At 41.2% G+C, this 288358-nt stretch overlaps 1 protein-coding gene across 14 annotated transcripts; it reads left to right on the top strand.

The window, feature by feature from the left end:
• The first annotated feature begins 66423 nt into the window (after nt 1-66423).
• nrp1a (neuropilin 1a) lies at nt 66424-254204 on the top strand. Of its 14 annotated transcripts, none has more exons than XM_073054804.1 (18): nt 66424-67086; nt 68459-68839; nt 71128-71302; nt 115088-115269; nt 130033-130260; nt 167216-167371; nt 174021-174187; nt 192591-192746; nt 204334-204478; nt 210095-210426; nt 212144-212288; nt 216926-217018; nt 219610-219666; nt 240790-240960; nt 245484-245755; nt 248163-248259; nt 249773-249826; nt 251287-254204. In XM_073054804.1, the coding sequence occupies exons 2-18, from the start codon at nt 68767-68769 to the stop codon at nt 251571-251573; spliced, it is 2790 nt and encodes a 929-aa protein (XP_072910905.1). In that variant the 5' UTR covers nt 66424-67086; nt 68459-68766; the 3' UTR covers nt 251574-254204. The 14 variants fall into 14 exon arrangements, with proteins under 14 accessions (XP_072910905.1, XP_072910904.1, XP_072910908.1 ...); XM_073054803.1 differs by having other exon boundaries at nt 68456-68839; XM_073054806.1 differs by lacking the exon at nt 66424-67086 and adding an exon at nt 67807-68238 and having other exon boundaries at nt 240790-240918.
• The last annotated feature ends 34154 nt before the right edge of the window (nt 254205-288358 follow it).

Below are 288358 nucleotides of genomic sequence, written 5' to 3'. Positions count from 1 at the left end.
CTTCATGGTGGCAGGCCCAGCTTGTACTGTCTTCAAAGTAGCAGTTTTCTTCTGTGTCTGTTTAGGAGGCATATCTAAGGAAAATCCTGAGTAGTTCAGACGTAGTTTTTAGAAAATATTTACTAACTTTTCTTCACTTAAACATTAATTTATTAGTTTTTTACGGGAGAGCTGTCTTGATCCTACGTCATCACGTGACGTCCCCCCTCACTTTCACTGAACCCACTTGAGGAGGGATTAGTAGCCCTTCCAAGTGAATGGGCCATGTTAAATGAACAAACTGTTTCTTGCTTAAAACTAAGGGGCCAGATAGAATTGGATTTGGAGATTTATTTTAGTGCCCACCACCATCCAGGGCAATTTTGGGAAATTGAATGGGTGTCCAGGTACTCCCATTGCTGTGCCAATTGCAAAGGGAGAGATCAGTTGTTCCTGTATCTAAATCACCAGTGAATTTCATCCTTCTACTTTGCAATGCTCAAACATGAAAGATTGAAACATGGAAATGTGTACACTGCAGTGAGCTTGTGGCACTCAGTGGAATTACAGGTCAGCCTCTGGTTCAATCCAGCCCATTGTCTTTCTAATTGAGCTACCTAATTAGAATTCTCCAATACATTGAACATGCTTTGAATTGGGTCCGCAGCTGTCACAACAGAGCAATGGATTTATTCTTCATTCTGTTGTCACCTCTTTCCAACCCAGAATTTATCTATAATATTTATTTCTATTTGAAAGACAATATAGTGCCAGTAAACGACCATTATTAGTTTGTTAAAATTCATGACACTCTGATCTTAAAAAAATCATACATGTTGCCACCTAAAGCAGCTGTTTTTCCTTAAAATTGTCGCAGCCAGAGCTATAAATTAGAAAGGAAAGTGTAGAATTCTTCCGTTGAGTGGTTTCAATGAGAATGAGAATGTTCCAGATTCAGATTTTATTGATAAATAATCTAAGGCTTTAGGGTTTTTTACAAAACAAAGCAGTATACTTAGTAGTTTAGTATAATCGAACATTTAGTTCTGAATGAAAATGTCATGGGTTCAAGTCCCATTGACTGTCTGTCACTCAAGTGGTATTGTCTTTGATAAAACACAATTTTATCTATAGACACTCAATGGCCACTTTATTAGGAGCCTCCTGTACCTAATAAAGTGGCCACTGAGTGTATGTTTGTGATTTTCTGCTGCTGTAGCCCATCCATTTCAAGGTTTGATGTGTTGTGTGTGCAGAGATGCTTTTCTGTACACCACTGTTGTAATGTTGAGTTACTGTCGCCTTCCTATTAGCTTGAACCAGTCTGGCCATTTTCCTCTGACCTCTCATTAACAAGGCATTTTCGTCCACAGAACAGCCGTTCACTGGGTGTTTTTTTATATTTTTCACAAATTTCTCTGTAAACTTTAGAGACTGACAATCCCAGGAGATCAGCAGTTTCTGAGATACTCAAACCACCCTCTTTGACACCAACCAATTATTCCACGGTCAAAGTCACTCAGATCACACTTCTTTCCCATTCTGATGTTTGATCTGAGCAACAACTGAACCTCTTGACCATATCTGCATGCTTTTATGCATTCAGTTGCTGCCATATGACATTCACATTAATGAGCTAATAAAGTGGCTACTGATTGTATATTGAGCAGCTTCTAGGCACACTGTGAGGGGGAAGAAGTGCATTACTTTTTCCAAGTCATGGTTCCATTTTCATTACATAGAATTGGCTATTCTATGTTGTGCAGACAAACCCATTTAATTTCAAAGGTAAAGTGATGAAGAAGTGAAAAAGTTCCAGCAGATGGAACATTAAAATGCCTGCAACAGTCTTTAAAAAAAGTAAGTCTCTTATTTTTCCTTCTAATATTCTTCTTTCAAAAAGTAGCACTGATACAGATTGGTCACTTATATCAGTCCTGCTTGTGGAATTTTGCTGTGCTGAAATACTTCCTGTGGGTCCTGAACAAAGTCTTGTTTTTGGAAATCATTGTCTTTGAAGTGTGCTGTGCAATGCAAAAAAGTGTTAGTTGGTAACAAAATGGAAAGAAACGTCCATGCGTTCTTTTGGCACCCATTGAGGTGTCAGCAGTTAATCTTTGGTACACTTTTAAGGTTTTTTCTTTCCTTGAGAGGTAGTTCATCTCGAAGGCATGTCAGTTCGAACTTTGACAAACTTCTATAGATGCATGGTGGAGACTATAATGACCGGTTGCATCACAGCCTGCTGTGCAAAATACCTTTGTACAGAAAATCCTACAAAAAAAAAATAATGGATACAGTCAATGGTAAAGTCTTTACCATCATAGGTAAAGTCCTCCCCACCACTGAGGTAATCTACATGAAGCACTGTCACAGCATCCATCATCAGGAACCTCCACCATCCAGGCCATTCTCTCTGTTTGCTGCTGCTTGCAGTTTGCTCCAGTCTATTACCACCTGGTTCAGGAAAAGTTATTACCCCACAACCCTCGACCACCAGGCTCTTGAAGCAGAGAGGGTAACTACGTTCACCCTAACAGTGAACTATTTCCACAACCAATGGACTTACTTTTAAGGACTGTCCAGCTCGTGTACTCAACATTTATTACTTATTCATTATTATTATTATTATTATTATTATTATTATTGTTATTATTATTATTATTATTTTATTCTCTTTTTTGTATTTGCAGTTTGTTGTCTTTTGCATATTGGTTGTTGGTCTGTATATGTTGTATGCATTTTCATCGTATTATGAATGCTGCAAGAAAATGAATCTCAGGGTAGAATATGGTGACATATATGTACTTAGGTAATAAATTTATTTTAACTTTGGACTTTGTTTGGATGGGCATGGATTCATTAGGCAGTGGTATTTCAGAATCTAAAGGTACATTACTAGGAAGTGACATTCAACCTTTCTGGGTTTAAAAACGTGAGAGTAGGTGAAAGAACGTGCATTTCAACTAAATGGATTTTTTACTTTTAAGAACGAAAAGGATTAAAACAAAGCTGGAGTAACTTTGCTTGGGTGAAACTATGCCCGGGGCACCAGTAAGCCAAAGACTTTGTGTATTTATGAATTCTGACAGCTGCCTTAATGGGACAAGCTCCTTTACACTGCACCTGCCTCAGGAAGCCTAAGTACACCGAGGAACAGTTGTCGGGAGTGCCATTGGAAAGTCAAATACTGCAGGTACTAGAAATCTGAAATAAAAACAAAGGTCAGAGGTCAAGAAAGAGAAAGACAAGCTAATGATATTTCATCAGCAATGCTATCATTGTAATGAAACAACCTAACATAAGTACAATAGGATGCATTGCATTACTTGCTGCTTATTTTCATTTTATTTCCTGCTAATCCCTTGGAACTAATTTCACCATACTTTGATCCCAGCTCTGTCAGTCCAAATTCCTTGTGTCCATCCTCCAGGGTCATATTTCCCTTCTTCACAAGAGGGGGAGAGTTCATAGAGGCATGCAGTATGAAAACAGGCCTTTTAGCCCATCTTGTCCATGTTGTCAAGCTAATCCCATTTGCCCATGTTTGGCCTATAAACTTTTTAATCTTTCTAATACATGCACCCACCAACTATGTTTTAAGAGTTGATATTGTACCCATCTCAACCATTTCACCTTACAGATCCGCCCACCTGCACGCCACCCTTTGTGTTTAAAAACAAATTGACTCACAAGTTCTTATTAATCTTTTCTCTCTCACATTAAACCTACGCCCAATAATTTGTGATTCCCTAACTGTGGGAAAAAGACTGAGTGCATTTAACCTATCTATGATGCTCCTGATTTCATATAAAATGATCTTTTTCAGAATAAGATCACCTCTCAGTCTCTTATGCTCCAAAGAATAAAGCCCTAGCCTAATGAATAAAGAGCCAAAATTTTGGGCCAAGACCCTTCATCAACACTGATAAAAATTCTCGGCATGAAATGTCGGCTTTTTATTCCTCACCTTAGGTGTTGCTTGACCTGTTGAGTTCCTTCAGGATTTTGTTCTTGTAACTCTGGATTTCCAGCATCTACAGAATCTCTTCTGTTCAAGTCCTAGCCTGTCCAACTTCTCCCTGTAGTCCAGTCCCTTAAGTCTTGGCATCATCTTTGCAAATTTTTTTTTGCATTCTTTCCAGTTTAATAACATATTTCCTATAGAAGCAGAGCGACCAAAATTGAACACAGTACTCCAACAGCTGCCTCACCAGAGTACTGTAGAATCACGGCATAACCTCTCAAATTTTATACATAATGCTCTGACTTATGATGGCTAGTGTGCCAAAAGCCTTCTTTAGAACCCTGTCTACTGTGACTCCACTTTCAGGGAACCATGCAACACTCCCCATGGCCCTACCATTCATTGTGAAAGTTCTCACACCTATCCTATTTAAACTCCATTTGCCATTCACACTTACTCAACTGATCAAGATTCCACTGCAATTTTTGATAACATTCTTCATTGTCCACTGGACCACCTACTTTAGTTTCATCTTCAGTCTTGTACATTCTTATCCAAATTATTCATATAGATGACAAGCAACATGGTCTTATACCAACTCCTAAGGCATTCCACTAGTACAGGCTTCACATCCGAGAAACAATCTTTCATCACTACCCTTGGCTTTCTATCAAATGTGTATCCAATTAGCCAGCTCTCCATAAACTCCCCACAATCTAACATTCAAGAACAGCTTACCATATGGAACCTTAACAAAGGCCTTCCTGAAGTGCATATTAACCCTCTTCTTCTCTCATTAACTTTCTTGGTCACATTATTAAAAAACTCAATCATGTTTATAAGACATCATCTTCCACATGTAAAGTCATGCTGACTATCGCTCCTTCCAGATACATGTATACCTTATCTTTCAGAATACCCTCCAGTAAATTACTACTACAGATAATGATCTATTGGTCCATAATTCTTAGGTCTTTCTTTGCAGCCCTTCTTAATAAAGGCAGAATATTCACTACCCTCCAGTCTATTGGCACTTCACCCATGGCTTGGATTTGATCAACCTGGTAACTGGAGATAACAGTGCTTTGAAAAAGCCCCCATCCCTTTGTTCACATAATTGCATGATGCACAGCATTAGATTTATCCCACACATATCACAAAAGAAAAGAATATCCTTGCCCTTAAAGACTTTGAAAAGTGTTATGTAGAAGATACTGTAAAAATGTGGAAGAAAGTCTTGTGGTGAGATGAGACCAAAGTGGAACTTTTTGTCCTCAACACTAGGTGGTATGCGTGCTGTAAATGTAATACTGCACCATCAGCCAGGTAACACCATCCCTACTGATGGAGGTAGCATCACACTATGGGATGCTTTTAAGTGTCATAGACTGGAAATCTGGTCAGGGTTGATGGGAAGATGAATGCCGCTATATAGAGAGAGTTCCTGCATAAAAACCTACTAGCCTTTACCAGAAAGCTTAAACTGGGGAGGAAGTTCATCTTTCAGCAGGACGACAACTCAAAACACACTGCCGGAGAAAAGGAAGAAAACTGGTGTCCTTGAGTGGCCCAGACAGAGTCCTGACATCTTAATGTTCAAAGTAAGTTTGTAGTCAAAGTACGTATATGTCACCCTATGCAACGCTGGGATTCATTTTCTTGTGGGCATGCTCAATAAACCCATAATAGAAAAATGACCATGCTGAAATTAATGAAAGACTGAACCTATTTGGGGGTTCAACCAGTTTGCAAACAACAACAAACTCTGCAATTACAAAAAATAAATAAATAAAAATAATAATTGTAATAAATAAGTAAGCATTGAGAACACGAGATGAAGATTCCTTGAAAATGAGTCCATAGGTTGTGGAAAAATTCCAATGAAGGAGCAAGTGAGGTTGCGAGAAGTTATCCCCCTCTGGTTCAAGAGCCTGATGGTTGGAGAGTAATAACTGTTCCTGAATCTGATGGTGTGAGTCTTGGGGATCCTGTACCACCTTCCTGATGGCAGCAGCGAGAAGGGGTCATGTTCGGGGTGATGGGGATCCCTGATGATGGCTACTGCTTTCCTGCAACAGTGTTTCATGTAGATGTACTCAATGGTTGGGAGGGCTTTTTTCTGTGATGCTCTAGGCAGTATCCACTACTTTTTGTAGGATTTTATGTTCAATGGCAATGGTATTTCCATACCAGGCTGTGATGCTCTGAGTCAGCATACTCTGGATTACACATATACAGAAGTTTGTTAGAAGTTTTAGATGTCATGCTAAATCTTTGCAAACTCCTGAGGAAGTAAAAGCACTGCCGGGCTTTCTTTGTAATTACACTTAACGTGCTGGGCCCAGGACAGGTTCTCCAAAACAATAACATCAAGGAATTTGGCAAGATGTCAATATTGCTGGCACGGCTTGATCAATTTTACGAGGAGGAATTGGCAACTCTTGCTCGATCATGTTGTGAAAAGTTAACAGAGATTTATCCAAAAGACAACTGGCTGTAATAGCTGTGAGAGTTGGTTCAACTAAGTACTGAGCAAAGGGGATGAATAGTTTTGAGCTGCTGACATTTCAGTTTTTGAATTTTTAGTTTTTCATTTTTTACTATACTCCCTGTTTTTTGGGCTCTACTGTGGGGGAAAAAAGAGCAGATCAATAGGTTTCAATCGGTACATTTAATGTCAGAGAAGTGCATACAATATACATCCTGAAATTCTTTTTCGTCACAAACATCCACGAATACAGAGTGCCCCAAAGAATGAATGATGGTTAAACGTTAGAACCCCAAGACCTCCATCTCCCTACTCCTACACACATTCAGCAGCAAGGCATTAACACCCCCCCCAGCAAAAAGCACTGGTGCCCCCCACCGAACACTGAAGCGTGCAGTAAAGCATCAATATAGACACAGACTTACAGTACCCCAAAGACTACTCATTCACCCTGAAATTTGACATACTCTCTCCCTATGGCTCACTCTCTCCCTAATAAGGGAAAAAGCAGTGTCCCCATTTTACATTGAAAGGGGAGACATAACAAACAACTCACTGATTTATGGTGTTAAAAGTCTGTTGCATTGCTTTTTCTGACCTCTGCGCCCAGAGAGTTGGCCCCAAGAAGGCTCAGGTCTCTGGACACGCAGCCCACGGCAGTTAACCCGCTGCTCCCGATGTTCCGTGTTCTCCCGTGACACCTCAGTCGGGGGTACCTGCCTAGAATCAGCCAGTCTCTAGAGCCATGAAAATCCGGCACCCTGAAGGTGCAATAGTCTTCCAGGCCGCGTCCTTGGGATGTCAAAAAGCAGCCGGTCGTGAGGCCCCGAGAGTGGGTCCCATTCCTGCAAAGAACCCAAATCAAACTGTTACAAGGGTCTTCAAAAGAACCCTGAAACAATAAACAAGAGATATCAAAGATAGAAACAGAGCTGTTTCCGAAGATGCAAGCAAAGGAGTTGCCATTTAGCACACAATCACTTTGCTCCGCCATATGATTCGCAGATAAAAATTCCCAGTTAAATTGATCAAAGTTGCTGGTTGTAATACTCACTTATGTGACAAAACGGTTGAGGGCTGAATATTTTTTCAAGGCACTATAAAGGAGCTGTTCAAATGTCCTACATCTGACAGAGTTAAGTAACTGTGGAATTGAAGGGATGGCTGCATTTCAACTCCACCTTCATATTTTTCCTGATGCTCTGCAAGTAGTTAAGGTGCCTCTCTGAATCAAGCAGATGCAAGTTAGGGACTTATGATATCCAAAGCAAACCAATGGATACTAACAGCTGACTCTGGTTATGGTCCGGGGGGGGGATAATGTGTTCAATAAAGGCAGAAGCACTCAGCAAAAATATGTTCTACAAAATCAAAGGGAGAAACAGCAATTGTGGACTTGAGGGTGACGCATGCTCTGTCCCCTTCGCCAAATCACCCGCATGTCTATGATGGTCCATGTTCTGCAGATTAATAAGGCTCAGGATCTGACCTTCCTGGCAATTGACAGGCCTGGCCACTGTACATGATAGAACAGAGTGTTAGCATTTTCAGCATGGCAGCAGGCCACTCAGCTCAACTTGTCCACGCTGATTGATGAGCACCTTTCTGTAACCCAGTGACCCAGCTACAAACACACTTTCAAGCAGTGTATCCCAGAGGATTACCCCTCTGAGTGAAGAAGGTGCCCTCTAAATAACTTCCCCCAAACGCTAAATCTGTATTCTCTGTTTTTAGTCATTTCTGAAAAAGGAATAAGTTTCCTGCGGTCCACCCCTCATAATTTTATATACTTCAATCAAGTCCTCACATAGTATTCTCTGCTCCAGGGAGAACAGACCTAGCCTCACGAGTCTATCCTCATAGTTAAAATTCACGTGTGCTTCTCTGAAGTAATTACCGTAGTCACCACACTTGTCAGTCTCCACAACCCCTAATCAAATTAGGATTGTGAAAAGGACTTAAAATGTACTTTCTGTTCAAGAAAGGTTTAGAAGATGTATCGATTGGGATATTTAGATATTCTTTAAGTGGTGGGTTCTCAGAGAAAAGCTGTTTCTGCTGCTGAGAAGTCAGAAAGCAGAGTCAGGACGTTTAAAAGAATAGTCAGGAATTATTTCCTCGTGCACATCAGTGATTTTTATATTTGATGGCATACTGTATATTTTTGCTAGCCATAGGAGTATTGGAGCCAATGCAAATCACACATGATCTCAACAAATGGCAACTGGTGCAGGAAATCGAATGGCTGACTCATGTTCCTTTGTGCACTTGCATATGATTCCGTATCTAAAGCTCGTGAGCTGCTGTTGGATATTACTTTCATGATTACCACTGCTCCTGGTCATCCACTGCCCCTCCCGATCCCACTACCCCACTAACTCCCTCCAGTGCTTGTTAACATCCAAGCCCGAATCAACATTCCCATTCGTCATTGCCCAATGGCCGTTGATAATCCTCTCTAAGTACTAGGCTTCTGGTCACTGTCTGCCATAGTCACCTCACACGTTGTCTCCAGCTCTTCACAACCACTGCCCCACCCCCAACTTCTTATCTCCCTATTTTACTTTCCATATCTAAAAAACATTCTACTAGATTCCATAAGACCTCAAGTCAGAATTAGGCCATTTGGTCATCGTCTGCTCTGTCTTTTGATGATGGGTAATATATTGTCTCTCTCAATCCCATTCGCTTGCCTTCTCCCTGTAACCTTTGATGCTCTGACTAACCAAGAACATATCAATCTCCACTTTAAATATACTCAGTGACTTGGCCTGCACACCTGTCCATGGCAATGAATTCTACAGATTCACCATCCTCTGGCTAAACACATTCCTTGTTATGTCTGTTCTAAGTGGATGTGCCTCAACTTATGGACTATTAGAAACATAATCTACATGTCCACGTTATCTAGGCCTTCCAATATTCAATAGGTTTCAATGAGAACCCCCTCCCCCTGCATTCTTCTAAACTCCAGCAATTACAGGCCCAGAGCCATCAAATTTTCCTCAGATGTTAACCATTTAATTCCCAGAATTATTCCAGAGAACCTTCTCTGGACCCTCTCGAATGTTAGCACACCTTTTCTTAGAAAAGGTGCTTAATACTGCTCATAATACTCCAAGTGCAATCTGACCAATGCCTTATAAGGCCTTAACATCACTTCCTTGCTCTTATATTCTAGACCTCTCGAAATGAACGATAACATTGCTTTCGCCCTCTTTACCACAAACTCAACCTGCAAGTTAACCGTCAGAAAATCCTGCACAAGGACTTCCAAGTCCCTTTGCACATCTAAGTTTTGAATTTTCTCCCATTTAGAAAATAGTCTGTGCCTTTATTCCTTCTATCAAAGGGCATGACATATATCATCTGTCACTTCAATGCCCATTCTCCCAATCTGTCCAAGTCCTTCTGTAGCATCCCCATTTCCTCAATACCACCTGGCCCTCCACCTCTCTTCATATCATCTGAAAGCTTGACCACAAAGCCATCAATTCTGTCATCCAAATTGTTGACACATGATGTGAAAAGAAGTAGTCCCAATACTGACTGCTGTGGAACACTGCTAGTAACTGGCAGCCAATCATAATGGACCCCTTTATTCCAATTCTTTACCTCCTGCTAATCTTCTGCCCATGCTAGTATTTATCCTGTAATACTATTAGCTCTAAACTTGTTAAGTAGCCTCGTGTGCATCACCCTGTCAAAGGCTTTCTGAAAATCCAAGTAAGCAATATCCACTGACTCTCCTTTGCCTATCCTGCCTGATAGTTCCTCAAAGAATTCCAACAGATTTGTCAGGCAAGGATTCCAAACCTGGGGTCCAGGGACCTCTTCCTTAATAGTATTGGTCCATGGCATAAAAAAGTTTGGTGACTCCTGCCTTAAGGAAGCCATGATGACACTGGCCTATTTTATCATGCATTTCCAAACCTCATTCTTAGCAATGGACTCCAACAGTTTTCCAACCACTGAAGTCATGCTAAATGGCCTATAATTACCTTTATTCTGCCTCTCTCCTTTTTTAAAGAATGGATTGACACTTTTTCCAGGATCTATTGATTCTTGAAAGATCATTATTAACACCTCCACAATCCCTTCAGCCACCTCTTTCAGAATCCTGGGGTGTGGTCCATCTGGTTCAGGCGACTATTCAACCTTCAGAGCATTAGAGCTTTGACCAGCGGCTAATCCAGACATCGGAAGTTTGGAAAGGAGGGGACTTCAATCAGGATTACCTTCTGAACATATTTAAGGCAGGAGCGAATTGTGGCAACATAATAGAGCTTTGACCAGCGACCAATCGGCGTTTGGGATAGATTCGTAAGAACAAATTCAAGGAGGGCAGTGGTAAGCACAACAGCCATCGTCTGAGTGGACATAGAGTGTTGATCTTAAAACTTTAGCTCTTCGGGGCTTCTGCAAAGAGAGGTTTCACTCAGAGAAAGCAAAGGAAAAAAAACTCTTTTTCCTTATCTTCTTTATTTCTGTTCAGCTGGGACAGTAGCGATGACAGGCAGGATACTGTAATGCTCCTGTTGCAGGATGTGGGAAGGCAGGAAGACCTCCAGTATCTCTGACCACTACAACTGTGAAAAACTTCTAACAAACCACGTTAAGGAGTTGGAGCTGGAACTGGATGAATTCCGGGTTATTTAGGAAGCTGAAAGGCTGAAGGGGTGATAGACAGGACATACAGAGAGGTAGTTGCACCCACGGTACAGGACACAGGAAACTGGGTGACAGTCAAGATGAGGAAAAGGGTGAAGGAACCAGTGCAGAGTACCGTTGTGGCATCCTCCTCAACAACAGATATATCACTGTGGATGCTGTTGGGGGTGAGGGACGAAATGACATAACAGACCAAAGTGACAGTGGTCAGGTCTCTGGCATTCATTCTGCCTCATGACCCAGAAGGGAACTGGGAAGAAGAGGCACACTATGATGATAGGGGATTCGTTAGTTAGGGGAATGGACAGGAGGTTCTGTGCACGAGAATGAGATTCCTAGATGGTACGCTGCCTCTTGGGTGCCAGGGTCTGGGATATCTCGGATCGAGTCCTGTGCATTCTTAGGTGGCAGGCTGAACAGCCAAAAGTCGTAGTCCATGTAGGTACCAATGACATTGGCAGGATGAGTGACAAGGTTCTGCATAGGGAGTTCAGGGGTTAGTAAAGGGCAGGACCTCCAGGGTTGTGATCTCAGGATTGCTACTAGTGCTACCTAGTGAGGCCAAAGCTAGCAAGATTATACAGTTTACTATGTGGCTAAGGAGTTGGTGTAGGAGGGAGGGCGTAAGATTTTTGGATCACCAGCACCATCCTAATTTTTCCAATCTACCTGCAATTTGAAATCTAATGTGACTATTGTAACATTTTCCTTATTCCATGTCTTTTCTATTTCCTGTAGAAATTTATTTCCCACATCTTGGTTACTTTCAAGGGCCAGCATATAACTCCCATCTGGGTCTTTTTATCCTTGCAGTTTTTTAACTCTGCCCACAAGGATTCTATATCTTCCAATCCTATGTAACCCCTTTCTAAGGATTTGATTTCTTTTTTTTATCAACAGAGCCACCCCACCTGCTCTACCTACCTGCCTGTCCTTTTGATATAAGATGTATCCTTGGACATTAAGCTCTCAAATATTATCTTCTTTCAGCCACAATTCACTGATGCCAACAATGCCATATCTGCCAATCTCTAACTGCACTGCAAAATCATCTACTTTATTCCATATAACCATATAACAATTGCAGTATGGAAACAGGCCATCTCGGCCCTTCTAGTCCGTGCCGAACGCTTACTCTCACCTAGTTCCACCGACCTGCACACAGCCCACAACCCTCCATTCCTTTCCTGTCCATATACCTATCCAATTTTACTTTAAATGACAATATCGAACCTGCCTCTACCATTTCTACTGGAAGCTCGTTCCACACAGCTACCACTCTCTGAGTAAAGAAGTTCCCCCTCGTGTTACCCCTAAACTTTTGCCCCTTAACTCTCAACTCATGTCCTCTTGTTTGAATCTCCCTTACTCTCAATGGAAAAAGCCTATCCACGTCAACTCTATCTATCCCCCTCAAAATTTTAATTACCTCTATCAAGTCCCCGCTCAACCTTCTACGCTCCAAAGAATAAAGACCTAACTTGTTCAACCTTTTTCTGTAACTTAGGTGCTGAAACCCAGGTAACATTCTAGTAAATCTCCTTTGTACTCTCTCTATTTTGTTGACATCTTTGCTATAATTCAGTGACCAGAACTGTACACAATACTCCAAATTTGGCCTTGTACAATTTTAACATTACATTCCAACTCCTATACTCAATGCTCTGATTTATAAAGGCCAGCATACCAAAAGCTTTCTTCACCAGCCTATCCACATGAGATTCCACCTTCAGGGAACTATGCACCATTATTCCTAGATCACTCTGTTCTACTGCATTCCTCAATGCCCTATGGCATGCTTTCAAATATAACCCCTACAGTCCTGTATGCATTGCCCTTTTTGATTTTGCCCCCATGTTACACTTCAACTCAACCCACTGACTGCAATTTTGCCCCATCATCTGCCTGTCCTTCCTCACAGTTTCACTCCACAATGCTGTTGTATACCAATTGTTCCATTTTCAGTCCAATTAATCCTGTTCTCACCCCATTATTAAATTAGTTTAAGCCCTCGCAAAAGCTCCAGTGAACCTGCCTGCTAAGATATTGGACCCCTCGGGTTCAGATGTCTTTTATGTATGGGTCATACCTTCCCCAGAAGAGATCTCAATGATCCCCAAATCTGAAACCCTGCCCCCTGCACCAGTTCCTCAGCCACTCATTCATCTGTACGATTACCCTATTCCTGCCCTGACTAGCATGTGGCACCTGGAGCAATTCAAATATTACTACCTTGGAGGTCCTGCTCTTTAACCTCTTCCCTAACTCTCTATACTCACTACACAGGACCTCTTCCCCTTTTCGACCCATGTCATTGGTGCCAATGTACACCATGGCCTCTAGCTGCTCACCCTCGCTCTTGAGAATCCACTGCAGCCACTCTGAGACATCCTGGACCCTAGCACCTGGAAGGCAACACCAACCTGGCTTCTCCTTCATGGCCACAGAATCTGTTGTCCATCCCCCTAACTACTGATTCTCCTATCACTATCACTCCGTCTGACTTTACTCTTGGCTGCTGAGCCTCAGAGCGTGCCACAGCACCACTGGCCTGGAGTGCCTTTCTCATGACTCATGACCTTGAAATCAAGAGGATTAGCACGTTAACAGTTTGTTAGCTTTCTAAAGCGATTCTTTCCCAACTGCTCGGCTTATATTTTGGCCAAGAAATTCAGCACCCCCTGCACCAGAAGGGTGAGGTTTGAGGTGCAGCTGTTGTTAGGTTTTGGGCCATGTTGCCATCAAGCAGCTGATTTCTGTAATGTTCCAAGCTTCTGACTGATGCAGTGCAAACAGATGCACAACGGCTCTGATACCAGTACCTGATGACAGAAAATTCTAATTAACCGATGTTTGACATCTGGGCATCACTAACATGGTAAGTGCTGATTGCTTATCCTTAATTAAGTTTGAGAAGCTGGTGGTGAGCCTCCATCTTGAACTAATTGCAAAGGCTTGGTGCAAAATGAGGGTGGTTAAGAGGCAAACACTTTGCTGTGGTTTTGGAACTATTTTAAGCCAGAACAGGTAATGGTTAATTAAAGGACATTTGTGAAACAGATGGGATTTTATGTTAATCTGGTAGTTATATAATCATCAGTATTATTCCCAAAGTTTAAATTCTGATTTGGTTATTGAAATAGAGTCATAGAACCATTCAGTATGGGAACCAGTCATTCAGCCCTTTTAACTTACACTAAGCAGGCAGTGTGTTTCAGCTTCTCTCATATTCGTAGTGAAGTAAAAACAATACTTGTTATCCTTCTGTTAACTATATTATGTTAATTTAAAGTTTATATAATATATTCATTATTTGTAATGTACTCTGCTGGTACTGCAAATAAAGTTAATTTTCATGGGACTTGTACCCTGTATGTTATGCCCCTGACAGTAAATCTGAACATGACACCTCGAAGGAACATATTTTCCCTGAATCTCACTATTTGTCCTTTAAATGCTTCCCACTGTGCAAGTGTAGACTTACCTGCAACTGGAAGCCCACAGTCGACATCTGCCAGGTCCTGTCATATTTTAATGAAATTGACCTTTCCTGAATTTAAGACCGTTATTTTTGGTTGATTCCTATCTTTTTCCATAACATTATAACATTATCCATAACATTTTGCATTATACAGTCATTATCCCCAAAATGCTCCCCACCGACATCTCCTCTATTTGACCAACTATGTTAAACTCATTTCACTAAAAAAGACAGAATTTAGCTTTTCATTTCCCTCATGCCCATTTCTGTGACCTTTCTGTTGATTGTACTTCCCCACCTGAAAAATGAATCTGCGACTCTTCCTCTTGCAACCCAGTTTAAAGCTTCCCCGATAGCTTTTCCTCTTCCTTCTTAAGTGCAGCTTGACCTGCTTGTGCAGGTCCTATCTTCCCAAGAAATAATCCCAATAATTGTAGGAATCTGAAGTCTATTCTTCTGCACTATCCCTTCTTCCACACATTCATCGGAACCTATCCTTCGATTCCAATATTTAGCTGTTCACAGCACTAGAATGACAGAGTGGACTCAATGGTCTGAGGAACCTAATTCTGCTCCTATGTCTTATGGTTTTATGGTCTTACAAGTTTAGGAGAAGAAGCAATAATCATTTTCCAAACGATAAGATGTTCTAGTCTCTGTACCTTCTGCCATCTCCAATGGGATCCCTCCACCAAGCTTGTCTTTCCCTCCCACCCACTTTCCACTTTCTACTTTCCACAGGGATCGCTATATCTGACTCCCTTGTCCATTCATCCCTCTCCATTGATCTCCCTCCTGGCACTTACTCTTGCAAGTGGAACAACTGCCACATCTGGGCCCTACACCTCCCTCACTATCATTCAGGGTCCAAAACAGTCCTTCCAGGTGAGGTGACACTTCACCTGTGAGTCTGTTGGGGTCATCTATTGTATTCGATGCTCCTGGTGTGGCCTCCTGTATATCAGTGAGACACGCCATAGATTGGGAGGCCGCTTCGCTGAGCACCTACGCTCCATCTGCCAGAAAAAGTGGGATCTTCTGATGGTCACCCATTTCAATTGTACTTCCCATTCCCATTTCGACATGTCAGTCCATGGCCTCTACTGCCATGGTAAGCCATCAAAGGGTTGGAGGGTCAACACTTCATATTCCTTCTGGGTAGCTTCCAAGCTGATGGCATGAATGTTGATTTCTCAAACTTCAGGTAATTACCCGTCACTTTCACCATTCCCCATTCTTGGTTCCTTCTCACACTTCCTCTTCTTGTCTGCCCATCTCTTCCTTTTGGTGCTTCTCCCACTTTTCTTTCTTCAATAGTCTTCTCTCCTCTCCTATCAGTTTTCGCATCTCCAGCCCTTTAATCTTGTTTTTCCAGACCTGATGAAGGGTCTCAGCTCAAAACATAGAAACATAGAAAACCTACAGAAACATCGACTGTTTACTCTTTTCCGTAGATGCTGCCCTGCCTGCAGAGTTCCTCCAGCTTTTTGTGTGTGTTATTTTGATGTTCAGCATCTGTAGATTTTCTCTTGTCTTAGATGTCCTATTTTGTTCAGAAAGGGAATCACCAAACCCTCAACTTTGGGTACAAAGTTAAAATTGTTATCTGAGGAATGATGGGAACATTTAAGGTAGACCACTTAGGGGAGTTTTGTTAAATTACTGAACAATGTGGTTAAAATAGTGATCCATAATCTATATCATCTTTTAAAAGGGAAGTGAATAAATACTTCAAAAAGAAGAACTTGTAAAAGAACATGAAAAATATGCAAAAGAATTATCATGTTTTCTGTTGGGTCCCATGGACTCTTTCTGTGTTGATTGAATCCATTAGGAAATCTTTCTGTTCATCAAAGCCATAATTTGAACGTACCATATTGAACCACCTTCAATTGTTCTGTACATTTCATGTTCACCCTGTGATCCCAGCAGGCTGGGTGTTGAAAATTACCTAAAAGGAAACTGCTTTTGGATCAAAATGGTATTCTGAAGATAGACATAACGAAACTGCCAATTTTAAATCAGTTCTGGTTTTCTTGCCATGATGCATGGAATAAGTTAAGTTTGGTTGAGTATGTTAAAACCATTCTTACGAAAATTATATTCTCTTTTTAATCAAGCACAAGTTTGGTGTTCCTTTCTGGGATGTACTACTTAAACTCTGTGAGGAAAACGCAAAGGATATTGCCTGCCTTACCTGCTTCATTAACTCTTTGTTAACTTGATCTTTATCATGCTGTTCCATCGTACTTGTATCTGAAAATAATTTTACTCATGAAGAAGCTTGCTAAATAGTCTATTTCACACAAAAATGTCCGGTTTGAGCTCTGACAAAGAACTTGAAGTAAATAAGCATTTAAACAGAAAATGAAGCCAATTATAGCAGTATGTTTTGTCAGAGTATCCACTATACAATGCTAAAGCAAAATTAGTTGATAACATGATTACATGGTTATCAGTAATTAAAATTAAGCAAGCCATGCTTCAGGCAGCAATAGGGTATTGCCATTGAGTTACACTCCTTGTTCCAGAGAAGATAAAAGCAGAGAATGCTTCACTCTTGGTTGCTTCCGAGTCTTTGTTGAGGAAAGGTGAGGATTGTGACCTGAAAAATTAATCCTCCCTTGCTCAAGCCTCTTTTGTCTTGATTCAGATCTACAGCTACAACAGTTTATTTACAGTTCGGGATGGACATCCTCCAAAGATATCCTATCTAAGGTCATAGTGATTGTCCTGCCAGACATTTTTAAAAGTTCAAAGTTCAAAATAAATTTAGTATCAAAGTATATATATTACCATATACTACATGAAATTTATTTTCTTGTAGGCATTCACAGTAGAACAAAGAAATGCAATAGAATCAATGAAAAACTACACACAAAGACTGACAATCAACCAATGTACAAAACCACCCCCCAAATAATAAATAAAATATATAGATAGATAGATAAATAGATAATACTGAGAACATGAGTTATAGAGTTGTTGAAATTGAGTCTATAGGTTGCATTCAGAGATCAGTTCAGTGTTGTGCTGAGTGAAGTCAAAAAGGCAGAATCCATCTCTACAGACCCCCAGCACCCAGGACATGCCTTCTTCTCATTGCTACCATCGAGGAGGGGGTGCAAGACCTGAAGACACATACGTAATGTTTTAGGAACAGTTTCTTTCCTCCACCATCATATTTCCGAATGGACAATATTTTTTCTTTTTTTGATCTTTTTACACTACTTATTTAACTTAAAAATATATATGTTTATGTATATCTCAAAGTAATTTAGTTTTTTTAAAATTATAATGTATTGCAATGTACTGCTGCTGCAAAACAACAAATTTCATACATGCCAGTATTATTAAGCCTGATTCTGATTCTGATAACTGAACACTGATTTCTTCCTTTCTACTAATGTAGGCCCAACAGACATGGTGTGCTGCAAATACAATTGATTATTTTCTTGGACAGACTTGTTCAGAACTGAACTTCATCCTGATTACTTGGTTTACCATGAAATTTTTGTATTGTACAAGCTCTTTGGTAAGTGTTCTATGTACATTTTTTATAGTTCCAGACAGTTTTTGGAGAAGTTATAAACAATCTGGTTATTTAAGGTCCAAAGTAAACATTATTTTTTTCTGCTAATAGCAGGGAAATTGTATCATGCACATACTTTGATACTGGATGAAGACTCTTCCATGGGCTGCCAATCAGAATAACATAGTAATCATTAAGTTAGAAAAATATTCTTAAAATGCATCAATGTCTTGGATTGATTAAAATGCCCTCCAATGCACACTGTCTCCTTTTAAGTTAGGGAAGACAATGCCCCACATAGTCTCATCATAAGCAAACACTGGTGTTGTGCTCAACTTCACTGTAAATACATTCTTGAGTTTATTGAAGCATTGACATATTTTTGACGCTAGTACTTTAAACCATTCAAAAGCCCCTGCCAGAATATTTCACTCAGCATTAAAGTGGCACAGATTGAGTTATGTGGATCTGTGGATTTCCTGGTCCTTGAGCACCTGCTTTACTCCAGCACCATTCACCATAGCAACCAGAATATTTATCCTAATATCAAAACTGATCCTTTCCCTGATGAGCACTCCAAGCAAGTTTTATGATTTGGTGCTCCCAAAGCAAAGCTTTGTACATGGAGCACAGTTTTTTTAATATCTATCCAAATATATCAACTGAAGTAAAAGCCTGCAAGATTTAACACACAGTTGCAAAAGGAAAGGGAAGCCTGACATTTATGAAACAGCTTTCACGCCATTTGTGAGACCTGCAAAAGAGCTTTATGGGCAAAAACATGCTTTTGAAATGCAGTACTGTCCTGACATAGAAAACATAACATTTAATCTGTTAACACCTGGCTCTCACCACGACTGTGCTACAATACAGAGCCCTTTTCTTTTAGAAGTATTAACTGAGGGATAAGCCAGGACTTGAGGTCTTGAGTTAACGGGAAACATTGAATAGATTAGGAATTCATTCCCTAAAGTGTTGAGGAGCGATTTGATAGCAGTATACAAAATTGTGAGGAGTATAGATAGGTATACAGGCAGGCTTTTTGCCATTGAGTTGGGCGAGACTAGAAACAGAGCTCACAGGCTAAAGGCAAAAGGTGAACCATTTAAGGGAAACATGAGGGGGATCTTCTTCACTCAGAGAATGGTGAGCGTCTGCAGAGTGGCAGATATGGGTTTGATTTCAATATTTAAGAGAAATTTGGATGGGTACATGGATTGAGGGGTATGGAGGGCTATGGTCCAGGTCCAGGTTGATGGGATGAGGCAGAGTAATAGTTTGGCCTGGACTAGATAGGCCAAAGGGCCTGTTTCTGAGCTGTAATGCTCTATGAATATGATTATAATTCTATAGGTATTACACAGGTAGCCAGGGATAAGGCCATTGGGGCTTATTTGAAATAATGGCCCAGGACATTAAACATGTGTCTGAAAGAACAAACAGCTTAATGAATTTTCCCGAAGATTCCACTCCATCAAAGTAGAACTCTCTCACTTATGCACTGGAGTGATAGCTTGGTCTTTTTTTGTGCTTGAACCCACTACCTATCTGTTGTCCTCTCTGTCCTTTAAGCATCTGGAGTTAGGGACATCATCACCACAGTATGTTTTGTTTCTTGACAATGCAATGAGTAAGTGAATGACTTTAAAAATAAATATATTTCAAAGAGTTGAGATGAGGTGAGAGTGACAGGTAGAACTTGACTTAATCCAGATGAGGCTTCTTGACTCGAAATCTTTATTGTCCATTCCCCTGGACAGGTGCTGCCTGAGTTCCTCTGGAATTTTGTGTGTGTTCCTCTGGCAGTTTGTTTTTTGCTCCGATTTTCAGCATCTACCATCACTGAAATTTAACTTAGTGTGGCATCAAAGAACCCTGATAGACTTAAAATCAATGGGCATTTACAGGGACCCATTTTGATGGTTAAACTCATGCAAAGGAGTCCTCCAACAAGAGAGTCTGATCACTTACCCTTGACCTTCAACATCATGACCATCTCAGAGTAGCAGGGATATCAAGGAGCAGACAGGGAGGTAGATTCTGGAAAGGTGCAATAATAATAGGGTTGTTGTGATGGGAGATTTTAACTTTCCGAATATGGACTGGCATCTCCTTAGAGTGAGGGGTTTAGATGGGGTGGAATTTGTTAGGCGTGTTCGGGAAGGTTTCCTGATACAATATGTAGAAAAAGAGAGGTTGTACTTAATCTGGTATTGGGAAATGAACCTGGTTAGGTGTCAGATCTCTCTGTGGGGGAGCATTTCGGAGGTAGTGACCACAATTCTATCTCCTTCACCATAGTGCTGGAGAGGGATAGGAGCATTTGGGAAAACATTTAGTTGGGGTAAGGGGAAATATGATGCTATTAGGCAGGAACTTGGGAGCATGACTTGGGAGCAGACGTTCTCAGGGAAATGCAGGGCAGAAATGTGTCAAATGTTCAGGGAGCGTTTGCATGGAGTTCTGCATAGGTATGTTCCATTGAGGCAGCGAAAAGATGACAGAGTTAACGAACAATGGTGTACAAAGCATGTGGATAATCTGGTTAAGAAGAAAAGAAAAACTTACAAAAGGTTCAAGAAACTAGGTACTGTTAGAGCTCTAGAAAATTACAAGGTTGCGAGAAAGAAACCTAAGAATAGAATTAGGAGAGCCAGAAGGGGCCATGAGAAGGCCTTGGTGAGCAAGATTTAGGAAAACCCTAAGGCATTCTACAAGTATGTGAAGAACAAGAGGATGACCGTGTGAGAATAGGACCAATCAGGTGTTGTAGTGGAAACGTGTGTGTGGAGTCAGAGGAGGTAACGGAGGTACTTAATGAATATTTTGCTTCGGTATTCACCAGGGAAAAAGACTAGGCAATTGTGGAGATGACTTACAGCGGACTGAAACGCTTAAGCATATAGACATTAAGAAAGAGGATGTGCAGAACTTTTGAAAAGCATTAAGTTAGTTAGGTCATTGGGACCGGATGAGTTACACCCCAGGCTATTGTGGGAAGCGAGGGAGGAGATTACTGAGCAGCTTGCAAAGAGCTTTGTGTCATCAATAGGGATGGGAGAAGTACTAGAGGATTGGAAGGTTACAAATGGTGTTCCCCTGTTCAAGAAAGGGTGTAGAGATAACCCAGGAAATTACAGATCAGTGAGTCTGACTTCAGTGGTAGGCAAGTTGTTGGAGAAGATCCCAAGAGGCAGGATTTATGAACATTTGGAGAGACATAATCTGATTAGGGATAGTCAGCATGGCTTTGTCAAGGGCAGGTTGTGCCTTATGAGCCTGATTGAATTCTTTGAGGATGTAACAAAACACATTCATGAAGGTAGAGCAGTGAATGTAGTGTATGTGGATTTCAGCAAGCACTTGATAAGGTTCCCCATGCAAGGCTACTTCAAAAAGGAAGGAAGCATGGGATTCAAGGAAACCTTGCTTTGCGGATCCAGAATTAGCTTGCCCACAGAAGGCAAAGGGTGGTTGTAGATGGTTCGTATTCTGCATGGAGGTCAGTGATCAGTGGTGTTCTGCAGGGATCTGTTCTGGGACTCCTCCTCTTTGTGACTTTTATAAGTGACCTGGATGAAGAAGTAGAAGGGTGGGTTAGTAAGTTTTCTGGTGACACAAAAGTTGGGGCTGTTGTGGATAGTCTGGAGGGTTGTCAGAGGTTTCAGTGGGACATCGATAGGGTGCAGACCTGGACTGAGAAGTTTCAGATGGACTTCAACCCGGGTAAGTATGAAGTGGTTCATTTTGATAGGTCAAATTTGAAGACAGAATATATTATAAATGCTAAGACTCTTGGCAGTGTGGAGGACCTCAGAGATCTTGGGGTCCGTGTCGATAGGGCACTCAAAGCTGCTGCGCAGATTGACAGTGTTGTTTAGAAGGCATATGATGTATTGGCATTTATCAACCATGAGATTGAGTTCAAGATCTGTGAGGTAATGTTACGGCTCAATAAGAACTTGGTCAGACCCCACTTGGAGTACTGTGTTCAGTTCTGGATACCTCACTACAGAAAGGACGTGGATAATACAGAGAGAGTGCAGAGGAGATTTACAAAAATGTTGCCTGGATTGGAAGGTGTACCTTCTGAGAATAGGTTGAGTGAACTTGGCTTTTTCTCCTTGGAGCAATAGAGGATGAGAGGTGACCTGATAGAGGTGTATAAGATGATGAGAGGCATTGATCGTGTGGATAGCCAGAGGCTTTTTCCCAGGGCTGAAGTGGCTAACACGAGGGGGCATAGTTTTAAAGAGCTTGGAAGTAGCTACAAGGGGGGGTGTCAGGGGTAAGTTTTTCATACAGAGATTGGTAGGTAGGTGCATGGAATACACTGCCGGCAATAGTGATGGAAGTGGAGACAGTAGGGTCTTTTAAGAGCCTCTTAGATAGACACATGGAGCTCAGAAAAACAGGGGATTATACGCTAGGGAAAATCTAGGCAGTCTCTAGAGTAGGTTACATGGTTGGCACAACATTGTGGGCTGAAGGAACTGTAATGTGCTGTAAGTTTCTATGTTCTGTAACGAGTAACGAGCATGTTCTTCAACATCATCAGAAATTTATAAGACATCAATTCCAATATCACTCTTCCAGCAAAACCACTGCTATAGTAAAGGCTGATGTGATGTAGGATAACTGATACTAAGCACTCATCCGGACCAAGTTAAGCATTTCCTGAGTGTCCTGTCAGGATTTCCATTGTGACCTATGATAAGCATTCAACTAACACACACAAAATGTTGGAGGAACTCAGCAGGCCAGGCAGCATCTACGAAAAAGAGTACACTCAACTTTTCGGGCCAAAACCCTTCGGCAGGACCTCTTACTTAAAATTCCTGTGCCCATCAATGCCTCTGGTCTGTAGAAGTTAACATCAAATTAAACATTTATTTGTCACAAATACTGGTAGCTCCAAAAAGCAAATTGGGTAGCTTTCCTTCAAAATAATAATGTCATATTATAATCTGCAGTATTTGAGTACCAAGACATGTCATGAAGGCACTACAGATGCTGTAATCTGGAGCAACAATCTGCTGGAGGAACTCAAAAGGTCGAGCAGCATCTCTTGGGGAAAGGAATTGCTGCCATTTCAAATGTAAGCCCTTTGTCAGGAATGAGAGTGAAGACAGGAGAGATCCAGTGTACAGAGGAGTGGGGGAATGCTGTGACAAAAGCCCGAAGTATCTGTCCCTACCAAGCAGGCCACAGTCAGTGTGACGTGATGACCGTGGCCTACTTGGGAGGGACAGATACTTATTCCCAACGGTTTGCATAATGAGGCTTATCGGTCTCTTGCCTTCACCTTCTCTAACCCATTTCTTGGAGACTGATTATCATGATAGGTCAGCACTTCCATTTTTGCTGTATAACGAATAAGAATTTCTCTTTTCATTTTCTCAATAACAGCTTTGAAATCAGACAGTGCTGATAGAAAACCTACATCTTCTCAGCTGCCAGGAAAGTACCAGGACTGCAGAAGGCAGCCTTTCCTTATCGAGTAATTTCTATTTTCTTGTGGTGAAGTTTATATTCATTAAGGAACAGGAACCTCTTTGATTGTTGCTGCTGGTCTCTAAGATATCAATGGCAACAAAGCCTAACCTTTATTGTCACACCAATCCATAGCCACTTTTTAGTTTATGTATCTCAGAGCAGAAGCTGCTGTAATGAGGTAGATTATAAGAAAACTCGGGTTTGGAGGGTAGGGTGTAGCAGACAGACAATATATTATTTTCTAACCCATTTATTCACAGTCAGGACAGAGCTGCCAGAGTACATCTGGGTGGTCTAAATAAATCCAGAGTTGGATTTAAAACCATTGTCTGGCTACGTTTCAGTTACAATTTTTGAAATAACAAAGGACAGGCCAAGATAAAATCAGTTACACTGAAACATCCAAACTGGGGTTTTGTTTTTCTGTATGCAGCTGCTGTTGAGCCCAGTAATTTTCCAAGGCTGTGTTTAAATCGTTAGCGTATTCCCAGTCCCTGTTCAATGGCTCTCAATAAGCTTCGCAATATCCACTTCTTGTTCAATAAGACAACTCTGTTGTGATTTTTGAACCACCCACAACCTTTTGCAGCACTCTTCCTCTGAAGTATGGAAAATGATAGATAGATACAACAGAGGAATCAGAAATTGAAGTAAAGAGTACAGTGGGAAACAATCTGAACAGAAAGCAAGAAAAAATACTAATGATTTTTAAGAGATAACTTCAGAAAAACAAAGTGGAATCATAATATACTAAGGCTTAGGAGCAATGTGATATGTTCAGAATGAAAGAATAAAATAACAGAGGAGAATGACTATTATAATATTAATGGTGCAAGGTTTTCAAGGTTCAACAAACAAAGAATAAAAGAAGACTGTGTGTGTTCACAGCATCCACAAAAGTCAGAATCTAAAAATCAGGATAAAGGTTATCATTGAATACAGGGTGCCTTTACTGGATATCTTGAAACAGCCACTCACTTTCTAATGTGAAGAGAAGGCATGAGGAAGAAGAATGGTGTTTGAAGCAATGGAATTATGCTCATTGATAGATGTTTCTTATTCTGCTGTTGAGATGCATAAACTACCAACCAATCAACATCATTTAATTCTGTCTTAAGGTTGTGCCTTCAGATCACTTAATTACATATGGACTTCAGGTCCATCTGCTGTTATTTTGTCACAAGGAGTTCCTCGCGATCACTGTTCCCTCTAAGCTGTGTGGGTGCCCGGCCGCACAGTAACTGAAATGCTCCTGCACACATAGTCTTTGTTGTCGCGCCGCTGGAATTCAATTCAGTCAACACGTGTGTAAGAACTTGGATAGTAGACTTCCTGATGTCAAGTTATGAGAATGGCAAGCTTTTGCCTCTGTTGCTATTGCAAATGCAACCAATTCTGAATTTGGAAAATGACTGACAGAAAGATGCTCGGCTACTGTTAGGAACTACAATGAATTTGTTGCCTCAAAAGTATCACAAAAGTACTGTGATTTCTAATTTGCAACTTCCGAGAAAGTTAAGACTAGTTCAATTAAGGTATTCACTGATATGTTGAACTACACGCTTAGAGACGAAGTATCTGAAGAACTGTCAATTCTTGTTGACTTCGCTGGAAAATTTCAAGCTTCTAGTGCCAACTGCGAACATGGATTCAGTCTTCTGAATTCAATCAAATGTAAATTCAGAAACAGATGAGAAGTGGAACATGTGGATGATCTAATGAGGATTAAGGCATATCTTTCATCTGGGTGCAAAATTAATCAGGACAGTGTTTATAAACAAAAGATTTGTAAGAAAGACAAGGGAGAAAAAGTTTATGAAACGTGGAAGGTTTTCTTTGTTGTGCTGTATTTCATTATATTCTTCAATTAATAAATAAGTTCAAAAGTATGTGTTTTTTCAATGTTTATTTTAAATAATCATTGTACACATATTATAAATACAACATTTATAGTGTCACGCTGCTTTCAGGCCATGTAAAAATTTCCTGCTCAGAGTAATGGTTGGTCCACGCAGCTGTAAAAAAAATTAGAGGGCACATTGCTCCTGATTGACCTGTGTCTCTTTCCTCTTGTGTTTTCCATCTCCATATTTGTTAAGAGATACTTTCAGAGTGTGGCAAATTAAATTCAATTTTCTTTGTTCAGTGCTTTTGTTCACTGAGACATAATTTCTTAATGAATCAGTCCCAGCATGCTCAGACAGGGGTATTCATTTAATTTGTTTGGGACTGAAAGACTGATCCAACATCATCTGCACATTGGTGAGCAATTTCAGAGTTTCTTTTCTCCCCAATCACATTTGAAGTCCAGGCTGAGTGTTGTTTGCAAAACTATCAGATTTTACTATAAGCACAGGAGATTCTGCTGATGCTGGCAACACATACAAAATGCTGGCGGAACTCAGCAGGTCAGGCAGCATCTTTGGAAATGAACAAAAAGTCAAAATTTCAGGCTGAGACTCTTTGTCAGGACTGGAAAGGAAGGGAGAAGAGGCCAGAATGAGCAGGTGAGGGGAGGGGAAAGAGGACAAACTAGAAGATGGTAGGTGAAGCCAGGTGGGGGGAGGGGATGAGGTAAGAAGCTAGGAGGTGATAGGTGGAAAAGGTAAAGAGTTGGAGAAGGAATCTGATAGGAGAGGAGAGCGGACCAGAGGAGAAAAGGAAGTAGGAAGGACACCAGAGGGAGAAGACAGTTAAGTCAGGGGAAGAGAAGAGGTAAGAGGTGAGCCAAAATGGGGAATTCAAGAAGAGGGGAGGGGGAGGTGGAAAAATTACCCGAAGCTAGAGAAATCAATGTTCCTGCCATTAGGTTGGAGGCTACCCTGATGGAATATGAGGTGTTGTTCCTCCAACTTGAGAGCAGCCTCATTGTGGCAGTAAAGGAAGCCTTGGACTGACATATTGGAATAGGAATGGGGATCAGAATTAAAATAGTTGGCCACAGGGAAATCCTGTCCTTTGCAGATGGAACAAAGGTATTCGACAAAGTGGTCTCCAATCGACATTAGGTCTTACCAAGTTGGAGGAGGCTACATCGGGAATACTGGATGCAGTAGACGACCCCAAAGATTTAAAAGCACAAAATGCTGGCAGAACTCAGCAGGCCAGACAGCATCTATGGGAGGAGGTAGTGACGACGTTTCGGGTGGAAACCCTTCATCAGGAGTGAAGTAACATGGGATGGTCGAGGGGGGATAAGAAGTGGGGGGAGGGATGAAGTAGAGAGCTGGGAAGTGATAGGCTGAAGGGAAATGGGCTAGGGGGAAGGTGGAGAATTATGGGAAATAAAAGAGAAAGAAAGTTAGGGCTGGGGGGAGATTATAGTGAGGGGGGAAAAGAGAGAGAAAGAGAACCAGACTAAAATTATAGATAGGGATAGGGTAAGGGGGGGGCAGGGTTATCAACGGAGGTCTGTGAGTTGAATGTTCATGCTGGCAGGTAGGAGGCTACCTAGATAAGGTATTGCTCCATCGACCTGCATGTGGCCTCATCTTGATGGTAGAGGAGGCCATGGACAGACATGTCGGAGTGGGAGTGGTCTGTGGAATTGAAGTGTGTGGCCACAGGGAGATCCCGCCACTGCTGGAGGACTGAGCGCCGGTGTTCGGCGAAACAGTCTCCCAGTCTGCGGCGGGTCTCCCCAATGTATAAATGGCCACATCGGGAGCACCGGATACAGTATATCACCCCAGTTGACTCGCAGGTGAAGTGGTGCCTCACCTGAAAGGACTGTCTGGGGCCTAGGATGGTGGTGAGGGAAGAAGTGTGGGGGCAGGTGTAGCACTTCTTCTGTTTGCAGGGATAAGTGCCTGGAGGGAGGTCGGTGGGGATGAATGGACAAGGAAGTCGCGTAGGGAGCAACCCCTGCGGAAAGCCGAGAGTGGGGCAGGGGAAGATGTGGCTGGTGGTGGGATCCCGTAGGAGGTGGCGGAAGTTATGGAGGATTATACGTTGGATCTGTAGGCTGGTAGGGTGATAGGTGAGGACCGGGGGACTCTATCCCTGGTGGGCTGGCGGGGGGATGGGGTAAGGGCAGAGGTGCGTGAAATATAGGAGACGCGATGGAGGGCAGAGTTGATAGTGGACGAAGGGAAGCCCCTTTCTTTAAAAAAGACATCTTCTTTGTCCTAGAATGAAAGGCCTCATCCTGAGAGCAGATGCGGCGGAGGCGGAGGAATTGAGAGAAAGGGATAGCATTTTTGCAGGAGACAGGGTGGAAAGAGGAATAGTGTAGGTAGCTGAGGTAGCTACCAAAAGAGAAAATGTTGGGTGTGAGGATACGGTCTGCCAGTCAGAGGAGGGTGATGGTGAAGAGAACTGGTTGGGTCTGTTGTCAAGAGAGAAGTGCAGAGCTTTAAGTCCTTGGTGATGGGGGATGGTAGTGTATAGGGACTGGGAATCTATGGTGAAAATGAGGCGGTCAGGGCCAGGGAATTGAAAGTTGATGAGGAGATCGAGAGCATGTGAAGTGTCGCTGATGTAAGTGGGGGATAAAATGGAGTCGAGGTATGTGGACAAGAATTCAGTGGGGCAGGAGACAACGTCCTGAAGTTCCTGAGTGGTGTCTGAGTGTTACCTACTGACCTGAGCAAGGTAGAGATCAGTCTTTTACTATGTTAGTTTTGATCTCTGGTATCTGTCTATAGCATCTTGCACCACATGGAGAAAGAATGGGCAGTTCTCCCTCCTTCATCATCCTGGTGTTTTTCTCCATCAAACCCAGTTTTACCTTACAGACCCTGGGCTTTTGCAATGTATAGCCTAATATTTCTTTTTCCTTTGGAGATTGTTTATCCTTCTTTGCATGTCTCTATTATTGCGGCAGATGCTGCCTCCAAAGTGCAAGTTCCCAAGTCCTCAACATGTCCATGCATAGTAAGTGCATGCATCGCTGGGTGAATACCTGACCATAACACTAATCACAATGGCGGAAAGCATCGGGGAAAAGGTGCATCCCTGTCTGATGCCAGTTATGACATCGAATCAGCCAGAGAGCTCAATGTTTATTCCCATTGTACACTGTGATTACTTACACAGAATCCTGATGATATTAATGGCATCCCAAGATAATGCATGCACTTTAAGAATATGTTGTTTTGCATTTTTGTCCACAATCTCTGGAACTCACAGGAAGCTACCAAATCTGTTAACCAGCAATACCGGGCCTGCTCAGTGATATTGTGAAGGTTAAAGATCTGGACATTGGGAAATTTGTTGCAGTGGAAACTAACGTGTTTTCTCATGGCTTCCCATTAGCTACTGCCTGACTATTCTGAGGATCCTTTTACTTGTAGTTTGAAAGGTTCTCCTTTCATGTGGACAGAAATACTGCAAGAGGTTGTTAAGAACTGGTGTGTGAACGCCTGTATAGTAACGTCCCACAGTCCACCACAGATTAGAGTTTTTAATGGGAAGTGCTGGCCTTTCTAATTACTGAGGGATTTCACTGCTGTTACAATTATTGCTGTTTACACCCTCCCCCCCCCCCCCGGTACTAGTGCTGGGGAAGTGCTGCAAGAGCTCTACGATGTCATCTGCCACCTCAAGGCCACGCACCTCAATGATGTCTTCATTGTTGATGGTGACTTCAGTCATGTCAACTTAAAAACAGTTCTAGCATCATGTCAACTTTGCAAACAGAGGAGAGAATATATTAGACCTGGTTTAGACCAACATTTGTATAGCCTACAAGGCTGCACCCTGCTTCACCTCAGATACTTAAGTTATTGATATCAGTAAATGGATACACATGTCCATGTTGCTAATCCCTGCATATAGACTACTGGTTGAATGTGTCAAACCAGTTCACAGGGAGATCAGGACCTGGCAGAAGGTGCCATCTTTACTTTACTTTATTGTCACCAAACAATTGATACTAGAGTGTGCAATCATCACAGTGATATTTGATTCTGCGCTTTGTGCTCCCTGGAGTACAAATAAAAATTTAAATTTTAAATCATAATTAGAAAATAAAAAATGGAAAGTAAGGTAGTGCAAGTCAGGTCTGTATATTTGGAAGGTACGGCCCAGATCTGGTCAGGATCCTCAGCGCTGCAGGACTGTTTCGAAAGCATGGACTGGAGCATATTCAGCAAGGTGGCCACACTGACTTCAACAATCATGAGGTGCTTTGAGCAGCTGGTAATAGATTGTATAAAATCCCACCTTCCAGCTATATTTTCATTTCATCTACTGCTCAAGTGGTCCACTGATGATGGCGTAGCCTCAGCTCTCCATTCCGTCCAGTCCCAGCTTGAAAATGACGTCTCATACACTAGGATGTTATCCATTGACTGGAGCTCGGTGTTTAACGTGATCGTCCTTCTAAGGCTGATGGGTAACTTTGTCCTTGTTGGTACTCAACACCCAAAAATACAACTGCAGATGCTGTGGATCAAAGAATACGTACACAACGCTGGAAGAACTCAGCAGGTCAGGCAGCATCCATGAGAAAAGAGTAGCCAACGTTTCGGGCCGACACCCTTCATCAGGAATGGGGCATTCCCATTCATGGCTACTCTTTTCTCACAGATGCTGCCTGACCTGCTGAGTTCTTCCAGCGTTGTGTACATATTCTCTGGTACTCAATACCCCTGTCTATAACTGAATTTAGGACTTCTTGAAGGAAAGACCTCCGCCAGTCCCCCCCCCCGCCCCCCGCAGTCAGTCTGAGTTGTCAGATTGTGTGAGAACAACAACCCAAGCCTCAACATGGACAAGACGAAATAGATGAATGTGGACCTCAGGAAGGCATGGGTCCATCGCTCTCCACTGCACATCAATGGCTCTGCCATAGAGAGAGTGAAGAGCACAAAGTTCCTTTGTGTGCACATAACAGACGATCTAACCTGGACGCACAACGCCTCCTCACTAGTCAAGAAGGCACAATAGCATAGAGTCATAGCACTTACACTTTCTGAGGAGACTGAGGCGTGCAAGTTTTCCCGCCCCCATTCTAACAACTTTCTACAGGAGCACCATCGAGAGTGTCCTGTCTGGCAGTGTCATAGAACATAGAAAATCTACAGCACGTTACAGGCCCTTCGGCCCACAATGTTGTTCCAACCATGTAACCTACTCTAGAAGCTGCCTAGAATTTCCCTACCGCATGGCCCTCTATTTTGCTAAGCTCCATGTACCTATCTGAGAGTCTCTTAAAAGACCCTAATGTAACTGCTTCTACCACCTTCGCTGGCAGTGCATTCCATGCACCCACCACTCTCTGTGTGAAATGTCATTGTGTGTTATGGAAGCTGCAAGGCATCAGACTGCAAGACCCGACAGAGAAGAGTAAAAACCACCAAGGGGATCACCGGTGTCTCGCACTCCCCTATTTGTGACATTTACCGGGAGTATTGCAGACAAAGCCTTGTTGAGAATCCCTCCAACCCATCACACAATCTCTTTGACCCACTACCATCAGGACGAAGATACAGGATTATTATAACTAGGACTGCCAGACTGGGCAACAGCTTCTTCCCTCAGGCTGTGAGACTAATCAATACCCTGCCACCACTGAGGTCTCGTCACTAGGGCAGCGAGCTGTTTACTGTTTATCTGTGCTGTGCACTACATGCAATTTGATTTATATTTTATTACCTTATTTATGGTGATATTGTGGTTTATGTGCTATTTGTGATATATGTTGTGTGGGTACACTGTGGTCCAGAGGAATGTTGTTTCATCTGGTTGTATATATACATATATACAGACAGGTGACAATTAACTTGAACTTGGGGGAAAACTCATTAGCACGTGGATGATAGAAAAATGGAGGACTATATAGGAGGGAATGGTTAGATTGACCTTAGAGTAGGTTGAAAGGTGAGCACATCATGGTGGACCAAAGGAACTGTGCTGTGCTGTAATGTTCTATGTTCCTGCTCACCACTGTGACCAAGGGGCATCAAGTTGAATTTTGACTGCCAGGATGAGACAGAGGTTACGGGGAGGAAATGCGTTTACAGAGGAGACACATTCACTCAAAGAAATATCACTGAGAGATGCCTTGTGTGACAGAGAGGTCAGCAGACCCAGGAGAGAGAGAAGAAATCCAATAAACCTGAACATGAAAGTTGCCTAGAATATTCTAATGTGACACAACTTAAATATAATGATAAAGGATTAGCTTTATGTATGTTGAAACATGCAGTGAAATGCATCATTTATATCAAATCAAATCAGTGAAAATTGTCGTGTCGTCACGCTTCCGGCACAAACATAGCCCACAACTCACTAAAGCTAATGGTACTTTGTGACATATGGCAAGGAATTGGAGCACCCACAAGAAGCTCACATGTTCATAAGGAGAAGATACAAACTTCGTATGGACGGAGGTGGAATTGAACCCCTAATGGTGATCGTTGACATGACACTGACTGTTACACTATTGTGCTGCATTGTTCCCTTTGTGAGAAGCTTGAAGCTGGTTTTTCTTGTTCTATATGTTGATCATATCATCATCAAACAGTAATTTAAGGAGATGGAGAATGATAGTCATGTTTTCATCTGTTGTTTTGAATTATCACTGTTGGATTCTCTAATCTGACTTCCTGTTTCTTTTAAAATTAGCTATAGCAGGTCTCCATGATAATGTGGCCACAATTGAGATCAGTCCAGGTAACTTGTATCATCCATCTTTTCTTCTTGGTCTCCCTACTACATGCATTTTCTTGCTTTCTCCATCTGTCCTCTTCTCTGTGACTTAAATGTGCCTGTTTACTTTTTAAAAATTCCCAGTTCTGATGAAAGGTCATGACTCAAAACATTACCTCTGTTTGTCTCTCCACAGGTGCTGCCTGACCTTCTAAGTATTTCCTGCATTTTCTGTCTTACGCCTTTCTTATGCAATTCTTGTGCCTGATCTGGAGTGGGTGAATTTTCAACTTAGTCACAGTGAAAATCAGGACATGTGAATCAGATCTTTGTGTCTGAGCTGCCAGCTTCACAAACCATTTTGATTCAGAGCCACATCTTAGACTTAGCAAGGCATAGTTTAATTTTGCATATGGTTACATTGCATTGATCTACATCTTTGACACTTGGCAGAGTATATGTTACGGAATGGTGATCTTTTAGCTGATCCTTCACTCCAGTTTTATTCCAAGCAAGATGAAGGTCTGTGCATGAGTTGCCACACCTAACAAAACAAATGAACCGGCCCCATTGATCTCATTTTTATTTTCACAGATGTGCACACAGGAAATTTAAGGACTTTACAACTGTGCAGCTTACCTTCAAATTTTGTTCCTATTTTGAGCCTGAACACTAAAGCTGTTACTCATTCATTTCTAGTTAGCATTAATTTTGTAAATCAGAGAAACAAAATTACGTTCATTATTTTGAGTTTAACATATACTAACTGAATTTAAAAGAAGTGATCTTGTGGGCTGTGTATGTTTTTAACACAAAGGGTGGTTAAATTATGCACACTTTCATTTGATTAAGAACAATGGAAACAACCCTGTAAATGATCTTGCTAAGCATCTATGAACAAATGATAAAAGACTCAAGTGAAGCATTCTGTATCATCTCCTCCCTTTCCAAAGACACAGGTTACTCTTATTTATTTCTGCTTAATCCACATTTTTCCAGCTCATATTGTTTTCCTACCACATCCCATTTGTATCATCCATCAAATTTAGAACTATATGAATTAACCAGGGAGCAATGTGTGAAAATGTTGGAAAACTCATACAGTTCATAGGATTCACATGAATTGACTTATTTTGATAGCTCCGGTTTAAATTTAAGTGGTGTCTGTCTAGCCTGATGTACTGAAGGAGCTTTAATTCATATATATATACATGTATATATATATTTTTTCCTTTTAAACTTACCTATATCCCTGTAGGGCTGCCATGAATTCAAACACAATTTTCTGGTATAACAGTTTCCAATCTAATTTTTCTGCTCTGTGGAGTATGTTCTTTGTGGATCCCTAGCACTCAATGAAGTCCATTTGAAGTGTGCACAGATAAATGGAAGTGAGTTATGAGGAGCTCAAGGCAAGATATGTCCTCTTCATTCAAGACCCCTCACAATTTGCCACTGTGCTGAGGACAAGCCGATAGTTCCATTGTGAGTGCTGTTGCTTTGTTGCAGTGTTTGCGTATAACCTGTTCAGGACTAGAATGCAACTGTACTGCGGCATGGGACAGCAATAGGCGCTGGAGATCGGACATGGGTAGACTTGACATTTCTCTTTCTTCAGATGTGGCTAGACATTTTTTGTGCTGGTTTAATATTTGAAGCTAAGTTGCTGGATACTCTTTGTATATGGCACTGTTGTGGTGTGAACGAAGTCACCAGAGAAAGGTGCTGGTAGAAATGAAGCAGCCCACTTATTCAACAAAACAAGATACATCATGTTTTGCCTGCATCATATGAAGAAGCCTTCAGTGAGAAGGTCTAACTGTGCCCAGTGCTACACACATTTTATGTGCTAAAGATCAAAGAAAATTCAGGAACGATTCAAATCCATATTTACAATTTTCCCAGCATCATGCCCAAAGCAAGTGTTAACCACTGTCACATCCATGCAATGGAACATTTATTGGACTCGTGCATAAGCAGACAATTAGCTAAGTGCCTGTTTCCTGGTCTGTCTGGTCTGTGAACCTATTGTTCAGAGCTACGTTAAAATCAAATCCACAATCCATATTCAGATCTGAGGACTGGAGTCCGAAGTTATCTGCTGAATGTGCTAAACCCCAAAATCCACTCTAATAAGTACCTCAAATTTACATCAACCATGGTTGATCCTGTTCATTTGGATGGAGTCAGGAACTTTTAGTAAAATATTAGATGAATCCAGGGGATATTTTAAAAACTTTATTCTAATTAATCGTAATGTTTAATTAATTCACGTAACTGAATTATTTCTAATGCTATATTAAAATAATTTAGTGTACAGTACATCAGAGTATTTAGAAATTAAGGAAAAGCCAATGTGACATCACAACTTGTCAGAAAGTTACCAGAAGGCTTATGAGCAGATCCTTAGTTTCAGTGGGCTTATTTTGTTGGCAATAGCTTTATTTTATTGTCACATTCCCTTGTTTATCACCACTAAAGTACTTAAACTGCATTCCTCACGTTGCTCATCCTCTACAATGTTACATAAACCTACCTTCTATGATTTTGTGCTTTAATTACCTTTTTTCTATTGGGACTCTGCTTGACCACTACTATTCTGGTTCATTGTCTCTATATAGCTTTAAATACAGGGATTTTGCTTTAATTATCGCTTGCAACAATTAAAGCATTTTGCAGCTCTAAACCACAGGTCCCCATAGCAACCACAGTAGTGTTTCCCACCATCGTGGCTTTTAATGCCATTTGTGTTCACATGACCTTGACTCTATCTATATCAGAGGTGCTGCCACTATTCCTGCCATTGGTTCGCAAATATTGTGTTTGCACTATCGTATTGCGCTGGCCAAAACTCCCTTGCATTTTGACAGGGCATGATATGGCTGTTCTGCATGTAGTACTTTGGACTGGATATATTTATCCATAAGTTCAGTTACTAATGTATCTATAGTGTGTGGCCTCCGTCGGTCGTGGTTGACCATGGGTACTGCGCCTCTCGTAGTCACTGGTTTGTCGAGCAGCGTTGACTGTGGCTATTGAGGCTGATCCAGGAACGGTAGGCTCTGCCACAGTTGCTGCATGTAGGGCATCGTGGAATTGTTGTCTGCTGTCCGCTGTGCTCTCTGTTTAGCTCTCCGCTCCTCAAACTGACTCAGGATCACCCTTTTGCCTTCCTCTAGGTGTTATTGAAGAGTACCTCGCCATCTGTTGCAGTCATCTGCTGTATCCTCCCAGCACTCTGTGTTGATTTTTAAGACTTTCAATGTTGCACTTGAAGAGGTCGTTGAAGTGAAGCTGGGGTCTCCCAACGTTCCTCTTGCCTGTTGCTAGTTCTCCATAGCGGATGTCCTTTGGCTGTCTACCATCCTTCATATGACGGACGTGGCCCTGCCAGCACAGTCTGTGTTGTCTTAAAAGTGTGAACATTGTGGGAAGTCCAGCGCGGGAGAGGACCTCAGAGTTTGGGACTTTGTCTCTCTAGGTGATGCTGAGGATGCGACAAAGCCTGTGCAGGTGAAAACTATAGAGGTTCCTCTCCGGCTTGGAGTAGATGGTCCAAGTCTCATTACCATACAGGAGGGTGCTGATAACGTATACATTGTACAAGGCAATCTTGGTCTTTGTAGCGAGTTTTGCATTCTCCCAGATCCGCGAGGAGATTCGAGCAAGGATCGATGCAGCTTTGCCGTTACGCCTATTGATCTCAGCGTCAAGGGAGAGAGTGTCGCTAATGGTCAACCCCAAGTATGTGAACTCGTGGACCACTTCTAGATCGTAATTGTCAATGGTAATGACTGGTGTCTCCACCACATTCTGGGCAAGGACATTAATTTTTTTTAGGCTGATGGTAAGCCCTAAGTCCTTGCATGCCTTAGAGAAGCGGTCCATGAGAGTTTGTAGTTGCTGTTTGGTGTGTGAGGTTATAGCAGTGTCGTCAGCAAAGAGTATGTCACGTATTAAGATCTTTCGCACCTTTGTTCTTGCTCTCAGACGCACAGGGTTGAACAGCCGCCCATCAGACCTGGTGTGTATGTAGATGGCGTCTGTCGACGTCCCAAACACGTGCTTCAGTAGCACAGAGAAGATGCCAAATAATGTTGGGGCCAACGCGCATCCTGGTTTGACTCCATTACGAATAGCGAAGGTTTCTGATGAGCTGCCATCTTACTGAACAGTAGCCCTCATGTTGTCATGGAATGATGATATGATCCAAAAATGTACCAAAGTGACTATGTCACAGAAAGGATTTTCAGCAAACTATTGTAGTCAGTGGTCTTTGTGCTGAGTTCTGATTTTGTGTTCTTCACTTTCAATTCTTCATAATTTTGACTGGTACTGAGTTGAAGAAGTTTTTCAACTTCTCTATTATTTTTCTGAAAAGGTCACTGTTGGCTTAATACTGCAGAAACATCTGTCTTATTTCTAACATCTGCATTGCAGTGTTCATACGTTCTTGCAAATTCTTTAGTTAAACAAAATCTCCATCACTATGTCTCTTCACTCTTCAAGAAGGGAGTGAGGCAGAAGAAAGGAAATTATAGGGCACTTAGTCTGACCTCAGTGGTTGGAAGATGTTAAGGATGTGTCGATTGTTAAGGATGTGGTTTCAGGCTACTTGGAGGCACATCATAAAATAAGCCATAGTTAGCATTGTTTCCTTAAGGGAAAATCCTACCTGACAAATATATTGGAATTCTTTGAAGAAATAGCAAGCAGGATAGACAAAGGAGAGTCAGTAGATGTTGTTTACTTGGATCCTCAGAAGGCCTTTGACAAGGTGCTGCACAGGAGACTACTAAGCAAGATAAGAGCTCATGGTATGACAGGAAAGATACCAGCATGGATAGTAGATTGGCTGATTGGCAGAAGGCAAAGAGTGGGAATAAAGGGAGCCTTTTCTGTTTGACTGCCAGTGACTAGTGGTGCTCTACAGGGATACATGTTGGGACTGCGTCTTTTTCCATTATATGTCAATGATTTGGATGATGGAATTGATGGCTTTGTGGCCAAGTTTGTTGATGATATGAAAGTAAGTGGGGACCCAGGTAGTGCTGAGGAAGCAGGGAGTTTACAGAAAAACTTATACAGATTAGGAGAATGGGCAAAGAAATGCCAGGTGGAATACAGTGTTGGGAAGTGTATATTCATATGCTTTGGCTGAAAAAATAAAAGGGTAGAATATTTTTTACATGGAGAAAAAAATACAAAAATCTGAGGTGCAAATGGACTTGGGGGTCCATGTGCAGGATTCCCCAAAGGCTAATTTGGTGGTTGAGTTGGTGGTGAGGAAGGCAATCTTGATATTAGCATTCATTTCAAGAGGACTAGAATATAAGAGTAAGGATGTCATGTTAAGGCTTTATAAAGCACTGTTGAGGCCTCACTTGGAGTATTGTGGGCAGTTTTGGGCCCCTTATCTTAGAAAGGATGTCTTGACGTTGGAGAGGGTTCAAAGGAGGTTCACAAAAATGATTCCAGGATTGAAAGGCTTGTCATATGAAGAGCGTTTGATGGCTGTAGGCTTGTATTCACTGGAATTCAGAAGAATGAGGGGTGACCTCATTGACACCTAGCTATGTTGAAAGGCTTCGATAGAGTGGATATGGAGAGGATATTCCCTGTAGTGGGGGAGTCGAAGACCAGAGGACACAGTCTCAGAATGGTCAAGTGTTCTTTTAGAACGGAGATGAGGAGGAATTTCTTTAGCCCCAGAGTGGTGAATTTGTGGAATTCATTGCCACATGTGCCTGTGGAGGCCAAGTCATTGGGTATTTTTAAGGCAGAGGTTGATAGATTCTTGATTAATCAGGCCATGAAGTGACACGGTGAGAAGTCAGGAGACTGGGGCTGAGAAGGAAACTGGATCAGCCAAGATGAAATGGCAGAGCAGACCTGATGGTCCAAATGGTTTAATTCTACTCCTGTATCCTATGGTCTTATAATGTGTGGATTGGAGGGCTATAGCAATTGCTCTGAGTCTCCATGATTTCCAATGTACCTGGTCCAGGACTGCTCTGCCATTTTATGCCGACTAGCACTCCAGCAGTGTGGGTGTGTTTCATTAATTTATTTTAGAGTTGAGTCATAGTCCACTACTGCACAGAAACAGACTCTTTGGCCCATTTAGTCCATGCCAAACTATAAATCTGCCCAGTCCCATCAACCTGCATCCGGACCACAGTCCTCCATTCCCCTCCTGTCCACGTACCTATCCAAATTTTTCTTAAGTGATGAAATCGAATCTACATCCGTACCTTCCGCTGGCAATTCATTTCACACTCTCACCACACTCTGAGTGAAGAAGATCCCTCCCCCCTCCCAGTGTTGCCCTTAACATCTCACTTTTCACCCTATTTCTAGTCTCTCCCAATCTCAGTAGATTTTGCAACTGTACCTTTTTGGTATTTGGTATTACAGGTAACATAGATACAGTGAAAAACTTTTGTTTTATGTGCTATCCAGACAGATCGTTTTCTACGTTATTGCATCGAGGTAGTAAAACGAAAACTGAATGCAGAATACAATGTAATGGCTACAGAGAAAGTGCTGTGTAGGTGGACAAATAAGGTGCAAAAGAGCTACAATGAAAGATTAAGTGTTCATCAGGTGATCCTGAAGTTCAATTGGATGACCCTGACCTTTACAAGAAATCAAAATATGACTTCTGTAACTCACACAAAACACTAGAGGAACTCAGCAGGTCAGGCAGCATCTATCAAAATGAATAAACAGTTAATGTTTCGTGCTGAGACCCAGACTGGAAAGGAAGGGGAAAGGGGCCAGAATAAAAAGTTGGAGGGACAGGAAGGAGGACTGGTTAGAAGATGAACAGCGAAGACAGGTGGGTGGGAAAAGTAAAGGTCTGGAGGAGAAGGAATCTGATAGGAGAGGATAGTGGACCTTGGGAGAAAGGGAAGGGCTGGGGGAGGTGATAGGTTCAAAGGTCAAATTTAATGTCAGAGAAATGTAGACAATATACATCCTGAAATGCTTTTTCTTCACAAACATCTATGAAAATAGAGAAGTGCCCCAAAGAATGAATGACAGTTAAATGTTAGATCCCCAAAGTCCCCCCCAGCTCCCCCCTGCGCATAAGTGGCAGCAAGCAATAATCCCCTCTCCCCCCACCAGCAGAAAAAAAATTCCCATGGGTACCATCACCGAGCCCAAGCGTGTGATAAGCAATAGCAAAGACACAGACCAAAGTTACCCCAAAGGCCTTGCATTTCATCTGAAATTCGACAAACCACAGGTTCTCTCTCTCCCTGGCCAGTAAGAGGGAGGTGTCCCCCATTTTCACAGCGAGCAGGTGACATAACAACAACCCACTGGCTTACGATCTTAAAAGTCCGTTTTGTCGCTTTTTTCGAGCTCTGAGGTGAGGAGAGGAGATAAGAGGCCAGTGGGGAATAGAAGAAAAGGGACGGGAGAGGGGAAAAGAGAAAAAAGAAAGAAGCAATATTACCACACAGAGAAATCGATGTTCCTGTATTCAGGTTTGAGGCTACACAGATGGAATACGAGGTGTTGCTCATCCATCCTGAGAGTAGCCTCATCATAGCAAAAGAGGAGGTTGTAGACTGACATATTGGAACGTGCATGGGAATAGGAATTAAAATGGTTGGTCCCCGGGAAATTCCACTTTTGGAAGATGGAGCAGAAGTGCTTGATAAACCAGTGTTGATTTACGACGGGTCGCACCAATGTAGAGGAGGCCACATCGGGAGCACTGGATACAACAAGCATCCCCCAACAAATTTGCAGTTGAGTGTTGCCTCACCTCGATATGGCCACTGTTAAGTTACCAGGGACACCAAGAGAGAGTACCGGTTGAAATTTGCTTCCCAGTCCAGCCGTCAGCCGTGACAGGGTTACAAAACAAAGGCAGGCTGTATTGCCAGTTCCTCTCCAATCAGCTTAATACATTGTGAGCACATGTTGTACAGAAGGGGACAGATGTGTCACCACCCACCCTGACAGTCTCCAATGCAACTGTATCTACGGCCACTGTTGCAGATGTAAGATCGGTTTTCCGGAGGGTGACCCTACAAAAAGCATCAGGCCCTGATCGTGTCCCTCACAGTGTCCTTAGTTCATATGAGGATCAGCTGGTTTGCAGACATTTTTAACTTCTCCCTGCTTCAGGCTGTGGTTCTCTCCAGCTTTAAGAAGTCCTCTGTCATCCCCATACCCTAGATAGCATGCCTTAGTGACTACTGCCCAGTTGCCCTGTCATCAACCATCCTGAAGCTGGTCATAGCATCAACCCCAGTCTTCCAGACATTGACCTACTGCATTTTGCCTACCACTGGTGTACAGTGAATGCCATCTCTCATCCTGGGAGCATTTAGTTGGTAAAGATACCTACAGTACATCAGGATATTGTTCATTGACTGCACTTCTGCCTCTGTCATGTCTCCGTCGACCCTTACCATAGAAAACATTCTTTCTGGACACCTTACAACTTAGTTGGCAACTGCTCTGCGCATGACCGGAAGAAACTGCAGAGAGGTGTGGACACAGCTCAGTACCTTTATGAACTCAGGCTTATCTTTTAATTGCCTTAATAAAGCAGCCAGCATAGTTAAAGACCCTTGAAAGGAGCAGTCAACATTCCTTCGTCAAGGGTCTCGGCCCGAAACGGTGACTGCTCCTTTCAACGGATGCTGCTCAACCTGCTGAGTTCATCCAGCTTGTTTGTATGTGTTGATTTAACCACAGCATCTGCAGTGTACTTTGTGTTTACTAATTAAAGACCCTACTTGCCCAGACATTCCCTCTTCACCCCCTCTCCCATCAGACCAAAGGGAGCCTCAAGGTTAGCTTCTATCTCACTGTAATCAGACTCTTAAGCAGACCTCTTGTAAGATAAAATGGACTTTTGACCTCGCAATCAATAGCATCTCATTATGGATTTGCTCTTTATCACTTACCTACACTGCACTTTTTGGTAGTTTTTACAGTTTATTCTGCATTGTTATTGTTTTTCCTTATTCTAGCTCAATGCACTGTGTGATTGTTTAATCTGTATGAACAGTATGCAAGAGAAGATTTTCACTGTATCTTGGAACAAGTGATAATAATATGCCAATACCAATTATTTAATATAAGAGATGTCCATCAAGAGACTGATAACGAAGAGATAGAAGCTGTTCTTGAGTCTGATGGTTCATGCTCTCAGGTTTTTGTATCTTCTGCCTGAAGGGAGAGGGGAGTAGAGACAACGACTGGGGTGGGAGGGGTCCTTAAAATGCACACTGCTTCCCCAAGACAGAGTTAATGGTGGAGAGGCTGATCTGTGTGATGATTTGGGTTGCTTCTCCCTCATTTCCACCTCATTTCATTTTGATTTATGGAGACTTTCCAGACCCACCTTACAAAGTAGAATAAGGTTGTCAGTTTTCATAGCTGTGATTCTCCGTCATCCTATTCTCATTGTCAGTGTGTGTTCAAAGTCAAAGTTGAGTTTTTGTCATGTGCCCAGCTACATATGCACACGGGTACAATGAAACACTCGTGGCAGCATCATTTACACAAAAAACACAAATTAGACATAAATCAAACACAAATCTTTTAAGAGACTCCTGGACAGGTACATGGAGCTTAGAAAATAGAGGGCTATGAGTAACCCTAGGTAATTTCTAAAGGAAGTACATGCTCGGCACGTCATTGTGGGCCAAAGGGCCTGTACTGTGCTGTAGGTTTTCTGTGTTTCTGTTTCTAAATTTTACAGTAAAGAGCTCAATCCTAATAAAAGTAATTTTATTACAGAATTGTCAAAGTGGTCATATTGTTGCTAAATGCTGTGATTAGGTTTGTGCCAATTAGTTCAAAAATGAAATTGTTGAAGGGAAGTAGTTGTTCTTGAACCTGTGGGTGTGAGACATCAGGATTTTCTACCCCCTTCCTGATGATAGCTTCAAGGAAGTGCAATGGACTGGATGGGGGGTCTTTGATGAAGGGTGTAGGCAGCTTGGGGGCAATGCCTCCTGTAGAATCTACTGATGGCAGAGGAAGGACATGCCCATGATGTATTGAGCAAAATACACTATTTTATACAAACGCGTGGTTCAAACGCATTTCAACACAAATAGCTTCTCCTTTATCTCCTGACTCCTCAAAGAACGCCCCTTTGGAACTTGCTATAAATATTTTTGCGTCTTACAGAGAGTTAGAAACGTGACACAATCCTCAAAGAAGGGTCATCAAATACAGTTCACAACCAATATACAATTTATACTACACACCCATTACTCTTTTTCCCTTTTCTGCTATTTCTTAATGCTTTTCATTTCTGTGGATGAGTCTGGATGTCACTTAGTGACCATCTCATTTTCCTGTCAGGTAGTTCTTGTAATGCATTATAAATGAAGGGAGTAACAATGAGTGGTGCCAGGGAGCCATTAGTTCATGTTGTACATTTTTCTTTGAAATATTAAGAGGAATATTTATCTCTGGGCTTACTATTGATGGATTAGTCTAATTAAGGACTTAACAGAGATAACAAATGATCTTGTAACTTCATCAGCTACTTTATAAATTCACTTTAGATATTAGCAAGGTTAAAAGTCATTGCTAAGACACAGAATATATGAAGATTCACCTTTGGCAGGACATGTTCTTGTGCATTAGTAATGCTTGACTTTTAAATGAGTTCTCATCAGACTATTAAAATACTCGTGACGGTCATAATAGCTTTCTGTATGTGTGTGCATGTGGATGTATGTAAATATATAATATATAAATAGTCGTTAATCCCTTTACCCCTCATTGAACTGATGAAGTTTTATACTTAGCTCTGTTAGATGCCTGAAAAAAGAGTTTACTTCGAATAGAAACAATTATTCCTATTTCAACAAAAGAGCCCTGGAGAACAGGAAGAGAAATAAAGCAGATAAATCAATGACACGTGATAACAGATTAATAGTTACAGTCTTGAATAACTGCACCATAAAATTACATTTGAATTCCTAGCATGTCCTGTGGGGTACAAATGCATCTAAAATCAAACAGTAATATTCATCCAACACATTACGCTCTGCATCTTCTGCGATCTCCATTGGGATCCCACTACCAGGTATACATTTCCCTTTCCCCTCACCCACTCTCTGCTTTCTGCAGAGGTCTCTCTCCCTCTCTCTCTCTCTCTCTCTCTCTCTCTCTCTCTGCCACTCCCTTGTCAGTTCGTCCCTCCCCACCCATTTCCCAACTGGCACTTATCCCTGCAACCATGCTATTTGTTATATCTGCCCCCTACACTTCATCCTTCACCACCACTCAAGACCCTAAATAGTCCTCCCGGTGAGGCCTTCTTTACATCATTGAGGCCCAGAGCAGATTGGAGGACTTCTTCTTTGAGCACCTTTGGTCCATTCGCTGCAACAGCCAGGATCTCCTGAGGCCACCCATTTCAATACCATTTCCCATTGCCACACTGACATGTCTATCTGTAACCTTTGCTCTTGCCATAATGAGGCTAGAGGCAGCTTGGAGGAGCAACAACTCATATACTATGTCTTTCCCTCTCTGTCCTCATGATCTGCCCATCACTTCCCCTTGGTCCCATATCCCCTTCTCTTTATTCCATGGTCTACTGTCCTCTATCAGATTCCTCCTTCATCAGCGCTTTGCCTCTTCCAACTATCACCTTTTAGCTTCTCACATTATTCTCTTTCCTTCCCCCTCACCCTCCCACCAACCTTCCCTCTCTCACCTTGACTCACCTATTACCTGCTAATGTTGCTCCTCCCCCTCCCCCTACTATTTTATTCTGGCTTCTGCCTTCTACCTTTCCAGTCCCATTGAAGTGTCTCAGCCTGAAATGTCAACTGCTTGTTTTCCTCCCCAGCTGCTGCCTGACCTGCTGAGATCCCCCAGCATTTTGTGTATGTGTATTGCTCAAGATTTTCAGTATCTGTGGAATCACTTGTGTCTCCATTAAACCAGCACTGATTGCTCACACATTCTGCCAGTCTGTCGTCGCCAGTACTATCTTCTATGCAGTGGTGTTCTGGAGCAATGACATCAACATGGGTGATGCCAACAGGCTCAATAAACTGATTTGAAAGGTTAGTGTCAAACTGGTCACACTGGAGGCTGTGGTAGAACAAAGGACCCTATGGAAAATCCTGGCAATTCTGGACAATGTGTCTCACCCTCTGCATGCCACCTTGGCTGAACAGAGGAGCACTTTTAGTAATAGACTAAGACAACTGCGATGCACCAGAGTGCAATATGAGGTCATTCTTACCCTCGACCATTAGGCTCTATAATGAGTTAACCTATAACTGGGGCAGTGATGATCCCCTCTGGTTAGACTGTTTGAGGTAACTTATTTTTTTATTCTTTCTACTTCTCTTCTAATATTTATATCTGTGCACTTGCAATGCTACTGTGACACGATAATTTCCCTTGGGATCAATAAAGTATCTATCCATCTATCTATTGCATTAAGCCAGCAAAATATTAAATAAAGCTAAACTTCAGACATCAAAATAAACCAGATTCATGTGGGTTAATGCAAGCTTCCTGGCATTGGGACCTGGCTAAATTTCACTCTTATTCCACATTGATTTAATGTATGGCTCTGTAGTTGTTGAAAAGAAGATCAACGTAGAATGGAGAGAAAGATCCCAGATCGTCCATTGCCTTCCATGCATGTGGAAGCAGAACAATGGAGGTGGCAGCCTTGTAGAATCAGGAAGAAATGCCCTAGGGCATTGTCAGTACAGATTCAGAATCAGAACCAGGGTTATTAACACTGACATACTGTATGTTTTGAAATGCATTGTTTTGCAGCAGCAGTACGGTGCCATACATTAAAAAGACTACAAGTTACAATAAGAAATATAAAAATATAAGTAGTGCAAATTAAAAACCAAAATAGTGATTAGCAAAGTAGAGATTCCAAATCTCACAAGCTTTCACGTCATCAAATCAAATCTGTAGAAATCCCCTAGCGATTATAATTTGTTGTCCTCTCTCAGCTGAAAAATCAAGGTTCAAAAAGTCTAAAGTTCAAAGTGATGTTTATATTATTTTGAGATTCATTTTCTTGCAAGCATTTACAGGGAAAAGAATGAAATACAATAGAATTTGGGGTGGGATCATTGCCAGGCCATTGGCGTAATGATATTACAGTGCTAGCAACCCAGGTTCAATTCTGTCACTGTCCGTAGGGAATTTGTACTCCCCGTGACCATGTTGGTTTTCTCTGGGTGCTCAGCTGCCTCTCCCATTCCAAAGGTCAACTGGTTTGTAGGATAACTAGTCACATGGTACAATTGGGCAGCACCCAGTTGGCATGAAAGGGCCTGTCACTATGCTGTATTTCTAAATAAATAAATTTATAAAAACCCTACATAAACAGACAAAGTTTGACGAATAACCAATCTGCAAAAGAAGCCAAACTGTGCAAATAAACAATAATACTGAGAATATGTGTCAGAAAGAGTCCTCAAGAGTGTGTCTGTAGGCCATTGAATCAGTTTAGAGTAGTGGTAACCTACATCAGTTCAAGTTCTCAGCTCAGCGTGGCAACCGCTCCGCGGTGCAGCGTGACCGCAAGAAGCTGCAGAGGGTTATGGACGCGGCTCCGCACATTACAGATAAGGTGGACTCTTAACCTCACAGTCTAACTCGTTATGATCCCGTGCCTTATTGTCTACCTGCACTGCACTTTCTCTGTAGCTGTTTTGCCTGACCAATCAGCAGTACTCCATAAACAACGTGCTTTGGAAGGATTTGTATGGCACGTCACATAATCTGGATGGGATCTTCAGGGTCTATCACCATGAACTGCAGGAACACCAATATCGACTGAGTAATAACTTTCAATAGCTGCCCTGGGTCTTGATAGACTAGCAACGTGGAAGGGAAAATTGGATGGTAGGAGAGACCACTGCACTATCCTTGCAGCCATTCCTTGAGGGGAGTTTCCAAATGCTGCATGACAGGTTATTAGTAACTATACCATAACTATACCAACTTAGTAACTAAGTAGATAGATAGATAGATAGATAGATACTTTATTCATCCCCATGGGGAAATTCAACTTTTTTCCAATGTCCCATACACTTGTTGTAGCAAAACTAATAACATACAATACTTAACTCAGTAAAAAAATATGATATGCATCTAAATCACTATCTCAAAAAGCATTAATAATAGCTTTTAAAAAGTTCTTAAGTCCTGGCGGTTGAATTGTAAAGCCTAATGGCATTGGGGAGTATTGACCTCTTCATCCTGTCTGAGGAGCATTGCATCGATAGTAACCTGTCGCTGAAACTGCTTCTCTGTCTCTGGATGGTGCTATGTAGAGGATGTTCAGAGTTTTCCATAATTGACCGTAGCCTACTCAGCGCCCTTCGCTCAGCTACCGATGTTAAACTCTCCAGTACTTTGCCCACGACAGAGCCCGCCTTCCTTACCAGCTTATTAAGACGTGAGGCTTAATAAGTAACTATACCATAAAATGTTACAACTTCAGAGAAGCATAAACAGTTCTAACAATATTGGCCATCAGTAGCAACGGAAAGGCATTCCCCTTCTGCCTGAAATCTGATAACTTGGCATATTTTTCATACTGCTATAAATGGCATCGAGGGATTGGTCCTGGTTAAGTAAGGCATGTGCATTCATGTCAAATCCAATCTCAATTCTCAAGAACAATTAAATAACATAGGAGGTAGAGGCTCTTAGAATGTTCTTAGTGATGCCAGAGCACAACATAAGCTACGAACGAAAGAATAAAGCTTTTTGAGCCACCTTAAGCCAAGCTATACCTCCTTCTGTGTCCTTCATCTCCTCTGAGACCAATCTTCAAAGCTCAAAGGAAATGTATTGTCAAAGTACATATAGTATACAGTATGTCACCATATACAACCCTGAGATTCATTTTCTTGTGGGCATTCACAGTAAGTACAAAGAAAGAGCAAAAAAAGCAAAATAATAATAATAATAATAAATCAATAAGCAATAAATATTGAGAACCTGAGTTGAAGAGTCATTGAAAGTGAGCCCATAGATTGTGAGAACAGTTCAGTGCTGGGGTGAATGAAGTTATGTCCCCGGTTCAAGAGCCTGATGGCTGCGGGGTAATGACTGTTCCTGAACCTGGTGACTGAGGGGTAATAATTGTCCCTGAACCCAGTGGCTGAGAAGTAATAAGTGTCCCTGAACCCAGTGACTGAGAGGTAATAACTGTCCCTGAACCCAGTGACTGAGAGGTAATGACTGTTCCTGAACCCAGTGGCTGAGGGGTAATGACTGTTCCTGAACCCAGTAGCTGAGGGATAATCACTGTTCCTGAATCCGGTGGCTGAGGGGTAATCACTGTTCCTGAACCCAGTGGCTGAGGGGTAATAATTGTCCCTGAACTCAGTGGCTGAGAGGTAATAACTGTCCCTGAACCCAGTGACTGAGAGGTAATGACTGTTCCTGAACCCAGTGGCTGAGGGATAATCACTGTTCCTGAATCCGGTGGCTGAGGGGTAATCACTGTTCCTGAACCCAGTGGCTGAGGGGTAATAACTGTTCCTGAACCCAGTGGCTGAGGGGTAATGACTGTTCCTGAATCCGGTGGCTGAGGAGTAATAACTGTTCCTGAACCCAGTGGCTGAGGGGTAATAACTATTCCTGAACCCAGTGGCTGAGGGGTAATAACTGTTCCTGAACCTGGTGCTGTGGGTCCTGTATCTCCTTCCTGATGGTAACAATGAGAAGAGAGCATGGTCTGGATGACCCCAATTCATTTCATTCTACATAATTTCACAAAGTAGTAGAGCATGCAGAATACAGAAAAAAAGGAAGAATGTGGAGGCTTTGGAGAGAATGCAGAAGGGGTTTACTATGATACTGCCTGGATTGGAAGGCAGGTGCTATAAGAAGAGGTTAAACAGTCTTGGTTTGTTCTCCCTAGAGCAGTGGGACCTGAGGGAAGACCTGATAATAGTTTATAAGATTATGGGAGGTATAAATAGAGTAGATTGCTCACATCTTTTTCTCGGGGTTAGAATGTCTAATAGCAGGGTGAGAGGGGAAAGTTCAAAGGTGATGTGTGGGAGCCTGGAATGCACTGCCAGGGGTAGTTGGGGAGGCAAATATGACAGAGGCATTTAAGAGGCCCTTTGATAGGCACATGAATGCGGAACAACTGGAGGGCTATGAACATTGTGTAGGCAGAAGGGATTATTTTATTTTGGCATTTAGTTACTAGCTTAATTAGTTCAGCACAACATTGTTGACCAAAGGGTCTGTTCCTGGGTTGTACTCTTCTGTGTTGAATGTTATGATTCTGGTGAAGGATCTTTCATCATTATTGTAGTTCAATAGATTTTTTTTAAAGCAGTAAGCTCTAAAGCTGTAAATATGTATAATGTTAAAAAGTAATCTAGTGTTCAGTGATTTCACATGACCAAGTTTGTTTGCTACGTTGCTCCTTAGAAATCCCTGGGTGTGTTCGTGAAAACAGCAAACAAATTAGCTTGCAAGATGCTCATCATTCTCAGTCTGATACAGTTATTTTGCTTCAAATGTGCATTTTTTATTTGTATGCACAGATATAATTAAAGAGAAATTAATACAACACTTCTGAAATTCATCAAATTCAACATTCAGAAGGACAAGGGCATGGGTCTACAGGAGTGTAACTGTCTCTAAATTCTCATCCAAGCTACTTATGATATTGACTTTTAAATTGAACACAGGTCCTTCCCTATGGGTCCCTACCTCAAGTACTGTATGACTAGCTTTTGCTGTTGTCGGGCAGCATTTCAAGAGAGTTGTTTTCCACCATGTCTCAAGGACATTTAAGAATAGCAATAAAAACTGACAGCACTGTTGCTACACCTGAGAGAAATAAGCCAAATAAAAGTAAAGGTACTATAGGAATAATCTCTTGAGTAGAGAGGCAGAAATATGAAACAATAAATTCCAATAAGTGCACCTGTTAAACTCCAGATGTCTTTTTCACATTTTAGCTAACGTATTCTGAACATTTACATAGAAACATCAAAGTATAGAAAATCTACACAATACAGGCCCTTTGGCCCACAATGCTGTACCAAACATGTACTTACTTTAGAAATCACCTAGGGTTACCCCGAGCCCTCTATTTTTCTGAGCTCCATGTACCTATCCAGGAGTCTCATAAAAGACCCTATCATATCCACCTCCACCACTGTTGCTGACAGCCCATTCCACGCACTCACCACTCTCTTACCCCTGTCATCTCCTCTATACCTACTTCTAAGCACCTTAAAACTGTGCCCACTCGTGCTAGCCATTTCAGCCCTGGGAAAAAGCCTCTGACTATCCACACGATCAATGCCTACTATTTGTTTTTTTACCAGTACTTTCAAAAATGGATTAACCAATATATGAAAGCAGCAGATAAAACATCCAGACATACCAACTATTAGTCTGCTAATATTTACACAGGGCAATAACAAATCTCATTTTCACTGTAAGGAACCATAGTTGAAAAAAAATCATGTCTCCAGGACAGGTTTGCAAAACAATTTTCTGAGCTGTTTCCCGTTTGAGTCTCAGGCCTCCAGATCGCTGATTATCTTAGTCACTAAAAATCTATTTTCTGCACATTTTCAACTGAATCAATTGGAAGATGCATTTTCTCGGAGTAATGTTAATGTTCACTATTTTGCTTATAATCTACTGAGTCTCAAACTCCTCGTGACCACCTGAGCACACTTCTTCTATGGCCCTGGAAGAGTTAATTATTTCAAAGATATATTGGAACAGATAACTTTTAGGTGCAAACTGTTGGTGAATGTATAAGAAATGTGAAAAATCAATTATATGCTCATTGCAGAAAGATCATAGTGGGAAAATGAAAGAGATAAAACAGTGACAGAACGTAACAGTAAATTCCATGCGTGTGGGAAAGAATACTAAATAAATGTGAGACTGTGAAAGGGTGGGAGACTTATAATTAGGATAGATATACAGTGTATGGCCTAATGCCTTAAATAAATTTTGACAGCTTGGTGTTACAGCCCTGCTGTTGAATAAATAAATATTGTGGCTCGATTTAACTAGTGTAATTTATAAGAGCAATGTAACTGAATTGATTGCTTTTATACATCTGTTACTGATGCACTATTATCAAAGCTGAAGACTTCACTAAGTATTTCTGTACTCAGTATGACATTGTGGTATAGAAATTATCATTGGTGACATTAGCGTATAAATGCTTAATGTATTTTTCTAGCATCCCTCTGTTATTTTAATGCAGGTGTTAATCTATTTATTTTAAACAGAATGGCTTCTTGACTAAAATAGTGTCAGAAGGAAGTGCCAGGCATTTGACCATTCATAACCCCGAGGCTCTTCTTTAATTTTAACATAAGTCATCAGCACAGTGATTCCAGAATTTGTGTGTTTTATATTTGTAGGAATGATGGTTTACTCAAATATTGTGCCTCAGTAAAATAAACAGACTAAGCAATTGCTTTCTTCTAAAATACTTTCAAAGACAAATGGTGGACTAAAATGTAAAGTTACAGAACATTTTTTATAAATTTACTAGAAGTCAATAAAATGTCTTAGTTTTTATGCATCGGACTAGAAATAGCCATTAAACATATTATTGTGTATTATCATTCCAGGTCATCGTGAGATTCATTGCCTGTATCAGTAAAATCAAATCTGTCTGACAGTAACATTGACCATTATCTAAGAAAAAAGGGAATCTCTTTTTGAAATTGCTGCTTGGTGCTTTTTATGCATCAGTGTGCATCAGAGGCTGATAGATTCAATTCATAGACCAAATGGGGAATGTTGTCTTACGTTAATTAATGATAACACTCTTATAAATACTGCATGCTTAATCAACTTTTCCTTTTGATCAAAAATATGACAAGCTTTGAAATTCCTCCAGCTGGGTCTGACTGGCTTTCTCTTCCAATCAACAAAAAAGTAGTTTTCCTCACATATTCTTGCACCATCTACTCAATTTTCTTTCAGATTGTTGATAGGAGTTGGGAAAAGAGAAATGTTTCCCCTGATTAAAAAGGTGGTGAGCAGAAATATAATATTAAAACAAACAAACAGAGGAAAATGACAAGCAGATGTGTTGAGAAGCTAATTGTCTATCAAAATCATTACATTATAATGGGGTGAAATGATCTGAACATTTTTTACTGGAAGTTTTATGCTTTATTAAATCTTATTGTGTGAACAATAAACCTATTCATGCCTTTTAAGAAAATGGAACTGTGATGTTTTGTTCAAAGGAGAATTTCTTTCATTTAATGCGTCACATGTTGAGAGGTTGGCATCAATTTGAATCAGTGTAAGCTAAACTGCATATTATCTGCCAGGTTTTTTATTGATGGGTACCTAAATTCATTTCAGGCACCAGTGATATCAGATTAACAGGCAGATGCATGAGCTGAGTATTCATGTGTTGGCAAAAAAAGTCAAGAGTTTCACTTAAGGGTTTATGAGCCTGGTGTCAATCTTGTGCCTTGCAGCCTTGTACAACTTTGAAGTCAAGAGGTTTATCCCAGACTTTTCATGCAGCAAATAACTCTACATTGGTTCTGTTTGATCATCAACAATAAATTATATGGGTCATTGGTACAGAGGAAAGCACAAACTCTGAAAAGGTGTCTTTCCCCAATGTGAATATTGGCTACTTTTTAGTTAAGTATATCCAATCATTTAAATCTGGCACAAAGGTCCTAGAAAATCTCTTTCTGATCTGAAGGAGGAGTTAAACTTGAGATTTCTAAGATGGGCTGAGGATTTTTTCCCTCTGGAGTGCAGAACACTGAATGTAATCTTATAGAAGAATGAATAAGGTGAATGGTCACAATAATTTCCCTAGAGTCGGGGAGTCCAAAGCTGGAAGGTGTAGGCTTAAGGGAAAAGGAGGATGAGTTAAAGAAGACCTAAAGGGCAAGTTTTCCACATGAAAGGTGGTTGGTACATGGAATGAGCTACCAGAGGAAGCTAAAGAGGTGGGAACATTTACAATGTTTAAAAGACATTTAGAAAATTACATGGATAGATAAGGTTTAGAGGGATATGGGTCTTGCTCAAATAAACAACTTGGTCAACATGAACAAGTTGGTTTCCATGTTGTAGAGCTCAATGACTGAGTTACATCTGCAGTTCTGTTATTAAACCCTGGTTGGAACACCGAGGAGTATTTGATTATCCTACTCAGACTTAAACTTACGAAAGGGAAGGAGATGGAGAGGAAGCTGTTAACAATTGGGACTGCAAATACATAGAGTTGTCAGGAACTGAATGTAGGGGTGGGCTCCCTGGAAAAGTTAAGTTCAGACAGATGCAAAAAAAGAAATCAAACTGCTAGTGGATCTCAGTGTATTATGCAGTTTCTGTGGAGGCAAAAAAAAAAATTGACATTTAGAATTATGATACTGCATTGGGCCAGAGACTACAGAGATGAAAGAGAGGGGGGTGAGGCACTGACTGGCAGGCAACTGGTGGAAGCAGGTGAGAAGACAGGTAGATGGGGTTGGGCAGATGGAAGAGAGAGGTGGAGTTGGGAGACAGAGGATGGTGGGTTATAGGTAGACACAGAGAAGTAGAGAGGAAAGAAAAGGGCAGATAAAGCTGAGAAGGAGAAAGGCACAGCTTCAGAATACAAGGATATCCCTTTAGAATGAAGATGAAGGAAACTTCTGTAGCCAGAGGGTGGGGAATCTGTGGAATTCATTGCCACAGATGGCTGTGGAGGCCAAGTTATTGGGTATATTAGGTTGACAGGTTTTTGATTAGTAAAGGCATCATAGGTTATGAAGGAAGAAGAATGGGGTTAAGAGGGATAATAAATCAGCTGTGATGGAGCTGCAGAGCAGACTTGATGGGCTGAATGGCCTAATTTGCTCCTTTGTCCTATAGTCTTAGGAGGATGAGGAGGTACATAGAGGCAGAGGCTGGAAGGTGATGTGGAGCTGCAGATGCTGGAATATGATAAGTAAGGAAGGAACTTTATGGAACCAAAAAGGGGATGGATGATGGGCGAATCAAACCTTTTTGGAGAAGGAATGGGAAATGAAGCAGGTGTAGTCTGTGATTGGTGGGAGAGGGAACAACATGGGTGGATCTGAAGGAGAGAACACGGAGCACAACGGATGCAGCTTAACTGCAAATGGAGAATTCAATAGTCATATTAATGAGGTGGTACACTACCGGAGCACAATATTGTTTGCATATTGCCTCACCCTGACAATGGAGAAGGCTCATCAGAGATGGGTTAATGTGGGAATGGGAAGGGGAATTGAAATGTCCCATTCAGTAGCTCAAGATGGCCGCTGTGGACAGAGTGCATGTGTACCCTCTATCTGCTGCTCTCTGCTACATTTCCTGCTGGTCTATATTCTGTTGTATTTAACAATCTTCCTCACAATTTACATTTCCATCATTTTCATGTCATCTACAAGCTTACTAGTGATCTCATGTACATTTACATATATTACAAACAAAAATATGCCCTGAAGTGTTAATATACCCCTTCCTGGTCTCACCAGCATCCATATCTTCCTTGGTGCCTATCAATATGAAGAGAGGTTTCAACAGTGAACACCTCTGGCCACACACCTCCAGGCATGAAAGCAGTCCTCCACGACTACCTTCTGTTATCTCTGACCAAGCCAGTGTTTTATCCAATTTACCAATTTTGCATGGAATCGCTGTGCTTTAGTCTTCTGCATCAGCCTAGCATGAGGGACCTTGTCAAGTACTTCACTATAGTCCATGTAGAAAATATCGACTGCCCTATTTTCATTAACCTTGTCAAATAATTAAATCAATATTGCGAGACAAGACCTCCCCACACAAAGACACACTGAACATCCCTCAGAAGTCCATGCCTTTCCCAGTCAGAGTAAGTGTGGTGAACTAGAGATACCTGTCTGACTGCTCCTGTGGCTCCTCCCACAGACCCTGCTGACTGCTCCTGTGGCTCCTCCCACAGACCCCTGTATAAAGGCGACTGTGGGCTGCTGCTCTCCCTCATTTTCCCCAGGATGTAGTGCTGTTTATTCTTCCAGTCAATAAAAGCCGATAACTCGCTTCCTAAGTCTCAGCGTGAGTTATTGATGGTGCATCAGTAAGTCCTGTCCTTTGGAATCTTCTCCAGTAGTTTCCTTCCCAATGATTTAAGTCTACTTGCTTTGTAGTTTACTGAGTTATCTCAGTTGTCTGTCTGGCTATTCTCCAGTCTCCTAGAATTTTGCCTGTGGCTAATGGAAATATAAAATTTTTGGGTAGCCAATGATTGGGTTCAACTGCAGACAGAACAAAGAATTAAGTTGTGCCACACAGGCAAAATTCATAAGGACGAAGAATGCAGGACTGAAGATGCCACACTTGGCATAAGGTGGACAGACTAGAGGCACAATTAAAGATTGGTTGGTATGACGTGGGCATCACTGAGTTGTGGCTGAAAGAAGGTCATTGTTGGGAGTTTAACGTCAAAGGACATACTTTGTATCAAAAGGAGAGGCAGGAAGGCATAGGCGATGGTGTGACTATTGGCAAGAGATGGAATTACATCTTTAGAAAGAGGTGACATAGGGTCAGAGAATGTCGAATCTTTATGAGTGGAATTAAGAAACTGCAAGAGTGAAAAAACCTTTATGGGAATCATATATATGCCTCCAAATAGTAGACAAGATGAGGGGTTGAGAGTGCAAAGGGAGCTGGAAAGGGCAAGTAATAAGGGTAATGTCAATTGTAATGGGGGACTTAAATATGCAAGGGGATTGGGAAAATCAGGTTGGAGTCAGATTGCAAGAGAGGGAACTGTTAGAGCAGCTTGTGTTCGAGCCTACTGGGGAAAGGTTATCTTAAATTGGGTGTTGTATAATAGCCCAGATTTTATTCAGCTTAACGTAACTGAACCCTCAGGAGGCAGTGATCATAATATGATTGAATTCATACTGCAGTTTCAGAGGGAGAAGGATAAGTCAAATATATCAGTATTGCAATGGAATAAAGGGAATTACAGGGGCATGAAAGAGGAGCTTTCCCAGATGGATTGGAGGCGGGTACTGGTGGGGATGACGGCAGAACAGACATGGCTGAAGTTTCTGGGAATAGTTCACAAGGTGCAGGATAGATACGTCCCATAGAAGAAGTTCTCAAATGGCAGGGCTAGGCAACCGTTGCTGATAAGGGAAGTTAAGGACTGCATAAAAGCAAAGAAAAGGGCATATAAGGTAGCAAAAGTGAGTGGGAAGTTAGATCAACACACACAAAATGCTGGTGGAACGAAGCAGGCCAGGCAGCATCTATAGGGAGAAGTGCTGTCGACGTTTCGGGCCAAGACCCTTTGTCAGGACAGGAAGTTGGATGATTGAGAAGCTTTTAAAATCCAATAAAAGATAACTAAAAAAGCTATAAGAATGGAAAAGATTAAATAAGAGGGCAAACTATCCAATAATACAAAGCTAAAAGTTATTTTGGTTATATAAAGAATAAAAAGGAGGTGAGAATTGATATTGGACCACTGGAAAATGAAGGTAATAATGGGGTACAAAGAACTGGCAGAGGAATTTAGAATATAATAACAAAGAGATAATGCTGAAGTTTTATAAGACACTACTCAGGCCGCACTAGGAGTACTGTCAACAGTTTTGGACTTCTTATCTCAAAAGGATGTATTGTCATTAGACAGAGTTCAGAGGAGGTTCATGAAGCTAATTCCAGGAATGAAGGGGTTGACATATAAGAAGCATTTGGCAGCTTTGGGCCTGTACTCACTGCAATTTAGATGAATGCATGGGGATCTCATTGAAGTCTACCGAATGTTGAAAGGACTAGATAAGATGGATGCAGCAAGGATGTTTCCTCTAGTGGGGGTTTCCAAAACTAGAAGGCATAGCCTCAAAATTGAGGAGACACCTTTTAGAACAGAAGTAAGGAGGAACTTTTTTAGTCAAAGAGTGGTGAATCTGTGGAATGCTCTGCCACAGACTACAGTGGGAGCCAAGACCATGGGAATATTCAAAGTGGAAGTTGATAGATTCATGATTGGTTGGGGCATCAAGGGATATGGTGGGAGGACAGGTATATGGGGTTGCACGGGATCCAGGATCAGCCATGATGAATTGGCAAAGCAAACTGGTAAGGCTGAATAGCCTAATTTTGCTCCTATGTCTTGTGGTCTTATGGTTTTATTTCATCAAGCCTTAGAGAAAACTACATTTTTTTCAAGAGACCTAAAACCACCTCCTTCCTAATATGCCCTAAATTGTCAATATATCCTTCCCTAGTGTCATCATCATCCTCATCCTCCTTGGTTCTTTGGTTACTATCAATGTGAAGCATTCATTAACAAACTCACTTCCTCTAGCTCCACACGCAAATCATCTGCTTTGCCTTTGAATGGACTTACTTTTTTAGCCATCCTCTTGCTCCAAATACATGTATAAGAAGTCTTGGGATTCTCCTTAATTCTATTTACCAAGGACATTTCATGGTTCCTTTTAACCCTCTTCTCGAAGTTCTTTCTTTGTATTCCTCAGGGGCCTTTTCTGATCTTGGCTCCCTGAACTTTACATACGCTTCTGTTTACTTTTTGACTGAACTTACAATACTTCTTGTCATTCAAGGCTCCCAAACTTTGCCGCCATTACCTTCCATCCTCATCATGCTGGCCTGAACTCTAACCAGCTGATCTATAAACAACCACAAGTCAGATGTGGATTTACCCCCAAGCAACTGCTCTCACTCGACTTTCCCTAGTTATTGTCTAATACTTCGTAATTAGCCTTTCCCCAATTTAGTATGTTCAGTCAAGGACTAGTAATATTTTTATCCATAACCATCTGAAAACTTACAGTGATTTATAATCACTATTCCCAAAATGCTCTCCAATTGAAACAGTGATCACCTGGCCAGTATTATTTCATAATACCGTGTCTTGTGCCTTGATTGGCCATTAAATATTTTTTCAAAAAAAAATCTGATTGCACATTACAAATTTTTCCACATTTAAACACCTGGCACTAAAGGATTCATAGTCAATATTGGGACATTTTAAATCCTGAATGGTACTATCAAACCTCTCTTTAAGGATATGGGTGCTCTTCCAATTTAGGAACCTTTGGCTTTCTCTACCCAAGCTTCCTGTGAAGTCTCAGATCTGGAAAGGAATGTTGGTGGTGATCAATAAATTCGTCGGAATGGCCTGTGTTTGAGAAGATAAGAGGATATGTGAACTCCAGCTACCTAGTGCCTTACACCATCATCTCTTTCTTGCTTAATTTGCTCTGCTTCCACACTGTCAAGGAACTTCCCAGTTCTGTGTTCCTGTTGATTTCTCTGCACTCTGTTATCCCACATCATGAAACTTATTTTATTTCTACTTTACTTAAGTTCTGATACAAGATCCTTGAGCTGAAATATTAACTTAATTGATATGCACAGATTCTCCTCAAGCTGTAGAATATTTCCAACAGTTTCTCTCTTCATTTTGAATTTTCAGTACCTCAATATTACATTTTACAATTCCATCTCTCTCCTTGATAGCCATCTTAAAGTGGCCCAGTCCGCCAACAGAGTCAGACTGTGTGGGATGTTAACTTCCACCTCTGTAGCTTTGTTCAATTCTCCTTGCTCCAGTGCAGCTACTGCTGAAACCCTTAACTCTGCCCTAATTTACTCTAAACTTCATCGGTTTTGACTGAACTGGTCTCCCATTTTTTACTCCATTTAAACAGATGCTCATCCAAACCTTTGTGGCTCACATTGCAGACAACACAATAGATTGTGGAATTCTGGATATAATAGATATTGTCAAAAGATACAACAGAATATACACTCAGCGGCCACTTTATTAGGTATATCTGTACACTTGTACAATTGCTCAAACACCTAATTAGCCAATCATGTGGCAGCAACTCAATGCATAAAAGCATGCAGATGTGGTTAAGAGGTTCAGCTATTAGTCATATGAAATATCAGAATGGGGAAGAAATGTGATCGATGTGAGTTTGACTGTGGAATGATTGTTGGTGTCAGATGGGGTGGTTTGAGTATGTCAGAAACTCCTGATCTCCTGGGGTTTTCATGCACAACAGTCTCTACTACATTGGGCAGCAGTTCTGTGGGCAAAAACGCCTTGTTAATCAGAGAGGTCAGAGAACGGCCAAACTGATTCAAGCTGACAAGAATGAGATAGCAACCCAACTATCCACACGTTACAACACTGGTGTGTAGAAGAGCATCTCTGAACATACAACCTGGATGGGCTGTAGCAGTAGAAGACCATAAACATACACTCAGTGGCCAAGTTATGAGGTGTCTCTAATAAATCCATTCTGGTAGTCAGAATCTTTCTCTCAGGGTAGAAATTTTAAGAACTAGAGAACATGCACTTAAGGTAAGAGAGAGAAAGTTTAAAAGAGATGGGCAAGGCAGGTTTTTTGCACATAGAGTGGTAGGTGTTTGGAACAGACTGGCGGGGGGTGTGTGATGAAAGCAAACATGGACGTGCTGTTTAAGAAGCTGTTAGCTGGCCACCTGGATGTGAGAGAATGAAGGGATATAGATCATGTACATGTAGAGAGATTTATTTTCATTTGACCTCGTGTTCAGAACAGACATCGTGGGCCAAAAGACCTGTTCTTCCACTACACTGTTGTTTTGAAGCGTAACATGCACCAAGTCCCATTCACTTATCACCTTTGTCTGGTAACTTACATTGGCTCCTCGTCTGTCAGCACCTCAGTTTTGAGATACTCATCCTTGTAAACAAAATTATTCCCCAAGTCTGTCACTCCTCCACCCTTGGGCTCCTTTTCTGACATTCAATTCTGACCTCCTGAACACCTCCAATTTTAACTTTTTCGTCATTGAGGTTGTCCTTTCACCACTAAGTTCCAAAATTTCCTTCACAAAGTTCTTTCATTCCTGCCCTGTATTCTTCCTGTTTTATTTTAAATAGCCACTCCTTAAAACATAACCTTCTGACTATGTTTTCATCATCCATCTTAATAATTTTGGAATACACTTGAAGCTTAGGTTGGTCACATTTTACTGATGCTGTGTGCAATATTTTCTATAAAATACCATGTCAAGTATGAGTTGCCCATTTTATAAACTTTTCTTCCATCTGTAGCAGGAGCATAAGGGTAGATGAAATACAAAGGCATCTGATTTTTTTGCATTGGTGCTTATGTGGCATAATTTAGAACCTGTTCCAAGTGGACACTTTTCTTAATGGATTTGAAGCAGAAGTAAATTACAAATCTTTTAATGAATGACATGGAAAAAGCATTATCCCTAGGAAAGTCAACATTGACAAGAGTTAAAAGAAAGTGTTTAACTCTTAACTGTATTGATTCTCCACTAAGAGCACTACTATCTTGTTTGTTGTGTGGGAATAGCAGACTTACCTAAAGTAATGAGTGTGCAATTGATTGTAATTCGTGATAGGTCAAATGCACATTGATTATTCAAGTTGAAGGTAAACCGTACAGCCGTAATGTACCCATAACCGTCATCACTTTTGACAATTGTGCTTGATTGTTTTCTAATTTCACATATTCCTAATGTTTTCAGCTGACCACTGATCATAACTGGATTATCCTTCATAAATGTCGTTTTTCACGATGTGAAATGAACAGTGTGTGAATTTATATTTTTGTAATAATATTGAACCGTGTTTCTTATGCAAATAGAAGTTTCCATCACCACAATTAAAAGCGGCAGCTTCATGAATGAAAATAACACCAGCATTACGATTTAGCAGTCATCAGTCTGGCAAAGGGCGGGTCTCCAAGTACTTTTTGGCAGCTCCGTTCCTTTAGTATCAAACAAACCATGTTATTATTTTGGCAACTATCAGTAATAATTACTGATAGTATGAATGCCATTGCTCATTGATGCAGGCAAATGTCTTACACCATTTCTCAATCTTATTTCTTTCAACAGATCTACCATGGAATTTTCCCTTTGTGTGGCTGTCCCCTATTTTAGACAAGAAACACGTTACAGCGAGCAATGGTTTTACATTTCTTCAGCAATCCCTTGAAGACCTGCACTTGTTTGTATTGCAAGAGTCACTGAATGTTCTCCACCCTCCCTCACCCACACAGTGAAATAATAAATTTGGTTTAGAAGTACTCTCAATCTCCCATTTTGAATTTATTTAAATACATATGCAATTAAAGCCCTGCAGTTCATTAAAAATGATATCTTTGATGGCAAAGAGATTGAGTTGTCGAAATACAGTAAGGACCCCTATGACCTAATCACTCAACAGGAAACAGATGGGTTCAGTCTGACTGCCCATTGAAATCAATGAAGAGTCAGTTCTGAGGGAGGTATGAAAATGGATGGTCAAACTGACCCTTTCACATTTGTGCCAAGCTAGTTAGGATCAAATTATCCACCATGTCTTTACTCTGAGTAAAGCAGAATAATTTAACCAAACTTCCTATGTGAATCAGTTTGTTACACACTAGTATGGATTTGTTTAGCTATAAACTGAGCTCTGAAGGAGCATAGTCACAGATGCAATAAAAGAAGATCTCGGCATGAATGGGATAATTAATCAAATTCAAAGTTTCATGACAGAATTGGCCTTGCCTAACCTTAAACATATTTTTATCATAGTTCTTCTGAAGGTTCTTTTGCAGACCTTCCAGGGTGACCATTTTTATTCATCATATCATCATCTATTTTAGACAAGAGACAAGTTACAGCGAGCAAAGGGAATATTCTTCCTGGGAAAGATTGTCCACGACATACGTATGCTCTCCAGTCCAAAGTACACATACTGCCTCTTGATTAGTATATCTGGTGCCTGTTGGATAAGCAAATGCTGAACCTGCCAGCAAGTCAGTATTAGTTAACCCGAGTAACTATTTAGTATATGCAGTCATTAATAATCTGAGTGTCTGACAGTACTTATATAATCTAGTGAAGTAACGCAGAGCCTTGCTTGGTGGGTGCTCCATAAGATGCTATAACATCTTATACTGTATATACCAATGCAAGTCAAAGGATTTGAAGTTTGTTACTTTGGGTCTACAACATCAAAGTAAAATTACTATCATTCTCCATGAAGCTGAAATAGCAGGTGTCTGTCTGAATGTCTCTTAAATGTTGCTATCATAGCTGTTTCACCACTTTCCCTGGCACCCTCCCCTCTCTCACTTCATTAATCACCTCTAAAATTTCCTCCTCTCACCTTAAGGCTAGTATTTGACTTTAAGCTCCTGGTTAAAGGGCTCTACAGTATCTACCTTATTGATGCTTCTCGTAATTTTATATACTTCTATCAGGTTGCCTCTCAGCAGCTGACACTCCAGGGAAAACAATTCATGTCTATCCAGTCTGTGTTTATAGCTAAAACTCTAATCCAGACAACATCCTGGTAAAATTCCTCTGCATTCTTTCCAAAGCCACTACATCCTTCCTGTAATGTGTCAACCGGAAATGAAATAAAAAATACTCCAAATGTGGCTTAACCAACACTTCTTCATGACTCAGTACCATAGAAACAAGTATGCAATGTGCCTTCTTTATCACCATATCAACTTGCGTTGTCATGTTTAGGGAGCTATGGATTGCACCCCAAGAACACCCTGTACATCATTGCTCCTAAGCGTCCTGCCATTTACTTTACACTTTCCTTCTGGTTGCAGAACTGCAGTCAAAACATCATCCCTTCACCACTACCCTCCATTTTTTTTGTGGCCAAGACAATTTTGAATCCCAGGTCTCCATGGAGTCCATGTTCCTTAATTTCCTGGATCAGCCTACCATGAGTGCCCCTGATGAAAGTTTTACTGAAGTCCATGTATCCAAAATCGACTGCCCTGACTTTGTTAATCATCTTTATCACCTCCTCAAAAAGGCATTTATCAATTAGTAAATGCAGCTTGAAAGAATGATGAACAACAGTGACTTCATCTTGCTGATGTTTGAGTAGACCGATGACGAAATAATTAGTTAGATTGGATATTCTTTCTACGAATAGACAGGACATACCTGGACAATTTTCACATTATAGAGTAGATATCAATGTTGTAATTCATTCAAGCACCTTGGCCAGCAACTCAGCTAATCATTTGTCTTCAGTTCTGTAACGAGGTGATTGTCTGGTCTCATAGCTTTTGCTACATCCAGTGCTGCCAGCTATTTTTTGGCAACACATGGACTGAAACAAATTGTTTGAAGACTGCTTTATTGTTGGTGGCGGCCTTAAGTGAAAGCTGAGATGGATCATCCCCTCAACAGTTGCAGATGGAGATGTTTGTCAATATTTCAGTCTTGCCTTACTGAGAAAGTTGCAGGAGCCTACATAAACCATTAAGACCTTTCTGATAAAAGTGAATATCTTAAAATGATGTGAATAAAATAGAATGAGTGGAATTGGGTGCTTGAATGTTGGCGTGAGTCTAGTGGGCCAAAGGGCCTGTTTCCTTGCTATCTGATTCTATGACTCTGATCTTACATCATTTAACCTCCTATTAGCATTTTCTTAGAAGTCTTGTTCACAAAATTAGAAATATAAACCAGATCTTGCTGTGGCATCTTAGACGGTAGAAATTCAAAGTCTTGAAACAGAACACAATATAAATGATTTCTTTCAATTTTTATACAAGCCAAATGAGTAATGTTAAGTTCCTTCTTTTTGTGTAAGCTTTATGGACACATGTCTATTACATATATATGGTATTTTTTTCCAAAAATAAAAAATAAATAAAAATAAACTACTACAAATTTATATAGTACATGATACAAAATAGTAAGCCTTACAATTCTACAAGCTGGATATATTCAGAGCGATGTATTATCTGATAGAGGATGAAAAAAAACAGTGGCATTTAGCTGGATTTAGCTTGGAAGAGAAGCTTTGGATGAGAGTTCAAATTAACTATACTAACCTTTCTAAATATAATAAGAAAAATCAAGGCTAATTGCACCAAGTTAAAGAACAAGCAGATAATATTATTTCAATTTAAATAATAATGGCTATTGTCACACTATATAAGTAAAGTCAGGATTCATATAAGAAAATCAGCTCAAGTTAAAGAACACAAGAAATATATGAGCAATTCATAGGCTTCCAGTGATTACCTATTCAATGCTAAGTAATTGGCAGGAATTTAATTTGACACTTCCAATGAAATTGTTGAGAAAGACAAATTAAGTTCACCCCTCATCTCCAGCTACATGACAACCCTTTGCAGTTACCTCTTCCTCTGGGCAAGGGCAGAAATTTCTTTTCATTGGTAGTTATGTCAATTATCAATGATTGTAACCTGTTCCAAGTTCAGAATATGAAATGCCATTAAAGTTATTCAGCATTAATTTGCCTTGTTCTGCAACCTACTCACAAACATATTTAATTATCAATAGTCGCAATAAAAACACCAAGATATCAGCAAGTTTCTAAATAAAGTATTATTGATTTCCACATGGTGTACACAAGGCATTTTTCTGGACATCTCAGCTGTTTGAGATCATTGTTCCTTATGATTTTTTTATATAGTAATGATTTCCACATGGTTAAAAACTGGTTGCCAGCTTTCAAAACTAACATAGCCACTGAGTAGCTGTAAAGTGGAAATGCGTATATTTATTTATCTGCCAGTAGCTGAGAATTTTGCGACAGATATTGCCTCTTCAATGTCACTGCTCTCCTGGCTCTTCGGCGCCTCTTACATTTACCACACGGTGTGGAACGCTTTAATTGCTCGAATGAATTCAGTTCCAACAACAGCCTATACTATCACCACCTCCATATACGATTTAAATATTTATTGTGTTCCATCTACCTACTGTGCATCTGCTCTTCACAGGATGAACTGCACTGACCCACCAAGGCAACCTACCCCTCACTTAATTTTCACCATTTCAAAGGACAAAAGCAGCATGGCAAGACATCATTTCCAAGTCACAAACCATGTATGTTATATATCCCTATCTCTTCATTGTGGCTGAAATCAAAGCCATTACTTCCTGCCTGGTACCATTAGGGTAAAACTGCCACCACGTGCTCAAACACAGTGCTCATCACCATCATCTCGAGGACTACCAGGGAAAAGCAAAGTGATACTGACGCTGGGAACCTGAAATAAAAGCTGCAGGAGTATATGATACATAAATACCAGCATGTAATTACAATGTAAACAGCATTATAAAAAGTAGCTTAAAGTGTTTACCATGCAGTGTATTGATGGGGGTAATAAATAGATGGGTTGGGTTGGGGCTAACTAGATTGGTTGATCAGATTAACTGCCTGGGGAAGAAACTACACTATGGTTTCAAAAAATAAACTAACAATATTAATCTAACACTATTAACTATTAACTAACACTATTAATATAACTATAATCAAGCAGATGGGATACTGCATGGTGCCATCTCCAAACAAGAAACAGTCCATCCCAACACATTTGAGATCGTAGTCAGGGACTTCATCCAGGCTTGCTTGAAAAGAACCCTCCCCAATTACCATCAGCATGTAACCTGTAGCACCAGAGATCCCAACACACTGGACCACTGCTATGCTAAGATAAGGAATGGCTACCATTCCATGCCCACACCGCACTTTGGTAATTCTGATCACTTGGCTGTCCTACTCCTACCTACATACAGGCAGAGAGCAAAGCTCGGAAGGTTAGGACAACAAAGAGGTGGTTGCAGGAGACAAAGGAACGGCTATGGGATTGCTTCAAGTTGGTTGACTGGGCTGTGTCCAAGAACTCCCCACCACTGAGCACATCTACACAAAGCGTTGACACAGGAAAGCAGCTTCCATCATCAGGAACCCCCACCGCCAAGGACATGCTCTCTTCTTGCTGCTGCCATCAGGTAGAAGGTACAGGAACCTCAGAACTCACACCACCAGGTTCAGGAACAGTTATTACCCTTTGACCGTCAGGCTCTTGAACCAAAGGGATAACTTCACTCAACTTCACTTGTCCCATCACTTAAATATTTCCACAGCCAATGGATTCACGTTTAAGGACTCTTCACCTCATGTTTTTGATACTTATTGCTTATTTATTATTATTAATTTTTGTATTTGCCCTGTTTGTTGTCTTTTGCATATTGGTTGAACAAAAGGCAAATAGTCTTTAATTGATTCTATTATGGTTATTAGTATATATAATGAATAAAGTTTATCTTTGAAATACATAAAAGAAAGAAAATCCTATCACTACTCAGCAGCTCAGCGGCACGTGTGGAAAGAGAAATATAATTAACAGTTCAGGTCAGTGACCTTTCACCTGTTCCTTGCCGCATTACTTCCCTCTGCAGATGCTGTCTATTTTGTTTTCAATTGGCAATAAATGCCAACCTTGCCAAAACAATTTACTTCACCACTTGAATAATGGAAATGTTAAGTGTGATTGTCAAAAGAATGGATTAAGTCCAGTTATCTCAGCTGAATATTATGCCTTACATACAATGTGGAGTGTGAGAGCTGTTAGGTGTATCATTCACAGGTCTTCGCAGAAAAACTTCATACGTTTTCCTATAAAGGTCACGGAATAGTGATGGGAAAATAGATACTGGTTGATATTTTCCCACTTAACACAGGAGCTTGAGCCAATTCAACTATTCCCCACTGCTCGGTGACTAACATCAATACAGTCATTCTTCTGCCAGCAGCTAAATCTGGGACCTTCGAGGCTGTGTAGCACAGTATGTCCTCAGGAAATGCATTCGGGTGAGCTGGAAGAAATTTATTTCAAGACAATGTTAAATGGTCTAGACTGAGATGACGCTGCAATATCTGAATCCCAATAGTCTTCTGATTTCCGATGACCACCTGCCATTTTATATATTGTGATGAGCTGCTGGTTGTTCCACAGGTCTGTCATAAAAAAAAGGGAGAAATGTTTTAAAATTGTAAAGGAACGATTTGGGTATTCTCTTGAGTCTGCCGACAAAGTCGACAAACTTCTACGAAATATAAACTGACATTCGCTCGGTACTTAAACGTTCATTTATTGTGAATAAATTATAGAACTCTACCTAGAAACCACAGGTATCTTCATAGTAACTTCACTCAGATGATACCCGAACAAAAAAAGCAGTTGGTAGAAAAGATAACTAGTTCAAATTTCAAGGTAAATTTTTATCAAGATTTATTCCTCTAAATAACGCCTCCAAATCAACTGAGATGAGCGTAAATTTATAATGGATTATATCATAACAGTTTCCGGCGTTTACAGAACGTGGAGGTGTGCTGTCACCTTTGTGAGGAATGCCACGCTTATTGATCCTCCAGCCTTTAGCTGGTTGTTTCTTTTACTGTACTTGAAAATAGTGAGCGCGGAAACGGGTGGGCCGTACGGATCCCGGCCATGTCGTGCTACACGGTAATTATGTGGACACTGTCAAAGCAGCCTCTCGTGTTTGGTTGAAGGGAAGCCGGTAGCGAGTGCCTATTCTTGTTACACGGAGGCTCCTGGCTGCACAGAGTATTTTGTCCGACTGGAAGCCCCGGATGGGCATCGGCTCGTTTACACACTTAAATAAACAAGACCATGTGGGACGAAGTCACTAAGTACCGCAAAGCGCGCAGGGAGAAAGCAAACAGTTTGCCATCAGTTTAGTGTAACATGTAACATCGTCATTGCTTGTTTTTTTTTTTCACTTTACTCGGTCGGGGTGTGGAGACTGTGCTTTGGAGCACATTTCAAGGCGGGGGGCGCGTTTACGCATTTCTTAATTCTCACTCCAACTCCTACGCTTCTCTTTCGCGTTCCCTAACTCCGAAGCTGGCTGTGAACTGTTGAAACACGGCCACCCAGCACAGTGCAAATGTCAAAAAACTGCCTTATATCTCCAAGGCAGCATCTCCTGGCTGCCAGTCCAACGTTCCTTCCTATAGAGTGTTTGCTCTTGAGGTTTGTATTTCTGAGCTTCTTGTTGTTGTTTTGTGTGTGTGTGTGTGTGTGTGTGTGTGTGTGTGTGTGTGTGTGTGTGTGTGTGTGTGTGTGTGTGTGTGTGTGTGTGTGTGTGTGTGTGTGTGTGTATACAGCAATAGAGTGAAAAACTGAATTCCATTAATTATGTGCGTGTCTTTGAGGCGTGTACACAGCAATACAGTGAACATCGCGAATGCAAAGAGCGAAGTGCACGAAGTGTACACAGTAATGCTTTCCCCAGGCGTGTGGGACATTTATATGACATGTGTGCTATGTACAAGTAGCAGTGCGATGTAACACTGCGTTCGCGTAAAGTGCCCAGAGAGCGATGTATGTGCGCGTGTGCAACATGTGTTTAGGAACACGGTGGATGAGAACGGTGCCCAATTGTACTCAGAGTGTGCTAATTCTACTCAGTGACATTATGTGTGAAATTTTCACAGCGATACTGGCAAATAAACAGCCAGGTGTGTGAATCTGGAGTGTGCAGAGTGTCCGTGTGTAGTGTGAAAAGATTATTCTCTAGTATTACGTCTTAATCCCTGGGAATTGAAAATCGAGCTTCCAAATCTTTCTCCATAAGCTGGTAAAACTAAAACAAAAGCGGGCAGGGCGTGACGAGCCTCTCTGTATTTTGCCTATCTCATGGAGCTGGTAACGGCACCAGTGGGCGGACGCTGGCGGGCCGTGTGCGGGTGTTTGAGGGGGGACACCGCCCGTGCCCTCGGTCAGATCCCGAACTCTAATGGTTTGCTGAGCTGCCGGCGGCTGGGCGTATTTGCTTCGGTGCGCCGGGCGGCCGACTGGTCTTTATCAGAACCGCTGTTGCGGGAACTAAATCTTCACTGTTTTCGCAGCTGAGACTGTTCGCGAGAGACGCAGGAGCGTTTTGAGTGACTTGCGCCGTCATCACTTGGAGCGATTCCCCTCCTCTCCCTCATCCTGCGTACTCATCCAAACCTATTCCATTATACTGAAAGAGTTACGCCAATCTCCCTTCCCCTGTGAGAATACTCTTTATAGTGAACCCAAGCCACTCTAGAGTCAATTCATATCCATTTCCAAGTGTGGGTCTGGTAACTGGAGAGCGACTAAGATCATAGGGACCAGAGTACAGTCAATCCTACTAAGGTTATTGAAATACCTCGCTTACCTTCACCGGAACTAATAGTCCTGTATTTTATTATTGATACTTTTCTGTATAATACGAACGTGACCAGAATGTTGTTCTGCAGCCTGGATCTACATACTTATTGTTTAGAGTCATTGCTTAACTTATACACTTGGCTCGTGTCTCCTACATAGATTTAATGCAGAGCTCTAACTGTCTTGTCTATTCTTTCCCCAGCAGAGACTCGATGTGTGCCGCTGTTGTGTGATCGCCTGTTGTCTGTGAGGAGTCTCCCCCCTCTCTCTCTCCGTGGAGTCTGTGCAAAGCTTTTATTGGCTCGGGATTTTAAGGAAATGGCAACGCCAGACATTGGAACAGGAACCGTGTTATCCGTAAGCAGCGAGAGGAAACCGGAGCTAAATGATTAGGATGCAAGTCGCTCAGATCTCCCAAAGTAACCAATTCCGCTAAGCGCTGGACTCCCTCCTTTTTTTTTCGCAATCCCTCCTCTCTCTCTGCACACAGATTTTTGTAGAACCTCCAGTGTCATGAGGAAGCACCGGGTTTTTCTCCTGCATTTACTGGCCGCAGTCATCGGGCTATGTAAAGCGCACAGGAATGGTGAGTAACGCCCGTGCTCCTTCTGCTCACTACGATGTCAGCAAGTGTGACTCCCTCCCCGGGACTCCCGAGCCTGTCACCGCCGGGGAGCGGCGAGTTAATATTAACACCTCCAACTAGGGCGCCGGGGTCAGATCAGGTAGACCGGTGTTAGTCGTGGAGAGCAGCAGAAACCGGACGAACCCGGCTAGCTGGGTGAAAAGCAGGGAGAGCCTTCGTAAAATAAATGAAGTTGAACACGAGTGTGCCGAGAGCAGCCTTAGCTCGGCGGGACAGTGGGGTGCGACGTGAATGCTCACTGATACTCTTTTGGTATAGAGGAGAAAGTGAATTGGGTGTTCCCAAGAAATATTTCATTTACCCGGAGAGCAAACAGACAGTGCGGGTCGAGAACGTCGTATCTCCCTCCAGACCAAAAGCGTTTTAGGACGACCCAGTGAGTCTTGCCGGGGCCACGACCCCGGTCCCTCCGCAGCCTCTGTTGGCGCTGCTCTTGGAGAGAGCCAGTCTTTCCCTTTGCCACTAGTTGCTGCGGGTCGCGGCGATGAGCAGGCGTGAATCCTGAGTGAATGTTCACCTCGCTCAAAGTGAATGGGGAGCGGAGGGCTCCCCACCGATAGGCATCGCCGGCGTTAAAGGCGGACAGGGCGAAGTGTGTGCCCCCCACCCCCTTGGTATGTGATACCTATCTTAACCAAAGATGTGAAGGGCCGCGGCGGAGATCTGCGATGAAGACACGCTGGCTCCGTCTTATCTCCACAGTACCCCAGACATTCTTGGCCGGTCCATAAAACCACTTGGCTGTACTTTTTAAAACCTGCCGCCTAACTTATTAACCTCGTCTGGAGGCCAGCAGCCCGTATCTCAGACTGATTTTATTTATTGAGCTTAACTCGACCATTTGGAGGTGCCCCCGTATTTTGCCCCCTCCCCACCCCCTGAGCGGGGTTGGTTTGAGATTGTGCAGATCAGCTCCTTTCCCCGCGCTCCGCCTGACAGGGAAAACCAGAGAAATCTCCAAACTCAGCTGTCACTTCGCCTTCCTGCCGGAAAAGCAAGGGGGCAAAGTGAAATAGACTGGCCTACAGAAGAAAGAAAATACACAGATCTGGCTTAAAATAACCGGTGTGGGAAAGGATGGTATAATTCATCCAATTCTAATTTAAAGTCGGCCCTCCCCAAAGAAAAGTTCGTTGTAAAGTATTCGGTCTTGCATTTGTCGAATGCCAGGTCGTAAATATAAGACTCGAGCCCAAGACAGCGACGAGAATGGTTTGGAGATTATTCAGATTTGTAGATGGGGGCTCGGTAATAAAAAATTAAATGTGTTCCGGATAAAGATGTGGAATGGTTTGCACTGGTTGAGTGGCGCTGCGCAAGTCCCGGACAACCCTGCCGTTTTCTCACCATCAGTCGCTGGGGTTTTGGGGCTGGTGGGGGGGGGGGGAGGGGGGAGCGAGAGCCAAGGTGGCGTAGAAAGGGTTAATTCAAGTCGATCTCCTTCAATCTGCGCTTCGTGCGCGAGTAATTTCATTCAATTCGGCAAGGAAGGACCATTTGGGCTCGTTTATCTGACATGACCTTCGGGTACTGAAGACAAATGAGCAATCCTTACTATCCCTTTTGAAGTGGGAAGGGGCTGAAGGGATTTGGGAGGGACGACCTCTCATCAGCGAGCCCGATGCGGGCCATCGCAGCGTTCATCTGCGGGTGGGGAAGGTTCAAAGGAGGCCGCTGTCCCGGCGCGACTTGAATCTGTACAAAATGTGCAGTCAAGGGCCATGTAACAAAGCGAGTTCATGAAAGTACAAACCACAGACAGGACGCGTTATTAAAATCCTTTCCACCCTGTGAATCATCTTCCCCGTTCCTTCATTGTCCGGCCACTTATGTTCTTTTATCAATGGGCGTAGACTTCATGAAACCAAGTCCTGGAGGATTACACCTCAATCTATTGCAAACGCGAATGTGTTCCCCACAGGTGACGGCTGTATGCTGAGAAAACTAATAATCGAAAACCTTGGAAGTGAAATAGTTGTTGGCTGATTTCAAAGTCTGTTCAAGTATTCTATAGAGCAGAACAAGATTATACCAAAGTACTTTACAGGTTAAGATAAAATTCTCATCAAGTAATTGGGAAAATAGTGTAAGATTCTGACCAAGTACCTTACAGAATAGATTAAGTTTCAAAACCTGTAATTCCAGGCAAACCAGCGTGTTTAGGTAATGACATGCGTTGTAAATAAAGCACCGGCATTGGTTTGATTAAACATGGTCTTCCTTTGTAGATCGATGTGGAGTTACTATACAGATCACAAATCCTGGGTACTTGAATTCTCCTGGATATCCGAACTCTTACTATCCGCGAGAGAGTTGCGCCTGGGTGATCCAAGCGCCCGAACCTTATCAGAGAATAATGATTAATTTCAATCCTCACTTTGATCTGGAGGACAGAGACTGCAAGTAAGTCATACAGGTTTCCAATTTATGTACAGTGACCTCTAGTGGTAACAAAATACATACAGGGACTCGCTAAACAGGAGAACATAAATCCTACTTTCGCTGTATGCGAAAGGTCAATATTCCACTTTACAAATACCAGAGTACAGAAATGTCATTCACTTTAAATTACCTTTTTGTATTTGCTGTATTTACTGCGAGTTTCTATTTATAACAACTATTCCAGCACCAGTGAAGAATGTTACTGTTTGAGGTATCGGGATTCATTCATGGTTGAGAGCAATCAGACAATGACGGGAAGAGATTATTTCCCAAGGAGACAATAGGAGTGAATATTGTGTCATTGTGCTTGTAACTCAGATAATGAGAACACAGTTCTGGTAAAGCCTTATGCAATAATTGATCATCTTAAACTTTACATATTATTAACCATGCAATGTGAAGTGAATAATTGTTCTCATTTTGTTAATTGATGCCATTAAAGCTATAGAGTTTATTAAAATTTGAAAGAATAATAATCCCTAAGATTAACCCTTATGTAAAAATATTACAACAAAGAAACAATGCATCTCAATAAAGACAAAATGTTGCAATCTATTTTCCTAGATTATATTAATAAATTGAACACTAATTATTTAGAAAAAAATCTGTCGTTATATTATGCATATTTAAATACATCACACTGAGAAGAAGTAGCATTCGAATAAGTTTTCAGACTTTGTCAAGTACAGTTTCCAGATACGTATTGTAATTAGTAGCACCAGCAGAGGATCCAGTGAGTTGTGGCAGAGAGTGCTTTTGCAGTACCATAGCACAAGTTATAACCAGCATGTTGATAGTTTCTGCTTTTAAAGTTGAATGCTGTTTAATGCATCTTTATATCTGCAATCCGTAATGAAGCACTTCAAAGCCTGAAACACAGAAATCAGTGTTTTGTGTTTTGCTGTCATTTTCTATATAAATGACTGTTGCCTGAGATGTTTTGAATTTAGTAATTTTGTTATTCATTTTTGTTTTGGGTTCTTTGTTTATTGGTACAATCCACATTGTTATGTTTCACAAGCCGCTCTGCTTTCATTGTGGGATATTTGATCTGTGTGAATTCTTACTCTATTTCAAAATATGGACTGATCAGCAAAAGCTTTTTCCATTCATATTAATAATTTAAAATGTTCAAATTTGAGGCTGTTAATTTAGTGTTGCAAAGGAAGATATTTCCTGCAATATTTATTCAAGATAAAGCTGGGTACCTGACCAATTCATAATAATAAGACTTTACTGAATTATTTCTCATATACCTCTTAAGGGAGTCTACCAATGTCAGAACAATATATTGTAATTTAACTGAAAACCCTTTAAGAAAATTCAGTTCAATTGATTTTCTTCCTCTTGATTGTACGCATCATTTTGCTGATTGAAGGAATTATATATACTGTATTTTTCATAAAATATACTGGAATGTCAGAAGGCAAATCAAGAAGTTATTACTGGAGTCCTGTTCATACTGTGCATTGCCAAAGGAACTGACTGAAATGAGAAAATACTGGCTCTGAAAAAGATTAAAGTGATATCCTGCAGGACTTGGCTGTTGATTTTGGTTACCTAATTAAAACAAGTGTAGTATTTAATTTGAGTGTAGGAGGATTTCTAGAAGTCAAAGCCACGTGGAATTTCTTTGCTTTGGTAAATTTGGGATCAGTTCTGTTTATACTATACCCATACTATAATGGATTTCCTTGTCTGCATATATATATAGAAAATACTTTGTGCAAATTAAATCTAAATATAAAAACAAAATATAATAACTGAAATCTACTGTAGATGTAGCTTTTGAGTAAGTGGGATAGTACGTTATTTGGAGGTGGTGTACTTTTATCAAAACTTGAAAAAATCTGTGTGAATTGAAACATTAAATGACATTGTGCATCTGATCAGAGAAAGCTTTAAAATATACTACGGGAACATCGGTTGATTCACAGTCATAGAGTCATCGAGTCACACAGCATGAAAGCAGGCCCTTCATCCCTAATAGTCCTTGCCAACCAAGATTATCATCTGAGCCAGTCCCATGTGTTCACATTTGTCCCATATTCTCTAATCCAGAGGTTCTCAACCTGGGGTTTATGGGCCCTTTGCTTAATGGTATTGGTCCATGGCATAAAACAAGATTTGGAACCCCTGCTCTAATCCCTTCCAATCCATGTACCTGTCCACATCTCCTTTATTGTACCCACCTCAAACCTATGTGCTGAAACTTTAGATTCCCCAACCCTAGGAGACAGGCTACGTGCATTGACCCTCTTTACATTTCTCATGATTTTCTACACATCCCTCATTTCCTGCACTCCAATCAGTAAAGACCCAACCTGCTCAACTTCCCTCCATAACTCAATTCCTTGAGTCCTGCCAACATCCTGGTAAACCTCCACTGCTCTCTCTTCAGCCTAAGTCTTGTCTGCACTCTTTCCAGCTTTGACATCTGATACATTTGGTAAGTTTAGATTGTATTTTTGTCGATCAAGTTTAACAGTTTAAAAATGCTCCTAATCAGAAGTACTTAACTGGTGGGGCTAAAATTGGCGGACTACTTTGCTCTCTGCAAAATGATGAACCACCCGTCTGGGCTTTAGGGAGCCTTAAGTACGCAGATATGCTTCATATAGAGGACTGATGAATTTCCTGTTGCTTATCGGACTACAGCCATCCAGTCCATTAGGGCATTTATTTTGCCTCCAGGGATATTTGGACTTAAATGAGAAATATCTTCTTCATCCCACCCCTTCAGGGCCAGCTGCCCCTCAAAGTGCCTGAAATAATTGAAGTTGGCTGCTCAATAATCAGTGTTGTCCTGGTGTATTAAGGACCCAGCTCTGGTTACTGCTACAGAACATGGAGACAGATTCTGCATTCCTTTATGAGGCAGCAAGCAATTTAATGTTAAAGTCACTATTAGGATCCTCAGGAAGATTGACTTTTGAGTTGGTTGTAAAACAACTAACAAGGCAAGCTTCCGCCTTGCTCTGCGGAGAGTATAGGAATTGATTTTAAACACCATAACCCTGTATCCAAAGCAAAATTCCTTAGGTACGTTCAGACCAATCACAAGATAACATGTTGATATCTCACGGCAATTATTTGTGTTTTTGCAACTCTGTCATGATAGCCATTAAACCTTCGATATTTTACCAAACTTAATACCTATCTTCCAGATATTATATCTCAGTTGCGGTTTTTATCAAATGTAATTGTTGATACATCAGCTAACTGCTGTCAGTAATCGAGAAGCTCCTGAGCTGAATAGCTTGCTATGTTCCATCGACTTTAATGTCCTGGATACACCAAGCTTATTCAGCACTAAATGGGAACCCACCTCTACTAATGCAAAACCTTTTCAAAGTGACGAGCTTACCTTGTGGCTGGCTACTCCCTCCCCTCCACATGAATTGCTGAATGACAGGAAAACAAAGGCGAGAGCCCACCCTTCTCCCATAAATCCCTTTTGCAAGTTGATCCTGGAACCCATAAATAGAGTGAGAACATGCTTACATTCCTGGCTTTGAAGAACCGAGCCAGAGTGTTTTGGAACTCCAAGTGTGCCTGTATGAGGATATATGTAAGACTAAGGAAGGTCGCAACATTGGAGCGGGAGTGCCAGCTATTGTTGATAGTTCTGAAGGGAACCACCATTGTACAGATGCTCATGTGTTCTGCGCTTACATACACAAGCTGAGTGACAGTTGCCAGAACATCTGTGACTCCGCTTTGTTGTTGAGAGCGAGTCAGTTACAGACTCTGAATTCTGGGATTCCCCAGCACTCTGCCAGGGAATCTGCCTCTGTGATGCTGTGCCAGCCAGGCCCTGCTTACAATTGGAATCATTCACTTAAATGGAGAATCCTAATCCAGATATGAGGAAGGAAGTGTTATGTCAAAATATATACAGTGGATACCAATTAATTAGGATACATCAGGACTAGTACATTTTGGCCCAATTAGCCAAAGTTTAATGGAAATAGTTTAAAAGGTGTGAAAAGAAAAACTACCATTTAACTGAGTACAAACTACGTATTTAAGTGAAATACAGGACAAATTAGAACACCAACAATACTACTACAGTACAATAAAACTGCGTATTAGATTCTAATAGTTATCAACAAAGGAATTCATCCGGTGTGCACAGCCGTGTTCTTTTGATTGACTCTATGTGTACAAAATCAGCGAAGGCATCTAGCGCAGATTATGCATTCATATCATCTTTTCGATGACTATCTTCTAGAGCTTCATTTTCATTGTAACATTCAAAATGATTATAGTTACCTTCGTAGCTTGTGAAGTACAGATATCTTGTCATTTCCACTCACGGCCGTTTCTGGCGTCTTCAAGCCTGAATACTCGAAAGCACAGCAAGCAAAATAGTTCTGAATTGTCTGTCTGACTGCTTATTTGTTGCCAACTATCAGTGACAAAATTCACTGCTTTTTGAACATAAATACGCACAACTGTCATTATTCAAAAGCTGTTTGGTCTAAGCATGGTGTAATGCACGGTCTAGTGGCCACACAAGTGCACACAACTAACACTGTTAGAAACTGTTCATCAACAGTCTCTTGTCCCAATTAAGCAGCATAGTGTCCCAAACAAATGAAGGGCATCCCGGCTATTTTCTCCATTAGTTTTTGTTTTTTAAGAGTTGTCCCAAATAAACAGCTGGCCCAATTAACTAATGGCCCAATTAACTGGAATCCATTGTATTTTTACTTTTATTTATTTATTAATTTTTAAACCTCATTTGTAGATTTTGTAATTGTTATTAAAGGTCAGTAAAATATTGTCTTCCAAGATGAGGGTCATGAGTGCAATCTGAATAGTACTGCAGCCCTGTTTTTCTGTCCTGCTGCAAGTAGTTTTGAGTGGGTTTGTTTGGCCCTGTCTCCAGCACATGTATATTAGAACCTGAGAAAGTTTTTGACAGGAACTGGCCATTCAGCCAACAAAGTTTGCCAAATTCCTATTCACTTAGTGTAATGGTTGCTAACCCATCGATCGCGATCAACTGGTCGATCTTTGAGACTTTTCCAGTAGATCCCGAAAAAAATGAAAAATAAATACACAAATACTATTGAGAGATTGTTTCCGGGTTGCGGGGTTTTAGTTCCGTTCTTTCTGCCCAGTGCGCATCCATGTAGCTCCCCTGCCACGCGCTACACTGTGTACTTCAGTGGTCCCCAACCACCGGGCCGCGAGGAAACGATATGATTTGGCAATATGAAACGATATGGCTCAGCTGCGCCTTTCCTCATTCCCTGTCATGCCCACTGTTGAACTTGAACGCATGTGAAGTCATTACCCACGCGAGGTCATCAGTCGCCTAAACGCAGTGATACTCTCACGCCACGGATCCCTGATTGGTCTCGGGTAACTGGCCGGCTTGCGCGGCCGGCGGAAAGTGCCGTTGCTACTGGCCTGGAGCGCGGACAGATGGGCGCCGCCTCTAAACCTGGTGAGACCACCGAATGTTCGTGGGGAACCCAGTGCTAAAATATTCGCAGCCGACCTAATCCGGGCTCAGGGTTTCATAAGTAGCGGAGCAGCTACCTTGCTGTGATCTACTGAAAGTCATCCCTCGAGCCAAACTTTTGTTGGCTCTCTCCAGACTGCGACCACCACGGCCCCGGCACGGGGACCTCCGGCCCTGACCTTGTCCTCCCACCCCACCCACTACCATCGCACCTGGCCAAGGCATCTGGCAGCGGGCAGGCAGAAGGCTGGAGTTCGGGCCTGGAGGCTGTCTAATGAGGCAATGAAGCACCCAAACCTGCTTCGGTACCCTGAGTCCAAGCACTCTGCACTTAAAGACAAACGCTTTGAGTTTTTTCAGCGGAAAAAACGTGAGCAGCGTGGGACAGAAGCTAAGTGCTGAGTGCCACGTAAACTAAATTGCAGAATAGACTGGACATAAGGAACCTGTTTCGAGTATCGCTGTATTCCAGTCGTGATTAACAACCCCCCCCACCGCCCCCGCTCGTCGGCCGGTCTGCAAGAATATTGTCAATATTAAACCAGTCCACGGTGCAAAAAAGGGTAGTGACCCCTGGTGTACATGCATTATTTCTACCTCTGGGTTGCGGGGTTTTACTTCTGGTCTTTTCTGCCCGGTGCGCATGTGTGTGACTAACTGATTTAGTAGGTCGATCTTGCCTTTCACTAAGGCCAAGGTAGGGGATCTTGGGCTTAAAAAGGTTGATGACCACTAACTTAGTGTGTTGAAATAACTATCGAGTTTAGATTTGAAAGTCTCAACTACATGACAAGGTTGTTCGTTCCATGTGCCCACAACTCGCTGCATAGAGAACTGTTTCCTAATGTTAGTCTGAAATCCCCCTTTAACCAGTCTCCGTCTATGGCCCCCTGTCCTTGATAATGGATCAAAAAAGTGAGGATATGCAGGGGGTAGGGATTGTGGGGCTTGAAAGGTGCAGGCAATGTTTCAAATACACTTCAATTCAACCCAGTATCTTAATTAGAGCATTTTACTCTGCATATGGACAAAACTTTGGGGAAAAAGACGCAACTGAAAGTAAAAAATAAAAGAGGCCTGGTGATAAATATTATGGCGAGCACTTGAACACTACTTATTTTAACCTTATTATTTAAGGTATCTAGTATGTCTGATAGAGTTCATAACAAATTCTGGGTAATTTGAGCCACTGAAATCGTTGCTGAAACTGCTTTCAGAATCAATTCTGATTTACACGCCATTGAACATAGTGAGAGATGCTTCTGATGTCTGACTAATCTCCTAGATTTTGTTATGGAGTTAGAAGGTAGCAGGCTACCAATTCTCATTTTCAGATGCAGAGTACCAATTCCCAGGTGTTTTGTTTTTAATTCATAGTTAAGGAAGCCATTAGAATACCTGTTTTAGTGGTCCTGCTTAAAACCTGTATTAATTTGAGAATAATGGGATTTTAAACTTTGTTCAGAGATTAAGACGACATAGAAAGAGACCCTTATACTCATTGAGTCTATGCTGAATATCAAGCATAAATTTACACTTATTCCATTTTATTCTTCCTACCTTCACATCAACTCCCCTCACATTTGACAGCTCACCGATACACTGGGGTCAATTTACAGTGGCCGCTTCCCCTGTTCTAATCCATCAAGAGCAAACCTGCATATAGGGTAGAGTGGAATAATTTATGTATTTACAGACATTGCCTAGATGTTGGTTTCAGGCCCGTGTCTTTTCTGATGTATGTATAACGTGCTGCAGGACCCAAGCCCAAAACCTCTCATTTTGCTGCAATTGCTGAATCTTTCAATTTCAATACTGCAAATATTAGTCCATCTTTCATTTCTATATCCTGCTTATTAGTTTTAAACAAAATTCTTAACTTTTAGGTATTATTAGTGCATGTAATTCATGCAGCGATCACTAATGAAAGTACAAACACTACATCATTCAACCAACCCCTTCCCATTAATAAAAAAAAGATCAAAGGGATATAACAACCATTTACTTACGTCCTGCCATTTTATATAACTTTTCCTTAATGTTTGTAACGGACGTGTCTTATGCTATGTTGGCTGTTTTAAGTTCAGCTTCCTTGATTGCAATTTTATTTTTTTGTGAAATTGTCAAAAACAGCCAGCCCCTGCAGAAATAAGCCAAAGCATGAAAATATAAGCAGGAACAGCTTCTTCCCCTTTGGCATCCAATTTCTGAATGGACATTAACCCAATGAACACTGTCTCTCTACTTTTGAATTTCTATCTTTGCACTATTAATTTAATTGGAATATATATATACTTACTCTAATTCTAATTTTTTTCTCTTATCATGTACTCCATAGTACTGCTGCTGCAAAGACAACATGTTTCACGACATAGACTGATGATACTAAACCTGATTCTGATCACATTCAAAATTCAAAGTAAATTTATTTCTAAAGTACATACTATATATGTTACCATATACTACCTTGAGATTCATTTTCTTGCAAACATTTAAAGAAAAAAACAGAAATACAATTACTATATCTAAACAAAGACTGACAACCAATGTGCAAAAGAGGAGAAAATCTGCAAATAAAAAATAATACCAGGAACGTGAGTTGTGAAGAGTTCTTGAAAAAGAGTCTATAGGCTGTAGAATCAGTGCAGAGTAGTGGTGAATGAAGTTATCCATGTCAGTTCAGGAGCCTGATGGTTATGGGTTATAACCTGAACCTGGTGGTGTGAGACCGATGGCTTCTGTGCCCCCTGCCCAATGGTAGTAGTGAGAGGAGGACATGGGCTGGATAGTGAGTGTCTCTGTCATGATGGACACTGCTTTCTAATGGCAGCACTCCTTGAAAATGTACTCAGTGGTGAGGAGGGCTTTGCCTGTTACGGAGTCGGCCGTATCTATTACTTTCTGTCGCCTTTTCCATCATTTATTCCTGCTATTGTCATTTTGTTATTAGTTTGCATTACTATATTATTATATCCTGTGAAGAAATAGATTCGTTGTGTTAGGAGTGCTGAAACTACCAGATTTATTCGCTCTGTCTGAATCTGAACACTGAGTCCCAAGTGTGATCCCTGCCAATTGAGGAAACACATCATTGTGGGCCAAGAGGTATGGAGCTCTGTGATTCCGTTGAGATTGCACAGATGGAACAAATAAAGTCACCTGAGCCAGTAAAATTGCAGAAAAGCAAATTGTCTAAAGAACAGAGGTATGGAAAGAAGAGTTTACAGTATATGTCAAGCTGCATATAGCAGATAAACCAGACTAGACAAAGGTAAAGATAGTTTTTTATGTCACTGGTGACAAGGGAAGAGAATTGTACCAGATCATCAAGCTCTAAGATGAACTTTGGAGAATATATAACAGGCATATTGCAACGATACTGGAAGTAAAACTGTTGATGATTACCAATTCTGTAATGAAGCCAAGAGCAGAGGAAATTCTGTCCTTAATGGAAATAAGACCATAAGCAGATACTTGACATTTCATTGATTTCAGAGACATGCCCATCATAGATCAGGATGTTTACGGAATCAAGGGGACAGAGGGAACAAGAGGGTTAATTCCAGAAATGTGAACACAGACTTCTAAAGCTGTGGAACTGTCCAAAGTCAGTTTGGAATTGGTGAAAGGCCAACATCAGGAAGTACGTGCACTGAAGCAGGACAGAAAAGAGAACTGCCAAGATCGTTAAAGTGCTGCATGCATTGTGGATGACAACATGAATGGCTGAAAAAAAAAGGATTTTCCTGCGTGGGGAATCTGTGTCTAATGTGGATTAGAAGATTATTTCTAGAGGTTGTGATGATGTAAAGGCAATCAAATGTGAATGAGCTGAACCACGTGGGGACAGAGACAGAGATAGGGTTAGTTCTGAGCACAAAATAAACCAAAAACCTCTCCTTGTGTTGCAGTCGTTGAATCTTTCAATGTAGCTATTGGTGCAAGGGCAACCAACTGTATTTCAGCTGTATTGTCTTCCTAAGTCAAGCCATCAGTGGTGAGGCAGTGCAGTTGAAACCAATGAGTCATGAGCAATCAATGTACAGTAAAGCTGTACTGAAGTTGGAAGGAACCTGAGAAGATGGTGAACCCAAAGAATCAAGGAAGGTAAGAGGTGGATTTCATTGTAGTAGACCTGGAAATGTCACACCTTGGAAACATAGCGCTATAGATTCCACAGATACAGATATCCCATAACAGGACCATGCAGATTTCTGGTTATGAAGCTCATCAATGAATATCCAGTTGCCTTTCATGGAACTGTGTGACGAAGTTGGTCTCAGTGGGGAAAGGGGCACAGCAGGTTGCGTACTGGCTCTTGAATAAAAGGAAACCTGTTTAAAGGAAGAGTTAGACTATGTGTAAAATCCAAGAGTTCTGATGAGTAGATGCAAAGAGAAGCAAATAAAGTTGAAGATGCAAAAACTGAAGCCCAAATTTAAGGCAGTCTCCCTCATAGGACAGTTGAATAGCAGACATTGTCTGAAACTAATTCCAGCCAAAATCAAGGCAATAAAGAAAAATAATCCAATTGGACTTGTTAGGTTACAGTGTCTTCTAGAATAACAATCTGAACAGATACTGTTTCCACCTGCGTTGGATGTGGGACAGTCGGGTGACTGTCTAAGAAAGATATGGAATTGTGTTGTTTTGCTTTGGCATTCAGGGTCAACTTTAGGATCTAACAGATCAAAAAGGTAGCCATAACAGACCCCGTGGTGAAATACTTTGATGAGAGGAAGGAGCTGTGTCTACAGAAAACGGTCTTTGAGAGAGAATTATCCAGCTGCTACACAAGTAAGTCTGGCAGACATGAAGGTGGATTGTACATAAATTGATAGGGAGCTACTTTTACCAGTTGCTTGCTTCTGTCAATACAAATGCAGGACATCTGTATGTGGGCATCTGAGCCCCTCTGTAGAGGATGTAGACATGAAATATCTGAAAACAGATACAACCAGGCTTAAGGACAGTTTCTACCTCACTATTCTAGGACTAGTCAATGTTCTGTAATGTGAGAAAATGGACTATTGAGCTCACGATCTACCTTGGTATGATCTTGCACTTTAGCTTACCTACACTGCACTCTCTCTGTAGCTGTAAGTAGCAGAAATTTCAGATATGGCCCAAGCGCAGAGAGAGAGTGACATTGAAGCAGGTCGACAGTTCACTGGCTTTAATGAGAACTGCTGCAGAACTTAAAGAAAAAGAAAAACAATAAATGTTAGGCCAATAGGGTCATTAACTAAAACTCTCAAACTGAAAGTTAAATGCCAGCACTGCAGGTAGAAGCAATAACTAAATATTAAATGAATACCGCTCCTTTACAACGTCAGAGCAAATGCTAGTCCTCTTGCGTGGACAAGAACAGTAAACAGGGAGTGTAAACATTGCTGTGCTTCTAGTCAAATCTCGACCAGGCTAGAGCAAAAAAAGGGAGTTAAATGCCGTCATAGTGAAACACTGATTAGCTGGAACGTGCAAACTCACAAATGCAATTACCAAACCTGTTGCACAGCCCAACTGTGGGAGCACGTGGACTCCGCAGCAGGATCTGACATTGTGACAGTTTATTCTGCTTTGTTAATGTTTTAACTTGACCACTGAATAATGATTTCATCTGTATGAACAGTATCTTAGCAAGTGTGGCAATAAAAACCAATTCCAGCTTAATGTAAAGAGTTAGGACTGTTCATGTGAAGACATGCATGTAACTAACATGCTCAGTGAAGTCTATCTCAAGGGCACAAGAGATTCTGAGGCAGTCAATGTGCCAAGACATAGTACAATCCCTCAGACACTGGTTCAGAAAAATGAGAACACAGGATGAAGTGCACAACAGGATAGAAAGAAGTTCAGCCAGACTCACTTCTATTTAAGCAATAAGTCGGTGCTTAAAGTGATCTGGTCTCCAGAGGCAAAGGGGTTTTTCCAATCTATATCAAAATGAGATAATGCCTCCCTCTCTGGACAAAAAGAAAGTATTTACCGATCAGAGATGAATGTGAAATTTAGGGACCATCTGCAGATCTTCATAAAAAAAAAAGACAAATCCCAGGCAGACCTGTGCAAAACTCAGGTCAGGGCTACCTCAAGTAGCAGATGAAGACCTACTAATCTGTGGCTATTCACAAGCTCAAAGGATATTTTGCCAGATGTGACATCCCTGAGGTGCTGATCACAGTTAATAATCTTGAGTGCGTGGCAGACAACTCGCAAAGGTTCAGAAAATTTGACCTCTGGCCATTACCCCCCTCTCCAGTAGGAGGGCAGAGAAGAAGGCCAATCAATGGCTGAAAGAGGTGAAGATATAACAGTCAGACTCCCTCTTCGAGCATCTCAAATTTCTGCCATGCTCTGATCTAAGAAGAATAAACCTAGTGTCAGAACAACATTTTCTGCCATAGGGACAGACACAGACATTGTCGCATGCATTATGCTGCAGATCATGGAAGGTCATGGCAAAGGGAGATGACCCATCTTCAAGGAACAGACACTGTCTCAGGTATACCACCAGGAGCTTATTTGAAAGAAGTAGGTAAAATGATATCAAAAGGATGCACAACTGACCTCACTGTGTGTCTGACAATAGGCCTTGAATAACTAAAAATGTTAGGACCAGACTATCAATAGTATCTAGACCACTATGTGTCAAAGTAAAGCGCATCACAACTATACAGTTACTTTGGATTTTTTTTTTTTGCTTTTCATTATTAAAGGAGGGATACAACAGGTTTAATATAAGATGATAGCAGTACTTCACTTTATGGATTGTGTTATGTGAGTGATTGTTTTCAGGAACACTGTGTTGCTTGCCTGCCTCTACAGAAAAGAAAATTATCTTGACTCTAAGCTTAGCGTGTATTTAATCTAAAAAATTTAATTTTCTAAACCTTGAATTACTAATGAATCATAATGAAGTTAACATCTAGTGCAGCATATGGTTAGAAGGGCAAGTGAGATTTTTACCTTTTTCGCAAGCGGTGGGGGGAGTTCTGAAAGAGGGAAATGTTAAGAGTGATGGGGAAACTTAGGAGGCCACATCTAGTGTAAAGTACAAAGTTTAGATCCCCTTATTTAGAAAGGATATAGTGGGTGGGGAGACAGTCCAGACGAAGTTCATTGGGCTAATTTTTGGGATGAGGAAGTTTTTTCATCATGAGAGGCTAAAGAAATACTAGATATTCCTTGAAGGTTAGTAGAATTAGTTAAACAATGGAGCATAACAGGGAAGCTGGTAAGGTGTTCAACGTTCAAGGTAAATTTACTACTAAGTTACATATGCATCACCATGTACTTCAGTTTCTTGTGGGGATTCATAGTAAATATGAAGAAACACAATAGAATCAATGAAAAACCACACACAATGACAATCAACTGATGTGCAAGGGACAACAAACTGTGCAAATGGGACAAGAAAAAATACAAAATAACAATAAATAAATAACCAACGAGTTGAAGAGTCTTTGAAAGGTTGTAAGGTGAGTGAGTGAAATTATTCACTCTGGTTCAAGAGCCTGATGGTTCAGGGTTAATAACTGCTCCTGAAAACCTGGTGGTGTGGGACTCGAGGCTCCTGTACCTTCTTCCTGATGGCAGCAGCAAGAAGAAAGCATGGCCTGGATGGGGAGGGTCCTCGATGATGGGTGCTACTTTCCTGCAACAGCTCTCCTTGTAATGGTGGGGATGGCTTTGCCCATAATGGAATGGGCTATATCCACTACTTTTTGTAGGTTTATCCACTAGTGCATGAGTTAACAATCATTTTTTATGCCATGGACCACTACCGCTAACCATCAGATCTGTGGACCACAGGTTGGGAACCCCTGCTCTAGTGGGAGAATCTCAAATGAGAGGAGATAGTTACAAGATTAAGGATAGGTCATTTAAAACTGAGGTGTAGGAACTTCATGCAGAAGGTTGTGAAACTCTGAAATTGTTTACCCTGGATGCTTAATCATTGGTGGGGAGGAGGGGTGGTATTTAAAATGAAGTGCACACATCTTTGGAAAGTCAGGGGGCTGAAGGCTATTTGGATCTGGCAGAGAAGAGGAAATGAGGCCTGGTCCAGATCAGCCATGATCATGTTGAATGATGGGGCAAGCTTGAGTGATCGAGTGGCCTACTATGTTCTTATGTTCCTATCTTTCCAGCATCTTACATCGAGTTTCAGAGGTAACTTTGACATGCATCTTTCAAAGGTCCTGCCAGTAAAGCTACTGCTCCCCACCTCCAGCAACTCACGTTCACTATCCAGGCCTCCAGTGCTGTCTGCCTGGATTTTTCCTCAGTGCTCCAGTTCCCTCCCATCTCTTAAAGATGTACTGGGTGCTTGGTTAATTGGCCTTTGTAAGTTACCCCCAGTCTAGATGGCCATTTTGAGAATCAGGATAGTAGGAAAGAACAATACTCACAAAAGGCTGGAGAAACTCAGCAGGTCAAGCAGTATCTTTGGAGGGAAATGAAGCAGTCAACGCTTTGGGTTGAGACTCTTCATTAGGATTGAAAAGGAAGGGAACAGAAGCCAGAATAAGAGGGCTGGAGAGGTGGAGGTGTACAAGCTGGCAGCTGATGGGTGAAGAGGGAAAAGGCTGTGAATGAAAGAATCTAATAGGAAGGGGCAGTTCACTATTGGATAAAGGGACAGAGCTGGGAAAGCAGAGGGAGATGATGGGCAGCAGAGAGGAGTGAGAGGGCTACCAGACTGAGGGAAAACAAATGGAGAGGTGATTAGAGAGGAGAGGGGAGAATAGGTTGTAGAGAAATAGGTGGGCAATGTGATTGATTACTCTGAGGAAAGTTTGACCCAAAATGCTGAATTGGCTCATTCTTTAAGGTAAGAATATATCATATTATGATATCTATTATCATGGGAAAAAACAGCAATGGATACCTGCATGCACTGTTACAATAGGGATCAAATGTCTTCAATAAGGGAGCAATAAAGTTAAAAAATGTCAAGACAAGAATTTGTGGAGGAACTCAAACCACAGGCAGGGATCCAGTAAAAGGGTCAGAGCTATTGAATGCATTTAAAAACTTATAGCAAGACAGACAGGGTCCTTCAGCAACTGAAGTCATCATGTCAAGTAAACTATTTTTAATTCAAAGAAATTTGTTACCAGTTTGTAAGTGTTAAAAAAGTTCTTTTCAATATGAATCATTGAGTTAGTAGAGAACCTGTTCAATGGAGTAGTTTAAGCCAAAGACAAATTGTAGTAGTGGTTGTTCCAATGCACAATTACAATTAGGATCAAATCCTTACTGAAGAAGTGAAAAAATAAAGCTAAGTTCATTTCAATAGAAGAACTGAGTGTTACATTCCTTGTTCTCCTTCTATTTGTTAAATATCTTTTAAGTCATTTGTCTTCACCCATAATACACACTTGTATAATTGATTGTCACTGTGTAACGGTTTATCACTCTGTGATGGCTTGTTACTGTATGATGGTTTGTCATTATGTGATGGTTTGACATTGTATGATGGTTTGTCACTGTATGATGGTTGAGAAGGGAGCACAGTAGTAGTCAAAAATAGATGGCGGGGTGTACTTGGTGCGGAAGTGAAAACAGGTAAATATCTGGAGAGCTTTATATTGAATAACTTTACACTGATTGTGGTCAATATCGTGATAGTTAGGAGAAGTGACCTAATGGGTTTCAAAAAATCTTTCTAAATTTGTGGAGTAGGATGGAGAAACAAGAATTTGAAGAGAGTAGTCTAGAGGGAAGTGGTTGAGATATCCTGAAAGCTCTGATACCGACACTGGGACAGAGGAAATATCTAAAAGAATAATTTGAGAACGATGGACTTATTGGAGTTTAAGGCTGTAGAGGTAGTGTGTGTTGGCCTTAGAGAATCTGAACACTGAAGATTTGAAATATAATAGAAAAGGCAAAATTTTGGAACTGTGAAATGGAAACTGAAAATGCCAGAAGTTGATAGATCAGTCAGCCTATGTGAAGAGTTAGTTATTATGCTGTCTATTTCTGACAAGTTCAGAGTATTTTTTCTTTAAATTTAACATTCTGAAGACACAGGGAGGTTCATGGGTCAACATGGATGGGATGATGTTGGGAGTGAGAAATAGTACTGTACAGTGCATAATAACAAGTGGATTTTACAGAGAATGATGGATGGAAAGTCACGAAGGATAACATGGAGAAATTGAATCTTATGATAAAAGATTTCAGTGGGGCTGAAAGAGAGGCAGGGGTCAGGGTGAGTGGAAATGAGAAGGCACAAGATGGTTTCTTTGCTGATGTATAGGATGTGGGTTTCAAGATCCGCTCTGAATCAAACAAAAAGCAATAGTTTTGACTTCCTTTTAGCCTGGCAAGCACAAATAAGCAGGATGGAAAACCATTTAGAATGAAGAGCATTTGTAACAAGGCTCAAAAGTGGTGGCTTCAGAATTTCCACTGTTCCTTAACAGTGTTTCCACAACACGATATCAGAAAGATATTCTGACAGTGCAGGGATCTGTGGAACTGGCAAGGAGGTACAGTTCTGATTTAAATCTGGAGTGCAACTTTGGAGACGTTCCTAAGGAGATTGTAGTGCACTCTGAGGCTTGATTGTACTGTCAAATTTTACTTTCTGTGTGCATGTAAGTTTACAAATGTACTGTTCCTTTAAGGTGATGGACATAGCATTTGTTTACATATAACAGTATAAATCCAACCCTTCTACTTGCAAACCATGTTTGTGGTCACTAACCAGTAATGTGATTTTGCCTTATCGTCAAAGATATAAGTAGAGCTACTGAAATTAATTTACTCAACTGACATTGGATTCAGCACTATTACCATACAAATCCAATGTAGATTTAGAATACTGCATGGGATAATAAAGTCATTAACCTGCAATGTTTCACTGGCAAGTGAATATGTTAATTCAGCTCCTTTCACAGTGGGGCTCAGTGGCTCTCCTATGCCAGTTCCTCAACAATGTCAGTAAGTAAGTACTTAAAAACTGTGCTTTACAGATAACTCACATTTTGAAATTACACCATGAATCCTAACATATAATAATTCTCCTTATATGTGAAATAGATGGGTTAAAACATCCTATATATTAAAAGTAACAAGAATTTCAGGCAATTATATTTCAGTATCACATGGAATGACTGAGACCAGTAATTTCTACTTATTGAAAAAATGGCTTAGATTTATCTGAGTTTAAATAATTATGTCCTATTTCCTGAAATATTTAACACTAATGGCTCATCACTTGCAGAACGCCAGTTTAAGAAAGTATTCATAAGAATAACAATTAAGTTTAAATTTTTTAAAAACCTCTGCAGATAGGTTACGACTGATAACTCACGATGAAAGCTAATCTGTAGGCTCTAAAGGTTTACTAAGGACAGGATTCTTCCAGCAAAGACTAACCCTAGCTTCATAGGCTTTGCTAATTGAGTTCAACCATAAATCATATGAAAGTGCTACAGTTAACATTCTGTATAGTTTGCCCGGCATGTTGTTAGCCTCTTGAAAGCAAACTAATGCATGACTGCACATCCTTCAAGGGAATTGTCCTTGTTCACAATTTTTAGGTGCTCTGTTCAGAAAATAACATTGTGGATTCCTTGAACAAAATTAAGCAAAACTAATATTCAGATCTTATCTCGACTATCTATCAGATTCATTGGATTTGGGAAGAAATATCACTATGTTAGTTCACTAGATTAAATAATAATGAAGCAGGTCACCTTGGCATTATGCAAAAAAAAAAAAATTTAGCCAAATGCACCAGTAAAGCAACTTTTTCTTGAGGTTACTTTTAAATAGGCTTGATTAATTTTATGGAGCCAGATTTTTCAGGTTTCAAAAGTTACCATTGGTTACATCTTCCTCTCTATATGTACCTTTATTTTTTTGTAATCATAATTGTCAAGATAATGTATACTTCAATAAAACACACAGCAGGTCAGGCTGTATCTTTGGAGAGTGTTTTGTTAACTTTCTTGCTGCACAGATCCTCTTTGATTTGTTGAATACTGCATTATCTTGTTTACATTTTAGATTTCCAGTATTGTTCTTTATTCCACGCTCCACTCTCTCCTATCATAATCCATCGTCTTCAACCCTTTGTCACTTCTGCATATCACCTAATTGCTTCTGACATCATTGCTGCACTCCTGCCTAATCTCCTCTCACTTGGTTCCACCTATCAGCTGCTATTTCTTGCTTCACCCCTTCCCTTCAGCTTTTTCTACTGGCTATCTCTCCCTTTCTTTCCAATTCAGATGTCAACTGTCCATTTTGCTGCACAGATGCTGCATTGAAGGATATTGCACAAAATGTGGGGAAAATGCCAAATGAGGATTTCAAAGGCAGAGATGATAATTTTAGAACTGGGGAGTTTTTTGTGTAGGTTGGAATCACAGGAGCGATGAGTGAACAGGGACATGATGCAAATTAGGAATCGAGGAGCAGAGTTTTTAATGAGCTCAGGTTTCTAATATCCACTAAGGTGCAGTTGACAAAAAATGCACTGAACATGGATGAGACTGGTTATCTTTTGGTATTTTTGTGGATTGGAGATGTTTCCTTGAATAACCCAGTTCGGAATCCATTCAGCTTTGAGGAAATAGCTGTTTCCTGTCTAATATACTAATTCAGCAACAGTTATTCCTGATCAAAAGTAGTTTGAAACTGCTTGAATTGTCAGAGAGATAGATAGAAATTACCTTTGAGTAGATTATGTGATCAAAGTATAATTGGGACTAATGCATTAATAAATCTTATAAGACTGCTAATTAATTTAACCATTTATTATAAGCCAATGATTAGCGTTGTGAGATCAAAGTATCCAACATATGTGAAATGTGGGGAATTAACTAACACAAAAAACATGAACAGTCATTTACTTCTGAAGAACCGTTGGTCCTACATAACAAAGCAAATCATCGGAGAGAAGATAACAAAAGATTGGATTGAGAAGAACAATAAATAGCATAATTTTCTCTGGCCATCTTAGCATTTCTAGTCCTAAGGGTATCATTACTGCTCATCAGGTCAATAATAAGCATTTTAGCACCAGTAATGGCTAAAATGTGCACCAAATATGAGGATAGAAATCATCCAGGGAGACTGTATAATGGGGTGGAGATGCCCAGCTTGAACAGAACAACATAAATCTTATCAGAGTGCAAAATGTACATCCCTTACAAAGCCATTCAGGCACTCCATCTGCAAACGCACTAGTCAAGTTATTCTTAGCTGTTGAATCTTCAGGGTTTTGATCCATTATTTTCCTTTTCTTGCTTCTCAGTTTTCACAACAGCTACCATTGTCAAATTGTGACGTATGCTCTACGTAAACATGTGTACTATTGATCATTGAGAGTATGTTTGATATTTTCTGGCAATGTAAGTACTGGGAAATATCACAATGATTTTGTTTCAACATAGATACTCTCTTATGTTGGGGCCTGTGGCTCAAAGGGAAGACGAGTTTAATCAGTTTCAATATAAATGAGTTAAAGAATTTTATAAATCTGCACCACAATAGTCTACCATGTACTGTTATTCTATGGTGTTGTAACCAGAGAGGTAGCTAAAGAGATTGTGGAGGCATTAGTAGTGATCTTTCAAGAATCACTCAATTCTGGAATGGTTCCAGAGGACAGGGACATTGCAAATGTTACTTCATTCTTTAAGAAGGGAGGGAAGCAAAAGAAAGGAAACTATCGGCCAGTTAGCCTGAATTTCGTGATTGAGATGTTGGAGCCCATTATTAAGGATGGATTTTCAGGGTACCTGGAGGAGCATGATAAAGTAGGAAAAAGTCAGTATGGTTTTCTTAAGGGTAAATCTTGTCTGATAAATCTGTTTGAATTCTTTGAAGAATAATAGGAAGGTTAGACAAAGGAGACTCAGTAGATGTTGTGTATCTGGATTTTCAGAAACTTTTGACAAGGTGCCACACATGAGGCTACTAAACAAGATAAGAGCCAGTGGTACTAGCGGAAAGGTACTAGCGTGGATAGAAGATTGGCTGACTGACAGGAGACAGAGTTGGAATAAACAGGTCCTTTTCTGGTTGTCCATCGGTGACTAGTGGTGTTCCGCATGGGTCAATGTTAGGAATGCTTCTTTTCACATTATATATCAATGATTTGATTCATGGAATTGATGGTGTTGTGGTCAAGTTTGCAGACAATACAGAGATAGGCTGAGGGGCAGATAGTGTTGAGGAAGAGGGAGCCTGCAGAAGGGCAGATAGATTGGGAGTATGGGGAATGATGTGGCAGATGGAATATAGTGCAGGTAAGTGTATGGTCATGTACTTTGGTAGAAGAAATAAAGGTGTAGACTGCTTTATAAATGGGAAGAAATTTCAGAAATCAGACGTGGAAAGTGACTTGGGAGGCCCTGTGCAAGGTATTTTTGTAGAATGCTTTTGGAAAAGACCTTCAGAATAAATTAGAACAATTTACCTCCTGGCTCGTGGAACCAACATGCCATTTATCTATCAATAATACCACACCTAACATAGACAAGGACTGGCCTCAAGTAGGTGAATGATTCCTGTCTGTTATATCTTTACTCTTTAAGCCTTCTTCAGATTTGATTGTTGCATTTTGAGAGTTGTTTTCATTGTAGTCAATTGCATGTCACTGAACATTTCAACAAACAAAAACATTTCTTGCAAAAACCTGGCATCAAACCACCCTGTCTGTCTACCTCTAGTCTCAATGCTGGAACTTGGCTGACTTTCAAGGTTCCTCAGACTTTAATTATCAGTTGAATTGGCTCTTAATGACATTGACAATAATCATTGCTGCAAGTTATAAACCTACATAGCAAATGCAAACAGCTGGTAATTCTATCCAAACACCACCACATATAAGAACATCCAACTCTAAATATTTCCATGCTTTCAAGTCTTAACGTCTGTCCAAGTATTGTTGAGATCCACCAGTTTAACCAGTATTCTGGCAAAAGTCTACAAATATTGATGGGAAAGTAAAAGATTTTGTAGGCAAGGTATACATTTGTAGAGACAAGTGTAGAATAATTAAAGTGCATAAAGTTGATGAACATAATTGAAGTTTGGTGAAAAGTATCATAATCTCTCGTGCAGAGGTTCCCAACCTTTTTTATGCATGGACCCCCCACCATAACCCAAGGACTGTAAAGCCTGTGTGCTGAATAATGCCAAAACTCATTTCCTGAAGCATCGGCATTTCAGTGGGTTATTTTTACATGTTTTTGAAGAAGTCTATTTTATAAGAGACAGGCACAGTTCCCATTGATATTCAACAGCATGATCATCACTAGCAACCTGGGTATGCAGTGACTAGTCACTTACATATGATAGCTATGAGAGCAAGTCAGAAACTACGTGTGCTGTGGTGAATGATACACCTCGCAACTGCTCAGAGACCATCTTTAGACAGTAGTTGATCAGGATGAATAGCGCAGCTATATTTTTTTTTTTCTTTTCCAGTTTGCTTTGTTATAATAACCTCCTTCACCAACTATAAGGCACAAGTAGTTAGCTGGAGTACTTGCCACTTGATTACATGAATGCAGCTGGATCAGCCTCGATTCGAGATTGTTGAATGTCATTTCCAATACACAAGTTTTAAAAGAGAATGAAATAATTGTTACTCCAGATCCAATGCTGTGCAAACAAACACAGTAAAATAAAGAACATAATCGTTTAAAAAACACAATAAATATGTATACGCAAGATAGATTATATACATAGATTGATTGTACGTCCATGAACTGATGCTAGGCACAGAAGTGTCTGTACATAAGGTGATTGATAGGAAATGTTAAAGTCATGGTGGTTGCAGATGTGGAAGGGTGGGTTAGTGGGTGGAGGTATTGACCAGCCTTACTGCTTGGGAAAAGTAAATGCTTTTGAGTCAGCTGGTCCTGGTGTGGCTGCTATGTAGCCTCCTCCCTGACTGTTTGCATGGGGACAAAGTTCCATAAGTAGAGTGGATGGGATCCCTTCATGATGTTACTGGCTTTTTTCTGGCACCTTTCTGTATATATGACCATGCTGATAGGTAGGCTTGAGTTGGTGATATGTTTGGTAGTTTTGATTACCCATTTAGAGCCTTCCTGTGTGCTGTAGTGCAGTTTCTGTACCATGCAGTGATTACATGTTAGGATGCTCTCTACTGCACATCTGTAGAATAACTTGAGTATAGATGTGCGTAGTCCAGAAGTCGAGGCATTCTTTAACTTTCCTGATTGTGTAGAATGTATTCTGGGACCAATGGAGTTTTGTGAAATGTGTGCTACAGGAGTCTGAAACTGCTCGCAGTTTCCACTGATGTGCTGTAAAGAGAGGTGTGAGTGATGCAAGTTCTCTTGAAATTGATGACCATCACCTTTGTCTTGTTAACATTGAGAAAACGGTTATTTGCCTGACATCAGGACTCGAGCTCTTCCACCTCCTCTCTGTAGGCCATCTCATCACTGTTGAGATTGAGTGTGTCATCAGTGAACTTGACAAAGTGGTTACTCAGGTGTTTGGCCATGAAGTCATGGGTGAGCAGAGTGCACAGCAATGGGCTCAACACAGAGTCCTAGTGGGCACCCATGTTGAAGATGATGGGGAGGGAGGAGCAGTTCTGCCTCCTGACCACCTGAGGTCTATTGGTTAGGAAGTCCAATGCCCAGTTGCACAGTGATGTAACAAGACTAAGAAGCTCACAACAATCCACACAGAATCCAAATGATTAATGTTCCTCCAAAATGCTAAAGGTTCTGCCCTTCCACTACAGTGTGTCATGGCTACAGTGTGCACTGTCCTTGTTATGCAGCACAGGATAGTAACTCACCAAGACTCCTTTGACAGGATTTCTCACATTTGCAAACTCAATTGCCTAGGAGTAGGGCAACGGACATGCCTGACTACTTAGTTTGACACCAGCCGCTTCTGATGAATGCCTCAATTTCTCTGCATGCTGTCATAACCTTCACTAAAAGGGTAAGTGATAATGTAATTCATCTAAGTTTTTTAATAACCCTACATGAACTGAATGAATGTACAAAAGTTTATTAGAATACAACAGTGCATTATGCCAAGTTAATTAAGCTATTATTTTTTTATTTTGAAAGATTTCAGTATTTAAGAGAAGCTTGGATAGGTACAGTATGTGGATGGGAGGGGTATGGAGCGCAGGTTGATGGAGGTAGACAGTTTAAATGGTTTTGGCATCGACTAAATGGGCCGAAGGGCTTGTTTCTGTGCTTGTATTTACTTGCAATGCATGATTTTGGTAGTTTTTACACTTTATTCTGCACTGTCATTGTTTTACCTCAGTGTACTGTGTAATTATTTGATTTGTGTAAACAGAATGCAAGACAAGTTTTTCATAGTATCATGGTGCATACAGCCATAAAAAAATGCTAATACCCGTTATACATGAATTATTTATATGGTTTTAGCAGTTTTTAAAGACTCTGATGATGAGAAATATTTATAAGCATATATAACATAAAACATTAACATTACAATATTATATAACATTAAAAGACTTTCAGACAGCACAATCACCCAATTGTCAAAGTGGTCTGGGTACAGTGTCTTAGCTTTCATAGCCCAGTTGCTATCTCCAAGAACAACTACAACAGTGATGTCATGGGGGGCTGGCAGGAGCACAGCCAGGGAAGAGAACTGTGAGCATGAACGTAATGCCATTGAGTAGCACAGGTGTGATCCAGCCATCTAGCCCATGAGGACAGGGGACTGACAGCTTCATCGGAGAGATTGCTTTTAAGGAGAATAATTGAAAAGGGAAATCTCCTCCAAATCCAATTTTAAATCATTTATTGAGATACAGATAAATCAGGGAAAGCACGGAGAGAAAACAATATCAGAATGGTGACTTTTTTTTTGCTGCTGACCCATATTAACCCTTGATCCGTCAACAATTTGAATTTAAAATTCTCATCCCTATGCTCAAATCACTCTGTGACCTTGTCCCTTCATATTACAATAAATTTCTTCAAGTCTCCAAGACCTCTTCACATCTTTCATTTTCTGAACCCCTACACATTCCTGACTATCTATCAGTGCCAGCTGTGCCAAGAGCCACTTGAGTCCTAATCTCTGGAATTCACTCAACCAAGTGTGTTGCACCTACCAGACAAAGTCTGAACAGCTGACCTAATATTGGCTTGTTATCAAAAGTTCCTGATAATGATTCTGTGGCATGCCTTGGGACATTGCATTTATTAAAATTATATCAATTTAAGTTGTTGTTTCTGTTGACTAAGCGAAAGTAACACCCAGGAGTGAAGTGTAAAATTTTTAAGCGCTCTTAGGTGAAGAAGATAAATTTCAATTAGACGAACATGATCTTATGCATTGAGATGAATATTTGAATGTGGAACTGACAGCATCTGCTGATCATATGAGCCTTTGTAACTCTCTTAAGATGTGTGTGCCAGAGATATGGTTGGAACAATAAGCTAGTGCGTGTAGACAGCAGCTGAGCAGGATGAACAGTGCAGGCAGGCTCTAGTGCTAGGGCTTTTGCCTGATTCCCTGTCTTAATGAATTTCACAATCTCCTTTTTTGCAAAATGATACCTTAAATCTGTTCATCTATAATACAGTGTAAGATGTAGAATGTATGGTAGTGCAAGTTTATACATTGTCTGACAATTGGAGTGGGCTCCCACGTTGACTGACCTTCTTTTCTAATGGCCTCATGCAATAGCAGAAAATAACATCTTTCAGCATTTTTAAAGCACACAGGGAAATATTCATAATACTCTACAGGCTTTCTTTTATTACCTTATCAAAATTCATTAAAGCAGTAATTGATTAAGAGCCTAGGTCTTGGTCTCTAACAACGATGGCTTCTTTGAACGACCTAATTCTGTTGGGCCCCAGAAGTTCAATTTTTTTGCTCAGAGATGAAAGGTTTCTGACTGTGTTTAATCAGTTTTGTTTTTGTTACCATCTGACTGAGTTTTTACATAGAATAATAAAGTAATTTCGAGAAAATTCCTGTTGAGAATACTGAGAATCCAAAATAAAAATGGAGAATTTGAGAAATACTCAGATAGGAATTGTGGGAAGGAAAACAGAGTTAATGGTTCAGGTTGTTGAGAGGTGACAGATCTGAAATATTAGCTCTGGCTCTGTCTCTATAGATGCTGCACCACCTGCTGAATATTTCCTCCATTTTCTATTCTTTCTTTAATCTGAAGAAGTTGCATTTCATTTAGGGTGGGGCTTGTGTGCTCCTCAAGGAGACTTCATACAGATTGAGTTCACAGAGATGAAAACATGACTGATGAGTTATCTTAGTTGTACCCTTTGCACTTGGATAGATATCTATGAAAAAATATTACCCTTCTCTAAGCCACATCTTAAGTAGGTAATCAGTTGTTATACCTCAACTTTCTATCAGCATCAGTCTTGCATTATGAAAGGAGCTATTTTTTTTACTAAGTGATAATTGCAGCCTATTATGCTGTTACTTATTTAATTGTCCCTATTTATATTACTGTTGATGACAGGCAGGGATTCCTAATAGCGTTGTATTACCTTATGTAAATCTTCAGTTTTCATCAGCAGCAATAATTACATAATGTGAGGCTGAATGATAATTCTTTCAATAGTTTATTTCCTTCATTTGTGAAGTGTTTCCCCAACCCCCATCTCTACTTCCCCATCTACATCCCATTCTCCCAAGCTAAGGCATTAAGTTTACCTAAAAGGATTATTGGGAAGGTACAGTTTACGTCACTTAATTGAACTGGACTAGTCAACCATGGGCAGTAACTGTTGAGTGCAATATTGCAATGGATTATTCAGTTAAAAGTAGCTGTGAATAAGTGTTTACTATCTATTCAATAGGAAAAGAAGTCCTGAAAGAAAAAAAATGCATTTTGAATATTATATTGCTGGCAGTTAAACCTGTAAAAATTAGAAATTAAATGACAATTATGGGTCAGTGTCATGATAAAGCCATTGTTGCCATGGTTACAGCTTAACTTTGGCTGGCTGGTGGTCTCGTGGCATCAGCACCGGACTTTGAGGCAAATGGTCCCAAGTTCAAATCTGGCTGTCCCCTTGCATGCTTTCCAGCCGTGCTGGATTGAGTGTTAAGCAAGCAACTTGGACTTGTTAAAAAAAAGTCATATGCTGCAGATGGAGCAGAAATGCCACCTGATGCGCCACAAGGCATGAAAAGGAACAACAGCTGAACTTACAGTGTTTTTTAGGTTTGGGGCACATATTTAATTGGTTCATTTTCCTATTTATCATCTCCAGAGCGGCCTTTGCATCTTCTTTATGTTGTTTCATTGCACAGTTGTTATTAGAGTATAATCAGAATATTTGGCGCCTTCATACAAAATCTGAGAGCAAAAAAAATCTAAATTAGCAGTTACTTCCTGTCTTAGGCGACCTGTAGCACTGCTACTGCTCCACAGTAATATAACTGAAGTAAGTCCCCATTGGCGGCTGAGAGCCCTGGCTTCTTGGTCCAGCTTTATGGATTCAAGTGCATCAATTATAGAAATTTTCCATACTCTTTGTATTTCCGTCAGCACCTGGGCCCCCCACTGGCACTTCATTTGAATGTCATTGTGCAGGTTTAAAAACTATTAGCAGCAAGGCCTGACCTTTATCCTGCAGAGCATGGCACCCTGTAGAGTCAAATAACGCACACAAAAAGTGAAGAATAAGATCAAAAAGGTAGTAAAATGTCAAGTGACTGGGCCACATTTAAATTATTAAGTGAAGCTTTCTATCACTCCGAATAATAGCAAGGTAAACCAATAAATGCTCCTTCTCTTCCTGTTTTCTTTCAAGTTATTTTGAGTTATTTGGTGATATTTACCACTATTCATTCACTTTGTAACAATAATAGACTTGTTTCAATCAGGGCACAGACGCGTTTTAGAATCTGCAAACGATAGCCAGTGGGAGGATACACAATTAGTTCAAGCATGATGGAACTGAGCCAATTTTGACTAATGATGATGTGGCTAAACTTTTAATAAGTACTACTTCTGACTTCTTGCCATTAGATATTCTTGAATTGACAAGCATCATGTACGTACAGAGGGAGGAGAAAACAAATACAAGTTTGTGCTTACCTAATCTATTTGGGATGGAGAGATGAAGGGAGTCGGGCTTGGGGTGGGTGCATGGGACACTGTCCCATAACTGGAGCCAGTCCAATATTTGGTCCACGAAAATGAAAAATCTTTAGATACTGAGAATTAGAAATGATGAAAGCACTGAGCCAGTCAGACAGCATCTGTAAAAAGGTGCTTCAACTCAAAGAATTTTTGTCAAAAGTGAAATGAGTATGTTAGTTTTAGGTTGTAGAGAAAGTGGAGAAGAATGAAGGGAATATCCCTGATAAGCCAACATCAGCATCACCTGGGCAACCACTGGCCTCCTCTTTGCATCCTCGCTGCACTTAAAACTGACATGTGAAGGGTCTACGGACTTTGCAAGTCAGCTGATTCTTACTATACTTTCTTTAGTTTTTTAACTTCACTATTCAGTTTAAGCAGGTTTAGAGGACAGATTTTTAGACAAAGATAATGGAAAGAGATAGTAGTTCAAGTTGAATTGTCATTCAACCATACACATCCAAACAGCTAAATGAAACTGCATTCCTGAGGATGCAAAGTGCAAAATAAGTACATATGTGCACACAGTACATGTAGTTACGGTTAACACATTGTCAGAAAATAGCATTAGCACAAGTCCCTGAGTGGCAGGGCCTGGAGACTGACGGTGCATAGGATGATGACCTGGAGCCAAGTTTCAGCAAGAAGAAGCATGCAGCAGTTCCTCATCTCACGCTGGGTCAGCTGCAGATGAAGGCAATCCAATTTGTCTGCTTGTCTTCCAGGGAGTGAACAATGGAGAGCAGATCAATGGGAGGGCAGGCCTGCAGGGGGCTAGCCCCCAACTCAGCATGGATTTCAACACACCCACCTCTGCTGGCTCCCACACTGCCTCTGGCTCATCCTCCGCTGAGTGGCTGTAACAGGTGATGCCGCAGCATGTGGGCCTTGTGTGCACAACAACCGGTGTGGGGTGCACACAGCTCCCCAAGTAGGAGGGGAGTAAAGAAGTCAACAGGAAGTGGGCAAGGGGAGGGACTGAGTTAGAGGAAAGGAGAGAGTAGATGGAGGAAGCTGCAGAGAAGACAATAGAAGGTAGTTGTAGTAAAGGGAGTGGTAGTTGGAGGACAGTAATAGTGGTTGTATAATAGGGTTTTTAACAGTAGTTAGAGCAATTGTTAGGGATGAGAGACAACTTTGAAAGATATTTCCGGGCCAAGTTCATGCTATATCCTTGGGTGGAGTTTAGTTAGGACTTCAGGAGAGAGGTTACCAATCCTTACCTTTGAGCTGTGAAGATAAAAATAGTTGTTGAATATAAAGGTGCTATTAAAAGCATTATCAAGGATGCATCTCATCCTAACCATGGACTTTTTACTCTCCTCTCATCTGGTAGGCGCTACAGGAGCCACCGCTCCTGCACCAACAGGCACAGGAAGAGCTTCTTCCCTGAGGCTGTGACCCTCTGAACCTCACATCACAGCACTAAGCAGTATTGCACCCATATTGTACTGTCTCAGTACTTTTATATTTGTGTGCTGTAGCACTTACTTTTAATTCACAGTTATTTTGTAAATAAGACTGTTCTTTGCATTCTTGGTTAGATGCTAACTGCATTTCATTGGCTTTATCTGTACACTGCACAATGACAATAAAGTTGAATCTAATCTAATCTACTAGTGAATATGATACTTAATTAGCGTCGGTAGGTAGTATTATAGCAGAAAGTATACTTGATTACTTAATGGAGCTTAATAAAGTTAATGCCACAAAATGTTAAACATCAATGGTACCTGTAAAAGTATTACATTGGAGCAGTTGTGAATACTCATTACATTTAACATATATATTGCCATACTACCTGGATTTTAGTGAGGGGGAAAAATGTAATGAAATTTTTATGAGTATCTCTCCAGCTGAGATAAAAAATACATTTCTTTTCCCAGATGGTATTAGATTTTGTCTTGAAATACTGCTGGATAATATTTTAACCAACTTTCTGTTCTGTTTCCCACTCTGTGTTGTTTGTGGCACCATAAGCATAGGGGACCCTGTACCAGAGCTAGGTTGGAAATTTATAGAGCGGTCCTGATTAAAATTCCTTAAAATTCAAATTCAGACTATTTGGCACTCAACATGACTAGATGATCAATATATTATTCATTTCTGGAGCTAATAATCCCAGGTAATGAAAATAATCCTTTTGTGATTCATTCCAGACCTATGATAAATTTCCTTATACATGGCAATGAATGAAAGAAGTAAGTAAGATGTTGGATGATTGACCGAGTCCTGTGGAAAAGTGCAGTTGTTCCTGCATCGAACTAAAATTTTATGTTAAGAGAGTTCACCTCAAAAGATAATCTTTGGTGTTAACATCTGCAGGACTAGGAACAGAAGGACCTTTTTGAGGAAAATATAATTGTGTTAATGGTTTTCACTGATAATTAAAAAAAAAGTTAAGTAAAATAGTCAATTAATTGAAATATGAAAGCAGGCATAGAATTTGAGGCCTCATACACTTGTACAGAGATGGCTGACAAGATATTTTGTCTTTGATATTAAGTTGATGGAGTAAGTGAATTTGGATGATCATTCAATTAAAGTTGTGACAGCAGAACAGGAGGTACAAGTTTGAACTAATGAAAGGTCAACTTGAGGGTTGACCCCAGGATGAAATTGTTCAGTGATCAGCTTTGGGAGTTGTCATTGGTTTGGAAAAGCAATCGACATTTTGCCTGCAGCCTGGACAGAGGGTGATCAACAGTCTAAACAAAGCTGACCCTCCCCACAATACAAGCCTATAATTGCCAAAATAAGCACTTACCTTGAAAACTCTGCTAAGTCATTCACATTCTGTTTTTTCTAAACTTTTATAGGAAGTAATAAACTATGAACTTTGCAAAGCACAGGGTTGAGAAAAAATAGTCAATACAAAATAATTATTTTGTTTTGTAGTGCAGACATATGCTCACTCAGAAAATTTTGCATTTTACACAAAATACATTTTTTTAGCCTTTTTTTACTTTTTCAATTAATATGTTTTCAATCGTAGAAAAGGAGAAGTAAATGGCAGTCATGTTTTTAATTGCCTAAGTGATGCACCATCAATAACTCACTCTGAGACGTAAGAAGCGAGATATCGGCTTTTATTGACTGGAAGAATGAACAACACAACATCCTGGAGAATGAGGGCCGGCCTCAGGCCTCAATCGCCTTTATACAGGGGTCTGTGGGAGGAGTCACAGGAGCAGTCAGCAGGGGTCTGTGGGAGGAGCCACAGGAGCAGTCCAGACAGGTATATGTAGTTCACCACACTAAGCCACCCTAAAGTCCATCTCACCAAGATGGTCCAGTTGCTCTTTAGGTGATCTCATGACACTTTGCAAATTACATAATACTGAAAGTGATCTGTTCAGGATAAGAAGGTTGAAAAGGATGCCAAATGGAGTATCTCGGTGTTTGTATTTCCATGAAGTATAACACTGTTCCCTATGGTCAATGCCAGGCGGTGTGCCATATCTTGAAGGCCTTTTAAATGTAATTCTTAACAATTAAAAGCAAACAGACCAGTGACGTTGCTGACCCCTTTTGCTTGCTTTTTAATACAGACGCACTGAAAGCATGATGTGGATGGTGTCCGCTAGTCATTCTGCTGATTTGGTGCTAAGAATATGAGGAAGATCCTCATTTTTTAAAATTGGTAGAAAAAATATAATCATCTTTGCCAATTATGAAGATTATTTAGAAATTATTACACAGTGGTAAACTCACCCAAGATGTAATTATGAACTAGAACGTGCACTTGTGAAGAGAGAAACTTATAGATCACATAAGAGAAAAAATGTTACATTCCCATGAGGAAAAGAAGAGGAGAGCAGAACCAATTGATTTCTTCCTTCAAACGCTAGCACAAATACTGAATACCCTCCTGTGGAGTAAGGTTCTATGAAATCAAATTAGCTAAGTTTTATTTTATCATTCTTCTGCCCAACTATTGAATAAGGACACTCAAAAATGACTTAAATAACAGCAGTAAACAGTCAGAATACTCAGCAGGTCAGACAGAATCTGTTGAAAAAGAAGCGTTTTAGATGAAGGACCCATCACCAAAGCTAGGTCTCTGACTTGGAAAATTAAATGTTTCTTTTTTTAACAGATGCTACTTGACCTTCTGAGTTTTTTAGGCATTTTCTGCCTTTATTTCAGATTTTCTGCACCTCCCATTTTTGTTTACAGCATGGTTAGTGATTGGGAATTCATTGCAATGGTGTGTATCCCGATACTGCTGGCATTTTGTGTTAGAACACAGCACTTCTTATCTCTGGCCTACTACCACGCATATTTTGACTTTTATTGTGATAGTTTGTGAAAATTAAGGAACTGCTGTCTCCATAGCAATTCAGCAGGATCCAATACAGATCTGATGCAGGACTATGTACAACGAGACTGTAAATATTACATGTTCATCAACTTTCAAAGTGAAATTGACTTGAAGAGAAACTGGCCCCTTTTTTTTATAATTAAAGGGCAATCTAAAAGTCTGAAAGTGCACTTTCTATTGTAGTCAGTTTTGGCCTCTTACTAAGCTGAACAATTGGAACTAAAAATTGTGGACAGTCACCCCACTGTTCCACACAGGTTAATGGATGGCTGGCACTAAGTTACTAGATAGCAATTCAATCAAGCAGTTCTAATGACATCAGAAACTAGAAAGCAAAGCTCAAGCAGGTTTATGAAGATTGGCAAAAGGCAGAGATTGAATTTCAGCCTTACCTAGACCTGAAGCTACTTGTAATCATTGATAACATGTTATGAATGGATTTCAGTCACTAAGTTCCTTGATGCTTTTATATGGAATTGAAATTAATAAATGTTTGCTCAATTTTTCACTTTATGACATTGGCATATTGCCTACAATCTAATCTTATGTTACACTTGTTTAAAATTATTTTTATTCCAATGGAATGGGAATGCTGACACGGTTGTAAAAGGGTTAAGCTGATGACAAAAATACATCCTATCTCAAAACTGGTTACTTATGGAGGGAATTTTGAGCTTTTGAATAAATGGCTATATCATAAGATGTTTCATGTTCATGCGAGATTGTTTGGAAAAAAATATGATGCAGACATTCAGATAAGCATCTGTCAGTAGGGCCATAGAATCAGGATTTGCCAAGGTGTTTGTGGAGATTAATAGCAGATGTGTAGTGCTGAAGGCAGTCTGTTTGGCATTAGTTTAAGGTCACTATCACTGAAACCTGTGCAGTCTCTTAGTGGTATGTTTATTCCATGTCAACGAGAAAGGGGATCCATAGGAAAGGACTGAAAACCATGATTACAGAGTGAAAGGCAAGAAGAAATGGAGATTCCACCGGAGGAAAGTATCAAAGGTCTAGACAATGCAGGGCGGGTCTATAAGGCATTTGGAGTTGAGGTGGGGGAAAGCCCAGGTAGGATTTTGGATATTATGAACAGTTTAAATTATGGTTTAAAAAGCCAGTGTAAATCCAGAATTCAGTGATGAAGAAATTAGTAGAATATATAAGTGCCCTCGTTCTCAGTTATGCTGTATCCCAATTATGGAGTACAAGACACAGATTACAGACAAGTACCAAACAGAAAAGGCTGTCCCTTTCGTTCCACATGGCGTAACACAAGAGTGACTACACTCAGCAAGTTTGGGGGGGTGGGTGTTTGATCCTGCATTTACCTGTCCCACTATTTCTAGCGGAATGATTCAGACCTCCAACGCCCTGTGGATGGAAAAACATTTCCACCATCCTACCAATTCCTTTAAATCAAACACGAGGAAATCTGCAGATGCTGGAAATTCAAGCAACGCACACAAAATGCTGGTGGAACGCAGCAGGTCAGGCAGCATCCCTGCCTACTGCTTTCTGGCCCTAGTGAAAATTAAGATGTTTTTTCAAAGCTTTCAAAGGTGCACTTAATGTCAGAGAAATGTATACAATATACATCCTGAAATTCTTTTCCTTCACAAACATCCACGAAAACAGAGGAGTGCCCCAAAGAGTGAATGACAGTTAAATGTTAGAACCCCAAAGCCCCCCAGCTCCCCTCCCTCCCACCCGTAAGTAGCAGCAAGCAACAATCCCCCCTCCCTCCACCGACAAAAAAGGCATTGGCACCTGCCACCAAGCACTCAAGCGTGAGCAAAGCAACAACAAAGACACAGACTTACAGTTACCCCAAAGATTTTGCGTTTCACCCAGTATTCAACATACCATAGCCTCTCTCTCACCCTAATAAGGGAAAAAGAGATGTCTCCGTTTTCACAGTGAGCGGGGAGACATAACAAACAACTCACTGGTTTACGATGTTAAAAGTCTGTTACATCATTTTCTTTTGAGCTCTGTGCCCAAAGATCTGTAGATATTCCGACTCCCCCAACGACACACGGGTCTCCTGCTGTGACACCGACCTTTGATTCGCCCGTCTCCAGAGCCCTGAGATCATAGGCTTCCAAAGCCTGTTTAGTCCGTCTATACCCATCATAATATTATTCACTTCATTAATTGTTTCTCTTTCTATAGGTAATGAGAATGTGAGTACAATAAAACATGAGATTTAGAATTAATGCAAATGGGTGGTTGATGGGTCAGCATTGCTTTGATGGGCTGAAGGGTTTGTTTCTGTGCCGTATCTTATGCTGCCTGACTCTGCCTTGCTGTGTATTTCTTTCTTTATTTTAGGTCTTCAAGATTTACATTTTATTTTGATCTTCAGCAATTAATTATATCTGTTGTAGTCTTCTAGTCATAACTTTGATATCCATGCTATAGATGCATGCCTATGTGCCGGGTCTGGTAATCAGACTATTGGCTATGTACATGGAACAAATATGGGAGAGGCAGTTTTAATGATGTCCCATCAATTGAGTATTGCTGTTGCATTCAAAAACAGGATGTGATTTGAGCTTTTATTAATGCAGATAACACTCATAACTTATCGATCAATGTTATTATCCCCTTCAGGGCCATGCGTGAGAGGTGGAGTGCAGGCCCAGATTCTATGGGATGGGTAATGAGATCTTTGTTCAGAATGTTGTTGTTCCATTGAGCCGTCCTTTGCTGTCAAACAAGTCCCTCCTGTGGCAGCTTACCTGATCTGAGCTGATTTTATACAAGTCTTAACATCCTGTGCTCGAATGGGTATGAGGGGTTTGCAAGAATGTGACTGATGAAGTAGGCTTTAGAAGTTTTCCCATTAATATCAGGGGGAAATTATGCTTGGTTGTGTCAGGAGCTAAACGTAGACACCTTTGTACTTTGGCAATGTTATGCATGGGTGTACTTAGTTACACCTCCACAATCTAGGTGGGTGACTGTACTTGCAGGGGACTGGACTGTATTGGGAAATGCACAAAGCCCATAGGAGCCATATGAAGTTATTTGCTTCTCCTCCCCAACCGGTTCCCAAGTGTTAATGCAAAAATGTTCATCTCCTTTTTACCTTTTTATTAAGCAAGTGCCCAAGTAGGTAGTGCTGATGCATGCCAGACACAAGTTCGATTCTGACTCCAGCTCCGGCCCATTTGAGTACACACTCTCTCGATGACCACATTCCTTCCCAGCTCTGATCTTCTCCCATGTCCCACGTCCATAGAATTGGTGAACTGGTTGCTGTAAATTACCCCTGAGTGAAAGTTAATATCAATAAAGAACCAAAGGGTTGCTGAAGGGCATTTCTGAGGAACAGCATATGTCAGGAGTGCAAGAAAGTGAGGATGTGGGAATGGGACTAATAAAATTGATCCCCTGGGAGTTGACATGGGTCACTTGGGCTAACTTGCCTCCTTATGAGTCATTATCAATTTAGGCTAAGATCCAGCATATTCTTCAGTACTGGTAAAGTCCATGTATTTCTTCCTCTCCTCACAGATGTTGATGATTAGCTTTTGTGTTTGCTTTATTGAGAAGGTGGAACTCGACTATGAAGGTTGGGATATAATTATCTGTTCTAATAATGAAGTGTCATTTGCTCAGCATGAGGAGGTTGCTCTTTTCATCACTGCTACCTGAACTGCTGAGTGCTTCCAGCATCTTTGGTTTCATTTTTGCTTCAGTAATCTTGATTGGGGGACAGACACCGGCCAGAATACCAGGAAAACCGTGGGATTTTTTTTACACCAGCTTGAGTGAGCAAGCAGTGAGTCAGCCTAGCAACCTTTCTGTTGCACTCCTTGGGAAGTAGTTTTTCTGATCCGCTCCTCTTCAAGACTCAAAGGCAAGAGTACTGGCAACCCAACTACCGCTAGCACTTTGTGTCTGCTGGCAAAGCACCGTCGTGTGACAAGTAGCTTGCTGACTGATGCTCAGATTGGCAGATGCTGAGTGCTGAGTGACTGAGGATCAGAAGCAGAATCAGGATGGGACTTAATATCACCAGCTCGTCTTAGCTGCAGCAGTGCAATGCAATACAAAATAATAAAAGCTGAGAATTACACTAAGTATATATATTAAGTAGTTAATTTAAATAAGTAGTGCAGAGATAGAAATGAAAAGGTAGTGAGGTAGTGTTCATGGGTTCAGTGTCCGTTCGGAAATTGGATGACAGAGGGGAAGAAGCTGCCCCTGAATTGTTGAGTGTGTGCCTTTAGGCTCCTAAATGAGAAGAGGGCATGTCCTGTGTGGCGCGGTCCTTAATGATGGATGCCACCTTTTTGAAGCATTGCTCCTCAAAGTTCAAATTAATTTATTATCAGAGTACATACATATCACTACATACAACTCTTTTTCAGCGTGCATACTTAGCAAATCTGTGGAACATTAACTGTAAATTGTAAACATGAGAAACTGTTAACTGTAAACAAACTGTGCAGATACAAACATTAATAAATAGCAATACCAGTGCTCTGGATACTACGGAAGCTTGTGCCCATAATGGAGCTGACTAAGTTTACAACTCTCTGCAGCTAATTTTGATCCTGTTCCCATCACCCTACCACAAATAACAGATAACAGATGGTGATATAACCAGTTAGAATGCTCTCTACGGTACACCTTTAGACATTTGCAAGTGTCTTTGGTGGCACACCAAATCCCCTCACCTCCTAATGCACTATAGCCACTGTCAAGCCTTCTTTGTAGCCGTGTCTTTGTAGGGCGAGAGTGGCAGAAGTATAATGTGAAGGAGTTGTTATCACTAATATGACCATTAAGGTTTTGCATCAATACATTTCAAGCTGCAAAGTGCTGGCACGTTTTGTTACAGAATTGACAGATACATGGTGAAGATGTTGCATTGTACAGAGACAGAGGTATGGACAGTTTTACACTGGTGCAAAAGAGTGAGTCTTGATGAGGGTTGTGAGGTCAGCGTAAATCACGCCATTGAGTATCACTAGTGTTATCTGAGCTTAATTGAAGTTAGCAGAAAATGCAGTATTTACTGTGTGTCATTTCTCAAGTGATAAAATCAAGGATTTATCCAGAAGAGTTCTTTTTATTTGCTGTGACAAGTGTTTCTTTCATTAGTTTCCATGCCATTCGTATATTGTGTTTTATTTTGTCCTCTTAAGACAACATTGATGAAGGATCCACATCCTTATTAAACCTCCAGGTATTCTTTTCCACTTACCTCATCTATGTTCAGTGCTCTCAAATGTCCATAACACTGTTCTAGTGTTTGCTTGACGTGGGTGATGAAGGCAGTGTCTGTATTGAGTGCGTCACTAATGAAGAAGTTTATTTGATCTGTTTTGTGTCTTGTTTGGTGTAAAATTAGGCTCGGCTGTGCACAGAAATTGGGTGGATTTCTTTTAACTGCTTATTTACTTTCCATCTGAAACTGAAACTGAAATTGAAAAAGATAATGGGCAATGCTGTACAAGGAGTTTTTGGATATTGCCAATACATGTTATTCCCCAATAGATGCAAAGCATAAACTTTGGAAAAATTGAGTTATTGGTCCAGTACAAACACATATCCGCGTTATCTGTATTTGTCAGTTTCACGAACTTTGGTATTCCCAGATTTGACAGCCTCCCAGCCCATAATCTCCATTTATGTAAAGGCTTATGATACTAACACCCCACAATCTGTTGCCACTGGCATCTGCTATAAGTCTTCCTCAACAATGAAGAAAACGCTGAAGGAAAGGCTGCCCACTGGATTTTTTTACCAGTCCATGAAAACAAATATCACTGTAGCTAGAAGAGCAGGCTAAATAGCTTTTACTTGTATAGTTAAAGGGTAAAGAGGCCAGTCATTTAAGCCTGTGAAATGTGGAGAAAAGTGAATCACTGGAGAAAGTGTATCTCTAGATTTCTCTACCCCACAGGCTTGTGGAGGCTAAATAATTAGAAATATTTAAGGAAGAACTTAGTTAATTTTCTTGAAGGATCAGGGGGCCTGAGATATACAGGGAAGAAGAGTTGAGACCAGTTTAGATCGGCCATGATCATGGGAGGAAATCTTGAGGGGTCAAGTGCCTATTCCAACTATTTTCTTCTGTTTTTGTGCTCTTGCTCAGAGTCATTGTTGGCTTAAACTATATTCACAAAATAGGTTTGTTCACTGTGTGATTTTATTACATATTGTGGAATTCTGAATCATCCCGTATTTATTACATGCTCCATTTTCAGGCAGTTAGTGGTTAACATTATGTCTGCAATAGTCCTCTATGATAGTATTCATGTGCTCATAGCCATCCTAGCTGGCCACATGGAACTTGTGGGATAACTGATTGCCTTACACAGAACTGATAGTCATTTCCATCCCTGAATTTGGCACTTTACTTCCTGCAATCATTTGCCGTAGCTGTTAGACTGGCCTTGAGAGCTGTAGAAGGCATCTGTGCATCTCTGTTCCTATCAGTAATCACAATAAGTGGCTTATCAGTGAAATAGTCGTTTGGCAGCTGACTCCTTCTACTGGCAGTCCAACATGTGCACTCTATAACTGGATAGATGCACTTACATGCCCATGGAGATCATTAACAAGTGATTCTGTACCCATAATTGCTGATGCATCCTAAGCAGCCATTCATTTTTGCCACCTCCAGCGATGCAGCAAGAATAACCTTTCATGTTCCTGCGGGTGCACCAAAAATGAACTCTCATTAATCAACACGTTGGCAGGGCACAGAGTGAGTTGACCCATTGAGTCACTGCCAAACAATACAGTTCTGTTCAAGAACTTGCCTTTTGCAGGATACAAAATGAGTTATTTTTTATTTTATTTATATGTATACCCTTTATGTCTTCTACCATTTTTAGGGAACAAGTTTTAGATAAATTGTTTCTGAATTAATGCAAGCAACTTACAATCATATTGCTTTTAACTGCTTTGTAAATCTTGCTAAGCATTATCTGCATGATTGGAATTGTTGTGCCATTTATAAAATGGTTTGCATAAAGAATACCAAAAATGTACAGCAGGATTTGTCTTTGAATTGAATATCATCCCTATTCCTCCCGTGTACTTGACATTCAGAACTCCTGCTGAGGAAGCATTCAGCCAGCCCACTCCTGGACTGGCATCGTTAATGTCTCGATAGCTCATTACCAAAATCAGTGTCAGCTTTTTTATCACTGACAAATGTCATGGGATTTGTTTATTTTGTGGCATGGCAACAGTAGAGTGCAAGACATAAAAACTACTATAGGTACAATAGACAGAGCTAGAATGCTAGACAGTGCAGAAGAAGAAATAGTGAGGTGATGTTCATAGGTTTGTGGACTGTTCAGAAATCTGTTGGTAGAGGAAAGAAACTCTTCCTAGAATGTTAGGCTCCTATTGCTACTCCCCGATGATAGTAGTAGGAGGAGAGCATGTCCCAGGTGGTGAGAGTGTTAATGATGGATGTCAGCTTCTTGAGGAGCCGCCTTTTGACGGGCAGGTTTGTGCTCATGACGGAGCCCTCTGAAGCCTCTTGCGATCCTGCACATTGGAACCTCTGTGCTGAGCAGTGATGCAACCACCCAGAATGGTATATCTGTAGAAATTTGCTAGGGTCTGGTAACATGTCAAACCTTCTCAAATTCCTAATAAAGTGTAGTCGCTGGTGTGCCTTAGTCATGTTTGCCCAGGAACTTGAAGCTGCTCACTCTTTCCTTCGCTGACTCCTCAGTGATGATTGGTGTTTGTCATCACTGAGTCCACAATCAGTTTCTTGGGTTTGCTGATGTTGAGGGTAAGGTTGCTATTGTGACACCACTCAGCCTGCCAATCTATCTCAGTCGTTGTCACCATCTAAGATTCTGCCAACAACAGTGGTGTCATTGGTGAATTTATGCATAGCATTTGGGCTATGCCTGCCCACACAGTCGTGAGTGTTGAGAGAGTGAGCAGTGGGCTGAGCACGCATCCTAGAGGCATGCCTGTGTTGATTGTTAGCGAGGAGGAGCTATTATCACCAATCTGTACTGACTGCTGTCTCCCAATTAAGCAGTCACGAATCCAGTTGTGGAGGGAGGTACAGAGGCCCATGTTTTGAAGTTTGTTGATAAGTAGTTGGGCATAATGGTTTTGAACAGGAGCTGTAATTGATAAATAGCCGCCCAACATATATATTCCTTTTCATGGCTCTTCTTCTTCTCTCCTGTATTCTTGATGGAAACAGTGATAGCACAATTCCCACTAGCCATGGATCAGAAATGCAGTTGGCAACAGTCATCTCATTTTGAGATAGTGAGAGTTCATGTACATTGTCAATCCAACTAATCTGTTGAAGAAATGGTGTGACTTTTATTGATAGCAATGAAATTAACATTTCTTCTGTCAATTTTTTTCAATTAAAATCACCCTGAGATTACCTAAAACCCATCAACATTGTGAAGGAGAGGGTCTCTGTAATGACAGCTTAAGTGTTTTTCAGTCAAAGCTTTTGGATCACATGACAGCCTCAAAAATACTCATTGCAGTTTTGTGCTAACATTCCTCTAGTAATTCTTTATCTTCCGTAGCTTTAAAGTTTGACATGCTCCTGGCTAAATATGCTTTGGCACTGAAAATTTGTACTTTAACTTCATGTCTCTGGCATCTGCCACAATTACCTCTACTTCCCCAATTGTGCAGCATGACACTATCTTCCATTGCCAGACTAATTCCTGTCTCTAGCTCATATCTCTTGCCTTTGGCAAGCTTTCTTTTCTTGTCTCCGGCTCCAGCTGATGCTGTGGAGTTTCCTCCTCAAGGCCTGCATCATGTGACAGGAACTGCCTCTTGATCTGTGGCATTCAATATTAAATAACAGTTTTTTTTTGAAGAGTTCTGGGGATAGTCTACAAACTAAAACATGGCTTATTTGGAAATGGATGGATCATGTGCATTATTATTTCTACTATAGACTTATGTGCTTGAGAGCTTACAGATGGTTGTGTGTGCAGTTTGTGAGGTACAAACTGAGGAAGTGGTCTAGGCTTGTGATGGCAAGTTATCAAGAATCTGTCATTGTATATCATGTGCTCAATTCTTACCACAGCACTCCCTGAGAGATCATAACATGTGACATAAAGGCTCTCCCTTGCACAGGAAATAACAGCAAACGCTGCAGCCCTGTACCAGTGCTCCCTGCTTTGGTATTCTTGTTGCACAACCCCTAACAGTGGGAAAATTCTGCTGCTTTTAAGCTTCTGATCATATTTTAGTTCATTGCTTGGTAATGTTCAGCTTAGTTGCATCACCTTTTGCAAATGACCCTCACCCCAGGTCCCTGCAGTTCACATTTGACTTTGCGCACTATCTTTCTATTTCAGTACTTCCAGATTACCAAGCAGATACTTGCAGAGATTTGAAAATGTTCCTCCAGTTCACTGAGGCCATTGTTACTTGCACATAGATAGAGAGCGGAGCAATCTGCTGTGATGTTTTCAACAGATGACAATGTTCCAAGGCACAAAGTCAATCCGATCAGAAAGCAATGTGTGACAGCCACCAAGGTGCAACGTAGCTATTTTTCGCTGTGGTATTATCAGGCATTTCACTCTGGTCTATATATATTGCAATTCCTTCTGTCAATACACAAGAGTAATCGCTGAGAGCTGTTAGTATGTGACTGGAAAACATCAGTTTAGTATTTACACCCTATTCCTATCAAGCTGCAAAAGTCACCACTTCCCTGATGTATATTTTAGAATACTTAAGGATTTATTGCTTAAGTTGCTCACCACCAGCAGTGCATATCAGGAATTTGGGAAGCCCTGTCATAAGTTTCTTACTATGAACAGTACAAGTGTTCTCAAATATCACCAACACACTCCCAATAGACACATCTGGATTCCTAGGGTTCGATTCTGCAAATGAGTATTTATGTGCAACAAACAAATAAGATTTACTTTTACTCTACTGACAATTATACATGGATATAGGTATATGTGTATATACACACATAAATGTATTGTGAAAGCAATGTTATTACACGTATTGTGACCTTCACAGTGCAAATGTAATAACTAGTCAGGTCTGGTCTTGTAAAATACTGTTTTAATTATTTCATTTTTTGATTGCCATTTGAAAAAGGTCTTGGAGATGTCCAAAAAAAGCCGTCAGGGAAGAGACATCAGTAGCTTATCATATCGATGGGAAAGCAGCTCACATTTAATTGTTTGGAAGAGGAATGACCATGGTGTAGGCATTGTGGCAGCTATTACATTTACAACAGCTTATATCAGCATTTTTCCATTAGCATTGGAAATTATCTTAAAGCACTTCCTAGAAGCTTTACTATAAGTAAATTAACACCAAAGTGTAATGTTGTGCATGTAATATTTCAATAATATTTAAGTAATCTTGTATATATATTGTTTGATTAAGCATTCTTGTTTATTTAAGTCATGCAGTACAAGCTATATGTAAAAGTATATTACTTGCATCCATCATCGTGCACACGTGATACACGTGCACCTCGCTTAAACTAAAGACGAAGTTACACTCACATTTTGGACCCCCGTGTGTCTTCGTCTGACTTAGTTTTATGTTTTGAAGTTACAAAACTTAACACATATATGCTAAAACCTTGAATAAAGAGGGGCTTTAAGGAGAGTCTTTAAGGCAAAGTTAGAAATGGAGAGTTGGTTTCGGGGGCAGGGGGGGGGGGGGGTTTCTAAGAGCTTGAGTCCAAGCAATCAAAAGAAAGGCTGTGAATTGTGATGCATGATGATAGGTGAATATACCAGAGACCAACCTGAGAGGATTCCCAAAAGGATATAAGGCTGGAGGAGATGACAGTGTTAGGAAAGAGCAAGCACAATAGGAAGCAGCAAATGTGGACAGTGATTAAATGAGGCAGTGTGAGCCAACCTATGGGCAGGAGGTTTTGGAGTAAGCACTCAAGTAGGAGGTCCAGAGGAAATTGGGAGTGGTTTAGTCTGGAGATGACTAAGGCATAGTTGTGAGTTTCAGCAGCAGATGATCGAAGGCAGGAGCAATGATGGCGATTCTATACATGGCCTGAGAAGGTGCTCTCAGTCAGTGATAAAAAATGGCCAGAAGAATTCTTGTCAGCTAGGGCTCTGTGCACTGGCTATTGATGTCTGGTAAAGGCAAGATGTTAATCTGCAATAAAACAGTAATTTCTGGCAAGTGAAGGCAAGGTAATCCTGTAAGAATGTAGGAACTAGAAACAGCAGGAGGGACCAACTGGCCTTTTGAGCCTGGATAGGATCATAATAATCCAATCTTTAGCCTCACCATTTTCTTGACTGATCCCTTTGATCCTTCAGTTGCCACTGAAGAAAAAATTATCTTAGCCGTGGTAGGCTTAATGGCTGAGATTTCCCAGTTTTCTGGGATGGAGATTTTCAAGGATTAACACCTCTCTGGGAAAACTAATTCCACTTCATGTCTATTTTAAGTAGCTGACTCATGATTCTGAAGCCACGCATTGCTGTTCTAGAATTCCCACAGTGGGTACATCCTTAAAACACAAACATTCCCGAGCTCCCTCAAAATCCTATAAATTTCAAAGGCTCCCGTACATTTAAATTCCAAAGAGGAATTGTGTTACATTGTTCCTCAGAAAACAAACCTACTCTTACCTCAAGGGAATCGAGTGAATCTTTACTATATTGCTTTAAAGCAAGTACATTTGTACTATGTAAGGGAGATTAAACCTGTGCGAGGGGTGATTGACAAGTTTGTGGCCTAAGGTAGGAGTCCATTTTAGAAAACCTAGCACATTTATTTTTCAACATAGTCCCCTCCTACATTTACACACTTAATCCAGCGGTCGTGGAGCATATGGGTCTTGGACCTCCAGAAATTGTCCACAGCAGGGGTGATTGATAAGTTCGTGGCCTGAGGAAGAAGGAGATGAGTTATACAGCTCTCGTTACATGCACGTGCAGTTCAACTCTTTGAATGATTATGCAGAAATTTTGAAGTTAATAACTCATCAAGGGTGATTGATAAGTTCATGGCCTAAGGTAGAAGGAGATGAGTTATTAACTTCAAACTATTTGCATAATCACTCAAAGAGTTGAACTGCACGTGCATGTAACGAGAGCTGTATAACTCATCTCCTTCTTCCTCAGGCCATGAACTTATCAATCACCCCTGCTGTGGACACTTTCTGGAGGTCCAAGACCCATATGCTCCACGACCGCTGGACTAAGTATGTAAATATAGGAGGGGACTATGTTGAAAAATAAATGTGCTAGGTTTTCTAAAATGGACTCCTACCTTAGACCACAAACTTTTCAATCACCCCTCGTACATAGTTCACCAGGTGTGGGCTCAGCAAAGCCCTATATATTTGTAAAAAGGTCTATTTCTCAGATACTCTTATTACAATAAAGACAAACCTTGCATTTGCTGCTTTAGTTAGCTATTGCACCTCTGTGCCCTTTATCAAGAAGATGAACGGTAAGTTCAAAGCCCTTGCTCCAATGTTATGATGTATCGTTCTGCAGATACTGCCTTACTCAGAACTGATGGAGAACTGTACTTGAAACCTTTGAGGTCCACATGTCAAAACATACTGAATTTTCTTTGCTAGAAGATATGTACATGTGGATGCCAGGAGGAAGAAGGGTTATGAATTTGACATTCAGGAGGTTAAATTAAGGAAGAAACAAAAAGATAATTACTATTCATTGTTCCTTTGATCTCAGGAAATCAAAAATCAGCATAACAGTCATATCAAATGAAAATTAAACAGAATAATGATTATTGTATGTATTAATGACAGATATCCGTAATTGAATTTCCTGTATTTTTGCTCAGGTACGATTATGTGGAGGTACGAGATGGTGGAGATGAGAAAGCACCATCACTGGGAAAATTCTGTGGAAAAATTGCACCTTCACCACAGATCTCTACGGGACCTCTTCTGTTTGTAAAGTTTGTGTCTGATTATGAAACACATGGAGCTGGCTTCTCCATTCGCTATGAAGTTTTCAAAACAGGTTGGTTGCACTGTTTTTATTGTATATGCCTTTCTGAGTTGTATTAATTAGCTGAAAGAACTAATATTATAAGACATAATTAGTGCTCACAAAAAATGCTGGAGAAACTTAGCAGGTCAGGCAGCAACTAGGCAGCAGAGGAGAGGAATAAAGAGTCAATATTTTGGGCTGAAACTCTTCATCAGGACTGGAAAGGAAGGGGGAAGAAGCCAGGATAAGAAAGTGGAGGAAAGGGAAGAAATACAAGGTGGAAAGTAACAGGTGAAGCTTTTACTCCTTCTCCTCCCCCCCCCCCACCTTCTTACTATTGCTTCTTCCCCCTTCCTATCCAGTCCTGATGAAGAGTCTTGGCTCAAAACATCAACTCTCCAGAGATGCTGCTTAACCTGCTGTTCCTCCAGCATTTTCCCTGTGTTGCTCTGCATTTCCAGCATCTGCAGAATCTCTTGTGTTTATGATATTACTGTCTGTACATTGTCAAATATCTTGCATAGTGTTTCATTTGTTACATTACTCCTTCCTGTTGAATTCCACCTCCGTGCAGCAAGTTTGCCCTTGCTCTGAGAAATCGAGTATTGAAGTGTAGGAGAATAGATTGGTGAAATTCTTGACTTGTTATTTAATTTTGCAGTCTTTAGGTTCATCCTCAGTTTGTTCAGCAGTGAAGTAACACCAAAGGAAGAATGAGATGAAAACATTTTTAATAGGCCTTTTACAAGAGCTTTGGAACCACATCTTTTCCTCATTCACAGAACATCTGTGATTGATCAGAAATACCAGAGGAGCGTTTATGGCCACTCATGCAGCAAAACCTCTGCTTCTTGGCACAGTTCCTTATTTTTACATTCACCTTGGAATGGCCTCTCTTCTCATGTTCCTATGGAATTAGTTCAATGGTACATGGGTTGCATTTAAAAAGTATTGTAAATATACCGTAACATGTTTTCACCAGTCTTATTTTCATGAAGAACATACATGTACAGTGTGCATCAGCTAATCATTAACCAGTAAACAGGAATATCTTTTTAAGCAACTAATATTTAGGCACTAATTTTTATCACCTAAAGGGATTCTCAGCTGGACTGTCATAAGTATTTAGGTTAGCTGTAAGAATTCAGATTTGTGTCACGTTATAATCTCACTTGACGAGCGAATGAGTAAAATGAAACCAAATCTTTTCTTAAGTACGAAGCCCTTCATATCCACTCGGTGTCTGTGTTTCACGATTGTGTTGAAACCTTGTCCTCTGAACCTCAAGGTGAGCGAAGTACACTCTGCCTCCTGTGGAGAGTTTGAAGGCACTGCTTTCAGTACAAGTCTTGTCCATTGAGAGCTCAAACCTCCCCAGTGTTCAATTAACTTTAAGCTGCATGGTTTTGTGTCCTGCAGTTTCTCATAAACAGATGTATAATCCAACATGGTTGCTGATAAAAAAAAATTTTGCTTGTCTTGTTGCTACATAGCCTTAATGAGTTCCTGCAAGTATGCAATTATACTTCCTGCATAAAACTCCTGCTGTCAGAGATGGGTTAATGACTTTAATTCCAGGACATTTATAGGACAAGGCTCTAAGAACTGAATTTAGTACTGATATATTTAATAGCCTGCCTAATAGTATCATTTGGATAAAAGCACTGTTTTGGTTACCATGGAGGTGGCCCCATAAGAGGCCTCTACTGTAGTGCTCGTAACAGTTCATTGAAAACAATAATGTAAAGACCATTTTTATTGCCTTATATAAATTACCTTGGTATGCTGGAGCTGAACACGTGAAGCTTGGAGATGGCCCGCTGATGACAGTGCTTCCTTTCATCTTTTATTATTCCTTGGATAGGAAGTTCAGAGCATTTTTTTTGATAACACTAAGTTGAAAAGGGATGATATCAGGATCACATATATTTCTTAGAGGGCTGACACAGTGCTGCAGATAAGGGCAGTGGATTGTTGATGCTGGTAGAGTTACTACCTAACAGTGGTTCAATCCTGACCTCGGATGATATCTATGTGCAGATATGTTACGTGCCCTCCCTGTGACCACGTGGGTTTTCTTTTGGCGATCTGGTTTCCCGCTGCATCCCAAAGATGCACAGTTTGAAAGGTTAATTGGCTGCTGTAAATTGCACTAATGTGTAGGTGAGTGGTAGCATCTGAGGGGAGCTGATGGGAATTTGAGAAAAATAAAAAGGGATTAAAGTAGGATTAGTGTAAATAGCACAGATTGCCCTTGTGGACTTAGTGACTCAGAGGGTCTGTTTTCATGCTGTGTGACTGATTCTAGTTTGTCAAAATTAAACTCAAACTAGAATTGGTCATGCAGCATTATGATATAGATTATAGTGATGTAGATTCAAATCCTGAGGGAGAACACTTCGTGGATATCAGTCAGAGATCCATTTGAACTATGACTCTTTAAATAGAGAAGAACAGACCAGATTTCTAGCCATTGAGCCTTTTCTTCGTCAAGTCCCAAGGAAATGTACGAGGCACATGGAACAAAGAAAATAACATTCACCTCACACCACACGGCATCATCCAGTTATCTAAAGACACCACATACTGTACAGTGAAATAAAAACACTGATTACTGCGAAGACTTGGTATAAAAGTCATCAACCTGAAACATTAGCTCTGTTTCTGTTGCCTTGCTGAGTATTTCCAGCAGATCACTGTACCTGCCGTGTTTTCTGTTGGTCTACAGCAGGTGAATGATATAGATGGACATGACTGACATTTTGCCCCACATTCTTCAAATCAGACACAATATTTGTTGTGTGTTTTCAAGGAAAAAACATGGGTGAGGATGATGAAGTAAATGTTTCTCATCCTTCAAATTATAATATGGGATCTTTTATTTCCACTTTTAGGGGGTTATAAACTGCTACGCAAATACCTTCAACATTACTATGAAGTTTCAGTACTCGACTTGATATTAGCAATTTGTAATCATTACCAAACTTTCTATTAAGGTGGAGGAAAGCAGAGGGTCTTAGTCTAAAACCTTACCCAAAGCATTCAGGTATGGTGTCCTTCAGGACTGGAGTAAAGTATCAGCCTAGATGGTCTGTTCTTGTTTCTGGAGCTGGATGCCCAAAATTCTTGGTTCAGAGGCAAAGCGGCCAACAGTAGATAGAGGGTATTAAAGCAGATTTGCCGAGAAAATGGATTTCAAACACTTTTGGCAAATTAAATGAGTGAGGCATTTCAACCTAATGGCAGATCAGGTAAAAGAAATTGTTCCATAATTGATTGAAAGTTAATTCTCATGGTTTCCTACCTTTTGAGAAGTGTTAAAGTCTGACATGTGATTAAGCCAGCAGAATTGCATCAGGCATCTATGAAAAGAGTGGAAGTCAATGGGTTGGGTTTGCAGAAGGAGATTGTGGAAGACAAGGAGAACATGTGGGAAGATCCAGCTGTGTACAGTGTCATGGGCGGGACTCAAGCCCTCCTGATCAGCAGCTACACAGGGGACAAGAACATCTGTGTCCTAGGGAGATCAGTTCACAGATCCTTTTATCTGTGGTCTATACTGAAATGACGTAGAGAGGAAATTTGCATGAAGAACTAAAAAGTTTCTTATACGATTTTACTTCTACTTTTAATTTGACCTCCTCTGCAATGATAGTTGAAACCAAGTTTGGAGTAGGTGACTGTGGTGCTCCTACCCTGTCCACCAAGGCCATCCTGAGCTACTGGTTGCATGCCACTTTAACTCTCCTTCCCACACACTCACTGACTTCTCTACCCTTGACCTTTTCCAATGGCATGGAGACACAAATTGGAAGAGCATCATTTCACATTCTACTTTGGCAGCTTGCAACCCAATGGTGTGAATTTTGAATTTTACTATTTCAGTAACTCACACCCCAGGTGTTCTCCTCCCACACACACACTCATTCATCCACCTTGTTTTCTTCCCCTTTTATTCACCTCTTCCATCTGCCTCTCCCCACCTGGTTCCATCTATCCATCATCTTCTGTCCATCTGGTTTCATCTATCACCTACCACCCTCTAGCCCAATCTACTTGAACCTTTATGTACTACCTTTTCTCTTGTGTGTCAGTCTCAACCCAAAATATTGACTTACAACCTGTGCCTCCACAGATGCTGCTTGTCATGTTAACTTCTTTCAGTGTCCCTTTATTGCTTAGTGTGCTGTATTTCTTGATAGTTTAATACAAAAGCCTTACTTCTAATCCAATTTCCATCAATGAGCTATGAATGGGCAATTTCACATTGATGTCATTATCATGTGTTTAACATATGTAAATAGCAGCAATGTGATGATGAATTGCAACAGGGTAAAACCCTGTTCAGCTTCCCATTAGCCATAAACCCAAAAGGAAATGTGAAAAAGGTGAATGATTTATACACAAAAAATGAGCAGCGATAGATGTACCTTCTATGCAAATATTGTATGTGCTCATGTCTCGGGTCTAGGTCTTGAACCCATAATCTGATTCAGAAGTGAGAGATCTAAGCTGAATCATTTCAAAAGCATCACAAGGTACCGATTAATGTGAATCTCCCCAATCTTTCCATTGCTGTATACCATTAATCGTATCCTTGTACTACCACAACAGCTGAAATCAGTTCACTGGGCAATGCCATGAGTCAAATGTTAGACCACCCTGGTCAAACAATCCATTGCATCGTGATGAGTGTACTAAGGCTGAACAACTCCGCTATTGCTTCGGATGTGCTTCATCAAAAATTCCATAATGCTTTTAACATTGCTGGCCGTGAGAATGAAGAATTCGCCTTTTGAACTGCCTTTACTAAAATCTAACCATGCACGTAAACCTTTAACTTTCGGATGCCTGCCCCTTGGTTATCTGTTTACTGATTCGTCGACCACACATGATTGCTCTTTTCCCTGTGCTGCATGCACACAGACACCGGCTTCTGTACATCAAAATGCCTGATGTGCACGTGAAAATTGCGTAATGACAAGGGCTATTTCCTGATGGGTGATTGACTGAGGTGGTCATTATTAAATGAGCTATGCACAGTAAGTCAGACAAGCAGAGGCAGCCTGCAGCTGAACGTGATTCTATTTAAAGGGCCTTTGGGTTAAGTGTAAAGGAACGCAGGCACATTTCGGCAGTCACAGTGATTGTACGTGCAGTTCAAATCTAGACAAGAGCTCTTTGTATATGGGTATTACAGTTCAAAGTGCAAGACTGACTGACAAGCTTTTGAAGGCTAAATGATAAAAGTACCCCTTAAGCATGCTAAAAGTTAATCTTAGTCTTAATTTGATTTTCTGGCACCTGGAGATGTGATTAACATTGCATTACTAACAATGTAGAGAGAGAGAGAGAGAGTACTGTCAATGAATATTACATGTCAAGATTCATTTAGTCAGAGTGCAAGTGGAAAGTTTAATTTTAATTCAATAGTAATACAAGCTTTCTCTTTGAGTATTGTCAATTAGAACAAATCACATTTGTTCTCTATGCAGCTAATCTCTATAATTTCTTCCTAATTACCTAAAATTACTGGTCAATAGTCCTGAATGCAATTTGCTTGCTTTGAGAATTATGGCACATACTTTGACAATCAAATTGTGCTGTTATCGCTTAGATATACAAATGTCATCTTACATGCATAATCATTTGCCAACGTATTTCATTTGCAAATATATAACCAACACACATGCTCGATGTACCACGTTCACTTTAATATATGTAGCCAGAGCAACAATACCTTTCATATGCAGGATTAAACTATATATATTTACTTTGAGTGCTCTAATGAATGCCATCTTCACCTATCTCACATATATAATCACTGCTTACGCATATAAGTATGCTTACATTATCTTTACTAACATACAGTGCATCATTCACAAGGAAAAATCAACCATGCTTTGTTCACCTATCCAACCACTAATGTAGACAATTCAGCTTGGAGGTCTTGTGCAAATCAACAAGTCTGTCACATGTCACATTATTACTTTCAAGTGACTCTTGTAATCCTGTGAAAATATAACATGCAGATTAACTGACAGGTCCTCTGGCTTGTGTCTATAGCCTTGGAATGGCAATTAAGTTTCTAATTGAAATTAAAATATCCTGAAGAATTACAAGATGTGATTAAAGGGAGACTTCCTTTTTCTGTTATTTTTTCTACCCAAAAGCTAGTGTATTATTGAAGAGTGTGGCAAAATAGGTCGACCCACTTCCTTAACTAACACACCAACAGTTCAACTTCGGTGTAAGGTCCCCTCCTTTGAGCCTCCCCTTACTGCACGTTTGGCCAAAGGAGAATGCAGACAAGTATTTGTACTGCACCAAACCCCTGCTCTTGCTGAGGCCACTTTACCTTTCGGGTCCAAGGTATAAAGGATAGGGTGAGCAACTTGCAGGCAATGCTACTCTCTGTTTTGTCAGCTCAAATCACTTAGCAGAAAACAAGAGAAGTTGGAAACAAAAGCAAAAAGATGCTGGAAAGACTCAGGTCAGGTCAGGCAACATCTGGGAGACAGCATTGATTCAGAATAAGTCAGATTTGTTTCTCTCATGGACGATAAAGTGTCCTGCTAATTAGCTCCTACGTGGTTTCTTTCCCAAGACGTAGGCTACATGGTCAAAGTGACATTAATTGCCCATTCTTATTCATGTGTAAGGATGACAATAGACAATAGGTGCAGGAGTAGGCTATTCAGCCCTTCGAGCCTGCACCACCATTCAATGTGATCATGGCTGATCATCCACAATCAGTACCCCGTTCCTGCCCTCTCCCCATATCCCTTGACACTGCTATCTTTAAGAGTCTATCTAACTCTTTCTTGAATGTATCCAGAGACTTGGCCTCCACTGCCTTCTGGGGCAGAGCATTCCACAGATCCACCACTCTCTGGGTGAAAAAGTTTTTCCGCATCTCTGTTCTAAATGGCCTACCCCTTATTCTTAAACTGTGGCCTCTCGTTCTGGACTCCCCCAACATCAGGAACATGTTTCCTGCCTCTAGCATGTCCAATCCCTTAATAATCTTATATGCTTCAATCAGATCCCCTCTCGTCTTTCTAAATTCCAGTGTATACAAGCCCAGTCGCTCCAATCTTTCAACATATGACAGTCCAGCCATTCCGGGAATTAACCTCGTGAACCTATGCTGCACTCCCTCAATAGCAAGAATGTCCTTCCTCAAATTTGGAGACCAAAACTGAACACAATACTCCAAGTGTGGTCTCACTAGGGCCCTGTACAACTGCAGAAGGACCTCTTTACTCCTATACTCAACTCCTCTTGTTATGAAGGCCAACATGCCATTAGCTTTCTTCACTGCCTGCTGTACCTGCATGCTTACTTTCATTGACTGATGTACAAGAACACCTAGATCTCGTTGTACTTCCCCTTTTCCTAACTTGACACCATTCAGATAGTAATCTGCCTTTCTGTTCTTGCCACCAAAGTGGATAACCTCACATTTATCCACATTAAACTGCATCTGCCCACTCACCCAACCTTTCCAAGTCACCCTGCTTTCTCCTAACATCCTCCTCATATTTCACACTGCCTCCCAGCTTTGTGTCATCTGCAAATTTGCTAATGGTACTTTTAATCCCTTCATCAAAATCATTAATGTATATTGTAAATAGCTGCGTTCCCAGCACCGAGCCTTGCGGTACCCCACTAGTCACTGCCTGCCATTCTGAAAAGGACCCGTTAATCCCTACTCTTTGTTTCCTGTCTGCCAACCAAACCCCCAATACCATGTGCTCTAATTTTGCCCACTAATCTCCTATGTGGGATCTTATCAAAGGCTTTCTGAAAGTCAAGGTACACTATATCCACTGGCTCTCCCTTGTCCATTTTCATAGTTACATCCTCAAAAAATTCCAGAAGATTAGTCAAGCATGATTTCCCCTTTGTAAATCCATGCTGACTTGGACCGATCCTGTTACTGCTATCCAAATGTGTCGTAATTTCCTCTTTTATAATTGACTCCAGCATCTTCCCACCACTGACTTCAGGCTAACTGGTCTATAATTCCCCGTTTTCTCTCTCCCTCCTTTCTTAAAAAGTGGGATAACATTAGCTACCCTCCAATCCTCAGGAACTGATCCTGGATCTATAGAACATTGGAAAATGATTACCAATGCGTCCATGATTTCTAGAGCCACCTCCTTAAGTACTCTGGGGTGCAGACTATCAGGTCCTGGGGATTTATCAGCCTTCAGTCCCATCAGTCTACCCAACACCATTTTCTGCCTAATGTGAATTTCCTTCAGTTCCTCTGTTACCCTAGGTCCTCTGGCCACTATTACATCTGGGAGATAGTCTGTGTCTTCCCTAGTGAAGACAGATCCAAAGTACCTGTCCAACTCGTTCAATGCTGGGCTCTGGTTTCTTTCTACTACCAATCTTGTGGCTGCAATGTCCTTACATTTGTATTTGACAGACAATGTTCAAAATATTGATGAAAAGATGATATCTTGGTCTGTTTCATGTGAAAGTACTTTGAAACTTGGAGTGGAACTTAATGGTGTACTGATGACATTACTTCCTAGTCATTGTTCTTGACGGTAGAGGCCACAAAGTTGTGGAGGCTGGGAAGGTTTATGTAACTCTGGTGAGCTACAGCTGTGTGTCTTGCAAATTATACCTACCAAGGCCATCATGCTATATGAAGGAGTGGATGAGCTAATGTTTGGAGGCTGAACTCTTCCACACTGATAGTTTTGAACATTAAAGACACAAAAGCACATCCTGGGGATATTTCACTACCTAGTAAGATCTTGGATGATCAGTGATATGAATTTATTTATTACCATACTCTCCTTCTGCAACACTTAACCAATCTAAAACTCAAATTTAATAATTGACCACGCATCAACTGCTGTTTGAAAAAGAGAACTTAGAATTTGTATTACACCGTGTATAAGTGTTTCTAATTTCATTAAGAAAAACTGAATTTAAGATCAGAAGGCTATCAGACACATGAGCCGAATTAGGCCGTTTGGTACATCGAGCCTGCTATGCTGTTTCATCACGGCTGATCCATTTCCCTCTCAACCCCATTCTTCTGCCTTCTCCCTGTAACCATTCACTATTCAAGAACCTATCAACCTCTGCCTTAAATACACCCAATGACCTGACCTTGACAGTTGCACATGGCAACAAATTCCACAGATTCACCTCTCTCTGGATAACATTGTTGTCTGTGTCCTAAGCAGGCTAAAGTTAGAAGGAGAGATTGCATATATTAGGATATTGCTCCCCAATATTTAAGGAAGAGAAGCTATTTTGATGTTTAGAACTACATTTCAATCAACCCCTAACTTATGAACTACCAACAAACACAATCCTGACTATGCAATCTCTCCTCCTATGTTAGCCCTTGGAGTCTACAGTCAAGACTGGTGGCTAGAGTGTGGAATACATTGGGACATGACCTTTCCTGCACTGTCATACAAAGTTTCCGTGCTAAGATAAGAAAATCTGCAGATGCTGGAAATCAACGTAACAAACACAAAATGCTGGAGGAACTCAGCAGTTTATGCAGCATCTGTGGAAAAGAGTAAACAGTCAATGTTTCAGGCTGAGACCCTTCATCAGGACTGGAAAAAAGATGAGAATAGGGCAGTGGGGGAGGGGTGGAAGAAGTACAAGGTGGTAGGTGATCGGTGAAACCATGTGGGGGGAGGGGAGAGTGATGTAAAGAGCTAGGAAGTTAACTGGTGAAAGAGGTAAAGGGCTGGAGAAGGGGGAATCTGATAGGAGAGGGTAGAAGACCATGGAAGAAAGGGAAGGGGGAGGAGCACAAGAGGGAGGTGATGAGCAGTTAAGGAGATAAGGTGAGAGAGGGAAATGGGACTGGGGAATGATAAAGGAGAGAGGGGGTGCCATTACTGGAAATATGAGAAATCGGTGTTTGCACCATCAGGTTGGAGGCTACCCAGATAGAATATAAACTGTTGCCCCTCCAACCTGAGTGTTGCCTCTTCACGGCAGTGGAGAAGGCATGGACTGACATGTCAGAATGGGAAGTAGAATTAAAATGGGCAGCCGCTGGGAGATCCCACTTTTTCTGACAGATGGAGCGTAGCTTTCGTGCTCTAGTTCTTGGGCCACCCGGCATGAAGCTTACTTTCTTTACATTTTAGGCTTTTCCTATGTTGATGAATGTTTAGTTGGTGATGTAATTTATTCTGTGGGAGTTCATGCTCATTTCACAGTATTGGAACATGATAATTAACTCCAGCAAGAATGAGAAATGATAACCAACTGCATTTGATTATCGCATTATGTTTGCCGTCACAGGATGAATCCAAAACATGTTTTTTTTAAAAAAACACTAATTTCAGATTGTCTGATAGCTCATCGGGCAAGTATGTATTGCAGTACGGAACAGAACCATCCAGAAAAGGCAGTGAACTGGGTTCAAATCCAGCCTTTTAAGTTAGCCCCAGTAACCTTGGGCAAGTAAAGCAAAGAAATTAGGAAGAATACTGAAAGTGTTATGTTTGAGTACATGTAGTATACAGAATAAGGTTGATGATCTTGTAGCACAGTTAGAGATTGTCAGGTGTGATGTTGTGGGTATCTCTGAGTCGTGGCTGAAAGAAGGTCATAGTTGAGAGCTTTACATCCAAGGATACACGTTGCATTGAAAGGACAGGCAGGTAGGCAGAGGAGGTGAGTCTGTTGGTAAAAATTGAAATCAAGTCCTTAGGAATAGGTGACATAGGACTGGAAGATGTAGAATCCTTGTGGGTGGAGTTAAGAACCTGCAAGAGTGAAAAAATCCTGATACGAGTTATATACAGGCCTTCGAAAAGTAGCTAGGATGTGAGCTACAAATGACAACGGGAGATAGAAAAGGCATGTCTAAAGGACAATGTTACAATAATCATGGGGGATTTCAATAAGTGGGTAGTTCAGGAAATCAGGTTGGTGTTGGATCCCAAGAGAGCAAATTTGTACAGTGCCTATGAATCACAGGGGATTTCATTTTGCAGGTAGATTGGGAAAATCAGGTTGGTGCTGGATCCCAAGAGAGTGAATTTGTAGAGTGCCCATGAATCATGGGGGATTTCAATATGCAAGCAACTTGGGAAAATCAGGTTGGAACTGGATCCCAAGAGAGCAAATTTGTAGAATGCCTATGAGATGACTTTTTGTACCAGCTTGTGGTTGAGCCCACTAGAGGAATGGCAATTTTGGATTGGGTGGAATTGGACGGCAGAATAGCAATAGCTGGTGTTTCTGGGAGATACTTGAAGGCATGGGAAAGATACATACCAAAGATGAAGAAGTTTTCTATAAGAGTTTAAGTCAACTATTGCGGACAAGGGAAGTCAAAGACAACATAAAAGCTAAAGAGAAGGCATATAATACAGCAAAAATTAGTGGGGAAGTTAGAGAATTCAGAAGATTTTAAAAACCAATAGAAGGCAACCAAAAAGAAAATAAAGAGGGAAAAAAAGAAATATTAACGTAAGCTAGCCAATGAGACACTAGCAGAATGCCAGAAATGCGAGTGTGTCATGGGGCGGAAGTGGGTGTCATGGCTATTATTCAGGAGAAGGTGCTTGGGAAGCTTAAAAGCCTGAAGTAGATAATGGAAGTCACCTGAACCTCAGGGACTACACCCCAGGGTAGAGATTGTGAAGGGATTAGTCATGATCTTTCAACAATCACTAGTCTCTGGAATGGTTCCTAAAGAATGGAAAATTGCATATGTCACTCCACTCTTTGAGAAAGAAGGGAGAGAGGAAATTATAGCTTAGTTAGCCTAATTTCAGTGATTGGAAGGATGCTGGATTTGATTATGGAGGAAGAGGTTTTGGAGTACTTGGAGGCACTTGATAAAAAAAGGCCAAAATCAGCATGCTTTCCTTAAGGGGAAATTTTGGCTGACAATTTTGTTGGAATTCTTTGAGGAAATACCATGTAGGATAACCAAAGGAGAGTCAGTGAATGTTGTTTATTTGGACTTTTGGATGGCCTTTGACAGTGTTCTGTGCATAAGGCTGCCTAACAAGATAAGAGAACGTGTATTACATTCATTTCAAGTGGACTAGACTACAAAAGTAAGGGTGTAATGCTGAGGTTTTATAAGGCATTGCTCAGACTGCATTTGGAGTATCATGAAGTGTTTTGAGTCCCTTATCCAAGAAAAGATGAGCTGGCATTGGAAAGGTCCAGAGCAGGTTCAGGAGAATGATCCCAGGAATGAAAGGGTTGAAATATAAGGAGCGTTTGAGGACTCTGGCTCTACTCTCTGAAGTTTAGAAGAATGAGGGGGATGCTTTTGAAACCTATTGAATATTGAAAAGCCTAGACAGAGTGGATATGGAGAGGAGTCTAGGACTGGAGGGCACATCCTCAGAATTGAGGGGCATCCATTTAGAACAGAGATGAAGAAAAATTTCTTTAGCTAAAGGGTGGTGAATCTGTGGAACTCATTACACAAACGACTATGCAGGCTAAGTCATTGGACATATTTAAGGTGGAGGTTGATAAGTTCTTGATTAGTCAGGACATCAAAGGTTACAGGCAGAATGGAGGAGAATGGGGTGGCGATGGATAATAACTCAGCCTCAATGGAATGGCAGATAAGACTCAAAGGGCCGAATGGCCCATTTCTACTCCCTTGTCTTAGGATCTTATGGTCTAATTTCTTCCTTGTTCCTGATTGCTACCTACCGTCTAAAAATGTGATCGTAAGCATACATGAGATCACAGATGGGAACAGAATCATCTCTGGCTGTGGAGTTTCCAGCTGCTCCAGGAGGTTGTTGTGATTCTACTTTTAGGCCTTGTCCATAAAATAAGAACATCTTTTGGGTGGGATGTTAGTGGTTGCCCAATGGTTCTCAAACTGCCCCATTTGGGACCCAATGGAATGAATGGAGGGTCTGGAGTTTGCACATTCTCCCTGAGACTGCGTGACTTTCCTCTGGGTGCTCTAGTTGGCTCTCACACCCTAAAGTCGTGCAAGTTGGTAAGTGGAATGATCACTCTAAGTTGTGCCAAATGTTATAGAACTTAGTAGAGTTGATGAGAAAGTGGGGAAAATAAAAAATGGGATGAATGTAGGATTATTGTAAATGGGTTGTTGAAGGATAGCCTCATCTCCATATGATTTCATGAAATCGGACAAAATTGAAATAGCAATTGGTGTCTCACAGAACAGAAAAGGTGCCATTCCCTGGTTGATGTGAAAGGCCAGTGACAGTTGAAGCTGCTAGTCTGAAGATTTTCCGATTCTAGAGTACCACTACAGGACTTTATAAGTTAAATGGAAATTGCTGCCTCAAATTTTTTAATTTGGAAGTATTAAAATATTTTGCAAATATGAGTGATTTACTGATACTTGGAGCTAATTCTGATAACAGCGAAGAGGGTTTGTATCATGAGATATGAGCCTTTTTCGTTCCAACGTTGCATAGAATAAAGTGGAAAATGTATATGTGTGTGTGTGTGTGTGTGTGTGCAAACCTTGCACTAACTACCGCTGTGTATCATTTCATTACATTTTATAGAAACACCTGTGTCAACACGGTTCAACCTGGAAAGCAATGGTGGGCACATGCTGTACGCATTAACTCTTCCACCCTGTGTGTCAGTGCATGATAGGTCGCATCTGGTGTGCAAGCAGAATCACTCCCTGTGGAAACATACACCAGGACTCCCTCAGTTTGCAGAGACCTGTGCATCCCACTGGTGTTAGTAAAAAACTGCCATTTGCACATAAAACCTTCTTTAAAATTTAAATTAACAACAGGAAACGTGCAATTACTGTTTCTCCAGCGGGCAGCTGAAATTCCTCAACCATGCATTGTGCAGTATTAGGAATGCCATTATATTTAGTGCTGGAAGTCGCATACAGCCAAGCTACTAAACCTTACAAAACAGGCTTTTATGTTAAAGGCTACAATTATTGTTAAGCGAGATGACTGCATTGGTTTCTGATCATTATGTTCTCCAACTAATGATGGGTTAGCTTGATTACCAGGTGTAGATTACTGAAGTTACTCCATGGATTTTCAATAATCCAGTTTTGGCAGCAATAGCATCTCATGTCTCACCTATTTTCACCTGTGCTACCCACTGATTATGTGCTTCAGGTCATCACTTACCGCCTGCTTCCCAGCAGTGTTGTTGCTGTTTACATATGGCACCAGCTATGGGAATGCAAACCCAGCCGATTGTCACCTTTTTAAGGTAACACGAATTTGACGACACTTGGAACTGATTGTTCAATATATGAGGCAGTGAAGTTATGGCAGAGATCCACGAGGAAAGCGTAACATGTATGCTACAAGTATTTGCTTGGTTTGGGGTGGAAGATAGCTCAAAGCGACACACACATTTACTATAACTAGTATTAGTCTATTAACCTGACTCTCCCAAAATACTTCCTCCATATGTCCACTGGAACTGCCCATGGAAGGCTGGCATTATAAGGTCCTGACATTCCACCAAGTTTCTAGGGGGCTTTGAGATGCACAGAAGTAAAGTCTCTAACTTTTGTGTCTAAATTTAGGATTTAGAGATGCTTAGCTGAGGTTTCGGTTGAAGAATATAGAGATTTATCAAAGCATGTATCATAACTTCTTTGAAAGCTGAAAACATCATCCTGATGTCCTCGTACTTGTGTTTGAGTGAGGGGGTAGTTAACTGTGCGCAAGAAATCCTGAGGAAAGAAATTTTGGAGTAGAATTAATCTTAAACAGTAACATATCAAACACCTAAATTATATCCCACCCAACACTGAACCACTTAACCTTTTGTTCTGTATTTCAGGTCCAGAATGTTCTAGAAATTTCACCAAGCAAAGTGCAGAGATCAAATCACCTGGGTTTCCTGACAAATACCCAAATAATCTGGAATGCACATATATGATCTTTGCACCAGCCACGGCAGAGATTCTTCTGGAGTTTGAAAGCTTTGACCTGGAACCGGATAGCAATATACAAGAAGGAATGTTATGCCGCTTTGACAGATTAGAAATTTGGGATGGTTTTCCAGGAGGTAAGAACAATTTTTATCCCCCAGAAATTCTGCTTAGTTTAGCAATATGAAAACTGGAAGCCACATATACAGAAATGCACTGATAAGGCATTAAAATCGGGCAAGGTTGTCATTACATATTTCAAGTTGTAATTAGAATGTTGTTGTTAATAAAACAAGATATTAAATTGGATATTATGGAGCTTATTCATAATCTGCTGGAACAGCTGGACTGGAAACCACTGCAAGTTAGAAGTTACCACTTTTATCCAACAGATGTTTTTAAACATTGGAGGAAAAGATGTAGTTAGTATTTTGTGTAGTGTCATGATACTGATACAGCTTTGCAGAATGTTGGTGTTTTCTTTCAATGAAGGGAAGTTTTGAATAGCAACAAGCAATATTTCTAGTTAAAACAAAGTAATTTTCTTTTAAAACAATAAACCCCACTTCTTCAAAACCGTTACGTATTTTAATATAAAGAAAAGCAATGGCAAACAGGAAGAAGATGCAGTAACCTCCGTTCCAATAGTTAAGTGCAGACTCTTCGATAGCTTTGCTGACCACCTGTTCTCTGACTGCAGTGGCCTTCTTGAGCTTCCGGTTGCAAGACACTTCAACTGTCCTCTCCATTCACACACCCATTTCTCTTTCCTCCACTGCCTGGGTAAGAACAGATGCAAATAAAAGGAACAGCATCTCACATTCCACCTGGGTTGTCCACTAACAATGAATTCTAACATTGTGTTCCCCATTTTCATAGTCACACATACAAAATGCTGGAGGTCGCACAGTATCTTGGGCTGAGACCCTTCATCAGGACCCTTTTTGGTCTCGGCCTGAAACGTCGACTGTTTATTCCTTTCCGTTGATGCTGCCTGACCTGCTGTCTTGCTCCAGTATTTTGTGTGTGTTACTCTGGATTTCCAGCATCTGCAGAATCTCTTGTGTTCTCCATTTTTGTGTAATCTGTTTCCCCTCTATTCCTTTCTCTCTCCTTCTCATCCAACCAGGTCCTCTCACACACATCCTCCTTTCCAAATCCCATATCCAGTTTCTATCCCCTCTCCCAGCTGATTCCATCTGCTTATCATGCACACACTCTACCTAATGGATCCTCTATCTCCTCCCCTCACTGTTCCCATCTGCCCACCATCCCTCCCACATCTGGTTTTGCTCATCCCATTCCTTCCCTATCAGATTCCATAATCTGAAGTCCCTTGTTTTTTCCACCATCAGCTCCTGGCAGCTACCATCTTGCCCCCACCCTCGATGGTCTCTGTCTGCCAATTAACCCTGCCCACACATGGATTTACCTATCCCTTGCCTGTTCTTCCTTTGTTCCTGCCCTCTCACCTCTTTGTGGAGGCTACCTCCCTTCTACATTCTTAGCCCTGCTGTTGCCTGACCCACTGAGTTCCATGCTTCCAGCATCTGCAGTCTTTCATGTCTCTGTTTAAATACTACTGTTTAAACCTTCCAAGATGCCTGAGAGCTGTCTAACTAGATAAAATCTTGAGACAATGAGGGCAGATCACCAGACATAGACAAGGAAGAGATTTAATTTTTATCCAGAAGTAAGTGAGTGAGCAAAAGGTTTGGAAAGGGTATCTCAGAGGTTGGGCCTGAGTAGCTCCACAGATGGAGTGAGGGAAAGTCAAGAGCTGATAAGTTTGAAGAAACAAAAAGAAATGATTCGGTGGTGTCAAGCATCATTTGATAAGCTGAGGTTTGAAGGATGAGAGAATGGAGGGGGTTAAGTGACTTCATAGATTTGAGGTTACTGGAAGGAGTTAAAATAGATGAATTTATGTGAAGTGATTTACGTTCTGCCTGGAAATGTCGTGGCACATCTTTAGAAAGTGCAGAGACCAATATGAGTAGGTTTCTGTACCTCTTCTCCTCAAGCTGTGGTGGACTATCAAGAATACGCCTGCAAAAAATGTGCCCAGTTATGTGTGATAACTTGTAATTTCAACACAGTGAAAATCGAAAGGATTGGCGGTGGGGGAGATAGCTTTTTAGGATGGTAATTTGAAGTTGGGAGGCATTAATCATGGAAATACTGATGCAGTGGTGAGCTCAGGGATGCTATGAGCAACAGACAGTTCATTAATTTTGAAATAATAGTTCTCCTTTGGATCTCTGTTACTGTGATTTAAAATCTTATGAATTATAGAAATTACAGCATGAATTTGCTTTATTACTCTTCTGTTGCTGTTAACTCTTCATCTGATGCTATCTTTTCTCATCGATTTCTATGTTCTTCCCTCATATCTTTCAACATGCTTCCTTTTTCAAGAATATATTCAATTGCTTTCTAAATTATGTTAGATTTTCAGCCTCGATAGCTTCTTGTTCTTATTCTAACAACCCACCACGTTTTATAATTGCTTCTAACAGCTCTCTTTGTTCGTCTAGTGCAACTCTTTGTTACCAGTTCACCAGCCAGTAGAAACAATTTTCAATTATTTATCCATTCAAAGCCTTTCATTACTCTTCAGTTCAAGAGATGAAAGCCACAATAGTTCAAATATTTTTCATAACTATAATTTTAATTCCTGGTATCATTCTAGTAAATCTTCACTGTGTTCTTTCCTTAGCTCTATATTCCTTGGCACTAATGGAATGGCTTGCATTACTTGACAGAGCTATTCAGCCTCTTTTCTTGTCTTTCTTTTTAATATCCTTATGTCGTGATTCCAAGGTTCTATTGTTCTGCTATCCCCATTTTCACTTTTACAGGTTTATGAATACCCACTCTCAGATTTATGTTTCCTCTTTTATTAAGTATCTTGCCATTTGGTTCATACTTATTGTGACTATTTTTCTTGTCACAAGTATGATCCTGAAGAGACATGACAGGGTAGATGTGGAGATAGTGAGGGAGTCTTGAATGGAGAGCATAGTTAAAAGATGAGGCAACGATCGTTTAGAGTTATTGATTTACAGAATTGTGTAGCTAAGAAACAGGCCCTTTGGCCCAACTAATCCATACCAACCAACTAATTTACCTAGTTTGACCTATATCCCATTGAACCTTTCCTATCCATGTAATTGTCTAAATATATTTTAAACATTGTAATTATGATAGCCACTAAGGATTCCACTGGCAACTCATTCCATATACCTAGCACCCTTTCTGTGAAAAGCTTGCTCCTCAGATCTGTTTTAAACCTTCCTCCTTTCATCTTATAACAATGCCCTTTAGTTTTAGGCTCCCCTACCCTGGGAAAAAGACTGTGCCTATCTATGCCCCTCAAGATTTCATATGCTTCTGTAACATCACCTCACAGCTTCCAACTCTCATAGGAAAAAAATTTCAGCTTTTCATTATAATTGAAGTGCTCCAGTCCAGATAACGTCCTCATGAATCTTTCATGCATCATTTCCACTTAATATCATCCATCCTTCTAAGGACCAGAACAATACTCCAAATATGGTTTCACCAATGACTTGTACATCAATATAATGTCCCAATTGCTTTTCTCATGCCCTGAAAGGTTGTGGACTCGATGGTTGTGTGGAATTGGTACAGAAGAGACAAGCCTGGGGCAGATCAGCCTGAAACTCTTCAATTTATTGATGTTTTTATGCTGTTTTCCTAAAATGTGTATCCATGTAAAATCTCTTTTGATGCTATTCCTTTTAGATTTGTTTGCAGCAATTGTTTGTACCCATGTCCGAATCATTTGGAAATCAAAAGAGATCCTTGCACAAAGCTATGGGATACTGTTGCATTCTCCTACTTTCCATTTTCCATTGCATAATGCTAATTGTCTAAGACTGCTATTAACTGAGACAGTAAATTAGGCAGACTTCAACAAGAAAGTAGGTCAAAGTTCAGGAATACCACCAAATATACTTTTACAGAATTCATTTGATGGATATTTCTAGGATTATTACAAGTACAATGAATACATGGTCCGTTGTGGGCAAAAGCAAGGGATCAAACAGTTTTCTAAAATTGCTTTTCTAAAAATAACCTTGAGATAATTTATTTTATTGCAACAATTACTTGCAAAAATTAATTTATTAATATAACAAATCTTTATCTGGAAGTGCCAGAATCTGTAGCAATTGCTGTAAAGTAATTTATTTATTATTCTGATTACGAAATAATATGTTAGAAATTTTTCAGATACAGTAATTAGCCTCTAAATTGTGCCGTAAAGGTAATTTGAACTGTAATATAGAGAATGTTTGATAACATTAGGCCTTGTTGTCTACTGAATTACTACTTACTTGACTCGTGTGTAGATTGGAACCAAAGGCAATTTGCCCAATGTTAGTACTCTACCAAGGTAAGTCCTTCCCAACAGCTCAGGCTGGGATTTCAAAGTGAGTTCTTAAGAGATTATGCTAAAACTATGTGCCTGATATTAAAGCCAAGAACAATTGGCATTGAGAAAAATAGCTATTTATTTGCAAAGTCAATCAGATTTTCAATAATATAAAATGAATTATTTCAATGCAGTTAGATTCAGAAAGATAACTTCACAGGTGCTTTTGATTCATTTATTATCTATTGCAGTGTGTGAGATGTTTATCAAAATAGTGCAAATGCATTTGGAAAATATTAACTGATCGGCATTCCGAAGCACAACTATTCCCCCTTTGTTTCCTTTACTGACTCTAATATTACAAGAACTGGCACCATATCAGGTGTCAGATCTCAATCCTTTGTCTCCTGAGGCATCAACCATTTTTGTTCTGGTGCCCACTCAAATAGTTCCAAAGAACTGGCAATTTATTTCAGTCCAAAATAAATATTCTCGATTAGCGATACTATAGTGGCAAATTTCCAAGAGCTGAGAGCATATTAAAAGGATGGGAGATAGAGGAAGAAGGTCAGTGAATAGATATCTGGAGCAACTGTTCACAAGGTGATTTCAGAGTCTCATGTTTGCATTACACCCCCCAGCACTGTATCACAATGTAAACTACATGTATTTGATATATTAACAACTGGCTTGCATCAGAGATTTGCACATATGTAACACAATCTCAGTGTACAGATGACTTTTTAAACTCCTGGAGCAGTTTTCATAGTTTATAAGGTAATCCAACCTCCTCTGTGGAGCTGCAGTTATAGCCTTGTTAAGACATCCAAGTGAGCAATTACAGAGAGAAAAGAAAATAATTCTTGTTTGGATTTTCTGTTGTAATAATAATCAATTTTAAAATCGTAATGCCTGTGCTTCTAAAGAAATCACTGCATAAAGCACCAGAGATTTTTATTAAGTGATATGTTTGAAAGAAAGTTTCTGTGAGACACAGCTGTTTCTGAGAAAGTGGAAACATCATTTTAAGAAATATTACCAATTTCCATTTGATATTAAATAATGTAAGATATAATAGGTATTCTATGGTCCTACTCTTCTACTTTTGGAGCCAGGCAAATCTGCATAGTATTTTGTTGGGAACTGTTGGAATCCATGAAACCACAGGGTTGGAGAGTTGAATCTCTCCCTCTCCGTTTAGTGGTATCAGTCCTACAATATTTCTCCTTGTCATTTTACTGTGATTTAATATCCTTTTGTTGAGATGAACTGCAAACTTGATAATAAATGGCAAAAGCAGCTGATAAGTAATTTGACCCTAGAAGTATTCCTCAAAGAATCACATAGCAAATTACTCCTCAAAGAACCTGAGAAGTAACAACATTAAAGAGAAATAAAACATAAAAGTAGAAATATATGAAGACAGAAAAGATATTGAGAAAGGAGAGAGTCTAGTCTTGTACAAAATATTAAACGTCAATGAAAAAATATGGAAAGGACAGAAAGTCAGATAAGAATCATAAACAATAAACATATAAACAAAGGAACCTTGGTTGGCCTGGAATCTCTAGATTACCCATCCCACTGATGTATCACTACATTCATATCTGATCATTTATCAATCATTTTTATTGGAAAATATCTCATTATTCAACATTATTCAAAAAAATCAAAAATTGGATAATATACCAATTATTTTTCTTTGAATAGCTGAAAATACAGAGAAGGAAAGGAATGGAGTAAACAAATGTTACTGACACATAGGGAAGAACAAAAATAAGAAAAAGAAGTAGAAGAAACATAAAGAGAAATAAGGAGAAAGAAGTGAAATGCTTCTCTTGTTTGTATATAAAATATTTGTCATTGGCTAAAAGCTGCTGATATCAACATCTTAGCATCCATCTCAGTTTGTTTTGTGTCATCTCCCGCTTTCTCATCAATGAAGTTATTTCAGGCATACATAGCCATGAATGGAATAATTTAAGGCTGGCTCCATTCTGAGTGCTGAATCCATTAAGACCAAGCAATCTTTGGATTTCTTGAACTCTTGGAACCTTGTCAAGAATCTTTTTATTGTGAAGAGATGGTAGATATTCTTGGTTTTTTTAAATTGAAAGTCAATCACCTAGGGAATTGTGTGTCCAAGTTAGCATGTGTAAAGGTCTCTTTGTCAGTGGCTCAGACTACCTTCAGAAAGGCACACTTGATAATATGAATCAGAATATAGCACAGAAAGTCTTAGAAGCAGATTAATTTCCACAATTTATTCTACATTAATGCTCAGTTATTTCAGGATCAGAATCAGGTTGATTATCACCGGCAGGTGTCGTGAAATTTTTTAACTTAGCAGCAGCAGTTCAATACAATACATAACATAGTAAATCAATTACATTATACATATATTGAATAGATTAAAAATTGTGCAAAAACAAATAATATGTATTAAAAAGTGAGTTTGTGTTCACGGGTTCAATGTCCATTTAGGAATCAGATGGTAGAGGGGAAGAAGCTGTTGCTGAATCGCCCTTAATAATGGACGCTGCCTTTCTGAGACACCGCTCCTTGAAGATGTCCTGGGTATTTTGTGGGCGAGTACCCAAGATGGAGTCAACTAAATTTACAACCCTCTGCAGCTTCTTTTGGTCCTGTGCAGTAGTTCCCCCCCCCTCCCCCTCCATACCAGACAGGGATGCAGTCTGTCAGAATGTTCTCCACAGTACATCGATAGAAGTTTTTGAGTGTTCTTATTGACATACCAAATCTCTTCAAACTCCTAATGAAGTATAGTCACTGTCTTGCCTTCTTTGTTGCTGCATCGATATGTTGGAACTAGATTAGATCCTCAGAGATCTTGACACCCAGGAACTTGAAACTGCTCACTCTCTCCACTTCTGATCCCTCTATGAGGATTGGTGTGTGTTCCTTCATCTTACCCTTCCTGAGGTCCACAATCAGCTCTTTCGTCTTACTGACGTTGAGTGCCAGGTTGTTGCTGTGGCACCACTCCACTAGTGCATCTCATTCCTGTACGCCCTCTCATCTCCAACTGAGATTCTACCAACAATGGTTGTATCATCAGCAAATTTATAGGTGGCATTTGGGCTATGCCTAGCCACACAGTCATGTGTATATAGGGAGTAGAGCAGTGGGCTAAGCACACACCCCTGAGGTGAACCAGTGTTGATTGTTGGCAAGAAGGAGATATTATCACTAATCTACACAGATTGTGGTCTTCCGGTTAGGAAGCTGGGGATCCAATTGCAGAGGGAGGTACAGAGGCCCTGGTTCTGTAACTTCTCAATCAAGATTATGGGAATGATGGTATTAAATGCTGAGCCACAGTCCATGAACAGCATCTTGATAGAGATGTTTGTATTGTCCAGGTGTTCTAAGGCCGTGTGAAGAGCCTTTGAAGAGTTTGCGTCTGCCGTTGACCTATTGTGGCGATAGGCAAATTTCAGTGGGTCCAGGTCCTTGCTGGGGCAGGAGTTCTGTCTAGTCATGACCAACCTCTTAAAACATTTCATCACTGTAGATGTGAGTGCTACTGGGCAGCCCACATTCTTCTTCTAACTAAGTAAACTAACTAAAGTAATTTCTTAAAGTATAATTAGTCTTGAAAATTAAATTATTTCATATTTGCATGATATATGCCCTTATGAGAAAACTGCTCTGGTATGACATGCAGGCTGAGTTAGTTGTTAATATGTCGAATGTGAGGGGTGAGGAAGGGTAGGAGGGGGTGTGAGGAGTGTGTCACCCGTACTGGGTTGCAGGCTACCTGCTCCTCCATTTGATGACACATTTAGTATGGCTCTTGGAACACTCAGATCTTGATTTGCAGAACTGTTATATTTATAAGATACTAGTTTCTAGTTTAGAAGGTAGCATAATTATAGGGGAGATTGGTTGTGAGTAATCACAATCCTGAATTGTCTCCTTTTCTCCACATGCTAATGTTTAAGTCACTTTTTGTCCTCTTTAACTGTATTCAACAATTTATGAATAATTCAATCTTCTTGGCTCCATTTATTGTACTGCAATCCTCTATTAAAATCATCCTGCTGCTGGTGTGTGCTTGATCGAGCCGACGCTCGTAATTGGCCCTCAGGTTAATGCTGTGGCCCTTCTTATCTGCTGCACTACCTACAGGATACTTGCTCTACATCTCCTGAAGTGGGAGCCAGCAGGGAGTGGAAACCGGGCTTCCGATGCTCTGTCGCAGCACCAGCAGTGCTATCTGATTGCCATTTTTGGGGGATCGAGGAGTGATGCTGGGTTGGAGCCTAGTATGAGGCAGTCTCATCCTCTATACCTTTTCCTCATGCGCTCCCTCTGATTGCCCCTGTAGACAATAAACAATAGACAGTAGGTGCAGGAGTAGGCCATTCGGCCCTTCTAGCCAGCACCGCCATTCACTGTGATCATGGCTGATCATACACAATCAGTACCCCGTTCCTGCCCTCTCCCCATATCCCTTGACCCCGCTATCTATAAGAGCTCTATCTAACTCTTTCTTGAATGCATCCAGAGACTTGGCCTCCACTGCCTTCTGGGGCAGAGCATTCCACATATCCACCACTCTCTGGGTGAAAAAGTTTTTCCGCATCTCTGTTCTAAATGGCCTACCCCTTATTCTTAAACTGTGACCTCTAGTTCTGGACTCACCCATCAGCGGGAACATGCTTCCTGCCTCCAGTGTGTCCAATCCCTTAATAATCTTATATGAGAAGATCCCTTCTCATCCTTCTAAATTCCAGTGTATTCCAGTGTATACAAGCCCAGTCGCTCCAATCTTTCAACATATGACAGTTCCGCCATTCCGGGAATTAACCTTGTGAACCTATGCTGCACTCCCTCAATAGCAAGAATGTCCTTCCTCAAATTTGGAGACCAAAACTACACACAATACTCCAGGTGTGGTCTCACCAGGGCCCTGTACAGCTGCAGAAGGACCTCTTTACTCCTACACTCAATTCCTCTTGTTATAAAAGCCAGCATGCCATTAGCTTTCTTCACTGCCTGCTGTACCTGCATGCTTGCTTTCATTGACTGATGTATAAGAACACCTAGATCTCGTTGTACTTCCCCTTTTCCTAACTTGACTCCATTTAGATAGTAATCTGCCTTCCTGTTCTTGCCACCAAAGTGGATAACCTCACATTTATCCACATTAAACTGCATCTGCCATATATTTGCCCACTCACCCAACCTGTCCAAGTCACCCTGCATTCTCATAACATCCTCCTGACATTTCACACTGCCACCCAGCTTTGTGTCATCAGCAAATTTGCTAATGTTACTTTTAATCCCTTCATCTAAATCATTAATGTATATTGTAAACAGCTGCGGTCCCAGTACCGAACCTTGTGGTACCCCACTGGTCACAGCCTGCCATTCCGTAAGGGACCAGTTAATCACTACTCTTTGTTTCCTGTCAGCCAGCCAATTTTCAATCTATGTCAGTACTCTGCCCCCAATGCCATGTGCCCTAATTTTGCCCACTAATCTCCTATGTGGGACTTTATCAAAAGCTTTCTGGAAGTCCAGGTACACTACATCCACTGGCTCTCCCTTGTCCAGTTTTATAGTTACATCTACATCTCCTGAAGTGGGAGCTTATATGTCTTATATGACCAGCCTGATGCACTATTTAAAACCTCTGTGTTTTTAAACGCAGTTTACAATATCTGAAAATCAGTCAAAGCACCATTGTGTAATGAAGACAATACAAATGAGTGGTATGATAACGTAGAGGTTAGCACAATCACTTTACAGCTGAAGTGGAGTGAAGTTATCCCCTTTGGTTCAAGAGTCTGATGGTTGAGGGTACTGACTGTTCCTGAACCTGGTGGTGTAAGTTCTGAGGTTTATGTACCTTCTTCCTGATGGCAGCAGCGAGAAAAGAGCATGTCCCGAGTGGTGGGGGTCCCTGAAGATGGGTGCTTTCTGGTGTCAGTGTTTCATGTAGATGTGCTTAATAGTGGGGAGGGTTTTACCTGTGATGGACTGGGCTGTATCCACTACTTTATGTCGGATTTTCTGTTCAAGAGCATTGGTGTTTCCATACCAGTCTGTGATGCAGCCAGTCAATATACTCTCTAGCACATATTTATAGAAGTTTGTCAAAGTTTTGGATGTCATGCCAAATCTCCGCAATCTTGTAAGGAAGTAGAGACACTGCCATGCTTTCTTCATAATTGCACTTACATGCTGGGCGCGGGACTGGTCCTCCAAAATAAATACACTGAGGAATTTAAAGTTGCTGACCCTTTCCACCTCGGATTCCCTGATGATGTTCTTCTGAACACCACAGCTGGATCTGTCTCCACTTGTCCTTCCAACGCTCATGTTAACTAAAGTTCTTATGTATGTCACTTTTGGCTCCGTTATCACTTACATTCTATCCTTTAGTTCCTGATGCAACAGGAACAACTTCTTTCTTCACTCTGGTAGGTCAAAGAGCCTGTTTCTGTGCTGTACGTCTCTATGACTCTAACCAGATCCCCTCTGAATCTCCTCTGTTACGGGAGAGCAATCCCAGCTTCTCCAATCTACTTAGACAGCTAGTACTCATTCCATTTACTCTCTCCTCCACATGCTCTGAGGCCTTCACATTTTCTACAATGTGCCACCCAAAATCTGACACATTACTCTAGTCCTGTAAGTCAGCTAGTGAATAACAAGTGTTCATCTTTGGCTCCTGTAGTCTTCTCCTCAGGATCTTACTGCTTTAACTATTTTCTCAGCCTGCCCTGTCACAGCCAGCATTTTATGCACTTACACCTGTATCTTTCTATCTTGAACCCTGTTTAAAATGTGCCTTTCATTCTTCCTATAAAATGCATTCTTCTCCATTGATATACCCAAAGTAAAGCAATAGTCCTTGTAGTACCCCATGGCAACACCAATTTAGATGTTTACTTGTCCAAAAAAAAAACAACCATTCATTGCTATTCTGTTTCAGACACAAAGCCAACTCTTCAACTATACTGCTCAATACCTTTCATACTGTGGGCTTCAGGCTCAATGACAAGAGGTACTTTATCAAGTGCCTTTTGAAAGTCTATATATATATATATATATATCACATAAATTGCATTTCCCTCATCATATCTATTTGGCACATCATTAGAAAACTGATGAAAGATAAATCAAATGATTTTTCTTGGGTTCAGTATAGTTATTGATAAAACATGACACTAGAACCTCAATTGGTCACCTCCTTGTTGAATATCAGCTACCTGCAGAATTTTGAATATGATGATTTTGAATTAGGTAATTCCAGCCTCCAGACATGGCAGGCCTTTTCTTGCAACTGTTTTTGGCTGCCAATGTGCGCAAAGATTTTGTCCATTTTTACTAGATGTTCGCAAGTGTTTTGGTACCATCACCACCTTCAAATGTGTTGGTATAATGATTGTACTCAGTTTGGCAAAGACTGTAGCGTGTGAGAAAGCCAAGCTGAAGGTCTTCTCCTTTTTGTACTTAGGAGGATGGAAGGGACAGTATTGAGGTTCATCCCCAGCAGCTGCGTAACAGAGGACTCTCTGATCTACGGGCTGTTCCCGGGGACGCACACAGAGACCAATATCCGGTTCTGCTGGCAGATCATCAACTCGGTGAAAGATGCTCTTTGGTCGGCCCGAAACTTGATGGTCTGCCAGCACACGGAGATGTCCGTGGGGGAATGCTGCCGACTGGCACATTCTCGGCTGCAGGAGTACGTGCTGAGGGACGCACTCAAACTCGGTGCAGCCACCGCAAGGGCCCGGTGGGGAAGGACCACAGTCTAGGGTTCTTCTCCCGCGGGAGTTGAGGGGTGGGGGGGGGCGGGGTGTATACCCCTCAACAAGTCTATGTAAATATGGAGTAACAGTGTACCACCTGGGGGGCAAAAGTGTGGAAATGTAAAGACCGTAATGGAAACACCTGTAAAGGACTGAGAGTCATTGAGTGGTTTATTGTATATAATCTTATTTTTGAATAAAGTATATTTTGTTTAAGTTCTTTTTTTAAGGTTTTATGTATTCATCTCTATGTCTGACTGAAGAAGAAATTTCATAACATCAATTGATCAGCCATGGACTGTTGCTATAGAAATTCTTAGGATTGTAGTTGTGGGGATTTCCTCTTTACAACAAAAGAATGAACAAATACAAACTCCCCTTTTTGTCACAGAAGCACCGGTTGCCCAGGTGATCACAACTGAATCAGTCACTGAAAATCCTCAGATGATTATTCCGGTTAAAATAGGAGTAGTCATTGAGATTACAGCCTTTACAGTTTAAAAAACCAGGGGAAAGATGCTAAAAGCAATAAAAATAATTGACACAAGGCAAGCCATTAAAGGTTGTTAACCCACATCACATGCAATAATTAATTGTGATCAAGCTGACACTTCCTTCCACATCTGAGAAAGTCTAATGCCATTGTAGATTCATAATCCGTTTTAAAATCAGGAGCAATGGTGCTGCTCTTAAGTTCTATTGTTTCCTTGCATTGCTTGGAGAAGACGAGAGTCCCTGGAGTGAAGTATTTCAGGCAGCAGACCATACCTTATAATATGGTGGCAGGAACCCCTGCTGATTCGCTGTATTGAAGTGCATTGGTAATTGCTTGGTATTACAGACCAGTGGTTAGGAGGATTGTTTTCTTTTCTTAAAACCATCTCCCAATTGTTTTTGATACACAAGTTAAAAAATGTAATTTGTAATAGCCCTCTTGCTGTGAGATTTTGATGCATTGTGGTATGTCCATCCATAATATACAGCCCCAGAACTCCCTGCAGCAAACAAAGGATCCCAATAAACACCAAATAACTCTGCTGACTAAAATGGATTTTTTAATGTAACATTAGAAAATCATGTTCAGATTGTTTCCATGTAATGGAATCGGCAACACAAGCAGAGTGAGCACTTTGAACAACTTGACATCACTGTACTGTTTGTAAGAAATGTAGCCTTTCTTGCTTGAAGCTGTATAATAAATAGAATATCTCATGATATTCAAAACAAGAATAAAAACAGTGGGAGAAGCTGATTGCCGTTGTTTCTGTGCGTCAGCACAGATTCTGACTGAGAAGCAAATTTTCAAAACACTGAGTGATCAGCTACTGATTGTTGCTATGGAAATTCTCACTGGGGGTGAAATACCTCTTTTTTTTAACTGAAGAATGAAAGTACCTCTGCTTTTTTTCTTTAATTAATGACTAACTCATGTCACTGCATTCACAGAAATTGCTCAGTCCACATTTTTTAGGTCCTTAGATTGTGAAGAAAAACAAACACTCTGCTAATTTCCTTTATTTATTAACAAGAGGAAGTTCAGGTCTCCAGCCACCCCTGCTGCTTTTCTTCTTGCTCTGAATATCATGAAATATTCTGTTTGTTGTACAGTTGCAAGCAGAAAAGCTACATTTCTTAGAAGCAGTTCAGCCATGACCTGATGTTCAAGGTTCTTGATCTACTTGGGCTGCTGATTTCATCACACCTCAACAGTCTGGACGTGATTTGCTAAAATATGACATTAAAAGTAAATATTAAAAAGAACTAATGATAACAGCCTCAAACCTGATGGGACCAATATCATCCTGTACAATTGGCAAGTAGAATTCATGAATATTCTATGAGGATATTGTAGATTGGATCACATGTGGCCCCTCACTATATATTATGATCTAATGTCTGAAATAACTCATTGATGCCAGTGCGTCAGTGGAACAGAAGTCAATGTCCTTACTCTTTCTTTTGAAATGAGTCTAAATTTACAGCAGCAGCAGGTTTTATGGAACAGATAGGAGACTGTCAACTTAATCATAATTGATTAGTGCAAGTGAAGTAGGTAAGTATCATCAATGGCTTGTCCATGCTAATGTGTTCTTATTGTTCTTCATTGCTTTTCATTTGCCTTTAATACATGCACAGTTAGTAATCTCCACTCTATAACATTAATTAATTTTAAGAGAAATGGAAAGAAGGTTTATGTGAATGCATTTACTAATGTCACAATGCATGCTTTCAATTCATTAAAGGCCATAGGCTCTAGGTAGGACAGCTAGTTCATCTAATTCAATTATCAGAACATATTGTGGACTCTTAGGAAAAAACTGTGACATCTGTGCACCTCTGGGTACACTTCATTTGGAGCAATGACTTTGATTCTGCCTTGTTAGTGTGTTAGATTTTGGGAAATGCTCCCTTCATTTTCTCTCATATCTACTCAAAGCACTGACAGTCATTGGGGTAAATCCGCACCTGCCCTCAGCACCCACTGAAATCCAACCCAACTGTCTGTTTGGTCCAGAGCCCAGGCAGAAATGCAGGTGCTCATATTTTGTCCGCACCTTGAATTCATTAACCTGAGTGTATTTGTTTGTTTGGGTTTTTGGTTGTTTGTTTATTTATTTATTATTGGGATACAGCGTGGAATAAGCCTTTGAGCACTTTCCAAAGAATATCAAAGAGCCCCAGCAGTCCCCTGATTTAATCATAGCCTAATCATGGGACAATTTGCAAAGAACAATTAACCTATCAATTGGTACGTCTTTGGAGTATGGGAGGAAACTGAAGCGCTGGGAAGGAACCCATGCCATCATGAGGAGAACATACAAACTCCTTACAGGCAGCAGCAGGAATTGAACCCAGGCAGCTGGTAGTGTAACTTGCTGTACTAACCACTATGTACCATGCTGCCATCACTGCTGAGATGAAGTACTTAAATCTCACTGATTTAAGGTCAAATCCGATGCAGGTTTGCAACCAAATCTGCACTGTGGCCAGAAGAAAATTGCAGCCAACCTCACTTCCGGCAAACTTAAAGAAAATCAGTATCAGAATCAGAAACAGAATCAGGTTTAATATCACCGGCATATGTCGTAAAATTTGTTAACTTAGCAGCAGCAGTGCAATGAAATACATGATAATATAGAAAGAAAGAAATATGTAAATCAATTACAGTAAGTATATACATGTATATAAGTATAGTAGTTAAATTAAAAATTGTACAAAAACAGAAATAATTTTTAAAAAGTAAGGTAGTGTTCATGAGTTCAATGTCCATTTAGGAATTGGATGGGAGAGGGGAAAATTCACTGACTATGTGCCTTCAGGCTTCTGTACTTCTTTCCTGATGGTAAGAATTAGAAGAGAGCATGTCCTAGGTGATGGGGGTCCTTAACAATGGATGCTGCCTTTCTGAGGCACTGCCCCTCGAAGACTGATGCACCATCAATAACTCTCGGAGACGTGAGGCGAGATATAGGCTTTTATTGGCTGGAAGAAAGAACAAGCAGCAAGTGACCACCACACAACATCCTGGAGACTGAGGAAGGGGCTGTGCCTCCAATCGCCTTTATACCGGGGTCTGTGGGAGGAGCCACAGGAGCAGTCAGCAGGGGGGCGTGTCCAGACAGGTATATGTAGTTCACCACAAAGACGTCTTGGACACTACTGAGACCAACACTCATGATGGAGCAAACTTTCTGTAGCTCCTTTCGATCCTGTGCAGTAGCAACACCAATCCCCCTCCACCCCATACCAGGCAATGAGTCAGCCTGTCAGAATGCTGTCCATGGTACATCTGTAGAAGTTTTCAAGTGTTTTAGGTGACAAACCAAATCTCCTCAAACTCCTAAAAAGACATGACCGCTGTCATGCCTTCTTTACAGCTGTATCGAAATGTTGGCACCAGGTTAGATCCTCAGAGATCTTGACACCAGGAACTCGAACTTGCTCACACTCTCCACTTCTATCTCTCCATAAGGATTAGCTCATGTTCCCTTGTCTTACCCTTCCTGAAGGCCATAATCAGCCCTTTGGTCTTACTAACATTGAGTACAAGGTTATTGCTCCGACACCACCCAACTAACTGGTATATCTCTCTCCTGTTCTCCCTCTCATCTCCATCTGAGATTCTACCAACAATGGTTGAATCATGAGCAAATTTATGGATGGCATTCGAGCTATACCTAGCCACACAGTCATCAGTACAGAGAGAGTAGAGCAGTGGGCTAAGCACACTTATCTGAGGTGCACCAGTGTTATCATCAACAAGGAGGTATTATTACCAATCCGCACAGACTGTGGTCTTCTGATTAGGAAATCAAAGATCCAATTGCAGAGGGAGGTACAGAGGCCCAGGTTCTGTAACTTATATAAAAGAATCAAGTCTAAAGATTCCCCTGAAGAGATATTTTTTTCAAATTATATTTTATGAAAACTGTTGGCTTAACCCTGTGCTGTTTCGCAACTTGTTGTCCTCTCCTGATTTCATAATTACATGTGTCACTAATACACAAAGAACTGCTAATCCAAATTTGTGAAATAGAAGCAAACAGAACACTGTATATGATCTAGAATGCAGCCTTCATACTGCATACAACACATTGTAACTGAGCAGGCAGAAGAAATTTTGGTTAACATGAACAATTAAGAATTGGGGATCATTTGAATACATCAGGCATTGAGTGCTTGAGCTTAGTGTTGATCCATGATCTATTTCGGCCTTCTCTTTAACCTTCCATTTCCTGAGTTCCACCAACAAGTTTGCCACTTTTAATAAAAGATGAAATTCTGTTCACTTCTACGGATTTCTCTTTCGAACAGCCACTTGATCATTTTCGAACAATACTGACCTGTCCAAAGGCAATGTTTTTAACGATGATATCTTACTAATATGTTGTCATTGACTCTCCATAGTGGGAACTCTGTACTCTTCCAGAACTGAGCTTTGTTGTCCCTTTCAGTTTCCAAAAAATAGAAATACTTGCTTCTCTTGTGGGGGAGCGGGTGGAAGGGTTGATCTTGTGAAAGCGGGATTTTAATCTCTGCTAAAAGTTTGCTTTTAAAATTACTTGAATGGCCTTACCTAAAAGAATACAAGGTCACTCATTTTGCAGGTTGCCTGCCAAAACAGCTCAGACAAATCCTGTTTGCAAGCACCAAGAGCATTTTTGACACGCCTTTGAACTGTATATAAAATAAACACAACTGGCATTGTTGAAGTGGCTTTCTTTGATATTCTTTGTAAAGTGCACATGTAGGGCGATGATATCACCATGTTCCATGGTCATGTAACAAGATGTGGCCAGACATGTGACATTGTTTTCATGAAAGTTGAAGTAGACTACAATGAAAATCTTGTTTTAGCTATCGCCGAAAATGCTCCCAGTAAGAATACTTTGACCATTTTGTATGGGCTAATTTGGCTGAGACACAGAAGTTTAGTAAAAAAAATTGAAATGAATGCAGCTGTTTGAACTGACGCACAGAACTAGTCCTAACTCCTGAGGGAGCTTTCAAAACACTAATAAACCAATTAAGAATAAAACATTACCAGGGATTAGAAATAGTTTCAAGACGCAATCAAAAGTTTGATAATGAATGCCACAAAATAAAAGAAGCCACTTTCTTGCTTTTTGGCAGTTACACAACTTTTCAAAAGTAGCTACTGACATTTGTAAAGCAGAGAGAGGGCAAGGAGGTCTTGTCTTTGCTACTTGTACATCCCAATCACACAACAATGCAATGTTGGCATTTATTTCAAGGTGAATAGAATATAAAAGCAAGGAGATAGTGTTGAGTGTAAGACACTGGTCAGGCCGCACTTAGAGTATTGTCAACAGTTTTGGGCCCCATATCTCAGAAAGGATGTGTTGTCATTGGAGAGAGTAGGAGGAGGTTCATGAAGATGATTCTGGGAAATGAAGGGGTTACATATGAGGAGTGTTTGGCAGCTTTGGGCCTGTACTTACTGGACTTCAGAAGAATGTGGAGGATCTCATTGAAACCTACCGAATGCTGAAAGGATTAGATAGGATGGATGTGGAGAGGATGTTTCCTATTGTGGGGATATCCAAAACTAGAGGGCATAGCCTTAAAATTGAGGGGTGACCCTTTGGAACAGAGATGAAGAGGATTTTTTTTAGCCAGAGAGTAGTAAATCTGTGGAATGCTTTGCCACAGACTGCAGTGGAAGCCAAGTCCATGTGTATACTTAAGGCAAAAGTTGATAATTTCCTGATCGGTCAGGGCATCAAAGGATATGGTGAGAAGGCAGGTGTATGGGGTGAGTGGGATCCACAATCAGCCATGATGGAATGGCAGTGCCGACTCAATGGGCTGAATGGCCTAATTCTGCTCCTATGTCTCATGATCTTATGGTCTATCAATTCTAATTTCTGATCATTGCACAGCCCAAATATAAATTAAATTGTGATTGGATTATTTTAAAGAACTGAATTACAAATTAAGGTAGATGTATGTACTTTATTTACCAAGACAAGGAACAGAACAGGAGTGAAGAGAGTTGAAAGCAGTTTGAGGACATTGGAAAAAGGTTGATGTTATTTGAAATGAAACTTTTAGTTTGAAGATCTTCCATGTTCTAATGGATCATCAATGAACCCAGTTGCTTGTCCTACTGAGTATTTCTAGCATTTTCTGTTTATATAGTAGATTTTCAGTTTTTAGTGTTTTTCATATTGATAGTTTTTGATTGATCTTGTTACGGAATATTCCAAACTGATACAATTTTAGCCCAGCCAGAGAAGGGAACAGTCACTGAAAGTACAAGAGATTTACTCCAAATTCTTCTGAAGAGTTTTTCAGCTTTTCAGAGTTTGCTACTCACTTTTCAGACCGAGGGTAAAGAGCTCTCTATTTCAAGTTATCTTCACCATGTGGTACTATTCTAGTGCAAAGGGATCGGCACTTAATAATGAGAAAATGATACCACAAGAATGAAGTAGGGGAGGAAGAATATGGATTCCAAAAGTCTCAAAAGTTGAAGCGAAGCGTGAAGTAATGTCATTAGAAACATTTATTTTCTGCAACTTTTTGCACTAATGGGCTTTCAAAGTGTTGCCTTGAAAATTAATTGCTCATGTTATTACAGCTGACCTGTTGACAAACATGACGGTCAATTTTCACTTAGTAAGATGAATGAGGCAAACAGGCTGTGAGACAGAAATACCCCGAGGATTAAATTGGTAACAACTATATTTTTATTGGAGAATTTTGGAGGATGGTGATATTTTATGCCAACCTCAATGAGCAGACGAAATCCTGATTTTACGTTCCAAAAAATAGAATCTCAGTAATACTGCAGACATTGGATAATGTTCTGAAATGTCCCACACAATCATGAAGTGAAGTTTTAATAATGATTAGATTTCTTTGTCAGATGTACAATGAAACATTGAAATGCATCATTTGCGTCAACAACCACCACAGTCGGAGAACTGCCATGCTTCTGGCCCAACATAGCCTTAGAGTTGTGGGAGGAAACCCAAGGACCCAGGGGAAACCCACATAGTCATACAGAGAAGATACAAAATCTTTACAGACGCTGGCAGGGATTGAACCCACATCACTGCACTGTAAAGCATTATGCTAAACACTGTTCTCATTCCGTCTTCTCCATTACCTTCTGAGTTCAGAGAAGATTGTGTTACCTTAACACCAAGCAGATACATGAGTGGATTTCCAGGGGTATTTCCAAAAGTTTAAATCCATTTATTTCATATTTATATTGTTCCTTCTTTTTAGTTTGCCTAATATTTAAATACGTCCATTTTCAATTTTGTTAGCCATATTTCTGTCCAAGTACTCAATCTAAAGATCCATAAGTTTTGCTTAAGATTGAACCTGAATGAAAATACTGATAGCCAGTACAAAAGTGCTTTACAAAAGTATCTTAATGTGCCAGTTAACGTGGTTTAGAAGGCTTAGATTTTGTGTCATCAATGGAAGAGTTTTTTCCGAAGTATATATCAAGCCTTTCTGACAGAGAGAAGGTATTTCATATTCTATGCCTTAACTTCTGAAAGGTCTTTGATAAATTACTGCATGGGAGACTAAGCTCAGGCGGTTTCAAGGGTAGGACACAAGCATGAATTCATAACTGGGTAATGGAAAAGAAGTAGAGAAGTCCCAAGGGCTGATGCTTGATTCTCTTCTATTAATGGTGTATCGAAATGATTTGTAAAGTAATTAATTTTGCTTGCCACACATTTGGGGGGTGGGGGGTGGGGTGATGTGCAAGGAAGGCAGTGGGAATACAGGAGGCGACTGCAAACGTACAAGGAGAGATTGACAAAATTGCTGATCAGTCATGAATAAAGTTTAAAATGCAAATTGCAATGTACCACATCTTGGAAAGAAGAGTGGGTTGATTACTTTGCTTTAACTGGCCTTGAAGTCACCCTCCATTTCCTGCTTGGCTGCCCCCATAGTTTGATTTCAGTACCACCATTTTTGGCTATAGTTATTTGTCCTCCTGACTCACATGAGAGTCCTGTGCATTAATATGGCCCCATAATGTTAATAAAATCCAAACTGCATTGGAAGTGATGTCAGAGCAAAGAAACTGGCACTTGCCAGAATAAATCAGTTCAGCAGCTAATGAGAGGTCAAAGACCTCTTTAGGTAAGTGGAAAAATTTCCTCTGCACGGGCGAGAAGAACTGCCGTGCTCCTAATAAGTCTCTTAGTGTCATGGACTACATTCAACAAGTTTTAATTATTCCCATCTTGCAGCAAGACTTTAACCAGATAGTACTGTTAAACCAGACTCTCTAAAGGCAGTGTTAAATAAATGCTATGAAATGCTTCCCATTGAATATCATCTCTCATTGTGCTAAGCACAATGTTCAAAAAGGCATTAAGATCATTAAAACTCTATTCATGTAGTTGGAATGAAAACACCAAAAGTTCTAACGAGATTAAGTCGCATGCAAATACTTCTGGGTTAAATGCTTTTGTGTTTCAACTGACTTGGAGATTAGCAAAATGTACAGTAGAGAACATTTTATTATTAGAGACATGCAAAGAACCAGAGGCTACAGTCTGTAACTCATCAGCAATCATTGCTTCATTATAATTACACTCTCCAGTCATTGATAATTACTGCTTTTCCTTGTGATATGAGAGCTGATTGAGGAGATAGAATACATCATGTCTTTTTATTCAGCCATGATCCTTTAAATCAGGGGCTCCCAACCTGGAGTCCACAAACACCTTGCTTAATGATATTAGTCCATGGCATTTAAAAATGTTTGGAACCACTGCTTTAGACAAACTCCTTCAACAGTTCAATAAATAAAATCCAGTCTTAGTTTGTGAAAAACATTGTCAATTCATCTATCTTTTTCATACATTATTTTTTTTCTTATATTGATGTCAACAGAATCTCAAACATGTTTTATATCTAAAATATCAGATCAAGCTATTGAAATTATTGGAAATGAAAATTGGCAGCTGGTATAAGTGGCTTCCCCTCATGTATTCAAAATTTAAAATGACATCATTTTTGTGAACTGCAGTATCACAATTGTTTCAGAAATACAGTACTCTTATTTATTTAGGGGATATGGGTATCATTTATCGACCATCTTTAATTGAAAATGAGACAATTAGCAATCACATTGATGGGTTTGGAGTCACACATAGGACAGATAAGGTGAAGATGGCAGATTTTCTTCTCGGGAAGACTACAGCTGGATATGTTTTTCAACAATCAGGATCCTGGATCTGAAATGTTCATTGTTTCTCCTTCTGCAGATGCTGCCTGATCTCCTGAGTGTTTCCAACATTTTCAGTTTTTATTTCAGATTTACAGTCTGCAGCATTTTTTGATGTTCATTTATTGTAGACTAAATTAATTTATTGTAGACTATACTGTCGCTTCTCTTCCAAGAACTACAACCTTGAAGCAGTTCTTTACCACACATTGGCAAAGCTTCGATCTGTCACATTTGCCCCCAGTGGTTTCTCTAGAAGAATTCTTTGTCAGCAATGTTAAGAATTTCTCTTTACACATATCTTGCTTTATCTTCTGAACATTTCCGGGATCTTTAGTTTTAATACACAACAGTCAGGAGTTCTGAACTTTATTTTTAAGACCATAAGACATAGGCACAGAATTTGGTCACTTGGCCAATTAAGTCTGCTCCGCCATTCCGTCAGCAGCATTCTCCTGCCTTTTTCCCATAATCTTTGACACCCTGACTAACCAAGAACCTATCAACCTCTGCTTTAAATGTACTCAATGACTTGGCCTCCACAGCCGTCCATGGCAATGAATTCCACAGATTCGCCACACTCCAGCTAAAGAAGTTCCTTTTCATCTCTGTTCTAAATGGATGTCCTTCTACTCTGCAGCTGTGCCCTCTGGTCCTAGACTTACTCACAATTGGAAACATCCCCTCCACTTCTACTCTGTCCAGTCCTTTCAATATTCAATAGGTTTCAATGAAATCCACCCCCCTCAATCTTCTAAACTCTGGTGAGTACAGGCCCAGAGCCAACAAGTGCTTCTCATATATTAACTCTTTCATTCCTGGAATTATTCTTGTGAACTTCCTCTGGACCTCAAATGCCAGCATGTCTTTTCTTAAATAAGGGTCCCAAAGTTGCTCACAATAATCCATATCAAGTCCAAACAATGCCTTATAAAGCTTCAACATCACATTCTTCCTCTTTTATTCTAGTCCTCTCGAAATGAATGCTAACATTGATTTTGCCTTCCTTACCACCGACCCAATCTGCAAGTTAATGCTTAGGAAATCCTGCACAAGTACTCCCAAGTCCCTTTGTACCTCTGATTTTTGAATTTTCTCCCCATTTGGAGAATGTTCTATGCTTTTATTTCGTCTACCAAAGTGCATGGTAATACAGTTCCCTACACTATATTCCATCTGCCAATTCTTTGCCCATTCTCCCAATCTGTCCAAGTCCTTCTGAAGATTCTCTGCCTCCTCAACACTATCTGCCTCTCTATCTACCTTTGTATCATCTGCAAATTTAGCCACAATGCCATCAATTCCATCATACAAGTTGTTGATATGTAACATGAAAAGAAAGGATCCCAATACTGATCCTCCCAGAACACCACTTATCACTAACAACCATCCAGAATAGGTACTTTTTTTTTACCCTTTGCCTCCTTCCAGTCTTCTATCCATGCCAGTATCCTTCCTATGATACCATTGACTCTTATCTTGTTAAGCAGATGTGGCAAGATATGTGTGGCACCTTGTCAAAGGCATTGTGAAAATCCAAGTAAATGACATCCATTGACTCTCCCTTGTCTATTTTGTCTGCTATTTCCTCATATAATTTTAACAGATTTCTCAAGTAAGATTTCCCCTGAAGAAAACCATGCTGACTTAAGCCTATTTTACCACAGGCTCAAACTGTGAGTTAACCTTCTGGAAATCTTACATAATGACTCCTAATTCTCTTTGTACCTCTGATGTTTGAACCTTCTCTCCATTTAGATAAAAGTCTGCACTGTTGTTCCTTTTATCAAAATGCATTATCATACATTTCCCAACATCTGCCACGTTTTTGCTATGTCTTTACTGATGATGAGCTGTGAAGATGAAAAGAACTGATTGAAGAATGACTGACAGTACTAAGATTCCTGGGGAATTAGTCTTCTTCTCAGTGCTACATTTGTGTTCACAACTAGCCCCAAGCTAAATATCATTTCTCCCCCCCCCCCCCCCTAGGATTACTGTGGCATGGTAGGGGGTATTGATAACATTGGTTTATTACCATCATGTGCACCAAGATACTGTGGAAACACTTTGGTTTGCTAGTTATCCATGTAGACCTTGCCATACATAAGAACTGTACATTGAGGTAGTAAAAAGGAAGCAGAATAAGAATGTGATCATTTTTTGTTGATTTGAGACATAACAGAAATCCTAGGAGTATATTCTCCACCTCACCTAATATATTGTCCACCCTACCAAATTCTACCAACTCCTTTGCTAGGGTTAAAGAAAAACAGGAGAAAGTAAGGGAAAGGCTATTGTCAGAAGTGGATAGATGATTAATAATGAATAGAAGTAAGTTAATGAAAATTGTGTAAAGTAAATTATCTCTCCACACCTCTGCAGACCACCAGGGTAACACTTGGCTGGTAACAGAATAGGGCCTGTAAAATCCAGGCAGCAACTAAAGAGACTGCACGTGCTGGAATCTGAAGCAACAAACTCAGCAGGTCGGACAGCATCCATGGGGAAAAGGAATTGGCAGTGTTCTGGGTTGAAACCTTGCATTAGGACTGATGCATCTATTTGACCTGAAATGTGACAATTCCTTTCCTCCTGTAGACACTGCTTGATTTGCTGAGTTTCTCCAGCAGATTATCTGTATAACTTTGTGTTCTGGTTATCTTCTGCATCCCCTGTTGAGCCACCTGCAGGAAGAAAATGTACTGCAGCAACTTACAATTAGTTTTTTACCATGTAACTAATTATGCTTTGCATCAAAAATTTTGCGTATAAGAGCTTAGTGTATAAATGAAGTCTAATGTTTAGGTTAGAGGGTCTTGGCAGTATCCCAAATAAAGGTGGAGATGATGTGGCAGTGGGAAAGAGTTGATGGAAAACAGGTGGAGATAGAGTATGTACCAGAAGAGGGGGAGGAAGAGTAAATGGCAGGACTGGAATCTCAGTGAAAGAGTTGACAATGATGGAGAATCAATTAATGGTCTGAGAGCTGGTTCCTCACAGTGACAGGAGAATGAAGAAAACATGAGGAGCTAGATGAGAAAGAGGAGGAATTAGCTCAACCTCCTTCTCAACTGGATGACGATCTGTCAATGTGCCAGTGCAGAATACCAATTTCAGGAAGGTGAGGAGATGTAGGACAGGTGAGGAGGCGTTTTTCTCCTATGGTGGCCAAGAGGAATGTTAGATATTTTTCTCTGAAGGTGAGGGATGGTGCTGAGTGATTTCTGCATGTGATTCTTGTCTCAGTAGCTCTCTCTAAGATACCTGACGACTGTGGTAATTTAAACCAACAAGGAGTTACATCTTGCAAAGCAGTAATCCATGTTAAGGTTGAATCTAAAGAGACAAACAGCTTTTGCACAAGCAGACAGATAGACTTCCTGGCAAGCTATCCACTGAATAATCGTGTCAATGCCATAGAGAAAACCTGGTTACATTTTACAATTCTTAAAGTGGTACCGGCAGACATTACTTGTATTAACTACATCTCTATAATAATGAAAAGAAGGGAGAATTAACATTAAAATAACTGTCCAATCACTGTGTGTTTACTGTAGCACAAAGTTCTCTAGAATTACCCTTGAATTCTGGCTCCTTGTCTAAGCCTATGATGAGATATGATGTTTTTTCTCATTGTGACATCTTACGATGTATGGCATGGTGGATGTCCAATGACCCTGCCTTCTTCTGTATCTGGCAACAACATGATATGATTTTCATCCTCTCTGTCTCTGTATCCCTTGGCAAGAGCAGCCCATTGTGACCACTTTCAACCTGATGCAGTCTCAACCCAAAACACTGACAAATCTTATTTTCCGACTGATGCTGCACAAGTGTTGAGTCTCTCCAGAAGGTAACATGATGCTCCAGATTCCAGCATCCGCAGGCTCTTGTGTCCCCACAGCAGTGACTTGCTCAGGCAGCCTCCACTTGTCTGCCTGCACATTCTTGCACTTCTGGTTTCCTATTCTGTAATTATTCATGAGTGAATTGTTTGGTTGAACATCTACTCTCTTGTCACGTGGTACCTCTATCAGTCTCGGCTGCTGGCCTTCTACCCCCAAGTATACAAGAGTGAGGTCTTTCTGGTCTCCATAATAAAATCTACCTTGTATAACACTTGATTCTGTGGGCTCACAAGCTTCACAGAGCCCCTTCCAGTTGGCTTCACCATAGTCTTGTGATGCACATGGCTCATTGATTTAACTGCTCCATCTTCAGGACAGATGGTGTGCTTTGGCTTGACTCAACTTGGGAGCAACTACATAATGTTGAAATGGCAATACGAGTCTGACCCTGCCTCTGTCTCTGTAGGTCCCATCACAAGCATTCCACAGACCTGTAATATTTTCCTCATCACACACGGTTTGTAGGAATGATTTCCAATCTGCAACACGTGCATTTTGTTGTGCCTTTACTTGCTACCCCTGAGCTAACTTGGCTGTGTTTGAACTGCTCCGCCTTTAGTGACCCTGCTTCCCCACATGCATTTTCTTCTATTTGTCGTTCAGCATTTCTACCCTGGCTTTCACAGCTCTCCAACTTTGTAGGTCTGCATGCACTTCTCTAGGTTACCTCCATCAGGCTGGACTCCAGATTGCACATATTATGTAATAGCTGAAAAGCAAGGCTTCCTATCTATGAAACCGCAGTCATCTTCTAACAGAGCTAAAGCTGTTAAAGGAATTTTTTTTAAAAAGGATGCCTCCCTGCTCAAGTAGCATGCAAAGACCTGGTAACAATAAAACTGTTATATTTGCTGCTGGGCTGCAATATGCATATAATCCACCAAATGCACTCTCCAAGGTCTCCAGCTTGTACTCCTCCCCATCCCCCAACCTTCTTATTCTGGCTTCTTCCCCTTTCCTTTCCAGTCCTGATAAAGGCTCTCAGCCCAAATCATTGACTGTTTATTCTTCTCCATAGATGCTGCCTGACTTGTCGTGTTTCTCCAGCATTTTGTGTATGTTGCTATGGTTTAGTACAATTCTCTACCCTTCTGATTGGTGGATGCAATAACATCTTTAACATCCAGCTTTATCCAGCCTTGTCCAAATCAATATACAATGTGAATTATTTCTTCCAGTTGACTTACATACTGTTCCAGCTTTAGACAATCTTCTTCACTATCCGCCACACCTCTAATTAGGGGTCATCTGTAAAATTACTAATCCTTCCATCTGCATATTCATTAATATGTATGACAAACAAAAGAGCACCCATTACTTTTCCCTGTAGCACACTACTGGTCACAGGCCTCTCATCTAAAAAAAAACAACCATCTAACTGTATCCTTTTGATGAGCTCATCCCTGATCCCAAGTGGACTATCCTACAATGCAAGACCTTGTCAAAGACTTTGCTAAAATCCATGTAGACAACATCTAAAATCTTATCCTCATCCGTTTTTTTTTTAGTCACGTCTTCGAAAGGACACAGATTTCCCACACTCAAATCCATGTTGACTATCTTGAATCAGTCCTTGCCTTTCCAAACAAGTTCTGTCTCTCAGGATCCCATCCAATAACCTTCCCGCCACTGAAGGCTCCCTGGCTTATCCCTGTTGCCCTTCTTAGGTAAAGACATGACCTTAGCCATTTTCCAATCTTCCAGTACCTCATCAGTGGAAGATAAAAAAATCCCTACCAAGGCTCCAATAATTTCTTCCCTTGCTTCCCAGAACATCCTAGGGTATATTGGGATTCATCCACCTTTATGCTTTTTAAGATCTCTAACATCTCCTTTGTAACATACGCAAGATGCTTGAGGAACTCAGCAGCTCATGCAGCATCCATGGAAATGAAAACAGAGGACGTTTCGGGTCAAGACGTTCCTCCTTTGTAATCTGGCTATGCTCCCAGGTATCAGAGTTCCCTGAGCTCACTAGCTTCCATCTTCTCCATAGTAAATACAGATGAGAAGTATTAATTCAAAGCCTTTCCCACTTCACATGGCTTTACATGTAGATGACCACGCAGATCCTTATGGGTCCTACTCTATCCCTAGCTACCCTTTTACACTTACTATACTTACAGAATGTTTTAGGTTTCTCCTTTATCTTATCTGCCAGGGACCTCTCAAGGTCCTACATTCAATGGACAATGTAGCCTCATAGACCAAGGAGTCCTCCTGTGCAAAGATTAGACATATTCGTAGTAATCACGATTATCCTCTGCAATATTCTAGGGTATGTACTTTTATATAAAAAGAGCCTTGGCCTGGAAAACATAGAAACATAGAAAACCTACAGCACAATGCAGGCCCTTCGGCCCACAAAGCTGTGCAGAATATGTCCTTACCTTAGAAATTACCTTGGGTTACACATAGCCTCTATTTTTCTAAGCTCCATGTACCTATCCAGGAGTCTCTTAAAAGACCCTATCGTATCCGCTTCCACCATTGTTGCCGGCAGCCCATTCCACACGCTCACCACTCTCTGCATAAAAAATTTACCCCTAACGTCATTAAGATTTGACAAGGTTCAAGAAGATGACTTTGTACTAAATGTTTTTACTATTGGATAAGATAGAAATCATGTGAAAAAGTAATTACACAAGGGCTCTTTAAAAAAAAACTGTTGGCCAATCTTTTGAGTAACATACGTCATACTTACCAAATTTAGAGGAAGATGTTTCATAGAAAACCTACAGCACAATACAGGCCCCTCAGCCCACAAAGTTGTGCCGAACATGTCCCTACCTTACCCACAGCCCTCTATTTTTCTAAGCTCCATGTACCTATCCAAAAGTCTCATAAAAGACCCTATCGTATCCACCATGGTCATACCTAATAACTGGTATCTGCACATGGATCTAATTGCAAAATATAAGCAAATAAACAATGACATTCACATGTATAAAATTACCATAGACTGAAATTTCTTCCACTAGAACAGATGATTATTAAAATACACAGCATCCCAGCTGCCACACATCACAGGGTAGTAATGGAACAACAGCTGACCCTGGGCTGTAGATCTTCTGCATGGAACCCATCCTAGATTTTTTCTTGTGCCGGTGTCATTCTAAGGAAAGTTTGGATGGGAATCTCCGTTAGCACCTAAATTCTTGAAGTGGAAAGAGGCGTATCAGAAAAGAAATAGGTGTGGAACCTAAATCTGTGAAATGGCGGGTGCTCAGTGGGTGGAGTCACAGAGAGGCAGCTGTTCAGGAACTGGGAATTCCACCAAACGACCATTTTCAGGCCAAGCAGATAATAGCAAACAGGAATTCCTCACGGGATTCCAAAGCCCCCAAATACTGCAAAAATTCTAATCAACTCTCATTTCTTTCCCTCTGGAAAATATTGTCAGGGCCTTCTTTAATCTGTTAACAGCACTTTGCTCCACCTAAGATTTCTGCTAGGCACTGATACCAGGCATGTTTATCATGTGAGGGATCCTAGTTTTAGACAATTGGCGTGAGCATTGAAGCTTTACAGTACAAAAACAAACAATTCAAGGTCTGGTCCTTTGAATCCAGTGGCTGGATGCTCAGAGGTTAGAACTGCTGCATTTACAGCCATCTTGAGATTTGATACTTCAAATGGCCAAGAAGTTTATACTGGCCTTTACAGGATGGATTTATGCTCTCATCTCCAAGCTGGCTTTAAAAGAGGTAGGAATAAACATTCTCATTGCCTTCTCTTTTTACATTTTCCTTTTCTAAAATGAAGCTTCCTGGGTAATAAAAGCCAAGATGCATCTTTTATGGGCACTCCTAGTCCAGAACACTTTCTGGGATTTGCATCATTACATTTGTCTAATTGCACTGACACTTAGTGCAGCGGAGAGCTTCCTCTGTAATACTTTCAAATCCATGCCCTTTATAGTTGATTTCTAATTTATTGCTCGTAGGACGGCTTTATAGGACCCCTGAGGAGCTCCTGAGACTCATGAGCTGCCAGGCATGGTGGTGTCTTCGATTGACACCATGCACCGTCTGACAGTGGGTTAAGGCTATCACTCCTAATTGCCGTTTCTCAACTTGATAACACAGAGCATATTATTCAACACATAGAAGAATTAAAGCCAGACCTGCTGTGTACTCTGGTGCCCAAGGCATGCTGATGATATACAATCAACTCTGAGACTGGCGTGGCTGTGAATGAACACTCACTTCCCCCTTGCCTCCCTCCTCTCTTGATCCACTGTGGTCAGATACCGCAGGTCTCTGTCAGGCCTTCTGCAATACCGAATAATCTCTTTGCATGGAAACATGGAAAATTTAATTACTGGTTTAATGAGTTAGGCACAGCATTGTGGGCTGAAGGGCCTGTACTGTTCCAGGCTCTGTGTTCTATCACCACGACGGGCGTTGTGGCCTTGTGCAACGCAGATGAGTTGTACCTAAATCATTATTGAAGTGGCCTTAAGGTGCCTTTCTCTCTCATCTGTGTTATTTCAATTTTGAAATAAATGGTTAATCGACCTCTCAGAATCAGGTAGTAGTAACTCCTTGCTTGGACCACACGTGGAGTATTGTGAGCAGGTTCGCGAGAAAGATCCCAGGAATGAAAGAGTTAATATATGAGGAGGGTTTGATGACTCTGGACCTGTACTCGCTGGAGTTTGGAATAATGAAGTGGTATCTTGTAAAAAATCTATTAATATTGAAAGGTCTAGATAGAGTGGATGTGGAGAGGATGTTTCTGATAGTGGGGACCAGAGGGCACAGTCTCAAAATAGAAGGATGTTCCTTTAGAATGAAAATGAGGTGGAGTTTCTTTGACCAGAGGGTGATGAATCTGTGGAATCATGGGCTATGGAGAGAAAACAGCAGAATGGGGTTGAGAAGGATAAAAACCAGCCTTGATAGAATGGTTGAACAGACTCAATAGACTGAATGGCCTAATTCTGCTCCTATCTCTTCTTGGCCCCATGAGAGTTAATGCTCTTTTGTTCTGCTTTCCTTTGTAGTTATTCAAGAAGAACATCAAAGGGTTTGCGCTACTTTGACCTTGCAGTATATTTTCCTGCCTTTCAAGGAAACCGGAGTATTTTCTTTTTTAAAATGTCCCTTTGTGTCTATTCTACCATTCAGTGAGGTGAGGTGAGGGCCGAGTTGATCGGTCAGAGTTGTCCATGGGGATTGCGTCCTAGCTGTCTGGATACGCAAGCCTGGGCAGTACGAAATGGAGAGCAAGCTGTTGTCCATGTAGCAAGCTTCCCCTCTCCATGCAACTGATGAACCCAAAGGAACGGCAGAGACTGATACAGGAGTTGCCAGTCAGTATTGAACTCAATGTAGGACTGCCTTAGGGACTCCAGCCTCAGGGTTTACTCCCAAAGCCCTCCCCATGAGTGGGTATAGCTGCAAGGCAGTGGAGGTTTGAGATCAGAGTTTTCCTTCCTCTAGATGAGCTGCCAACCATGGCTAATGAGCCCCATCTGCCAGAAGTGACTATTTTTAAGGTGCTAGTAACCTCCCTTTGCTCCTTCTCCTGTCAGTAGAAATGGTTCCGCCGAGTTTAGTAGCTAAACCACATGTGAAGGCCAGGAGCTAGACTTGGTTGTCAGAGGCTATTTGAGGCACAAGCCATTGGGTGCTTGTCCCTATTGCCACCCTCAGTAATAGCAACCTTAAGGATCCATTCAGTAAGATGACATAAAGCCCTTGCATCAATCTATTTTACCATTTCCGTCCATTACCTTGTAATACACACAAAATGCTGGAGGATATCAGCAGGTCAGGTAACATCCATGGACATGAGCAAACAGTGGGTGTTTCGAGCTGAGACCATGCCACAGGACTGGAAAAGAAGGGGGAAATGCCAGAACTATAAAGGTGGGGGGAGTGGAAGGAGGAGAGGGTGAAGCCAGGTGGGCAGAAAAGGTAAAGGGCTGGAGAGGAAGGAATCTGATAGGAGAGGAGAAAGGGAAGGAGGAGATGACCCAGGGAGAGGTGAATGGCATGTGAGAAGAGGTAGGAGGCCAGACTGGGAAATAGAAGAAGAGGGGAGGGGGAGTGTATTTGTTTTACTGGAAGGAGAAATTGATGTTCATGCCGTCAGGTTGGAGGCTACCCAGACGGAACATGAGGTGTTCCTCCTCCACCCTGAGGATGGCCTCGTCACTGCACAAGAGCAGGCCGTATATTGACACGTCAAAACGGTAATGGGAGTCAGAATTAAAAAGGTCGGCCACTGGGAGGTTCACTTTTGGCAGATGGAGCGGAGGAGCTCAACAAAGCTGTCCCTCAATTTACAACGGGTCTCACCAATGTAGAGGAGGCCACATCAGGAGCACCGGGCACAATAAATGACCCCAGCAGGCTCGCAGGTGAAGTGTTGCCTCACCTGGAGGGACTGTCTGGGATGCTGAATGGAGGTGAGGGAGGAGGTGAATAGGCAGTTGTAGCACTTTGGCTGTTTGCAGGGATAAGTGCTGAGAGGAAGATTAGTCAGGAGGGATGAATGGACAAGGGAACCACGGAGAAAGTGGTCCTGGCAGGGGGCAGGTGGGGTAAAGGTGTGTCTGGCGGTACGATTCCTTTTGGAGATGGTGGAGAATGACGTGGAGGCTCTTTGGGTAGATATGGGTAAGAGGGACTCCCTATCACTGTTAAGGCTGTGGGAAGATGGGGAACGTGACTGTTTGGAGAAAGTGGGAGGAGCCAGAGGAAAAGTGGTTGAGACTGAGGGCCAGTTCTACCAGATGGTGGAAGGAAACTGGTTAGTTCTTTGGATGTAGATGTAAAGGGATTGAAGTGTTATGAATGTAGGTGGGAAAGAGCTGAATCAAAGAGGATAGAGTGAGTTGAGGTATGAGGACACAAGTTCAGTGTGGCAGGAGTAGGCAGAGACAATGGACCTACCTGGATAGTCAGGTTTGTGTATCTCGGGTAGGAGGTAGTAGCGAGCAGTGTGGGTACTTTGTAATGCCTCATTTGTTCAAGCAGCTTGTCGAAATGATTTTTTTCACAATTGTGTGAGGATGAGTAGGCTAAGACAGGCTATGGAGTAACAATGCGTGGGTTTCACTAGCTATTATAAGGAGATTATGAAATAGCTGAATTTTCACCAAGCCTAAGGATGTGACAATAAATTGGCATACATCATTATTTTAATATAATTGGATATCTTTAGCTGTGTATGAAAATATATTGATTAAGGAGAAATTAAGGAGAAATATGGTTCCAAATCACAAAATAATGCAAATAAGCTGATAGGAAGGATCAAACAAAATGACAGAATCTAAAAATGGCAAGATAAGCTGTTATTTTAATATGAAATCATATCTTATCATTATAATAATTTCTCCAGTCCAGTGCATTCACAGACTTTCAATAAAAGAAAATGCAGACAATCATTGTTACAGATTGCCTGAAGAAATTTTGTCTGATGTAGCCCATGAGTGCAATAAAACCAAATAGTTATGACTTGTATTCTGCTGGCTGTGCCCTGGGATTTCCCTAGGGGCTCCTGCAATCACCTCAAATGTACAATAATGACCAGAGTAGCTGGTGACTGGTTAGTCTAGCAGGGTTCCTGACAGTATTATCACAGTATTGCTTTCAGAAATGCTACTTTTCACAAGCTCCTGGTGGCTCATATTATTTAATGTGAGCTCAGATGATAAAAACAAGATGGTACTCAGAACAAAAGATGCAAGAAATCAGGTCAGCCATGTTCTTGGGTGTGATGTGATTCAACTTCAATGAAAAATCGACCATAAAGCAAAATTGCAGGCCTACTGCATGTCTCATAAAGAGCAAATTTCCTTCCAGATTCTCAATGCATTCGAAGCGTTAAGGCAGGGAAAGCTCAGCGTAAAAGCATGCAGTGCACATCTGGAAACCACTTCAGCCGTCCTAGTCAATTCCAAAGTGAGTTACAGATGGTTCAGTATGTTCGTGCAGAAGCTGGCTTTCATGGTGCTTGAGGACTGCTTTATCTTTGCAAGGTGCAGATCCCACTGGCTCTGATTATCGCTGGGAATCAGCTTAAGCAGGTCTTCTTTAAGCAGTATATTTGTAACGTGGTTCCTCTTTGGCCCATTGATCTCAAACTGATTGATTTCCCACTGCAGCAGTCTCCTAGCCTGACCCTCACTCTGACACCCTCACCCAGCTCACATCCCGTCTCCATAGATGATCAAGCACTGAATAACACCCCATCACCAATTATTCTCCCCCACTCCCCCTGCAAGTACCACTGTGAACCCTCCACCCACCCCCCCCCCACACACACACACCACATCCCTAAATGTGGGCTTAATTAGACCTTTTAAACAGTTAATGTCTGTGCCAAAGGCATGTCACATGAATATCTCATCAAAGCATATTCCGCAATCATGTGATAATTCTTGTATATAATAATTTCTATGCTTCACTTTCTGCTGTGGAACGTGCAGACTGCTTTAAGTGAACAAGGCTGATTCAGGGTGGCAAAGGTTGTGCCATCTTAAGCCATACAATTCTTCATAAAAGTTCTGCTTTCCACCTGCTTTTACTACATGCTATAAGAAAATAAATTAAACTTATCCTACTGGCTTGCTTCGTAATTTCAAATCCCTAGTAAGAAATTAGAGCAACTTTCACCTAAATTGAGTACTACTGAAGAATCTTTAATCTAAGCCTTTTTACTGGTAAAAGGAGGGGGAGGATTAGAATTCAAAGGTATTTTAATGAACTTCCATGCAGCGCTTTCCAAGCAGAACGGTACGTGACCAGAACTATCAGTGTTTGTTTTTCTGCAGCTCTGAATCTCCAAGGCAGCTTTGCTCTTTGGAGCCTGTCCTTGGCAGCCTTCATTGTGCTGCTCTGATGTGACGTAGCTTCTCCTGAGTCTTGAGAGTTGCCCACAACATGAGTATTAATGTTGCCCTTTTCAACGAGCATTACGCTTATTCTTATTTTCAATGAGCATTATTCTTGTAGACCAGGTAAAATCTTTCAAAAGCCCATAAACCTTTCAGGTGGCACCTTTACTGTGAACGAAACAAAAAGAGAAATTGACAGTTTTTAGCCTACACTGCATTACTGGAAAATTATCTTGCTGAAAAAAAACATTCATAAAAGCATTGTTTTGTGCTTTATATGAGGGCTTCTAGAGTGCAATGATTTTAAGTACACTCGTCTTCACTGTTCACTACAAGTTGTGTGGATGCACGACCGCACGTTAACTGAAAAGTTAAAACTGAAAAGTTCCTGCGCACATATCCTTTGATGAAACACAGCTGGAATTTCCTTTTATATAATGTTAATGTAATTTTGAAATTATTCCAATGTAATTTCAAAATCTATGTCAGCATAATTGTGAAATACACTGTAATAAGTTATGCAATGATGAATATAATCCACAAATTTTGTAAATAATACAAGTACCACAACCTATAATTTGAAACATTTTAGAGCTTCAAGATATTTACATTGTCAGTGTTTCAAGTTACAACACTGTTACGAATTGTAACAATAAACATAGGAAAGAAGTCAGTAGTTCATTGTTAATAAACCACTGGCCCGCTGAACGACAATGCCGTCTCGTCAAAACATTTTACTTTAGCCATTGTGCCTGTCAGTTGTTTTGGCTGCCTGACATTGTTTACTTGTGTTGTGAGTTGTGGGCTGTGATTGTTTGATGTGCAGATTACCAAAAAAATGTTTAACTTTCAGGCTGGGTAAAAATTTTCTGCTCAAGCAATGGTTGGTCTGCACAGCTATATAAAAAAAAGTAAAGGGAACGTTGCTCTTCTAATTTCCTATGACCTCTGCAATGAATGGTGAAGTTCTAGGACTTCTTCTTTTTTTACTGCATTATGCACAAAATTCCAGTTCCTGAATAGGGATGTGGCACATGATTATTTTCACTCATCTGCCAATGTATTAGAATCATAGAGAGATTATGTTTATAAATCTATAGCTATCTCGACTTTTCTTCTCCCCACTCCATTAGGATTCTATCACCAAAACACATCTTTACTTACCCCTCCTTCCCACTCCACACTTTCTGCAGGGATCACCCCGCCATGATTCCCTTGTCCATTCATCCCTCCTGGTGTATTGTGATTGGACAATCTTTTCATACTTCACCGATCATACCTCCTACATCCATCATTTTGCCTTCAGTGTTCTTTGTGAAAGTCTGGAGGGGGAAATTGAATCTGGTTCCAGAGGTGACTTCTAATCCACATTTGGTGGTCATCCTGGGAAGAGACTCACAACACGGTGACACTATCTTTACAAGTAGGACGGCAGCAGCTCACCATCACATTCTCAATGTCAACTAAGGATGAGCAATAAATGCTAATAAAAATATTCTCTTCATATACGTTTCTGTTCGGATCTGAACTCACATGGAAACAAATCTCACCCTCTCGTTAACCTTCCAAGCTTATTCTTGCAGCACTGGCCTCTTAATTCCTTAGCCCACCCCAGCCTAAAGTGTCAAAGATAACCTCCTACAGAATATGAATCCCTATTCCCTGTACCTGGAAACCTTACCAACATCCTGTCTCTCAGGATGTCGATTCCACTTCTGATGCTTATTATTAAAAATAAATAAAATCCTAACAATTAGCGCAGGAGATTAAAAAAAATGTTCCACCTCATACCCAACATCTAGTAGTTACTTTCTTAACCAAATACCTGTGTTTCTCAAATAGTTCCAGACATTTGTTCTCATATTCAGTAACGACTGTTTGAGACAATTCACTAGAAGGAGAAAAGGAAGTGATCAAGAGATGACTTACAGTGCTAAGTTTGTGAAAGGTTTGATTTACTTTGGATGCTAAGAAGTCTTCAATTGGAAAGGAGAAGTGGTTATGGGCCATAAACATAGTTCCTCATAAACTAAATGACAAATTTCAAGGGAGTTTCTTACCTAGAGGGTGAAAGGAATGGAGCTCACCACAACTCTAAATTGTTACAATAAATACAGATAAATTCAACAAGATAGCTGCACTATAGTAAAAGGAGTAGAAGATTTGCTGATGTGGTTGGATGGAGAGGTGGGAAGAAGCTGATGTGAAGAGTACACCGAACCTTATTTGGATGAATGGCTTGATTTGGCACTAAATGTTCTTTTTAGTGCTTGGTAACCAGATAAATAAAGAAAGGCGATATTTTGTATAAATATTGTTATCTCTCATGTGACTGATGAACTTTCTAACTCACAGGAAAAAAATTATAATATGAACTCTAATTTATTCTTGTCTTTTTGCCTCCCTCTCAGTTGGGCTTCATATAGGACGCTACTGTGGCCAGGTTGCTCCCGAACGCATTCAGTCTATCACAGGCATTTTGTCGTTAACGCTGCACACAGACACAGCAATCGCTAGGGACGGCTTCTCGGCAAACTATTCCATTGTCCAGAAGAATTTATCGGAAAGTGAGTATAAATTATGTAATTGTCATCATTTTGTTTGGATGGGTTTCTGTATTCGTTGTCGGAAGGTACCAAGCACACCAGCATTCTAAGTGCAATTATATGGAGCACATGCAACTCTAATGTTTAATCTCGAAAATGTGGATTCACTCATGTTCAACAACATTCCTTGCAGACCCTGCTATACCAAATGTTGCCAGCAGCGAGACAAAATAAAAAAGCAATCCTGTTCAATAACATCTTGCTTCCATATAATGCCCTAGTGTGCTTTAGAAGACAATACGCATCCAAAATTTGATAAGAGACATTGAAGGAAATATCATTAACTGAAATACAGCATATGAGGTATAGATGGTACAATGTAGCAAAGCAGCAGTTTAGAAAACTCTTTTAGCTATAGTGAAGCAAACCTAATAAAATTAGGAGAGGCAATTCTGAATATAGTTCTGGAGAATGTGGCTGGACTAGTGGAAGGACTATCAATGGAGAGTATTATGGGGAGGTGATCATGATTCATTATGAGTTATAGGAAAAGACAAAGGCAAAACAGGTAAGAAGGGCCTAGGGCCAGTTTTACTGCGTTGAGGCAATAGTAGAAAAAGTGAACCTTAAGCAGTTGTCTATAGATAAGTGAATCTGAGAGCAATGGGAGACATTCAAGTGGCAAGGTAGTGTAGCAGTTAGCGTAATGCTCTACAGTGCCAAGACTAGTGATCAGAGTTCAATTCCCACCGCTGTCTGTAAGGAATTTGCATGTTCTCCCTGTGACCACATGGGTTTCCTCCAGGTGCTCTGGTTTCCAAAGACATGTGGGTTAGGGTTAGTGACTTGTGGCCATGCCACGTTGGCACTGAAAGCATGGCGATGCTTGGTGAGCAGCCTGCAACACATCCTGCGACTGTGTTGGTCAGAGACACGAATGATGCATCTCACTCTACGTTTCAACGTTTCGATGCATGTGTGGCAAACAAAGCTAATCTTAATCTCAGGAAGGTGATTTAAAGGGTTTGGAGGAAGAATGTTTGCACACAACAAGAAGCAGTGAATTCCAAATCCCTCCCACCTCTTGCCAGATAACTAGGTCCAAAGAAAGAAGGTTAAGGTGGAAGAAAGCACTTGTCAGACTCAATCCAACAGAAAATCTGAAGAGGGTAGGAAATGTAGGACAACACAAAAAAAAAGGGAAATCAAGAAAGCAAAGAAAAGGTATAAAAATATCAGCAGTAATTTATTTTTATAACTCCCAAAATTTAATTTAAAATTAGGTGATGACTAAGGAAAGAATCTGACCTTTTACAGGCCCAAAGGATGTGGGGATAGGTAACGTGGGTAACTTCGAAATTAATGTTTCATGACTGTCTTCAGACAAAACCAGGATGATGTCAATTTGCAGCTATGGTGAAATACTGGATGAGATAAATCGAGTAAAACAGGAAGCAGGGGGTTTATCATCTATGAAAAGCAATCAGTCATCAGGCCCAGATGAAATGCATTCCACCTTATTGCAGACCCTCTCCGGCTTACAAATGGCAGTTTATGTACAGATTAGCATTGAGGGGACCAGTGGGATGGATGGGGATGGATTTCCTGGCTGCTGCTAGGTGCCAACAGGGCATCTTCCCATGGCTCCTTACTCCTCCACATACCCTTTCCCCCACTTCCAACCCTAGGCCATAAACGCTTGAGCGCTGGGTCAGGCCAAACAGAGATGACTGTGCTGAGCAGACTCATGGCCCAAGTCAGTTAGGCTGACTGGTGGCTACTCTTCCTCCATCCGCTCACTCTCCTGCCGACCGTTTCTGTGATCCTCTCTCACACACACACACACACACACACACACACACACACACACACACACACACACACACACACACACACACACACACACACACACACACACACACACACACACACACACACACACACACACACACACACACACACACACACACAGAGTTCTTATTCATTTCCACCTTAGCAATAGTTTGGATTAAGAACCGTTCCCAAAAATGGAACTCTGTCATATATGGTGTAATAAATCTGCCGAGGCTCTGAAATGATCAATCCTCCCAACTCATTGGTTCAATCAAGGAGAGGATATCGGTGTCAGGGAGAATGATTTAGGTGACCAGTGGTATGACTCAGGAATTTGTTCTAGGGCCCCTACTCTTCATAATTATTATAAATGACCTGGATGAAGAAGTGGAAGGATGGATTAGTAAGTTTACTGATGATACAAAGGTTGGGGGTGTTGTGGATAGTGTGGAGGGCTGTCAGAGGTTACAGCGGGACATTGATGGGATGCAGAGCTGGGCTGAGAAGTGGCAGATGGAGTTCGACCCAGATAAGTGTGAGGTGGTACATTTTGGTAGGTCAAATATGATGGCAGAATATAGTATTAATAGTAAGACTCTTAACCGTGTGGAGGATCAGAGGGATCTTGGGGTCCAAGTCCATAGGATGCTCAAAGCTACTGCGCAGGTTGACTCTGTGGTTAAGAAAGCATACAGTGTATTGGCCTTCATCAATCATGGAATTGAATTTAGGAGCCGAGAGTTAATGTTGCAGCTATATAGGACCCTGGTCAGACCCCACTTGGAGTACTGTGCTCAGTTCTGGTCATCTCACTACAGGAAAGGGTGCAGAGGAGATTTACAGGGATGTTGCCTGGATTGGGGAGCATGCCTTATGAAAATAGGTTGAGTGAACTTAGCCTTTTCTCCTTGGAGTGACAAAGGATGAGAGGTGACCTGATAGAGGTGTATAAGATGATGAGAGGCATTGATCATGAATCAGAGGTTTTTCCCAGGGCTGGAATGGCTATCACGAGAGGACACAGGTTTAAGGTGCTGGGTAGTAGGTACAGAGGAGATGTCAGGGATAAGTTTTTTACTCAGAGAGTGGTGAGTGTGTGGAATGGGCTGCCGGCAATGGTGGTGGAGGCGGATACAATAGGGTCTTCTAAGAGTCTCTTGGATAGGTACATGGAGCTTAGAAAAATTGAGGGCTATGGATAACCCTAGGTAATTTCTAAAGTAAGTAGACGTTCGGCACAGCTTAATGGGCCAAAGGGCCTGTATTGTGCTGTAGATTTTCTATGTTCTATGTCCTATGATTGATGGTGGAGAGGGTTCAAAATCAAAATCGATTTTTTTTTACATTTAAGTATGTGGATGTATAGTTGCAATGAAAATCTTGGAACAGCGTTACTGGCATAACATTTAGAAGACAAACATAAATTATAGAACGTTATACTAGAATGAACAGAGTTAGAACAAAAAAAAAGTCCAGTGTAGTGCAATTGTAATTCAGTTAGGGAGAGGATGGTGATAGGGATGTGCTTGGAAATGTGGTATTAGTGATTTAGGGTAATGTTTTGGTTGAAGAGTGAATGGGTGTGTTGAAGAGATGATCAGTGATTTGTGAGAGGATTGGATTGGGCTTGAGGACCTTGGCAACAAGAGGAGTGTGTGATTGACTTTTAACTTGAAGGAAGACAGATGCCTCCAGCTCCTGGTAGCATCTCAACAAAGCAATAAGCAAGCACATCCAGGAAAATGTGTGGGTGTGAAATGTAAGACTCCACTTGACAATAATGCTGGCCTAATGTCCCGCTCTTCAGCAACTGTGGAGCAAGAAATTAGCTAAGGAAGTGGAAGAAAATAAAAAATACAGACTATGTAAATAATAAATTCCAGTTTGACCAAGCTTGACCTCTCTCTATGGCAATACATGTCTATATATTGTAAGGAATATGCTGGAGGTAATGCACGATTTGATAACAAATATTTTAAAGTTATCATATTTCTTTCTGAATTAAAGCACCTTTTTGATATTTTTACTACCAAGGAAGCAATATAAATCTATTGAGTTGAAGTTTTGTTACTGATCTCTCAACTCAGTTTGGGTTTGGATAGTAAAATTTGACATGTTGTATTGCGGGGAAGATGAACACATTTCTGTGGACACCCCATGATCAACTCCTCGTGATAAACAGCAATAACCCATAAAGGGCCTAGAGCAATTTTTCTTCTGCTTGATATCGTACATTGTATAAGTGTCCCTGATAAAAAAGTGAGATTTCATTTATATTACATCTCATTACATCCAAGAGATACACAAAAATAGAGTCTGACGCAACAAATTAATTTTGAAAGGAAGTATCCAGTCATTGTTGGAAAGCACGGCAATTAATTAGGAGGAAGCAAGCTTTCACTACGAGTGAATGTGATAAATGGTTAGTTACTCTGCTCTCCATGATATACACTGAGAGAGAAACTAGTTTCCTTTTGCTTCTTGCAAAGGACGCTTTTTTTCATCTATCTCAAAGGGACTTGTTTAGTGTCTCATCTGCAAGTTGACAACTCCAGTAATGGCTTGTTGAACACCTTGAGATATTTTGCCTTATTATATTTTGCCACCTTGATAAATTAGTGCATTAAATGCAAGCTTATATTGATTTTTAATGAAAGTGTTCAATAAGGAGCAGGCCTCGTTTGAACATTAGTGTAAGTGTCCATTTTTTCTGCCTTTGTTATGATGCTCTCCATCTAGTGTTCCAGAGAGGATTGACGAAAAACCTCTTAATGTAGCCCAGAAACAACTAAGCGAGATTCAAAGAAGAAATTTCAGGCAGAACATATAAAGTTTCAGATTCTGACAGCATTAATTATGACCTTCGTTGAACAAAAATTATAGTGAAAGCCAAAACCCGGAAGGACTGCTTCTCTTCTGACCACCGACAGCATAATGGATCAGAAATGGTGCAAATTGTATAAACAGCATAGCCAATGTCTAAAGTCTGACAAGCCAGCTTTTTTGAAATAGCATCTGGTTAGGCATGACAATTTAAATATGTACCTGAGGCAATGCCTCTCTCAGTACTGCTGGAAGGTTAATATTGCAACACCATGTGGAGGATTGTAACATTTATTGTTTGATTTTCCTCATTTAATATTGTTGGTGCTGCTGTGATCAGAACAAAGCATGTGGCAGACCGTTTTACCAAATGTGGCTACTGACTACTGTCAGTGCCACCTGTTTCTGCCATTTTACCGTCCACTATAAAACACAGTCATGCGAAAGGATGCTTTGCAAGAATTTTTGACAATTCCTCATAAATCAATAAAGAGTGATTCTGTGGAATTATAATGTTAAAAGATTGGAAGATGAACATTTTGCGTTGCTATTGGCAACCCGGTGTGTGCGGTACATCTCTTATTGCTTTAGTGAGGCGATCCTGTCAATTGCAGACTGAAGCTCAAATGCCAAAAAAATCTGAACAAAGATAGGTTTGAGATTTGCACAAGGGAAGGAACAATTTTTTAAATACAGTACCTTAGAAGTTTTCCAGTACTGTTCAATACATTGTGCAGCTTGAGACAAAATGATTTTGAGTTAATCTCCAGGGGATGTATTGATTTACAGTATAAGTATTGATGCTTTAAAATATTATGGAAGGAGACCATTCAGTCCATTGTATGTGAAGCTGAGAAAGATCTGCTTAATATACTAGCAACTGACAATTTTCATCGTTAGTTCTGTTTCATCGGTTTAGGGAGGCATGGTAGCGTAATGCCAGCAAACTGGGTTTAATTCCACCGCTGTCTGTAAGGAGTTTATACGTTATAACAGTGACTATGTGCATTTCATTCAGGTGCTCCAATTTCCTCCCACGTTCTAAAGATGTGCGGGTTACTAGGTTAATTAGTCAAATATATGTAATTGGGCAGCACCGGCTAGTAGGGCCAGAAGGGTCTGTTCCAGTGTTGAGTCTCTAAATGAAAATAAGTTCTATATCAATACATATTTTATTTTAACATCAGTGTCGTTTTGTTCCATCATGACCATTCTGCTCATACAATCAAAAAGTATCTCAACCCCATTGGTCTGAAATTGACTTCTATAACTAAACAAAGATACAGCAGAAGTTATATCCGGTTCCTGCACTTGTTTGCTGTCCCGTGTTCCCACAACTACATTTAAACAGAGCTGTTCACTAAAACATTCGATCCACACAGGGTAGACACAAACTGAAGACATTAGAAAAGATGGAGGACAGTTCTTCGGAAAGCCTGGATAGAAAAGGGGCACAAACAGTTAAAGGGATTAATTTCCAATCTCAGGTCAAAGTAATTGAGGGATTCACAACACAAAGGTGAAGTTAATGGAGGGCGGAAGAAGAAAACACTCTGTCCTGGGAGTAGGTGTCTGGTGATGTTGAATGCAAACAAATTCCCCACAAACGAACAATTAACCAACACACATTCAACAAGATTTTCCTTGGAATTGCCCTCATTCCATTTGCATTAGACTGCTGCAGACACTGAAGACATGAGGTTATTAATGTCCTCCCACTGAACAAATCCCAGCAGACTGAGAGCAGCCCCAGGACTTTTACTGGCCAGTAACCAGAGCCGTATCTGAATACTTAGCCGTGGGTATTGCTAACAGGACTGCACCCCAGCATTGAGAAGGGAGATCGGTGGTTGAAATGACAACCAAATTCAATTTATATTTCAGATTTTTTTACAGCAGATTTAAATAATACAAAAGAAACAAGGAAAGAGGTACAATTGTGCAAAACATCTACTTCATGAGCCACAGTAATAAGAGGAATTTATATTTGTGTGTTATCTGTTTTTATGCCCAGATTTTCACTGTAATGAATCACTTGGCATGGAATCCGGCAGAATTCATGCAGATCAAATTTTGAGTTCCAGCGATTACAATGTATTCTGGTCATCGGAAAGATCAAGACTAAATTACCCAGAAAACGCGTGGACACCATCAGAAGACTCTAACAAAGAATGGATACAGGTAATCACAACCACAGGATTTCCCTTGGCTCACAATGTCATGAGTAAAGCAAGGTCTGTGCCTTGTTGTTATTTGAGAAGTTTGCAGCTGAAGAGAATGTCCAGCTTTGAACTGCAAAGGAAAATATCTCTAATCCAAACTTCAAAGAAGATTTCTGACTGTGTAATTTTCTGCAATTACAGTCACAAACCTGAGACCCAATGGAAAATGCCATATAGCACACTGTCATCAGTTCCATCATTTTTCTGTCTGTTTTAACCAGCTAAAATCATATCTGTCATGCTGAGAAATCGGTACTGGGGATGGGTGGCCCAGTATTGTCATCTACCTCTTCCCCCATCAGCTACTGGTAGCAGCCTTTGACATGGATGATATCTGTATGCTTTCTACTCCAACTGGGTGATAGTTTCCACATCACTGCTGGGGAAACGTTGTTTTGTATTGACAGTGCATATATACAGGCAAGGAATACGTTCATGGGTTCATCACACACTGCTGTCAGTGTAATTTTGTGGAGTTGCTGACAAGCCATCAGTGCTTGATATATCCTCCCCACTTCCATTGACCTGAATGCTATAATATTGTTTTCATTTGATAAAGGGGAGATTTTGAATCCTCAACTATGAAATTGTCTTGAATTTTGAAAATAGAAGTAACCTATGTGATTGTAAAAATGACACGTGCTGGGCAAGCACCGCATGAATTGTTTTGAAGTTGGTTGAAGGAGATAATTAGAAAAGATTAAGGGGTAAAGTGGGCAATTCTCAAAATTGGCTGCAAGAAAATAGGGGAAAAAAAACAGATTGTTTCCAGGGGTAGGAATCGAAGGGGAAATGTCTTTCTTTGGAATCAGAATGAATAGTTTGATAGGTTATCAGCGGAAAGGCATATGGAGGAAAATTGAGACAGGCTGGCTAACTAGGATTTATTGCTGATGTGGATGATAAACATAGTTAGGCTGTTTCCCCATTGTTACTTGATGAAATATTGGACTGGTTATAGGGGAATACTAATTTGATCCAATGGGTACATTTGCATCTTTACACATAATTCACGTAGATAGAGAGTAAATGAAAAGGTTCTTGTTAAGCTGCATTTGAGTGATGCATATGTAGTGGTGAGCTTAAAACCTGAAGTGAGGTTGACAATATTTATTACTGAGGTTTGAATGTGATTAATAATAACAGAAGCCACTATTATAACATGAAAGATTAAAAGTTTAAAAGATTTTTCCAATGTAATTTTGGTGGTGAAGTGCAATTCAAAAGATGAAAGAAGAAGACATACCTTTGGAAAATAAAATTATTTCCATTGGGAATTTTCAGACAGAAAAGTTTTAACGTTTTACAGACTAATACAAATGTGTTACTGGGAAGTCTGGTGGTGTCCATTTCCTGGCTATTCGAACTTCAGTTACTTCAAAGCATAGAATGGGCAATATTCCAGAGAGTTCATCCCAAGCACTGGCCGTGACTGAGACACATTGCCATAGGGGCCCTGAAAGGTTGGTCTAAGCCCTCTAATGCCATTCTCTTAATGTTTACAAGTCCCAAGCAGTCAGCCGGGAGGGAACTCTTTGATATCCTTCCCAAAAATCTTGGAGCATTTTTGTTGCTGGGGGTGGCAGCACACAATCATCACATCACTGTTTGTAATGTGGTCTCAGGGCTTAACTTGTGTAGGTTATAAATATAGTTGGAACGACTGATGTCTATTAGCTCCTGGATTCACTCTCATTTTCAAAGTGGTGGGGGAGTGGGGGGGGGGGGGGGGGGAATGAGACAGCTGGTGGCTAATCCTGGAATTCAGCCTGGTCACAACCTTCCCAATGGGGTGACAGCAGGCTTTTAAATCATTTTGCAATTATGAAGTGCACACAGGCAGAACATCCTTCCAAAAAAATTATCAAATCAACTAATTTCACAGGACAAAATAAACATATATCTATCTCAAAGTACAAAGAACCACAATGCTTCTAATGTAATAGCAGGCCTAATCTCCAGAACCAATCAGCTGTCAGGGTAAGAGGTCCCACATCTGTTTTCAGTCTACGTCTAATTCTGCTCTTTGTATTGACTTTATAATTTAAAGCTCTGTTTTTATTAATCTTACAGTAGAGGCCCAAGGAAGATAGACATGAAATTCATTACTGAATTTGGTTGTATTGATTCAGATTAAAGGCCATTCTTGAGATGCCAGGGAGTAACGTGTCTTTGCTGTCAGCTGGTTATACTGCATCTTGTAAAAAAAAGTAATTTGTTATGTCCTTTTCAACTACAAAGATGTTCAAACCATGTGCCTGTGCAACTGCATTTTTCCATCTGGAGTCAAACTGATTTAAAGGAAAATCATTTTCTCAGGGGGAAAGAAGTGTTTGCTGAACTATAGGGGAAAAATAAACACCCAGAAATACTTACAAGTGTTTGTATTTTCAAAAAATGGAATCTCAGTGTTTGAATATCAATGTCAATCTTATTACCCATTGCCATGAACTCAAGAAGATAATTCATTTATTTATCAGATGTATCTGAAAACAAAGAGTGCAATGCATTGTTTCTGTTAACAACCAAACACAGCCTAATAATGTGCTGGGGCATCCTGCAAGTTGGCCACACATTCCGATGCCAACAAGGCAAGTCCACAATGTGCAGCAGAACAACACAAGCAACAATAACAACAACACAACCACAGCAACTAAACAAGACAACAGCAACAAAACAAACCCTTCTTCATCCCCTCCCCTCCACCCACCCCCCCCCCCTCAAAGAAACATCTCTATTTGCAAGACAGACTGCTTCCAGCCTCCACAATCTCACAAACATTGGGCCTCCAACTTCTGGACACGTCCACCAGGACTTCTACCATCAGGTCTCGACTTCCAGACTCACTGACTTTGGTTTTCAATCGTCGGTATTGAGCCCTGGACTCACTGATCATGTGACCCCAAACTCCAGGCCAGAAACTCTGGACCTCTGAACCTGGGGGTTCACCAGCCATCCTCCATGGGATCCACCAACTTTATCTACAGACCACATGGATCATTGGACTTTATCTACAGTGCCAGCTGACCTGATATCCATCCATGGTGAATGCTGGCCTTCGACTGTGGAACACTCTGACCCGATCTCAACCTTCCCCTCTTCTGTGTTCCTAAACCATAATCTGACCCTTAATCCCCATGTCTCCAAACCATCCTTACGAACATAAGAACCAGTTAAGACTGAGCCACAGTTAAGACATCGCAGCTCAGCACCATCTTGATGGGAAGAATTTAGTGGCCAATCTCAGTGCAGGCCATCTGGAAAGTCTCTCTGAAAAAACCCACAATGGAAGAATTGAATTTTCACAACACACCCATTGCTTATTAGTGATTATAGATTGTCTCTTTCTTAAACATGGTGGTCTATGCAATGATAGCTGCAAAGTGACAAGTGCCAGTATCTTGACCTAATCATAATCTAGGAACATCTGGACAGCAAAGATGATACATCAGGATACTCTTTATTGACTACAGCTCAGCATTCAATACAATCATCCCCCCAAAACCAAGTAGTAAGCTTCAAGATCTTGGTCTCAATACTCCTTATGCAATTGGACTCAATTACCTCCAGTCGGTTTGGATTGACGACATCTCCACAATCTCCTTCAGCACAGGTGCACCACAAGGCTGCTCTACTTTATTTACACTTATAACTATGTGGCAAAGCACGGCTTCAATGCAAATATTTGAGTTTGCTGAAGACACCACTGCCATTGGCCGAATCAAAGGTGAGGATGAATCAGCTTATAGGAAGGAGATTGAAAATCTAGCTAAGTGGAGCCACTACAACAATCTCTCACTCAATTTCAGCAAGACCAAGGAGCTTTGGAAGGAGGAAACTAGAGATCCACGAGCCAGTTTTCACTGGGGGGATCAGAGGTGGCGAGGGTCAGAGGACTTGTCGTGGGATGAGCACATAAGTGCAATTACAAAGAAAGCACAGTAATGCCTCTATTTTCATAGAAGTTTGCACAGATTCGCATGATTTTTAAAACTTTGACAAACTTCTATAGATGTGTGGTGGAGAGTATACTGATCTGCTGCATCACAGCCTGGTATGGAAACATCAATACCCTTGATTGCAAAATCCTGCAGAAGGTAGTGGATACAGCCCAGTCCATCATGGGTAACAAACTCTCCACCACTGAGTGCATCTACATGGAGTGCTGTTGCAGGAAAGCAGCATCTATCATCAGGTACCCCCTCAACCCAGGACATGCTCTCTTCTCACTTCTGCCATCAGGAAGAAGGTGCAGGAGCATCAGGACTCAAACTACCAGGTTCAGGAACAGTCACTACCCCTCAATCATCAAGCTGTTGAATGAGTGCGGATAACTTCACTCAACCTCCTTTGCCCAATTACTGACCTTTTCCCACAACCTATGGATTTACTTTCAAGGACTCTTCATCTCATGTTCTCAATATTTATTGGCTATTTATGTATTACGATTATTTTTCTTTTGATTTTGCACAATTTGTTGACTTTTGCACATTGGTTGTTTGTCCACTCTGTTGGGTGCAGTCTTTCATTGATTCTATTACGGTTTTTGGATTTACTGAAAAAGAAGAGAAGGAAAAGAAGTGAACAAATTTCAGGGTTATATATGATAGCATATATCTACTTATGTAATAAATTTACTTTGAACATTGAACTTTGAGCAATACATTCCCCTCTTTTTTTAAAAACTTTTTTTATTGCATTTTCAGATAATTACAGAATGAAAGAATGTGAAAAAAAATATATTACCCTTCCCCCCTCCCCTTAACCCCTCCCCCTAACATCCCTATAGAAAAAAAGAAGAAGAAAAAGAGAGAATGGTTCAAGTTCAAGTTTAATTGTCATTCAACCATACATGAATGCCCATGAATACGCCAAACAAAACAGTGTTACTCCAGGGCCGAAGTCCACAGCACAGTCCCAGCAATCATACACAGCCTGAGGCACATATAGCACACATAAGATGGTGCCATGAATGTTGCGGCAGTCTGCAGCTGACCACGGTACAGCTTGTCTTCTGCCAAGCGAACACTGGTGGGCAGCACTGACCCCAGTTTTGATGCTGCACTGCACCGCCTTCAGTGGAGTGCACCAATTCCGACAGCTCTCTGCTGGGTGGCCGTCAATGGGCGACACCCCAGCTTGAGGTCTAGTCCTCGCTACAGCTGAGGCCTCACAGCTCCTTCGCCATCTGCTCCTGTCGCCCGCCAATAAATCAGTCAATTGGACTTGCAGTATTCCATATTACAATGTTTATGGGCCTTATTTCTAGCAGTGACAAGACAGCCTACAGAGGAGAGGTTAACACCCTGACACAGGGGTGCTAAGATAACAACCTCTCCCTCGAGGTCCAAAAAACAGAAGAGCTGATCGTGGATTACAGGAGAAATGGAGACAGGCTCGGCCCAGTCAACATCAATGGGACTGCAGTTGAGATGGCGAGTAGTTTCAAGTTCCTCAGTGTGCACATCACCAAAGACCTGACTTGGACCAGACACATTGGCTGCGTGGGGGAAAAAAAAGCACAGCAGCGTCTCTTCCACTTCAGGCTTGAAAAAGTCCAGCATGAGCCCCCAAGTTCTCAAGACCTCCAAATGGGGCAACATTGAGAGCATCCTGACTGGCTGTATCACTGCCTGGTACGGGAACTGCACCAACCTTGATCACTGGGCACTGCAGAGAGTGGTACAGACAGCCCAGCGCATCAGTGGATGTGAACTTCCCTCCATTGAGGACATTTATAGCAGCAGGTGCAGAGCATAGGTCTGGAAGATCATCAGGAACAACAGTCACCCCAACCATAAACTATTTCAGCTGCTTGCATCTGGCAAACAGTACCACACCATTAAAGCCAGGACCAGCAGAATATGGAACAGCTTCTTTCTACAAGCCATTAGACTCATGTGTCTGAACACTGCGACACAGTCATAACACAAAGATTTCTACTCCGTCATATTGTGGGGTGGATGTAAGATTTAAATAAATCCTATTCAATTAAAACATCAAACAGAGTGTTGCCATCACAAGGGAAGCGACTAAGATGATCACTCGTTGTTAAACTGCACATTGCCTTCACACACGGACTCCTCCGACGTCTCCCTGTCACAGACAGCAGTATGACACCTCAGCTTCCCCACCAACAAGCAATCCTTTGATGGGGTATATCTGCTGTACTTTAAGTTCTTAACGTCCAGCAGGGCTTTGCAATTGTGAAAAAAAACGCTTAAAAGGGACAATAACACCTTTGGTTGGCCACGAAGAATCAGCTGTGATCGAACGCACTGCCATCTAACTGGAAGTCGCCAGAAGTAACATGCTTCTTCACAAATAGAATGTGCCTTAATGTTGAAGCGATAGAGTTCATGGTTGAGAAACTGGACTAGCAGCTTGAATATTGACACGGACAATTAAGGAGTGACATGGAGAATATACAGAACTGTGAGGCGTTTGGGGCTCCTCACCTAAGAAAAGATGTGCTGGCATTGGAGAGGGTCCAGAGGAGGCTCACAAGGATGATTCTGGGAATGAAAGGGTTATCACACGAGGAACGTTTGATGGCTCTGGGTCGGTACTCGCTGGAATTTAGGAGGAGGAGGAAGGATCTCATTGAAACCTTCCAAATGTTGAAAGGCCTAGACAGACTAGATGTGGAATGGATGTTTTCCATGGTGGGGGAGTCTAGGACAAGAGGGCACAACCTCAGGAAAGAGGGGCGCCCATTTAAAACAGAGATGTGGAGGAATTCCTTTGGTCAGAGGGTGGTGAATTTTTGGAATTTATTACCAAAGGCAGCTGTGGAGGCCAGGTTGCTGGGTGTATTTAAGGCAGAGCTTGATAGGTTCTTGATTGGACATGGCATCAAAGGTTACGGGGAGAAGGCCAGGGAATGGGGCTAAGGAGGCGAGAAAAGAATCAGCTGATTGAATGGCGGAGCAGACTCGATGAGCCAGGTGGCCTAATTCTGCTCCTATGTCTTATGGTCTAACTGAATAATTCAATAAATCTGGATATGTTTCAAAGCAAATCACAATAACTATTTCATTTTTTACAAAATGTGCCAATTCACTGATTTCTGAAAGAGGAGGAGATCTTGCATCTGATGCCATTCTGGCCTACATGTGACTGAATGCCGACTGGTTTCCTCAGTTCTGGAGCAATTAGGAATCGACAATAAATATTGGCACTACCAGTTAATTGCTCATCTTGTGTATGAGCATGTATAAAATAAATGACTAAACATAAAACACATCCACATCATCCCTTTTCATCCAGAGCAACCAGAAAGAGTTTACCTTCCTTTCATCAGCCTGTTTGTGTATCTCTGCAGCTCCGAGTGGCAGCAACAAATGCAATTCCCTGTTTCAAGTAGTGCTCAGAAATGTACCTATGTTGTACAGCTTCAAAGGGTGGTTGTTGTTGCTAGGTGAAGGATACTGATCGTGCATTGATCAGAAGGAACAGGACTTTTGCTAATGGTGTAGATAGCATTATGAGATCAAAGTACAATGAATTTACTCCCAGGAATTTGCCCCTAACATGCTTTTAAATTCAGATGTCTCTACACATAGACGAATTGTGCTTTAATCTAAAATCTAATTATAGCAGTATTTTTTATTCTTTTTTTTAATCCATACCTTTCATGAGCTCCATGAGGACCATTAGTGTTCTCAATATGCCAAGTCTGACATCTGCTGAATTTTCCATAAACTAGCTTGGCAAAAAAGCTCCCAATTAAAGTGTGGCAATTGTTTTAGGTGACCAACTGAAATGCCTCATAGATACTGATTGTCTGTGGAGATTTCTGCCCTCAAAATAGATTATTTTTGATTTATTTATTATGGATTCTTCTGCGTATCTCTGAGACTCAATCAGTCACTTAGATATGAAGCATCAATTGAACACAATCGTTCAATATAGAGTCATAGAAAACATACAACAGAGAAGGATTCAATTCAGCTCATGTCTTCACATCAAAAGTTCTCGTCCTCTAGCATAGCTCCACAGCCCTGCTGCTCACTGCTCTACAAGTATGTATTTGACTGTACTTTTTTAGTATAATGGTTTCTGCCTCAACCACTATTTCAGACAACATGTCCCAGTTCTGCTATACAAAAAGAATTTCCTATTTCCATCTAATCCTACTGTCAAATACAATCTGGGGCCCCGGGCTTTTGCTTCCTCTAGGCCATTCATAGTATTATGCACCTCAATTCTATTTCACCTCTCCCTCCTCTGTCCCAAACACTCCAAATGTTCCTCATAGCTAAAATGTTCCCATTCTCAATAATTTACCCTGCACCCTACTCAGTGTAAACACTTCTTTCTTGTAATGCAGTAACCAGAAGCATATTAAGTACTCAAACCGTGTAGTGTGGCAGTTAAAAGCTGTGAGCGAGGTACACAACACCATAACCATTAACCAGGGGTTAACCATTAACCAGCCACAAAGGGGGTCGTGGTCTCATCATTCCTGACATAGATGTCCTGTTAACTTGTATGTTTACTTGCATTACAGAATATAACCATGTAAATCAGAATATAACCATATCAATCTTGAATTGATATACACAATAGCATTATTGCACTGTTCTCTGTTCACTAGGCTCTCTGTTCCCTGATTCACAGTGAGGAGGATGCTAAGAGGATGCAGGGTGACTTGGATAGGTTAGGTGAGTGGGCAAATTCATGGCAGATGCAATTTAATTAGGATAAATGTGAGGTTATCCACTTTGGTGGCAAGAACAGGAAAACAGATTATTATCTGAATGGTGGCCGATTAGGAAAAGGGGAGGTGCAACGAGACCTGGGTGTCATTGTACACCAGTCATTGAAAGTGGGCATGCAGGTACAGCAGGCGGTGAAAAAGGTGAATGGTATGTTGGCATTCATAGCAAGAGGATTCGAGTACAGGAGCAGGGTGTTCTACTGCAGTTGTACAAGGCCTTGGTGTGACTGCACCGAGAATATTGTGTGCAGTTTTAGTCCCCTAATCTGAGGAAAGACATTCTTGCCATAGAGGGAGTACAAAGAAGGTTCACCAGATTGATTCCTGGGATGGCAGGACTTTCATATGAAGAAAGACTGGATTGACTGGGCTTATACTCGCTGGAATTTAGAAGATTGAGGGGGGATCTTATTGAAACATATAAAATTCTAAAAGGATTGGACAGGCTAGATGCAGGAAGATTGTTTCCGATGTTGGGGGAGTCCAGAACGAGGGGTCACAGTTTAAGGATAAAGGGGAAGCCTTTTAGGGCCGAGATGAGGAAAAGCTTCTTCACACAGTGAGTGGTGAATCTGTGGAATTCTCTGCCACAGTAAACAGTTGAGGCCGGTTCATTGGCTATATTTAAGAGGAAGTTAGATGTGGCCCCTGTGGCTAAAGGGATTAGGGGGTATGGAGAGAAAGCAAGTACAGGGTTCTGAGTTGGATGATCAGCCATGATCATACTGAATGGCGGTGCAGGCTCAATGGGCCGAATGGCCTACTCCTGCATCTATTTTCTATGTTTCGATGTTCCTTATTCACCTTCTCTGACCGTACTGTTTACTCTGTCAGTGTCACAATGGAACTTCCATTCCATGCAGCTACCAGTCCTTGTTTGCATTTCAAGGTCCAAGTCAAGAGTTTAGTATCATATGCGTAAATATGTGTATGTATACGTGCAATGAAAAGCTGGCATGACAGTATTCACAAGAAAAATATAACAAACCTAAATTATACAGCTATTTGTACCAATTAGTTACACTGCATTTGCTCCAGTTTAGCTGAGTCAGGAAATTTCCCCCTTCTTTTCTGTCCCTCCAGGTCATTGGATCTTTTACTAAGAAGATCCATTCTAATCTCATAGAGGAAATCTCCATTTGTATAGTATAGGTTGTTTATCCCAGCTGCAAAGTGCCAATCTGAGCTTTCTGAGACGGATTCCTCAGTAGCTTTGTGCCTTCACACAATTGTGTTTGCGCCGTCGGTTTGGGTCCTGGGACACACTGATGGAGAGCCCCCAGTAATGTACTTGTCATTAAACAAATACAGTTTTCTAACCATTTCACTCTATTAGTGCCGTTCCAATGATCACACTTTAATCTGGACTGACTTGAGGCTTTGCTTCTAACACGCACAGGAACCCCATTCTTTGCTTTCACCATTTTTCCTCTCTAATGTGCCAAGCGAAAGGCAAAGCTAAGTCCTCTGGGGAGAGGGCACGCACATGAACTTTGCACAATTTATCTGTCCTTGCTTCACCATCTGTTGATTTTGAATGTGTTAGCCTCAAGTGCCCTACCAGTCTCTGCTCAGTACTGTTGGTGTCCCAGTGCAGAATACCCTGATTATGAGTATCTTAGGTTATGTTCTATTGCCTTTTCCCCTAGAGTTTGCAATACTTCTCCTGAGGCTACAACAGATCTCCTGGGGGTTGCAACACTTCTCATGCATGCTGTGTTTCTGCCTGTGTTTGCAACACTTCTCCCTCAGTATGAAATGCTTCATCTGTTTGGAACACTTCTCACAATGTTTGCAAAACTTCTCGTGGAGTTGACAATACTCTGCAAACATTTCCACTTTTCCTGAGATTTGCGACACTTCTCCCAGAGTTTACAATATTTCTCCAGGTGTCTGCAGCAGCTCTGCCCATATTTGCAATACTACTCTAGTTATATTCAACATTTCTGCTCTTCACAAAACTTGTCAGTGTTGTTTGCAGTGTTTGCCATTCTTCGCCTGTTATTGAAAATACTTCTCTCAAGCATTTGCAATATTTCTGGTGTTTACAATGTTTTTTCCCTGACATTGGAATGCTCCTCCCAGTAACTGCGACACTTTTCTCAGTGTTCCTCCTGCTGCTTGCAACACTTCCCTCTGTGTTTGTAACACTTCTTCCTGCGACTGCAACACTTCTGCCAGTGTTTGCAACACTTTTCCCTGTATTTGTAACACCTCTCCTTGTGTTTGTAACATTTGCCTGTGTTTGCAACACTTTCCGCTGTGTATGCAACACTTCTCCCTGTGTTTGCAACTCTTTTCCCTGTATTTCTAACACCTCTCCTTGTGTTTGTAACATTTGCCCCTGTGCTTGTAACACTTTCTGTTGTGTTTGCAACACTTCTCCCTGTGTTTGCAACACTTCTCCCTGTGTTTGCAACACTTCTCCCTGTGTTTGCAGCTCTTTTCCCTGTATTTCTAACACCTCTCCTTGTGTTTGTAACATTTGCCTCTGTGTTTGCAACACTTTCCGCTGTGTTTGCAACACTTTTCCCAGAGTTTGTAACACTTCTCTGTGTGGTTGCAATACTTTTCCATGTCTGCACACTTTTCCCAGTGGTTGCAACTCTTTTCCTAGTGTTTTCTCTGTATTTGTAACACTTCTCCCTGTGTTTGCAACACTCCTCATGTGTTTGCAACACTTTTCCCAGAGTTTGCAACTCTTCTCCCTATGTTTATAACACTTCTCTCTGTGTTTGTAACACTTCTCCCTATGTTTATAACACTTCTCCCTGTGTTTGCAACACTTTTCCCAGAGTTTGTAACACTTTTCCCAGTGTTTGTAACACTTCTCCCTATGTTTATAACACTTCTCCCTGTGTTTACAACATTTCTCCATGTTTGTAACACTTCTCCCTGTGTTTGCAACACTTTTCCCAGAGTTTGCACACTTCTCCCTGTGTTTACAGTTTTTCTCCCTATGTTTGTAACACTTCTCCCTGTGTTTGCGGCATTTCTCCCTGTGTTTGTAACACTTCTCCCTGTATGTAACACTTCTCTCCGCATTTGCAAAGCTTCTCCCTGGTGTTTATAACACTTCCCTTGGAGTATGTACCACTTCTCCTCATTTATGTAGCACTTAACTGGAATTAACATGACATTGGTGGGACCTGCCAATATTATACCTGTAGCATCTCACCCTATTGTGAGCTGTATGCTACATCATCCACGCTCATTACCACATCCAAGCCTTTGATATGAATGTCTGTCTCCAGTGATCATATAGAATGATGTTCAACCTGCATTCCTCTTTGTTATTGTTATCTTTAGTGTTATTTGACAATTCTTTGTGTGCATTTGATAATTTTATTTCTCTATAATGTGTCCGCCATGTTCTGTTTCCTTTTGCAACTTAGTAAATTGGTAAATTGACTTATTATTGGCACACGTACTGAGGTGCAGTGAAAAACTTGCATTGCATACTGTTCATACAGATCAGTTCATTACAACAATGCATTGAGTTAGTACAAGGTAAAAAGTAAAAGAGCACAGATAAAATACAGAAAAGTATAGTGTCAATGGACAATAAAGATGTAAGGTCATAACGAAGTTGATCACGAGGTCAGTAGTCAATCCTATCATACTATGGAGCTATTCAATTGTCTTATAATAGCAGAATATACACTGCTCTTGAGTTGGAGCATGACACATCTGGACAGTCTGTTTTCAATATGCATCGATATCAATTGATAAGGGTCAAAGAAGCTAAATTTTTTTAGCTTGCTGAGGAAGCAGAGGCACTGATTAGCTTTCTTGGCCATGGTTACACCAAGACAGGCTATTGGTGATGTTCAATCCTAGGAAATTGAATCTCTCAACCCTCTTGACCTCAGCATTGTTGATGTAGACAGGAACATGTGCACTGCCCCCCCCATGAGGTTAATAACTAGCACTTTGGTTTTGTTGACATTGAGGGAAAGATTATTGTCATGACTATTATGACACTACCCATCCACACCAGCTTCCGAGGTTTAGATGCTCTAACTCCCCAGCGTATGGAAAGCTGGCACGGCCCCTTTAAAGATTCAGGAGAGTCCCGCTAATTGGCAATCGTGTTCTGGGCGCCAGGGATTGAGCGTTTAAGGAGCAACTGAACTGAGGTTCCGTGCTCAATCATAAGCCTATTGGTGATTTCATCTAGTGTTTGTCTTGTGCTCGGACTCTTGGTCCAATTTGAAATCGTATCTCAGTCCTAGCCTCGGGTACTCCAGCGTTTGGACCCAAGCCATTCTTATCACAATGACAGCATGCAACAAGGCTCTGTCCCCTTCCTGTACTCTGACTCATCATTATTTGAGATGCGTCCCATTATAGCAGGATCATTTGCAAACTTCTCGATGGGCTTAGAGCGGAGTCTGGCCACACAACTGTGAGTGTACAGGGAGTAGAGTAGAGGGCTGAGGAGGTTACTTGCTGGATGTTAAATTTTCTTGCAATTACAATGCAGGCTGCTTTAAATGGAGAGCTAGAAATTACCTGATCTCCCTGCACTGGTATCCTGACCTTTGTCATGTGCTCCATTGTTTTCACACCTCTTGGGTTTCTTGGGAACCTGATTTCAGGCTTAATTTACACTTAATACTCAATGGTACAGTTCTTGATGGAGAAGATATGGCTAATACTGACATTACTGCACCACATCTGCACCTTGAGCTCCCAAAACTCCTACACATTTCCTTTACATAGCAGTTCTCCTCACTTTTTCAAAAGTAATGACTTGTGTGTTTGAAGACGTTAGCCTGCTTTTGCTTATCAATTCAAACATCCATTGATACTTTTCCAAAAACTGTGCAAGGTTGTTTCAAAATTATGCTATCTTACTCTGTCCTTCAGACTGAGATTGTAATCCCCAGTTCCATCTGATTCTAAGTGTCAACATTGTAATTTCAAAATAACTTGATCAGTGTTCAGTTGAAATGCACTTTTATCAACTCAATGATCTCACCAAATGGTTCTTTTTTTTTTGAAAAATTGTTGCCAGCTACTTTTCTGGTGCTGCATAAAAACTGGTGCCCATCTGTACTAATTAAATTTTTCAGGTCACCGCACTTTGTTCTTTAATGGTGGCACTCATGGCCTCTACAATGTTATCAGCTCCAAGAAACATGGAGTACAGCAAGTAAATGTAAACACCCCTAGCACTTTATTATAGATTGCATTTGTGCCATTTCTGCCATCTGTTCTTGGTTCCATTTTGTTTGTGCTAATTATACATCAGTTTTGAGGAATATCTTCTATTTCCTCATGTCTTTCGAAAATGTGCAAACTCTCCTACTTTTGTCTGCACCTCCGGACTTCCATATCTCCCAATCAATTCAGCAGAACTGTGGGCTCTTTTAAACAGATCTAAACAAAGGCATCATTTTCACCCTCAATCGCTCACACAGGAAGGGAGCATCAAGTAAAGTGCTCTGGCAGTCAACGTCGTCAACCAAAACTGGTCTCATGGTGCAGCAATGTTGCAATGGTTGATTAGGTGATATAGTCATTCAGATCAGAGCAACCCCACCATCCTTTAATTAATAGTTACTCTTGTATAGCCACAGTTCTGAAACCAGGCATAGTAAGAACACAAGATCATAAGACATAGGTGTAGAATTCAACCATTTCATCCCATCAAGCCCAGTCATTATTATCACTCTCAACCCAACTCAGCTGTGGTTCCTTTACTAATCAACAAGCTATCAACTTCTACTTCAAATATACCCAATAGCCATCTGTGATAATAAATTCATTCAGAAATCCAATAAGGATCATTTTCTAATTCAATGTGTTTCTCGGTATGTCATTACAAACCAATTTATTATTCTCAGAGTAACTGTCCTCTTTCTTTAGATAAAAGTTATTTACCCATCTTCAAACTTCAATGGCAAACTTACGGTAAGTGGAAAAGGAAGATGAGTGCTGGAGTTTGATATCTATTTTTAGTTTGTTCACAATTGATGCTGAGCCTTTAACAGAGGGGAGGAAAGGATGAACCATGGACTTTGGAGGGATTTCATACAGCTGGAAAGCTTTCTACAGAATGGGGTGCTGGAAGTTTGCAGAAATCCCATGTTGATTTATTCTGACATCCAGATGAATCCTATTTCACCACAATAGCTGATGATTGGATAGAATAAGACTTCCCTCATCAAGCTTTATGCCTCCACATTATTTCCTAAGCAGTTTTACTCCTACACAGATCCTGACAGGCACTTGTGTATTGAATCCTAAGAGGGTTTAATTCTGCAAGTCAGACACTCTGTTATCGTTCTTTCCTCATCCCCCAGGTCCCCACGCATTGCTTTCACTGAGCAAAGGCCCACATAAATTTTCCTCACATACACCAAGTTACTTTCAACTGTTTGCTGGGAAATGCACTGAAACAGCCTTGCTGGCATGCTCACTGACTTTGTCTTTTAAATAGCCAAATGCCTGGCCTCAAGATGAAAGCTTTAAGTATCCTGTGGGATTTTAGATCAGATCTCAATACAGAATTTGTGGAGTGATGTGATGCTTTTGAGAAATTTACACACAACCACGCTATGGTGAAATGAAGAACATACTTATTATCCTAAAATAGTGTATGGTTAGATTCCAGCCGAGATTCCAATATGCTGGAGCAATTTGCTCTGTGTTCCCATTGTTTAAAGTTCAAAAAACTACTTGCAGTTTTGGTTTGTTAATACAGAGTTTAATCTTCCATGATTTACTGATCTAACCCTTACTAGTGAAAACTCACAATAGTCTTTTAACATTGGCTTATTCTTGTCACATGTACCAAGATACAGATAAAAACTTTTGTCCTTCCAAATATCTCATGTCATACATAATTACATTAAGATAATAAAAAGTAAACAGAATGCTGTAGTGCAGTGCAGGTCAACCATTTTAATCCCAGATAGAAAAACTCCATGTCAAGTCAAAACCCAAATATTCAACTTTATCTTGTTTTGTTTGGCTTCAGTTGAGCCACTTGATGGGACATTACACAGCATTTAAAGAATGCTATATTTAAAGTGATCATACAGTTAAAGGATTTTGGAGAAAATGTGCAAAAGTATGTATTTCAAAAGGCTTCCTGATAATAGAATCAAAAACTCATACAGCTCAAAAAAAGATAATTTAGCACACAAGATTATGCCAGTCCTTTCAAAGAACTGAGCAATTGATCCCAATTCTCTGCTCCTTCCCCATAGCCCTGCAAATGTTTTCTTTCCAAGTGCATTGAGAGATTTTCCTGATCCTCCTCCTTCAATCCATTCAGGTAGTTTATTCAGAACTGCTTGCTGTGTAAAGAAATTCCTATCCAGTTTCCCTTTTGTTTATTCTGTTGGTCAGTGAAAGATTGGTATTACCTGCATAAATGCCAGAGAGTTTGGGACTCTGTTGCTTAGATATCGGAATCCAGATGCCCCGACATTGCAGAGAGTTTCCTTGCCGAAGTATCTATCATTATGCTTCACTGCTGGACCCCATATGGAGTTCGACTGTGACAAACTTGCTGGAATTCCATGGCATTTATGCTGGAAAATCTGTCATAAAGTTCTTGGATGGTCCTCAGGTTTATTTATTCAGCAATGTTTTTGAATGCTTCCGAATGTTGTGGACTCTTGGATCACAACCAACCATGGCAACAGAGCATGAAGCAGTTTAACGAGATGGCTTGTCACTATCTTCTTTGGCTAACTAGGTGCTGTTAATTAATGTGTAGTTTTGTTGGTAGTATTGTTACCCTGAACACAAAAGTAAGAGAAGTTCTCTACTTAAGTTTGCAGTAGAGATTTACAGACTAAGTTGTAAAAGCTGTGGAGATATGCTTCCAGCTGTGTGAACAAACCTATGACATCTCCCAGAGTGGTAATGCAGCACAGAGTCTGCAAATGCCCACTAATGTGATAAGACTCCTTAAAACACTTTAATCCACTCACTTGATGTATGTCTTGTTCCTTATTATATGGTAATTAAGTAGAGGAGCCTTGTGGACAAAGTAACCATGCTAAGCATAACTCATATTGCATTCTGGAGTGGCAAAGAGGGCTCATGATGCTGAAGGGCTTTCTGGGACTCATTCATCCATACACCCAGCTGAAAAAATAGTACATTTGTTCATTTGGCTGAGGTTATTAAGAGCTATAATATAGGCAACATTATAAGAGGTAATTGATTTCAATCTTCAAAAATACCTTTGAAAATAAATTCAACAAGATTGATTTTTCTGCAAAAATTTATGAAAGAAATGGAGCCTAACTCCATCCACAGTGACTATTTAAAAGCAAATCAATGTGCATAGTCACTCGATTAAAGCTCAGTCCCCACTGTGCGAAGGTGATGGCTCATCTGTTTGACCAAACCACAAATAACTTTATCAGCTCCAGTTACATAGTTCTTAGAATTTAGTTTCCCTGCTCTACAAAAGCTGAAGTCCAAAGAAAGCATCGCTGGGCTTGCTGACTGGCCTGTGTAGTCTCATAAGGTCCGGTTAGTTACAATATGTTACATCCTGAACCCTGCAACGGGAAGGAATCAGTAGCATTTATGTTTGATTTCTCTTGTATGTGAATCCAAATCATGACCAGATGTGTGCCTGGCAGCAATAAGTCTCCCACTCAGCCGGGGCAAATTTCAAATTTCAATTCAGTTTCTTACCACCATTTTATTTTCACATTGAAACCGCGGTTCAAATTTCTCAAATGCAAGTGAGTCATTGAATGTTAGAGGAGAGGGTGAATGAAAATAAAGAATAACTAAACAAAACTTTTCCAACAAAATATCGATACCAGGTATTTTGTTTGGTCAGTCTCCTGAAAAGCAACTGGGCAACTGTAACAAACAGGAGAAAGTCTGCAGATGCTGGATATCCAAGCAACACACACAGAATGCTGAAGCTATGACTATTGAACTTGAGGTGTTAATGCAATCTGGCACACTGTATGGTATATCGGTATTATAAAATGCATGTTTAATGTTTCCTGCTTTCTTATGTGACCACATTTCTCCATATTCCTCTCCCTCTCCTCCAGAGCTGATCGGGAGTAGGCTTCTCTTTAACCTTTATTGTTTTCTCTTTTCATTTCCACTGGCTTCAGAGGCATAGATGTGAACTATGATTACTCCTGCAGCGGCTATCTGTCCAGCCTTTTCAAAGGTGGCTTTCATTTTGAGTTCATGAACTGCTGCAACTTTAGTTGAACCAGATCACTGAGCCAAACTCCAGCTGCAGTTCCTGAGTGACCTCCTTGCGTTAAGTAATCCGGGAAGATTTAATCTACAGCATATTGATGTCATTTTGGAAAAAGGGCTTAAAGCACCCACATAACAGACAGTCAGGCGAAGAGTGAACTTACAAATAAATAAATACTGGGTCTCCAATGAATAAATCGTTCCAATTCAAAAGCACAAAATGGACACTGACGCTATGCTGAGCTTTCTTCATGCCAGATAGTAACAATCTCTATAAACTGTTGATCAACATTCTGTAATTTCAATTTTTTTGACTACTTGGAAACATTTGGTGAGAGTTGGCGCCATACTTTCCACACTAGCTAACTGGTATTAAGACATGATAATATATATTATAATGACGCTGAACAAGCTCTTTGTGCTTTTAATCGTGCAGGTAGACTTGGGGTTCTTGCAGCACGTCTCTGCAATAGCAACGCAGGGCGCTATCTCCAAAGAAACCCAGAGGATGTATTACATCCGGACCTATAAAGTTGATGTGAGCTCGAATGGTGAAGACTGGATCACTGTGAAAGAAAAAAATAAGCAAAAGGTAAGATGTTGGATGAAAAATATCTCTCACATTAACTCTTTTCCTTTCTCTCACCTGATGCTGCTGTGATGCATGTAAGCAAGCCCTTCAGCCCAGCGCATCCATGGATATTTCCCGCATTTATTGGGGTTTTTTTGTTTTTACTATCTTTTACTTCAGATGTGTTCATAATAGGGACAGTTAAGAAACTCTTAGACTGTCACATGGATGACAGAGAAATGGAGTCCATGTAGGTGGGAAGGGTTGGATTGACCTTAGAGTAGGTTAAAGGTCAGCACATTGTGGGCCAAAGGGCCTGGACTGAGCTGTGGTGTTCCATATTCTGTGTTCTATATGATGTTCTTTCTTGGAAAATAAGCATCTGGCAAAATAAATTGTTGCAACATTGACACTGGGTCCTTGGACCTTCAGTATAAAATGAACGGTGGTGCAGCAGTTAGTGCTGCTGGCTCTCACCACAGGAACGCGGGTTCTGTCCCGACCCCAGGTGCTGACTGGGTGGAGTTTGCACGTTCTCCAAATGGGTTTCTCCCAGCTACTCTGATCTACTCCTACATCTCCAGCGCATGCCGGTCGGTTAGTCAGCTACTGTAATTACCCCTTGTGCAGGCAGGTGGCAAACCAGTCACCAGGCATTTGAGGGAGAGTAAGTTGCAGGAGGAGAGGAAAATAAGGAGAGGGAGTTGGCACTGATGGGATTTGTCTGTTGTAGGAGCTGGAATGAACTTGAAGAGCTGAATGGCCTTCTGCATCATTCATCCACATAAAAGGAGGCAGCATAGTTACTGCTTCCCTGGAGGTAGAACTATTAGTGTAACCCAATCTGATTGAATGTGATTCTCTAGAACTCCACATTATAGACAACAAGTTCCATTTACACAGCACTCTAATATAGCAAAAACATCTGGGGATGCTTCATGGTTTAAAATGGCGCTGGTGAGACAGCAACACTTCCCTGGCAGCAAGTTAATCTATCATCTACCCAATAAAACACACTTTTTCTGGCAATGATCTCTGTAATCAATAGCCTGTAACTTCCCCTTCCGAGTTGTGCTTTTGAACCGCCTGCACGAGCAGGCATTTTGTGGTGTTCTGGGGATTCAGTAACCTGGAAAGTCGAAGGTGCAGTACAGCTGAGGTGGCATGGTGCGACCAGGCCAAATCGAGGCGGCGGAGCTTGGACCAAAGAGTGTGCGATAAGCCGATCTTTGGCCATTGCTGGAATAGTCTTGGGACTGAATTGAAGCAGCAGGACCCAGGCCCAAGAGCGAGGAATGAGACAATGTTTGACCAATTTAAGCACCAGGCCAGATTGAAAAGGTTGTGCATGGTCCGAGCTGATGCAGCAGGGTCCGGACCTGAGAGCTACGAACTAGCCAAAGTTTGGGCATTGCTGGAGTGAACTTGGAGCCAAATTGAAGTAGCAGGGTCTGGGCCTAAGAGCAAAGAATGAGCTGATGGCTGGCTGATTGAAAAGGTTAGGGTATTGGGGCCGGAGACAAGGTACAGGCGTTCAGTTCACTGCTCCACACAGTTTACTCGTCCCTACGCTGAACTGAGGCTGTGGCCTACAACTAATGGGCTCCTGGACTGGCTGCAGTGATGAACTGACTTTGCTGCTGTGGAGTCACTTTCGTGAGCTCTGGTTCAGAGTGTTATTTGTTTACCTTTAATTGTTTGCACAATTCGCCCTTTGAAGGCAAAAGGTGGAAAGATCTGTGAGGAAATTCGGGATCAGAGTGTTTAGTGGTACAACTGTACATGCTCAGGGATGCACTGAAGTTTGGGACAGCCATGACAAAAGCTTTGTGGGGATGGATCACAGTTTAGGTCCTACATTGCTAGATTCTGAGGGATTGTCCTGTGTTACAGCCTCCCAAACAAGGCACGTGTGCTTTGTCTAGGGATGAAATGCTTTGGAAGAGAATGTATAGAACTGTTAGTGCCATGAATGTACAGAAAGATGCACCCTGGGTGTATTACTGAGTATATATTAGGAATAAAGTACAGATTTGAAATGAAACAGAATTAAATATGAAGAGCTGCAAGGTTAAAATGCACTCTCATGGAGCTGAAGAAGATTACAGATGGAGACCATGGAAGTATGCAAATTTAGAAATCAAGGCAGAAAGCATTCAAGCAATTTTTTGATGAATGCCTTATGACGAAGTTGGAGGATTAAATGACCCTTCCATTTGACCTCCTAAACATTCTAGGCATGACGATTACCCATAATAGAGCGAATTATAACTTTACTACTAATAGCTCTTGTATCCCATTAATTGTGAAATATGAGAGAAATGGAAATATATGTAATTCTGTAATTGGAATAAAACGAAAACATAACATGCAATGTCAGGAAGGAACCTCACAGTAAGCGGGAATGGGTAGCCTACACATTTCCAATGTTTTATTTCCTCTGTTTCCTTCAGTGGACCATTAGCAAGGTCAGTTTTCTTAATGGGGCCAGGATGAAGTGGTTCATACATCAGTAGTCTATACCTTTTAAAGCTCATTCTTGCTCTATTCTGCACGTTTCCCTTATTCACACGCAAAATCATTTTTAATTTTTGTTTCTCCCCGAACATTGGAACTAAGTGCACTTGAACATTTTTGCACATGCTTAAACCAGGGATTCAATCCCTCCCTCCTCAGGATGAACAATAATCCTACTCAAATTAAACTCAAAATTATATTCAGAAATCCTAAAACCTGCCTTCAACTGCAAGGGAGAGTTTAATTGCTGACATACTCAAGTTATAGACCATGGTTATACAGGCATGCGACTTACAAAGCCACCCCACAGCCTCTTCTTGACCTCTCTAACCACATCTCCATAATGTTAATTCCAGCATGCTAATGCTGGATGTTAATCGCTGCTGGAATCAGAGAAACCAGTCAAGAAGACCATACTATATGGCAGGGTGATGGGAACCAGGATGATAGAGCTGAGGATGAGTCAGCAGGTTTACAAGTAGATGATGGGTGTAAAATGAATGTAAGGAAGGACAAGCCAGTGATTGGGTACAAATGCAGACAGAGCAAAGAGTAAAATTGTACCACAGAATCGAAATTCAAAAGGGCGAAGAATGCAGGACTGAAGGTGCTGTGCTTAAATGTGCGTACCATTCAGAGTAAGGTGGACGAACTCGTGGTGCAATTAGAAATTAGTTGGTATGACATTGTGGGCATTACTGAGTCACGGCTGAAAGAAGGCCATAGTTGGGAGCTTAAATAATTTGTATCAAAAGGACAGGTGGGAAGGCATAGGTGGTGATGTGGCTCTGTTGGTAAGAGATGGAATCACATCTTTTGAAAGAGGTGACATTGGGTCAAAGAATGTTGAATCTTTGTGGGTGGAGATAAGAAAATGCAAGGGTAAAAAAATTATGGGAATCGTATATAGACCTCCAAATAGTAGTCAAGATGTGAGGATGAAATTGCCAAGGGAGCTGGAAGAGCATGAAATAAGGATAACGACACAATTTTAATGGGGGACTTCAATATACAAGTGGATTGGGAAAATGAGGTTGGTGTCGGAATGCAAGAGAGGAAATTTGTTGAATGCCTACGAGATGGCTTTTTAGAGCAGCTTGTGCTGTACTCAGGGAAAGGCTATCTGAGATTGGATGTTGCATAATAACCCAAATATTATTAGGGAGCTTAATGTAAAGGAACGCTGAGGTGACAGTGATTATACTGCAATTTGAGAGGAAGAAGTATAACTCACATATATCAGTATTGTAATGGAATCAAGGGAATTACAGAGGCATGAGAGAGGAGCTTGCCCAAGTGAATTGGAGGGGGGTACTGGTAGGGATGAAGACAGAGCAGAGATGGCCTGAAGTTTCTGGGAATAGTTCACAAGGTGCAGGACAAATATGTTCCACTGAGGGAGAAGATCTCAAATGGCATGGGTAGGCAATTGTGATTGACAAAGGAAGTTAACAACTGCGTAAAAACCAAAGAAAGGACATACAAGATAGCAAAAGTGAGTGGGAAGATGGATAATTGGGAAGCTTTTAGAATCCAGCAAAAGGCAACTAAAAAAGCTATAAGTTGGGAAAAGATGAAATATGTGGGCACTCTAGCCAATGATATAAAGCAGGATACAAAAGGTTTTTCAGTTATATGAAGGGTAAAAGAAGGGTGAGCATTGATATTGGACCACTGGAAAATGATGCTGGTGAGATAGTAATGGGAGACAAATGACAGATGAGCTTAATGGGTACTTTGCATCTGTCTTCACTGTGGAAGACACTACAGTGTGCCAGAGGTTCGTGAGCGCCAGGGAGTAGGAGTGATGTCATTACTATTAAAATGGAAAAAGTCCTAGGCAAACTCAAAGGTCTTAAGGTGGATAAGTCACCTGGGCCAGACGGGCTACATCCCAGAGCCCTGAGGGAGGTTGCTGAAGCGATAACAGATGCATTGGTGATGATCTTTCAAGAATAACTTGATTCTGGCATGGTCCCGGAGGACTGGAAAATTGTAAATGTCACTCCATTCTTTGAGAAGGGAGGAAGGCAAAAGAAGAGAAATTATAGGCTGGTGTGCCCAACCCCACTGGTTGGGAAAGTGTTGGAGTTTATTATTAAGGATGAGATTTTGAGGTACTTGGAGACTAGTGATAAAATGAGTCAAAGTCAGCAAGGTTTCTGGAAAGGGAAATCATGCCTGACAAATCTGTTAGAGTTCTTCAAGCAGGGTGGACAAAGGAGAGGCAGTGGATGTCACTTACTAGGATCTTCAGAAGGCATTTGATAAGGTGCCACAACTGAGGCTGCTTAACAAGGTAAAATCCGATGAGATAGTGCGGTTATTAGGAAATAATCCCCATGGCAGAGGTATCTAAAACCTTGAGCACATGTGTAATAAAGGGCTAAGACATTTAGAGGAGCTTGCAGGAAGAATTTTCTCACCCAGACAATAGTTGTGAGTGAGCACTGGAGATCAAAGCTCCCATAACATTTAAGAAGTATCTGGATGACTACATGACTCACCAATGGCCAGAAGGCCAAGGACCAAAAGCTGATAAATGAATGGGATTGATGCAGATTGGTCAGCAAGGCCAGAGAGGGTCAGACAATGCGCTACATGACTTAATGACGCTGGGACCTTTGCTAAAGTGATGGCTAAAAGTTGGTAGCATACACACCCATGAGATAGAAGGTTAATAGGTTTATGATTGACTCCAGGCTGATACCTGAAGGAGTATTGTACATTTGGAGAAACAGTTATTAGATGCAATGTCCTGCAAAGTAAAGGGTTGTGTGGAACAATTTTGACAAAGGGCTGGGATTTATTCCTAGTGTACTGGCCAATATTTACCTCTTGGCTAACATTAGAGAAATGGTGAACACAAAGTACACTGCAGATGCTGTAATGTGGAAGCCTGTTGTGCACAAATTAGCTGATGTGTTTTCTAAATTATGACAGTGAGCAGACTCATTGACTGCAAATCCCTTTGTGAATTATGAGAAATGTGATATAAATTCAAATGCTTTCTGCTGAAGCACCTGATGTTTCCAGCATTGCCTGCAGATGACAACATAGGCAGTAAACATTAAGAAGATGAGGCAAAGACAATGCTTATAATATATAAATCTAAACACCACTGAGAGGTGGTTAGATTTTAGCTGAGATGTGCCTTTTTTAAACAGCCATTCATGACTTCAGTGAAAGACCTTGCTAGCAACTTGAGAATCCTGAAAAGTAAATTTTAAAATATTTTTTATTCTTCATGCCCCAACATAACCCCAAGATGATCTGCCTTCCAATCTTCACCTCACAATCCTGTGCACTCTGAGCTCCCTCCCTCAACCGTTTTTTGTCTAAGGCTACATCCACACTAGACCAGATAAATCCATAACCGAAGTTTTTTCTCTTCATTTTGACCCTCCATCCACACTGAAATGGCATTTTCTTCCCCCAGAAACAAAGCTTTTCTAAAACGCCCTCCAGAGTGTGTAAATTTGAAAACGGCGATTGGGCAGAGCAGTGTGGATGGGGTAACCGGATATTTCTAAAAACACTGTCATGACGTGCCGGAACAGATGGTGGCGACAGCACAGCATTTCATTGTTTTCTTGAACGCAACCCCCCCCCCCCCGCACAACCTAACAATTTCAGAACAGATGGCAACGAGACTGAAGCCAGAAGAGTTAGAAATGTATTCACCGAATACTTTGACCCATAACTTACTGAATAAATATGTATACTCACTTTGCCGTTTTCTGTCCTTGTTATTTATGCAAGTACTTCTCTGACAATAGATGCGTAATAGCCTGATGTAACATTGTATGGAAATACAAGATAACACTGATGCAGACATGTTTTATACATTTAACAAGGTGCTTTATTAATGCAACAGAGTTAGTCAGTTTTTCAATGTTCGTCGTCAGCCGGGTCATACTGTCCGTGAACTCCCTGTCGGTTGCCTCCATACGCTCCAGTATTTTTCTTTTTTAGTTTTAAGTCCTCTTGCGCGAGAGCCAACAGCTGTCTGTCATTTGGCAATTTCCTTTTAAGTTTTTCTAGTCTGTAACTGCAGAAACGCGAACTTTCACAGCGAGATTCGACACCAAGCATGTTGCTTGTTTTCTGTAGATGTGTCCTGTGCATGCCCAGTAGGATGAGATTCGCCCAAATACCTGTTTTAATGTGCACAGAGGTATTTTCAAAAACACTTGGTGTGGACACCTATCATTTTTATGCAAAACCGACATTTTCAAAATTATCCGGTCTAGTGTGGATGTAGCCTAAGATCCTTGGATTTCTCTCCCAATGCACAAATTCACCATCCTCGCTCCCGACCTCCCCATTGGCCAGAGCCCTTGGTAGAAAACTTACAATCTATTGACCTAGTCACTTAGCAGATATCTATTAACCTCCCACTTTCCCACCCAACCTTTGCCAGATCACCTTCCCCCTCACCCTTGCATTTGCCTGGTCCCATCCCTTTCCCCACCCACTGCCATCCACCACCCCAGTGTGAATATACAGGCAAGTGCTCCCCATCCCAACCTGATCTTGCACGTCAAAGTCAAGTTGAACTTATTGTCATAAACACACAGGTACAATGACAAACTTAAATGGGGCAGCATCACAGGCACCCCTGTAGCACCAATTTCACAAGAAGAACAAATTATACGAGGATTATTTAATTGGACCCTTCAGCTAACTCCCAAGCCCTCCTTACAACTTCATTTCAACCTTTCAGTAGCACTGAAGTCCTACTACTAAAAGTTGTACCAATGGTCCACAGCCAGAAAGGTTGCTCTGGTATCACTGCTGCGACTATCGTGCGCGCTTGCTGGAGAGGACTCAGACTTCAATCTCAACGCCTCTTCTCATACGGATGAAAGATTTAGCACCATTTTATCACAGCTCTTTCCTGGCATGGAGATCAGATCAAACAAGTCTGATCCTTTAGTGGCAGTATGTTGGCCTTTGGGTTTCTCGGATGCACAGTTAATTTTGAAGTCCAGCCTTTGATCGCTGGATGTGGGCCACAGATGTTGGGCAGTCGAGGAAGAACTTCACAAGTTTAAAACGTGAATTTCAAAAAGACTGCTGGAGCTGCAGTTGTGTTTGCTGTAAAGATAAGAATACAGATATGTCATAAATTTATATAAATATTTAATTTGCTTGTATCTTGTTACCAATTTAACTTTCTCTTAAAAGTGTGAGATTTAAAGGATTGGCTCATTAGTGGCTACTGGAAGGATAGTGCTACTTTGAGTGGAAGTCAACAATGTAAGTTTCCAGTAGGTAACTGAATCAATTCAGTGCACAGGACCATTAATTCTTCCTCACCACAGACCAGGACCATCGAGTTACAGTAACAGAGCAGATAACTATGTTAGCAGAGAAGATTTGTTGAAGAACAGGATGCTGATTTAAACCTGATTACATCTCTGCATAATATACCCGGATTTAATAGTTGTTACTGTGAACTCAGGGGTATGTCAGTGCAGTCACATGACCTCCTCATTCTGTTTACTGTCTCAACAGATATATTATCATATTTAAAATTCCCTTCAAAGATGAATATTTAAACAATTCATTCTTTACCATGAGTTCATTCGCTTTTTTTGAATGAGTAAACTCATCTCACCTGTAATATCTTAAATATAAGCAAAAGAATGATGGTCTCAAATGAAAATTTCTATCATTGAATGATAGGCAGAATAAATCCTAAAGACTTTAAGAAGTCTAGTTGCATATTCTCACGTATTAATAGCTTTCAAGTAAAGCTCAAAATCAGTTTTTGTGTGAGAAGACTCAGAGGGACCTCTTTAATCAATTTAAATTATTTTCAAACATGTCAACATTAAATGGTAATTGTTTCAAACAATCCCAGAGCGCAGCAATTTGCGGTGAAGTACAAGTGCCATTTTTATTCTGCTGTCTGATCTAGATTTCCAGATTAGTACCAGTCCAGTAACATAACTATAACATTACCATACCTCAAAAATGGAGGAACCCTTGAATTCAACATTGTAATTTGAATATAGTAAGATAGTTCATCCTATTTAAGGAATCATTTCACTGTATTTGAACAGACTCTCAGTTCCACTGTCTTGTACTCAGTGTAAAGCCAATGTGTGGATTAATATTTCTCATTTATGACATTTTTTGGTCACTGGAGCATCCAGAACTTGGCATCACTCTTTAAAAATAAAGGGTTTCACATTAAGTGAAAGATGGGGTTAAAGTATTTCTCTCAGAGAGTATGAGTCTTTGGAACTCTCTTCAAGAAGATGGTAGAAGCAGAGTCTACATATTTTTAAGGAATAGTTAGACATTTGGGGCAGCACAGTAGCATAGTAGTTAGCACAACACTTTATAGTGCCAGAGACAACTCCTTTATGCCTCTTCATGTCCGATCTATATCTATTTCAATATTATTGTTAATTTTAACCACTTCATTGAAGAGTTTCCAAATGAGCAATGATGAGTTGGTTTAACAGACAGTGAAAACGACGTGTACATTGCCAATGTGATTGCTCTTGTTTTATCGAATTAGTGCAGTTCCTCAGTACAGCTGCATCATTTACAGCTGGACATAGGAAGAAGAATATTCTGTTCAATCCGGAGGTACTTGCCTGTCTCCAGAGTAACACAATTAAATAGAAATAGAGATCTTTATCCAGTTGGGATTTAAGTTCACCATAGCTGATAGCAGACAATATATCCTGAAGTAATCACAGTTCAGCAACATCCTAAAGATATGAAAGATGTTGAGAATCCTCGGTACTGCTTGTACAAAGAAACTATTTTAGTCCTAAACACCGATCTCCCCTCTAGAGACAAAAATTCAAATTAAGCCTTACTAGAGACTGATAAAGATCTAATTTTTTAGCACTGACTGTTAAGGTTCTCAGTCAAAAAAAAGTCTGTTTGCCTCAGGGAAGACTTCAATTGATTTTAGTCCAGAATGCAAAATTGAGTCAGCTGAGATACATTTAAAGAAAAAGATTGAGATTATCAAAGAGTGATTTGCTGTGTTGAAGGGCATTCTTTTTAGTCATGGCTGGAGGCTTCAGAACGACTTTGGAGTTATCTGTCATTGGACTTGGAATCTAATAAATGATCATAAGGGTATAGTAGTATATTGGCTGATTTATTGGGTTAGTAACCAAAGGCCTGTTTGTTTAATTTGGAGCCATGGGTTCGAATTCCACCATGGTAGCTGGGGAATGTACATTTAAGTAATAAAATAAATCAGTAATAAAAATCTAGCATTAGTAATGGTGACCAAGAAACTAGGGTACTGTTGTTTAAAAAACACATCTGGTTTCACTATTAGACTAATGTCTTTCAAGAAAGGAAATCTGTCATCCTTACCTGCTCTGGCCTATAGGTGCATTTGGATCCACAGAGGTTGGCCCTTAACTTCCCAATGAAGCACTACTTAGGGGTAAAATGGGATGGGCTGTAAATGCTGGCCTTGCCAATTCTGCAAATGAACAAAGAAATTAAAGATGAACAAATTATAATTAAGTCAAATTAATCCTGTATTACTGAGCTCCTCTCAGTGTTTGTTCAGCGAGACTTGTTTGCAATCTTCCAGCATGGAGGAGTGTGGAATTGGGACTACCTCAGTGCAGATATTTGCTATAGCCACGGGATAGCTAGGGTAGCTGGTGAGCACACACCACCTTCCTCTCCCCCCCCCCCCCCAGTGGCAAAGTTATCCTTGGCATTGGGCCCATCATTGTCTCGAAAAAATCTGCAGTTGCTGGAAATCCAAAGCAACGCACACAAAATGCTAGAGGGACTCAGCAGGCCAGGCAGCATCTATGGAAAAGAGTAAACAGTCAATGTTTCAGGCCAAGACCCTTCATCAGGGTTTAACATTTTCAAGCTGTTAAGGAAAATTACTATTACATGTAAACACAGAAACACATCATTGACTAAAGATGGGCACTGGATTCATAAGTTAATGGATAGATGGGGATTAATGTATGATCTGTGTAAATGGCTGTTGGTGGTTGACATGAACTTGTAGGTTAATGTAATTGGTGAAACGTACATAATTCACAACCAGTGACAGTGAGTTGTGGCTCACTTCAAGGGGCTGGTCTGACATAAGGTGATGACATAATTACATAAGGCTATTTTACTGTGCTTTTTGTTCAGTGTTTGGAATAAAATAAATCAGTTGTTACAGTTTCTTAAACATAAAATGCCTCACATCATTTTATTTGCAAAAACCTACAAACTCACTAGTCCAAAAGGCCTTACCTGTATTAGTTATTCTAGGAGTCCTTAAAGACAATACAAAAATGTATAGCTAACCCAAGATGTTAACTGTCCATTTCCCTCCGGAGATGCTTCCTCCAGTGCCTTTTGTGTTGCCCCAGATTCCACTACCTTTGATCTCCTGATCTCTCTTAAAAATGTATAAAGTAAGTTCTAGAAGACTGACTCCTTTTCCTCCTGGCAGCTGTTCATTTGAATAGAGACTGCTGTGTTTGGTTAGCTTGAGAGTTGGAGACCTGCAGGCGTTGGTGCTACCCCGTTGGACCCCATGGGGAGTCTACCAGTGCAGCACCGAGGGAGTCAACACTCAAGCAGCAGATTGAAACAGTAGTACTAGAAGCTGATTCTTTCTCAGGGAAATACAAGTAAGTCCTGGCATTTAGCATTGGCATGGAACCACAGGTAGGTGCATTGAACTAGTAATACCGAGAGTGGCATAATACGAGGCACTGAGCTGAGCAGACAAAATTCCCAGATTCCATCTAATGTCTGTGGGACCAGGGTAGAAAAATTAGGTTGCCAGGTTTTGGAACAGGGAGCGATTACTCGGAGAGGCAAATAGGATTCCTGCTCCTAATCAGTGATTGTTATAGGAAACTGTGGGTGTTGGCTGAAATATCACTCCACATTCAGACATAGTAATCCAGAAGGCTGATGACTGTCAAGCATTGCCAAGACTTTGGATGTATATCTTGGCCCAGGTTATGTAACATAGCAATATAACAAACAGGCTGCTAACTTGAAGAATTCTTGGTTTAACATTTTGAAAGCATTTGTGATTTTGTCCAAACCTGATCGCAGTCTTTAATATTTGCAGCTATTTCAAGGCAACAGCAATCCCAATGATACAGTTATAAGGAAATTCCCTCAGACAATCCTGACGCGATATGTTCGGATAAGACCACAGTCTTGGGAGAATGGTGTTGCACTTCGCTTTGAATTATATGGATGCAAGATCACTGGTAAGCAAAAAGCTTCTGTGAAAACTGTTTCAAACACTTTGTTCACTCCAATGCACCAAAGGCATTATTAATAAACAGATAAATGTTTACTGCAGTTATCTTTTCTGCAAAGAAACCTGCAAAAACAAAACCACCTATTTAAATCTTTCCTGAGAAATATACAAATGTGGAATCTATGTTTGCCCAATACAAATTCATTCTTTTTCCCTATTTATACAGTATGTTTTCTTCTTACTTAATGAGAGATATCAATCCATATTGGAAGAGCCAAAGATTAGGGACGTCCATGTGTTCAAAGGACGTAAATAGATTTATCAATCTAAAAATAACATTTGGAGCATTGAGAAACATCTCACTGCTTGTCTGCTCTGAATCAACTTCCACATATGCAAGGTTACTTTAATTGAATGGAAAACTGTTATCCTGCAGTTGTGTGGTTGAATGTTTTGGGAACAGTGATATTTAATACTTTAGTATTCGAGAAAGTTGCTAACTGTTCTATTTAAAATCACTATCTCAAGGTGTGACCTCAATGATGCAATGTTTAATGCTCAAAAAATTTGCACCCAGCACAAGTCATGACATCTGATGTTTGTAACTGCTGTATGGCGGCACCCTCCGTTTGTAGGATTAGAAAAATGTTCTGGGTGATCCAGCTGCACTTTTGTCACTACCTTTGTCGCAGTAGTCGCATTTTTGCTTCTGCATCAGAAGAGTGTTCAAACCCATTTCCAGGGAAGTGTTCATGTAAACTAGATGACAAGTTCATTGTGGTACCAATTAAATGCTTCCCTGTCAGACATGCCATGTTTTGGATGTGGTGTGAAATTCATATCCTGTCTATCCTCTTAGGTTCTTCCACTATGATGGTTAATTGCCTTGGGCTACATAGTGGTGGTTGTCACATTTCCCAACAACAGTGACAGCCCTTTTTTGGCTGTGAAAAACTTTTCGAATCTTTTCCCTTTCTTAGACTCCTGGTTTAAATCCAGCCTGGCCCCAATGGGAGAAAAATATTCTTTGTCTACCAGATGTAAATGTACTAAAAGTTCTACCAATATTTACAAAGCAAATTCATTGTTGCCAAAAAAAGTTAACACAACCGAAAGAAAAGTATCAACTCAAGTCTCTAGCTTAAAAAAAACTCAGAGTGGAACATACAATCACTTTCTTTTTGATTTGTTCATTCACAGGTTATGGACACTTAGAATTTAGAATTTATTTAAATCTTACATCCATCCCACAATGTGAGGGAGTAAAAATCTTTGTCTTATGACTCCATTGTATTTGTTGTCCTTCCCCATTTGCACCTAAACTGAAACCTATTTTCAAAAGACAGTTTTCAACCTCCTCAACACATCTGGAGTCAGGTATCAGCTTGCCTGGATAAGGTCAGGTTTATTTGCCTCATCAGCATCAGTGAAAACATTCAGTGACTTAACAGCCACTTTTTTTTAAAATTCCAGATTTATTTAATCTCCTAAATTTAAATCCCCCAAATGCCATGGATGGGATTTGATCTGGTGCCTCTAAATCAAAAGCACGCTGCTATCATTGCTAATCAAGTAGCTGAACAGCAATACTGGCCTGGAACCTGGAATTACACACGTGCCTATTACTTTGCAGTCCTGAGGGAGGTAAAGCCTGACGATGTGAATGTCCACAGAGATTCTTTTGCTCAGCAGCCATAGAATGTTCAAGAAGAACTACCACACAAAAAAAAATGCCCGATATCTTTCCTCATGAACTGGAAATCCATGCCTAGGCTAGTTATCTATGTGAGATGTAAATTGTTACCAACTTTGTACTCCAAGCGGTCTCGGACATGTTTTTTGTGGGAGTGTGGGGACAGAACAAAACTACCAGCAATTAGATAAAGACTGAAAATCTCAATTAGGTTCTCGCAGGGTGGGTAATGAGAAATCCAACATTATTAGATCTTGAGAACAGATAATAAAATTCTAAATCTGAGGAGAGATATTGGACCCAGAGTAAAAGTAATTTGATCTGGTCATGCACTTCAAAAAAAAAAATGGGGATAATTGAGTGGAGGGAAGGCAGTGTTTTTCATTAAGTCCACATTTAGGAGAGAAATGCATAATAACAAAGAATAAAAATGGGATTTGAAAAGACGGCAATTAGAAAGGCAAAGAGGAATAGTGAAATTAAGTTATCAAGGAACAAAACACAAAGTGTGTTATAGACTCTTCAAGAACAATGGAAATTTGAGGATCAGAATAGGATCATTAAGCAACGAAGAGGAGAATAGTAGGAAGGAGACCACAGAAATAAGTCACTATTTTGTTTCCACATGTATCAGGGAGAGACAACAGGTGAACATGACATTGGATGATAAAACAAAACAGGTGCATTTAAAAAAGAAAACGAGTGAAGATGAAGTACTCCAATCAATTCAAAAAGAATAAAATCCGATTGATTGCATCCATACATTTTTTAAAGAATTAAGACAAAGATGGCAGGTGCACTGCTGCTCACATTTAATAATTCATTAGATAGAAGTACTGTGCCAGAGGACTGGCAGATAGCTAATGTAGTATCTATTCTTGAGTATAGAAAGTGAACATGTCTCAGGAATTATAGAGCCATCAGACTAGCATTAATGGTTGCCAAAATATTAGGGTTTCTTCCAAAGAAATGCAAGAAGAGTTTCATTTAATAATCAATAATCAATATAGATTTCCAAAGGGAAAATCGTGTCTAACCTATCTGAATTTCTTAGTGAGGTAGCAGAGAGTGTAGACAATGAAGTTGGGTAGATGTCAATTATTTTGGTTTTCAAAAGACGTTTGATAAGGAACTGCATCATAGGCAGGTGAATGAAAATGGAGAATGTGAAGACAAAGTTGAAGTGGTAGAATGGATTGCTACCTGGCATCTGGACTGTATAAGCAGAGAAGTGTACTAAAGGGCAGCTACTTGCAAAGGAAGAAGGTAGTTAGTGGAGTTCTATAAAGCTTGCTGCTAGGTCAACTGCTCTACAAAATTGACATTAAAATTTAGACTCTGGAATTAGCAACGTAATTTTAAAATTTGACATTGGTATCTACTTTGGTGTAAGGGGAGAAGTGGGTGGAATGGGGGCATTGTCAATACTGCAGAGTGTGATTTGCAAAATAATGATGTTCAGCACAGATAAATGTGTTCTATTACATTTGTTTATAGGCTTAGAGAGAGTACATATTTCTGGATAGGGTCAACATACAAAGTGATCCTAGAGTACAAATATACCAGCAACAAAGTTATGCCAGTCTAAAAAGACAAACACAAAGTGCAGTAGTATTTATTTCTGATGGGTTATAATTGAAAAGTAGGGACCTTATCATAAACCTGGATCATAACCTGGATCTCAAGAAGAGAAAGCTGAGCTCTGATAGAAATAGAGCTCTGTCATTTTGTGAAAAAATAGAGAGCCTGGCAGAAAGAAGAGAAAGTAGAAAATATGTTTCCACTTTTAGGTTAGAGAGGCCGAATGGAGACAATGTGTAACTCACCACTACAGGGAGGGGATGAAACATTGAAGATACATTTGAGGGGAGACAAGGCAAGCATATGAGAGAGAAGAGGAAAAAAAGTGACATAAATAAAGACGAGCAAAGATGGGATCAGGTACATAAAGGCTGGCGTGGACTAGTTGGGCCAAATGGTCTTTAACTGTACTGTATATCCTAAGTTGGGTGGCGGTGTAAAGATACGTCTTTACCAAAGGAGGTGTAAGGCCCTCCTACTCCGCTAGCCTGCAGGTCACCCTTAGGCAAGATGTAAAGCCTGCTTCACCAACCCCTCCCCTCCCACCAATCAGGGTCATGTGAGCCACGGGAGCAAGTGGTGAAGCCAGGCAGACAGTCTCTGAAGAGTATTGATAAAGGCTGGGGTCACCCATCTTGTAAAGACACTGCCCAGAAAAGGGCAATGGCAAAACATTTCTGTAGCAGAATGTGCCAAGAATAATCGTGGTCACAAAAGGACGATGATCAACCGTGTCATCCAGACATGGCACATGTGACCGTACGACCATAAGGTGCAGGAGCAGGATTAAGCTATTTTGCCCATCAAGTCTGCTGTGCCATTTTAGCACAGCCAATCCATTTTCCCTCTCAGCTCTAATATCCTGCCTCCTCCCCGTATCCCTTCAAGCCCTGAATAATCAAGAATCTATCTCCCTCTGCCTTAAGTATACGTAGAAACTTGGTCTTCCACAGATTCACCACTCTCTGCTAAAGAAATACCTCCTCATCTCCGTTCTTAAAGGATGCCTCTCTTCCGAAGCTGTGCCCTCTCGTCTTAGACTCCTGCACCATAGGAAACATCCTCTGCACATCCACTCTATCGAGGCCTTTCAACATTTGGTAGGTTTCAATGATGCCAGCCCTCATTGATGGAGGTGATATCGAAAGTAATCCTATATGTGTTTGGAAATAAGGAATACTAATTTTGTATGTCCATATATTTTACATATATATATATTTGATTTTAAATGTGCATACAGAAGAGCTAAGTTATAATTGATTAATAATGAGCTACCATTTATCTTGTAAAATCCATCATGGTTAATCACTTAAACAGCTGCAGCTCTACTCATAATGAAATGTTGTCACAGAAAATGGCAGCACTCAAAATTTAATAAAGTGCACTTCAGTCAGCAGCCACAAGTGACAGGAATATGCTAATATCTGAGGCAGTGAAGGGTGTGGTGGCTCACTACTCTGCCATCTCCCTGGAGTCAGAGGCCCGTGCTTGGACTGGAATCTCTTTTGTAAAGCCTTTTTGCTGGATCCTTTTCATTTCTGTCTAGGATGTTTATTTAATTCGTAAACACCTTTCTGATTAACTCTTCAGTGCTGTGATTTATCATCGCCAGCTAGCCAACCAAAAATGTAAGAATTTACTTCAGAATCAGGTTTAACATCACCGGCATGTGTCTGGAAATCTGTTGACTTTTCAGCAGTAGTGCAATGCAATACATAATAATAGAGAATAAAAATAGTGAATTACAGAATACATATTAAATTGTAAAATTAAATAAGTAGTGCAAGAATAGAAATAAAAAGTAGTGAGGTAGTGTCCATGGGTTCAGCATTCATTCAGAAATCGGATGGCAGAGGGAAAGAAGCTGTTGCTGAATCGCTGAGTGTGTGCCTTTATACTTCTGTACCTCCTTCCTGATGGTAGCAATGATACAACACACTCCTCAGTTAATCTCCACAGATGTAAAAATGATCAGGGCCACACTGTAGAGAAGCCAATCAGAAATCAAAACCAGAATGAACAATATAGTGTACTTGACATTAAGTAATTCTTAATCACACCTGAAGTATTGTGTTGGAAACAAAACTTGATCACTAATAGTAAGCCTTCAAGTAAGTGATGAGGAAGTAATACCATACCACAGAACAGTGCAGCACAATGTGTCATCCATCTATTTACCATTGGGGCTGTGCCTTGCTTTAATTCAACAGTATTGTTTTTGTTTTGTTCAGATTTTTCATTCCACAGTGCTACCAGTAGATTGTTCTCCTTATCACTGTAAGTACATCTTCATTTTAAAAAAGCATTACCTCATTCTTCACTAATGGCCATTAACTTGTTGACCTGTAGATTACCCCTGTTCTGGAATGCTAGGAATGGTATCTGGACTCATCACTGATAACCAGATCACAGCCTCATCCTCCATGGACCGTTATTGGGGTCCTGAACATGCTCGTCTTCTCACCAGTCGTCAAGGCTGGGGATTACAACAGATCCATCGGCCTTACAGTAATGAATGGATACAGATAGACCTGGGAATGGAGAAGGAGGTGCGGAGCCTGATCATTCAGGGTGTGAAGCAAAGGGATAATAAAGTATATATGCGGAAGTTCAAACTTGGGTACAGCACAAATGGATCAGACTGGAAGTTGGTAACAAATCCTGGCAGCTCTAAACCGAAGGCAAGTAGACTGTGATCACAGCTTTAGTTGTGAATATTTCTGTTTGAAATGGAAGCAGGACCTCTGCGTTCAGCCCTTGCCATTGTGCTGTCACTAGAATGAATGTCTCAAGTGCCACAAGCACCTAAGCAGCACCTGCCGGGAGCCTGGTGTCACCTCTGTAATGTGTAACTAGATGCCCATTTCCACATTAAACAAATAAACGATTTCTATTCTCTCCACCCGGTCAGAATGTATTATCTCAGAGTTCCTTGCAGCCAAGTATTGATACCATACAGAGCTGGCATTTTGTTTACATGGAATGCACTAAAAAATGCACACGTGTTTCTTGGGAATCTTTGTGTGACAAACACGAAAGCTGCAAGTCAATCAGAATGCAAAGATCCTCTTCATAGAAGAATATCTGGATAATGTGTGTTTGGTGGGCAGCCTCCAAAATACTTTCATCGTGGTTGTGTTGTGCATTTGCAGAGTCTGTAGCAGCTAAATACAATTTGCATTACCGGGCTGTAAACAAGTGAAGGTTTGCTGAGCACTTTAATGTAAGTGAGACCATAGACATAGGAGCAGAATTAGTTCATCCAGCCCATCGAGTCTGCTCTGTCATTCCATCATGGCTGATTTATTACCCCTCTCAACCCCATTCTCCTGCGTTCTCCCTGTAATCTTTGACACCCATACAAATAAAGAACCTGTCAACCTCTGCTTTAAATAATACCCGATAAATGGGCCACCACAGCCCTCTGTGACAATGGATCCCACAGCTTCACCAACTTGCCAGTTAATTTGGATAATATTCACATGATGCTAGTGCTCTGCTTGTTAAACAAATTTAGCTAATTTTACCTTATAACCCAGCACAGCCTAAAAACTGTCCAATAATGACCTATGGACAATCCAATGGTGTTAGCAGCCTGAGAATGCAACTCAGAGCAGAAAAAGAATGATTGCAAGACAAACATATAAATATCATTTAAACATTCTTAATAACCGGTCCTCCTCTGAGGTCACTCCGTACAAAGTCTAAACCTTTTTTTCCACTAGTTGGTGTGATTCCATGGTACTGGTGATTTAGGAGCAAGTCTTTATGGAGATCCATCACTTGTTGCCAGCAATAAATGGGCCATATACTACCTTCACTTGACTTAAATGAAATGAATTTTGGAGGCAGAATATTTTAGGTAGATATGACATTTTGTTTTTGTTTCAATTGACTGGTGTTTAATTTCTTGTGGTAAAATTTTTGTGATAGTTTCTTAAATCACAGTAAGTTGCCATTGGTTGAGATGGAAATTGGTACGTTTATCCCCCTTTTTTTGAATAGTAAATTGGCACAGAGCATAGTTGTTTAATAAGAAAAGCTGTTGGATGTATGACCTGTCTTCATGGTGAAACACATTCTTGAATTTACTTTTGGATAATGATTTATTATTTATTATTATTGGGTAATACCCATGAAAACTTTCAAATAGTTCTACTGAATTAATATACATTCCTAGACTTATTGTACATAATTCCAGTTAGGATTCTACTGTCAAATTTTGAATTTTCAGGATCAATTTTATAATTACAAATGTCACTGGGCTGTGAAAATCGATTGCATATTATGGATACACTAATTAAACTTAGTTTAAGGAATGAGTCTATTTTTTCCTCTGGTGTGCATTTCTGTTAATGGATTCAACTAACATCTGACTATTTTTTCCATATTGTCTAGATATTTGAAGGAAATACCAACTATGATACGCCAGAAATTCGGAAGTTTGAACGACTTTTCACAAGATACATTCGTGTCTACCCTGAGCGAGCAACGCCTGCTGGGTTGGGACTACGCATGGAATTGTTGGGATGTGAAATCGAAGGTACTGTATGTTTTAAAATGATCTATGTCTTCACTGATTGGAGTACTGTATCTAACAAATGTAGTAATAGCCCTGGAAGGGAGGTGGAAGATTGAAAAAAGACAAAATAACTGAGATCAAAGCTTCCACTTGCTGTTAAATCTTCATTGACTATTTTTTGAGTGTCAGCAAGAGCTGAAGCTTTGCAATCTGTCTTCTTCATTCACCAGTGTAAGTGTTCCTTCAGTTAGTGCAGACGACATGTATCTCAGTGGTTACAACATTGCTATACGAGCAGCCATATAACCTTATAAATAGACTAGAGGATATTTGAAAACCAACGTCTGGCTTAGTTACAAAATGTCTGTGACTTTTAAAACTATAATAATTTACAATGCAGTACAGCACATGATCCAGTTAAAACCAATGTAAAAATATCTATTTCCTGAGAGCAAATGAACATTTTACCCCTACTACTTGTGCGTGATGGGATAAAATTTCATTTAACATAAAAAGGCATGCAATTCTTTTAACACTATTTTAACAATAATGGGTTTGAACTAAGCAGGTTAATGCCCCCATTAAAATAGGAATGTGATCTCATACCATTAGACTCCTTGCTGCTGATGTGTTTAACCACAGAAAAGTCTTTGTGACTCACAAATTGAATTTACCCATCAAGAGAAATAGCAATATTTATATCTATTTTGTGTTCCTCTTCCCTGTTGTTGAGTGATAATGTGATGCTCTCCAAATCTGATGTTAGATGCTTATATTTAAAATGATCAGGGTAGATGTATTGGTGCTGCACTCCTCTGTAGGAGGCCACTTCTTCATTCTTAGAGGTGTTCACATACTCACCGCTATCTCTCATCCTATGGTCTACTGAAAAGAGATATTGTGTACTTATGAACGTGTCCACACCAATACAGTGTAATAATGAGAGCACACCTATGTGTGCTTCCAATAATTGTAACTTCCCGAACTTGTCCAGATTTGCCTGGTAAAGACTATGATTTTGCATTTTCTTCTTTCACTTCACCAATCAGAAGATTAAATCTTAGACTTAAGCTACAAGAGGAAATCTGCAGATGCTGGAAATTCAAGCAACACACACAAAATGCTGGTGGAACGCAGCAGGCCAGGCAGCATCTATAGGAAGAAGTACAGTCGACGTTTCGGGCCGAGACCCTTCGTTAGGACTAACTGAAGGGAAAGATAGTAAGAGATTTGAAAGTAGGAGGGGGAAATGCGAAATGATAGGAGAAGACCGGAGGGAGTGGGATGAAGCCAAGAGCTGGAAAGGTGATTGGCAAAAGGGTTACAGAGCTGGAGAAAGGAAAGGATCATGGAACGGGTTGGAGGAACAACACTTTATATACCGTCTGGGTAGCCTCCAACCTGATGGCATGAACACTGACTTCTCTAACTTCCATTAATGCCCCTCCTCCCCTTCTGACCCCATCCCTGATTTATTTATTTTTCCCCGTCCCCTTTTTGATCTCTCTCTGCCCATCACTCTGCCTGTTCTCCATCTCCCTCTGGTGCTCCCCTCCCCCTTTTTTCTCCCTAGGCCTCCCGTCCCATGATCCTTTCCCTTCTCCAGCTCTGTATCACTTTTGCCAATCACCTTTCCAGCTCTTAGCTTCACCCCATCCCCTCCGGTCTTCTCCTATCATTTCACATCCCCCCCCCCCCCCCTCCACTTTCAAATCTCTTGCTATCTTTCCTTTCAGTTAGTCCTGACGAAGGGTCTCGGCCTGAAACATCGACTGTACTGCTTCCTATAGATGCTGCCTGGCCTGCTGCGTTCCACCAGCAGTTTGTGTGTGTCGCTTAGACTTAAGCTTTTCTGAATTAGAAAGTCTTTCTTTGATCTTCTCCTCATCGTTGTAATTGAATATTTATAACCTTTTCAATAATGTCAGCATTTATTTAGCAAGTGGTTACTTAGCTCGCATTGCAGCTTCAGGCTGGGCTGACAATGCGGTTCTGAAGGGCTGTTGCAATGTAGGAATGTACCATTTGTCAAATCAGTTGGTAAACCCATATTTTGTCCTTTCTCATGGGTATTGAAAGATCCCACTGCACTGCAGTTGGGCAACAAAGGTGGGAGGCAGAGGAGCTGAGGCATTGAGGTCAACTACAGTATAACTCCCCCATTAAAATTGCACTGTACCATCAAGTTGTGATTGTTCTACCTAAAAGAGGTACCCCTTAGTAGATTGTATTTCACAATTGATCTGACCAAACTATATACATTTCCTTGAAAATTCATTATTTAAGTAATATGATTGCAAAATGTATTTAAATAATATTTCCATTAAAGCAGATTGAAGCATAAGTTGATGAAGAAGAGTGCTTATATTTATTTTTCATTTATGAGGCATGGAATCTGGTCTTTGTTCCCTAACTGGCTTTGAAAGCAGGATTGTAAGGTGCCTTCTTCAATTCCTTAATCAACATGTTGAAAAGTTTGGTTAATGTGTACACTCACGTGTGCAGTGCTGTTGCTGACACGTGTGTAACTGCTTGTCACTTATCTGAATCCAGTTTTGGGGTTAGGCTGCTTCATTGCAACAAAAATATCTGTCTAAGTATTTACCAACACATTTACTATCTAGATTATATAAAGACAATGCTAAATGAATTTCAGTGCTCTCCGTTGCAGAGTGGGGCAGGCAGAAGAGGAATTCTGATGTTTTGTCCTTGTGGCATTCAGTTACCTAATTTTGCCTTACTAATCTAGTTTGAAATAATGTGCGAACATGGTAACATTTAGTGACATTTAAAAGTTCAACTCCCAGTGCTGATCTTAAATTCAACTTCAATGAGACCAAAATTAAATACGAGCTCTTCGAGTATTCAGATTACTTCTCCAGCTTGTAATAATTGAGACAAAAAAAAAAGATCAGGTACTGTTATTCTAGCTGTCAATACTTCCTGCCTTCTTATTTTAACACAATAAAATAGGTCAGCCGCTGAATGCCTGTATCCTTTCGATCTGTGTTTTGATAGACTGGAGCAGCCACCAATATTTATGGCTCAACACAGTTATTGTAGCTGTTAAACCTACAGATTATTTACCATTATTTTTCATACTTTTAACCCAAGTTGATATCAGAACACACCCCTGCGTGAGCTGGGCCCTCAGTATCTATGCCCACCACACTGAGTTTCGCATCACTGAAATAATTGTATAATTCAGGCCTCTGGAGGATTCTTTCCTTTGGAGACCTATTCGAGTGAGACAGAGTCAGAGAGTTTTAGTAGCAACATGTTCTACTGGGGAAGTAGTGTAACTGTCGCCCAAGCACAGTTCATTGGCCCATTTAATGAGCATATTAACATTGGCAATTATGAACAGATTAAACAATCAAGTAACAGTATGATTGCAGTGCACTCACTCTAACTCTTTACTATATGATTTGTTCCACCTAGATCTTTAAAATCTACTAAATCATGCTGGTGTATTTTTGACATTTCAAAAGCTAAGTTCAATTTAACTCCTAGCGATCAAAACTGTCTGTCAGACTGAACAGTCTTATACCCCAGAACATCTTTGTGCAACGCAGCTGCTCAAGTGTGAAGTGTTTTCCAATGCTGCTTTCTTGATCCTCACCAATGACATCCATATATTCAGGAATATAATGAGGGCCTTGACTCCAAAAGGACATAGAGCATTTACCAAAGACTTGATTTTAACCCAAATAACAGCCTTTTTGAGTAAAAGTAATTGACAGGCTCCATGAATGTGGATGAGTTAACCAGTGACCCATGCAGATCAGGATGATTTTTGATTTGATTTCTGATCCAGTGAGTTAACTAACCAGCAGCAAGGTGCTTTAAGGAATCGCAGAATGAAACATGAACTCTTCAGCTTGTTGGGTCTGAAATGAACCTGTGAACCTGTGCAATGAACTTGGTGCAGTCTCACCTCTAATTACTCACTCCGCAAGAGATTTTTTTGCTTCTCTTCCTATTGTTGGACCTTTTACCAATTACACTTATTCCATGTCCATGGGTCCTCGATAGTTCTTCAGATGATGGGAATAGTTTCATGAGACACACAGCAAGCTTCCCCACTCCAGAAGTATATATTGAATAGGTAACATGATATTTTGCCAATTAAATTTTGGCGTGGATGTCTCTGCTTCCCTGCAACACAAGTTAGTGAGGAACTTTGAGATCATTTTGCTGTGATATCTCACTGGAAGATGACAGTCCAGTACCACACCAGAATGCCAGCCTATGGCTTATCCTTAAGTCTCTAAGGTGAGGCATAAACTCACAGCCAGTTTGTGGGAGTGCTGAGTGATCAGGGGCATTGTGGTTGTAGGTCTCCTCCAACAGGATGCATACCATGGTTCTTGTCCCTGCTTGACAGCACCAATCCTTGTTGAAGAGTGCTATCACAAAGAGCGCGTGAGCATTTTGCCATGATGTGTGGTGATGCCTGACTTCTCATCTACTAGCTTGTCTGTATTCACCCTGAAGACTCACGTGCAGATCGTTTCCACTTAAACGAGGAGAATCAGTTGGGGGGGGGGTGGGGAGGGGAGAAGAAGCTGTGTTGAATGTGCCTAATAGTTTTTAATTACGTATTAAAATGCATGAGAGTTCTGCAGGTCCTTAATACATTGATCTTTCAATTGCAGTCCCAACGGTTACTCCAACAATGGACACAGATGAGTGTGACGACGAGCTTGGAAACTGCCACAGTGGAACAGGTGATGCCTTCGACTTTACAGGTGCTTAAATCATCCTCCTAACACCATCACTAACCTTCCACATTCATTTCCTTTATGCTATATTGCTAATGAGCCAAGAATCACTAAAGCAAGTCATCTATCATCCAATATGTGCAGCTTATCCTTACAAATCCGCCACTATCAACACCTTCCTTCAGCTAATTGGGACTAATGTTATGGTGTTCATTATTCCTTACTGGGCACTGCAACGCTGCCTTGGAATAAAAAATACACAGCATTAAACTGAAACTGAATCACTTGTCATAGTCTTATGGGCAACACAGTTTTTGCAGTCATGTTAACGTGTAGTCAAAGCATGCAATCCAAATGAGCCTGAGAGTTTCATGGGAGAAGGACATGGGTGCTAAACTCACTGCTGCTTCATACAATCACAGAAACTGATGACAGAGACAGACTACTTTGTCCGTTGTGGTCATGACGTCCACAAAAATGAATGTGCGTATGTGAGCACGAGCAGCTGCCAGGTCTCTACCTTGTGTTTAGCATTAGCAAGAAAGGCAAAAATATGTTTTTTTTTCCCCCAGCCCTTTCATCTAACTGCCGATGTCAAATCCTGCATTTGACATGGAGACCTTTGTTTTCTATAAAATAGGTTTTACAAAATGAGCCTAAAGAAGTAACACGGCCTGGTGACATCGTTCAATCAGTCTGGAGCACAGTATTTAATTAACCCTGACAAAAGTGTCACGTCTCTATTAATTTTCTACTTTGTGCTTCCAGCAATCACTAGCGTCAACCCTGTGAGACCATCCCCTCTGATTTACCTTTGTTACTCTAATGTCAATCTGTTCTCGTTTTATGACCCTAAAATATACCGCATCAATTCCAAACTGTGTGTTTTGTTATGACTGTCATCGCAGGCAGAGTGTTAGAAGAGGGTGGGGTTTGGATGATAGTAGGAACACTAGCTGGTACTGCATTGTTCCCCTCCAGTCATAGCTTGGGGTCTGCAGCCTGGTCTGTCGATAATTTGACAATTGTTTGCATGTTTTGCAGTTTCCCTGCTGTGGGGTAGGAATCTCTGCTCGTCTGTGAAATGCAGCATGGCAGAGAACGAGAGAGATTTATTTTTTAGTGCAGTGGTTTTGAAGGTATCACTTGGCCCGTGGGGCTGTCGGCGGCCGACAGCGGCATTGCACGGCTGCCAGAGCGAGCAGTAGAAGCAGCTTAAGGCGGCGTTGCTTCAGCTTTACACAGCCGTGATCTGTAGCTGTTTGCACAGCAATTGCACTTTTAATAAATATTGCTTTTGTACGGATTTATTTTAGCAAGTCACAGATGGACAAAAGAAGGGTCAGACCTTTATAAATCTGTTACCAGTTCTTTGTAGAAGTAAAGGGATTGGTTCAAAATTCTTCAAATAGATCACTGCCAATTCAAAGGAAGGTTGTAGTCTCGGAGAAATGGTCCCTGTACATCGTGTCCAAATAGCCCTGTGGCATTCTTTACCAGGAGTTACAAGATTGTTGTTATGCGTGCACACAAAATATTGGAACTATTGTTTCTGTGCCTTAAATTAGGTAGGAAAATAAGTAAATGATAAGAGTTTTAAAGCCATCCCTTTTTGGCTATATTTCTTTTTTTCTAATTCAGTTAGTCAATTAAGGCCACTAGCAGTTTCCGAAACAGTGGTTTTGTTTTGTGAAAGACAGCCTACCAGTGCATGGCCTCTTCTACTGACAAGATGGCACCACTCTCAAGCTAGAGGAGCAAAACCTCATATTCTGTCCGGGTAGCCTCCACCCTGACAACGTGAACATCAATTTCTCTAGATCTGATCATTTTCCTCTTCTCCCTTTCCTCCTCTTCTTCTTCTTGTAAAGTTTAATGGCGGTTGGCCCTTCCTTCTTCCATTCCGCATTCTGGCTCCCCCTTATCTCTTCCCTTCACCTCCCTATAACTTTCCCCTTTGACCCCTCCTCCTCTCCTTCCTCCCATGGTCCATTCCCCTCTCCAGTGAGATTCATTCCTCTTCAGCCCTTTACCTTTTCCACCTAGCACCTCCCGGCTTCTCACTTCATCCCTCACTCCCCACCTACCTACATCCCCCTCACCTGGTTCACCTATCACCTACCAGCTTGCACTCCGTATGCTTCCCCATCTCATTTCAACTTCTACCCCCTTCCTTTCCAGTCCTGATGAAGTGTCTCAACCCAAAATGTCGGCTCTTTATTCCTTTCCATAGATGCTGCCTGACCTGCTGAGCTCCCCCAGCATTTTATGCGTGTTAACCTCCCAGTCACTCCTTCCCTCCCCTGGCAGCAGCCCCCACATCTTAGCTCATGTGCAGAAATAAAGACTAAGTTCCTCTGATCCATTGGAGGTATTGTATTCTTCACTGCTAATTAAATGAAATGTCCAAGAGCTCAGAATTCATTCCACAATTATCTTTTAACATTTACTAACAGAATAACCTTCAACCCCTTTCTTCGTTATGGATATAGTGATCTGGAACCCACATCCACAGAGAAAGAGATTCTGCATAGAGGCAGTGGATCGCTGCATAGTTTGACTACAAGAACCGTTTGCACGCTGTACATCTGATTTGAGATCTTATAACTGTTTTACAGGTGGGCATACCGCTGTAAGTACAGAGGAACCAACGTTACCCGAGTTACTTTTCCCAGGTATGTAGTGTCTGTAGACAAGTTACTGCAGTTAATAGAAACAGTTTAGCATGCTCTTAAATGTTCGTAAGTTAATGGTAGAAAAATGTCAGAGGTAGAAATGACAGTCCTTAAAAATGTACTCAGGGCTGAAGGAGGTTTTGATCTTAACTGTTTAGGTCCCAGAGTTTGGCAGGTGAAACGCTTTTGAGCTTCACATTTGATGGAAGCCCGTTAAACATGATTAAATGAGGTGTCCATTGATGTTTGGCAAAGATTAAAACAGGAGTACTCTGCGCAAATTCACCCCTGATCTGAGTATAGATTCGATTACTTCAGAAATGGCCACTCCCTGTCAGTATCGAGGACTGGCAAGGGGAGATGCAGCATAGGTCAACAGGTGAGAAATGTTCTCTTTCTTTAGCCTTACAATGAACTTTAGCTTGACCTCAGGAACGCAATCACTGCAAGACCATAAAACATAAGACATTAAGAATAGGAGTAGGCCATTCAGCCCATTGATTCTGCTCCACCATTCCATCATGGCTGATTTATTATCCCTCTCAACTCCATTCTTCTGCCTTCTCCAGTAACTTCTGATACCCTTACTAGTCAAGAACTCTTCAACCTCAGCTTTAAATACCCAGCGAGATGGCCTCCACAGCCATCTGTGGAAATGAATTCCATGGATTCACTACCCTCTGACTAAAGAAGTTCCTCCTCATCTCTTTTCCAAAGGGACGTCCATTGGACATCCAAAGGGCTGTTCCTTCTGGTCCTAGATTTCCCCACTATAGGAAGCATCTGCCCTGAGTCCACTCTACCTAGGTCTTTCAATATTTGATAGGTCGTTCAATATTTGCAAGGCCAGGTTGTTGACTTAGTTTCATAGATCCATTATTGGAAGGCGCAGCAGACCTATGATACTATTGTGATGGAGTAATGACATTCCCGTCACCATAGTTACAGTTAACTCCTGGTGGAGTCTCAAACTGACTAATAAATCATTATGTGTGGCTTTCACTCATTCAAAATCAGGTTTCTAGCAGAAAAATTATGGAAAACTAAATCTTCACTTCTTATTCCATGGAAATAGATCTTCTCTATCAAATTGTAGAATGTTAGACTCCCAGCAAACTACCAATTGACACACTTAAATCCATGAAATGTGCGGACTTTAAGTCATATTCGCTCTATGAAATGTGACTTACTTTACAAAGAAACTGAAAATCCATAATGTTTAATACTGAAAGTAATTTTAATTAAATGATTCACAAACATATCCAACTAGTAAGCTCCTAGTTTTTTGTTTACTTATCACTTATCAGTATAAAGCTGTCTGTAGTATTGGGTCTGATATATCCACAATGGCCAAAAAATATATTAATTCTTATTGCCTGATATTGCAAAATTGGGCAAGAGAGTGAGAGGTAAAGGAGGAATTAAAAAAAGAATTGCACTTCACAGAAGCTGAGGTTGATAGCAAAGCCACTATGAATTTCAATACTTCTATTTATGTGCACAGTTGGCATTTCTTAAAGATATTTAAGTAACTTTTGCATGCAGCAAATAGTTTCTCCAACAGAATACACGTCTGTGATTTTATTCCACTAAATTTAAAAAAGATCAAGATACACTCAAAGCTGTCAGGTTTCCTTTGTGTTGTGCTCACCTCACAGGCTGTCAGCACGCAGATCTTCTTTCCTGCATTTGATGGCTTGAGGGCAGTGCTGGCAAGGTCAGCATTTATTGGCCATCCCCAATTGCCCTTGGAGATGGTGGTGGTGAGCCTCCACCAACTCCAGCAGCATATGTGAACCAGCTAGCGTTAAGCCAGAAGTACAGTCAATGCCTTTGCGACAGCTCATGCCAGTAAGATCTTGTTTTTCAAAACAAACATAATGTACAACTCTTTGCGCTACGATCAGGCCTTTAGATCATTTTGACAGGGGAAGAGTACGACAAATAGCTGTGAGTTCTTCATCTGAAAGGAACCACTAGTCCATGAGGAACTGTGGACAGCTCAGTCGGACAGCGTTCTTCAGGCAGACTGCCTGCCACCAGGGAACCAAGCAAATGTGCCCAGAGGTGAACTGAGTTGGGAGGCTGAGAATGTCACCTCCTATCTGTGTGGCTATTACATCAGTTACATTGACGGGGAAAGCCTCAAGGGATTTCAGGGCAGCACGTTAAGAGCAGGGACATGATTTAACAGATCTCCTTGAGCCTCAGTAGGAGCTGGGGTACATTTTTACATTGACTTAAAGTGATGAGACAGCTTCACCTCTCGCTACTGAAAGGAAAAGAGTGATTTTTTTTTATAACTGCTCAGTGAAAAGCAAATGAACAAGTCTCTATTTGTCTACCACACAATTTGCTGAGCTAGTGTTAGCATTATCACCCGTAATCTCGCAGAAAAATTGCAATGGTGAAGGGTGAAGGAGCAAATGGGGCTAAAGTAATTGTTTACTGATCAACACCAGAAATATTGTAGACAGCTGCAGTTTAATATGGAAATCCATTATCCCTGATGACCATTTCCAACTATTAAATTATAAAGGCATTTTTTTTTTCAATTTTCTTCTATAAATCATTACAACATCCCCAACTATTTCCGAACATCATCCAGACTCAGGTCTCAAACTTAGTCCTGAGATAGCTCAGAAACCAATTGGACCTTCATATTTTCAGAGCTCTAGTTCTATCACCTAAAACAGTGCTTCACTTAAGAGCATCTTGTAATATCACAAAGCCAAACACTGCTTGGATATAGCTTAGTGTGTAATATAGGTGAGGTATCCAGGGCCAAGACACATCACATCACAGGCAGTGTTGCGTTATACTGTCCACTGCAGGCTATGAGTTTGCCTGTGTTTCCTTCCTGTTTTGTATAATTTACGCTAACTCCTCTTTCAGCACCTTTCACAGTGTGTGGTGCTCACGTTTCTAACCCACACCATGGAATGCAGCCAGTAATTTGATCCAGCCCAGTTGGAACGTTTTTTTCCAAAGGTCTGGAAAAGGGTCCATAGGTGAGCTGAGGGTAAAAAGTAAACATTGACACAGTAATGGTAGAAGGCTCAGAGGAATGCACTTCACAATGAGCTGCTGCCCCTGTCTGCTTTAAAAGGAGTGTTTGTCACAAATCTTATCTCTGCACCGTTTTCCCATTCTGGCTCAATATTATAACTTCTTGAATGCTAAGTGTAATCACAGCCAAGTAAAAGGATCCCCTAATCTAGTTTTGTTTAGAATGAAAATGATTAAGACCCTCAACCAGCTCCACATAAGAGTATGAAAGTATTCAGATCAATTTATTGCACTGGTTTTCCATATTATCTGAATGTAAAAAAACTCAATCTGGCTTCAGTGATTCAACTGATAAATGTACTTGTTTTAACATTCCCTTCTTCAACAATGCAGTACCACGTTTCTCCAAGCCGTAAATCTTTTCAATAGTGTTCCATTCATTTAGAGCTGTGTGATGCCTCAATCTCATTTTATTAGACAGCCTCCCTCTGTTGGAAACCTGCTATTAGAGCCAGTAAGTGTGTGCCTTTGTGCAAATTGTTTTTGTGGAGAGGACTGGTAACACAATGGTGCTAATAGAACAAACGCCACCAATTTGGTAGGTAGGAGGTTTCCAGAAAGCACAGTTTAATTTTCACCATGGCAGGCACAACTGAAGCCTTGCGTTCTTTTATTTTCTGATGCAAAAATTCCAGATGACTGCAAACTGTAAGCCTCACATGCTATTGTTCAGTTCCAATGCCCTTTTTATTAGGGAATCGTCTTCTCAAGCACTGAGCAGAGAATTAGTTGATTGGAAAAATGTAATATAGATATTAACATTTCATTTTTTGAGGTTCATTCTGCTGTTTTGAACTAGTTCTTTTCATTAGCAAACCCCAGACATTTTTGCAAATAGAATGCGTGAGTTTTTTGGTGGTAAAGACAGGCTATTTTCCTGATTACCATGCAATATAGAGTAATGGAGTCACAGAGTCTTGCTGCACAAAGATAGGCCCTTTGGTCCAATTGATCCATACTGGCCAAGCTGGATATGACCTATATCTCTTCATACCTTCCCTGTCCATGTACCTGTTCAACTATCTTTTGATTATATTAGCAAAATGGGGAAGTATGTTCAATGGTCTGAAAAGCCTAGTCATGAGCATATGGGTCCTGCTTCCTATAGAAGTTAATTTACCCCAAACATAGAGGGAGGAAAATATGGTGGAATTTATGTACAAATAGCACCAGAAGCAAAGCCTAGGGCATAAGTGGAATCAATAATCTGTATCATGGGATCACAGAAAAATTGCAATACAGGTGCAGTCCATTCAGTTTAATCTGCCACAATTTAATCTGTCTTCACCTCTGTACACTGAATTCTAAATACACGTTCATAACAAAAAGACTTTTTTCCTTATGATTTTAATACCTCTATCAGATCTTCCACTGTCCCAATGAGTGTGACCCTAGTAGATCCAAGTAATTAAGGTCCTCCAACTCTGGAATAATTTCTCTAAATTGCTTCAGTACCAGTGGCCTTCATACTGCCTTGAAGTTTAGGAACGTAGAAACATAGAAAACCTACAGCACAATACAGGCCCTTCGGCCCACAAAGTCGTGTCGAACATGTCCCTACCTTAGAAATTACGAGGCTTACCCATAGCCCTCTATTTTTCTAAGCTCCATGTACCTATCCAAAAGTCTCTTAAAAGACCCTATCATATCTGCCTCCACCACTGTTTCTGGCAGCCCATTCCACGCACTCACCACTCTCTGAGTAAAAAACTTACCCCTGGCATCTCCTCTATATTTACTCTCCAACACCTTAAACCTGTGTCCTCTTGTGACAACCATTTCAGCCCTGGGAAGTAGCCTCTGACTATCCACATGATCAACGCCTCTCATCATCTTATACACCTAAGTAATGGGTTCCGGGTTATGAAATAATCATCAAATAAGTGACTTGGTTTTGCCAATGCCAATGTATATAGGTCATAGATGACTCTCAAATCATTTGCATTATTATATTTACTGTGTAAGATACTCGAAACTTTTGGATAATATTTAAGAAGTGCATAGGTGCATAGTTCTCTGAAGGTGGAATCTCATGTGGATAGGGTGGTGAAGAAAGCTTTTGGTATGCTGGCCTTTATAAATCAGAGCATTGAGTATAGGAGTTGGGATGTAATGTTAAAATTGTACAAGGCATTGGAGAGGCCGAATTTGGAGTATTGTGTATAGTTCTGGTCACCGAATTATGGGAAAGATGTCAACAAAATAGAGAGAGTACAGAGGAGATTTACTAGAATGTTACCTGGGTTTCAGCACCTAAGTTACAGAGAAAGGTTGAACAAGTTAGGTCTTTATTCTTTGGAGCGTAGAAGGTTGAGGGGGGTCTTGATAGAGGTATTTAAAATTATGAGGGGGATAGAGTTGACGTGGATAAGCTTTTTCCATTGCTAGTGGGGGAGATTCAAACAAGAGGACATGAGTTGAGAGTTAAGGGGCAAAAGTTTAGGGGTAACACAAGGGGGGACTTCTTTACTCAGAGAGTGGTAGCTGTGTGGAAGGAGCTTCCAGCAGAAGTGGTAGAGGCAGGTTCGCTATTGTCATTTAAAGTAAAATTGGATAGGTATATGGACAGGAAAGGAATGGAGGGTTATGGGCTGAGTGCGTGTTGGTGGGACTAGGTGAGAGTAAGCGTTCAGCATGGACTAGAAGGGCCAAGATGTCCTGTTTCCATGCTGTAATTGATATATGGTTAAGAAGTGTTTGCTTCCTATTAGACTTGCTTGCCAATTTTCAGGGTGTAACTAGACAATCAACTCCAGTATAATTGCAGACTAAATACAACCAGCTGACAATGCAGAGAATACAGAGCATAGAACAGCAAAGTGCAGTACAGGCCTTTCAGCCCACGATGCTGTGCCGATCCTTTAATCTATCCCAAGCTCAATCTCACCCTTCCCTCCCACATAGCCCTTCACTTTTCATTAATGCAGTGGCATTGTGATTAGATCACCAGTGGGAGCTTGCCTTTCTTCTATGAGGTAGGTGGTTCAAGATTAAGTAGATAATGACATTTCACTTACCAAGAATGACATAGAAACATAGAAATGAAAACCAAAGTGTGTTAGAATTTAGACATCACTGGTTAAGCCTTATTGGTACTGGAGTGCTGTAGATAACTTCAGGCAGAATAGCTCAGGAAAGATTAAAAAAAAGACCTTAGAAAGAATATGGAGGAAGCTTAACAGGATATTATAACAAAGAGGGACTTCAAATGAAGACTAATTAGAAAAATTAGGACAGTCCTCCTTTGACAAGATTAATAGCAGCTTCCAAGATGATTAGCAATTTTGAAGGCATTTACATAAAAATACTATAATGCCTTTAAAATTGCAGACTATGTATACAATATTATGCAGTCTCAGTATCCAAGTATTAATAATTGAAGGAATCTATCCAGATTTTAGTTTTTACCCAGCAAGGTCCTGTGATCTGACAACGTATTCCCAGGGAAAAGGTGAAAATTGGTCCCATAAATGGCCTTTAAAAAGTGGTTGGAATTTTAGTTGAAGCTGAGCAACCAACTGTGCACGATTATGAAAAGACAGCAGAGGTCTGGGGACTAAGTAACTCTCCCAAATTCACAGCACAGGCATCAGTGGCCAAGTACAAGTATGTTTTAACAAAGAAGGCAAAGGGGAGGGAATGCTAATTTTCACTCCCTTAAATGTAAAAGAGGGTGCCCAACAGACAGATGTACTTTTGAGATGTACCCACATTATTTCTCTCAGTGGAGAAGCCACACTGAGTTTCATTCTTAAAACGAGTCCCCACAGAGAGTTGCAATCAGCCGCTTTGTGCATTACGCGTTTACAGACATTGCAGGTTTGTGTTTGTATTGTAACATTAACTTCTAAGATCCTTTGACCAATTTAATCCCATTTAATAAGTTAATGCCCCTCTGGTTATTTGGAAAGTGTTGTAAACCCAGTTGTTGCATTTGTTCTGCAGTGTCTGAGCCCGTTAGGGACTGGGCTGATGGTTACGCTTTCTCATCCAGCTATTGAGAAGGCTTATTAAAGGATGTGTACAGACTGTACCACACATCAGATAAGATTGTAATGTGCAGTATTAATAATAATGACCTTTGAATAACTTAGTGTGTATTCAGACAGAGAAACTGTAAATCAGCACATTCCATTGTTACCATTGTCACATAACCCGAACGTGGTGCCAAAGTGTGTTTGTCCATGGAAACCCCAGCAGTAACCCCTTTGGAATGCAAGGGTTCATTAATTCCTATAAGCTAGTAAGTGAGAATGTGCTCGATAGCTCGTGAACTGTCCCCAACCCTAAATGAGTCTGGGTCATTAAAGGGACATCAGTGTGCCTTGAGGGAGTTTTGGCGTTGTTCTTGGAATTACTACCAACTGCAAAATACAACCACTGCTGTCACTGAAAGCCGGGGAAGCAGCCGCTGCACACACACTGATCTGATCGTCTGCCAGTCCTTACATTTTAAAGCAACTATGTGTTTGAACGCAGTTACAGTCCTGTCATTGTCTACAAAACAGGCAAAATGGCAATAGACAGACTTCTCATTAACTTTTGAAATAGCATATCCAAAATCAAAGACTTAAAGAGGATTAAGTGCCAGTATGTTTCAATGTACCTGTGATAAATATATCCAAATCTGGATTTCTGCAGAATGCAAATCGTATGAAAGCGATGAGGAAAGATTTCCATCTATGTAACTCCTTTGTCACGTTCAGGACAGTTTTAGAGGTTTTGCAGCTTGTGTTGTACTTTTATGGTATGGTCACTTCGGCAACATAGGAAATGAGCAGCCAATTTCTGCACAACAAGCTCCAAAATGCAGCAACTGACATTAATCAGCTAGTCTGTTTTAACTGAGGGTTAAGTATTTTAACTCCTCCGCTGTTTGTTTACTTATTTTGTTTAGAGATACAGGCTGAATGGGCCCTTCCGGTCCGAAGAGCTGTGCCAACCAGCAACCCACTTATTTATCACTAAATCAGCCATGATGGAATGGCAGTGCAGACTGGATGGGCCGAATGGCCTGATTCTGCTCCTAGGTTTATATATTTATTGAGGTACAGCATGGAATAGGCGGCACCGCCCAGGAACCCCTGACTAGCCTAATCACAGGACAATTTACAATGACCAGTTAAGCTAATAACTGGTACATCTTTAGACTGTGGGTAGAAACCAGAGCACCCGGAGGAAACCCACACCAGTCAGTGACAACTCTTCACAGACAACGCTGGAATTGAACTCCGAATTCCAACAGCCCGACATCTTGTGCAAAATGGCAGCCCCATGCACTGCTCTTTTAACACCAGAACTTAGACTCCTGTACTGGGAGTTCCTGGGGTACTAAGCCTTTGATTTTCTGGCTTACAACACAAGAGCTCTAGCAACCTGACCATTAGGCAGGCACTTTTTTTTGCCAGGTTTAAGGGTAGTGATTGACCCTCCCCTGCCCTCTCATAGTGGGAAGTATCTTCAGAGCAGTTCAATGTGAACAAATAATAGTTCTTCAACCTACAAGTCAGGGCTTGGTCAAGACTTTATGCCAGTTTAATCCAACTACCGAAGAAGTGCTTTGTGTGAGCCACACTTCTGAAATATCTGATTAGCTGCAAGTCAGTGCATCACTCCCTTTGAGGAGTTAATTTTCTAAGCCATGAAATTTTATTTTTTTAAAAATTTTGCCACTTGTCACTTTTGTGCCAGAAGCATCAACTGTGTGGTTGGTGAGATTAAAGTATCACTCCCGGCACATTCAAAATCCAGTAAGCAATACTCAACAGTAATGCAAAGTAGCCTCTCCCATATGTCTATCTGCTTGTTTTAGATAGGGAAGCAATTGCTTACTGAAATGCACTAGCAAAGCCTCCAGTCAACTCACAATCCTCAGAAACAATGTAGTTCTGACTGGATTCCAGCTCTCCGTTGCCCCCTAGTGTCTAAAAGACAAGCCATGACATTTTCCCCAAGGACATGGATGAGCGATACTGTTAATTTGAAAATTTATAACAAGGTACATGCAATTCTCAGCGCATTTGGGGAAGAAATAACCTGCACCTGGTAGGCATTGTACATCGAATTTTTCATTGAAATTTCCTTCAACATGTTGCTGACAGTTATAATTAAGGGTGTCAAAAAATTTTCCTTGCAGCAGGAAATATACATTTAGAAATTATCATCTCTGATAACTAGCAAACACATTTAACAGGTTTGCTGACATTTCTCTGCCCTATTTATGAGGAAGGTGGCAATAGTTATTATGGTTCTCTGCCTCCACCACAGAGCAATCATATGAATATCTTACCAATAAGATAATTGTTTTTCCAATAGCATAGAGGTTACATCCTCCCTATATATATGCAAGTACAAATGGAATATAGCACTATGAACATTAATGCTGTAAACATTATAAACTCAGCAACATTGGTTATTTTATAAGACCATAAGACTTAGGAGCAGAATTAAGCCATTTGGCCCATCAAGTGTGCTTCGCCATTCAATCATGGCTGATCCTTTCCCCCCCTCAACCCCACTACCCCAGCCTTCCCCCTCTACCCTTTGATGCCGTGTCCAATCAAGAATCTATCAAGCTTTGCCTTAAATACGTCCAACGAACTGGCTCCACAGCTGCCTGTGGTAATAAATTCCACAAATTCACCACCATTTGACCAAAGAAATTTCTCCTCATCTCTGTTTTAAATGGGTGCCCCTCTATCATGAGGCTATGCTCTCTTATCCTAGACTCTCCCACCATGGGAAACATCCTTTCCACATCTACTCTGCCTAGGCCTTTCAACATTTGAAAGGTTGAGAATTCCCTCATCTTTCTAAATCCTTGCGAGTACAGACCCAGAACCATCATACGTTCTGCATATGATAACACTTTCATTCCCAGCATCATCCTTGTGAACCTCTTCTGAACCCTCTTCAATGCCGGCACATCATTTTTTAGATTAGAAGCTCAAAACTGTTCACGGTACTCAAGGTGAGGCATCACCAGTGCCTTATAAAGCCCCAGCATCACATCCCTGCTCTTATATTCTAGACCTCTTGAAATGAATGCTAACGTTGCATTTGCTTTCCTCACCACCGACTCTACCTGGAGTCTGTATCTGCTGGCATCATGCATTGTTTTCAGGCTACATACAAAACCAACAACCTGCGCAAGGGTCTCAAAATCAAACCATTGAGAAGCTTGTGGAGTTTCTATTTACATGATATGAAATATGTATTCTCACCCAGTAATACATAGGTATACAAAGTATGTATGCTGCATGCAACAATATTCTCCCTGAGATTCATATTCTTGTGGACATTTGCAATAGAACAAAGAACTACAATAGAATCAATGAAAAACTACACATAAAGACTGACAAAAAAACAAATGTGCAGAAGAAGACAAACTGCAAATACAAAAAAAAACTAAATAAATAATACTGAGAACATGAGTTGTAAAGTCTTTGAAAGTGAGCTCATAGGTTGTGGAATCAGTTCAGTGTTGTGTTAAGTGAAGTTATCCATCAGGAGCCTCATGGTTAAAGGGTAATAACTGTTCCTGAACCTGATGATGTGGGACCTAAGGCTCCAGCAGGTTGAAGGGATGCTCTCCTACTTATTTTAAGTTCAGAAGGCTAAAGGCATGAGCCTTGTTTTAAAGTTTCTCTCTGGTACACGGCGTTTGTTTAACCATCTCAGCTCACAAGAGGACCATGGGCTAGAAGTTCAACTGTACCTATTTTTTTGTACAGTACAACAAAGCTACCTTTTGCATTACACCAAACTAGGTCCCCTGCTGAAGAGGGTGCAGTCAATTAAAAAGGTACTTGAAACAGTTTTTCACCGAGAAACAAGAGCCCAAATGAGCCTTACATACTTCTACATGGACCTCATTCAAATTTGTGCAGTTTCATATCAACCTGAGTAAGCGTCTGCCTGAAAGCAAAACTCCAGTGCTGGCACGGCAAATAGAGGTGCATTTTGTGAAGTTAAACTAGGCAGGATATATACAGTGAATGGCAGGGCCCTGGGGATTGTTGTTGAAACCTTGACCTTGAGGTACAAGTATGTGAATCCCTGAAAGTGGCAATGTAGGTAGCCAGAGTGGTGAAGAAGGCTTACAGTGTGCTTGTCTTTTATTGGATGTTTAATAGATCTAAGAGTTGGGACACCATATGACAGTTGAACAAAACTTAGGTTAGGCTGCACTTACAATATTGTGTGCAGTTCTGGTTGTCATCCTATAGGAAGGACCTGATGAAGTTAGAGAGGTTGTAGAAAAATTCCACAAAGAGGATGCCTCGATTAAAGGGTCCGAGTGGTAAGGAGGAATTGGATAGACTGGGTATGTTCTTTTTCCTGGAGTGAAAGAAGCTGAGTGGTGACATGACAGAGGCATATAAAATGATAAGAGACATAGATAGGGTAGATAGATTCTGTAGAGGCAAAGGATTATGATGAGAGGTTAATGTTTTTAAGGGGGTCTGAGGAGTATATTTTTCTTGCAAAAAGTAGTTGGCATCTGCAGTAAGATCCTGGAGTAGGTAGGAATAGTAACAATGTTGAAGTTGCATCTGCACAAGGGTTTGAATGAGCAGTGCATAGAGGGGTAGAACTGCTGCCGGTGAAATGGATGCAGGTTCAGTTCTAACATTTAACGGAAGTTTGGATAAGTACGTGGATGAAGAGTCTGGAGGGCTATAGTATGGGGGCAATTAAATGGGACAAGGCACAAGACCATGTATACTTTGAAAATAAGTTTACTTTGAACTTTGAACTTAATGTTTGCTCAAGTTGCCAAAAGGCTCAGAAAATGACATGCTTCTCTACGAACCTAAGGTCAGGGGATAAGTCAGTGTAGAGGGAGCACAATCCAGAAGTCTGCTGAAGGTGCTCAGTGAATCTGCTGCTCTGTTCCTACCCTGTCTACTCACTGTACAGCAGGACAGCCAACACAAGAGTCTTGGCTTCATATTGTTCTCAGTCAGAGCAGCTGCTGAGAAATCAGTGGAAACAATGACAGTGATTATAAACCACTCCTATTCCTCTGATGCAGTGATTCCCAACATCTACCTGATGACCAGATGTGAGTGAGCATGCCCACTAACGCCAGACTGCAGTACCCTCACTCTGGTGGTTAATTCCATAAACCCATGAGCAGATATTTTTTATTTGAAGATATTTCTTCATGTGAGGCACATTAATCCTAATTCATTGGGATGCAAATTCTTTGACTCACTGTTTTACCGACATACATTATTGGCACAGGGTAGCATGGAACCAGGCTCTTCAGTCTGAGCTGACCATCAAGCACGTGGATCCTGTACTAATCCCACTTTATTGCCCCCATATTCCACACCAACGCCATTCTACAAATGTGCAGTAGAGGGTATCCTAACAAGCTGCCTCACTGCTTGGTCCAGAAACTGCCCTGCAGCGGGCAGCAAGGCTCTGCAACGGGCAGTTGAAACTGTCCAGTGCATCATTTGGCACCAGCCTACCTGCCATCAAGGACATGTATACAGAAAGGTGCAGAAAAGGGCCAGTAACATCACTAAGGATCCCACACACCCTGCTCTTGGACTGTTTGAGCCACTCCCAACAGGGAGGAGAACAACCAGACTCGGAAACAGTTACTTTCACCAAGTAGTAAGGCTGATCAACACCTCCACCCACTAACTCCTCACTACTTCACTATTCCCGTCATGTACAGCCTAGAGTCACTTTATGGGCATACAATCAATCTATCTACAGTATATAAGCTACTTATCTTATGTATTTATATTTATTGTATGTTTTTTGTTATTATTATTGCGTTCTTTTTATTTTGTGTCTGTTTTTTGTGCTGCATTGGATTCGGAGTAACAATTATATCATTCTCCTTACACTTGTGTGCAGGAAATGACATTAAATAATCTTGAATCTTAAACAAGCCGCCTCTAAATTCTACCACTCCGAATCACAACAGGGACAATTTACAATGGCCAATTAACTTACTAACCAGCATGCTCTTTGGGATGCAGGGGAAACCATATCATCCCAACATGGTCACACAGAGCAGTTGCAGTCTTCACCTGGATAGGACCATAGGTCAGGACTGAACGCAGGTTGTTGGAGCTGGAAACCAGCACAGTGTGCATTTACATCTTATTCATTTGTTTATAGTTAATTCTAAGCATTTAGTAAAACAGAGCAAATCTTCATATTTATATTTGCATCCTGAGTACTGTAACAGAATTAATGTGTAGGTGGAAATTCTGGGTTAATGATCGACATTTTCAGTCAATAGTACTAGTGGACTGTTGAATAATTAAACCTTTACTGTGAGTTCCTTGTTCTGCAGCACATCATGACCAAAGGAATTTTCATTCCAGTATATTATGTGGTCAGTTTTCCTGGTGGCCCATTAGCAGATTGGTTTAGATTTATGAGGCTGCACAACAGGAAGCTATAGAGCTATCCTCACTCTCCTATTGACAGCACAGGGAGACTATAAGAAGCTGTAATCACCAAAGGAGTGAAGGTCAAGGAAGATCTAATTAGGTTTAAAACAGAAAAAATGAAAGGAATTTTCCCCACTGATCAGTAAGTCAGCTAAGGGTGGATGGGATGCCATAAATCTAGATCACTTCTAAATACAGTAAAGAGGAAGTTAGTAGATATTTTCACTTTACACAAGCATTTATTTGAGGCTGGAATGAATTATCATCGGTGGCCATCAAAACCAAGGCATCACAACATTTAGGATAAGATTATATAAACAGCTGATGAAGAAATGAAGTTTCCTGGCTTCACTTCTGCTTTTTCATTTATTATGATCTGGGACTCTTGGTTACAAAATATCTGGTTTTAGACCGTAAGGCCACAGGAGCAGCATTAGGCCACTCAGCACATCAAGTCTGCTCTGCATGATTTTGTTGTATGTATTTTAGTGAATATGTTCAAGGAAATCATGCTTTTAAACAATTGTGAGCTGATTTCTGGCTTCTTCAGGCTGTGACATTTGACTGAATCCCAGCAGAATGCAGTAAAATCTTCAAGTACTCTCTGCCACCATCAGCCTTCCTTAGTAGTTACTGAGAGAAATAGTAAAAATAACCTCACCCGTCAATGGAATATGGTGCATTGAGGCAAGTGTAAAGGGGGGGGGGGGGGAGTTTCTTCTTTTTCTTTGTTACTGCGTATGTTAATCAAAATGGCTTCTTTGTTTTGTTAAAAGTAGGAATGCTTCTTTGTTGCGAGAGAGTGCTGGAAGCTTGTTTGGGTTAAAATTTACTGATAACGAGAATTGTATTCCTTTGTAAACCAATTGGGATTAATGTTGTTCTTTCTTCTGACTCTGTAAACTATTGTTGGCGGGCTTTTGGGGAGATCGGCGCGAGGGGTTGAGAGAGAGAGGATGCGATGCTGTAAACTGGGCAAGGAACGGACCCCAAGCGGAGGTCCGAGGCCAGGAGGTACCCCGAGGAGAGGAGACTAAGTTGACCACATGGTTGACTTGGTTGACCACTTCGGGTAGCCCTGAGCTGCGAGTCGAGGAGTTCGGAGGGGATCGAATGGTGGCCAGAAGACTTCAGTAATTGAGCTCCAACGGTTGTGCATGAAATGGTTTGGACTTAAGTTTGGCGCCTTTTCTTTATTTTCTTTTCCTTCATGTATACTGTATCGTTATTAATTACTTAGTTATAGTAATCTTTATAAATTGTAATCATTTAATTGCATATGGTGTCCTGTCTGTTTTTGGGCAAGGTGGGGACATCACACAGCATCCACACCAGCTGATAATCCAGTTTGGTGGGGCGGAAGGCCGCTCCCCCTAGACGAGAACGAGCTGAGCGAGCCTGAGGCGACCCAGGGGGTTACATTGTGGGGGCTTGTCCGGGATTGATTTCTGTGGAAGCTGTGTAATCGCCCTCTTTAAATTATGTCTGCGGCGAAGAGCTGGTGTGCCTTTGTGGGTGTGCGATTGCTGGTTATCTCTGCATGTGTGTTGGGTGGGGTGGCTGTTGGTGCCCCAGAAGGTGTTGTTCGAGTTCTGACTAGCGTTGATGAAATAGTGGTGGGGCCATGGGCTGTCCATGCTGTTAAGAGAGCGGGGAAGGACTGGTGGGTATGTTCCAGCTATGGTGGGCTCCGCCTGGTTGTTGGAATAATGTCCAGCCCTAAAGGGGTGGAGGCGTGGGCGGAGCAGACCTCTCAGTTATTGGGTGAGTGGCAGTGCTTGGCTGAGGGAAAGCGACAGGGATTGGTTGAAAGTTTGAGTAGGCGGGCTGGTGACGTTGTTAGAACTGTCTGGTACAATTACCTCGAAGTGACAGCTGCCAGTTCTGGGAAAGTGTGGGAAAATGCGTTTGGTTCGACTGGAAGTCAAATGCCGCAGCTGGGGGGCTTACCATATCCGTGGCAGGAGATTGGTGAAAAGTTTTTAGGGTATCCCTTTTGGCTAGGGGGGCAGGTAAATTGCTTGCGGTGCCAGGAGGATCTGTCAAGGGGAACAGCTCCTCCCTCAGTTTTTCAGTTGATCTGAGAGATGTCAGGATTTTCAGCATTATTTCTGGGAATAATGCAGAAGGTGCAGGATCGGTTCATTCCAAAGAGGAAGAAAGATCCTAAGGGGAGTAAGGGGCAGCCGTGGCTGATGAGGGAAGTAAAGGGCAGTATAAAAATAAAAGAGAAGAAGTATAACATAGCAAAGATGAGCGGGAAACCGGAGGACTGGGAAGCTTTTAAAGAGCAACAGAAGATAACAAAAAAGGCAATACACCAAGAAAAAAAGAGGTACAAAGGTAAACTAGCCAAGAATATAAAGGAGGATAGTAAAAGCTTCTTTAGGTATGTGAATAGCAAAAAAATAGTTAAGACCAAAATTGGGCCATTGAAGACAGAAACGGGTGAATTTATTATGGGGAACAAGGAAATGGCAGATGAGTTGAACAGGTACTTTGGATCTGTCTTCACTAGGGAAGACACAAACAATCTCCCAGATGTAATAGTGGCCAAAGGAACTAGGGTAAAGGATGAACTGAAGGAAATTTATATTAGGCAAGAAACGGTGTTGGATAGACTGTTGAGTCTGAAGGCTGATAAGTCCCCAGGACCTGATGGTCTGCATCCCAGGGTACTTAGAGGTGGCTCTAGAAATCATGGACGCATTGGTAATCATTTTCCAATGTTCTATAGATTCAGGAAAAGTTCCTGCTGATTGGAGGGTGGCTAATGTTGTCCTACTTTTCAAGAAAGGAGGGAGAGAGAAAACGGGGAATTATAGACCAGTTAGCCTGAAGTCAGTGGTGGGAAAGATGCTGGAGTCATTATAAAAGAGGAAATTACAACACATTTGGATAGCAGTAGAAGGATCAGTCCGAGTCAGCATGGATTTATGAAGGGAAAATCATGCTTGACTAATCTTCTGGAGTTTTTTGAGGATGTAACTATGAAAATGGACAAAGGAGAGCCAGTGGATGTAGTGTACCTGGACTTCCAGAAAGCTTTTGATAAAGTCCCACATAGGAGATTAGTGGGCAAAAATAGGGCACATGGTATTGGGGGCAGAGTACTGCTGACATGGATTGAAAATTGGCTGGCTGACAGGAAACAAAGAGTAGTGATGAACGGGTCCCTTTCGGAATGGCAGGCTGTGACCAGTGGGGTACCACAAGGTTCGGTGCTGGAACCGTAGCTGTTTACAATATACATTAATGACTTAGATGAAGGGATTAAAAGTAACATTAGCGAATTTGCCGATGACACAAAGCTGGATGGCAGTGTGAAATGTCAGGAGGATGTTATGAGAATGCAGGGTGATTTGGACAGGTTGGGTGAGTGGGCAAATATATGGCAGATGCAGTTTAATGTGGATAAATGTGAAGTTATCCACTTTGGTGGCAAGAACAAGAAGGCAGATTACTATCTAAGTGGAGTCAAGTTAGGAAAAGGGGAAGTACAACGAGATCTAGGTGTTCTTGTACATCAGTCAATGAAAGCAAGCATGCAGGTACAGCAGGCAGTGAAGAAAGCTAATGGCATGCTGGCTTTTATAACAAGAAGAATTGAGTATAGGAGTAAAGAGGTCCTTCTGCAGCTGTACAGGGCCCGGGTGAGACCCCACCTGGAGTATTGTGTGCAGTTTTGGTCTCCAAATTTGAGGAAGGACATTCTTGCTATTGAGGGAGTGCAGCGTAGGTTCAGAAGGTTAATTCCCGGAATGGCGGGACTGTCATATGTTGAAAGATTGGAGCGACTGGGCTTGTATACACTGGAATTTAGAAGGATGAGAGGGGATCTGATTGAAACATATAAAATTATTAAGGGATTGGACACACTGGAGGCGGGAAGCATGTTCCTGCTGATGGGTGAGTCCAGAACTAGAGGCCACAGTTTAAGAATAAGGGGTAGGCCATTTAGAACAGAGATGCAGAAAAACTTTTTCATCCAGAGAGTGGTGGATATGTGGAATGCTCTGCCCCAGAAGGCAGTGGAGGCCAAGTCTCTGGATGCATTCAAGAGAGAGTTAGATAGAGCTCTTATAGATAGTGGGGTCAAGGGATATGGGGAGAGGGCAGGAACGGGGTACTGATTGTGTATGATCAGCCATGATCACAGTGAATGGTGGTGCTGACTAGAAGGCCCGAAGGACCTACTCCTGCACCTACTGTCTATTGTCTATTGTCCATTGACTGAGGTTCGTGAATCGTTAATGCTGATGTGTCCGGACCCTGTTGAGACGGGCAGCGTTTCGGTTCTGGAGAGGACCAATACCCTGCTGGTGCGCTTGGGGGCCTGCCCGGAGGAGGCGAGTGAGAGCTGTTTGGAGGCATTGTCGATGCACCCAGAGTTTTGAGCTGCTTGCGCGGACGTGTGTAGCAGCATTGGGCCGGTACTGAATTTAAACGAGAGCCGGTGGTGGTACGGCCTGGGGAAAGTATCTGAGGGTGAGACCTTCTTCGTGGACGCTGCAAAATACCACGAGGGAGGGGAGTTGACGGCTGAAGACAACTCGGTGAGAGAGAGGTTGCGGCGACTGGCCCCTACAGCTGTGGAAGACGTAAGCAGCGTGTGTGTGGATTATATTGCGCTGAAGAGGCGCACTGTCAGTGACCAGAATATGGCCCTGAGGGCCGAAGAGGCGATGGCCTGTCTGAGTGGTGTGAAGTGGTTTAAGGTGCTGGATCTGAGGAGTAGACGTTGCCAGATCCCGATGAGTGAGACTGACAAGAGAAGACGGCCGTTATAAGTTCCCTAGGAGACTTCTGGTCCGAAAAGATGCCACAGGGCATATCCGGAGCCCTTTCAACCTTCCCGCAGGGCATGTGGAAGACCATGGGGGATGTGGAGGTGTTTGGAGTTTTGGTGTATGTGGATGACCTCCTGGTATTTGGATTTGCCTCGGGAGAATATGAAGTGAGGTTGTTGCAGGATCGGCTGAGAACTACAGAGTTAAAGTGTTTTCTGGACACGTGTCAGGGCTGGCGAAGGTCGCAGCTCGTGATTGACTGTCTCTACGGAATTAAGTTTGAAATGAAGACGGAGAGACTGGAGAAAGTTGATCTGGAAGAAGTCATGAGGAAGAAAAAGCTGGAGAGAAGTGCAGTGAATACTGAACTGGAGGCTGACCAATCTTTAACTGCTGCTTTTCTGGTCGGGGTGGAAGAAGCTGGTGGAGTAACTGCGTCCCAGATTGAGATGGCCGGGATGCGTGAATCAGAACTGCTGAGGCTGTGGCGAGAGTTGCAGGGGCCAGAGAAGAAGCTGATCTCTCGATTGCAGGAGGCTGAAGAGGCTGCAGGAGCAGTGCAGGCCAAGTGTTTCAGTTTGGAGAAGATCAAACAGCAGCTACCGATTGCAGAAATGAGGAAGAATACGGATTTGAAGGATGATGCGCTGGATGTGTGGTACATGCTGCCTTTTGCTGACTTTCCCTCGATTGAGGAAGAGACCTTTGGCCCTTCTCCCACTGAGTCAGGTGTAGTGGGGAGGGTTAGCTGTGTGCAGTGAGTGAGAGGTTGATAGAGGAGTTGGTAGCGGGCCCGAGGTATCCCCAGTTGTGTCCGAGCCTGAAGGGTTTAGGTAAGGGGGTACGGAGGTCTCAGAGGGTTAGGAAACTCCCAGAGAAGTTTGCCTATGTAGCGCCTGAGGAACAGCACGTGAGGTTTACTGTTTGGGAAACAATGTCACTGTTTGTGCCTGGGTTAGGGTTTGTGTTGGCAGGAAGAGTGGGCGAGTTATTTAATAGTCATGAGGACATGACTTTTATTTGGTGGGGGGAGAGTGTAAAGGGGGTTTCTTCTTTTTCTTTGTTACTGCGTATGTTAATCAAAATGGCTTCTTTGTTTTGTTAAAAGTAGGAATGCTTCTTTGTTGCGAGAGAGTGCTGGAAGCTTGTTTGGGTTAAAATTTACTGATAACGAGAATTGTATTCCTTTGTAAACCAATTGGGATTAAAGTTGTTCTTTCTTCTGAGTCTGTAAACTATTGTTGGTGGGCTTTTGGGGAGTTCGGCGTGAGGGGGTGAGAGAGAGAGGACGCGATGCTGTAAACTGGGCAAGGAATGGATCCCAAACGGAGGTCCGAGGCCAGGAGGTACCCCGAGGAGAGGAGACGAAGTTGACCACTTGTTTGACTACTTCGGGTGGTCCTGAGCTGCGAGTCGAGGAGTTTGGAGGGGATCGAATGGTGGCCAGAAGACTTAAGTAATTGAGCTCCAACGGTTGTTCACGAAGTGGTTTGAACTTAAGTTTGGCGCCTTTTCTTTATTTTCTTTTCCTTCATGTATACTGTATCATTATTAATTACTTAGTTATAGTAACCTTTATAAATTGTAATCATTTAATCACATATGGTGACCTGTTTGTTCTTTGGCGAGGCGGGGACATCACACAGCATCCACACCAGCTGATTACCCAGTTTGGCGGGGCCGAAGGCCGCTCCCTCAAGATGAGAACGAGCTGAGTGAACCTGAGGCGACCCAGGGGGTTACACAAGGAAAGGCCAAGTTTGAACCTCCAATGAAAATCAATGAAAATCTATAACACTGAATTTGTACCATGGATCCATTTGTGGTTACCATGGTAACGTTTGACTTTAAAGTCACATAGTCTCCATTCTTGTTAGTTGGCTGAAATCTCACACCTTGATTGAGCAGAGTTTACAAAATAAAATCAATAGAAGCTGGGGTCCTGGGAAAGGCTTGTGGCATTCCCTACAGGCCCTCTATCAAATAGAATTCATGCTCTTCCCATCACAACCCTGGTTTTGTTCCAGGTAGTCAAAGTCTGGTGTATTGCCATATGAAAATCTTAATTGTAGCAGCATCACAAGCACATAACATTATACTAGAATTGGAATTGCTTTATAATTGTCACATGTACAGAGATACAGTTCAGGTTATGACTCAGTGCATTGAGGTAGGACAAGGTAAAGCAATAACAGTGCAGAATAAAATGCAGCGCAGTGCAGTGCAAGACCATAATGAGGTAGACTGTGAGGTGAAGAGTCCATCTCACTGTACTAGGGGATTATTCAATAGCCTTACAGCAGCAGGATAGAAGCTGTGCCTGACCCTGGTAGTACATTTGCTTTCAGGCTTCTGTAGCTTCTGGACAATGGAAGGGGAGGAGAAGATTGAATGTCTGGCGTGGGTGGGGGTCTTTTATTATGCTGGGGCAGCGAGAAGCAGAATTTACAAAAAAAAAACATAAATGCAAATTATATCCAGTTTTTGCAAGAAAGAACACAAGTAGAACAAAATATAAGTCCGTTGTAATGCCAAATAGTCCAAATGTTGTAGTGATTAAGGTCGTGCTAATTGGTTCAAGTGACTGAGCGGAAGCAGCTGATCTTGATCCTGGTGGTGTGGGACTTCAGGCTACTGTACCTCCTGGCCAATGACAGCTGTGAGAAGATGGTATGGCCCAGATAGTGGGTTTCTTTGATGAGGGAAGTTGCCTTCTTGACACAGCACCTCCAGTAGATGCACCCATACAATCTACTGAATCTCCAGAATCTGTTGAAGTTTGTTAGAATGCTATTCTTATATTTTGGTGTTTTGAGCTACTGTAATGATCTATCTTGCAGATCGTTTCCCTCCCTTCAACGAGGCGCCTGGTTTCAACTGTAAGTTTGGGAGCATGGCCCGACAGAGCTTCTGTGACTGGCATCATGATGAATCTGCAGACTTTAAGTGGGAAGTTCATCTTGGAAAAGGTGAATCCACCATTACTGGGTCAGATGGAAATTATACAATGGGTAAGAAATGTGAAATGACATCCTCTGCAAGAAGTTTCTTTGAATCCAACTTGTTACATGACTGTAATGCTCTCTCAAGAGACCCCCAGGAACGTTCAGAGCTGTGGAACTTATCTAAAACTATCCGTTCTTTACGACTTCAAGACTCAACCATACAGGTCCTTTTCCTATATTTTTACCTTGTCCTACTTCGGTCCGAAACTCTGCTCCCAGTAGTCTAACTTGTAACAAGCTCTGATTGCCCATACATTTCCTTTGGTTTCTAAACTAGGATCATTTTGCTTTTAGAACTCTCATCTATGTCTTTGGCTTTCCATTTCTCCTCTATCCCTACAGCTCTCGAAATCTGATCTGATAGATATTCATAAATTTAATTGTGTCAACTTTTCTAATAGTTCCTTCAATAGTATGCTGTCATTTCCCTTTGGATAATGTTTCTATGAAACAATTTGGAGTATATTTCAGCCAGACACGGGCATAATAGCAGACGTCCTTCCCTGAAGAATATTTATGAACCAATTTTTTTATGATGACCAGTTTTAAGGTCACCATGACTGCCATGAGCTGTTTTATTCTAGAGTTGTTTAATTATATGAATTTAAGTTTCTTTAGCTACCTCACTGGATCAATTCTCCAGGTTTATGATAATCATTATGCTGCTGTATCTTCTGTCACCCTAGAACAATCAAGAATAATTGGTCACAATGTGCTCAACTTCATAATGTTCTATTTCACATTTGTGACACCTGAATTGAGATGATTACAGGTTTTCAAACAGCTCGTTGCTGTTGGCAACCAGCTGAAAAGAACTTTATTACATTCTTTTTTTAATTCAGTATTGAACTGAGAGGATTGTTATTTTGAGATGTGTCAGCTGTTCAGCTGGATAAGAAATTGGCTGCTTCCCACAGATGTCAGATTTGATCTCTGCTCCTGCCGATCTCACCTGAGAAAATGGAAGCAAGCCTCAGTGCACCCAGTACGGGCGGCTAGTAATGGCCTAGTGGGATGGGGAAGGGTCAGCTCTCACTGGGACACTGCCTCCCCTCAAGGTTAATTCATCCTCCAGTGAACACAGAAGCTCAAAGCTCATAGAAGCAGAATGATAACTTAGGAGGTTTCTAGCAAGCAGTTGCCACCAGTGGGATCATAACTCAGCTAGCAATAACCTTCAGAGACAGGGAGGGAGAAAAGTATTGGTGAGAAAAATAAATTTCAAAATAACTCGCCAATCCCTCTGTGGCAATGCCTGGAGGAAGGGAAGCAGAAAAGAAAGGGAAAGGGGGAGGAGAACTGCTTTCTCCTTTTAAACCTGAGTACTTCTCACACAAATAAGTAGGAGAAGAGTCTGTACTTTTCTTAAAAGAATATCAGATCGCACTGTTTCGATGTGTCTTAAGTACGCAGTCGGCTGTGGAGGCAGAGAGAACAGGAATGAGGTTAGTGAGGGAGAGGATTTGGATTGACCTTCTAGAACTGCAAACTGAGAAAGCTCAATATCTAACAGAGCAATGTTTAAAAAAATCACCTTTATTTTATTTATTTTTATTTTATTTAGAGATACCTCATGGTAACATGGCCTTCTAGCCCAGTGAGCGCACACTGCACAGTTACATCCATGTGACCAATCGGCTTTCCTACCTACACGTCTTTAGAATGTGGGAGGCAACTGGAGCACCCAGACGAAACTCACGTGGTCACGTACAATCTCCTTACAGACAGTGGCAGAACTGAACCCGCGTTCAATTGCTCGCGCAGTAATGGTGTTATGCTAACTGCTACACTACCATTGATGTCCCTATTGTGTGCAGGCAATTCCTTGAAGTCAAAGAAAAGTTGTCCTGCTTACCTATGGATGCACCTCCAGCTCTCATATTTCAAGAGCATAGTTTTAAGCTGAGAGAGAAAAATCGTAAATACATGACAGGGAAGTTTTGTATTACACAGAGCTTGTAATTGGCTGCCCTGGGTGGTAGTGGGAGCACATATAACAGTGGTGTTCAAGAGGCTGCTAGATAGACATATGAATGTGCCAGGAACAGGGATATGGATCAAGTACAGCCAGTAGGGATAGTTTAATTTGGTATCATGGTTAGCAGATACATCATGGGCTGAATGACCTGTTCCTATGTGGTACTGTTTTATGTCCTATCAGTTCCAACCAACTTAATTGACATAGCTCCTTCACCATAACAACACATGCCAACGTGCTTCACAGGAGCATTACCACAGTGATAAATGAACCACAAACACAAAGTACACTGCAGATGCTGGGGTCAAAGCAACACGTACAACACGCTGGAAGAACTCAGCAGGTCGGGCAGCATCTGTCAGGACGAAGGGTCTCGGCCCAAAACGTTGACTGCTCGTTTCCGCAGATGCTGCCCGACCTGCTGAGTTCCTCCAGCGTGTTGTGTGTGTTGCTGATAATTGAACCATGTAAGGAGATTTTATGACACTGAAAGTCAACCAATCCGACAGGCCTGGGTTCACCAGGTAAAGATGGGAATTATGGCAGTGAACAAACCAGGGTTTACATCAGTCTGGTAATTTCATGCCAAATTGGTGAAAGTAGCTTTTATATCAAATTCCAGATTATTTAATTAACTGAATTTAAATTCCACATTTGGCTTGTGGATCCAGGTGCCTGGACTACCAGTTTGTTAACTTTAACTACTGTGTCACCACTGATGTAATAACTGACAATCTAGATGGTTTATACATCAGCAACTGCAAATAGAGCTGCTGAAATTATAAGTGACCCAAAAGCATTCCAGAGATGATAACAAATAAAACACAATTATCAAATTGGACTTGAAGAAGTACTTAGACATGGTTTAGTTTTCAGGCAAATTCTAGTTGTGGAATGACTTTCTTCGACGCAGAGAAACATGAAGAAAACATTAGGAGCAGGAACAGCTCATAGACCTCCCTCAAACCACTTTTGTTAGCTAATAAGATCTAATTGTAATGTCAACTCTGCATTCCTGGTTACCCATAGTAACCTTTCAGCCCCAGTGATCAAGTGCCTTTAGAAATATTCAAAGGCTCTGTTTCCACTGCCACCCCCACCTTTGTGGAAGAAAGCTCAAACAACTCATGACCCTCTGAGAGAGCAAAAAAAGCCTAATCTCTTTCTTAAATCCACAACTCTTTTATTGATCCCTTGTTCTAGATTCTCCAAATAGAAGAATCACCTCGCCCACCCCTGAGATTTTATCTAATTCAATCAAGTCCCACTCACTCTTCTAAATTTCATCGCATACAAGCCTAACCTGTAAGAAACCTTCCAGTCATTGGTATTGTAGACCTTCCGTGACATGCCTCCAATGCATGAACAGCCTTCCTCAAGTAAGAAGACCAATATTATATGCACTATTTCATTTGTGGTGTCACCAGTGCCATATATAATACAATAACATCCCTAATCTTTTGTTCAATTCAATTACCAGTAGGCAATAATGATCTGTTAGCTTTCCTAAAACCTTGCTGTAACTTAATGCTAGACTTTTGTAAGTCATGCGTTGGATGCGAGCTGCCTCTTGTTATTTAGATTGTATGCATCATTTTATTTTTCTTGTCAAAATGGAGAATTCTGTATTTTCTACATCTCATTTTCCAATATTTTCCCTCTCAATTAACCTACCTATAATCCCTTCTCAATTTATTTTCCTACCTTTCTTTGTATCGTAAGCAAATACTGAAGCCGTAAATTTAGTGCCTTCTTTCAAATCATACACATAAATTGTAAAATGTTGAGGCCCCAGCACTCATTACTGTGACTTGTTATTTCTAGTCAAGTGGGGCAAGAACTATTTATGTATCTTTCTTTTCCCTTTCTTACACTTCTATATTTACACCAGGGATTTAGTATGTGTTTTGGATTCTCAAGAACAAAGTCTTTGATTTTAAATGAAGAGGAGGGAGGGGAAAAGTACAGCTGACGCAAATGAACAAGTGTTGAAGGTGTGGAAGGCTGAAGAAACATCCAGAGAGAAACAGAGTGAAGCCTAACAGAGATTTATTAATTTAAAGGAGTATTAAAAAATCAGTGTGTTCGAGAAGCTGATGCTAAGAATTAACAAGTGAGACTAGGAAAGGAAGATTTAATGAAAAATCTCCCAACAAGAACAGCTAGGGTATTGATCAACTGTCATGAGTAGATGCAAGGTGTCCAGTTTGGAGCAGTGTTAAAATTTACACCGACAAAGACAGAAATTTACACTCCACGGTGCATCTTGGATTTATTTGACTGAGATGTAGTTAAAGAAACTTTCCCTGTGAGAAACAATGGATTGAATGGTAAATAGCTGAACACAGATAGGTGTTTTAGAAGACTAGGTATCATTTAATACCTTATATTAAAGACTCAATTAAGAGCAAACAATGATTGATGAGTTGGCTGTTGCTGGAGCATAGAAGGCATAGAAGTAATAGCAGTGTTAAACTTTGTTTTTGTTTCTTAGTCCAACGCTTCCTTTATCATAACTAAAGGAAGGAAATGTTTTTCTGTGTCCATGTAGGTAGAAACAATTTTATTTACACCGAAAAAATTGGAGAGAAGGAAGAGCAAGTTGCACGCCTATGGAGCCCTTCATTACCACTTGTGAATTATGGCGATTGTTTGGTTTTTTCGTACCAAATCCGTGGAACTCAAGGCAGCAGTTTGAATGTGATTCAGAGGAAGCTGACGGGTGGCTTCCCGACTAGTGTTCTTTGGACCATGGGTGGACCTCAAGGTAGCCACTGGCAGGAAGGACGAGTGCAGCTTCCACGATCGTCGCACAACTATCAGGTAACTCCAGGAATTCATTAAAGCATTCCAGAATGATTTGAAATCTATATTTAAAGTAAATATCTTTGAATCACATAATCAAATCTGAATATAGCTCAAATATTTACCTGCCCAAATCAAAGTCAAAATCTTAGTTGACTTTACTGTCATATGTACAACTGCATGTCTGCACATGTGCAATACAGCAGCATCACGGCCACATGGTATCAGAGAAACAAAATTTACAAGAAAAATATTAACAATTTAACATTATACTCTTCAGTTCAGAGAAGCCTCCAGCGTGAAAAGCTGTAATATACAAGTTTGAGATGGGGGCATGATAGTAGATGAAAAGCAGAAGCATAGGTAGAGACATAGAGTCATAGAACAATACAGGATGGATACAGGCCTTTTGGTCCAATGTGTCTATCCAACCATGGTGACCACCCCCCCAAAAGCAAATCTTAATTTCCTGCATTCAGTCCATATATCTTTAAACCCTATCTATCCAGGTACCTATCGAAGATCGAAGTGCTTCTCAAATCAGTTCATTGTGGAGATGAGTTATCAACCATCAGGCCCCTGAACCAGAGTGGATAACTTCACTCAGCTCAACCAACAGTAACTGATCCCACAACTTATGGACTCACTTTCAAGGACTCTACAACTCACACTCTCAATATTAACCATATAACCATATAACAATTACAGCATGGAAACAGGCCATCTCGGCCCTTCTAGTCCGTGCCGAACGCTTATTCTCACCTAGTCCCACCGACCTGCACTCAGCCCATAACCTCCATTCCTTTCCTGTCCATATACCTACCCCATTTTTTAAAAAATGACAATATTGAACCTGCCTCTACCACTTCTACTGGAGACTCGTTCCACATAGCTACCACTCTCTGAGTAAAGAAGTTCCCCCTCGTGTTACCCCTAAACTTTTGCCCCTCAACTCTCAACTCATGTCCTCTTGTTTGAATCTCCCCTACTCTCAATAGAAAAAGTCTATCCACGTCAACTTTATCTATCCGCCTCATAATTTTCAATACCTCTATCAAGTCCCCCCTCAACCTTCTATGCTCCAAATAATAAAGACCTAACTTGTTCAACCTTTCTCTGTAACTTAGGTGCTGAAACCCAGGTAACATTCTAGTAAATCTCCTCTGTACTCTCTCTATTTTGTTGACATCTTTCCCATAATTCAGTGACCAGAACTATACACAATACTCCAAATTTGGCCTCACCAATGCCTTGTACAATTTTAACATTACATCCCAACTCCTATACTCAATGCTCTGATTTATAAAGGCCAGCATACCAAAAGCTTTCTTCACCACCCTATCCACATGAGATTCCACCTTCAGGGAACTATGCACCATTATTCCTAGATCAATCTTTATCACCTAGATCATTATTTGTTACTTATTGCCAGCAAGTTCTTGACACGATCTTGACCCAGAAATAATTTGAGTCAAAATTTTATTTTTTTGTATTATTATATATTTTTTGTATTTGTACTGTTTATCTTCTTTTGCATAGTGGTTGTCCGTATTTGTTTGAGTGTAGATTATTTTCACTGATTCCATTGTATTTCTTTGTTCTACTGTGAAAGTCAGCAAGAAAATGAATTTCAGGGTAGTATACAGTGACATAAATGTTTCTTTGATAATAAATTTACTTTGAACTTCGAATTTTTGGACCTGTCTCAACCACTTTTTCTGGCCATCTTGTTCCGTATATTCTCCACCCTCTGTTGGGAGGTTTTAATTTTAATTTTTTCATGGATATGGACATTGGGAGGGGCAGAATTTGTCATGAACCTGTTGGATTGCTGGGCTATTTCAGAATCAGCTGGAGTGAAATGATGGCCAGAAGGAATAAGGGTGGCAGATTTCTTTCTTGAACAACTTGGGTTCTTCCACTGACCTAGTAATCACATGATGTCCATAAACAGGTCTAACTCTTTTTATTTCAGGCTTATTACTTGAATTTAAATTCTGCAGCAGTCTACAAACTTACAGTATATTTCTGGATCAATAGTCTAGATTCAAGTCCAATAACCTAACCACTATGTCACCAGATGGCAGGCATTAAAGACATGTGAAATTAACTACCAAGGAGATAATACAGTGTTAAATTTTAGAGAAGTGAGCAAGAACTGAGGGCTACAGGGAGAAGTATAAAACATGGTGAATGCAAATTGTCTTTCGTTGTCAAATCACTGACATATAATTAGTTCAGTTTTGAGTAACTTAAGCTGGGATACAGTGCTGATTTCTTTGGTTAGATTCAGGAATCAGATTGAAAATTTACCAGAATTTTCCATTAACTTGTGCGTTACGTTTGAATTTGACCATTTGATTATGGATGAAGCCATTTGTTTGTGTCACTTTACTCAAGCCTCTAAAACTTTCTGTCTCTGAAGGTTGGCCTGGAAGTAACTGTAGGAAAAGGTAAACGAGGAGAAGTGGCAGTGCAAAATGTGGAAGTAGTGAGCAATGGGAATCCAAATGGATGCATGGGTGAGTTCTCTGCAAAGTCTGCTACTCTGTTTTATATTCTTTAAAGTCTTTTCAGGTGAAATTCGACCAGAGCCTTCACAACTGTCAGAGCCTGGCAAGGAATTCACCTGGGAATCAATTATGCCATTGTCCATTTTTTGTTGACTGAGTCACTGGCAAGGCCGGCATTAACTGCTCATCCTTAAGTTCCTTTCAGAAGGGGGCTCAGCTCAACCTTCTTGAATTGCAGTAGCCTATTGAAGTGAACTGGTGGTCTGTATACTTATAATTTTCCTAAAGCAGTCCACAGCACATGAGCTTCATGGCCACAGTTTGGGCTAGACTCTTGCTCTGACCTCAGTTAAGTGTAACCTTACACACTTCCTTGTTGATCAATAACAGTGTTGGCATATCTCTGATCTAGGATCACAGTTTCATGTTGGCCCTTTCTTTCCCTTGCTCTAAAGCATGAAGCAAGCATTCACACCATGAATAGATTCCACTCATTCTCCATCACCTTGTTAGTTGAAGCTGGCTCTTGCTGCCTTTTATTAATTTATGGGATATAGGCATTGCTGGTAAAGTCACTTTCATTTGCCCAGTTCTAACGGTCCTTGAGAAAGCAGTGAAGAGCTACTACGTTGAATGGCTGCTGTCACTGTATGCCCTTTGGGCTTTCAGTTCAGGAGTTCCAATATCTAGACCCAGCAGTGAGGAATTAACACCAGATTATTTCTGAGTCAAAATCGTGTCAAGAACTTGCTGGCGGTAGTGTACGTATGCTTTTCTGCGCTCATCCTTTTTGAGACCTCCAACCTCGGCCTAGACCTTAGGAAGAGACACTGTTACTGGATCCTGAAAACCAACACGCACAGTTCATGAGAGCTGACTCCCAACAAGCAAGGCTGAAGTTTGCTGAATGACCTTCTCAAAATATCAGGTTGGGATCAAGATTAGATTAGAGGTAAATACGGCCTAAAATTCAATAGTCCTCTATCGTGAGCTGGAAAATTGTAAATCTAGAAGATCTGGTCAGATCCGAGTGCCTTGGAGATGAGGCTCAATGGGTAATCCAAAGGGTTTTGCCGTAAATCTTTATGAATCAGCAGGTATTAATGTAGAATATAAAATCAATTGTGTTGTAACTATGTTTCCATGGATTATACACGAGTTGAATCTAAGAAGAATATGACAATGTAAAGGCAACACGAGTGAATCTGCAGATGCTGGAAATAAATAAAAAACACAAAATGCTGGCAGAACTCAGCAGGCCAGACAGCATCTGTGGGAGGATGCTGTCTGGCCTGCTGAGTTCTGCCAGCATTTTGTGTTTTTTATGACAATGTAAAGCCTCACCAGCACTAGTTTAGATGCTGAATCAGACTCACTCTTGTGGGCCTTTTTATGAATAATGAAATATAATTAGAGAGATATATAATTTAATAGATTAAGTGTTTCTGCAGAAAGGAAATTTAGGAAAAATTGCTTTCAGAGAGCACTTCTTATACTAATCAAATGTTTTAACTTAATATAGCTCCCAGGGATGCCTTTCCAGGTTCAGATGGTTCTACATCAATTTTTCCTACTGGTAAGTCCCTTTAGTCATTGCTCTAGCAAATGAAGCAGAACATTAGCATGTCTATTATCGCAAGCCATGGGCAGAAAAAGACGAAGATTTGCACTGATGCTGCTTCGATATTCCTCAACACATGGTCTATTGCATTTTCTTTAGCTTGCCAACCTTAGCATTAGTTACAGGAAATTAATTCTAAAACCAGTTCTACGCTACATCTCCGACCTGGGGGCATGATAGTCAGTTGGGTAGGAAAAGGCTGCTGTGAGCCTTCCCGCAGTGGGGGGAAGGTATTTTGTAGAAAAGGCCAACTTTATAATCAAAACCACTTCCACTTATGAGAAACAAGTCTTATATTAACCAAGCACGTCCAAATATTTGCTCCTCCACTCATCACATCCCTGACGTTCACTTCTACTAGTGAACAACTCCAGTGTTGTGCAGTGTCACATCTGTACCCATAAGTGCTCTGCTTATTTTATAATGGCTGACCTATGCCAGTCGGACAATTCATCTAGCTTTGAATCTGGTTATGAACCCGCAGCTGATTCTCGGAAGATCGGACCAAGTCTGATGCTGTTCTGGGGTTGTTGATCCCTGAGAATCACATCTCTGGTCCAAGGATGCCAATATCGAGATCGCAGCTGCTTGTAGTCCATAAAAATTACTTGGATGAAGAGATTTAGTGCATCGTAGTCTATTTTCTGATGACACAAGGATAGGCAAGACAGCAAGAGAATGCGAAGAAGCTTCAATAAATATGAATAGCACGTAAAATCAAAAATGCTGGAAATACTCAGCAAATAAGGCAGTGTCTGTGGAGAGAGAAGAAAGAGTTAACATTTCAAGTCATCAACTTGTCATCAGAACAAGATCTTTGATTTGAAACATTATCCCTGTTTTCTCTTTCTGCAGATGCCACATAACTTGATTTTTTTCAGCATTTTTTTGTTTTATTCAGCATTGCATCCATCTTAAGCATGGTTTAATGTTTAGAGTTCATTGGGCATTCACGACAATGGTCCTGTATCCTGCTTCTGGCACAATATAGCACTTCAGAGCTTAGAAATGAAGCAGGTATTAAGCGGCAGTGAAATGGGGGGAGGAGCAGAATAAATAAAAGGGAAATCCAGAAGGTGCTGGGTTGTTTTAAACATGAATCAAGGATCATGGGGAATAGCTAGAAAAATTTAGCTGAGGTCAAGGTCAGATTATCCGTGATCTTATTGAACAGATTTTTCATTTCTCATAGTGCCATCCTTTGCCATTAATAGTGCAAACATGCACTCCCTTACCTCCCCACCATCAATTCTCAGGAAACTGGAAACATTTTTGCTGAATTCTTACCTGCAAATCTGAGTATAAAATGTACAATCATAGGCCTTCATTGTCCTAATTATGTATCACTAATGTAGAAACAAGCAAATAATTCTGAAAACTAGGCTTTTCAAAAACTATTGATGTACTTATTGCAGCTGGAGACCCTGAGGATTTCACTGATAAAACTTTCTACGAGAGCCCTGGAGGTCCTGGAAACATGCTGAAGACCCTCGACCCTATTCTTATTACGATCATAGCGATGAGTGCCCTGGGAGTCATTCTGGGGGCCATCTGTGGGGTTGTCCTGTACTGCGCCTGCTGGCACAGTGCATTGGCTGACAGGAATCTATCTGCACTTGAGAGCTACAATTTTGAACTTGTGGACGGAGTGAAACTGAAAAAGGACAAGCTGAACTCACAGAACTCCTACTCAGAGGCATGAAACAGGAGCACTGGGGGGGGTGGGGTTTAAATGGCTGAGGAAGGTCGTCTGGAACTGTGGAATTTTTTTTTGTAGTTGTTTGTCTTTGGAAAGACAAGAAGAGCTCTGGATAATGCTGGTCTGTGACTGAGCCAAGCTTTTCTCAGGAGCAACTGTTAAAGCAATCAAACGGGATGCTATGTAAAAAGAAATGAATTATGTACAGTCTGCTTTTTAATTTTTAAATTAAAGTTTTAAATGAACAAATGCTGGTGTTGAGACCAAGTGAGATCATTTTACAAGTATTTATCATTTTCTGTAAAGAGTTATAAATTTGTATCATTCTATTTGTATAATGACTTAGCTTCACAGAATATGTTTCCAAAGGGCTTTAAATACCTATGTTTTTGTATATTAGTCCAGATTTTATACTTTGAGTATGCAGTATTTTGATTTTTCCCACCTGCCCCATTTTGAAAACAATTAGCATTAAGCCTCACTGGACGCTGAGGGGAGGGGTCATATCCTTTATAACAAGGGTAAATACTAAGACTTGTTAACATGCTACACAGGGCAACTGCCTGTACGCTGATAACATTGTGATTGGCTCCAGGCCAGGGGTCTGGATTAACAATTGCTTGCACTGAAATACGCGCTACAAGGTTGATTTTTCTTTCCTTGTTCTCCTTTAGATGAGTGTGTTGTACGGACAGTGTTGGAGAGATTTGATTTTATTTCTTTTTATCAGTTTAAGTAAAAAAGAAAAAATGTTATTGAACAATAATTAAAGATATCTATGATACAGTTGATCAATATGTTTCTGGTATTGTTTCATGTTTTGTATTGCTGTGAGAGGTTCTGAATTTTTTCTCTAAACTTTTTTAATGGTATTATTGCTTGTGTAATGTGTTGCTTTAAAAATGAAAAGAAAAAAGCCTTAACTCAAAATATTTGTACTCCTGACACACAGAAAGCCTAGACAATTCATACTGTTGTGTTGTATCTTGTACTCAGATCTATGACTACTGCCTTCCAAAGATTCAATTAAATTTAAAATTTTCCTACAGTACTTACTTGTGGTTTCTTATGATGGGACCTGAAAGTACAATCTACTCGCGAGCTGCAATGTCCTATAATTCCCAGTATTGACCATTAAGGCGGTGTGAAAAAAACACAACAGCCTGCAGCAATTCCTGTTTATTCTACATTTCCTGTTCAGTCAGCAAGGTCAGGGTTCATGGTGTGTGACAGTAGCACTGAGCCACTCAATCAAATTAAATGAGCGATGGAAGCAATTGCTAGATAAATCATTCACAAACGGCAAAACTGTTGTGATTCCACAAATCAGCATTCAAACCTGTTAAATATGTGACAAAAAAAGTACCCGTGCAACAGTATGATTTTTTAAAAAACGAGTAATGATGGAGCACTGCAGACTTAGATGAACAACTGTCTGTTGTATGTGCAGACAGACAGCATTCCTGTATTGACAATTCAGATCCGTATCGTCTAACAGTGAAATTCCTGATGCATGTTGTGGAAGGTTTATAACACTATAAACTACTGTGTATTATTATCTCTTCTCATTAGGTAAACAGCATGAATCAGACTGCATATATAAATTAGAAGAAATGTAGAGAAAGGTATTATTAATTATCTGCAACTAAGGCAGTATTAAAATAGCATTCTGTAGAATTCATATTAAGAGCCCATTAGTGCTCTCCTTTACGCCATCTGCATAGAACATGGAAGACCAGCAAATTCATACGTCCATCTCACCACTAATTGCTTAAGTGACTGATGAATGTTGAGAGAGCTGAGTTCAATATTATTCTCTCTCTTCCATCATTTCCCTTCCCCTGTGTTCCTAACACTGCAAACATCACTTTGTAGTGAGTGAAAGCTAAGAAATGTATTAGGAGATGGACTACCCATTCTCCATAATGTAATCGAGGGTTTCCTTCTGGCAAGTACTTGACCTCGATCTTATAATTCTCTACGATCTGAAAGTTAGTTTAAGGAGAATCACTGATGAGGCTTCTGTCACTTGACTTTGTGGTGTAAGCCTGGCCATTGAGCAAAACCCTGCTTGAGATGATTATTCTCAGTAGAAAGCTAGTAAGGTACATCGAGTTAATGGGAAATACCACTGAGTAGAACTAAAATAGCTCTAAGAATTTCCATTGATTTTGCAGATATCAAAGAGCCAATTATGTTTTATTTGTTACAGCTACTTCATCATGATTAGAGGCATAATTCTGAAGTAGAATGGAAATCATTGGAATGCAAGATAATGCAACTTAGAATGAAGTAACATTTGTTGGAAATGTAGAACCATAGCCCTTCTATATCTTCATATGATGTTCTAACAATCATATCAGTTCGATAAAATAATAAAATAGTGAAAATGCTGTTCTCACATTAAAATCATTTCCTACACAGCTTTGAATAAAATTGTCTGGGAATTTTCAATGGAAATTGTGGAGACTCCTGAGAAAGTTTGGATGTAAAACTTTTGAAACTATCTTTGAAAAAAAAGTTGAGTGTTCTTTCCTTCTTTGTAATTTTCATATTTGTTTGTATTTTATCAAAGGAAGATCTGCTATATGTATATATTTCTATGCTGTGCATTAAACAGAAGGGTTTTCACAATGGTTTTCCGGCCTTATATTTATTCAACTGTACACTAAGTATATTTCTTGGAATATTAAAATGTTTTCGCCAGATACAATTACCAAATTCAAAGTTCAAAGAAAATTTATTATCAAAGTACCTATTTGTCAATATTTACGATTGTGAGATTAATTTTCCTGCAGGCTTTCACAGTAGAACAAAGAAATACGATAGAATCAATGAAAAAGTACACACAAACAAAGACTGATAACCAACCAATGTGCAAAAGAAGAGAAACTGCACAAATACAAATAAATAAACAGACAAACAAATAAATAACTGAGAACTTAAGTTGCAGAGTCTTTGAAATTGAGTCCCCAGGTTGTGGATTTAGATCATATTGAGGTCAGTGAAGTTGGTTCAGGAGCCTGATGGATGAAGGATAATACTGTTCCTGAACCTGGTGGTGTGGGACCCATGGCTTAGATGGTTTGGGTCCTTGATGATGGATGCTGCTTTCTTGTGGCAATGCATCCATCATCAAGGACTCCCATCATCCGGGTTGTGTGTAATCAAACAGGAGCACGATGCTGACTAATAAAGGAAACACGTTGTGCTTGTGTTCCCTGAGTCTCATCGGGGGGATCTCTGGGCATCTGATCAGTGCAGGGCCCTTCCCAGTGAATCCATAGCACCCAGTTTAGGTGAAGGGTCTTGATCCAAAACGTCAACTGTTCATCTCCCTCCACAGATGCTGCCTGGCTCCCTGAGTTCCTCCAGTATTTTGTTCATTGATTAATAACATCTGCGGACTCAGAAAGCATTATAGTCAATGAGTGAAGAATCTGCCCTGTGCCACATGTACTGCAAGCCAGACAGCAAACAGCGAGAGATATAAACTTCAGCGAAGAAGGAAAGTAATGATTGGTGGAATCAAGAGACTGAAATCTGGAGCACAAGCATTATGATGGAGGAATTCAGCAGACTGAGCAACATCTGTGGGCAGAAAGGAGTCGTGGACACAAAACATCAACCGTTCCTTTCCTCACACAATATGTTGTTCAACTGAATTCCTCCAGCAGACTGTTGGTTGCTAAAGATTGGCACAAGTATAATGTGAATAGTTCCCTGGTGGATGGCATACATCCAGTGAGCTATTTTTGTGCTCAGTGAATCCATGGCTCTGTAAATTGTATCCCTCTGTTTACACCATTACAAAAACTTTCTTCCAGATTCTGTAAACAGAGGGTGATTTAGCACACCCTGAACAGGAGTGCTATTACTGACAGCAGCTCCCAGCTTTCTAAGCTGACTTGTCCATGTTTTGATGCTATCAGTTTTACCTTGCACAAATGGCAAGTGCTGACACCTTTACTATTATTTCTGCAGCAAAATCTGGACTAATAGTTCTTTCCCACACCACAAACTTAGCAGTGTATTTTAATGGTCGTGCCTGCCAGGCAGAGTGGTGGCTGTTTGAGATTTTGCTGCCACTGAGATCACTGACAGTACAAGCGTTAGAAAAACTACTAGTCCCTTAAGATAGGACTCTCCTCTATCATTACATTGCTTGTTGATCTCAGTAACAAATTAAACAACAGAACACAAGAGACTGCAAATACTGGTATCTGAATCAGAATCAGGTTTAATAACATCGACAAATGTCATGAAATTTGTTGCATTGTAGTCGCAGTAGTAACAATAGTGCAAAAGGAAAGCAAAAAAAGAAGAAAAAATAGTGAGGTCAGGGGGTCAGCAGATGCTGCAGGATTTACTCAGTGTAGTTTTATTCTCCCTTTTAAAGCGTGCATAACAGTGTTGAGCTCATCTGGTCGTGAAGCATCGCAGCCATTCATGATGTTAGGTTTTGCCTTGTAGGAAGTAATGCCTTGCAAACACTGCCAGAGCGGACGTGCATCCGATTCCGTCTCTAACTTCAATGAAGTTGTTTTTTAGCTCTTAAAATAGCCTTCCATAGTTCATACTTGGACCTCGTGTATAGTTCTAGATCACCAGTCTTGAATACCTGTTCTCAGCAGACTACGACTCCCTTAGTTCATCCACAGCTTTTGGTTTGGGAATGTCTGGTATGCTTTCAAAGGCATACACTCACCCACACAGGTCCTGATGAAGTCAGTGACAACTGTGCCATATTCATTCAGATTTGCAGATGAATAACTTGAATATTGTCCATTCCACTGACCCAAAGCAGTCCTGTAAGAGCTCCTCTACCTCCCTTGACCATACGTTCTTGGTTTTTCCCTCTGTTGCTGTGGCCTTTAGTCTTGCCTGTACGCTGGGAGTAGAAGGCAGGTGATCAGACTTTCCAAAGTGCGGGCGTGGCATGGCACTGTAAGCATTCTTAATGGCGGTATAACAGTGGCCAAGTGTGCTGGCTCCATTGGTTCAACAGACAATATGATGGTGGTAGTTGTTCAGACCTCTTCAAGCTGGCCTGGTTGAAATCCCTCGCAATGATAGAGAAGGCATTAGGAGGCACTGTTTTGTGAATGCTAATGGAATTGCTCAGTTCCTCCAGTACCAGCCTGATGTTGGCCAGAGGTGAAATGTACACCACTACCAGGATGACGGCAGAAAACTCCCTTGGCAGATAAAATGGATGACATTTGACATTTGGTAGTACAATGAAATACATGATCAATAAATATAGAGAAACAAACTGAGTTACATTAAGTATATATATCTTTATTAAGTAGTCAAGTTAAAAATCAGTAGCATCTGTTAATCATAAGTTGGACAATTTGATTCATACTGGGAAAATGGTTTAACTACATAACACCTCATGGGCCTGCTTTTATTCTCACACATCAATGAATATGTTGTTAAAAAAAAGATTACTCCCTGCTTGTACATAGTTCTCTCCTTTTGCTTGTTCTTTCTTTCCTCTCTTTTCTATACGTGTATACCTCAGATAAATATTATGTGGAGTTTTGTGACATATATATATATTTGTAGTATGATATATTTGTACAATATCTGAAATATATCTTATGGAAATGTTTGTTTGATGATGAACTTCAATAAAAATAAATTACAAAAAAAAGACATAAGTAGTGCAAAATAACAGAAATAAAAATGTAGTGAGGTAGCGTTCATGGGTTCTATGTCCAATCGGAAATCAGATGGGAGAGGGGAAGAAGCTGTTCGTGAGTCACTGAGTGCGTGCCTTCTGGCGTCTGTAGCTCCTTCCCGACGGTTACAGTGTGAAGAGGGCATGTCCTGGGTGGTGGGGATCCTAACGATGGAGGCCACCTTCCTAAGGCACTGCTCCTTGAAGGTTTCTTGGATACTAAGAAGACTGGTACCCATGATAGATTAGACTAATTTTACAAGTTTCTCCAACTTACATCAAACTTGTGCAGTAGCCCCCCCCCCCCCCCCCCCCCCCACTCCATCCCTCACATACCGGACAGTGATTCAGCCTGTCAGAATGCTCTCCACAGTACATTTGTGGAAATTTTGGAGTGTTTTAGTTGACAAATCAAATCTCCTCAAACTCCTAATAACCACTGTTTTGCCTTCTTTATAGCTGCATCAACATGTTGCATCCAGGTTAGGTCCTCAGAGATATCGACACCCAGGAACTTGAAGCTGCTCTCTCTCTCCACATCTGATCCCTCTATGAGGATTGTTTTGTTCTCCCTCGTCTTACACTTCCTGAGGTCCATGATCAGCTCTTTGGACTTGCTGATGTTGAGTGAGTGCGAGGTTGTTTCTGCAGTGCCTCTCAACTAACTGGTATATCTCGCTCCTGCCACTATAACTCACAAGAGAATTTGCAGAAGCTGGAAATCTTGAGCAAAAATCACAAAATGCAGGTCAGGCAACATCTGTGAGAAATGGGGACACTGTGGCGACCCAATTACTAGCACACTCGAACCGGCTGACAATTAGCCAGCGTGCAGGCACAAAGGCTAGGTCCGCAACAAAGGGAGAAAGCCTGAGGCGGTGTCAGTACCTGCCTCTCGAGGCATCCGGCGGGGGAGAGAGGCTTTAAAGCAAGGCTGTGAAGTTCGAATAAACTTTATCTTTGACTGCAGTTTACTGACTCCGTGTCGTTATTTTAGCGCTGCGTGTAGCACACCGCTACAATTGGTGACCCCGATGGTCCAAACGTTTTTGGACCGGAGATGAACGACGCCGCATCTGTTCATGCGGTTTCCTTGAAACTGCCAAGCTTCTGGACGCTACAACCTCACCTATGGTTTCAGCAAGCAGAAGCCCAATTCCACGTTCGGCAGATAACCTCAGAGGACACACGTTACTACTACGTGGTGAGCTCCCTCCACCAGGACACAGCGGCCCAGGTCGCAGAGTTCGTACAGTCTCCCCCGGCGGACGGCAAGTACATGGAATTCAAAGCCCTGCTCATAAGGACTTTCGGGCTCTCCCGCCGTGAGCGAGCTGCCCGCTTACTGCACCTGGATGGTTTGGGGGACAGGCCACCGTCGGCTTTGATGAACGAGATGCTCTCCCTGGCCGGAGGTCACAAGCACTGCCTTATGTTTGAGCAGACGTTCCTGGAGCAGCTGCCCGAGGACATAAGCCTGCTGCTGTCCGACGTGGATTTCAGCGACCCCCGGAAGGTGGCAGCCCGGGCGGACTTGCTGTGGAACGCCAAGAAGGGGAGTGGGGCGTCCATCTCACTGATCACCCGGCCACGCTCCCAGCAGCAAACCAGTCCAGGCCTGGCCGCAGAGCCCGCTAAACCCAGAGGCCAGGGTGTGGAGCCCAACGAGCAATGGTGTTTCTACCACCAGCGGTGGGGCGCAGAAGCCCGCCGTTGTCACCCGCCCTGCCAGTTCCCGGGAAACGCCAGGGCCAGCCGTCGCTGATGGCTACGGCGGCTGGCCATCGGGATAGCCTCCTGTATGTGTGGGACAGCAGGTTGGAACGCCGGTTTTTGGTCGACACTAGTGCCGAGATCTGCGTCTGACCTCCGACGAGTTACGACACCCGCAGCAGGGCGCCGGGTCCCCCCCTGCGGGCCGCGAACGGCAGCACAATAAGGACTTATGGCACCCGTCCAGTGCAGCTATGGTTCGACTCCAGCCAGTTCACGTGGGACTTCACACTGGCCGCCATAGCCCAACCGCTTCTGGGTGCGGATTTCTTGCGGGCTCACAGCCTACTGGTCGACCTGCCCAGGAAGAGACTGGTCCACGCCGAGACCTTTCAGACGTTCTCCCTGGGTGCAGCCCAGTTGCCAGTCCCTCACCTCGGCTCCGTCACACTGTCCGACAACGACTTCACCAGGGTCCTGGTGGATTTCCCATCGGTTCTGGCACCGCAGTTCGCGGCAGCCATGCCCCGACACGGCGTACAGCACCACATCCCGACCCAGGGACCACCCCTCCATGCCCGTGCTCGGCGGCTTCCCCCGGACAAGCTCCGACTGGCGAAAGAGGAGTTCAAGAGGATGGAGGAATTGGGGATCATTCGGCGGTCCGACAGCCCATGGGCCTCCCCCCCGCACATGGTGCCCAAAGCGACAGGGGGCTGAAGACCATGCGGCGACTACCGCAGGCTGAATGAGGCTACAACACCGGACCGCTACCCTGTGCCGCACATTCAGGACTTTGTAGCAAATCTGCACGGCGCACGGATCTTCTCCAAGGTAGACCTCGTCTGGGGATACCATCAAATCCCAATGCATCCGGACGACGTCCCCAAAACGGCACTCATCACCCCGTTCGGCCTTTTTGAGTTCCTCCGCATGCCGTTTGGCCTGAAGAATGCCGCACAGATGTTCCAGCGGTTAATGGACGTGGTGGGACGCGACCTGGACTTTGCTTTCATCTATTTGGACGACATCCTCATAGCCAGCAGCAGTTGTCAGGAGCATCTGTCCCACCTCCGACAACTCTATGCCCGGCTGAGTGACTACGGTCTAACAATCAACCTGGCCAAATGCCAGTTCGGGCTCGACACCATTGACTTCCTGGGCCACAGGATTACCACAGACGGGGCAACCCCTCTGCCCGCTAAGGTAGATGCGGTCCGCCATTTCCCCCGACCCACCACGGTCAAAGGCCTTCAGGAATTCGTAGGTATGGTCAATTTCTACCACCGTTTCCTCCCTTCAGCTGCCCGGATCATGCGCCCCCTGTTCGCCTTGCTCTCTGGTCCGGGCAAGGACATTACCTGGGACGAGGAGTCTGCCGCTGCTTTCATTCAAACAAAGGATGCCTTGGCGAACGCCGCGATGCTAGTGCACCCCAGAATGGACGTCCCTACCGCCCTCACAGTGGACGCATCTAATACGGCAGTCGGTGGGGTACTGGAACAGCTCATCGCGGGTCGCTGGCAACCCCTGGCGTTTTTCAGCAAACACCTGCGGCCACCCGAGCTCAAATACAGTGCTTTCGACCGGGAGCTGTTGGCGCTATACCTGGCAATCCGGCATTTCAGGTACTTCTTAGAAGGTAGGCCCTTCACCGCATTCACGGATCACAAACCGCTTACCTTTACATTCACAAAGGTGTCCGATCCCTGGTCGTCCCGCCAGCAGCGCCATCTGTCCTACATCTCTGAATACATGACAGACGTCTGGCACGTCTCGGGTAAGGACAATGTCGTGGCGGATGCGCTCTCTCGCCTTAACATTCACGCCCTTTCCCAAGGGGTAGACTTTGAGGCGCTGGCAGAGGCACAGCAGGCAGATGAGGAGATCCCGAGTTACAGGACCGCAGTCTCCGGTTTGCAGCTCCAGGACCTCCCCGTAGGCCCAGGTGAGAGGACCCTACTCTGTGACGTCGTCACCGGCCAGCCCCGTCCCGTCGTCCCGCCACCTTGGCGACGACGTGTTTTCGACTCTATTCATAACTTGGTGCACCCCTCCATCCGCACTACAGTCCGGATGGTCTCCAGCAGGTTTGTTTGGCACGGACTCCGCAAGCAGGTCCGTGAATGGGCCAGAACGTGCATGCACTGCCAATCGGCCAAGGTGCAACGACACACCAAGGCCCCGCCGCAGCAGTTCCACCCCACCCACCGGCGTTTCGACCACATTCATGTGGATATCATGGGCCCCCTGCCAGTGTCGCGCGGAGCGCGGCACCTCCTGACTATCGTGGACCGGTTCACGAGATGGCCAGAGGTGGTCCCGCTCACCGACACCACCTCTGAATCTTGCGCCCAGGCACTGATCACCACCTGGGTGTCCCGCTTTGGTGTACCGGCCCACATTACCTCCGACAGAGGCGCCCAGTTCACCTCCAGCCTGTGGTCAGCGATGGCCAGCCTGTTGGGGACTCAGCTGCACCACACCACTGCCTACCACCCACAGTCAAACGGACTGGTGGAGCGTTTCCACCGTCACCTGAAGTCGGCTCTCATGGCCCGCCTGCGAGGAGCTAACTGGGTGGACGAGCTTCCCTGGGTCCTACTCGGCATCCGCACGGCGCCCAAAGACGATCTGCACGCTTCGTCGGCCGAGTTGGTGTACGGCGCACCCCTGGTCGTTCCCGGAGAGTTCATACCAACCCCAAGGGGGCGAGAGGAAGAACCCGCAGCAGTCCTGGGCAGACTACGCGAGAGGCTCGGTGCCCTGGCCCCCATACCCACTTCACAGCATGGGCAGCACCCGACCTGCGTACCCAAAGACCTGCAGAACTGTAAGTTTGTGTTTGTACGACGGGGCGGGCATCGGCCACCGCTGCAACGGCCCTACGAGGGGCCGTTTACGGTGATCAGAAACGACAGGTCCACGTTCGTGCTGGACGTTGGGGGGAGAGAGGAGGTTTTCACGGTGGACCGACTCAAACCGGCCCATGTGGACGTGGCGCAACCGGTCGAATTTCCGGCACTGTGGCGCAGAGGCCGACCTCCCAAACAGGGTCCGGCCCAGACTGTGGACATTGGGGGGTGTATCGCCAGTTCTGGGGGGGGGGGGTTATGTGGCGACCCAATTACTAGCACACTCGAACCGGCTGACAATTAGCCAACGTGCAGGCACAAAGGCTAGGTCCGCAACAAAGGGAGAAAGCCTGAGGGGGTTTTCAGTACGTGCCTCTCGAGGCATCCGGCGGGGGAGAGAGGCTTTAAAGCAAGGCTGTGAAGTCGGAATAAACTTTATCTTTGACTGCAGTTTACCGACTCCGTGTCGTTATTTTAGCGCTGCGTGTAGCACACCGCTACAACACCTCTTTTTCCCTTATTAGGGAGAGAGAGAGCCTGTGGTATGTTGAATTATCAGGTGAACGAGTAGTCTTTGGTACTACTTGCAGAACAAGGACTACATCCGTGTGTTTATTAACGTTCTCCTGCACACTTGAGTGCTTGGTGAAGGGTGCCGATGTTTTTTTTTACTGGTGGGGGAGGGAGGAATCATTGCTTTGTTGCTGCTTATGTGTGGGAGGGGGAAACTGGAGGGGGGGCTTTGGAGTTCTTACATTTAGATGTCATTCTTCCTTTGGGGCACTCCTCTGGTCTTGTGGATGGTTGTGAAGAAAACGAATTTCAGGATGTATGTATATTGTATACATTTCTCTGACATTAAATGTACCTTCGAAACCTTTGATCTATGGAGTGAAATAAACCTTCAACGTTTGGGGCCGAGACCCTTCACCAGGACCGGGCTTGTATTTTGTGTGCACCACAATTTTGAAGCGTTTAATTAACCATTCATTACTTCTTCTCATTTCTCTGATCAATCCTCAAGCCCACTTTGAAGGCAGATCACTATTATTGTGAAGAGCTTCCTGGTATCGTTCCTAAATTTGAATTTTAGTAGCTTAAACCAATGCCTCTTATTGCCTACTTACACAACTTATTCTCTTTGGCTTGAAGCACCTTATAGACTAAGGAATCAGACCCTCTGGCCCATCATGTCCAGGCCAACCATGAAGAAACCAAAGATGATCCCGTTTTCCACTACTCAACCTTTAGCATTACAGGCACTCAGCTAAGCATTTCCGAAATGAGCGAGTACCTGTCTCCACCAGCATTTTAGACCGGGCACTGCAGATTCCATCCATCCTCTTAACATCTTCAGAATTAACATTCCAGGTTTGGAAACATTCAGGTTTTCAACACTTGATCAGAACTAAATTAGTTTCCAATAGCAATGGCGGTTGGGAGGGGAGCGTTAGCGGGAAATGTTCAGGACACCGGGAATAACTCTGATAAGGATGTCCCAAGCAAAACACACAAAATGCTAGAGTGACTCAGAAAGTCAGACAGTGATCTATGGAAGGGAATAAACATAAGCATTTAATAAAAATTTCCTGTATCTGCAGAATCTCTTGTGTTTATGATAAGGAAGTCCAAGTGGGTTAATGGGGGCAATTGCTGGCACCTTGAGCTTCTTTGTCCATTTAAAGAGCTATAAATGACATCGATGTGGGACATGCCCAGTAGACAACTCTGTATGAACATACTAGGAGAAGCTGAGCAAAAATTACCTTAAGCGGCCAGTTCTGATATAAAAAGAAAGAAAATTTAAAGTCGGTGGATAGTCAATCCAGAAGGCTACAACCAGCTCTGAAGGATCAAGGGGCAAAGATCAACTTTATTCACCACAGGATTTGCTGTGATGTGTTGGCATGACTTGCAACAAAAAACATTCAGCAGTTATAAAGAATAAAAAATTATATAACAAATAAGAGCAAATGAAGTATAAATGTGTAGAAATATGTAAATACCAGCATGTATTTACAATGTAAACAGCATTCTAAAGAGCATTTTAAAGTGATTACATGCAGTGCAGTGAGTGGGATGGGAGGGAAGGAGTGGGGGGGGGGGGGGAGCTAACTAGAATGATTGATCAGATTAACTGCCCGGGGGAAGAAACTTTTAAGATGGTGTAAAATGTTTGATTTAATGGCCCTATAGTGTCTTCCAGGACATCAGAGATGTCCTCTTTCTTCCAAATAATGGGGTTTCCCTTCCCCCACCATTGAGGCTGCCCTCATCTGCATCTCCTCCATTTCCTGGACATCCGTGCTCACACCGTCTTCTTGCCACCTTAACAGTAGAAGCCCTCTTTCAATAGACAATAAACAATAGGTGCAGAAGTAGACCATTCGGCCCTTTGAGCCTGCACCGCCATTTTGAGATCATGGCTGATCATCTACTATCAATACCCGGTTCCTGCCTTGTCCCCATATCCCTTGATTCCCCTATCCATAAGATACCTATCTAGCTCCTTCTTGAAAGCATCCAGAGAATTGGCCTCCACTGCCTTCCGAGGCAGTGCATTCCAGACCCCCACAACTCTCTGGGAGAAGAAGTTTTTCCTTAACTCTGTCCTAAATGACCTACCCCTTATTCTCAAACCATGCCCTCTGGTACTGGACTCTCCCAGCATCTGGAACATATTTCCTGCCTCTATCTTGTCCAATCCCTTAATAATATATGTTTCAATCAGATCCCCTCTCAATCTCCTTAATTCCAGCGTGTACAAGCCCAGTCTCTCTAACCTCTCTGCGTAAGACAGTCCAGACATCCGAGGAATTAACCTTGTGAATCTACGCTGCACTTCCTCTACAGCCAGGATATCCTTCCTTAACCCTGGAGACCAAAACTGTACACAATACTCCAGGTGTGGTCTCACCAGGGCTCTGTACAAATGCGAGGATTTCCTTGCTCTTGTACTCAATTCCCTTTGTAATAAAGGCCAACATTCCATTAGCCTTCTTCATTGCCTGCTGCACTTGCTCATTCGCCTTCAGTGACTGATGAACAAGGACTCCTAGATCTCTTTGTATTTCTCCCTTACCTAACTCTACACCGTTCAGATAATAATCTGCCTTCCTGTTCTTACTCCCAAAGTGGATAACCTCACACTTATTCACATTAAATGTCATCTGCCAAGTATCTGCCCACTCACCCAGCCTATCCAAGTCACCCTGAATTCTCCTAACATCCTCATCACATGTCACACTGCCACCCAGCTTAGTATCATCAGCAAATTTGCTGATGTTATTCTCAATGCCTTGATCTAAATCGTTGACGTAAATTGTAAACAGCTGTGGTCCCAATACCGAGCCCTGTGGCACCCTACTAGTCACCACTTGCCATTCTGAGAAACAGCATTCACCGCTACCCTTTGCTTTCTATCTGCCAACCAGTTTTCTATCCGTGTCAATGTCTTCCCCCTGATGCCCTGAGTTTTGATTTTACCCACCAATCTCCTATGTGGGACCTTATCAAATGCCTTCTGAAAATCGAGGTACACTACATCCACTGGATCTCCCCCGTCTAACTTCCTGGTTACATCCTCGAAAAACTCCAACGGATTAGTCAAGCATGATTTACCCTTGGTAAATCCATGCTGGCTTGGCCCAATCCTATCACTGCAATCTAGATATGCCACTATTTCATCCTTAATAATGGACTCTAGCATCTTCCCCACCACCGATGTCAGGCTGACAGGTTGATAGTTCTCTGTTTTCTCCCTCCCTCCTTTCTTAAAAAGTGGGATAACATTAGCCATTCTCCAATCCTCAGGAACTGATCCTGAATCTAAGGAACAATGGAAAATGATTACCAATGCATCTGCAATTTCCAGGGCCACCTCCTTTAGTACCCTAGGATGCAGACCATCTGGACCTGGGGATTTGTCAGCCTTCAGTCCCATCAGTCTACTCATCACCGTTTCCTTCCGAATGTCAATCTGTTTCATTTCCTCTGTTACCCTATGTCCTTGGCCCATCCATACATCTGGGAGATTGCTTGTGTCTTCCTTAGTGAAAACAGATCTAAAGTACTTATTAAATTCTTCTGCCATTTCTCTGTTTCCCATAACAATTTCACCCAATTCATTCTTCAAGGGCCCAACACTGTTCTTAACTATCTTCTTTCTCTTCACATACCTAAAAAAGCTTTTGCTATCTTCCTTTATATTCCTGGCTAGCTTGCGTTCGTACCTCATTTTTTCTCCCCGTATTGCCTTTTTAGTTAAGTTCTGTTGTTCCTTAAAAATTTCCCAATCATCTGTCCTCCCACTCACCTTAGCTCTGTCACACTTCCTTTTTTTTAATGCTATGCAATCTCTGACTTCCTTTGTCAACCACTGTGGCCCCTTTCCCCCCTTTGAATCCTTCCTTCTCTGGGGGATGAACTGATTTTGCACCTTGTGCATTATTCCCAAGAATACCTGCCATTGCTGTTCCACTGTCTTTTCTACTAGGCTATCCGTCCAGTCAACTTTGGCCAGCTCCTCCCTCATGGCTCCATAGTTTCCTCTGTTCAACTGCAACACTGACACCTCCGAGCTGCCCTTATCCTTCTCAAATTGCAGATAAAAACTTATCATATTATGATCACTACCTCCTAATGGCTCCTTTACTTCAAGATCGCTTATCAAATCCTGTTCATTATATAACACTAAATCCCGAATAGTCTTGTCTTGTCCCTGGTCGGCTCTCGTACAAGCACTCTACAAACTCCCTATCCTGTGGTCCAGCACCAACCTGATTCTCCCAGTTCACCTGCATGTTGAAATCCCCCATAACTACTGCAACATTACCTTTGCCACATGCCAATGTTAACTCCCTATTCAACTTACACCCAATATCCATGCTACTGTTTGGTGGCCTGTAGACAACACCCATTTGGGTCCTTTTGCCCTTACTGTTCCTCAGTTCTATCCACACAGACTCTACTTCTCCTGACCCTATGTCCCCCCTTGCAAAGGACTGAATCTCATTCCTCACCAACAGGGCCACCCCACACCCTCTGCCCACATTTCTGTCCCTACGATAGCACATATACCCTTGTACATTCATTTCCCAGGTCTGATCTCCCTGCAGCCATGTCTCCATTATCCCAACAACATCATAGTTACCCATTTGCACCTGAGCTTCAAGCTCATCCGCCTTATTGCTGACACCGTGCATTCAGATATAGAATTTTTAGCCCATTTCTCCTCTCTCTGTTTGAATCGCTGTCTATTGTGCTTAACCGAGCTCCCCGAACTCCCATTGGGCTATACGGCCCTAGAATTTTGTTGTCCTTCCTAAATTTACTTATTCTTTCAACACATTTAACTTCATGTTTCGTCAGACCATCCCTCTGTACATGTGTCCTCCTTATCACTTGTTCCGCCCCACCTTCCTCTACTACACACTTAATATTCCGGACCGTGTAGTCCCCACCTGTCCTTTATTCTTCCTCTCCCTATCCTCTCTCACATTCTGGATCCTCGCCCCCTTCAAATTTAGTTTAAACCCCCCCAAGAAGCTCTAGCAAACTTCCCTACAAGAATGTTAGTACCGCTCCAGTTCAGGTGTAAACCGTCCCTTCGGAACACCTTCCCTGGAACAAAGCCCAATTATTTAAAAACCTGAAGCCCTCCCTCCTGCACCATCCTCTCAGCCACGTATTAATCTTTATAATCTTTCTGTTCCTTGCCTCACTCGCACGTGGCACAGGTAGCAATCCTGAGATTGTTACCCTGGAGGTCCTGCTCTTCAGCTTCACACCTAACTCCCTTAACTCCCTACGCAGGACCCCCTCACTCATCCTACCCACGTCATTGGTCCCTACATGGACCACAACATCTGGATTCTTGCCCTCCCTCTCGAGAATAACCTGCACCCGATCTGAGATGTCTCGGACCCCGGCACCAGGGAAGCAACATACCATCCGAGACTCCCGATCTTCCCCACAAAATCTCCTATCCGCCCCCCTGACTATAGAATCCCCTATCAATACCATTCTCTTCTCTTCCCTCCTCCCCTTCCTAGTCGAGGGTCCAACCTCAGTGCCAGAGACAGGACCACTGCAGCTTGTTCCTGGTAGGTCATCCCCACCAACAGTATCCAAAACACTATACTTATTTTTGATGAGAATGGCCACCTACCATCCCATGACCCACTGCATCCAACACATCATTTGCCACAACATCCACTATCTCCAGCAGAACCCTAGGCCGAAACACATCTTTACCCCTCTCCCCCCACACACACTGTTTTCCACAGGGATCACTCTCTCCTTTATTCATTCATTCCTCCCCACTAATCTCCTTCCTGGGACATCAGTCAAGAGGCAGAAGTATTACCTGCACATTCACCTCCTTCCTCATCTCCATTCAGGGCCCTAAACAGTCCTTCCAGGTGAGACAACGCTTCACCTGCAAATCTATTAGGGTAGCCTACTGTATCAGGTGCTCCCAATGCAGCCTCTTGGTGAGACCTGACATAGATTGACTGGACGACTGCATTGTTGAGCACCTTCGCGAAATGTCCCAGTGGCTAACCATTTCAATTCCAATTCGCATTCCCATTCCAACAAGTCAGTCCATTGCCTCCTCTTCTGCCATGATGAGGCCAATTTCAGGTTGGAGGAGCAACACCTAATATTCCATTTAGGTAGCCTCCAATCTGATGGCATGAACATCGATTTCTCCAAATTATGGTAATTTTTCCCTCTCCCCTCTTTCTCTTGTTCATTTCTTTACTCTCACCCACCTCCCCCCTTACCTCTTCTCCTCATTTGCATATAACCTCTCACTGGTGCCCCTCCTCCTTCCCTTTCTCGCATGATCCACTCTCCTCTCCTATCAGATTCTTCCTCTCCAGCCCTTTACCTTTTCCACCTATCACCTCCCGGCTTCTTACTTCATTCCCCCTCCTCCACCCACCTGTCTTCACCTATAGCCTTCTAGCTTGTACAGTACTTCTTCCCACCTTCTTATCTGGCATCTTCCTCCTTCCTTTCCAATCCTGAGGAAGGGTCTCCGATTTGAAACGTCGATTGTTTTTTCATTTCTATACATGCTGCCTAACCTGCTGAGTTCCTCCAGCAATTTGTTTGTGTTGCTCTGTGCTTTTCAGAAGGGAGCTTTTGGAATGCTGAAATATAAAAACAAATCAGAGAATATTTTCAGAAGGCAGTTTGCAGGGTGTATAGTGTCTACAGTGATCTTCCCTGCCCATTTCTTTGTCCATGACATAGAAATCCTGCAGTGATGGTAGGCTGCAGCCAATGACTTTTTCTGCTGACCTGACTGTTCGCTGTAGTTCTTGTACATTGTGAGAGGGTGCTGCACTAGACAAAACTGTAATGGCTGATGTGAAGATGCTCTCCCTGATTGCAGTGTAGAATTGCACAAGTATGTTTGGGGAAGATTGAATTTGATGAATTATGTACCATTACACAACAGGGTGCGGGCTTTAAAATATTGTTATCTTCAGCATATCTAGAGGCAAGTTGAAAAAGAGAAAGGTGACAGAAGGATCATTTGCAATTCATAAGACTAAGAGTGCTCAGGAAACACGGATCATGATAAACTCCATCATCTTCTGCAGAATAGTACAACCAGGAGGTTCACATCTGCTTGAAGTGGGTGGTGGGGGGTGGGGGAGGGAGGTTAATTCAAAACTAATTTGCGGAAGTATTATTGCAGTAAGCAAGTGGTCAGGGCATGGAACAGGGTCCCTTAGGAGATGGTGGAAGCAGTTAGTATTGATTCATTCAAATGCAAATTACATTCATTTCTTTTAGAAAGTAACATTTGAGGATGGAGTACATGAGTAATTTGAGACAGGACATATGGTTAAGTACACTTGGAATTTAAAAAAAAAAGTTGTTCTCAAAACTCTGCACCAATAAGGTTATCGCCGTCTCATTTCCAGGTCGGCTGTAGACTAATTGATGAATATTGATTGTTGCGATTCATCAAAGTTGCCATTATCATATAATTCAGCTTCCGGCTAGTGAAAGGTGAACAACATGTACTTTGGTCTTCTTCCTTCCAACGTTCCCTGTGATATCGTCAGAAGCAACAATGTTCACCGCCTGCAAATTCTGCACTAGAGTTCAAATATTGAACTTTGCATGATTTCTCATGGGAGGTGATGCCATCGCGAATCACTTAACATTATTAAATCCATGTGGAGGATGATTTAAACTGTGTTAGAGCTTATCCATATTAAACAATAGCTTTCGGCTTTGTTACAGAGGGCAGCAGGTGCCAGTCACAGAGACAGCAGTATTTCACTGTCTCCACATCATAACAATTGTCTTTCAGACCTTTTTGGTTATTTCCTATTCTGAAGTCATGAGAAATCATAAATTGCCAAATGAACGGAAAGCAGACGACATGCATGTTGTCAACATTTTAGTGATACTTGACTGTTGATGGAATTAATTGCATTAGTTTGTTGCAGGTGAGACGGGGATCACGGGCCAGATCTGGTCTAATATGTAAACATGTAGCTTGCAAAGTTCACCATTGTCCCCAGCCCCTGCACCAATTACTCTGAACACAAGAGACTTCGCATGCTGGAAACCCGGAGCAAGTATACAATACATTGACCAGGTTGCATCTGTGGAGGGAAATGGAGAGTCAATTTTTTGGATCAATATCCTTCATCTGGACAGTTACTGAAAACTACTTAGGCTGAAGTTTTATGAAACAGGGCTTTCTCGCCAAGCAGAATGGGACAGTTATGTCAGAATGCTGTTCCTGGATTTTATTTTGACATTCAACATTATTGTCCCACAGATCCTGGTGAACAAACTCCTACTCCTTGGTCTAAATATGCCACTAGGTGTTGGATTTCCTCACCACAGAACTCAGACAATTAGGATGCACAACCGCTCCTCCCTCTCCATCATCCTCAACATTGGTGCCCCCCTGGGACTCTGTGCTGAGCCCATTGCTGTACCCTCTGCTCACCCATGACTTCATGGCCAAACACCCGAGTAATCTCATTGTCAAGTTCACCGATGACATGACAGCGGTGGGGCTCATCACCAACGACGATGAGAAGACCTACAGAGAGGAGGTGGAAGATCTCGAGGTCTGGTGCCAGGCTTAATGTCAACAAGACGAAGGAGATGGTTGTCGACCTCAGGTGAACTCACACCACTCACACTCCCTTTACATCAACGGCACAGCAGTGGAAACTGCAAAAGCTGTTTCAAACTCCTGGGAGCTCACACCTCACACAACCTCTCACAGTCCCAGAACACATTCTACACAGTCAGGAAAGCTCACTGTTACGAACCCCGTAACTGGGTGTCTTACCAGCAAAGATAGGAGTAGCCGTTGAAGTCTGATGATACTATTTTTAACAGTATTTATTAGTAAAAATACACAAAAATAATATCAATGCAAATATACAGATAATATACGTCATCAATACAAAACCTAAAAGTGCGGGTATAATAATAATCAATAAGAAATAAGCTCTATCGTTGTCTAGGGGATAATGAATTGTCTGATGGAAATATAAAGTTCAGTTCAGTTCATACAGGCTACAGTCGTTGTTGATCGCTGTGTTGCAATTGTTGGAGAGAGAGAGAGAGAGAGAAACTTGCCGACTTTCCTTGTTACGATCTTGATCCATATCCATCCTTTAGCTAGACCGTTCCGTGGAGGACTCATCACCCAGGCAAGGGTGGACACACACACAAGCCCCCACCGGTCTCGTAGCATCTCTCCTGGTGCGTCTGAGGGGTTGTTCCCCAGACCCTACTTTTATCCCTACTCACAGGGTCTCAGATGTCAATCAGGTTGGGATGATGCAATCCCTCAACCAGACCACTCTGGCTGCCCCCTGAGGGGTTTCAATGAATAGTACAGTACTCAATACACAATTCCTTCTCCAAGAGACAATAGCAGTAATCTCTCTCTTTGTCAATAGCAGACATTCCACCTTTGTGTATTCCTGCATTTTCAATCACAACTGCCTTTTCTGTTATCCTGCGTCTCTTCTCTCATTACTGACATGATGTGTATCTCTCTCATTTCCTGGGTATCAGACCCGAAATAATAGCGATCTTGTGATTCTCAAAAGGGGGGGGGCGGGCATTGGCGATTCTGTACCCTTCTGCCCATCAGAATTGTTCATCATTCGTAACATCATCAACACCTCTGCTTTCTGAGGAGACTGAAGAGAGCTGGACTTTGCACATCCAAACTCACGTCATTCTACAGATGCACTGTAGAGAATATCCTGACAAGCTACATCACTGCTTGTTCCAGAACTGCACTGTGTGTAGTGCCTGTCTTATCTCACGTGACTGGTCACCACACTCGTTATGAGAAAAATCAAATTGCATAGTACTACACCAGGTGCTAGTGGACCATCAGAAACTTTAGGTATCAGAAGAAGGCAGTGAATAGAAAACACCACTTCTGGAGTGTTTTGTTTATAGACGATAGCAATATATACAAAATATTTACATGAGTTAGAACAATTCAAAACTCCAACACTCTGTCTTAGGTTCCAAATCTCAGATATCAAATGAAAACTAAATTCCTTTTTAGTTGGCAACACACACGAAATGCTGGAGGAACTCAGCAGGCCAGGCAGCATCTATGGAAAAGAGTAAACAGTCGACGTTTCAGGCTGAGACACTTCATCAGGACTGGAGAAAAAAAGATGAGGAGTAGAGTTAGAATGTGGTGGGGAGGGGAGAGAGGGAGGGGTGAAGTAAGGAGCTGGGAAGTTGATTGGTGAAAGGGACACAGGGCAGGAGAAGGGAGAAATCTAATAGGGGAGGACAGAAGGACATAGAAGAAAGAAAAAGGGGTGGAGCATCAGAGGGAGGTGATGGGCAGGTGAGAGAGGGAAATGGGAATGGGGATGGTGAATGGTGAAGGAGGGGAAGGAGCATTTCCAGAACTTTGAGAAATTGATGTTCATGCCATCAGGTTGGAGATTACCCAGACAGAATATAAGGTGTTGTTCCTCACACCTGAATATGACCTCATTGTGACCGTAGAGATGGGAAGTGGAATTAAAATGTTTTTTTAGTTAGAATCTGTGAGATTCATTAGAAGAACCTTTGTTACTCCAATTTCTCTAACTAATTAGATCTAGTGTATTCCCCCATTTAAAGGTTTCCAGACTAACATTTGCCTTTTTATTTATCCCTGGTTAGTTAGCAAATTGAATTCCTGTTTTTAAGTATTATGGTTAACCTCCGTTTCAGGTCTGTATGCCTTCAAATTCACATTCAAACTCCACCCCCCCAAAAAAAAAATATATATATGCAGCTTAACTCCTTTCATGACAAATTCTCCAACATCACAACTTTTCAACAAAGTAAATCTCATTCAGACACTTATCAAATCTTTGCAAAAATAATCAGTTCTTCCAGAAAACCAAACTCAGATCCTTTGAATGAGATATAAACTTATACATCAACCATATTAAATCCTCTACATCTTGAAACATTTCATTCCCACGCTAGTTCTTCGATATTATTTATTTTATTTTATTTAGAGACACAGCATGCTAACAGGTCCTTTTGGCCCAATGAACTCACGCCGTCCAATTACACATAGAAACTTAGAAACCCTATAGCACAATACAGGCCCTTCAGCCCACAAAGCTGTACTGAACACGTCCTTACTTGAGAAATTACCTAGGGTTACCCATAGCCCTCTACTTTTCTAAGCTCCAGGTACCTATCCAGGAGTCTTTTAAACCACCCTATCGTATCCGCTTCCACCTCCATTGCCGGCAGCCCATTCCACGCACTCACCACTCTCTGTGTAAAAAAACTTACCCCAGACATCCCCTCTGTACCTACTTCCAAACATATTAAAACTGTGCGCTCTCATGCTAGCTATTTCAGCCCTGGGAAAAAGTCTCCGACTATCCTCACGATCAATGCCTCTCATCATCTTGTACACCTCTAACTGGGTGGCTCACCATCTTGTTTTTTGCTTTGCTGGATGAAATAGTGGGTCATCCATGGAAAGTCAATTCACCATACTTGCACAGCAGAAAACCCTGACCAAATACTTTTGTATCATTTAACAGAACTAATTCCTGTTTATACGGTAGAGATCTTGGACACTACTGTCTGCCAATATCGTCTCACTACAGCTGGTGCTCGTCATAGCCATAGCTTCAATAAGTCTTTTATCGTTATCATCACTCCTCCAGGGGTTTCACCCTGACCATTTCAAGCAAGCAGGGTAGAGATACTAACTACTAACTCCACTTTTAACAGTTTAAATGTTCCTCGGCATCCACATCACCGAGGACCTCACGTGGTCTGTACATACCAGCTGTGTAGTGAAAAAGGCACAACAGCTCCCCTTTCACTTCAGACAGTTGAGGAAGTTTGGTATGAGCCCCCAGATCCTAAGAACTTTCTACAGGGGCACAATTGAGAGCATCCTGACTGGCTACATCACTGCCTGGTATGGGAATTGTACCTTCCTTAATCATAGGATTCTGCAGAGAGTGGTGTGAACAGCCCAGCGCATCTGTAGTTGTGAACTTCCCATGATTCTGGACATTTACAAGGACAGGTGTGTAAAAAGGGCCCATAGGATCATTGGGATCCTGAGTCACTCCAATCACAATCTATTCCAGCTGCTACCATCCGGGAAGCGGTCCCACAGCATAAAAGCCAGGATCAACAGGCTCCGGGACAGCTTCTTCCACCAGGCCATCAGACTGATTAACTCACACTGATTTGAGTGTACTCTATATTACATTGACTGTTCTATTTATTTTAAGTTATTATAAATTACTGTGATTGCACATTGCACATTTAGACGGAGACGTAAAGATTTTTACTCCTCATATGTGAAGTATGTATGAAATAAAGTCAATTCAATTCAATTATATCTTTAGTTAGTTTCTAAAGTTTGCTGCGTCTCTGTTGCTGTCCATGCCTGCATTAGCCACACCTCATTCTCACAGTTATTTTTTTCCAATTTCTCTTTTTTTAAATATTCTGTAAACCTTATTTTCGTCCCTCCACAGGTAGAGCTTTCTAACATTACATCTTTGGGTTTAATTAACCTGGCTTACAACTGCACCAGGCAGGAAGGCTTTACAACAGGTAGTTAAAAACTGCCCAGAACATCACCAGCACCAGCCCACCCACCATCAAGGGTATAGATGCAGACAGGTGATGGAAGAGGGCTAGTAACATCATGAAGGATCCCACCCACCCAGCTCATGGACTGTTTGTCCCACTCCCATCATGGAGCAAATTACGCAGCATCCACACCCGAGCCACCAGACTCAAAATTAGTTACTTACCCCAAACAGTAAGGCTGATCAAAACCTTCACCCACTAACCCACCCCTTCATACCCCAACCAACACCACTTTATCATTTTCTGTCAATCTCCTTATGTACAGACACTGTTGTGCCTAGCTACACTTTACGGACAATCAATCTATTTACTGTATATAAGCTATGTTACTTTTTTATTTTTTATTATTAATTTGTTTTTATCTTTTGCGTTTTTATTGTGAAACGTCAGATCCATTCATTCTTCTTTACACCCGTGTAAAGGAAAAGACATTAAACAATCTTGAATTGTGTACAGAACTTGGGCCTCAGGTGCACAACCCATGACATCTTGCTAACCTTTGGCCAGTTAACAGCCCAATCAAGTTTTGATAGTGTTGCTTGTTCTGCAGCTGTGTAGTTTATAGAGGGTGTCTGTCAGAAGAAACCTTGAAATGACTTACCACTTTTCGTTCAACAAAACACCATACTGACTCCAACTTACTCCCAAATCATGACCTTCACGTGAAAACCACACCCATCAAATCACCCATTAATGAGCCAACCTTATGGGCCCTCTCCACTCACTGTCCTCAACAGACATTCACAAACAGCTCAGCAGTCATAAGTAATTTTTTCAGACGGTTTACCAGACTAATCTCTGGGACAAAAGTGGTATCCTATCAAGAGAATCGAAATAACCTGACGAAGGGTCTCGGCCCGAAACGTTGACAGTGCTTCTCCTATAGATGCTGCCTGGCCTGCTGTGTCCCACCAGCATTTTGTGTGTGTTGTTTGAATTTCCAGCATCTGCAGATTTCCTCGTGTTTGCTAGACAACCTGGGTTTGTTTTTCTTAGTGTTTAGAAGAATGAGGGGTGACCTTATTCAAGTGTGTAATGTTTCAAGGAAGCCCAATAGATACAGTATCGTACAAAAGTCTCAGGCACCCTAGCATATATGTGCCTAAGACTTCTGGACAGTTTTGCAGACTTCGACATTTTTTTTAACAAGTGACAGTCACAAAGAAAGGGACAAAAATGCAAAATAAACAGCCATCATTTAACTGAGGTCCTTCGCAAGCTCTGCTGCCGAAGGGTAGGGAGTCTATGCAACTCTTTGCTCCTGAGGATGATGGAGGCTAGATTATTAAAAAGGTGTAGGAAGGTGTTAGATAAATATTTGAAAGATTGAGAAATTGACCGTATTGGGAAACTGATGCAGAAGGCGAGTTAAGTCAGAATAGATAAGCCATGATCAAATTGAATAGCAGGACGGGTGGACTATTCCTCCTCCTATGTTCTTGTGTTCTTTTTGTTACTGACTCTATTTAAATAAATCAGGCTACACTTCTCTAACTATGATGAAGGTTACACTGCTCATGCCAAGAAAGCAACAAGCAAGCTGGACCACATCGGCAGTTCACCAGAGATTCTTTAATCTGTTAGTAAGGCTAAATTTGTTATTCTAACTCTGTTTAATTCCACATTTAGTATTTTGCAAACATTCCAACAAAATATTTATATTGAAAAACATTCTTAGAAGACAGAATCACAATATTTTATAACTACAATAGTGTGATATTAATAAGGAACCATTTGATTGGTCTAACAGAATTCCTCTGTCTTTATATCCTTGGCATTAATGTACAAATGAGACAGTCATTAAAATAATGTCAGATTACAAATGTTAAATTGTAGAAGAAATGTTGGCATTTCTGAAGACTTTTCAAAAGTAATTTTATGAAGCTCCAAGTGCACAGCATTGCTTGTTACCAAGAACAGTTCCAAACCTAATACTGTTTCGATACTCATTAATTAGATTGTTCCATTATACCTGGCTTGATACTCTCTGACAGAGCAACAATTGTACTCAATAGAGAATCTTATAATATTTTTTCATTAACTATAGGATTGCTGGCACCTGGAAGACTTCTTTCATTAAGTGTATCCTATTTTTTCCAGCTTTGAAAAGAGGCTTCCTGAGCTTAGACAGAACATAGTTGGCCAGGAGCAAATTGTTCCATTGCTACTAATGAGGTACTGAAGAGGATAATTGGTTGGCCTGACATTAGTGTCTCTTGTGTGGGCAACCTCCACGGGCCCAACTAACCTCAAATTGAACACTGAAGTGCAGAAAGCAGACAACTAGAATTTTTCACTCCAAATCTCTGTAAGTCAATTCTAATTATGATACAGTGTGGGTTCTTGCTTCCTGCTTTAACAGTCAAGTCCCTAGATGTAGCTGCATCGATCTATTGGTTTATTTATTTTTAAGCTTGAAGTTGTTCTGCATTGTCTTGTAATTTCATCAATATCTTAAAAGCAATTTATCTTCATAAAGACCAGTTTGTTCTGACAATATTGAATGATTGAGGGCATGTGCATGAGTGTTTGCACTTGGAATCCCATGTGTGCATCAGACTTTCTGTACAGCAGAGAAGGAAGCATGGTCTTGTTTTAGTCGCCTGACTATCTCTACACATAAATACTTGTGGCATAACTGACTTCATTAATTAATCTTATAAAACTTGAACAAGGCTTGCCCTAGGTAACATGAAAAGTGTTTGCATTGTGTCAACAGGGCTGCAATATTAATCAATTCTATGCCTGCTGAAGAAGGAAGGAACATCCTTTGGGATCATCCCCAAACAATTTACAAACATTGTTTTAGGACTGCCATTACTATTAGGCTAATGTCACAGTAAAATTATATAGAGAGAAAATCTTACAAATATTAATTAATCTAGTTTGATGTACTTGCTGATTGAGTAAGTAAAGTTCTGTCCATTTCTCATCGTTAACTGTTGCCACAGAGTTACTGGACAAGGCAAACGATGCAGTGGCTTAATACCTCTAGTAAACTTCAGGCCTTCTTATAATGAAGCACTTCCTTACTATAGCAATGAACTGCTGGCTGAGAAAATGTTTTTGAAGTCCCTAGAGTAGGATTAGAGTTGATGGCTATTTAACTTCGAGGTAGAAATTCGACCACTAAGCAAATGATAGTGGGAAGATCTTAAATGAAATTAGTCAACACTACATAGGACAACATATTGGACTAGATATTGGAAACTTTCTTTTCCATAGCTTTATGCACATAAAACTATGGAAAAGAAAGAAAGTTCCCAATGTACTCTCAAGCTCAGACCTTTATTTCTTAAGCAATAGCATTCCATGCATTCAGGAGAAACCCATAAACTTAATGTTTTTTTATTAATGAGTTTGCCTCTTGCTAAAGTTAAAGTCTAAAAACAAATCATAAAATGTTGGTCTTGCTAAGTAACTTGTGCAACTAGAATGAGGGGACATAGCCTCAAGATTAAGGGGAGTAGATTTAGGGTGGAGATGAGGAGAAACTGCTTTTCCCAGAGGGTGGTGAATCTGTAGAATTCTCAGCCCAATGAAGCAGTGGAGGCTACCTCAGTAAATATATCTAAGACAAGGTTGCATAGATTTTTCCTTAGTAGGGGAATTAAGGGGTTAGGGGGAAAAGGCAGGTATGTAATTGAGCCAATAAAATCAGCCATGATCTTATTGAATGGCAGAGCAGGCTCGACAGGCCAGATGGCCTACTGCTGCTCCTATTCCTTATGTTCTTGTGTTCAGGTAGAATAAAAAGTTTGAGTATCATCCCTTCTATCTTTTGGCAAAGCTTATAGAGACACAAGAGACTGCAGATGCAGGAATCAGCAGCATTAAATAATATGCTGGGGAAACTCAGTGGGTCAGGCAGCATCTCCAGAGGCCATTTCTGTGCCCTTCCCTCCACAGATGCTGTCAGACTCACTGAGTTCCTCCAGCATTTTGTTTGTTGCTATTTATGTTATACTTAATGTTTATTATATTGTTTACTCTGATCTTGAACAATTTTTATTTTAACCCTCCTTTAAACCTGCATCGTAGAATGTCGGAGAGATACACCATGGAAAGACATTCTGCAGCCTCCGAGGTCTGTTCCAACCAGCAGCCACCCACTTGCTCTAATCCTACATTCATCTCTTCTTTGTAATTCTCCCCACATTCTCAGCAAGCACATTCGTCTACTCCGCTATAGCAGGGGCAATGCAACCTACCAAGTACATACGTTAGGGATGTGGGTGGACATCAGATCACCCAGAGGAAATATAGTTACCAGGAGAGCATGGAAAGTCCACAAAGAGAGCATCCAAGATCAGGATTGAATCCAGGCATCTGGACCTGTAAGGCAACATCTCATCTCGCTGTGCCTCTGTAACAACCCCATCTTAAAATAAAACTTATCATTCCAGTGATAATGAAGTCTGTGGGTTTAAGACCCTATAAAAAGTGAGCATGTACATGGGAGATGAAAACAATTGTTTATGTTGGGGTAATCTCCAGCATGAGCAGTTGAGCCAACTGACTTGTTTCATGTTGTGATCTTCACGCAAGATAAAACATATTATTAAAGCTTATCCACGAGACATTAAGTCCTCCCTTTTCAAGTACTTGTAAAATATTTCTTGGAACTATTTGAAAGTCGGCATCAGCCAACATTTAACCCTCATTAAACAGTATTAAAAACTAGACCAAATGTATGCAAGTTACTGGCCAAGGCAGTTGACAAAATATCAGGGACTATATTTCAAAAGCTGTAATAAGCTGTGAAGTACTTAGGGAAACGCAGAGGGTATGAACTGTGCTTTGTAAATCAATAACCTTTTTCCTGAATTAGGTCTCATTTGTTGAAGAATGGGAGTGAAGTTTTTAAAGGTATTTCATGATAAAAGAAAATGTGTGGCAGGGCCATGATGCTACAGAAACCCTCAGGAAGTCATCCATGGAACACATGGCATGCTATCCATGAATTAATAGCTACTTCGCTATCCCAATGCAAACACGAGGAAATCTGCAGATGCTGGAAATTCAAACAACAACACACACAAAATGCTGGTGGAACACAGCAGGCCAGGCAGCATCTATAGGGAGAAGCGCTGTCGACGTTTCGGGCCGAGACCCTTCGGCAGGACTAACCGAAAGGAAAGTGTGGTGAACTACATATACCTGTCTGGGCATGCCTCCTCTGCTGACTGCTCCTGTGGCTCCTCCCACTGACCGTGGCTCCTCCCACGGACCCCTGTATAAAGGCGATTGGAGGCACTGCTCCTTCCTCAGTCTCCAGGATGTTGTGTGATGGTCTCTTGCTGCTGACTGCTCTCTTCCAGCTAATAAAAGCCTATCTCGCCTCACGTCTCCGAGAGTTATTGATGGTGCATCAGAAAGATAGTAAGAGATTTGAAAGTAGTGGAGGGAGGGGGAAATGCGAAATGATAGGAGAAGACCGGAGGGGGTGGGATGAAGCTAAGAGCTGGAAAGGTGATTGGCGAAAGTGATACAGAGCTGGAGAAGGGAAAGGATCATGGGACAGGAGGCCTCAGGAGAAAGAAAGGAGGGGGGGAGCACCAGAGGGAGATGGAGAACAGGCAAACAACTAAATATGTCAGGGATGGAGTAAGAAGGGGAGGAGGGGCATTAACGGAAGTTAGAGAAGTCAATGTTCATGCCATCAGGTTGGAGGCTACCCAGCCGGTATATAAGGTGTTGTTCCTCCAACCTGAGTTTGGATTCATTTTGACAATAGAGGAGGCCATGGATAGACATATCAGGATGGGAATGGGACATGGAATTAAAATGTGTGGCCAGTGGGAGATCCTGCTTTTTCTAGCGGACAGCGCGTTGGTGTTCAGCGAACGGTCTTCCCTTCGTCCACCATCAACTCTGCTCTCAAACGCATCTCTCCCATTTCCCACACATTTGCCCTCACCCCATCCACCCTCCACCCCACTCGGGATAGGGTTCCCCTTGTCCTTACCTACCACCCCACCAGCCTCTATGTCCAATGTATAATTCTCCGCAACTTCCGCCACCTCCAACGGGATCCCATTGCCAAACACATTTTTCCCTCCCTCCCCCTTCTGCTTTTCGCAGAGATCGCTCCCTACGTGACTCCCTTGTCCACTCGTCCCCCCATCCCTTCCCACCGATCTCCCTCCTGGCACTTATCCTTGTAAACGGAACAAGTGCTACACCTGCCCTTACACTTCCTCCCTCACCACCATTCAGGGCCCCAGACAGTCCTTCCAGGTGAGGCGACACTTCACCTGTGAGTCGGCTGGTGTGGTATACTGCATCAGGTGCTCCCGGTGTGGCCTTTTATATATTGGTGATTCCCGACGCAGACTGGGAGACCGTTTCGCTGAACACCTACGCTCGGTCCGCCAGAAAAAGCAGGATCTCCCAGTGGCCACACATTTTAATTCCACGTCCCATTCCTATTCTGCTATGTCTATTCATGGCCTCCTCTATTGTCAAAATGAATCCAAACTCAGGTTGGAGGAACAACACCTTATATACCGGCTGGGTAGCCTCCAACCTGATGGCATGAACACTGACTTCTCTAACTTCTGTTAATGCCCCTCCTCCCCTTCTTACCCCATCCCTGACATATTTAGTTGTTTGCCTGTTCTCCATCTCCCTCTGGTGCATTCCCCCCACCCTTTCTTTCTCCTGAGGCCTCCCGTCCCATGATCCTTTCCCTTCTCCAGCTCTGTATCACTTTCGCCAATCACCTTTCCAGCTCTTAGCTTCATCCCACCCCCTCCAGTCTTCTCCTATCATTTCACATTTCCCCTTCTCCCCACTACTTTCAAATCTCTTACTATCTTTCCTTTCAGTTAGTCCTGACGAAGGGTCTCGGCCCGAAATGTCGACAGCGCTTCTCCCTATAGATGCTGCCTGGCCTGCTGTGTTCCACCAGCATTTTGTGTGTGTTGCTATCCCAATGCTTATTCAATTGCCCTTTCAAATCGAGAGAAGTTTCAAAGATATTTGAAAGTTCGAAGTAAATCCATGATCAAAGTATGTATATGTCACTATATACTATACCGAGATTCATCTTCTTACAGGCATTCATAGTAGAACATACAAATAAAAATCAAATCAATAAGAACTACCCTTAAACAAAGACTGACAAAGAACCAGAGTGCAAAAAAATGAACTGTGCGGATACAAACAAAACAACTAATAATAATAATAATAATAATAATAATAATACTTAAACAAGGACAATCAAATGGCAAACATCATTCATAAAAATCTTGCTTTAAAATACAAACTCATAGATGAAATCAAATCACACCTGTCTATAAATACAAGCCTGATCCAGTTTTAGAGTCAGTGTCCCACAAATTATATTATGACCAATCCGTTATTACAGATAGGACAGTCCGTAATAACCATCTGGATATAACAATACAGGATAAACAAGCAAGAGCGGCTAATTTAATAGATAGAGCCATTCCAAACACACATACTGTAACTTACAGAAATCAATAAGTGAAAAGCATCAAAAATATGCTGAATTAAAGAGGAAATTGAAAGACTTTGGAACATGAACAAGGTATATATCGTCCTGATAGTAATATCTACAACTGGTATCATCCCAAAGGCACTACACAATAGCATTAAATAACTAGGGCCACACAGTAATATCTATATAAATTTTCAGAAAACCACAATGCCCAACACCACTAGAATAATCTGAAAGTTCCTAGCACTTGACAAATGAACGAGTTTGACTGTGCCTGTACCCCAGGTTTTACCAGCTTATGCCGAGAAAATAAATAAATATATAGTGAGAACTTAGGATATAGAATGTGAGTGGTAGAGTTTATTATAACATAACATTTGTAAGCTTTCCTAATGCATTTTTTCATTCAATAAGATGACAATCATTTATAATTTGCTGTAATACGGTATCTAATGCTATCTACTTTATAATATTCTCAGTTGTACACTTGGGTTTTCAATTTTTTGAACAGGAAATTGCTGAAAACAAGGCAGTCAGACTTAGAGGGCACTTGGAATTTAGGGCATAGAATTTTGTAACTCTTGAACCTATCATATTGAAATTAACAGAATAACTGAGGACCTGGAGCAACTGTAAATTGACAGGGGTGAACTCAATGTCAAATCAGGAATAAAAATAGAGAGGCATTAAAATTTGATTAACACATAAAAAGGGACAAGTGAAAATCTTTAAAATACATCTAAATTTAAAAAAATTTAAAAAAAAACCCTGACCGCAGTTAAAACTTTGTAAAATGAGACTCCAAGTCTGTAAAATGATTCTCCATCCCAGACAGACAGTGTAGCAAATATGAACACCTATCACATGATTTAAAAATTGCTGAAATGGATAAGGCAGCATCATTTGAATTTAGGCTATAAAAATCCTTAGGTTTATGTTATGTCTGCAGTGAGATGCTGAAGATGTTCTATAGGTCAGTTGTTGAGAGCGCCCTCTTCTTTGTGGTGGCGTGTTGGGGAGGAAGCATTAAGAAGAAGGACGCCTCACGTCTTAATAAGCTGATAAGGAAGGCGGGCTCTGTCGTGGGCAAAGTACTGGAGAGTTTAACATCGGTAGCTGAGCGAAGGGCGCTGAGTAGGCTACGGTCAATTATGGAAAACCCTGAACATCCTCTACATAGCACCATCCAGAGACAGAGAAGCAGTTTCAGCGACAGGTTACTATCGATGCAATGCTCCTCAGACAGGATGAAGAGGTCAATACTCCCCAATGCCATTAGGCTTTACAATTCAACTGCCAGGACTTAAGAACTTTTTTAAAGCTATTATTAATGCTTTTTGAGTTAGTGATTTAGATGCATATAATATTATTACTGAGTTAAGTATTGTATGTAATGAGTTTTTGCTACAACAAGTGTATGGGACATTGGAAAAAATGTTGAATTTCCCCATGGGGATGAATAAAGAATCTATCTATCTATCTATCTATCTATCTATCTATCTATCTATCTATCTATCTATCTATCTATCTATCTATCTATCTATCTATCTATCTATTCAGTGCAATTCAGTCACTGGTCTAGACAGAGAGTAATGGCTGAGTACTATAAATCAGCAATCAACTTTGATACTCTTGCAGTCTTGTAGTTTCTGCTCATAATGTTTTGCTCTACAGCTGCCATACCATTAAAGCAGAGCAAACATGCTGTAGAATCCCATTAGCCTGTACTTTAGTGCAACAATATAATCTAGGCCAAAATTCATCTGACATAAATTAAAACGCGAAATCTCTGTCCAATATTTTATTAGTATAGAAACAAATAGAGGTTCGTACTTGTAGCAACCTAACAAAATAGTACAGCAAAAATGATTTGCCATGGACTAGATCTGCTATAGTTGAAGGAGAGTTAGCAGAAATATAAATGAAACATTTCTGAAACAGGCTCGTCAGTCTACAAAGTCCAGCCCGACCATCAAGCACCCATTTACACTAATCCCACACAAATCCCATTTTATTCTTTGGATATCTACTCCCTCCCAAGAATCAAAAGAAAATCAATTGAATGAAAAGAATGCATTAGGAAAGCTTATCAAAATTTTGTAACACATACCAGATAAAGCTTTATATTACGAGAAAATCTACCACTCACCTACACACCAGGGACAATTTGCAGCAGCAAATGATCCCACCAATCTGCACTTGTTTGTGCTGGGGGAGCAAACTGGGAAACACACACTTCACAGGGAGAATGTCTAAATTCCACAAAGCCAACATCGGAGTCAGGTTTGAACCCAGCTCACCGGATCTATGAGATAGCAGCTCCAGTAACTGTACTGCTATGCTGCCTACCTCAAACAGAATACAAAATGAATGTGCTATGTTTTGGAATTCCAAAACCAATTGAAAGAAAAACACAGGGAACCTGGTGATAAATGTGTGTACTTCGTTTTCACTTTAATGAGGTACACACATCTGACATGGTAATGTAATGACGTATGCCATTCACATACTTTTACATATAACCTATAATGAATTATTTAAACAAAGAATGCTTAATCAACCAATATATTTATAATATTATTCAATTATTACTGAAATATTAAATACACAACACTCCTCCCTGCTTAACTATAAACTGCCGCTCAACATTAAGATGCATCTCAACATAAATTTTGGAAAGCAAATTTTAAATTGTCCCATTCAGGCCCAAAGATTTAATTGATGTGGAAGATTTCTTACTCCTGTGGGATAATGTCTTTCCTGAGAAGTGTGCGTGGCGGGGATCACTCTGTTTGGCAGGTGAGACTTGTGACTGTGAAACAATCTCAGGTTATTGGGCTTCCTCCATAGCAGTTGACTCTGAGACTGTATTGACTGGTTCTGATAGCTCTAGACATCTTTCTTCTCTAGGAATTGACTCTGCCAAGGCAATGCAGGCCATTCAGAGGGATGGAGAGGCTCTGCTCTTATCATCTTCTGGATGTGCTGGTATCCTGAACAGCGTATGGCGAGCTGTTGGATTTGCTGATCTATCCCTGGCCACCAGACAAAGCTTCGAGCCAGCAGTTTCATTTTGACCATGCCTAGATGACCATCATGTAGCTCCTCAAACATTTTAGCTGTCAGCTTGGATGATACAACTCTTAATCCCCACATAAGGCAAATCCCATCAAGGGCTGGTAAAAAATGGAGGGAACACTGATTTCTGCTGCACATTCCAGACATTGTTTGTGGCTGTGTAGAACTGAGACATGGTTCTCAGTTTTCTGGTTTCCCTTTAGATTATCTCTGCCATAGTAGGGAGACTTTCAATTTGCGTTAGGGCTTTAGAGTTCTAATGTTTCTCTGTCGTTCATTCTTAGGGATAATACGTAAAGGGGAGTGTCCTCTCTTGTAAATTTTCAGCTACTTCCTTTTCCAAGAGCAAATGGAACACTCCATTGGTATTTCCATGATTAATTGCCCTCTTGAATTCAATCTTGTATTTGTGTCCTCCAAGAAACAGAGCCCATCTCTGCATTCGTGCTGCTGCTGTTAGTGGATCACTCCTCTGTTGATTGAAAATGGACACTAGTAGTTGATGATCAGTAATCTCTCCCATACAAGTACTGGTTGAAATGTTTTACACCCCAAGCCAGACTCAAGGCCTCTGTGTCAACCTTCGCGTATTTTTTCTCAGCAGCGGTAAGGGAACGTGATGCAAAGGTGTTCATTTCCATCGCTTATAACATGTGACATGACTGCACCTGAACCATAAGACAAGGCATCAGAAGTAAGCGTCACTGAATGATATGGATCATAATGTGTGAGTACAGGGCCTGCCTTCACCATATCCTTTACCTTTTTGAAAGCCACCTCACACTGCTTTGCCCGTTGTCATTTCTTCCTAATCTGTGGTGATGAATTCAAGGGGTGGTGCACAATAGCCAGGTTTAGCAGGAACCAATTACTGTGTAGTAATTGACATATCCTAAAAAAGAACCACAACTGTGGTATGCTGTTTGGCCCTGGGGCATCCAACACTCCTTGAATTTTCTCAGCACACTTACATAATGCTTGTGCGTCAATGTTGTGATGACAGTAAGTGGTTTAGTTTTAAGAATTCACACTTGCTACATTGTGCCCTGATTTCATAATCTTCCAATCTTTTTAATACTGTCTTAAGATTTTGGAGCAGTTCCTTGTCATCGTCACCAGTAACAATGATGTCATCCAGGTAACATTGAGCTTGTGGGCATTGCTGTGGTATCATCCAGTACCTTTCTTAATTTGCTTTCAGTTGGCTCTATTGCAAGGGATGAGACAAGAAAATGGCGAATGGATCTCCAATCAAGATGCAGTCGTCTCAGCCACTCACAACCCCACAACACTGGTCCACCTCTTTCTGCCACACACAAGCCGAATATAGCTTATTGGTTGTTGTATTTAGATGTTGCAATTCTGTTACAAATGTCATTCCCGCAACAGTTATCTTTTCTCTAGTACAAGTTCCTATTTGGATATTTGCAGGCTTCAGGTCTGTATCTTTAATATGCCATTCAATCTCATTTTGTGGGATGACTGAAACAGACAGTGCCCAATTCCATTTAATTAATTTGCAGTTCACTTCTGATATAAGCCATATTGCTTGTGTCTTGATAGTTTTCACATTATAAATCTCATGGCTACTCAGTCCTGTGTCACTCTCATCATTATTCAATTTTGCATCCACAACATGTAGATTAGTGCTCTCTTTTAAACTGCAACTTTACTTTTTATCTTTTTCTCTTCCTTGTGCAGTCCATTTATTTTTTCTGCCTGACATGCTCTTTTTATTGTCCTACTTTGTTGCATTTTCTGCATGTTTTGCCTTTAAACTTGCATTGGTCTGGTGTGCGTGAGCCCTGCCACAACATATCAAAATTTGCTCAGTTTCTGTTTCGATATTGCAATTTTGCTTACGCTCACTTTTATTCCTAAGTACAACTCCATCATTTCTCTGTCTGCTGTTTGCATTGATTCAGCAATTTCAACTACTCTTTCAAATGTGAGTTGTGCTTCAGTTAGGAGCCATTTTTGAATGCTTTCTTGTAAGATTCCATAAACTAAACGATCTCTCAGTGCATTATGAAGCCAATTACTGAACTGATAATGCTCACACAATTTCTTCAATTCAGCCACGTATGCTGAAATGGACTCCCCTTCCTTTTGATTCTGCTTATGAAACCTAAAGTGTTCTGCAATCAATGATGGTATCAAACATACTAAATGTTCCTGCATTACTTTCACAGTATCAGCAAAGCTCAATTCTGCTGATTTGGTTGGAGCAGTTAAACTTCTGAGCAAACTGTATGCCTTTCCCCCTCCTCCCCCCGTGTACTTAGAAACAATGGCACTCATTTGCTTCAAAATACTGCTCTGTTCACTCAGAATACAAAATCCAGTTATCTCTTGTGCAATCAAACATGTCTATCTTTGTAGGCTGCCATTTCTGCTTTTTAATTTATGATTATTTGTTATGTTTCATAACTCCAAAACAAATCAAAAGAAAAACACAGGGATAAATGTGTGTTTTTACTTTAGTGAGTTGTGCACATGGTGGTATAATCACGTATGCCATTCACATACTTTCACATATAACCTGCAGTGAATTAAACAAAGAATGCTTAATGAAACAATATTTTTACAATATTACTCAAATATTACTGTAATATTAAATATATAACAGAATAATTAACCTGAAGAACTCACAGTTCTGTCAAGGAGCCTTCAACCTAAAACATTAACTTTGTTTCACTTCCCACAGATGCTGGAATTATGTTGACTTGCTGAATGCTTCCAATATCTTCTGAATTTGTTTTAGATTGCCAGTATCAGCAGACTTTTTTATAATTTCCATAGATTTTAAAAACAACTGTGAACAGTA

The sequence above is a fragment of the Hemitrygon akajei genome, chromosome 8, assembly GCF_048418815.1.
Source record: "Hemitrygon akajei chromosome 8, sHemAka1.3, whole genome shotgun sequence".
In the NCBI taxonomy this organism is placed as follows: Eukaryota; Metazoa; Chordata; class Chondrichthyes; order Myliobatiformes; family Dasyatidae; genus Hemitrygon; species Hemitrygon akajei.
The sequence above is the reverse complement of the archived record's forward strand: the minus strand, read 5'-3'. Positions and strand labels throughout refer to the sequence as shown.

What these genes read in the sequence shown, in the direction of transcription:
- nrp1a (XM_073054804.1), top strand. Translation starts at nt 68,767, where the DNA reads ATGAGGAAGCACCGGGTTTTTCTCCTGCATTTACTGGCCGCAGTCATC. An exon ending in CTATGAAGTTTTCAAAACAG is followed by an intron (nt 115,270 to 130,032) that starts GTTGGTTGCACT and finishes TCTGTATTTCAG; the next exon opens with GTCCAGAATGTTCTAGAAAT. An exon ending in AAGAAAAAAATAAGCAAAAG is followed by an intron (nt 192,747 to 204,333) that starts GTAAGATGTTGG and finishes TAATATTTGCAG; the next exon opens with CTATTTCAAGGCAACAGCAA.